The following is a 288,358-nucleotide window of genomic DNA, read 5'->3' as shown; positions in this document are numbered from 1 at the left end:
GTGCAGTAAAGGGCAAAAATCTACAGAATAAATTAGAGAATACATAAGTAAATTTAAGAGATTTACCTCGTTCATAGATTAGAAAGTATTAGTTTCTCAGCCGTGTCTGACTCTTTGTGTCCCCATGGACTGTAGCCCACCAGGCTCCTCTGTGCATGGGATTCTCCAGGCAAGAATACTGGAGTGGGTTGCCATGTCCTCCTCCAGGCAAACTTCCCAACCCAGGGATCGAACCAGGTCTCCTGCATTGCAGTCAGATTCTTTACTTTCTGAGTCATCAGGGAAGCCCCTCATAGATTAAAAGCTTCAATATTTTTTTTAAGCTCTCAATTCTTTCTGAATTTATCGAAAATATAGATTCAATTTCATCTCAATTTAAATCTCAGCAGACTTCTTTTTAAATTGGCAAGTTGGAAGATGCTAGAATAACCAAGCATTCATATGGGGAAAAATTTCCATTTCACATGATACACAAAAATAATTTAATAGGCAAATTCATAAAGACACAAAGTACAACAATAGTTGTCAGGAATTTAGCAGGAGAGGAGAACAGAGATATTGTCTAATGGATAAGAGTTTCAGTTTGGGATGGTGAAAAAATTCTGGAAATGGATAGTTGTAATGGTAGCTCAGCAATCTGAATGTATATAATACTAATAAATTATATACTTAAGATGGCTAAAATCATCAGTTTTATGTCTTTGTATTTTACCAAAATCTCAATTAAAAAGAAAAAAATGGAATTGAGTCTTTGGAAAGCAGTGTGGCCCTCAAAGCAATCTCTCGTTCTAACTAATGTGTGACTTATCAAGTAGAATGAGATATCAAAACCACTGCCTTTCTTAAAGACTTGGAATAAATGACTGAATAAAATAATGCTTAAAGACTTTAAAGTATACACCAAACTGGTGGAATAAAAAAATGCAAATTAAGTATATGTTAGAAATATATGCTTGGAACTATTTTTAAAAGTGAAGCAGCATAATTTCCATTAGATTGAGACATCATACTCCCTTGAAATTTCAAACTTGGCATCCTACATATAGGCATTTTAATGTATGCCTATTATAATAAAACTATTAAAATAATTCAAGATGAATGATATAAAATAATATATAATTATTTTTATTCACCTTGAATAAAAAATAATTCAAGGTGAATGATTTTACAAGATGAATGTAAAAGATAAAAATTTGAAACTTCTAGAATTAAAGAGAAAAATATTTTTGTGATGTTAAGATAGACAAAGTTTTCTAGAGAACACAGAGGCCCCCAAAAAATGGTAAATAAGACTTAAACCACAACCAGATGTATATTCATTGAAAGGAAAAATTAAGAAAATAAAAACATAAGCCAAAGAATTGGATATTAATATTTGCAGTAACTATATGTGATATAGTATCTAGTATCTATATGTGATATCTTGTATCTAGAAAATATATATGTATATTTTTATATACATATATATTTATAAAACTCAATAATAAGAAAACAAATGGGCAAACAACTTGACAGACACTTCCTCAAGAACATACAACTGGCCAATAAACTTGGGCAGTTCAGTATTCCACTCCAGTACTCTTGCTTGGAAAATCCCATGGACGGAGGAGCCTGGTAGGCTACAGTCCATTGGATCTCGAAGAGTCAGACAGGACTGAGCGACTTCACTTTCACTTTTCACTTCCATGCACTGGAGAAGGAAATGGCAACCCACTCCAGTGTTCTTGCCTGGAGAATCCCAGGGATGGGGGAGCCTGGTGGGCTTCCGTCTATGGGGTCGCACAGAGTCATACACAACTGACGCGACTTAGCAGCAGCAGCAGCAGTTCAGTATTATTCATCATGAAAATGCAAGTAAAAGCCACATTACTAGGATTGCTAAAATTAAAAAGAATGACAGTACTAAGGGTTAATGCATATGGAGCCACTGGAACTCCCATTGTTTGCTGGTGAAATAGAAACTGGTACCATCACTTGGAAAACTACTTGGCAGTTCATTATAAAGTTAAAATATACCTACCCCATGATTGAGAAAATTCACTCTAAAATACTTTTCCCAAGATAAATCAAAACCTGTGCTCCCTAAAATATTAGTACAAAAATATTTATTACAGGTTTATTTATAATACTGAAAACTGGAAACAAATTAAAATGTGAACGAGTAAACAAATTGTGGATATTAATACAAGGGAATAGAAATCATTTAGGGCAAATCAAACAAGATATTCACATTTTAATTTAAATATAGCTGTAGAACAGGAAAAATTGGTAATAGAAATTAAATAAATTATTACCTTGCATTGGGGAGAAACCAAATATAAGAGACTAAATGTAAAGGTGTAAATGAGGAAATGCTCTGAGGTGACTGAAATGTTTTTGCTTATAGTGTGGTCACAGAGATATTTATTTGTCAAAACTCATTCCACTGAAAACTTCACATCTATGCTTTTTATCCAAATTACACTTTGTGATGGCTAATTTTATGTGTCAGCTTGAAAGTTATTTGTTGGTGAGATTAACATATAAATTGGTGGTTTGAATAAAGTCAATTGCTCTCCATAATGTGGGTAGGTTTCATTCAGTTAGGTGAAGGCCTGAATAAAGCAAAAAGACTGGCGTCCCTAGCAAGAGGAGTGCATTTCTCCAGCTGACTGCCTTTAGACTTCATTTGCACCATTGGCTTTCCTGGTTCTGCAGCATGTTGGCCTAACCTGCCAACTGTGGATCTGCTAGGTTCCATATTGTGTGAGCTAATTCCTAACTAAATCTCTCTCTTCCCCTCATATAAATATATACATATACACAAGCACACTTCTTATTTTTTTTCTCTGGCAAATATTAATATATACCTCAAGTTCATTAAATAATATAGAGCAAATTCTCTAGAAACAATATGCTAATACAAGGGAATCCTTCCAAGACAGTAGATTTCATTCCAAGCCAGGATTCAGGGTGTACAACTTGTGTTTGTGCTCAGTTGTATCCAACTCTTTGTGACGCTTTGCACTGTAGCCCACTAGGCTCCTCTGTCCAAGAGATTTTTTTCAAGCAAGAATACTGTAGTTGGTTGCCATTTTCTCCTCCAGGGGATCTTCCCAACCTAGGAATTCAACCCACCACATATCCTGTGTCCCCTGCATAGCAGACAGATTTTTTACCCACTGAGCCATCGGGGAAATCAAAACTATTCCATTTTTCTTTATGAATCTTGCATAATCCAGCTACTGGTAAAATTAAGTTTGAGCTTTCATTCTGCCAACTTCCTCCTTCCTAAAGATTCTGACTCACTATCCTCCGTGGAATCTACGTCTCCTTAGCTATTTTAGTTTGTCCCTACTCTGAGACCATATTCACTCAGGCTAAGCTTCTACAACAGATTCCTACTGCTCTACATGAACTTTCTGGGTCATGGCTGGAAGTACTTGGCTCCTCCATTCTGTCAGTGTCTAAATACAATGTCTGCATTCCTAGTACTATGTACATGAAATTCCTGATTACCTGTTGGTTTTTCAGTTCAGTTCTGTTCAGTCGCTCAGTCATGTCCGACTCTTTGCGACCCCATGGACTGCAGCACGCCAGGCTTCCCTGTCCATCACCAACTTCTGGAGGTTTTAGCCACTGTTTTCTGCCAGGTGTCTTGAAATCTTGCTCTATGTAGGCATAGTTGAAGAACCAGCCAATACCTGTGGAGGATTCATTTTGATATTTGGCAACTAATACAATTATGTAAAGTTTAAAAATAAAATAAAATTAAAAAAAAAAAAAGAAAATTTGCATACAGATTATTGTATCCACTTTTCTGGAGTTCCTTCTCTCCAAGATGTTTCTTCCACAAGCTTCATTCATTTTCTCAGTTCTAGGCTCTTACTTGTACTTGGCCATTTTTTGTTTTGGCTCTATTCCTAGGAACTGAAGGTTTCCCTCATAGCTCAGTCGGTAAAGAATCTGCCTGCAATGCAGGAGGCCCGGGCTCGATTCCTGGGTCAGGAAGATCCCCTGGAGAAGGAAATGGCAACCCACTCCAGTATTCTTGCTGGAGAATCCCATGAACAGAGGAGCCTGGCAGACTACATCCATGGAGTCACAAGAGTTGGTCATGACTTAGCAATTAAACCACTACCACCAGGAACTAAAAATTGCAAAACACCTTTAGATGAAAAAGCCAAAATACATGAATAAGATCATTCACTCCCTTTCTCTTAAAGGAAGGAGCCCTACACCCAGCCTGTCTTCAGTTGCATGGCTTTTTCCATATTCAGTAATTATTTCCAGAATACAGCTAGAACCAAGGTTACCAGTGCACAATCTTTAAAAACATAAATTTTATTTTTTTTGATAGGTAGATATAAGAAAAACTTTATTACCATCTATAAAATACAGGTCTCTGAGAATGACTACATTTAGGAAGGTCAAACAAACCCTCCTCTAATCTCTTGAAGTTTAACTTCCTTTCCTTTACAACAACAACAAAAAAAAACACATAAATTTTATTAAGTCACTTACCCAAGCCTTAAAAATTTTCAATGACTTCCAACTACACTTTGAACAAATTGAGATACCTAGCCTTGACCTAAAAGGACTGCATTATCTGACTCTGCCTGTCTGGCCTGGTTCACCTAGAGTCTCTGTTGCACATTATTTTTAGTTACTTAGCCACATGTCCCTTCTTGCAACTCTTAAAAAATAACACTACTATATATGAAATAAACAAGGACATACCGTATAGCATGGGGAACTATAATTCTCTATCTTGTAATAACCTATAATGGAAAAGAATTTAAAAAGTATAGATATGTGCCCATATGTATATAACCAAATAATCACTTTGCTGTATAGTTGAAAATAACACAATATTGTAAATCAACTATTTTTGTTGTTGTTGTTTAGTTGCTAAGTCATGTCTGATTCTTTGGTGACCCCCATGGACTGTAGCCTGCCAGGTTCCTCTATCCATTGGATTTCCCAGGCAGGAATACTGGGAATGAGTTGCCATTTCTTTCTCCAGAGAATCTTCCCAACCCAGGGATCAAATCCGTGTCTCCTGCATTGGCAGGTGGATTCTTTACCACTAAGCCTCCTGGAAAGCCCCATAAATCAAATATACTTCCATTAAAAACCCAAACCAGAAAAATCTAAGCTCCTTAGTGGCCTTTATTTTTGCTACCTTCTCACCTCTGCTTGAAACACTCTTCTCTCTTTTATTAGATTGATTATTTCTTCTCGTGATTGGCCATGACTGACATCAATGTAGCCTTTTCAGAGAGGCCCTCCTTGATCACATTAGTAATTTCATACTCTTTTGTTATTCACTATTTCTGTACATTATTTTTCACTTTATTCTTTCAGTGTGTATCATAATATAATAAATTACAAAGCAAAATCACACCTGAAGAAATGAAGAAAGTGAAGAAGAAATAAGTAGGATTTAACTAAGCAGAGAAAGAGAATACAATTACAACATTTGCAAAGTCACTGACATGCAGAGACTAGTGAAGATACTCACGTCTGAGGACTGGAAATGATACCAAATACATGTTTTTGTTTTTGTTTTTACAAAAGTCAAGTCACTTTGTAAAATATTACAAGTTTTGATTAACTTCTAAAATGAACAATAAATATGAAATTATTTTATTTTTATCAATGCTTAAATCAAATTTGTTTTTTGTGTCATCTCTTTCTATATAAGTGAAGAAAATTAATATTAGTGGTATCTTTTGTTCTCAACTTGTTCATACACTTAACGGGTTTGTTGTTTTCTACTATAAACTGTTTTCAAAGTATTTTACATATTCATTTTGCAGTAATATTAGTAAATCTTTATTACATATGTATATATTTTAAAGGTTTTTGACATTTATTTTATTATAAATTTGTGGCCATATTGAAGTTTGAATTTGTACCGTTAAGTCTTCTTCTTTATGACTTCTCTTGATATGTCATGTTTAGAAGGTAACTCCCTATCCTAAGGTGCATTCAATTCTTTTGTCATCTTAACATGTTACTGTTAATATGTATTAAATACATGAGAATTTATTTTGATTTATGTTGTAAATAGAGAATCCAAATTATCATTTCTTGAACGTCAATCATATATATTTTATAATATTAGCTTTCCCATAGCTTTAAGATATCAATAATAAAATACTTAAATAAAATGAATAAATTAATATTCATGAATTCAATACATACACACTTTTACCCTTGGATGTAGACATTGTGCTCTATTTTTAAAAAGTTAATTTATTTTTACTGGAGTATAGTTGCTTTACAATGTTGTGTTAGTTTCTGCTGTATAGCAAAATGAATCAGTTATACATATACATATATCCTCTCTTTTTTTATATTTCCTTCACCACATAGCACTGAATAGAGTTCCTTGCACTATACCATAGGTTTTCATTATTTATCCAGCATTTTACTCTGTTTAATTGATACACAATTAACCTTTATAATAGTACTTCTTAATGATTTTTCATTAAATAAAATAAAATTACATATTATATTAGTCATTAAATTGTTACTTACCATTTATTTAGTAACCAAATTAAATAACTAGATACAGCATCTCAACTTTACATATATATTTTGATATATTCTAAAACAAAGCACTATTTTTACCCTTGTTTTCAAAAAGTTATTGAATATTTTATTTTTTTTATTCTTAAAATAACAATATTAAATTATTATCTCAGACCACATTAGAAAAATGTCACATTTGGTGCAAAAAAGAGTCATCTGGAGATTGGTATAAATATATTGAGAGAAATGTTTTCTACAGAACTGGGACAAAACTAGATTTCAAAGATTTGCTCAACCTTATTATGACTCATCCAGTGCCTTACTGAGCACACAGAAACCTTTCAGTAAATATTTATTGATTGATTGAAAAAACATACTTGAAAGCATTTCAAATGTGAGCTACTTGTCCAAACTGTACAAATAAAATTACAGAGATAAAAAAGTTCCCTTTAAAAAAATGTTATGACACATGAGTTTTCAGCCAGCGTGCATTAACAATATGTGTTTATTGGCTGCTTGTAGAAGTCTCAGTTGTTTCTAAGGAGCAAAAGATATAATCAATCTCTTGTTTCAAAGAGTTTACAAAAAATGGTGACACATGTAATGTGCATGTAAACTTTGGGAAAAATTAAAAATTCTGAGGGGAGGGAAGTTTGTAAGGTCTGGAATCACATAGTTTCCCCTATGAAAGCTAAAAGGGGTTCCCAGGTGGTGGCAGTGGTCAAGAACCTGCCTGCCAGTGCAGGAGACCTAAGAGATGTGTGTTTGATCCCTGGTCAGGAAGATCCCCTGGAGAAGGAAATGGCAATCCATTCCAGTATTCTTGCCTGGAGAATCTCATGGACAAGAGTCACAAAGAGTCAGACACAACTGAGCACATGCCAATTATCTTAGGTGACATTCTTTTTAAAAATATATTTCACTGGATAAAAGTAAAATATGATTTTTTTTTTTTTTACTCTTTACACATAATGTGAATTTCCTTTCTTTTTTCATATTTTACCTTCTTTTTAAAATTACATTTCCAGGCAAGTGGCTTGGGTTCTTGACAGAGGGTATGGAAATATTCAGTTCTGTATTTCCCAGGTCTTAGCACTACCCAGACATTCAGGTTATTTATTTTCTTATTTTTTTTTTTTTTCTTAACTGCATAGTAACATAATTATAGCATATGCTAACAGAAGAAATAATGGAAAGAAGAATTAAATATATTTAAACTCACTGTCGGAGAAGGCACTGGCAACCCACTCCAGTACTCTTGCCTGGAAACTCCCATGGATGGAGGAGCCTGGTGGGCTGCAGTCCATGGGGTCACTAAGAGTCAGACATGATTGAGCGACTTCACTTTCACTTTTCACTTTCATGCATTGGAGAAGGAAATGGCAACCCACTCCAGTGTTCTTGCCTGGAGAATCCCAGGAACGGGGGAGCCTGGTGGGCGGCCGTCTGTGGGGTCGCACAGAGTCGGACACGACTGACGTGACTTAGCAGCAGCAGCAAACTCACTGTGGGAGAAGGCAATGGCACCCTACTCCAGTATTCTTGCCTGGAAAATCCCATGGGCGGAGGGGGCCTGGTAGGCTGCAGTCCATGGGGTCCCGAAGAGTCGGACACGACTGAACGACTTCACTTTCACTTTTCACTTTCATGCATTCGAGAAGGAAATGGTAACCCACTCCAGTGTTGTTGCCTGGAGAATCCCAGGAACGGGGGAGCCTAGTGGGCTGCCGTCTATGGGGTCGCACAGAGTCGGACACGACTGAAGCGACTTAGCAGCGGCGGTAGCAACAAACTCATTGAGTGTTGTGCCTGTAGACATGATGTTAGGTATCTACATGAAAGTACATAGACCAAGTGCTTGACTTGGTTTGATTTTTGGTGCACTGGCCCAAGACACATGCAAGAAAAAAGTGAAGCAGTTAGCAAGCTAATGAAAAATTTTTCTTATTAACCATAAGAAATTATGGTTTATAATTATTTAACCAATAATTATTTAACCAAGCCTACATAATTAGATGATACTTGCTAATGTTTTTCTTAGTGTGTATATATCATACATCCTTAAAATTCTGTGATACTTTATGTTTGCTTGGAGAAATAAATTAAAAACAAAAAGACGCTTCACAACACACAAGTCAATGTATCAGTGTAAGCATCACATCTCATATTTTATCCTGAAATGTTTATGAAGTCTCTGCTCCATTAAATCTTCACCCCAATAACCTTAGAAGGCCCCTTGTGTTTATCCATTTTAGTGCCTGTTGGTTGATATTTATATCTTTCAGTAATAAATGCTTTTATTTTGAAATTACTTATGAAGGGGTTGAACTAGTGCACCATATGCAGAGAATAAACACGTATTTTCCCTCTGATAAAATGCCAAGAAAATGAAAATAAACAGATGGATTTATGGATGTATACTAAAACATCATTAAAGCTTAGTTGATTCTGCTTACAAAGCCACCTTAATATTCAGTCGAGATCACTGCCAAATCTATTCAACCAGAGCAATTGGTGTCAATAAGTAAAGACAGTCAGAATCATTCCTTGAACTATACTGCATCCTACCTCAGTTGTTTAAGCTATGCAGCCATTGTCCAGATACTGAACTTTCTGTCACTCTCTCTCTCCTTCATTATCTTTTATCTACAAATATGTTATAAAAAATAGATTTATGTAGCCCACTTTGGACACTATGCTAATATAAAGGTAAAAAGGTCTCTTTCTTTCTCCTATACCCAGGTCAAGATGGGAAGGGGCATAGAAGATTCAAGTGTCCTCAGTGAATTTACCTTGGTTTTGATATGTAGTAATGACTGCAAGACGGAAACCCCTCGTGATTCAGTGGCAAAGAATCCTCCTGCCAATGCATTAGATTCATGTTCAATCCCTGGGTCAGGAAGATCCCCTGGAGAAGGTAATGGCAGCCCACTCCAGTATTCTTGACTGGGAAATCCCATGGACATAGGAGTGTGACAGGCTGCAGTCCACGGGGTCATAAAGAATCTGACGAGATTTAGAGATTAAACATGGCAACAAAGACTGAAAATGGAGTAATCACCAAGGCACCTAGCCTATAACTATCTCTTCTTATATTCAGAGTGAACTGATCAGCAAGGTTCATGCTCGGCAGGAAAGCCTTTTGAGCAAATAGATAACAATCTTTCTTTTGCAAAACTTTTAATAAATTACAGTCTTGCTGTCAGTATTTATTCTTCTTAGCAAAGAAGCTCTCAGAAGAATAGGAGATGCAGATTGTCTAAGAAGTGAGAAAAAGTCCTTTGGGTTTCCCAACCATCTGGAAAAATGTCCTAATCCTAGTGGACAGTAGATAGTTCACAATTTTTAGATTTTAAAAGAAGTTTTCTCATGGTTTTTTGTTCTAGTCTAATCTTGCCTATAAGCTGTTACAAAGAAGACCTCAATAAACAGGACTTCTACAGGGAGTACTGTCAACATGATAACTCTGAACCACAGAGTGGCAGTCTCTTGTTTAATTTTTTCCCCCCTCTGTTCAATGTGGTTATGACTCGTATGTTAAGAATAGTACTACTTTATAGCTTAAAATTAATAAACCAAAGCCTCAATTAAATAGAGTTGCAAAGGACTCAGTAAAAAGCCATGGACTCATTATTTACAATAGAACTATCAACATCATTTACCTTTTTATAAAAGCTTTCTCCTTCCCTTGTGGGATGGGAACTTGCATGTGGCCTGCCATTGTTGCAGACCCCAAACTGTAATTCTCAGCTGATCCAAAATAAATTCATCTTTTGGGGAGACATATCAGGCAATCTGTTTATTTAAGGTCAACCACAGTATTGGGAAAATTAAGTTAATTGATACATTACAGTATTTAGAACAAAAGAAGCATTGACTCCTAATGCTTACTCAACCCCAAGTAAGCATTCAATGAGCATTAATAACTTTACCTTTTTGCTTCTTGCTGTAGCTGTTGTCTTTATAATTATCAATACTGAACACCAGCCTTCGTGACTGCCTCATCCTCCCTTTCTGTCTCCATCCTCCAAATCCTTTGGACCACTGCAGCTGTCAACATGAAGGCAGGTAGGAGTCGGGGCATAATGGTGGGGAAGGCAGAGCCCTCCACTTCAACATATTGACATGAGGAATAAAAATAGGTCATCCCTTAAAACTCCCTTGGCAGGATTGTGACTAAATTGCAGCTTCTAAAAACATTTAACTGAAAGTGCATGGTTAACACAGGGGTATAAAACCAGCAGTTATTTACAAGTGCTAATTCATGTGGTCCATTTCCAAGCCCACTAGCCCAAGATTACCCTCATGGATTTCCTGACAGTCAGGTACTCTAGATGACAACTTGCCTACATGCAGCAAGGTTAGTTTAGCTCTCATTATTAAAAAAAACAAAAACAAAAACAGTGGGGCACTCTGTTCTACATTTCATTATTATGAGGCCCAGAGAGAAAAATTCTCCCATTATCCCAAAAAAGGCTTGCCTCTCAATTTCTCATTTCTCTTCCCAGAATCCACCTTTTTTCCTAAATCATGTTCAACAAAACTCTCATCTCTATAATATAACAATATAGTTTAATGTAGTTTAATCCATTCTAAGCCTTCTAAAGAGAAGAAGAATTTCTACCATCTGTTTCTTCCTGCCTTCTCATCCAGGCAACAAAGTCAACAGGGACAGAAACTCTTCCACAGCCAAATGTACACAATTTCATATTGCAAAGCTGAATATTTACTTCTTCATCTAAATCATCTGCATTTAGGTATATGGACATTCCAGTTCTTTCCATTGAACAATAGCTGGGAACATTATGGAATATCACAAACAATTACAGATGCTGTCAATTTATTTCAAAAATTGTTTTGGGGGGGTGCGGTCCTAAGATGGTGAAGGAATAGGACAGCACAAAGGTTAGTTTAGCTCTCATTAATCATTTGAACGCTAAGCAAATTCCACAAAACAACTTCTGAATGCTGGAAGAAGATACCAGACACCCAGAAAGACTGCCCATTGTCTTCAAAAGGAGGTAGGACAAAAGATAAAAGATAAAAAGAGAGACAAAAGAGTTAAGGATGGAGTGCTGTCCTGGGGACGGATTCGTAAAGGAGGAGAAGTTTCCAAACACCAGGAACCTGTCTCACCAGCGGGTCTGTAGGGGAGTTTTGGAATCTCAGAGGGCAACATAACTGGGAGGAAAAATAAATTAAAAAAAAAAAAAACCCCACAGATTACATGCCTAATGGCAACTCATAGCAGAGAAGTAGCCCACATGTTCGCATCTGCCACCAGTAAGCGGGGGCTGAACAGGGAGGCGCAGGCTGCATTGTTTAGGGTACGGACCTGAATGCCCTGAGGGCAATCTGAGGGAGCTAATGTGAGACAGCTACCCAAACAGTGGGATAGCCAGAGAGAGATTAAAAAGGGAGAGAGAATAGAGAGAGAGAGAACTTTCCCAGGAAAAGCTCTAACCTAAGGCTCTGCCGGGCCTGCTCACAAAACAAAGGACTGAGTGAATACCAGAGGAGAGCTAGCCAGCTGCGCACCAGCCCACCCCTCACCAGAGGCAGAGGCAGGCATGTGACAGCCAGAGCCGGAAAGGGGCAATCTCAGCCCCAGAGATGGCATCCTCTACCAAACTGCGAGCAGGCTCCCAGTTGTTAACCAAGTCTTCCTGGGACCCTGGCCAGTTGACATCTGTTGAGAGAGTCACAGCCAGAGATCAGCTCTCCAGAGGAGACACACGGCACACCTGAGACGGCACTCCCGCTGCGCACCCAGGAAAGTGAGTGCCCGGGACCGGGGAGGTGATAAGATTCCCTGCCCCACCTGGGGAGAGTGTGCTCACCAAGGACCTGGTCGCTTGAGCTTCTCGGACCTGGGAAGGGCACAAAACGCAGGCCTCTGTGGAGTACGCAAGAACCTGTACCTGAGCGGCTTAGACCTGGGAAGTGCATGCAACTCAGGGCCCGCTTTAGACAATTCCCCTGCAGAGCAACCTGGAGCCTTAGCAGTGTAGAATGGGAAAGCACACACGCCTTGAGCGGGGACAAACCCAGTGTGGCCAAGACACTGCGAGCACTCCACACACACGCCAGTGATATTTGTTTGCAGTGTTCCTCCCTCCCCACAGCACGACAAGTGAGCCTAAATAAGTGACCACCTTCTCCCCTTGTGTCAGGGCAGAAATTAGACACTGAAGAGACTTGTAAACAGAAGCCAAAATAAACAGAGGGATCCACTTTGGAAGTGACAGGTGCAACAGATTAAAACCCTGTAGTTAGCACTGACTACATTGGAAGGGCCCTATAGAACTTGAGAAGTATAAGCTGGAACAAGGAACTATCTGAAACTGAACTGACCCCAACACTGCCTGCAACAGCTCCAGAGAAATTCCTAGATATATTTTTTCTATTATCCTTTTTTTAATGTTTTTTTTTAATTTTTAAGCCCTTTATTGTGCCTTTAATTTTCATTTTTATAACCTACTGTTACTTTTTAAATAATTTTTGTGATTTTGTTTTGTTTTGTTTTAATATTATATTTTTGAGATTCTAACATCTACTCTAGATTTTTAATCTTTGTTTTTTGTTATTTGTTATCAATTTTGTACCTTGAAGAACCCAATCTTCAGTACCCATTTTTACTTAGGAGTGTGGTTACTGGCTTGATTGCCCTCTCCCCCTTTTGACTCTCCTTTTTCTCCCCTAGGTCACCTCTGTCTCCTCCCTCCCATTCTCTTCTCTACTCAACTTTGTGAATCTCTTTGGGTATTCCAGACTGTGGAGAACACTTAGGGAACTGATTACTGGCTAGATCTGTCTCTCTCCCTTCGACCCCCCCACCCTTCTCCTCCTGGTTACCTTTATCTCCTTCCTCCCTCTTCTCTTCTCTAGTAACTCTGTGAACCTCTCTGGGTGTTCCAGGCTGTGGTGAGCACATAGGGATTGGATTACTGGCTAGCTTGCTGTCTACCCTTTTGATTCCCTTTCTCTTCCTCCTGGTACACTTTATCTCTCTCCTCGCTCTTCTCTTCTCCATCTAGAACCTTTCTGGTTGTCCCTCACTGTGGAGAATCTTTTCTCCATTAACCTAGATGTTTTATCATCAGTGCTGTATGGATGGAGAAGTCTTGAGGCTACTGTAAGAATAAGACTGAAAACCAGAGACAGGAGGCTTAAATCCAAAACCAGAGAAGTTCTGACTCCAGGGAACATTAATCGATAAGAGCTCATCCAAAAGCCTCCATACCTACACTGAAACCAAGTTCCATCCAAGAGATAACAAGTTCCAGAGCAAGACATACCATGCAAATGCTCCAGCAATACAGGAACATAACCCTGAGCTTTAATATAAAGGCTGCCCAAAGTCACACCAAACCCATAAACATCTCAAAACTCTACTGGACACTTCATTGAACTCCAGAGAGAAGAAATCCAGCTCCACCCACCAGAACACCTACTCAAGCTTCCCTAACCAGGAAACCTTGACAAGCCACTCATCCAATCCCACCCACAGGGAGGAACCTCCACAATAAACAGGAACCACAAACTGCCAGAATACAGAAAGGCCACCCCAAACACAGCAATCTAAACAAGATGAAAAGGCAGGGAAATACTCAGCAGGTAAAGGGACATTATAAATGCCCACCAAACAAAACAAAAGAGGAGGAGATAGGGAGTCTACCTGAAAAAGAATTCAGAATAATGATAGTAAGAATGATGCAAAATCTTGAAAACAAAATGGAGTTACAGATAAAAGCCTGGAGACAAGGATTGCGAAGATGCAAGGAATGTTTAACAAGGACCTAGAAGAAATAAAAAAGAACCAATCAATAATGAATAATGCAATAACTGAGATCAAAAACACTCTGGAGGGAACCAACAGTAGAATAACTGAGGAAGAAGATGGGATAAGTTTGGTGAAAGATAGTATAGTGGAAATAAATGAAGCAGAGGGGAAAAAAGAAAAAAAGATTAAAAGAAATGAGGACAACCTCAGAGACCTCTGGGACAATGTCAAATGCCCCAACATTCAAATCATAGGAGTCCCAGAAGAAGAAGACAAAAAGAAAAGCCATGAGAAAATACTTGAGGAGATAATAGTTAAAATTTTCCCTAAAATGGGGAAGGAAATAGCCACCCAAGTCCAAGAAACCCAGAGAGTCCCAAATAGGATAAAGCCAAGGCAAAACACCCCAAGACACATATTAATCCAATTAACAAAGATCAAACACAAAGAACAAATATTAAAAACAGCAAAGGAAAAACAACAAATAACACACAAAGGGATCCCCATAAGGATAACAGCTGATCTTTCAACAGAAACTCTTCAGGCCAGAAGGGAATGGCAGGACATACTTAAAGTGATGAAAGAGAAAAACCTACAACCTAGATTACTATACCCAGCAAGGATCTCATTCAAATATGAAGGAGAAATCAGAAGCTTTACAGACAAGCAAAAGCTGAGAGAATTCAGCACCACAAAACCAGCTCTTCAGCAAATGCTAAAGGATCTTCTCTAGACAGGAAATGGAAAAAGTGTATAAACTCGAATTCCAAACAAAAAAGTAAATGGGAATGGGATCATACTTATTAATAATTACCTTAAATGTAAATGTTTTGAATGCTCCAACCCAAAGACAAAGACTGGCTGAATGGATACAAAAACAAGACCCCTATATATGCTGTCTACAAGAGACCCACCTCAAAACAGGGGACACATACAGACTGAAAGTGAAGGGCTGGAAAAAGATAGTTCATGCAAATAGAGACCAAAAGAAAGCAGGACTAGTAATACTCATATCAGATAAAATAGACTTTGAAATAAAGGCTGTGAAGAGAGACAAAGAAGGACACTACATAATGATCAAAGGATCAATCCAAGAAGAAGATATAACAATTATAAATATATACGCACCCAACATAGGAGCACCACAATATGTAAGGCAAATGCTAACAAGTATGAAAGGAGAAATTAACAGTAATACAATAATAGTGGAGGACTTTAATACCCGACTCACACCTATGGATAGATCAACTAAACAGAAAATTAGCAAGGAAACACAAACTTTAAATGATACAATGGACCAGTTAGACCTAATTGATATCTATAGGACATTTCTGGAGAAGGCACTGGTGACCCACTCCAGTACTCTTGCCTGGAAAATCCCATGGATGGAGGAGCCTCATAGGCTGCAGTCCATGGGGTTGCTAAGAGTTGGACATGACTGAGGGACTTCACTTTCACTTTTCACTTTCATGCATTGGAGAAGGAAATGGCAACCCACTCCAGTGTTCTTGCCTGGAGAATCCCAGGGATGGAGGAGCCTGGTGGGCTGCCATCTCTGGGGTTGCACAGAGTCGGACATGACTGAAGCGACTTAGTTGCAACAGCAGCAGGACATTTCACCCCAAAACAATGAATTTCACCTTTTTCTCAATTGCACATAGAGCCTTCTCCAGGATAGATCACAACTTGGGCCATAAATCTAGCCTTGGCAAATTAAAAAAAAAAAAGAAAAGAAAAGAAATCATTCCAAGCATCTTTTCTGATCACAATGCAGTAAGATTAGATGGCAACTACAGGAAAAAAGCTATTAAAAATTCCAACATATGGAGGCTAAACAATTTATTTCTGAATAACCAAAAAATCACAGAAGAAATCAAAAAAGACATCAAAATCTACATAGAAATGAATGAAAATGCAAACAAAACAACCTAAAATCTATGGGACTCAGTAAAAGCAGTACTAAGGGGAAGGTTCATAGCAATACAAGCTTACCTCAAGAAAGAAGAAAAAAGTTAAATAAATAACCTAACTCTACACCTTAAGCAACTAGAAAAGGAAGAAATGAAGAACCCCAGGGTTAGTAGAAGGAAAGAAATCATAAAAATTAACACAGAAATAAATGTAAAAGAAACAAAAGAGACCATAGCAAAAATCAACAAAGCCAAAATCTGGTTCTTTGAGAAGATAAATAAAATAGACAAACCATTAGCCAGACTCATCAAGAAACAAAGGGAGAAGAATCAAATCAACAAAATTAGAAATGTAAATGGAGAAATCACAACAGACAACACAGAAATACAAAGGATCATAAGAGACTACTATCAGCAACTTTTTGCCAATAGAATGGACAACTTGGAAGAAATGGACAAATTCTTAGAAAAGTACAACTTTCCAAAACTGGACCAGGAAGAAATAGAAAATCTTAACAGACACATCACAATCAGAGAAATAGAAACTGGAATCAGAAATCGTCCAGCAAACAAAAGCCCAGGACCAGACGGCTTCGCAGCTGAATTCTACCAAAAATTTAGAGAAGAGCCAACACCTATCCTACTCAAACTCTTCTAGAAAATTGCAGAGGAAGGTAAACTTCCAAACTCATTCTGAGGCCACCATCACCCTAATACCATAACCAGACAAAGATGGCACAAAAGAAGAAAACTACAGACCAATATCACTGATGAACATAGATGCAAAAATCCTTAACAAAATCCTAGCAAACAGAATACAACATATTTAAAAGATCATATATCATGACCAAGTGGGCTTTATGCCAGGGATGCAAGGATTCTTCAATATCCATAAATCAATCATCATAATACACCACATTAACAAATTGAAAGATAAAAACCATATGATTATCTCAATAGATGCAGAGAAAGCCTTTGACAAAACTCAACATGCATTTATGATTTAAAAAAAAAGCCCTCCAGAAAGCAGGCATAGAAGGAACATACTTCAACATAATAAAAGCTATATATGACAAGCCCACAGCAAACATTATCCTCAATGGTGAAAATTTGAAAGCATTTCCCCTAAAGTCAGGAACAAGACAAGGGTGCCCACTCTCAACACTACTATTCAACATAGCTTTGGAAGATTTAGCCGCAGCAATCAGAGAATAAAAAGAAATAAAATGAATCCAGATTGGAAAAGAAGTAAAACTCACTGTTTGCAGATGACATGATCCTCTACATAGAAAACCCTAAAGACTTCACCAGAAAATTAGTAGAGCTAATCAATGAATGTAGTAAAGTTGTAGGGTATAAAATTAACACAGAAATCCCTTGCATTCCTATACACTAACAATGAGAAAACAGAAAGAGAAATTAATGAAACAATTCCATTCACTATTGCAATGAAAAGAATAAAACACTTAGGAATAAATCTACCTAAAAAACAAAAGACCTATATATAGAAAACTATAAAACACTGATGAAAGAAATCAAAGATGACACAAATAGATGGAGAAATAGATCATGTTCATGGACTAGAAGAATCAATATAGTGAAAATGAATATACTACCCAAAGCAATCTATATATTCAATGCAATCCCTATCAAGCTACCAGCAGTATTTTTCACAGAGCTAGAACAAATAATTTCACAATTTGTATGGAAAAACAAAAAACCTCAAATAGTCAAAACAGTCTTGAGAAAGAAGAATGGACCTGGAGGAATCAACCTGCCTGACTTCAGGCTATATTACAAAGCTACAATCATCAAGACAGTATGGTACTAGCACAAAGACAGAAATATAGATCAATGGAGCAAAATAGAAAGCCCAGAGATAAATCCATGCACCTATACCAAAGGAACATTTCATGCAAAGATGGGCTCGATAAAGGACAGAAATGGTATGGACCGAACGGAAGCAGAAGATATAAGAAGAGATAGCAAGAATACACAGAAGAACTGTACAAAAAGATCTTCACGACCCAGATAATCAAGATGGTGTGATCACTGACCTAGAGCCAGACATCCTGGAATGTGAAGTCAAGTGGGCCTTAGAAAGCATCACTACGAACAAAGCTAGTGGAGGTGATAGAATTCCAGTTGAACTATTCCAAATCCTGAAAGATGATGCTGTGAAAGTGCTGCACTCAATATGCCAGCAAATCTGGAAAACTCAGCAGTGGCCACAGGACTGGAAAAGGTCAGTTTTCATTCCAATCCCAAAGAAAGGCAATGCCAAAGAATGCTCAAACCACTGCACAACTGCACTCATCTCACACACTAGTAAAGTAATGCTCAAAATTCTCCAAGCCAGGCTCCAGCAATATGTGAACCATGAACTTCCTGATGTTCAAGCTGGTTGTAGAAAAGGCAGAGGAACCAGAGATCAAATTGCCAACATCCGCTGGATCATGGAAAAAGCAAGAGAGCTCCAGAAAAGCATCTATTTCTGCTTTATTGACTATGCCAAAGCCTTTGACTGTATGGATCACAATAAACTATGGAAAATTCTGAAAGACATGGGAATACCAGACCACCTGATCTGCCTCTTGAGAAATTTGTATGCAGGTCAGGAAGCAACAGTTAGAACTGGACATGGAACAACAGACTGGTTCCAAACAGGAAAAGGAGCTTGTCAAGGCTGTATATTGTCATCCTGTTTATTTAACTTATATGCAGAGTACATCATGAGAAATGCTGGAATGGAAGAGACACAAACTGGAATCAAGATTGCCAGGAGAAATATCAATAACCTCAGATATGCAGATGAGACCATCCTTATGGCAGAAAGTGAAGAGGAACTCAAAAGCCTCTTGATGAAAGTGAAAGTGGAAAGTGAAAAAGTTGGCTTAAAGCTCAACATTCAGAAAATGAAGATCATGGCATCCGGTCCCATCACTTCATGGGAAATAGATAGGGAAACAGTGGAAACAGTGTCAGACTTTATTTTTCTGGGCTCCAAAATCACTGCAGATGGTGACTGCAGCCATGAAATTAAAAGATGCTTACTCCTTGGAAGGAAAGTTATGACCAACCTAGATAGCATATTCAAAAGTAGAGACATTACTTTGCCAACAAAGGTTCGTCTAGTCAAGGCTATGGTTTTTCCTGTGGTCATGTATGGATGTGAGAGTTGGACTGTGAAGAAGACTGAGCACTGAAGAATTAATGCTTTTGAACTGTGGTGTTGGAGAAGACTCTTGAGAGTCCCTTGGACTGCAAGGAGATCCAACCAGTCCATTCTGAAGGAGATCAGCCCTGGGATTTCTTTGGAAGGACTGATGCTAAAGCTGAAACTCCAGTACTTCGGCCACCTCATGTGAAGAGTTGACTCATTGGAAAAGACTCTGATGCTGGGAGGGACTGGGGGCAAGAGGAGAAGGGGACAACAGAGGATGAGATGGCTGGATGGCATCACTGACTCAATGGACGTGAGTTGAGTGAACTCCAGCAGTTGGTGATGAACAGGGAGGCCTGGCGTGCTGCGATTCACGGGGTCGCAAAGAGTCAGACATGACTGAGTGACTGATCTGATCTGATGGACACCTTATCTTTGACAAAGGAGGCAAGAATATACAATGGAGAAAAGACAATCTCTTTAACAAGTGGTGCTGGGAAAACTGGTCAACCACATAAAAAAATGAAACTAGAACACTTTTTAACACCATAGACAAAAATAAACTCAAAATGGATTAAAGATCTAAACGTAAGACCAGAAACTATAAAACTCCTAGAGGAAAACATAGGCAAAACACTCTCTAATATAAATCACAGCAGATCCGCTATGACCCACCTCCCAGAGTAAAAGAAATAAAAACAAAAGTAAACAAATGGGACCTAATTAAACTTAAAAGCTTCTGCACAACGAAGGAAAGTATAAGCAAGGTGAAAAGACAGCCTTCAGAATGGGAGAAAATAATAGCAAAGGAAGCAACTGACAAAGAATTAATCCCAAAAATATACAAGCAACACCTGCAGCTCAATTCCAGAAAAATAAACGACCCAATCAAAAAATGGGCCAAAGAACTAAATAGACATGTCTTCAAAGAAGACATACGATGGCTAACAAACACATGGAAAGATGCTCCACATCACTCATTATCAGAGAAATGCAAATCAAAACCACAATGAGGTACCATCTCATGCTGGTCAGAATAAAAGTAAGAGACAGGAAGAATAAAAGAAAAGAAGGCCCCAGCAAGGCCTCAAAAGAAATTTATAATTATTGATAAACTGGGTGTTATAAGGCATGAGACTCTTGGAACAAGTCCAGAGGGAATAGTTCATAATCTTGAAAACAAGATATTATCCTGGGGTCAAAAAACTAACCCCAGACTGTTTCTCAAGTGGCATCTCAGAGTCACATGTTTTATGTATTTGGTGGGAAATCTATAGATAAGAATATTAGTCTTAGTTACTGATTTGTTATTGATTACTGTTTCCTAATTACTCAATGGTTAACAATCATTTTGTTCTTTGGCCCTGAAGGCCACATGAGTTATAGTTTAAGTCCCGCTTATTCTTTCCTTCCCAGCTGAAAGTATAATAAAGCTGCCTTGGATTCAGTTTTGACACCTTCACCTTGGAGCAGTGTTGGTCCCCTGACCCTCGCTTTTCTCTGAATTATTGTGTCTCATTTCTCATTCTCTCACTGTATTGTGCTTTCAGAAACCCTGCTTGTCGAGCTGGTCTCAACAAATAAATGCTGGAGAGGGTGTGAAGAAAAGGGAACGCTTTTACACTGTTGGTGGGAATGCAAACTAGTACAGCCACTATGCAGAACAGTGTGGAGATTCCTTTAAAAGCTGGAAATAGAACTGCCAAATGACCCAGCAATCCCACTGCTGTGCATACACACCAAGGAAACCAAAATTGAAAAAGACACATGTACCCCAATGTTCATCGCAGCACTGTTTATAATAACCAGGACAAGGAAGCAACCTAGATGTCCATTGGCAGACAAATGGATAAGAAAGCTGTGGTACATATACACAACGGAATATTATTCAGCCATTAAAAAGAATGCATTTGAATCAGTTCTAATGAGGTGGATGAAACTGGAGCCTATTATACAGAGTGAAGTAAGTCAGAAAGAAAAACACCAATACAGTATACTAACTCATATATATGGAATTTAGAAAGAGGGTAATGATGACCCTATATGTGAGACAGCGAAAGAGACACAGATGTATAGAACAGTCTTTTGGACTCTGTGGGAGAAGGCAAGGGTGAGATGATGTGAGAGAATAGCATTGAAACATGTATATTATCATATGTGAAACAGACTGCCAGTCCAGGTTCGATGCATGAGACAGGGTGCTCAGGGCTGGTGCACTGGGATGACCCTGAGGGATGGGTTGGGGAAAGTGATGGGAGTGGGGTTCAGGATGGGGGACACATGTACACCCATGGCTGATTCATGTCAATGTTTGGCAAAAACCACTACAACATTGTAAATTAATAAACCTCCAATTAAAATAAATAATTTTTTTTAATTGCTTTAATTGCTTATGATATACCTGGAATTGGGAAATAAAAACAATTAAGGAATAAATTTCAAACATGAGCCTGTCTTCTGAAGCTAAAACTCTAGCATTAGATTAATGAATAAGTTAAAACCAAAATATTATAGATGGCTGTAAGTTTCATGAAAGAAACAGGGATCTCTGCAAAATAACAGCAGATGGCATTAGTGATGATATGGCATCCTTTCAGTCACTGTGTGGTTTGCTCAGAAATAGTGTTTTCTGGGTATGATTTTGTTTTTTAAAATATTACTACATTATATCTAAAGAGTACAGAAGCTGGGTTAATGTTGAAAATACTAGTTTTAAAAAAAGTGTTAGACTGTGGTGAAACTAAAAGTGGTATCAATAAAAATAATTAAAAATGTAACAAAAGTGACAAATTTAGCATGTTGGGTGTGAATCTGTTGAATATAATACCCATTTTGAGAAGCAAATAGCAGAGCATACATCATGTGAAAAGTACTGTGCTTACACAGAAGGCCATAACCAGCAAGAGGGGTTTGCTGTTCCCTCATCCTGCATCTGCTCTGTTTTTCCAGAATTTTAAACAACATCCAACAATCCTATACATGTTTCTTATTTACCAGGTATTTTGCACATTTATTCCCATAAACCATAAATTATAGGATCAGGGTTTTCCCACCTGGTAAATTTCAAAGCACCATGAATAGTACCATATGCATCAAAGTGTTCAATAAATATTCATTAAATCAAGAAACATTAAGTAAATGAGTGCACAGATGAAGCAATAAGGAATCTAATAATTAGAAAATGAATACTGTTGGATGAATTCCAAATATAACTCACACTACAGAAGCAGAAGATATTAAGAAGAGGTGGCAAGAATACACAGAAGAACTATACAAAAAATAGCTTCAGGATCCAGATAATCATGATGGTGTGATCACTCACCTAGAGCCAGACACCTTGGAATGTGAAGTCAGGTGGGTGTTAGAAAGCTTCACTATGAACAAAGCTAGTGGAGGTGATGGAATTCCAGTGGAGCTATTTCAAATCCTGAAAGATGATGCTGTGAAAGTGCTGCACTCAATATGCCAGCAAATTTGGAAAACTCAGCAGTGGCCACAGGACTGGAAAAGGTCAGTTTTCATTCCAATCCCAAAGAAAGGCAATGCCAAAGAATGCTCAAACTACCACACAACTGCACTCATCTCACACACTAGTAAAGTAATGCTCAAAATTCTCCAAGCCAGGCTTCAGCAATATGTGAACCACGAACTTCCAGATGTTCAAGCTGGTTTTAGAAAAGGCAGAGGAACCAGAAATCAAATTGTCAACATCCACTGGATCATCAAAAAAGCAAGAGAGTTCCAACAAGAAAGCAGAAAAACATCTATTTCTGCTTTATTGACTATGCCAAAGCCTTTGACTGTGTGGATCACAATAAACTGTGGAAAATTCTGAAAGACATGGGAATACCAGACCACCTGACCTACCTCTTGAGAAACCTGTATGCAGGTCAGGAAGCAACAGTTAGAACTGGACATGGAACAACAGACTGGTTCCAAATAGGAAAAGGAGTACATCAAGGCTGTATATTGTCACCCTGCTTATTTAGCTTATATGCAGAGTACATCATGGGAAATGCTGGGCTGGAAGAAGCACAAGCTGGAATCAAGATTGCCGGGAGAAATATCAAAACCTCAGATATGCAGACGACACCACCCTTATGGGAGAAAGTGAAGAGGAACTAAAAGGCCTCTTGATGAAAGTGAAAGAGGAGAGTGAAAAAGTTGGCTTAAAGCTCAACATTCAGAAAACTAAGATCATGTCATCTTGTCCCATCACTTCATGGGAATTGTATGGGGAAACAGTGTCAGACTTTATTTTGGGGGGCTCCAAAATCACTGCAGATGGTGACTGCAGCCATGAAATTAAAAGACACTTACTCCTTGGAAGGAAAGTTATGACCAACCTAGATAGCATATTCAAAAGCAGAGACATTACTTTACCAACAAAGGTCCGGCTAGTCAAGTCTATGGTTTTTCCAGTGGTCATGTATGGATGTGAGAGTTGGATTGTGAAGAAAGCTAAGCACCAAAGAATTGATGCTTTTGAACTGTGGTGTTGGAGAAGACTCTTGAGAGTCCCTTGGACTGCAAGGAGATCCAACCAGTCCATTCTAAAGGAGATCAGTCCTGGGTGTTCTTTGGAAGGACTGATGCTAAAGCTGAAACTCCAATACTTTGACCACCTCATGCAAAGAGTTGACTCACTGGAAAAGACTCTGATGCTGGGAGGGATTGGGGACAGGAGGAGAAGGGGACGACAGAGGATGAGATGACTGGATGGCATCACCAACTCGATGGACATGAGTTTGAGTGAACTCAGGGAGTTGGTGATGGACAGGGAGGCCTGGCGTGCTGGGATTCATGGCGTCGCAAAGAGTTGAATACGACTGAGCAACTGAACTGAACTGAACTGAACTGATTGTGCTTTTTAAAGTACTCTGAAGTAGACCCTTTTAACCTTGCCTATTTTCCCTTTCTCCTAATAAAACCTGGTATAATTTCTACTTATAAGTAATTTTGATTGCTTATTTTTATTGAAGTAAACTTTAATTACAATGTGTCAAATATTGCTATACAGGAAAGTGACTCAGTTATGTATATACATTATTTTTCATATTATTTTCCATTAATGTTTATCAGATGATATTGAATATAGCTCCTTGTGCTGCAGTAGGACTTTGCTGTTTATCCATTCTGTATATTGTTATACCAGTTTGCATCAGCAAATCCCAAACTCACAATCCAACTCTCTTTCACTCCACACCTTGGCAACTATCAGTCTATTCTCTGTGTTCCTAATTTTGTTTCTGTTTCCTAGAGGGGTTCATTGTGTCATATTTTAGATTCCACATGTAAGTGATTTGGTGTTTGGTGTTCAGTCGCTTAGTCATGTCCAACTCTTTGCAACCCTGTGGACTGCAGCCTTCCCTGTCCTTCGTTATCTACCAGAGTTTGCTCAAATTCATGTCCATTGAGCTGATGATGCATACAACCATCTCATCCTCTGTTGCCCCCTTCTCCTCCTGCCCTCAATCTTTCCCAGCATCAGGGTCCTTTCCAATGAGTTGACTCTTCACATCATGTGGCCAAAGTATTGGAGCCTCAGCATCAGTCCTTCCAATGAATATTCAGGGCTGATTTCCTTTAGGATTGACTTATTTAATCTCCTTACTGTCCAAGGGACTCAAAGTCTTTTCCACTACCACATAAATTCTTCGGTCCTCAGCCTTCTTTGTGGTTCAACTCTCACATCCGTACATGACTACTGGAAAAACCATGGCTTTGACTATACAGACCTTTTTCAGCAAAGTTATGTCTCTGCTTTTTAATATGTTCATATAGTATTTGTCTTTGTCTTTCTGATTTACTTCACTGAGTATGATAATCTGTAGTTGCATCCCAGTTGCTACAGATGTTTGTTTTTTTTTGTTTTTTTGTTTTTCTTTTTTATGGTGGAGAAGGCAACAGCAACCCACTCCAGTACTCTTGCCTGGAAAATCCCATGGACAGAGGAGCCTGGTAGGCTGCAGTCCATGGGGTCGCTAAGAGTCGGACATGACTGAGCGACTTCACTTTCACTCTTCTCACATTTATGCATTGGAGAAGGAAATGGCAACCCACTCAAGTGTTCTTGCCTGGAGAATCCTAGGGACAGGGAGCCTGGTGGGCTGCCGTCTATGGGGTCACACAGAGTCGGACACGACTAAAGCGACTTAGCAGCAGCAGCAGCAGCATTTCTACTTTTGATTACTTATTTCTCTTATTAAAATATAAGAAGATGATGTTGAAAACACTGGGATAGTAATTTACACGAGCAAATATAGGGATTTTTGTAATATTCTAATATGATGGTCAACATACCCATTCATCAGTTCAATAGATGTGTTTTAAGCATATGCTATGTGTCAGGAGTATATTTTTGAAAAGGAAGACAGTATTATTGACCTCATGGGAGCAATGTAAACAAGTAAACAAACTGAGTTATTTCAGAGAATGATAAATGTAATGAAACTTAAAATGGAGGAGGGGAGAGGATCTTGCTTTCAGTCAAGGTATTTAGGGAGAGTCTACATCAGAGGTAACTTTTGGATTGAGACCAAAATGGAGAGACTGTACACTCAATAGGAAGATAGGAGAACAGAGTTTCCTAGGAGAGAGGGCAAGTATGAGAGGTTAGAGTGAGGCAACATGAGCACAGTTACAGAAAGGAATGAAGACCAGGACGGCTGGAGGCCACTGAAGAAGGAAGAATACAATGTGTGTTGAAGTCAGAAAGGTCTCAGGGACCTCAGTCATGTTGGGCCTTGTTGACCACAGAGAGTGTTTAGCCTTTCTTGTTCACTTGTATTTTGCTGGAAGGTTTCATCTTGCAAGTAACACAATTTGATCTATTTGTGTTAAAAAAAAAAAAAAATACCCCTAGCTGTGTACAGAAAAAACCTGCACTAGTGGGGAAAAATATCCCCCTCATGTGTAATTCTCTTTTTCCTATGAAATCTCTCAGTGAAAAAGATACTATATTGAACTACTATTACATTTCTACATGTCTTGCCTTCCATGCTTTAAAAGTCACAGCTTTGTAATTTTATTCATGTGTACCACAATTACAAATTTTTTTTAGTGATCATTATTGTTTGTCAAAAAGTCCACACTTCTTTAAAACTAACCTCAGTTCTGCAGAATGTGGGGAGGGGGGTTTAATGACTGTTATTCCAGTCCACAGATATTACTTTTGATAAAAATATTCTAAATTTTTTGGTTTTTTTCAGTATAATTTCACATTAACTTTAGCAGATAGCAATGGGTAAAACTCATCAATATTTCACTTGTCATTCCTCCTGAAAAACGTAAACCTGATGGGCTAAAATAAATTTAAAATCTAAACCACACTGTTATATTAAATTCAGTTTTGGCAATTAGCAGATATTTTTTATCCTACAACAACAGATGTGACTAAAAAAATTGATCTTGTTTATATCCCTACCCTTGTATGGATAGAAATCAATATTAACAAATCATTTACCATTGCATGTTCTGGCCAGGAAATTTTAACCATTCATAAAGTCAGGTTGAGCTTGTTCTCCATTGTAGTGTCACAGCCTACTTCTGATGGAAAGTATTTTTATCTGCAGTTGGCTAAGTCATTTATCTTAGTGAGACATCACAGGCAGTAGATGGCATCAGCAAGTAGATATAGGGAAACTGCCATCATTAATTATACTGAGGGCTAGAATTGGGGTCCCTGAGCTTCCAGTGACAGACTCTCAAAGCAGGTAATATGACTTGTGATTCAAACACAATTAAGTGTAATATATTAATGTCCATTTAGTCACCTCTTTAAGTTGTAGTATTAACTCTAAGTCTTCATGATGATGACAGGTGTCCAACCAAATTTGGGAGTGTTTGATCTGGATTTAATATTGTCTTTGCAGTTGAGCTTCCTGACAAGATTCATGACAATCATCCATGTGTTAGGGGTAACTTTAGCCATTATTTGCACACAAAAAAATAAAGTGAAGACTGAATACTCCAGGTAGTTTTTCTCCCACATTTTGATTATTTACATTACAATTTTCAAGAATAATTTGCAGAGAAACAACAAGTTTTGATTCTATGGTAAGTTTTCTGTAAATGTTATTTAGCATACAGTTATGTAAAAACATTATTATTTTGACAAATAGGACATACTTTCAGAACATAAAATGGAGTATACAGGATTATGTGAAAAATGTGTGGCACATTGGTCCCTGGTATAAGATATTCAAATCTAGCTAATTCTAAGAGTCATTATTAATTTAGTTATTTATCCACTTAGCTATTGACCTTTATATTTTCTGTCTCAAAATCTGCAGGTTTGAATATAGATCTCCTTATGCTCATCCATATTTATTATAGTTTGTTTCTCCCTAGCCTCTGGTTCTTACATCTAATGACTTGTATAGCAAGGAGATCCAACCAGGCAATTCTAAAGATCAGTCCTGGGTGTTCTCTGGAAGGACTGATGCTAAACCTGAAACTCCAATACTTTGGCCACGTCATGCAAAGAGTTGACTCATTGGAAAAGACTCTGATGCTGGGAGGGATTGGGATGACAGAGGATGAGATGGCTGGATGGCATCACCGACTCGATGGACATGAATTTGGGTGAACTCTGGGAGTTGGTGATGGACAGGGAGGCCTGGTGTGCTGCAATTCATGGGGTCGCGAAGAGTCAGACACGACTGAGAGACTTAACTGAACTGAACTGATAGCACTTTGCCATGCTATTCCTTCTACTTATACTCATTCATCTCCTTTAATATTTTGAGCATATTTAGCATTGAAATTTAATTTTGACCTGTTTCATTTTTTTTCTAAAATCACTCCAGTATGTCTACTAAAGCTTAGCAGAACTTTTATATACTGTTTTATCCATTTTTAACTTTCCTAAATTAGAAAGTAAACATTTGCAGTAAAATTCACAACCCATTCAGAGAATTCCCTGATTACATAAATCAGTGATCAAACAAACGCATACCTGTTACAAGTACTGTTTTTTTGTTTTTTGGCTTTTTAACTGGTTAAATTAAAAATATGTTGCAATATGTAAGATTGCTTTTGGTAGAAATTCTAAGTTTACATTCAAAAAGATAAAATTTATACATCTCTCAGAGATGAGTATGGTTCTTATAAACACCCATTATTTACCTGTCATGTATGGATGTGAAAGTTGGACTGTGAAGAAGACTGAGCACTGAAGAATTGATGCTTTTGAACTGTGGTGTTGGAGAAGACTCTTGAGAGTCCCTTGGACTGCAAGGAGATCCAACCAGTCCATTCTGAAGGAGATCAGCCCTGGGATTTCTTTGGAAGGACTGATGCTAAAGCTGAAACGCCAGTACTTTGGCCACCTCATGCGAAGAGTTGACTCATTGGAAAAGACTCTGATGCTGGGAGGGATTGGGAGCAGGAGGAGAAGGGGACGACAGAGGATGAGATGGCTGGATGGCATCACTGACTCAATGGACGTGAGTCTCACTGAACTCCGGGAGTTGGTGATCGACAGGGAAGCCTGGCGTGCTGCGATTCATGGGGTCGCAAAGAGTCAGACACGACTGAGCGACTGATCTGATCTAATCTGATATCAGTATTCACATTTATAAGTTAGTGTGTGTGTGTATTTTAAGTGGTCAGTGGATTGGGGGAATTTGTTTGGCATGATCACGGGAAAGCCTTGTGTGAGTGCTTAGTCATTCAGTCCTGTCTCTTAATGACCCCATGAACTGGACCCCACCAGGCTCCACTGTCCATGGGATTTTTCAGGCAAGAATACTGTAGTGGGTTGCCATTTCCTCCTCCGGGAAATTTTCCCAACCAAGGGAGCAAATCCACGGCTCCTGTGTCTCCTGAATTGTAGGTGGATTCTTCACCCACTGAGCCATCAGGGAAGCCATGTTTCATCAAACACTGAGAAAAAAATGATAAGTTGTATATGTCCCTTTTGTTTCTGTCTTTCCTTCATTTTACTATTGACTTGCAAATATAGACTAGAATTGGAGTGATAGAATCGCAGTTTATTATCTCTAGCTCACTTCATATTATTAAAAGCAAAACAGCACACTGCCTTTGATTCAAAGGAGACAGTAAAAATTTACTCACATTCTATAGGTGAACTCTTTACAGATACATCCCTTCTCCATCCAGACTGATGTTTCTTATCTTCTACATCTATTAAGGGATGGATGGAATATAGGAGGAATAATCCCTGAGCATATTATTGTGAGCACACTGTTCGCAGGCCATGACTCATCCAGCGAGCCTCCTGTAGGAGTATTCTTACATGAATATTATCTCATGGAATCCTCGCAGCCGTCTTGTGAGGAAGGGAGACATGATATATTACTACAGATGGGAGGAATCTGAGACCAACAGAGGCTGCCTCTCACAAGACTACATACTAGAAAGCAGCAGTTTCTCACTAAGGATTCTGTGTGTTCTGACTTTAAAATCCACATTCTCTCCATATCACGTAGCCTCTAAAGCAGATCTCAGCACAGCTGGCAACATCCGCAAAACACAATGAACTACTGGGTTCTGTTATTCAGCCTCTAAGAATTTTTTGGCCAGATTACACAGCACCAGTTCTTGCTTTAAAATAAAAAAAGAAGATAAGAAAAGAAAGAAAGCAGTAAAAGTCAGTCTTGTGCCCACTGGAATAAGTGGTAATATATATAATTTTTCAATTAAAAAATGTTCAAAAGTTACCAGACAGCTTCAGTGGCCTTCCCCTGACAGCTTCAAAGCCCACCAATCTTAATCCATTAATACATGTGAGGTATTTCCTTCCCGTTCTTCTAGTTGCAAATATATCTGGAACAAATGGGGCACTGAAATTGGTGTTACCTATTTAAGTTTCCTACATAATTGAAAAAAGTATGGTAGCACTGGGGACACTGAAATGGGAGAAAGAGGAGAATGAAGGAGGGGACCTATAAAGAGCCCTCTTCATTTCACTATTTGTTTACATTTGACCTTGCTCATAAATATAACTGTACAAGTTAGAAATATAAATAGCATCATTAATGTCTTTAAAAAGACACTGATGACAGTTCCACACAGGCTTTCAAGGGAAACAATGGTGTTTTGGAAGCTCATTTTTTTTTTTTAAACATTTCGGATTAGCATCAGGTACAACAACATCTCCTCATAGCAATTCTTTTGTGCCCTACTAAGTGACAGGATTCTGATAGGGGCAGTGCTCAACTGACTCAGACTAGCAAATATCATACTTTTGACTCATATGCATGGCCTCTGCTTTTATGATGCCATCTGCAGAGAAATAAATCATCATAAAGTTGACTGAGTGTGTCCTATGTACATATGCTTGACTGTGTTTGATATAATTGACTGACAATAATAAAAAGAAATTAGAGAAAAGAGACATCAGTGTTGTCAAGTGATTGGCACCTGACCCAGGACTCCCAAAGGACAGTCAGGATATGGATGGGCTAAGAGAAAAGAAGAAGCCATCTAAGAAGAGTAGGAACAGAATAGTATGGAAAGATGATGACTGCATGACATCTGTGTCTTGTGTTTGGAGGAGTGCGGGGAGCGAGCTCCGCCCCTGGCAAAGGTCATGAGGAAGGAGGCTTGGCATACGCAAAGGTGGGATCAAGCCTCAGGAGTCTCCCTGGAAATTCTCAAGCAATCTACCCCCAAAACCAGAGTCTGCCTACTTTCTGCTTTGTGCTTTCACCTGTCCCCCACTACCTCTCTCTGAAAAAGAGTTAGCTTACAGCTCCAGTTAATAATTCCTGGGTGTGACAGTGTTTCAACCTACAAACTCCCTTGGAAGTCCTCTAGCCTGCCTGAATAGGTTTTTCCGGCCACATGTGATTGCTCAGAGCCTCCAAACTGTGAGAGGCATGAGATGTTCTAAACTGTCTAAATACAGATTCCTTTGAGCAGTCAAAAGATTGATTAGAAATTGTATTGGTGAAGGGATTTTCACTTGTTGGGCCAATATTTGCTGCTAAGTCTCCATACCCCTTACCTGCTGTGTCCCTGGCAGTGTATTGATTAATATAATTGGTGTAAATAGTAGCTTTAATGTTTGTAACCTGGGACCCTTGAGTTAATTCTTTTTCTTGTTATAGCCCACCACACCTTTGCTCTGTAGGAATGCAACTTTATCTAATGCTTTTTGGAGGCTGGCGCCTGACTTTAGAATAATCACCTTTAGAGGAAAAGGCCTCCGGGCCAGAAGATGATGCAAATCACCTAAACTTTTGCATATGATAAGTTTGCAGGAAGAAAGCCTGGCTTACTGCATGACTCTACCCCTTCCCCCATTATCCTCTATGCATAACTTAAGGTATAAAAACTACTTTGGAAAATAAAGTGCGGGCCTTGTTCACCAAAACTTGGTCTCACCATGTCGTTCTTTCTCTTACCTTCTAGCTGAATTATTCAGCCTCTTTTCTCCACTGAATTTCCTCACTGAGCTATCCTTATTCTATTACTCTTTATATCCTTAATTAATGTTTAATTAAGCAGTTGTTTCCTGATCCTCGCCAACGCCGTCCCCGCTTCGAATTCCCTGGATCCACTGGGGCTGGACCCCGGCAAGTGGCGCCTGAACAGGCTAATTCGAAGGTAGGTACCTCAGAAAAGTGTTGAGAAAGTGTTGAATTGAAAAAGTGTTGAGAAAGTGTTGAATTTACGGGATGGATAGGCCCCCACCCAGGGTGCCACGGACCCCCCTGTAGGACAGACAGGGCGAGTAGTGGTGGGAAGTGTTAAAGGGGTTTGAGAGAAAACCCGGTTTCTAGAGTTAAAAGGCCAAAGAAAAGCCTGATCTTTTAAAAGCTAAAAGCTTTATCTTCTATTATACTTAATTTTGTGACATGGGTAACACTGAAACTAAGAATGGCAACTCTTTATACAAGTAATCTTGAAACTGTTAAAGAGGCTACTGTTAATTTAGATACTTGGATGAAGGTAAAAAACAACTAAAAACTTATCCTATAAATATGATTAAAAATGTTCTGGACCCTCGTCATGAGGCTGTGGGATAGCCCATGGGAGAGGCTATAGCAGTGGATGGTAGTGGGTCTCCACCTTCTGCGCAGATCATATTTTCTGCCATTGACGAATGAAAGGAGGGAGACTGTGCCCTACCTCCGGAGGAAGGAGAGGGCTTACAGGACGCTGCGGCCGGGCGCCCTGGCGAGCCCCCTCCCCCTCTACACAAACCTTAAAAATTTATCCAACAATTTCTGATTTAAGGCGACTACTCCACCTCCGCTTGCACCTCCCAGGGCCTAAGAATTCCCCAGTTTACATCCAAAGTCTCCCAGAGCATTGCATAAGGCTGAAAAAGATAAAAAAGATTTCTTTTAAACAAAGGAGCTTTTAAAAAAATACACAATATACAGAGCCTGCTCCTTGCAGAAAACCCCCTCAGGGGGGGCCTCACCCAAGCAAAAAAAGAAAAACAAAAAAGAAAAAAAAAGTGAAAAAGAAAAAAGGAAAGAAAATAGAGAAAGATCTAAAGACAGAGAAAGAGCTAAAGAGTGAAAAGGAGAGAGGAACAGAGAAGGAAGGAATCAGGGAACGCAGCAAGATTGAGAAAGGAAGAAAGGAAGTTAGAAAAAGAGATACAGAGAGAAAGAGAGGGAGGAGGGAAGAAAAAGAGAGAAAGAGGGTAAAGGGAAAGAAACGAAGGAAAGAGAAGGGTGAAAAAGGAAGGGGGAGAGAAAAGTGAGAAAAGCAGGAAGAGAGGAAGAGAGAGACTGTAAGAGACGCTGTGACCAGGTGCCCTGGCGAGCTCCCTCCCCCTCTGCGCAAACCTCAAAAAAAAAAAAAAAACGTATCCACCACTTTCTGATTTAAGGCCATTGCTGCCGCCTCTGTTTGCGCCTTCCAGGGCCCAAGAGTTCCCCACTTTGCCCCCAAAGCCTCTCAAAGTGTTGCCTAAGACTGAGGAAGATAAAAAGTTTTTTGAACAGTGGAGATTTTAAAACAGACTGCGTGCACAATATGCAGTGCTCCTTGGAGAAAACCCCCTCAGGGGGGTTCTCACCCAGGCTAAGAAAAAAGCGGACGGTAAAGGGATTTAGCTATGCCGGTTGCTCTGATTCCAATGGGAGTGGCTGGCCCCCTGCCTGAGGGCATTGTAGGACTTGTGCTAGGGTGTAGCTCGCTTTCAAGAAATTTCGGTGGTGTATGGTGTGGTAGATTCTGATTATATTGGAGAAATTATAGTTTTGATCTCGCCGCTTACCAAAACTGTGCAAATTAATAAAGGTCAAAGAATAACACAGTTTTTGCTTTTACCTTATCAGGCAGGAAAAAACTTGACTTCTCAAGCTAAGAGCCACAGAGCATTTAGATCTAGTGATCTAGCCTTTTGGGTGCAGGAAATTACAGCTCCAAGGCCTTTAAAAGATCTTTTAATTCAAGAAAGTAAAATGTCAGGGCTATTAGACACAGAAACAGACGTCTCTTAACATTTCTGGGAAAGACTGACCCAGGTCCTGGCCAACACATACTACTGAACGAACATGAGTTGTGGGATTAGAGAAAGTGGTATGCGGGGTGGGAATGCTGTAGAGAAAAAGGTGAGGGAGAGTTTAAAACCTTGAAGAGTAGTGAGTTCCCCATTGCTGGAAGTATTCAAGCAAATATTAGATGGTTGCTTGTCATCTAAAAAGCTATAGACCAGATTTAGGTTACAAAACGATAACTGGAGAAGCTTATAAACATGTTGTGCAACACCTCTTTACTTGCTTCTCATATTTAGGTCGGCCAAAAGTTTTAAAAAACTGATAATGCCCCTTTGAAGCTGCGGAGAGATTGTTTACTAACTTTAAATGATTTCTAAAAATTATTAGGGGACATTAATTGGATATGCCTACATTTAAAACTGACTACTGCAGATTTAAAGCTTTTGTTTAATTGCTTAAAAAGCGACCCTAATTCCAGTTCTAAGTTGACTAATGAGACAGAGTTGGCTCTTGTTAAAGTAGATGAGACTTTAAATGATCAGTTAATTAGGATTAATATTACCAAAAGATGAGATTAAGTTATTCTTCCCACAAAACATACACCTACAGGGTGCTTGTGACAAAAAGGCCCATTGGTTCCATCTACCAGTGACCCCAAGAAAAATAGTTTTATCTTATCCCAGCTTGGTGGCACAATTAATTATAAAAGGAGGAAAAAAGAAGTGTGGAACTTTTTAGAAAAGAAGTAGCAAATATAATAATTCCATTCAATAAGGATCAACTACAAGTCTTTTACAATATAGTGATTGGCAAGTTGCCCTGATAGATTTCAGGGGTCAAATTTTGTTTCATTTGCCCTCAAGCCCCCACAGTAGTTAAAAGTTCAAAAATGTTAGATTGGCAGTTTGAGGATACCTGTGAAACTTTCCAAGCCTATGTAGTTCCTACGCTCCCCTTTACCCTATGGGGGAGGGACGTGCTGTCTCAAATAAGAGATACTCAGAGAAGGGTGTTCTCAATTTCTTAGTAATCAACAGGTGGTACAATTAACAATACTTTATATATTGTTATAAATACATAATATAAATATATTTGCCTAATTACAGTTTGCCTAATTAGATACGGGTATAAATAAAATATAATAAAGGTATACCTAATTCTATTTATAGATCTATACTTAATTAATTTGTATATAAATTAGTATGTATACTATATATGCATATTATATATATACTGTATAATTAAATGTATATTGCAGTAATATAATGTGTGTGGCTGATATTAATTGGTATGGATTGATGTGCTGTGATGATATATGTTCTGTATGCTGTATAATTATATTATATATGTGTGACATGTATTATTACAGTACATTGGTTTGTGTTGGTTGGTATTAGCTGTGTGCGTGTTGTATTGCTGTAATATATATGAATTAATATATTAATTATAAGATTAATTCAAGTATATTGATTTATATATATTGTATGTCAATAAGTTTATACTTGTTGCCATATATAAATACATTTTGCATTTAGGTATATCTGTATACCAAAATGAGATAAGGAGATTATACATTTATTATTTAAATTTATAGAGACCTAAACTAAACATTAGACCTAAATTAACATATCTCTAAATTTATGTTGTTAAAATGTAAATTTAAAAAATTTTAAAAATTAAATTGACAACTGCTTGACAATTCCTTTGCCATAAAACCCCCATAGGTGTAATTGGGGTAACCAGACAAAAAATTGGTTTTATAGCAAAACGGCCCCCTAGAGTGGGTCCATCTTCCCACTCAAACTAAAAATGTAGTGGCTTCTTATCCAGGATTGATAGCTACTTTGATATTAAAGGAAAAAAGCGGAGCATTGAAATTGTAATTCCATATAATGAGGAACAACTTGGTGCTCTTCTAATGTTTGATGACAATCTCCTATTCCAAATGCTCAGATAGTTTTTACTGATGGGTCAGCAAATGGTAAAGCCTCCATAGTTACTAAAATTCACCAAAAGGTTTTAGAAACACAGGAAACTTCAGCTCAAAGCGCTGAGATAACAAGTCATAAAGGCTTTTGCTATGTTTGCAGATGAGGAATTTAACCTTTATTCTGATTCTCAGTATATTGTCAGGTTGTTTCCACACACTGAAACTGCGGTTTTTGTCTGAAAATAAAACTACCATATTTCATTTGTTAACTAAATTACAGCAACAAATTTGGAAAAGAAATAAAATATTTTTCATTGGACACATTCGGGCTCATTCCAGATTGCCCGGCCCTTAAAATGCCTTTAATGATTTGGCTAACTTGTTAACCAGAAATACAGTGGCTACTGTGATTGAGGAGGCCAGAGCCTCTCACTCACTTCATCAATACGCTACTGCTTTAAGATATCAATTCCAAATTCCCAGAGAGACTGCTCGAGAAATTGTGCATTCTTGCTTATATTGCCCCACTGTTTATAATAGTCTACCTATGGGAGTTAATACTCGCGGTCTCAAACCTAACGTACTCTGGCAAATGGATGTAACTCATGTCTCTTCATTCGGAAAACTGTCCTTTGTTCTTTAACTGTAGACACCTTTTCTCATGTTATTATTGCAACTGCTCGTACAGGGGAAGCAATTAAAGATGTAATACAACATCTCTTTACTTGTTTTTCATATTTGGGCCTACCAAAAGCTTTGAAAACTGACAATGCTCCTGCTTATACTTCTAAGTCTTTTCAGGAATTTTGTATAAAGTTTCAAATTAAACATAATACAGGCATCCCTTATAATCCCCAGGGACAAGCCATTGTGGAAAGAGCACATCAAACATTAAAAATCCAAATTCAAAAACTAAAAGAAGGGGAGTTTAAGTATAACTGTCCCCATTAAATCTTGCAACATGCTCTTTTCATAATAAATATTTGCTCTTTTCGTAATAAATATTCTAAATACTGATCTGGCTGGAACTACTGCAATGCTTCCTCATTGGTGCCTGGAGCAATTAAATGCAAAACCATTAGTTAAATGGAAGGACCTCCTCTCAGAACAATGGAAGGGTCCTGACCCATTATTAACTAGCGGTTGAGGGTGTGCTTGTATTTTTCCACAGGATGCAGATTTTCCAATTTACATCTGGGACAGGCTGATTCGCCGTGTTGCAGTCTCCCAGACATCAAGTTCCCCCATTGCTTCGATCACAAAAGAGGAGCCCGCCTGAAGGGGAGGCAAGATAAACATCGAGATCCTGGCACGACCGATGGGGCTGCTGCAGCGCGAACTCCAACCAGAAAATCTACTTATTCTGTTTTGGCTTGTCTACCCTCTCCTTATGTTTTTCTCTTTACCAACGATTCTGGAAAACTTAATGTACATGTGACTTTTTACTGGTGGACCCAATGTAGTGACTCGTGAACAATGCATGCTCTCATCTTGTTTAAACCCTCAATATAATGTTTGCTCCTTTGTAGTGTTACAACGTCCACCTTATCTTATGATGTAACCACTTATTGATATAACTATAGTCTTGCTGTATTACAACAACTACAAGATTTAATGTGATCGTGATGGTTTGTGGGCTTACTTATTTTAGGAATATCAGCTTTGACAGCAGCAGTTACTTCTGTTACTGCGGCAGCAATATCATTGACTCAACAGGTGCATACTGCCCAATATGTCGATACCATGTCTAAAAATGTTTCTTTAACTCTAGCAACACAGGAAGCTATAGATAGGAAATTAGAGATGAGAGTAGACGCCTTAAAAGAGGCAATAATACATATTGGGACTGAGTTACAGGCTTTAAAAGTGAAAATGGCTCTGTCATGCTACGCTGATTACCCGTGGATATGCATGACATCTTTAAAGGTAAATGAGACAGATTATGAATGGAAAAAAATCAAAAATCATATCTCAGGTGTTTGGAACAGCTCTGACATTGGCCTGGACTTAGGGAAATTTCATAATCAAATACAGACCCTGGAACACTCCACTGGATTTTATCGCCGCTGGAGCAGCTAATGACTTTTTTCACACTTTCTCTAACTTCATTTCAGGAAAAAACATTCTGTCTAATATCCTTGGATACGTCACTACTGATGCTTTAATTTTGCTTCTCATAATCATTCTTCCTTGTATTGTCAGAATTCTTCGGCAGAACATTCAGAAGCTCACGACTGAGCTGCATATGGCTGTTTTAAGAAATAAAAAAGGGGGAGATGCGGGGAGCGAGCTCCGCCCCTGGCAAAGGTCATGAGGAAGGAGGCTTTGCATACGCAAATGCGGGATCAAGCCTCAGGAGTCTCCCTGGAAATTCTCAAGCAATCTACCCCCAAAACCAGAGTCTGCCTACTTTCTGCTTTGTGCTTTCACCTGTCCCCCACTACCTCTCTCTGAAAAAAGAGTTAGCTTACAGCTCCAGTTAATAATTCCTGGGTGTGACAGTGTTTCAACCTACAAACTCCCTTGGAAGTCCTCTAGCCTGCCTGAATAGGTTTTTCCGGCCACATGTGATTGCTCAGAGCCTCCAAACTGTGAGAGGCATGAGATGTTCTAAACTGTCTAAAAACAGATTCCTCTGAGCAGTCAAAAGATTGATTAGAAATTGTATTGGTGAAGGGATTTTCACTTGTTGGGCCAATATTTGCTGCTAAGTCTCCATATCCCTTACCTGCTGTGTCCCTGGCAGTGTATTGATTAATATAATTGGTGTAAATAGTAGCTTTAATGTTTGTAACCTGGGACCCTTGAGTTAATTCTTTTTCTTGTTATAGCCCACCACACCTTTGCTCTGTAGGAATGCAACTTTAATACTTTTTGGAGGCTGGCCTGACTTTAGAATAATCACCTTTAGAGGAAAAGGCCTCCGGGCCAGAAGATGATGCAAATCACCTAAACTTTTGCATATGATAAGTTTGCAGGAAGAAAGCCTGGCTTACTGCATGACTCTACCCCTTCCCCTATTATCCTCTATGCATAACTTAAGGTATAAAAACTACTTTGGAAAATAAAGTGCGGGCTTTGTTCACCGAAACTTGGTCTCACCATTTCGTTCTTTCTCTTACCTTCTGGCTGAATTATTCAGCCTCTTTTCTCCACTGAATTTCCTCACTGAGCTATCCTTATTCTATTACTCTTTATATCCTTAATTAACATTTAATTAAGCAGTTGTTTCCTGATCCTCGCCAACGCCGTCCCCGCTTCGAATTCCCTGGATCCACTGGGGCTGGACCCCGGCAGAGGAGGTTGCGTGTGGTGGAATAAAAAGGAGAAATATTTTGCAAAGTTAAAAGGTTAGTCTTATTGAAATAGTTCATGTTGCTAACTAACGAGATCATTTTAAAACTGTGGAATTCAGTGAAGTAACTGTATATCATAATTGGGGTTTTATTTTTATATCACATTTGACATCTCAGCACTATAGCACTTTTAGCAGACAGAGAAAGAATTAAGTGAGCATTCTGTTCAGGTTGTGACTTTCACGCTTGTTCAGTCTCTGTATGCATGCATGCTAAGTCATTAAGTTGTGTCCCATGGACTGTGGCCCATCAGGCTTCTCTGTCCATGGGATTTCTCAGGCAAGAAAATGGGTTGCCATTTCCTCCTAAGGGGATCTTCCCCACCCAGGGATCAAACCCACATTTTCTGCATCTGGATTCTTTACCACTGAGCCACTAGGGAAGCCACCCAACATCTTGTATACCAGAATATAATAGAAATTCAATGTAACCTATCTAAAAGTCAGTGTCCAGTCAGACCAGGACACTCTATATTTATAGTAAAATTTTAAGGTGTTTTGGGAACATAAAGAGAAAGAAAGAATATATATAAAACAGGTGAACTCATATCTGTTATGAGAGTTAAGTATATGTTACTCTAAATATTTATATGCAATGAACTATATCCACACAGGAGGTTTTGGTTTAATGTTTAGTTGATCATGTTCAAGAAGTAATGGAAAAAATTAGGCGGAGTTTTTCTGATGATCTGTTTGGATTTATTGCCATCTTTCTCCTGCTTAAGGAATTTTATTACTCATCAGATGAGTTGAGTTCTTAATATTTTCTTGTTAATTCCTTCAATTATTTTTGAAGCTTTAGTCCTGTTTTTTTAACTTTAGTGGCCTGCATGTGTCATCTTGTCCTTTGGATAGCAGTGTTCTAAAATGAGAGAGAGAGGATTTTTTAAACTTCTCCTGGAGGATCTTTTGAACAGAGTTGATATAAAAAGAAGAAAAGCCCATACACCGTGTATACATGTTGAGCTTTGAATTATCCCAATCTAAGAAACTGATTGGGGTAGAAATCTGAATACTTAGAAATCTTAGAAATCTGAATACTTTAAACTTGGCCTTATAAGTAAACGGTCAAGGCAAAATGCTCAATTGCTGTAGGGTGGCAGACTACAGACTATGCCATTTCAAAATATGCCACTTAAGCACAGGGGTTATTTTGAACTGAAGTCAATTGTGAGGAATTAGATACAAAAAAGTTCTCTGCCTTGCTCTTTTTTCTCTAGAAGCAAAACATAAATTGACAGAGGTATCTCTACTCTCCTATCAATAGGAAGAGCAAAGTTAACCATCAAACAGTAATTTGTACCTCTTAATCCCATACCTCTAGTTTGTCCCTGCTCCCTTAATAGATAAGTAACAAGGCCACAAGGAATTAGCCATTATCTTATAATAACTTTGATAGAGTATAATCTGTTAAATTTTTGAAACAGTATGCTCTAACCTGAAACTAATATAGTATTGTAAATCAACTATACTGCAATTAAAAAAGAAGAAGAAAGAAAAGTTAATTACTGATGAAAGGTTTCGATAATAGCCTGGAAACAGCATCAGAGGAACCTACATGACAAGATATACTAACTAGGCTTTATCTACCATTAGTTTATCAATAACCTCAGATACGCAGATGACACCACCCTTACCACAGAGAGCACAGAAGAACTAAAGAGCCTCTTGATGAAAGTGAAAGAGGAGAGGGAAAAAGTTGGTTTAAAACTCAACAACCCTGTGTACGAGACAGCAAAAGAGACACTGATGTATAGAACAGTCTTATGGACTCTATGGGAGAGGGTGGGAAGATTTGGGAGAATGGCATTGAAACATGTAAAATATCATGTAAGAAATGAGATGCCATCCAGGTTCGATGCACGATACTGGATGCTTGGGGCTAGTGCACTGGGACGACCTAGAGGGATGGTATGGGGAGGGAGGAGGGAGGAGGGTTAAGGATGGGGAACACATGTATACCTGTGGCGGATTCATTTTGATATTTGGCAAAACTAATACAATTATGTAAAGTTTAAAAAAATAAAGAGAAAGTTAAAAAAGAATATAAAAAAAAAAAAACTCAGCATTCAGAAAACTAAGATCATGGCATCCGGTCCCATGACTTCATGGCAAATATATGGGGAAACAGTGGAAACAGTGGCTGACTTTATTTTGGGGGGCTCCTAAATCACTGCAGATGGTGATTGCAGCCATGAAATTAAAAGATGTTTGCTCCTTGGAAGAAAAGCTATGACCAACCTAGGTAGCATATTAAAAAGCAGAGACATTACTTTGCCAACAACGGTCCATCTAGTCAAAGCAACATTTTTTCCAGTAGTCATGTATGGATATGAGAGTTGGACTATAAAGAAAGCTGAGTGCCGAAGAATTGATGCTTTCTAACTGTGGTGTTGGAGAAGACTCTTGAGAGTCCCTTGGACTGCAAGGAGATCCAACCAGTCTATCCTAAAGGAGATCAGTCCTGGGTGTTCATTGGAAGGACTGATGCTGAAGCTGGAACTCCAATACTTTAGCCAGCTGATGCGAAGAACTGCCTCACTGGAAAGGACCCTGATGCTGGGAAAGATCGAAGGCAGGAGGAGAAGGGATGACAGGATGAGATGGTTGGGTGGCATCACCAACTCAAGGGACATGAGTTTGAGTAAACTCCAGGAGTTGGTGATAGACAGGGAGGCCTGGCATGCTGCAGTCCAGGGGCTCACAGAGAGTCGGACACGACTGAGAGAATGAACTGAACAGAAGAGTTTCTCATATATTTACCTTTCCACATTTTCCTGCCCCTAGAGACTTAGGTCCTTTCCACTTCTTTAGAAATGCATTATTTCTTTGTTAAGATGCTGTGTAAATTCAAGTTCTAACCAAATCTTTGAGTTCCTCATATCTGAGTACTATCATGTGCCACATGTGATGTACATATTAATAAACTCTGTTTCTGTTTTTCTCTTGTTGATTTTTTTTTTCTTTTTCCAGTCTAATTTAAAGGGCTCCAGCTAGAGAGCCCAGATGGGTAGAATAAGACATTTTTCTTCCTCTACATCAATTAATTCCAAAATTCTGTGAGCTTCTTGCTGAGAGCCGGTGAGGCATTCCACTCGTGACAAAGGTCATGAGGAAGGAGGCTCGGCATACCCAAAGGCGGGATCGAGCCTCAGGAGTCCCCCTAGATATTCTCGAGCATCTACCCCCCAAAAAACCAGAGTCTGCCTACTTTATTGCTTTGTGCTCTCACCTCTGACTTTACTGGGGGCTGTCCCCCACCACCATCTCACTCTCTCTGTCAAAGAGTTAACTTACAGCTCCAATTAATAAAGTTCCTGGGCAATTAGGAGTGTTTACAAACCCCTCAGATAGCTCTCTAACTCGCCTGACAAGTTTACCCGGACTCCTACAGCTATGCATACGATTGTTTACAGTCTCCCAGCCTCGAGAGGCACGGGAAGCTTAAGATATTCAAATAGCTTAGAGCCTCTCAGAGAGTTAGAAACTGTCAGAATAAACTAGTAAAGGATTTCATTGATGAGCCAATGCTTGTTGCCAAGTTTTCACATCCCCTGAATTGTATCCTTGAATGTGTATTAATTAATATAGTTGGTATGTAGAAAAAATAAGTAGTGGCCTTGTTGTTAGTAACTTTAGACCCTTAAGGTAATAAATTCTTTCCTTTGTTGTAAACCCATTACACATCCACCCTATAGGAATGCAATTTTATCTTCGGAAGATGGCGCCAAACCTTAAAATAATTACTCTTAGAGAAAATAAGTCTTTGTTGATAAGTCCTTGTCAAGAGTCATAAAATGTTAATAGGCCTTCTGGCCAAAAGATGATGTAAATCACCTAAACCATTTGTATACGATAAATTTGCAGGAAAGAAACCCTGGTTTTTGATAAGGATCAAAAACTGCTGACTTTGCATCCCCTATTATCCTCTATGTGTAACTTAGGGTATATAAGCCCCTGTTAAAAATAAAGCTATGGGCCTTGCTCACCAACGCTTGGTCTCCCCATGTCATTCTTTCTTTTCGCATTCTGGCTGAAGTCTCCATCTGGAGCGTGGATATCCTCTGCGACCATTTATTTGCCTGGGCTTCTAAGACCCACTCGAGAAGGTGTCTAAGGTGGGGCACCTTCCGCTATTCGAGAGGGCGCCTGCAGCCTCCGTGGTCAGAGCTAACCTGGTGTCACGGGTTATATTGATTTTCCGCGTAAACCAAGCTACTCAGCCTCTTTTCTCCACTGAATTTTCCTACTGAGCTATCCTCATTCTATTACTCTTATATCTCTAATTAACATTTGAATAGTCGCCTAGGCTGTCTCTCCTTTGAATACCCTGGATCAGCCGGGGCTGGACCCCGGCAGTTTCTCTACAAATGTTTATGGCTATATAATTTTATTCCATGCTTAGATATAACATTCAATATGAGAACTTTAAGTTCCAGCCATATAATGCTGGACAAATCCTTTCTGTACCCAGCCTCACCATATGGTGTAGCTCTAAAGACGAATAGGAGCAATGAACCTAGTGAGCTCCTGTGCAGGGAGTGGAATAGAAATGACAGATAACATGACAAATAGAAGCAACAACCAATTAATCAGTCAATATTTATATATGGTATTCCTACTAGAGTCTATGACTGGCATCAAACAGAGGGATAACGTGTGCTTTGCCTTACAACATCTGATTTGAAAATCTCATATTTATTCCCATATTTCCAAATATTTATTCCAATGTTCCAAAATTCTAATATTTATTAAATAATTAAACTTTTAAAAGCCAACAGTGACATTAAAAATAGTTAGATATTAATGTTATATGAAACCACTAAGTCTGAATTGTTTAGGCAAAGATTTTTTGGGTAGGAGTTTGTAGCCGGATTTAAGATGAGGAAGTTTCAGAAACAAATATGCAAAGTATTGTAAGAAGTGGGAACAAATGAAGTGGAGAAAGTAAAGAAAGACTAAAGGTAGAATATTTTGGAAATAGTAAGTTCTCACTAAAGGGAAGACTCCATCAAGGCAATCCAGAAATAACAAGAACTTCAGTTCAGTCGCTCAGTCCTGTCCGACTCTTTGCAACCCCATGAACCACAGCACGCCTGGCCTCCCTATCCATCACCACTCCCAGAGTCCACTCAAACCCATGTCCATTGAGTCAGTGATGCCATCTGACCATCTCATCCTCTGTCGTCCCCTTCTCCTCCTGCCCTCAATCTTTCCCAGCATCAGGGTCTTTTCAAATGAGTCAGCTCTTCTCATCACGTGGCCAAAGAAGACCAGCTTTTATTGGAAATATCATGAGTCACTCAGCTGAGGCAAAGGGGCCACAATTCAAGGGACAGAGTGTAAAAAGAATTGAAATAGAGTTCATCAATTAAAACAGATTTAAAATTATGTTTCTTACTTATAGTCTGTTGACAGTCTGCACATAAGAGATGTCCAAATAATACTAGAGAATTATTGTCTGGGCAAAATGAAATATGTCATTTTAAAAGTCAAGTTGAGACTTTTCTCCCCTGAATATGCTCTGACTTTGGAGATTTAAAATGATCAATTTCTATCACTGGTAGAGATAGAATACATGGAATATTGAATTTAAGACCTATCATTTGCTTGAGCTACACAATAATAGTTTAATTTTGAAAACAGTATAGCTGAATAGTCTTCATACAGGAGCTAGATAATAGACTGTAACACAAAATAGAAGAAAGTATAGTATATTTCTTTAGGGTACAAAGCAGGTGCCTTCAAATGTTTGTATATTTTAAATGTAAATCATTTTCTTTTAAGAGAAAATATTGCATTGAATATTGATGCCAAAGGATTATATATATATATGTTTTATTTTCTGAGTTGTAAAACTCATTTTATTCCTTTAATGAGAGTTCTGTGAAATATTCCACAATGTTTGGAACAAATATGACCTTTAAGGAAATGGATTTATATAAACTATAGCTAAGATTGTTCTGTATTTCTATGTATTATCTTTCTTTGTAACATTTCATGTAGGCTTATTATGATGTTATCTATAGAAGCATTTAGGCATGTTTTAAATACTAAGGAAAAAGTCAAAATTTGAAATTGAACAAAGAATTCAAAGTGAGCTACTAGGACTAGAGTTCTTCAATAATGAATTTTAAAAGTAAGATCAAATTCTCACTATAGAGACTGTATATCTGAATAATTTCCAGTTGTGACCCAGTAATCGAGACTTCTCTATAACATGGCCTATAATTACCATCATTAAGAATTTTATGGATATTATATCTAAAAAAACACTGGAGAGGCCTCCTTTGAAACTGATGAACACTGTAACTCAGAGGCATTTACACGAAAAACTTTGTAATAAAGAATAGTGCAGTGGTGTAAGAACAAGTTGATTTCAATCACACTTTGAAGTTAAAGCATTTGGGGGCCATAGTAAGTGTCTATAATTACAGGAATGTTCTGTAGAAAGGTGTGAGGAGAGTTTCTGAAGCTATTTCTGAAGAAGATAAATGAAGCATGATGGTAGTACTTTTCATTGGTTATTTTTTCAATAGATATTTTGTAATGAAGATACTGAAGAAAGTAGGGAAAACCACTAGACCATTCAGGTATGACATAAATCAAATCCCTTATGATTATTCAGTGGAAGTGAGAAATAGATTTAAAGGACTAGATTTGATAGATAGAGTGCCTGATGAACTATGGACAGAGGTTTGTGACATTGTACAGGAGACAGGAATCAAGACCATCCCCATGGAAAAGAAATGCAAAAAAGCAAAATGGCTGTCTGGGGAGGCCTTACAAATAGCTGTGAAAAGAAGAGTTAAGCAAAAAGCAAAGGAGAAAAGGAAAGATATAAGCATCTGAATGCAGAGTTCCAAAGAATAGCAAGGAGAGATAAGAAAGCCTTCCTCATCAATCAATGCAAAGAAATAGAGGAAAACAACAGAATGGGAAAGACTAGAGATCTCTTCAAGAAAATTAGAAACACCAAGGGAACATTTCATGCAAAGATGGGCTCAATAAAGGACAGAAATGGTATGGACCTAACAGAAGCAGAAGATATTAAGACGAGGTGGCAAGAATACACAGAAGAACTGTACAAAAAAGATCTTCACGATCCAGATAATCACGATGGTGTGATCACTGACCTAGAGCCAGATATCTTGGAATGTGAAGTCAAGTGGGCCTTAGAAAGCATCACTACGAACAAAACTAGTGGAGGTGATGGAATTCCAGTGGAGCTATTTCAAATCCTGAAAGACGATGCTGTGAAAGTCCTGCACTCAATATGCCAGCAAATTTGGAAAACTCAGCAGTGGCCACAAGACTGGAAAAGGTCAGTTTTCATTCCAATCCCAAAGAAAGGCAATGCCAAAGAATGCTCAAACTACCACACAACTGCACTCATCTCACACACTAGTAAAGTAATGCTCAAAATTCTCCAAGCCAGGCTTCAGCAATATGTGAACCATGAACTTCCAGATGTTCAAGCTGGATTTAGAAAAGACAGAGGAACCAGAGATCAAATTGCCAACATCCACTGGATCATCGAACAAGCAAGAGAGTTCCAGAAAAACATCTATTTCTGCTTTATTGACTATGCCAAGGCCTTTGACTGTGTGGATCACAATAAACTGTGGAAAATTCTGAAAGAGATTGGAATACCAGACTACCTGACCTGCCTCTTGAGAAACTGTATGCAGGTGAGGAAGCAACAGTTAGAACTGGACATGGAACAACAGACTGGTTCCAAATAGAAAAAGGAGTACGTCAAGGCTGTATATTGTCATGCTGCTTATTTAACTTATATGCAGAGTACATCATGAGAAACGCTGGGCTGGGTGAAGCACAACCTGGAATCAAGATTGCTGGGAGAAATATCAATAACCTCAGATATGCAGATGACACCACCCTTATGGCAGAAAGTGAAGAGGAACCACAAAGCCTCTTGATGAAAGTGAAAGTGGAGAGTGAAAAAGTTGGCTTAAAGCTCAACATTCAGAAAACGAAAATCATGGCATCTGGTCCCATCATTTCATGGGAAATAGATGGGGAAAAGTGGAAACAGTGTCAGACTTTATTTTTCTGGCCTCCAAAATCACTGCAGATGGTGACTGCAGCCATGAAACTAAAAGACACTTACTTCTTGGAAGGAAAGTTATGACCAACCTAGACAGCATATTAAAAAGCAGAAACATTACTTTGCCAACAAAGGTCCATCTAGTCAAGGCTATGGTTTTTCCAGTGGTCATGTATGGATGTGAGAGTTGGACTGTGAAGAAAGCTGAACACCGAAGAATTGATGCTTTTGAACTGTGGTGTTGGAGAAGACTCTTGAGAGTCCCTTGGACTGCAAGGAGATCCAACCAATCCATTCTGAAGGAGATCAGCCCTGGTATTTCTTTGGAAGGACTGATGCTAAAGCTGAAACGCCAGTACTTTGGCCACCTCATGGGAAGAGTTGACTCATTGGAAAAGACTCTGATGCTGGGAGGGATTGGGAGCAGGAGGAGAAGGGGACGACAGAGGATGAGATGGCTGGATGGCATCACTGACTCAATGGACGTGAGTCTGGGTGAACTCTGGGAGTTGGTGATGGACAGGGAGGCCTGGCGTGCTGCGATTCATGGGGTCGCAAAGAGTCGGACACGACTGAGCGACTGAATGGAACTGAACTGAACTGAACACATATATGTGGAATCTAGAAAGATAGTACTGACAATCCTGTATGCAAGGCAGCAAAGGAGACACATACGTAAAGAACAGACTTTTGGACACAGTGGGAGAAGAAGAGGATGGGATTATTTGAGAGAATAGCATTGAAACATATGCATTACAGTATGTAAATAGATAGCCAGTAGGAGTTTGATGTATGACACAGGGAATCCAAAGTTGGTGCTCTCTGACAACCTGGAGGGATGGGGTGGGGAGGGAGATGGGATGGGGGTTCAGGAAGGAGGGGACACATGTATGCCTATGACCAATTCATGTTTATGTATAGCAGAGGCCATCACGATATTGTAATTATCCTCCAATTAAAATAAATGAATAAACAGAATACCACTATCTAAACTCTATGTTCAGAATAGCTCTATTACTGTTCAGAGCTGGTCTGAAGTGTAGAGGCAGTGGGTTCCTATCCCTTGGCACTGCATCAAATCTATTCCCCTGTAAAAACATAGCTGTTTGCCTTTTTTGCTCAAAACCTTGTCCTGGTAAGCTTAACTACATAGGTGAACTGTATAAAAGGCAACTCTTGCACAGATGATCACTTCTAAAATAAAGAAAACGTAGAAGCAGTTGCAGTGAAACAGTAACACAAGCTGAAGTTTTTCCCTATGAAAGCCTGAGGCTAGAAAAACAGAACTTTTGTCTTCAAATTGAAACTCAAACTTGGATCTGGAAAGAAAGAGAAGCTATACACAAACTATTTATCTTCTTTTATCCAGAAGGATGCCTGGAGACAGAGGGCAGACAGTCTTGTGGTGGGAATCCAGTTCTTAGGTTCTTGGAGAAAGCTCAGTTTGCAGAAACCCATAGACTGCTGGGGAGGGAAGGAAGGTGGCATTTGAACAACTGTGTAGTGTCAGGAATACTCTTGCCTTGGGAGCAATGCTGGAGCAACATACCGTTGGACACACTTAAACCTAAATCTCATAGGATAGCAAAGTTTTCAGCAAAAGAGACTGTGATGGAGCCTTGTCAGAGGGCAGACAGACTGTGGGTGGTACATCACCAATACCCAGCTGTAGATACTGCAGCAACTCCCACCACTTGTATCCCTCAGCATAGCTCAACAGCTTGATCTGAGTCACAAAGGCAAATAAAGCTGAGGGTAAATATAGCCTCAAGGAAATTTAGCATAAAGCACAGAACACACAAGGAAAACAATCCAAAAAGGTTGGGTCTTCTAGTGAATCTGAATCTGGAATTTGAATTTGAATATCACTTTGAAACTGAATCTGGAGGAAACAGATGAAATGGTTACAGAAACCAAAAGGAATACTGAGATTAATGCAATGATCATAATAAGGCATCATTATAGAAGTATAATTTTTAAATTAAAAATATCAGAAATACTGAGAAAGGAGATGGTCATTGTTAAAAATGAAATTAGCATTCTGAAATCTTGAAATGACAAAAAATGCAAAGATAATAAAAAGGAACCTATTAAGATAAACCAGGATGTCTGACATGTGAAATATAGGAGTTAAAAAAAAAAAAGGGAATGAAGAGGTTGGGGAGAGACAAGTTAGTAATTGTCTCTAAATTACATGGAAGAATTGTCCATGTATACACACACACTCAGGCATGCTCATGTGCACACCCAAGTAGAAACATTTGGTCAAATTTTAATTCATTCCCCTATAAGCACTCATTCTTTTATTTATCATCTGCATCTTTTTCAAACCACCATTCATGACTTATTTACATTCATGTGGGTTTAATAATATATAGTTTGTGTCTGTTTGTTTTATTCTCACAAATTATATTATGCAATATGGCACATTGTGTAATACAGCTCAAGAAAATGTCATAATTTTGGTTTTCACTGAACATTTCACTTTTGATCTCTATCTTTTTTGATAGAGATAAATCTTGTTCTTCTACTATTATATGTATTCCATCTTATGCATGTCACACATTTGTCCATAATTTCCTTTCCTTGACATCATTTCCATATCCTTGCTATGCGAAACATGCTAGAATGGATATGAAGATACATTTCTTCGTGTAAGTGTGGGAGCATTTGGATAGGAGATAGAGCTGATTTCCACCTGAATAAGAAGAGCTATATCTGATTTTCGACTTGGCCAAAATAAGGGCAGGCAGTAGATATATGATATTCTGCTTAGAGTATGGTCTCCCTGACAGTACTCAAAGTTAGCTTCTTTACTGATAGTTTGCAACTGACCTAACCAGTTTGATGAGCCTGATTTATCTACATAACGAACCACTGAGACCTTTGGGGAGGAACTCTCCCGAGATATAATTCCTTGTGCATATCCTGGCAGTTCAAGTCAGAGACTCAGCCCAGTCCCAGAGCATAGAGATTGGGCCCACAGGGGTTCAAACTGGATATCTCTGAGAGCTCTGAGGCTTGCCTGCATTCTCTAGAGAAAATCCTCAAGTGGTACACTCTGTGACTGGGCTAAGTCAGTTCAAATATTCAAAATGGGGGAAAAAACATAACTACAGATCTCTCTTCAGAAGTGAAATTGCTAAATCATAGGGGGTGTTCCTGTTTCATTTCAATAAATTGCCAGAAATGGTCTATACAATGTCTTTTCTAGACCTAAGGCCACAGGACATTGCACTTTTCCTTATTCTCCTCAGCTCTAGATATCATTTGTATTTCTGTCAACATGATAGCTAAAGGTAGCTTATCATTCTGTTACTATACACTTCTCTGATTCCTAAAATGTTTGTGTATCTCTTCAAAAGGTATCAGCTATTCAGGTTTTCCCATTGTGAACTGTGTATTTTAATCCCCTATTTATTTTTTTATTATTTTTATTGTGTTTTGGTCATTTTTCCTGAGGAATTCTTTAGATGTTCTTAATAGTCATCATTACCTAACTTGTCTTTTCATACTGTTCATGGAGTAAACAAGGCAAGAAGACTGAAGTGGTTTGCCATTCCCTTCTCCAGTGGACTACATTCTGTCAGACCTCTCCACCATGACCTGTCCGTCTTGGGTGACCCCACACGGCATGGCTTAGTTTCATGGAGTTAGACAAGGCTGTGATCCATGTGATCAGATTGGCCTGTTGTCTGTGATTGTGGTTTCAGTCTTTCTGCCCTCGGATGCCCTCTCTCAGTGCCTACCATCCTACTTGGGTTTCTCTTACCTTGGATGTGGGGTATCCACTGGATCATCAAACAAGCAAGAGAGTTCCAGAAAAAACATCTATTTCTGCTTTATGGACTATGCCAAAGCCTTTGACTGTGTGGATCACAATAAACTGTGGGAAATTCTGAAAGAGATGGGAATACCAGACCACCTGACCTGCCTCATGAGAAACCCGTATGCAAGTCAGGAAGCAACAGTTAGAACTGGACATGGAACAACAGACTGGTTCCAATTAGGAAAAGGAGTACGTCAAGGCTGTATGTTGTTAACCTGCTTATTTAACTTATATGCAGAGTACATCATGAGAAATGCTGGGCTGGAGGAAGCACAAGCTGGAATCAAGATTGCCAGGAGAAATATCAATAACCTCAGATATGCAGCAGAGAAGGTGCTGGCACCCCACTCCAGTACTCTTGCCTGGAAAATGCCATGGACAGAGGAGCCTGGTGGGCTGCAGGCGATGGGGTTGCGAAGAGTCGGACGTGACTGAGTGACTTCCCTTTCACTTTTCACTTTCATGCGTTGGAGAAGGAAATGGAAACCCACTCCAGTGTTCTTGCCTGGAGAATCCCAGGGACAGGGGAGCCCGGTGGGCTGCCGTCTATGCTGTCACACAGAGTCGGACACGACTGAAATGACTTAGCAGCAGCAGCAGCAGCAGATATGCAGATGACACCACCCTTATGGCAGAAAGTGAAGAGGAACTCAAAAGCCTCTTGATGAAAATGAAAGAGGAGAGTGAAAAAGTTGGCTTAAAGCTCAACATTCAGAAAACGAAGATCATGGCATCCGGTCCCATCACTTCATGGGAAATAGATGGGGAAACAGTGGAAACAGTGTCAGACTTTATTTTTCTGGGCTCCAAAATCACTGCAGATGGTGATTGCAGCCATGAAATTAAAAGACACTTATTCCTTGGAAGGAAAGTTATGACCAACCTAGACAGAATATTGAAAAGCAGAAATATTACTTTGTCAACAAAGGTCCATCTAGTCAAGGCTATGGTTTTTCCAGTGGTCATGTATGGATGTGAGAGTTGGACTGTGAAGAAGGCTGAGCGCTGAAGAATTGATGCTTTTGAACTGTGGTGTTGGAGAAGACTCTTGAGAGTCCCTTGGACTGCAAGGAGATCCAACCAGTCCATCCTAAAGGAGATCAGTCCTGGGTGTTTATTGGAAGGACTAATGTTGAAGCTGAAATGCCAATACTTTGGCCACCTGATGAGAAGAGCTGACTCATTTGAAAAGACCCTGATGCTGGGAAAGATTGAGGGCAGGAGGAGAAGGGGATGACAGAGGATGAGATGGTTGGATGGCATCACCAACTCAATGGACCTGGGTTTGAGTGGACTCCAGGAGTTGGTGATGGACAGGGATGCCTGGTGTGCCTCGGTTCATAGGGTCACAAAGAGTCAGACATGACTGAATGACTGAACTGAACTGAACTTGTCACTTTTCTGTTGGCTCAATCTATAATATTTCACTTCACTTTCCTCCTCTATAAAGTAGAAGCAAAAGCACTAATAGTACCTATAACATTTTTTTTTTTTCCTTCTAAAGATTAAGGGAGAAAATACAGATGAAACACTAGTACATTACTTCACACTCAGGATTAAATATAAACTAGTTATTTATTAAGCTTGTTTCAAATTGAACTGATACTGTAATGGGGCCTAGATACACATATAAAATGAGATATAAATTTAATTTTAGTCTAAATGGAAATTGAATAATTCATCTCATCCTCTGTTAACTCCCTCACCAAAGACTAAGACTAGACACAGGAAACTGAAAATGTAGATTCTGGTGATAGATGGAGGAAGATGTGACTAAGAAACTAGGAGCCATTAATCTGCTCTTAAACACATGTTAGCCTGGAACTCCTGTCTCTGGGACTTCCCTGGTGGCTCAGAGAGTAAAGAATCTGCCTGCATTGTGGGAGACCTAGGTTTGATCCCTGGGTTGGGAAGATCCCCTAGAAGAGGACATGGCAACCCACTCTAGTATTCTTGCCTGGAGAATCCCCATGGACAGAGGGGCCTGGTGGGATACAGTCCATGGGGTTGGAAAGAGACATACATGACTGAGCGACTAGGCATAGCACGCCTGCTTCTGTGAAGAGCAGACTCTGCCCTTAAAGCTGACCTGCTTTTGTGCCCCAAGCATCTGACCTGCTGATGATGGAGGAACTTGCATGTTTTCACCTGTGCCAAATATATCCATTGAATCCATACATTTATAGTTTCAAAACTGCAACATTTTCATCACCATTACTCTTGCCCCTAGTGCATGATTTATCACCCAAACTTTCGAGCCATTTTGAGGAAAGTATCATGAAATACAGAGTTGTATCTGATTTCTTTACTGATGAAAAACTCTAAGGGGAAAAAAAAAACTACACTGTTAATGTCATGATAGAAAGTGGAATCATTCATGAACTCATGAAGCAAAATATGTTTTCTAAAATCTATCATAGATATTGGCAGAGAGATATGAAAAACAAGGGGCAAGTGGAATGTTCTTATAAGTGCATGGAGTTTTCTCTTGGTAGAAACTTTTCCATTTAGTTCCTAAACATATTCTCTAAACATTGAAAATATTTTAGAACTTCTCAGGAAATGATCATTAAAGTAAATGGCTAGTGTTTGATAAATTCTTACTCCATTGCCCTTCTGTGACTCCTTCAATCAATACCTCTGTTCTTGGCCAGATTCTTCACTAGCAAGGAATTCTGGGGAGCATTTTATATTCACTTATCTATATCAGGTTTCTATGATACTGCCTAGGTTGGTAAAAACATTCCATGCCTTTAAAAATTAGTTCCTGAAGTACTCTGTTAAGAAGATGAAAGACCACAATGAGGCACAGATGAAAGCAGCACAGTGTGAGCTCCATTAACAGGGACTGCCACCAGCAAGGAAGAAAGGAGGAGCTTCAAGTGGGTATAGACACTTCTTTTAAATACTCACTCATTTTCCCAAGCAGATTCACCATTGCTGTTGCAGCTGCTAGTCTCTTGTCGTGTCCAACTCTGTGCGACCCCATAGATGGCAGCCCACCAGGCTCCCCCGTCCCTGGGATTCTCCAGGCAAGAACACTGGAGTGGGTTGCCATTTCCTTCTCCAATGCACGAAAGTGAAAAGTGAAAATGAAGTCGCTCAGTCATGTCCCACTCCTAGCGACCCCATGGACTGCAGCCTACCAGGCTCCTCCGTCCACGGCATTTTCCAGGCAAGAGTACTGGATTGGGTTGCCATTGCCTTCTCCAAGAATCATCATTACCTCTTCCCAATTCCATGGGGCTGTATTTTCAGAATATTTTGAATAATTAAATTATATTCAAGTTCTCTTGTGATTTAATTTGTCAAATGTAAATATGAAATAGCTACTATTCTTGGAAGCTTTTTATACCAGTTAATCCTTTATTACATTAATCAATACATTAAATTAATTAATCAAGTGGATTACTACATACAAATCATGTAAGGACCATGCATATGCTATGGCTATCTAAACTTAGCTTATCCTCTAATATAATTCAGTGAGCATTATGTGTGTTCTTCTATCATGTTTGGATTATTACAAAGGTATCGCATGCTGTTCTATAAACTCCAAGTTTCACAAACATAATAGGCAGTATTTCTCTCATTGTGTAATTATACTGTAATCAATATGTAGAACACAAGAAGCTTAGTAATAAAAACATTAGTTGTATCTCAAAAATTATGAATGGGATCTTTAATAAGCAAAGACTTTGGGTCAACTCTTAGACTAACAGGCAGAACTGCAGAAAATAAACTTTTCATAAAGTCTCTTTAGCTGAAAATGTAAAAAACAATCATTTTGTGGTTATACAGGGAAATGATTAATTCTAATTCTGTTGATATGTATGTATTTCCCCAATCATCCTTATGATTGCTTATAACAGAAGCAACTTAATTTTTGAAAGAGTGGGCTGTAAGGTTTTGATAATGAAGAAAGAAATTCCAATAAAGCATATTTTTCTTTCTAGTATTTCTACAGCTAGTTTAGTATTAATGGCTATTTTTATTCAGCCGATGGCTTCTCAAAGAATATTTTGGTTTTTGGTGGATTTTCCTTTATTTTAATTAAAATTGCATACCTCTATCATGTTTAACTTATAATTTTTATGACAATGATGTATACATTAAAATAGTTTTTACAGAGCATTGACACAAAATGGTAGTATTTCAACATTGGTTTCTATTTGAAGACCACAAGTAGATCTTTGAATATTAGAAAACCTAAAAAATTAACATTCTAAAAATAAACATAACTTTCACCTTTATCAGTTTGCTTTGTGTCTACTTAAGACCTCATGTTCATTTCTGATAACGCTGGGTCTACATGGTAAACAGATCCTCAGACTTATGGTTCAGAATTTTGTTTTGTTTTTAGCTTTTAGTTTCATATTCCATTGCCATAATGCTTTTCCCTTTTGCTCTTGATTACAATTAATGATATGTTAATATATTTAATTATCAATGTAACTGGTTAATAATATATTCTGATGAATAAAAGCAGTGCAGAGACAATATTTTAATAACTTGAATTCAGAAAAAAATATTATATACTATGAAAAATGAAGTAAAGAAAGATAAAAGTTTATGTTCAAGTAACAGTACTCTAAAAGGAAGATAATCATGCATACACATATATTAAGAACTCAGCCTATGCTAAGGGCTATTAATAGCAATAAAGAAAGTGTTATAGGTACAAAAATGAAGGCATGCATTTTTATTAGCAGCAAAGGGAAAGTAGAATGAGACTGGAAAAGAAGAAAAGGCAAAGGAGAATGAGAAAAAAGATTAAACAGATTTGCACTATAGAAGAACTGATAAGAACAAGAGCTTTCAATGTAGAGGCTGTCAGCAGAGACGGCGGTTTGGATTTGCCAATTAGGAAATCATTATAGTTGTTATTAGAGAAAAGACTCAGTGACACAGCAGAAGTGGAAGTAAGATTTAAGAGGAGCTCACAGTTAAGGAGGCACTTTAAAGGTGTTTCTACTCTGTTCTCTTTGAAGCCAAGAGAAAACTGAAAACTTCTTAGAAAATAGAGAAGAAATCTCTCTTTAATAAAATGGGCATTGGCTATAATTGCAAACCAAAATTATGATGAATAGCTGCTGAATACACAGTCTCAGACCTAAAATGTCTGGGTGCAAAGAGTGCACTCATCTCATTTGAGCCCTGAAGTTCTCCCAAGGCAGGTGGTATGGTCCTATGGGTCCCGCAAAGAATATCTTATCCAGAAAGTAATTCTGGAAAATTGAATAGGGTGGAGAACAATCTCTAAGCTCCATTCTACTCTGAATATAGAAAAGAGACATAAGAATGGAAGAGGAAGTACATAGATCAGCCATCATCACACAAAATTGCAGTCAGTATGGTAGTGGGAGGAAAGAGAAGGAGCAATTCACTTTACTGATGATGATAAAAGCTAGTTAAGTCATTTCACAACACAAAAACCTGTGTCACCTGGAGCTAAATTCTAAGCCATGTTGATTTACTGCTTCAGCAACAACAAAAAAGAATCGAAACATACTGAGCAGATAAATCCCTTCACATCTCCTGAATACCTCAGTCATGCTTCTGAATTACGGAGGACTTGAACTCTCTCAGCATAATCAGTCAGTTAAATAAAATAAAATAAGAAGCATTATAATACAGACAATAAACTTTGGAATATAAAGAAAATTTTAAGTTAGGCAAAAATATAAGTTCATTTTTGGAAGAGAGCAAGCAAGAGAGAAAAGAATATTTTAAATCAAAGGAAGAAACTACATAGAGGAAAAGAGAAGTGGGTGGAGAGTTTGGAGCCGTCAGATTCTCAAAGGGAGTTTCACATGGCTGGATTATAGTACACATGGGGAAGAAGGGCCCAAAATGAGGTTACAGAAGTAGGCACAGGCCAAAGCATAAAGTGCTTCATATGTCATGTCAATAATTTCATTCCTCCCGCACACAATTTTAAAAGGTCTTTAAGTAGCATTTGACACATGATTTGAAAGATTAATCTGCGAATGACAAGGAATTTAGATTACAAGGGAAATATTTAGACAAGGAAGCAAGTTAAGATACTGTATAAAGGAAATTTTTAAAAAGTCATAAAATGATGACATGTTAGACTCGGACAAGCAGTGAGGGTAGAAAGGGATAAAAGGAATGACTAGACAACACTTGGTAAAATTGAGGACTCCATAGGTACTTTTTGTAAAGTACCTATAGAGTGACAATTCTGTGATCTCATAAAGAGTCACAGATAAAAGGAAATTAAGAACATTTCTCCTGCACGTTGTTTCCTGCTGATGATATTTTTGTTTTCTATTAGTGTCCTTTAAAATTTTCAATTTAAGATCATCTTGCTTGGTTACTAATTGCTGTTAATAAAACAGTAATCTCCAATTGCATCCATCCTGTGTTAGGGCACTGAGTCCAAAAGTCCATTCTTGTAGGCACAATAAAGTTACAGGAGTCTCATGAGAGTAGAAAAGTTACAAGGAATTCTTTAGGAATAATTACTCGAGATTATCTATATTCTGAGGAGAAGGCAATGGCACCCCACTCCAGTGCTCTTGCCTGGAAAATCCTGTGGATGGAGGAGCCTAGTAGGCTGCAGTCCATGGGGTCACTAAGAGTCAGACACGACTGAGCGACTTCACTTTCACTTTTCACTTTCATGCATTCGAGAAGGAAATGGCAACCCACTCCAATGTTCTTGCCTGGAGAATCCCAGGGACGGGGGAGCCTGGTGGGCTGCCATCTATGGGGTCACACAGAGTCAGACACGACTGAAGTGACTTAGCAGCAGCAGCATCTATATTCTGACAAAGAACAAAGAGAACTAAAAAGTTAGAAGTTAGAGGATTAGAGGATTTATAAACTGCCGTGTTGAAAGTAGGTCTGATGTAAGCTGGACAGAAGATGTAGCTAGTTACTGACCACTTTACAGTTACCTCCTGGCTTGGATACCACAGTAAATATACAGACAGTAAAGGCTTCTTGTCTTATAAAATATCTGATCAAACAAGGAGGGCTAAGGAGATATGACCCTGCATTTTGAAGGCTTCCTTGGAGGAAGGACCATGAGGGTGAATATTTTAAATAGATTCTCAAGAGCCCATAATACGAAATCAAAAGGTAAGGAGTAACTGAATTACTGAGCAACAATTAGGAGCCAAAGTGAGACAAGGTAAATTAGTATGGGAGCAATAATTGCCTTCATATTTATTTATCCATTATTATTTAACTAGGCTGGCTAATTTATATTATCAATTAAAAGGTTACATGTAGGCTGAAAAATAAATAAATATATTGATGCCATAGACAGATTATTGTACAGTAAATATAAGAGAAAATTAGAACTGAGTGATGTAAATGAAAAGTCTCACAGAATGCTTAAGTGTTAGTTGCTCACTCATGTCTGACTCTTTTGACCCCATGGACTGTAGCCCACCAGGCTCTTCTGTCCATGGAATTCCCCAGGCAAGAATACTGGAGTGGGCTGACATTTAGGTAGGGCAAAAAATTGATTTTAACCTCCCAAGCAGCCAAACAGTAGTACAATTCTTCTTGATTAAAAAAAAAAACAAACTAAGATTTGAATGATATTTCTCCTATAATTTTTCAAAGAAAAATCAAAACAGTGAGGTAAAAAAAACATAAAGTGAAATGCATGATTCTGCCTTTGCTTCTCTCAAGTCACACTGAGGCAGTAAGTCAAATCAAGTCACACTGAGGCAGTAAGTCAAATTGGAGTTCTATAAGATCCAAATTCATTAAGAGCCAAAAGAAATGACTTTCAAGGGTGAAGCCTAAGGTAAAGTCTTAAGATTCTGAAAAGTCACTCAGATGTCACTGATTTCCCCAGGTACTTTTAAATGCTAATGATAACCTTGAATATTCATCCTCAGAATGCCTTCCTTTGTTCCAAGGATATGTGTAGGAGGGAAAATATACTTTTAATCACCTCTTTCCTGTATTCCTATTTGAATAAATATCTTTCATTTAGAAGACTATTTTAGTCCATTAGAGGTTCTCTCTTTACCAAATCATAATGTGCTGAACACCAACACTATTTTTTTTTATTTCCACCAACTATAACATGGACAGGCTGCCCTGTTAGCTCACAGGTAAGAACCCACCTGCGGATGCAGAAGACACGGGTTTGACCCCAGGACTGGGAAAGTCTGCCAGAGAAGGAAATGGCAACCCAGTTCAATATTCTTGCCTGGGAAATTTCATGGACAGGGGAGCCTGGCAAGATACAGTGCATGGGGTGGGAAAAGAGTCAGATATGACTTAGTGACTAAACAACAACAGCTATAACATGGACATAAGACTTTTGGCTAGAAATTTAGGTAGAAAAAAGGTTTACATTGTAGGACTGTAACATGAACAATCACTCAGCTTCTTTGTCTCACTCTTCTTTTATCTTCTTGCCTATTACAGACTCTTCCTGCCTGGGCCACCACCCACATTTGATTATTTTCTATATACTGTCGAAAGGTAACTTATAAAATTAAAAGCAATTGCAACTGTTAATAATAAATATTTGAAATAACTGGGAAAGAATTATGAAATAAAGCCAGTGAGATTACGTGAAAAAACAGAATACAAAAAACAAGAAATTGAGTAAAAATAAATAATAATCAATAGTAAATGACACAGCAAATAATAACAAATCCTTGACCATGTCAAGAAAATCATTTAAAATAACAAAGATTAAAATAAATAAAAACTGAAAATTAAAAGTCATTTAGGAAATAAAGTAGGGAAAGACATTTTAAAAAGTAAAATAATTAAAATTATAAAAGAATCAATATTGGAGTAATAAATAATAAGTGAACATAAGGATCAGATTGGACAAAACTGAAAAGTTAAAGCAAGAAATTTGTTTGGAAAAGATTAATATGAAAAAATAAGTTGGAGTTCTCTGGCTGTCCAGTGGTTAAGACTTCGCCTTCTAATGCAGCAGGGTGTAGGTTCCACCCTTGGTTAGGGAGCTAAGACCCTACATGCCTTGTAGCCAAACAAAACAAAACAAAACAGAAGCAATACTGTAAAAAATTCAATAAAAACTTAAAAAAAATAAGTTGAGAAGGAAGGAGTATATGGGAATTCTCTGTACTTTCTGCTCACTTTTGATGTGAATCTAAAACTGCTCCAAAAAGCACAGCCTACATAAAATAAAAAGAAAATAGAAAAACAGATAAATAAGTTGAAGAAAAAAAAAGTAAAAAAAAAATATGCTAAAATGTATGTCTTCTGAGGCAGGAAACAAAAAGCAAAAATAAGCAAGTGGGATTGCATCAAACTAAAAAGCTCTTCACAGCAAAAGCAACTGTCAACAAAATGAAAAAATAACTCACTGAATGGACATTTACAAACCATGTATCTGACAAGGGGGTAGTATCCAAAATATGTGAAAACCTCATTCAACTCAACAACAACAACAAAAAAACAACAGCCAATTAAAAAAATTGGTAGAGAACCCAAATAGACATTTTTCCAAACTACTTCCCCCCAAACAAGCAAAGAAGCAAAATGACAACAACAACAACAAAAAAAATAGAGGTAGCCAGTGGATACATAGAAAGATGTTCAACATTATTTATTACTAGGGAAATGCAAATCAAAACCACAAATATCGCCTTATGTCCATTTTAATGACTATTACTAAAAAGGCAAGAAATAACTGTTGGAGAGAATGTAGAGAAAAGGGAAGCCTTGTACAGCCACTGTTGAAAACAACAGCGAGATTACTAAAAAACAAACAAGAATAGAACTACCATACAATTCAGCTAATCCACTTCCAGGTATTAATATTTACCTGAAGCAAACAAAAATACTAATTCAGAAAGATGCATACACCCTTATGTTCATTGCAGCATTATTTACAGTAGCTGAGATACAGAAACAACCTAGTGAAGTGAAAGTCCCTCAACTGTGTCCGACTCTTTGCGACCCCATGGTCTATACAGTCCATGGAATTCTCCAGGCCAGAATACTGGAGAGGGTAGCCTTTCCCTTCTCCAGGGGATCTTCCCAATCCAGGGATCAAACTGGTGTCTCCCAGATTGCGGGCAGATTCTTTACCAGCTGAGCCACCAGGGAAACCCAGAAACAACCTAATTGCCCATTTATAGATGAATGGATAAAGTGTAGTTTGTGTGTGTGTGTATATATGTGTATATATGTATATATACATACATGCGTGTATATATATGGCTTGCTGGTGGCTCTGATGGTAAAGAATCTGTCTGCATTTCAGGTGACCAAGGTTGGATCCCTGGACTGGGAAGCTTCCCTGGAAAAGGGATTGGTTACCCACTCCAGTATTCTTGCCTAGAGAATCCCATGGACAGAGGAGCTGGTGGGCTACAATTCATGGGGTCACAAACAGTCAGACATGATGGAGCAACTATTTAAGTTTCAGTTTCATATACACATCCATATATACACACACAGAAAGGAGTACAGTTCATCCATAAAAAAGTAATATTGTCATTTTCGACAACATAGATGGATGTAGACGGTATTATGTTAAGCTATTATGATAAGTCACATGGAGAAAGACAACATTTGATTTCACTCACATGTGGAATATAAAAAACATACAACAAACAAACAAATCAGAATCAATGAACAAACTAAACCTAACAAAAACAAGCACACACAGAGACAGCAAAGTAGTGATTACCAGAGAAGGAGTGTGGTGTAAGACCAAAATGGGTAAAATAACACCCCCAAATGGGTGTCATAAAAGATGGAAACTAAATTTTTGGTGGTAAGCACACTGGAGTGTATACAAAAGTTAAAATATGGTGTTGTACACATAAAACATATAATGTTATGAACCAATGTTGAGATAATAAAGAAACAAAAAGAGAGAGAGAAAGAAAGGAAGAAAATAACTTTTGCATCACCTGTTCCCATTTTGCAGTTATCACAATTTCAATACTGCTGTCATTGAATTAATGATGCCAATATACTTATTACTTTGTGCCTTCTGTTTTATATCAATGGAAACCTCAGGACATCTCTCCTCATCAAGAGAACAATGATTGCAGCAACAATATTACTTTGAGAAAATTTGACATTAAATAAACAAATAGTAAAAGGAATAGGAAATGGCAACCTGCTTCAGCATTCTTGCCTGGAAAATTCCATGGACACAGGAGTCTAGCAGGCTATACTCCATGTGCTCACAAACAGTCATACATGACTGAGCGTGTATACACAAACACACACAAGCAATAACTACTATTACAAAATGGTTTATTTGAAAGCAAATCTTTCTCTACAGTGGGAGTTTTAAAATCCTTAATGTTCATCTTCTAATCATCTAATTTTCCTCTATTCAGATGTGAAGACTCATTGAAAGCAAATATGCCTTTTTCAAAACTATTTTGAAAGCATTTATCTTTTCCAGACTAATTTGAAAACTCTTTGTAGCTCAGCTCTGATTCTCTTATCAGCTAACTATCTGAATACAGAGGGGAAAATAGATACTTTTGATAATTCCAGTTCTTCATGTAAACAGAGATTTGGGAAAATTGATATGCAAACATATATAATAGAAAATATTCAGGTTCCCCAGAAGAGCACAAATATAGACTGCCTTTATGCCTCTGAATTTAACTGTAAGGGAGAAAATGTAATCCAATAAAAAGTGAGTAGGTTATAGGAATTTTAGTTTACAATTTTAATTACCAAATGGCAAAATTGCCTTTGCTTATAATAGGCTTTTGTATTTTTTTTTTTTTTAAAGAAGAACTACATATAGAGGACAGGAAAGCCTGTGCTCATCACTGGGGAATTTTCCTAATTACCAAAATTCTAATTTTTATAATAACCAAATGCATGCCTCAAAGGAAAGAGAGAACATATTATCTATTTAGCCTAGTGATTTGTTATTTTCTATCCCCTTTACATGTAAGGAAGAGGGGGAAAAAGGGAAGAGAAGAGGGATAAGGGGTGGAGGAGAAGGAGATGAGGGGAAAGGACAGGAGGGAAGGAATAGGGAAGAAGAAAGAATAGGGAAGGGGGCAAGAGAGTGAGAAAAGGCAGAAGAGGAGGATTAAGGAGAGTAGAGGAGGAGGAGAGGGCATAAGTAAAGGATAAGGCAAGGAAAGAGAGGAAAGGAGAGAGAAAAAAAGGGGGACGGAAAAAAAAAAAAAACAGAGAAATCCAGGTGTGTGTGTTCTGTTCCTTCTATTTTTTCCTACCCATGTAAACAAGATCCAGCATTCCTTGGCTCAGAATGGAAATTGCTAGACAAGAACCCCCTGACGTGGGTTTTGAGAGAACCCATGTTATATTAGTTAACCCCAAGAGGAAGGGGAAAGAGTGCTTGGGAGTGCAGAGTGATGAAACTGGGAAAGGAGCTGCTGCTGCTAAGTCATTTCAGTCGTGTCCAACTCTGTGTGACCGCATAGACGGCAGCCCACCAGGCTCCCCCGTCCCTGGGATTCTCCAGGCAAGAACACTGGAGTGGGTTTCCATTTCCTTCTCCAATGCATGAAAGTGAAAAGTGAAAGTGAAGTCGCTCAGTCGTATCTGACTCTTAGCGACCCCATGGACTGCAGCCTACTAGGCTCTTCTGCCAATGGGATTTTCCAGGCAAGAGTACTGGAGTGGGGTGCCATTGCTGTCTCCTGGGAAAGGAGAGGCAGAAGGAAAAGTGAAAAGGAGGCTACCAGGCTGAAGATCTGCTGTATGTACAACATCTGGGATATTTCCAATACCCCCTTTGAAGAAGGAAGGAGAGTCCAAATAATGACAGATTAAATTTCCCTCCACAGAGTAAAAAGTGATCTCTTAAAATATTCATATTTAATTAAAATATAGATTAGTGTAAAAGTTACTATATAGTGTAAAGGAGGAAAAATAATATTCCCTCTACCATTTTGAGTTCTTAACTAGGACTTCTGCAATAAAAAACAGATTAACAAGAGAAAACAGAGGTTTATTAATATAAATACCTTATGTATACATAGGAACTACCCAAGAGGAAAAAAAAAAAAAACTCTCAGAGGTTGTTTAAAATTCAGGCTAAATGCCCATTGTAACAGGAAAAGGTAAGGGGTTTGTATGACAATTTGCGGAAAACAAATGATTTTAGGAAATATCAATGGACCCTTAGAAGAAAAAGTGAAAGAGAAGATAGTTTGTGAGAAGGTTTGTTGGTGTGGTGTGAACTTCTGGTGTCTTTTGTGATAAGAATCAATCTTCCCTGGTTAATCCAACTTCTGAAAAGGAAATTTATGAAAACTGAGTTCCTTTCAGATCCATGTTTAAAAGGAGTTCACAGACATCTCTGCCCTGCATTTGCTGTTTTTCAAGGGCTACAGCTCAAACTAGTCAATATACCACAGTGGCATATTTATGGTAACACACGGACAGCGTATTAAAAAGCAGAGACAACACTTTCCTGACAAAGTTTGTATACTCAAAGCTATTGTCTTCCAGTAGTCATGTACAGATGTGAGATTTGGATCATAAAGAAGGGTGAGTGCCAAAGAAGTGATGCTTTCAAACTGTGGTACTGGAGAAAACTCTTGAGAGTCCCTTCGACAGCAAGGAGATCAAACCAGTCAATCCTAAAGGAAATCAACCCTGCAAATTCATTGGAAGGACTTAAGCTGAAGTGAAGGTCCAATCCTTTGGCCACCTGATGCAAAGAGCTAACTCATTGGAAAAGACCCTGATGCTGGCAAGACTGAAGGCAGGAGGAGAAGGGTACGATAGAAGATAAGACAGTTGGATGGCATTACAACTCAATGGACAGGAGTTTGAGCAAGGTCCAGGAGATGGTGAAGGACAGGGAAGCCTGGTGTGCTTCAGTCCATGGGGTCACAAAGAGTTGGACACAACTGAGCAATTGAACAACAACATCCTGAACTCTTACAATCATTTTTCGGGGTAGCATATTCTGTTATACTTCCACATATGAGTTTGAGACTGCAGTTTTTTATGAGTTCACCCTCCCTGGCCCCTGAGGTTCTCTTTTATTTATACAATTCAGTTCAATTCAGCTGCTCAGTTGTGTCCAACTCTTTATGACTCCATGGACTGCAGCATGCCAGGCCTCCCTGTCTATCACCAACTCTCGGAGTTCACTCAAACTCATGTCCATTGAGTCGGTGATGCCATCCAATTGTCTCATCCTCTGTCATCCCCTTCTCCTCCTGCCTTCAATCTTTCCCAGCATCAGGGTCTTTTCAAATGAGTCAGTTCTTCGCATCAGGTGGCCAAAGGATTGGAGCTTGAGCTTCAGCAACAGTCCTTCCAATGAATATTTAGGACTGATTTCCTTTAGAATGGACTGGCTGGAGCTCCTTGCAGTCCAGGGACTCTCAAGAGTCTTCTCTAACACCAAAGTTCAAAAGCATCAATTCTTCAGTGCTCAGCTTTCTTTATAGTCTAACTCTCACGTCCATATATGACTACTGGAAAAAACATAGCTTTGACTAGACAGACTTTGTTGGTAAAGTAATGTCTCTGCTTTTTAATAGGCTGTCTATGTTGGTCATATTTTATTTCTACAGATCACTTCCAATAGTCGGACCTGAACTGACGATGAGTCAGCATCTTTGTCTTCAATCTCATACTCATTTTTACTTATTGAACATGTAGCATAAGAGTTTCATAGCTGGATCTATATCCTTGGATTCTTACACGAATAGTGTGCCACACTGAATTTAATTTGATTAATAATAACACGATCTCTCACTGAAATCTACTCCATGTCAGGCACTGGCCCAGTCTTAGTGAATAAGCCCTGAAGAGTAAAGATAAAGTTCACAGTTTAAGAACAGTTTAAGAATTAGTTTTTGAGAGAAGAGAATTTCTCTCATATTCCAAATCATGAATTTTTATAGAAAGAACTGAATCAACTTCTGGAAAAAAAAAATTCAACAGATATTTTCTTAGCTTTATTCATGGGCAATCTCAGAGGAGGATAAAATCAAATTCTCTGCTTTTCAGAAACATATGTTGTAGGTGAGATGTCGTACACGGAAATTAGTAGACGGCTCTGAATTGGTACAACAGTTTAACCTGGCAACATGTTTCTTCTTTCAGTTTCCAAGAAAGAAGAAATATAAGCTCACTCTGTTCTCTCTTTTCCCTTTACAGCTGGCTCTGCAGTGGATCTTGCATCCACCACTCCCCCACAACTTCTTTTCTCACAACCTTTTATATTTTTAGGTGTTTATGGGAATATTCCTTGGAGAAGGCAATGGTAATCTACTCCAATATTCTTACCAAGATAATTCCATGGACAGAGGAGTCTGGAGGGCTACAGTGGTCACAAAGAGTAAGACATGATGTAATGACTAAACAACAATGTGAATATTATAAAGATTTTATAATGGAAAACCATTATATCACCAGCTACAAAGAATATGCTAAATACTTTTAAAAAATGAATGAAGGGAACATTTTTTTAAAAGGACAGATTTATAAAGTATAAGATATAGGTTGATAGATTAGACCTCCAAGTGAGTTCTTTAAAAGTGGCTATGTTAAACAATAGTTTTTAAGACAATATTTTGATGGAGTGGTCTTTAACATTATCAAAAGACTTCAGAAGAAGAAGTGAAAGCAAGACACTTTATCTCTACTTTTGTATATATCTATATGTGTCTCCTGTAGTTGAAAAGGAGTATAATTTTTCTACCAAAAATGACACAGACTTCACCCTCAGACTTACTTCCTGGATATTAGAACTTGGCAAATTATCTAACATTCTTACAGTACAAGGAATAAGTGAAATAGAAAAAAAAAAAATACAAAATTTGAGATAGTCTGGATTCAAAGTTTTATTCTTCCAACTTAATAAAATTAAGACATTCCTCTTATTCTATAGTATTATTTTAATGATAAGATTCATGTGATAAAACATATTTTCTTTTCACTGTACAATTACTTGTACAAAAGTAATTTTGTATGTCTTTTATCCCCATTTCTTGGACACTGGAGGGTAATGCTTTTGTTCTGGATTTTTTTTTTTTTTTTAAGGATGTGTTACTTATTAACTTGTGTGTCTTGGTACATTGGCTCTCTACATGCATTGCTTTATATATATCTCAGTAATCTCAGTAAATACAAGTGATTTAATTATTTAGCCCCAGTCTCTATCTTTGGTCTTAATTCTGAAACATTTTGCTTGTGGTTTTTCATACCTAAAAGGATATATAATAAAAGACCCAAGCTTGGGAATAAACATAAAGAGATAATGAAGGTAGAACGATAGATAGCCCACAAGCTTAAATAATTTCCATTTACAATTTCCTACTTTAGTTTCCACATGATCTTCTAACACTGACTTTTTCTTACTTGATTGTTTTGTTAACCATCTAGATTGATGATTTAGGACTTTTTAAAATCCACCTATTAGGCAATAACAGAGAAGGCAATGGCACGCCACTCCAGTACTCTTGCCTAGACAATCCCATGGATGGAGGAGCCTGGTGGGCTGCAGTCCACGGGGTTGCTAAGAGTTGGACATGACGGATCGACTGCACTTTCACTTTTCACTTTCATGCATTGGAGAAGGAAATGGCAACCCACTCCAGTGTTCTTGCCTGGAGAATCCCAGGGATGGGGGAGCCTGGTGGGCTGCCGTCTATGGGGTCGCACAGAGTCGGACACGACTGAAGTGACAGCAGCAGTAGCAGCAGGTTATAAAGTATATCCTAGAATTTAGGGCCAATATTAAACTTTCAACTTAAATGTTAATTCATTAAGTGTCAAACTCTGTTTCTAGAAACAGAGTTCTGTTTTCTAGACTAGAAATTCACAATGCTTTTGACAGTGAGGTATTATCTCAAAATCCAAGTCTTCTGGATTACCTCCAGAGTTAGGAAATAACTTTTCTCCAGTTCTTGGTGTATTTCATAGCCCAAAGCAAGGAGGAATGTGAATTTGGGGATTTAGTTCCTGGACAAACTAATTGGTTCAGCTCACACACAAAAGAGGATAATCCATTTACTCTACAAGATTATTATAGGATAGGGTTCACATTCCCAAAGATCTTAGTGAACAAGAAAGTGTTTACCTAAGTCTACAGGGCAGAGCTTCACAGGGGACAGTGCCCGAAGCAGAGCCCCTAGTGTTTGAAATACAGAGCAGGAGCAGCATGTTGTTTAGATATCTGTCAGTGACTGGCGATTTACCGTCAGAATACACAAGAGTGGGAAGAACTAAAATTAGCTCACAAATTCCCCATAGGGTGGAGTCTGAGCAAAAGTGCTTTGACTTTCTCACTCAGAAGTCTAGTCTATATTTGTAAGCTACTTTTGAGAGGTTTCATTTTGCTGAAAAGAGACACTGGGAGCTGTGGACCCCACTGGAATCCTAATAGGTAAGTTCTGAGACATTGATATACTCTACACAAATATACATTCAATGAGTTTTCTAAAGGATATTCCTTCTGCTAGAATTTTTGTCATAATGCTTTAGTAGTTTCTTCTGCTAGATTCTTCTCTTTCTTTTTTTTTCCTCCAAATTATTTTCATAAAAATAGTGCAACACACAGGGTCTCTACCACTAAAGACCCTTTAACCCTGTGGGTTAAATGAACAGATTAAAAAAAATATATATATATATATAGTATAAAACATCTACTATAAGATAGTTATAGTTGAATAAGTTAATCTTACTGTGGTGTGGGTACTCGCTCAGTCGTGTCCAACTTTTTTGCGACTCTATGGACTGTAGCCTGCCAGGCTCTAGGCAAGAATACTGGAGTGGATTGCCATTTCTTGAGTTTAAATGGTAAAATTAGATGAAAATTCATATCCTGAAGTTAGCTTTTTAGATCCTGTGTTTTCTGGGGACTCTATTTGTCTTATGTTGATATTAGTTATATTCAATTTTATTTAGAGAAGTGAAAATGTCTATTTCTTGAATAAGGTTTCTTCCACTTTCACTTTGTGAAATGTTTGCCTAAGAATGGAAAGTTGAAACATTTTTTTCCATATAGTTAAAAGAGTTTACTTATTTCTTTCCTGTTTTTATTTTGAGAAGGGTGAGGTATTTTTTAGATAGTAATATTGGACCAAACACCTTGAATTTATTAATTTGAAACTCAGCATGTAATTCATATAAGCTTAGATATAAAGTGTGCAGCTGTGTCAGTGACGTTTCTTCATTCCTCAAACAGCGATACATTTAAAGAACATTGTTCCGTGCACATGTATTAAATAATACTCTTTCTCAAGCTACACACTTTCTTTATAATATGCTTTGCCAGGTTCTAAACTTTGAACTCATGTGAATAATTTGCTCATTTCAGCCATGAAATCTGAAACTGTGTAAAGATTAACCACTGGTGAGGTGAAAGTCCCTCAGTCATGTCTGACTCTTTGTGACCCCATGGACTATACAGTTCATGGGATTCTCCAAGCCAGTATACTGGAGTGGGTAGCCTTTCCGTCTCCAGGGGAACTTCCCAACCCAGGGATCGACTGTCACTTATTTAAGTATTTAATTTGCTTACTAGGTAATTTATTTAACTATCTAACCTGAGAACCTGTGGGTAACTAGGAGATCTTGAATTCCACGATTCCACAAAAATGTGTTTATAACTATAGAAGTTTCTTCTTTAAAATTTTAGCTGTATAAATAAAATTGGAAACACAATTTACAAAATTTCCATTGAGGGTAAATGGCAATTTCCACCATAAGGTATTAATATGAAAAAAAAATATTATGAGACTTTTATCCATCTGTGTACATAACCACTTTTTAAATAAAATTACCTCTAAATATATGAAATATAAAATTTAGAAGTTTTAAATTTGGCTTGAATTGCTTTATTTCAATATCAGAGCATGTCAATTTACCTGTAAATGGTAAACTAAACAAGGTATAACATTCTGGTTTGTGAAGTACTAACTGACTTAGTGGCAAGGTGAGTGCAGAATGTAGCAGGAATCATTTATGATGAGTTAATAAATTGCTTTCTTAGAGTGAGGGTACTGTGAGTTTATTTACTCCTGTTGGGGGCTGTTGGCAGGGTGGCATCCTGGGTGCTCTTCTGGAAAGAGTATTTCACCATCAAGTATCTTACTACCCAGGCAGGTGAGGTTTTGATACTCAAGTTGTGACAAGTTCAGAAGAAGGCGTGGACTTCAACCTTGCCCTCACTAGGACTGAAAGGATTGATTAAAAAGAGTAGATGGATTTATAGCCTGTGGGGCTTTGCAGAGTGAATACAGGGGTTTAAAAACAGAAAGAAAGGGAATGAGCCAAAGAAACACTGCAAAAAGAATTAAAAAATTAGATGGAAGAAATGAAAGGTTCAAGCCTTGTGTCAGGAATTCTTCTCTGCATACTCCACCCACATGCCCTGTCAATGACAAGTTCAGCTTGACTCAGTTCCTCAGGCAAAGTGCAGTCCCAGATTGTGAGCTCTGTTATCTTTCTCCTTCATTTTTGTTTCTACTCTATTGATTCCAGAGTTTGGTCTCAAAATAGAGGAAAAACAACTCTAATCCCTCAAAACTGGTACAGGGATGAAATAAGAAACAAATATAAAGAGGCCCATGAGTTAATATTAATATCTTTTTTGTTAAACAAAGAAAGTTAAATTTTACAGGGGATATCACAAAAGAAAATGAATATATGTTTGTTTCAGTTCAGTTCAGTTCAGTCGCTCAGTTGTGTCCGACTCTTTGCGACCCCATGAACTACAGCACGCCAGGCCTCCCTGTCCATTACCAACTCCCAGAGTTCACCCAAACTCATAACCCATTAGAGTTTAGAGTCAGCCCTGATGAATTCACAAAGTGCTGACTCTCCAAAGGAAATCACGCAGAGTCCCACTGAAAAAATTCTTTTTAAAATCACTTCCCCTGTGGCTGAAATGAGAAGGGTATTCCTAAAGTAACGGTCATTAATCCTGTCAAATAATTCACCTATTTTGTGCATCTTATTCAATTGCCAGTTTAAGGGATTACTCTATTTTAAAGGCACTGATCAGGAATGGGATGGCTGCAAGGATAAATTACATGAGATTCAGTCCCCCGACTAAATATAGTTCAGTACAATAGACCAGCAATTCAATCAAGCTATCGTAAGTAGCAAGCTTATAGTAAAGACACACTCGGTAGACAGAAAAACAGCTCATGGGATTCTTGGAACAGCCAAGAAGGCAACCTCCCAGGCCTTGTAAATAGTATGTTGCACAGAAAGATCAATGACTTCCCAGTTGGCTTGTCTTGTCATCTTTCTAGGAGCCATAGCTATTTTATCTCTTGCCATCCATGTAACTAAGTGATTCTTACTTGCCTTTGAAGTCACTTCATGTTTTAACAATCAGTGGTTCAGTTTGACTCTGAAAAAATGAGTCACTCATGACAATACTCCTTGCAAACCCTACCATTTTATTGCTTCTCTCTCTTAAATTTGTGCTTGTTTCTAACTGAATGAATAGCTATATCTCACAGGTCAGATTCCTGAAAAAATTGGATTATATGCTCAGCTAAACACCATCAGGATTGTTGGGCTAGAGCTTTTATGAGCAAGTCACTCACAGACCATTGATAAAATAGTGCATTGTCTTTAGTGCACCAAGTATCCAGCAAAAGTCTGATCTACTATGACTAGGCAATTGACAATGTCAAGCAGTAGTGCTATTTAATGGGCAGGTTCCTTCATCAGAAAAGTATAGCTAGAAATGCAGATAAAATCAAGTTGTAGGCATGGCATGAATGTTTGTCCCATATATACATATGTATCTAAATAACTACAGGAACTAGCAGAATGTATTATTTATTATAAGAGGTACGCTCACAAGTGTTACAGGTATTCAGAGGGGGAAAAAACTACTTTTAGCTCAGATAACATGATGGAACTCATGAAGAACAATGACATCTGAGCTAGGGCTAGAAGAGTGACCAGGATTTGAATATATAAAAGGAAAAGTAGAATATTTTAGGCAAAAGGAATAAATAAAAATCATAGAGATAGAAAATTTCGTGAAGATGACAACTAATTTAATATGGTGTCCATCTATCCACCCTGCCATCATGTGCTCAGTCATGTCTGACTCTTTGCAATGTTATGGACCGTAACTCTCCAGGCTCCTCTGTCCATGGGACTTTTCCAGGCAAGAATACTGAGTGCATTGGGATCTTCCCAATCCATGGATTGAACCCATAACTTCTGCATCTTCTGCATTGCAGGTGGATTCTTTACACCTTGAACCATCGAGGAAGCCCTAAAGTGTGTGTATGCATGTGCTCAGTTGTGTCCAATTCCTTGAAACCCCATGGACTTTAACCAAGCAGGATCCTCTGTTTTTGGAAGTTTCCAGGCTAGAATACTGGAATGGGTTGCTGTGCGCTCCTGTAGGTGATCTTCCTGACCCAGGGATCAAACCTGTGTCTCTTGCTTGCTTCTCCTGCATTAGCAGGCAGATTTTTTACCACTGTGCCACCTGGGAATCCCCAATTTAGTATGGTCAGGTATTAAAAGAACAAAAAACATTAATAACAAAATCAATTAACATTCTTATAAAAGCATAGATCAGAGCAGTTGAAAACTACTACGAGCACCAAAGCTAAAAAAACATACACATTTAAAGCTCAGTATTCTTACCTTTCGGAGAAGGCAATGGCACCCCACTCCAGTACTCTTGCCTGGAAAATTCCATGGATGGAAGAGCCTGGTGGGCTGCAGTCCATGGGGCTGCTAAGAGTCGGACACGACTGAGCGACTTCATTTTCACACATTGGAGAAGGAAATGGCAAACCACTCCAGTGTTGTTGCCTAGAGAATCCCAGGAACGGGGGAGCCTGGTGGGCTGCCATCTATGGGGTCGCACAGAGCCGGACACAACTGAAGCAACTTAGCAGCAGCTGCAGCATTCTTACCTTTGAATATAAAGGATGGCTCATCAGGGGAGACCACTGGCAACTGAGAAAGGAAGAGTTCAAATAAATAAGGAGGATTTAAGTACAGAGTACAGGAGGTATGTCTACTTAGCTGGCATTATAAAACATTGAGATATGCAACTCTTAATTGCCTAACACTGTGTGTTGGTTGAGGTGGCAGGAGAGTGAGTGAGGAATAGGAGAAAGATGATTGAACTGCAATCTGTTAGTTTCCATTGGTCCATAAGAGTTCTAAACTTTATGTACTGTCTATGAATTGAGAAGTATCAAACTTATATCTCATGATTCAATTTTCTCATGAGCTACAGACTCAAACATCCAATGCTTGACATTTCTACCTGGGATTCTTAATAATCATCTTAAACTTAACGTGTCCTAAACATAACTCTGATTTTCCTCCTGAATTTGTTTCTTTCCTAGGTATTTCTTACTTCATCACTTTGAATATATTCACTCAGATCCCAAAGCTAAAGGTCACTCCCTTTCTTGTCCTCACCAGAGATACTTTCTTTACTTTTCTCTCCAAAATATACCATAAATCCACACACTTCTTTTCCCCTCACCACATTTAATTTACTATCATTTTCCCCCTGAACTACTAAAATAATCTCTTTTTTACTCTTATAACTCATCAAAAGCAGAAAAATGATTTTTATTTAAAGTTATATAACTCTGCTATTCAAGACACTCCAGTGGTTTCCCACTAAACATAGAAAAACAGCCAAATTCCTTCCTGGCCTTCAGAGTCGTTATGATAAACGATCACCTCCCCCTCTCTTACATTTTAGTCTTCCCTTCTCTCTGCTTTCCTGAGTTGAACAACCCAAACCTGTCTACACTTCAGGACCTTTGCACGTTTCATCATCTTCCTCCAGGTCTAGATCTTCTTCACATGTCTGACTTTCTAACGGGATTCAGAAATTCTCCTATGTCCTTACCTAGGAGAAATGCACTTGACGCACCCCCTAAGGTAGCAATTCCATGCTCCAGTGACTCTATTCCATTCTCTGCTATCTCTACTCATAACTTTTGAAACTATCTAAAGTTGTATTAATTTACTTATTTTTCCCTTCTTGCACTAAAAAGTCACTCAACAAAAGTCACTTTTATATACTTTGTTAGATGCTGCTGTTCTATAGTACTTGGGGCTATAGTACAGGTGTTCAATAAATATCTGTTGAAAGAGTGAAAAAATGAAATACTGTATACATGGGGTCAACAATAGTATAAGTATTAAATAAAACTAGCTTGAGAAAATTTCTTGACACCCACCAGTCTCTAACCTCAGAGAGTGTTCTAGCAGGTTCCTAGATATGTGTGTTAAATTAGATGCCAACCCCTCAGGCCAGAGTTTAAGTATAAGCAGATGAGCCTCCTTGACTAGGTCTAAGCACAATTGGCCGCCTTTGAGCCAGGCCCTGGGACAGATAAGTTTGAGCACCCAAGCCCATTAAGAGCTATTACTCAGGCTCCTACTCTTTTGTGCCTTGGGACTTCAGCCCTATTGGTTTTCACAGTTTTATGTTCTGGGGGCTTCTCTCTTAAATACACGTCTTAAAATTTGAAGTATCTGATGTGGGAGCAAAACCCTTTGTGCCTCCAGGCACAAAGATCCAGGCTTTGATTTCCTTCAGAAGGTAGATCACTACACAGGCAGGAGGGGGTGTTAAGGCCAGACTGTATCCTAGCCTCTTCTACTCACTTCAGTGTGGTTTTCTCTTTGTTTTTCCAATGTGTATTTGATGCTCAGCCAGCCTTTACATTTTTTTGTTCAGAGGACATTGCTGCATATGTGGCTCCAGACTCTGTGTCTGTGGGGGTGGGTGAGTTCAGTATATACCTGCATTGCTATCTTGAACTGGAAGCCTGTACAATTCTTGCTCAATTCAAAAAAAAAAAAAATGAAATTTTGGGAAATATAATTATTTTTGAAAAAAGAAATAGAAATCTCCATTGCTATTTATCCATTTCAGAAATTTAAGTTTTCTTTCCAAAAATATAGGAAGTGTTAGATAATGATTAAATGAAGCAGGATGTGGTTTCAAGTAACACCAGAGGTCCCTGCTTTGTTCAAGGATGGACTATATGATTGTGAAAGAGGAGAAATGTTTCATTATCAGCAGTTCGTAGATCTCATTGGTCTTCATATGGGAAAAAAATCACTAACATTATTTAAAGTATTTAAATATTTTTCATTGATATTGTTTTTATTCACAGTAAATAATTTGCTAGGGTTCTATTGTGTATATGTCTCTATTTGTAAAACTATGATCCAAAAATTACTGGGGATGGGAGAGTTGAGGAGAGCTAGAGAAAAGGAAGATGAGCTCAGTGGAGCACTGCTCTTCTACACTTTTCACAAAAGCCTCTTTATTCTCACCTCCTAGTAAGTAAGACATCTAAAGAAAAGATGCCAACATTATATATGTTTGAAAATCATTAATTGGGACCATTTCTTGGAAAATAACAAAGAAACGAGCTAACATCTATTGAAAGCTGACCTTGTCTTGAGCATCATTACCTAATTCAGCTTTTTCAAATCCCTAAGTTACTATTATTTTCCTTACATAAGAAAAATTCAGGCATGGGTTTGAATTCCAATTGTTAATTATATCATTTGTGAGGTTGGGAAGACTAGAAACTTTGTTAAAATAAAAGGTGTTTTACCTAAAAGGCTAATTTTCTACTGAAGAAAAATGACAGTGGCTTGATTATTTTTAGTTTTTTTTTCAAATGTATTTTTAGAGGAGAACTTGTAATGGAGCCTTCACCTCTTGAGTTACCAACTGATACATTGCAGCGCATCGCATCTGAACTTAGATGTCACCCAACAGATGAGAGAGTTGCTCTCCGCCTCGATGAAGAAGACAAGCTGAGGCACTTCAGGGAGTGTTTTTATATTCCCAAAATGCAGGATCTGCCTCCAAGTAAGAACACTGGAAAGGGTTTTACTTTCCTTAATCAATTTGTTATTATATTTTCTACTGAATGTGTTTATCACAAATCTTTGAAAATCATTGTTCTGTTACATAATAGAGCCATTGCAATCATGTCTGCAAACAGCAGGTTCCTGGCGGCATTAAATCAACCTGTCAGCCTAATTTAGTCACAGATCCTATATGTTTCCTCTCCTCTGCTGAAAAGAAAAATACTTTCAGTGTTCTTATATTGTCATCTAGTTCTCTGAACAATAGAATGCCTGATTGAAAATTATAGCGGATGCATTTACTTGTTCTCTTACTCACTTAGAGCTCAAAACAATTCCTTTTCAATACAGTATTAGTATATCTTTTATTTTCTGGTACCTAGTTCATGACAGCACATTAGTCTAAGAGGGGATATTATTCTGGAACTTGGATATATTAGGAGGGATATTACATGGATATCTAACTCTGTGTGCTGTGGCATGTATAAGACTTACTTAATAAATAAAATGCCTAAGAAATGCATATTGCTTTTTAAAAACTTAATACTGAATCTGTTCTTGTTTTGGAAGATGTTCTGTTTAAAAAAAGAAACTGACTCTTATTTTGGAGGGTGTTCTGTTTAAAAAAAATAGGTAACAGGTTAAAAAAAATGAAGCAATAGTTTGTATTTGGCTTTGCTTCATTTTATGTCAATGAAAAAGGCTACCAGTTTGAATGGAATTGATCTACCAAAATGGATTTCACATACTTTCTAATTCAGTCTAATTTCCTTTTTTCTTCAAATTAATTGTGGCAGGTACAATTCTGGATACTTGTAATCCAAGAGCATTACCGAATATGATTTTAAAATGAGATCAGGTCACATAACTTTCCTATTTGGCTTATATTTCATTATGCAACATGGGATGGCACCTTGTAGAATTATGGAAGGATACAATAAGAGGAGGGCTTCCCTGGCTCAGTGGTAAAGAATCTGCCTGCCCTGCAGGAGACACCAGAGATGAGGCTCAATCCCTGGGTTGGGAAAATCCTCTGGAGAAAGAAATGGCACCCCACTCCAGTACTCTTGCCTGAGAAACTCCATGGACAGAGGAGTCCTGGAGGGCTATAGTCCATGGGGTTGCAAGAGTTGGACAAGACTGAGTGCACACACACACACACACACACACAATAAGAGGAGGATTTATATCCATTTTAAAGTTGCTTACAATTAACTGAGGAAGACATTGATGAGACCAGATAAAATGGGGTTGTAAGTGAAGTGATCTGAGATCATAAGAAAAAAAAATCTTCTATGTCTTTCTGGAATCTAGAATGTAAGTGCATTTTGCTTTGAAACTTAAGGATAAAAAGGAATATTAATGTGTGAAAATGATGAAATTAAGTCTAGGAATATTCTATCATGATGGGAAGTTAAGGACATGGTAGCATACAGAACATAGTGTGGAAGTCCTTGAAAAGTCCAAGGACCCACTTAAGACACATTATGACCCTGTTGTCCCAATGCACTCTCCAGCCTCTGGGCTACCTGGGGCTTTAATGAGCCCCTAGACAAGGGATGTTTCCCTGGTAGCTCAGAGGGTAAAGCGTCTGCCTGCAATGCAGGAGACCTGGGTTCGATCCCTGAGTCGGGAAGATCCCTTGGAGAAGGAAATGGCAATCCACTCCAGTATTCTTGCCTGGAGAATCCCATGAACGGAGGAACCTGGTAGGTTACAGTCCCACAGGGTCCCAAAGAGTCAGACATGACTGAGAGACTTCACTTTCACTTTCTTTCACTTAGATGAGGGATGACAGCAGAACCCTGGAGTGCCAGAGTTTATGATTGCCCTCCACACACAACAGAACTATAAATTGAGAATCAAGGCTCTAGAACTTTATGTTACTTATTGCAAGTTCTAATTTTCTCGTGATTAAAAAAATATTTTGTTCCTTTTCATGAATGATAAGAAAAACAGACACAACAAAGTAAGCAAGCAGCAAAGCCTTTCCAGTGAGGGTAGATAATGGTATCAGAGACAAGGAAGAATAAGAAAAGAAAATGGCTAGTGGTACATGGTAGCTGCAGCCTGGGCCGAGATTTCTTGGAAAATAATGCTAAATAATGGCTACATCTAGACACAATGGCTATTTCCTCAACATTGAAGATGATACATTAGGAGTTTTGACTTCTTTGTCATCATTCTTTTCTTAAGATGTCTTTCTTCAAAGTAAAACCACTAATGATTTGGGTTTTTAAGGACAAAAGTCTATTGAAATGAATGCATAGACAGAAAGTGAATTCAAATGCTATTTTGAATTCATCATTTTTTTCTGTTACTGAACTTAAGCCTTATTAACTAACATAACTCTCATCCTCATGTTGAATCACTTACTTTCAACACACATTTATTAGTTACCTTTACACAATCCCCCTCATGCCTTGAAACATGCTCACAGTGTTTATCCTGAGAGGCTCTGTGGTCTGATTTTAATACAGATCAACATAGGGCTCTTTTACTAAGCTTTGAGATAATTTAATCAGAACCCAGATAAATATAGCAATGCACATGTAACCACTTCATTACACTTAAAAGCTGACTCAAGTATCCTGATTATGGGTATCACATTTTTATAAATAGAAAATAACTTAAAAACTACAAACGGTTAAATTTTTGTTGATTTTTAATAATTTTAATTTTTAATTTTCTATATATATACAGAAAGGGAAAGAAGATGAATTGATTCAGTAAAAATTCAATCAATCTAAACAATTGATTTCTTAAAAAGTATAGTTTTGAATGATACAAAGTTTTACTTCATTAACTCCAAGAGTTTTTTTAAATTAGTTATTGTCAAAGTGTGATTTTCTGACCAGCATGTGAAGATCACCAGGGAACTAACCAGAACTTGCCAGTTCTTGGTTACCACCCCAGAATTACTAAATTAGACTCAGGGGAATCCAGTCATCTGTAACTAGCTCACTTTGGGTTGTGTCACAGAGAGTTAGACTAATTAACTTCTGCTCTCGTTATTCTCACTCTAGGAGTTCCTTACTGTCTGAAGTTTCATCCTTTCAACAAATATTTATTAAGTACTAAATCTGTTTGAGACACTATTCTCAAAACAGTTTATCAGTGGACTAAAGAGCAACATTATCACATTCCTGAATGTTTTATTCTAGTATGAGGAGATCTAATAAACAAAATTACAAACAATGTTAGGTGTACTCTGTCAGATAGTGCTCTAAGAGTTTAAGGGCTGGGAGGGTGGGAAGAGTTTCGTTTTACTCAGGGGACTCAGGGAAGGAAACACTGCTGAGATGATATTTGAACAGTGGTTAAGAATTAAGTGAGGAAGTGAAACTCAAGAATATGGAGATGAAGATAAGCCTGATGGCTCCTTCAATTTGGCACTGCCAACCATCTTCAGTAAGTTAAATTTAAGCTATCTAAATAAGATCTACTCTTATTCTGACTTTGTCATATTTAGCACTGGTTACATAAAACTGACATAGAAAACTGTCATGCTTGAGTTTGTATCCAGGGCTTTCACATAACATAATGCAGGCTCTTCAGTTCAGCTATTGGTAGTCTCAGAACAGTGAAGAGTAGGAGGTAACAGTAAACAAAATGAGGGAAAGTATGCTTTTCAACATAAACTGGAATGCTTTATTTAAGGACAGTTAACACTGTGTTCAACAAAGGCTTTATCCAGTTAGGACTATGTGATTTTAATAAAGACTTCCCTGTAGCTCAAACAGTAAAGAATTTGCCTGTAATGCAGGAGACCAGGGTTCGATCCCTGGGTTGGGAAGATCCTCTGGAGAAGGGAATGGCAATCCACTCCAGTATTCTTGCCTGGAGAATTCCATGACAAAGAAGCCTGGTGGATTACAGTTCGTGGGGTTGCAAAGAGTCGGACATGACTGAGCAACTAACACACACACACATGTGATTTTAATAATGACTTAAATATCTAATATCCATAAGAAAAACAATGGAGTATCTCTTAATTAAAAGCTAAATTTTGTAGACAGGTTGAACTTCTAGAGGCAGTTGTATTCTGCATTTTAGGGAGGAACAGTTAAGACTTATTTGTATCCTTCTCTTTTCTTTTGTATTAGGCTATCTGCTCCCTAGAAATAGAGACTGATTTCTCTATGTTTGAGTGAGTGTCATCTGGGCAGACTCCAGTGGGAAGGCAGCCAACTAGATCTTATCCTTCAGAGGGAAGAACATTTTGCAAGCTATATTTCAAATAACAGGAGCAGATAGGGTCAAAGAAGAAAAGTGTGTGTGTGTGCTCTCCCTTGAAGAAACCTCCCAGAAGTAGGCTTATTACATACCTACCTACCTGCCATGACCCCATCAGTATGCAGGGAAGACTGACTGTAAAATATGATTTTTATGTTTGTGTTACCAAATCAGGTTCATCTGCAACATGACAAACACTGAGATGCCGAGATTTGTAGCAATAAAAGGGTTATTCATGAGAGAGTGAAGCAAGGAGACAGGAGAGCAAATCTCAAATCCTCTTCCCTGAAGGCGAAGGGTTGTAGATACTATGAGATAAAGAAGCAGGGTAGTCTGAGGCTTGGGGGAGGGGTGAAGAAATGTAATTGTAGATAAGAAAAAGTGAGGTAATGATCCTGCAGAGGCACAACTGAGCTACATTCTTCTTCATGGGACACATGTTCAGAAAATGGTGAGCTTAGCATGACCTGAGCTGAGAAGGCGATGGCACCCCACTCCAGTACTCTTGCCTGGAAAATCCCATGGATGGAGGAGCCTTGTAGGCTGCAGTTCATGGAGTCGCTAAGAGTCGGGCACGACTGAGCGACTTCACTTTCACTTTTCACTTTCACACATTGGAGAAGGAAATGGCAACCCACTCCAGTGTTCTTGCCTGGAGAATCCCAGGGATGGGGGAGCCTGGTGGGCTGCCGTCTATGGGGTCGCACAGAGTCGGACACGACTGAAGTGACTTAGCAGTAGCAGCATGACCTGAGAGTGGACATTTTGGCCCTCTAACATCAAAAGTTCACCTATTAGATGCTGTCACATGCCCAGTGATCCCAACCAGTTTTAACTGGTTTGAGCTCAAACTGGCCTGAGTTGACTCCAAGTTCCTGAATGAAAACTTGGGAAAACATTGTTTCAGCTACATGCTGCTTAGAAGATATGCAAGTGTGTCTAAAAAATCAATGAAAGCCAGCTTATTTGGTAAAGGCAGATTATAGCTTATTATTCATTAAGCAAGTTATCATTTAATGGATCTAACTGATGACTACTCTGTTTCACTTGGAAGCCACAAGTTATTATTTTGCTCTGTTTTTAATAAGAGGATTATGTCCAGGCCTTCTGAAATGTGACTATATGATAGACTGGCACATACATTATTAATAAATTGAAATACATAAAGCTCATCAGTACAGTTCAGTCGCTCAGTCGTGTCCGACTCTTTGAGACCCCATGGACTGCAGCAGGCCATGCCTCTCTGTCCATCACCAACTCCCAGAGTTTACTAAAACTCATGTGCATTGTCAGAGATGCCATCCAACCATCTCATCCTGTGTTGTCCCCTTTTCTTCCCACCTTCAATCTTTCCCAGCATCGGGGTCTTTTCAAATGAGTCGGTTCTTTGCATCAGGTAGCCAAAGGATTGGAGTTTCAGCTTCAGCATCAGTCCTTCCCAATGAATATTCAGGACTGATTTCCTTTAGGATGGACTGGTTGGATCCCCTTGTAGTCCAGGGAGTCTCAAGAGTCTTCTCCAACACCACAGTTCAAAAGCATATATTCTTCAGTGCTCAGCTCTCTTTATATAAAGATCATAAGGAGATATATATATATATATATATATATATATATATATATACACGCACACACACATATATATGGAGAAGGCAATGGCACCCCACTCCAGTACTCTTGCCTGGAAAATCCCATGGATGGAGGAGCCTGGTAGGCTGCAGTCCATGGGGTTGCTAAGAGTCGGATACGACTGAGCGACTTCACTTTCACTTTTCACTTTCATGCATTGGAGAAGGAAATGGCAACCCACTCCAGTGTTCTTACCTGGAGAATCCCAGGGACAGGGGAGCCTGGTGGGCTGCCATCTATGGGGTCGCACAGAGTTGGACACGACTGAAGCGACTTAGCAGCAGCATACATATATATATATAATTCTTAAAAATTAATCTTTCATGAATAGATTATAATAACTGGTATAAAGAGTATTACACCCACATATTAATGATTTTAAAATGACTATCTCTTCCAAAGACATAATATCCAATACTGGTATCTGCCAACATATTTACAATTAGGATGCTGTTTGGCCAACTCTAGTAATATTAGTTGGCTGTTCTAAACACACTGAGTGTTCTTTTTGTGGACAGCATTATAGTAGAAAATTTATGTATGTTGAAGACATAAAATTCTATTCAAAGACTCTAAAATAGTTACAACTAAAAATTTAAAATAGCTTCATTAGAATGCCAATAATTAATATATTTAGGGGGCATATTTCCTTTCAGGTAGCTGAACCTAGTGAAATATAGTAGAATTAAATCACTTCAAAAGCACCTGACCTGGGAGGGCTACTTGTTGGCTTATTTTAACTACAGCAGTAACGGTCTTGAAATATACTGGAAAAGGTGGCAGGCAGTGATAGTGAATAGGATCAAAAGACATCAGCTGAAGTGTGCATTCACTACTTGAGGCAACTAAATATAGGAAGTCTCCAGTAAGAGGCACTGCTACAGAAAAAAAGTACAAAAAAAGTAACCCATAAAGGAAAGATCTACTAATACAAAGGCACTAAAGCTAGATTAAGTTTTTCTTGTCTTTATTTCCTCATTTCATTTATGAAATTAAAAGTAGCAGCAGTGAGGAACAAGAACAAACTACTGTCAACATATTCCTCTGTTTCAAACTATACTTTTCTGAATTAGATCAACCCTGAGCTGGTAATGCATAAAGCTTTGAATTGGAAGTGATGTTGAAATTTTGATTTATATTTAAGAAGGAAAAATGAAATTGGTTCTTGGATTAGGTTTGAGACATATGAATGAACTTAAAGGATATGCAATTAAAGTCCGGAGTGATAAACATTTTTGATGCACTGAAATTACTAAGAAGCAAATGAATATCCAGAATCATGAACTCTATATCAATCATATAACAACCTTTGTCAACAGATGAGACTTCCAGACAAATGAGGTGAGGCCTTTTTGTAGAAAGCTGAAACTCTTGAGTTCTTAGACTATTTAAAGTCAAGTGAACCTTCAAGGAGGATGCTATGGGTTGAATTGTATCCCTAAAAGCTTATGTGTCCTAACCCCAAGTACCACAGAAAGTTACCTTATTGGGAGATAGAGTGTATAGATGTAACCAGGCTAAAATGAGCTCGATAAGATGTACACTAATACAATATGAAAGGGAATATCTGGAGGCCAATGGCAACATATGCAAGAGAACTGTTGAGAAATTACAAAAATGTATGTCTAAATTGATATCTCCTACTCAAAGAAAAGTAATATGAATGCATCATTTCCAAAATACATATTTTGGCAGAATACCAAATCCTCAGTATGCTAAGAAACTTTAAACACACAGAAAATATCCTGAAGAATAAAAATGACCAGTTTATGTCAAACTTGACTTTGGAAGAAAGAATAAATGCAATGAATATTTTCAGAAAAGGAACTCTTCCCAGACCATGAACATACCTGGATCTTATCCATTCTCATGATTTTATTTCAGAAGACTCTAGACTTGGACTTAAGCTATTAGGAAGCAGCAGAAAATTATCAGCAATGATCGGCAAGACAATCAAGAATAATTGACATGACAATTGATAATTTAAAGATGGAAATCAATGAGTCATGACTGAATCTGAGGTCCAGAAAATAATGGACATTCTAACCAAGGGACTTCTCTTGGCACAGATGAAGAACAGCTCCAGACATTCAGTGAACAAACAATGGATTCTGTAGGTGAGGAAAATTCAGAAGCTAACAATTTGGAAATCCTATGTTCAACATATTTCCTTTTCCTTTCAAGTATCAGTTCAGTTCAGTTCAGTCATTCAGTAGTGTCCAACTCTTTGTGACCCCATGAACCGCAGCATGCCAGGCCTCCCTGTCCATTACCAACTCCTGGAATTTACCCAAACCCATGTCCATTGAGTCGATGATGCCATCCAACCATCTCATCCTCTGTCGTCCCCTTCCCCTCCTGCCCTCAATCTTTCCCAGCATCAGGGTCTTTTCAAATGAGTCAGCTCTTCTCATCAGGTGGCCAAAGTATTGGAGTTTCAGCTTCAACATCAGTCCTTCCAATGAACACCCAGGACTGATCTCCTTTAGGGTGGAGTGGTTGGATCTCCTTGCAGTCCAAGGGACTCTCAAGAGTCTTCTCCAACACCACAGTTCAAAAGCATCAATTCTTCGGCACTCATCTTTCTTTATAGTCCAACTCTCACATCCATACTTGACCCTTCAAGTATGGTATATGGAAAAAGTTCCTGGGCTGTAACAAAGAGTTAGGAATTTAAGGGAGTGTTTTATTTGTGCAATTCTCTATTCTGGGATTTCTATTCTGTTCCATTGATACATGTCTGTGTTTGTTTAAAACCACATTGTTTTGATTTCTGTTGTTTTATAAAATAGTCTGAAGTCTGAGAGGGTGACACCTCCAGCTTTGTTTATTTTCTCAAGATTGCTGACAATTTGGGGCCTTTCAGAATTCCGTATGAAATTTAGGGCTATTTATTCTAGTTCTGTGAAAAAATTCATGGGTATTTTGATAGGCATTGGATTGAATATGAAGATTGCTTTGGGTAACATGGTAATTTTAACAACATTAATTCTTTCAGCTTAACTTCATGAGATAACTTTCCATTTATTTGCATCACCTTCAATTTCATTCATTAATGTTTTCAGAGTATAGGTCTTTCCCTATTTTAGCTATTTATTTATTTTTTTGTTTTCTGGGTGTTTTATTCTTTCTGATGTAATGAGTCATTGAGTATGAGTTTGGCTTAAATGGCCTTTATTATGTTGAGATATTGTCCCTCTAGATCTGCTTTGATGAGAGTAGTTTTTTTTTTTTTAATCATGTGGGGATATTGAATTTTATGAAAAGTTTTTGCTGCATCTTTTGAGATAATCATGAGATTTTTATCCTTCCTACTGTTAATGTGGTGCATCACATTGATTTGTGAATCCTGAGCCATGCTTGTGACTATGAAATAAATCCAACTCAATTATGGTGTATGATCATTTTTTATATTAGATTCCATTTGCTAATATTTCATTGAGTACTTTTGCATCTATAGTCATCAGAGATACCGATCTGCATTTTTGTTGTTGTTGCAGTTTTTGTTTTGTAGTTTTTGTAGTCTGTTTTGTTTTTATATCAGGGCAATTGTGGACTCATAGAACGAATTTGAGAGTTCTTTTGAACTTTGGGGGATAGTTTGAGGAGGATATGTATTAGTTATCCTTTATATTTTTGCTAGAATTCCCTTGTGAAGCTGTCCTGTCCTGAACTTTTGTTTGCTGGGAGGTATTGATTTGATTTTGCTTTTTCCTATTACAAACTCATTTTATCTAATAATGATTGGTCTGTTCAAGTTGTCTATTTCTTCTTAATTCAATTTTGGCAGGTTGTATGTTTCTAGAAATTAGTACAGAACCCCATGACAGCCAAGAGCACCAAATTTCAATACCAAATTTTCTTATCATTCTTCTGGCACAAGAGAAGCCGAGGCCCCCACAGCTTAAAGGTCTATAGGTCTTTGATGTTGTAAAGATCTGATGGGATTGAGCTGGAGAGTAGAATGTTATCTCATCATTCTTATTATAAAAGGTACTTTCTTGATACTCTATTGTACTTCTTTACCTAATGCCAATGGAATGCTCTTATGATGTCGTTAGATGTGCTTTAAGACTTAAAAAATATGCAACCAAGTAAAAGGAAAATAAAGAAAATGGGGAACCCACTTTTGGAAGACATGTGACAAAATACTTTACAATTCTGCTTTTCTTTCATAAGAACACATTTTAAAAATGATTTTCTAAATAACAGTAACCCAATATTTCAGTTCAGTTCAGTTCAGTCACTCAGTGGTGTCTGTCTTTTTGTGACCCCATGGACTGCAATACGCCAGACCTCCCTGTCCATCAAGAACCCCCAGAGTTTACTTAAACTCATGTGCTTTGAGTCAGTGATGTCATCTAACCATCTCATCCTCTGTCATCCCCTTTTCCTCCTGCCTTCAGTCTTTCGAATCATGAGGGTCTTTTCCAATGAGTCAGTTCTTCACATCAGGTGGCCAAAAGACTGGAGTTTCAGCTTCAGCATCAGTTTTTCCAGTGATTATTCAGGACTGATTTCCTTTAGGATGGACTGGTTGGATCTCTTTGCAGTCCAAGGGACTCTCAAGAGTCTTTTCCAACACCACAATTCAAAAGCATCAATTCTTCAGTGCTTAGCTTTCTTTATAGTCCAACTCTCACATCCATACATGACTACTGCAAAAACCATAGCTTTGACTAAATGGACCTTTGTTGGCAAAGTAATGTCTCTGCTTTTTAATATGCTGTCTAGGTTGGTCACAACTTTTCTTCCAAGCAGCAAGTGTCTTTTAATTCCATGGCTGCAGTCACCATCTGCAGTGATTTAGGAGCCCTCTGTCACTGTTTCCATTGTTTCCCCATCTGTTCACCATGAAGTGATGAGACCAGATGCCATGATCTTAGTTTTCTGAATGTTGAATTTTAAGCCAAGTTTTTCACCATCTCTTTCACTTTTATCAAGAGGCTCTTTATTTCTTCTTTGCTTTCTGCAATAAGTGTGATGTCATCTGCAGATCCGAAGTTATTGATATTTCTCCTGGCAATCTTGATTCCAGCTTGTGCTTCATCCAGTCCAGCATTTCTCATGATGTACTCTGTATATAAGTTAAATAAGCAGGGTGACAATATACAGCCTTGACATGCTCCTTTCCCAGTTTGGAACCAGTCTGTTGCTCCATGTCCAGTTCTAACTGCTGCTTCTTAATTTGTATATAGATTTCTCAGGAGGCTGGTCAAACTACCGCACATTGCATTCATCTCACAAAATTCTCCATGCCAGGATCCGATAGTAAGTGAACCGTGAACTTCCAGATGTTCAAGCTAGATTCAGAAAAGGCAGAGGAACCAGAGATCAAATTGCCAACATCCGTTGGATCATTGAAAAAGCAAGAGTTCCAGAAAAACATCTACTTCTGCTTTATTGACTATGCCAAACCCAATACTTAGTTGTCTATAAAAGCACCACTAAGAAAAAACAAGACAAAAACAAAAACAAAACATGGGAGCAGATATCTGGGTGGTTCCCTCCTCTTTCTGGGTTGTTGATAAGGCTGACACACACAGAACATGTTTAGTCTTTAAACTACTTTTAGAATACTCAGTTGAAATCTAAGCCATGGTGCACTGACTGAAACTTCTGAATTCTGAATAAAATCGTTCAAAATTTGTTCTCTAGATTGACAAAGAACTGTTAGATTAATCCAATTTAAATGTATGAACAATATTTACATCTGTTTATTGGGACAGACTTCAGTTCAGTTCAGTCACTCAGTCGTGTCTGACTCTTTGCAACCCCATGGACTGCAGCATGCCAGGCTTCCCTGTCCATCAGCAACTCCTGGAGCTTGTTCAAACTCATGTCCGTTGAGTTGATAATGCCATCAAACCAGCTCATCCTCTGGCCCTCTTCTCTCCTGCCCTCAACTTTTCCAGCATCAAGGTCTTTTTTCAGAGAGTCAGCTCTTTGCCTCAGGTGGCCAAAGGATTGGAGATTCAACTTCAGCATCAGTCCTTCTAATGAATACTCAGGACAGATTTCCTTTAGGATTAACTGGTTTGATCTCCTTGCAGTCCAAGGGACACTCAAGAGTCTTCTCCAACACCACAGTTCAAAAGCATCAATTCTTCAGTGCCCAGCTGTCTTTATGGTTCAGCTCTCATATCCATACATTACTGTAGGAAAAACTACAGCTTTGACTATGTGGAACTTCGTTGGCAAAGTAAAATCTCTGCTTTTTAATATTCTATCTAGGTTTGTCAGAGCTTTTCTTCCAGGTAGCAAGTGTCTTTTAATTTCATGGCAGCAGTCAACATGTGCAGTGATTTTGGAGCCCAAGAAAATAAAGTCTGTCACTGTTTTCATGGTTACCCCATCTATTTGCCATGAAGTGATGGGACCAGATGCTATGATCTTAGTTTTCTGAATGTCTAGTTTTAAGCCAGCTTTTTCACTCTCCTCTTTCACTTTCATCAAGAGGCTTTTTAGTTCCTCTTCACTTTCTGCCGTAAAGATAGTGTCATCTGCATAGCTGAGGTTTTGATATTTCTCCCAGAAATCTGGATTCCAGGTTATGCTTCATTCAGTTGGACCTTTCACATGATATATTCTGCATATAAGCTAAATAAGCAGGATGACTATATGCAGCCTTGACATACTCTTCCCCAATTTGGACCAGTCTGTTGTTCCATGTCTGGTTCTAACTGTTGCTTCTTGACCAAAAAAAAGAAATGCAAAAAGGCAAAAATGTAGGCCTTACAAATAGCTGAGAAAAAAAGAGAAGCAAAAAGGAAAGGAGAAAAAGAAAGCTATATCCATCTGAATGCAGAGTTTCAAAGAATATCAAGGAGCAATAAGAAAGCCTTCCTAAGTGATCAATGCAAAGAAATAGAGGAAAACCATAGAATGGGAAAAGCTAAAGATCTCTTCAAGAAAATTAGAAATACCAAGGGAACATTTCATGCAAAGATGGGCACAATAAAAGACAGAAAACTTATGGACCTAACAGAAGCAGAAGAAACTAAGAAAAGGTGACAAGAATACACAGAAGAACTATACAAAAAAGATCTTAATGACCCAGATAACCATAATGGTGTGATCACTCACCTAGAATCAGACATCCTGGAGTGAGAAGTCAAGTGGGCCTTAGGCAGCATCACTATGAACAAAGCTGGTGGAGGTGATGGAATTCCAGTTGAGGTATTTCAATTCCTACAAGATGATACTGTGAAAGTGCTGCACTCAAGATGCCAGCAAATTTGGAAACTCAGCAGTGGCTACAGAACTGGAAAAGGTCAGTTTTCATTCTAATCCCAAAGAAAGGCAATGCCAAAGAATGCTCAAACTACAGCACAACTGTACTCATCTCACACACTAGCAAAGTAATGCTCAAAATTCTCCAAGCTAGGCTTCAATAGGATATGAACTGAGAACTTCCAGATGTTCAAACTGGATTCAAAAAAGGCAGAGGAATGAGAGATCAAATTGCCAACATCTGTTGGATCTTCCAAAAAGCAAGACAATTCCAGAAAAAAACATCTGCTTCCTTCACTATGCTAAAGCCTTTGACTGTGTGGATCACAACAAACTGGAATATTCTTCAACAGATGGGAATACCAAACCACCTTACCTGCCTCATGAGAAATCTGTATTCAGGTCAAGAAGCAACAGTTAGAACTGACATGGAACAATGGACTGGTTCCAGTTTGAGAAAGAGTCAGACTTAAGAGATGCCAATGAAAAACAAAGATAGTATCTATAAAGGCTGTCATGTTGAATTAAATGGTGGCCTTTTTCGATGCACGATACTGGATGCTTGGGGCTGGTGCACTGGGATGACCCAGAGGGAGGGTATGGGGAGGGAGGAGGGAGGAGGGTTCAGGATGGGGAACACAGGTATACCTGTGGTGGATTCATTTTGATATTTGGCAAAACTAATACAATATTGTAAAGTTAAAAAAAAAAAAGTCAGCAAAAGTTTAAGTAATCTAAATAAAGACAAGAATACAACAAAATTATTCCAGTAAAATTTTGGCAGAAGTTTAATTTTTTTTTCAATAGAATTAAGATAAAACTTACAAGAACACAATTATAAACTTGTGCATTTCTAGGAAATATTTTAACCATATGGATTGATTTACTGCTGAAATTACATTTATTGCAACCAAGGTAGAATCAAAAATTAGTGTAGCTTTCATTTATTTGAATAAGAAGTAAATAAAGAAAAGAGCCTTTGCCTAAACATGTATGCATAGAGAGAGAATAAAAATGTACACATTTATTATATCCACTTCAGATATATCGATAATCATCTAGATTGTGTCTATATGCTGCAACACCAGTTAATGCAGAGTATCATTACTTGTCAAATTCTGATAACCTTCTGCTATAACTAGATAGGCTGATATAATTTCTGTAGAAATTCTTGTTTTAACTTTTTTCTATTGGCTATTTATTATTGGAAGTACTTGTTCATCTAGATTTCTTTGTGGAGCATAATACATATGACATATCTAAACAGAAGCATCTAAATATTTAAATTATATGTTAAAATGTAAATGTAAAATATTATTTTTAAGAGAACCTGATGCTATACTTGGAAGGAATTGTAAGATATTTCTCATCCTTCTTGGAGTTAAGTACATTAATTGTTTGTAGTGGATAAACAATGCCAAATGGAATAATGTTAATTAATTGAATAGTTTTTTTTTTTTTCATTTTCTTCTATTTCAGTTGATTTATCTTTAGTGAATAAGGATGAAGAAGCTATCTATTTCTCGGGAAATTCTCTTGGCCTTCAACCAAAAATGGTTAAAACATACCTGGAAGAGGAACTAGATAAATGGGCCAAAATGTAAGTATTATTTCAAAAGCTAACAATCAACATCTCATACAAGAATTATAAAAATCACTCTAGACTGTCTAATATTTGAAAAGATGTAAAGCAGAATCTTAGAATATTAGAGCAGAGAGGAACCAGAGGGATTGTGTTCAATGAATGATAAAATATTCTCATTTTATGGACAAAATAACTGAGGATCAGTAAATAAGGTCATATGGCAAATTAGTGGTAGAATCAATAGTAAAGCTTTTAAAATATTTTAAAAATTAAGCTCCTCTTCTGAATTGGCACATCTATGTCATAAGCAATTATTTTATTTTTTTAAATTACCAACAAAGGAGTTAATATTTAGGATTCAGTTTAGTGTTTTCATGGTTAGTTCTTGGCTAAACTCTAGTACACCAATTTTTATAAATAAGAAAATAAAAATTGTTGAGGGAGGACAAGAGGTTGAGTGAAACAGACGGTACTTCCCTCACCAAACTGAACTTGATTATTGAGCAGATGCATATCCTTGTTGGCTCAGATGGTAAAGATTCATGCCTATGCCTGCAATGCAGGAGACCCTAGTTCAACTCCTGAATTGGGAAGATTCCCTGGAGAAGGGCATGGAAACTTATTCCAGTATTCCTGCCTGGGGAATCCCATGGCCAAAGGAGCCTCACGGGTTACAGTCCATGGGGTTGCAAAAGAGCTGGACACGATTAAGCAACTATAACTTTCATTGAGTAGATGCTCCACTGGGGCTTAGTTTAGCAGGTTCACTCTAATTGTGTAGGAATCTTACATCAGGATTCATGTTTTTCTCCATTTTTCTGTTCTGCTTTTACTCTTCTACTTATGAAACCCTCCATACTCTCTACTTACCTCAATTCTCATCTCTTAAATATCAACCTTCTCAACAACTCATTACCCCTTGTGGAATATCTAGTGTAATAGTAATCACCGCTCTACAATAGGTAGTTTGGAGATATCTACTTACATTAGTTTCATATTTTTAGCTATATTATAAATCCCTTAAGGAAAATAACTTAATCTTACGTACTTCTTATCCTTCCCTAATAATTACTGACAGCTAAAAATGGATTTTTTAAAAATATCTTAACTATTTAAATACTTATATTATTTGAATATTAAAAATAATATAAGTATTTTATTTTATTTTTTTTGCCTTTAAGTCTTTTTTTTAAATTTTTTTAACTTTACAATATTGTATTGGTTTTACCATATATCAAAATGAATCCTCCACAGTTATACGTGTGTTCCCTATCCTGAATCCTCCTCCGTCCTCCCTCCCCATACCATCCCTCTGGGTCATCCCAGTGCACCAACCCCAAGCATCCAGTATTGTGCATTGAATCTGGACTGGTGACTTGTTTCATATATGATATTACATATGTTTCAATGCCATTCTCACAAATCATCCCACCCTCTCCCTCTCCCACAGAGTCCAAAAGACTGTTCTATACATCAGTGTCTCTTTTGTCTCTTTTGCTGTCTCGTATACAGGGTTATTGTTACCATCTTTCTAAATTCCATATATATGCGTTAGTATACTGTATTGGTGTTTTTCTTTCTGACTTACTTCACTCTGTATAATAGGCTCCAGTTTCATCCACCTCATTAGAACTGATTCAAATGTATTCTTTTTAATGGTTGAGTAATACTCCATTGTGTATATGTACCATAGCTTTCTTTCTTTTTTTTTTTTTTTAATTTGATTTTATTTTTAAACTTTACAATATTGTATTAGTTTTGCCAAATATCGAAATGAATCCGCCACAGGTATACCCATGTTCCCCATCCTGAACCCTCCTCCCTCCTCCCTCCCCTACCCTCCCTCTGGGTCATCCCAGTGCACCAGCCCCAAGCATCCAGTACCGTGCATCGAATCTGGACTGGCAACTCGTTTCATACATGATATTATACATGTTTCAATGCCATTCTCCCAAATCTTCCCACCCTCTCCCTCTCCCACAGAGTCCATAAGACTGTTCTATACATCAGTGTCTCTTTTGCTGTCTCGTATACAGGGTTATTGTTACCATCTTTCTAAATTCCATATATATGCGTTAGTATACTGTATTGGTGTTTTTCTTTCTGACTTACTTCACTCTGTATAATAGGCTCCAGTTTCATCCACCTCATTAGAACTGATTCAAATGTATTCTTTTTAATGGCTGAGTAATACTCCATTGTGTATATGTACCACAGCTTTCTTATCCATTCATCTGCTGATGGGCATCTAGGTTGCTTCCATGTCCTGGCTACTATAAACAGTGCTGCGATGAACATTGGGGTACACGTGTCTCTTTCCCTTCTGGTTTCCTCAGTGTGTATGCCCAGCAGTGGAATTGCTGGATCATAAGGCAGTTCTATTTCCAGTTTTTTAAGGAATCTCCACACTGTTCTCCATAGTGGCTGTACTAGATTGCATTCCCACCAACAGTGTAAGAGGGTTCTCTTTTCTCCACACCCTCTCCAGCATTTATTGCTTGTAGACTTTTGGATCGCAGCCATTCTGACTGGCGTGAAATGGTACCTCATAGTAGTTTTGATTTGCATTTCTCTGATAATGAGTGATGTTGAGCATCTTTTCATGTGTTTGTTAGCCATTTGTATGTCTTCTTTGGAGAAATGTCTATTTAGTTCTTTGGCCCATTTTTTGATGGGGTCATTTATTTTTCTGGAGTTGAGCTGTAGGAGTTGCTTGTATATTTTTGAGATTAGTTGTTTGTCAGTTGCTTCATTTGCTATTATTTTCTCCCATTCTGAAGGCTGCCTTTTCACCTTGCTAATTGTTTCCTTTGTTGTGCAGAAGCTTTTAAGTTTAATTAGGTCCCATTTGTTTATTTTTGCTTTTATTTCCAATATTCTGGGAGGTGGATCATAGAGGATCCTGCTGTGATGTATGTCGGAGAGTGTTTTGCCTATGTTCTCCTCTAGGAGTTTTATAGTTTCTGGTCTTACATTGAGATCTTTAATCCATTTTGAGTTTATTTTTGTGTATGGTGTTAGAAAGTGTTCTAGTTTCATTCTTTTACAAGTGGTTGACCAGCTTTCCCAGCACCACTTGTTAAAGAGATTGTCTTTAATCCATTATATATTCTTGCCTCCTTTGTCAAAGATAAGGTGTCCATATGTGCGTGGATTTACCTCTGGGCTTTCTATTTTGTTCCATTGATCAATATTTCTGTCTTTGTGCCAGTACCATACTGTCTTGATAACTGTGGCTTTGTAGTAGAGCCTGAAGTAAGGTAGGTTGATTCCTCCAGTTCCATTCTTCTTTCTCAAGATCGCTTTGGCTATTCGAGGTTTTTTGCATTTCCATACAAACTGTGAAATTATTTGTTCTAGCTCTGTGAAGAATACCGTTGGTAGCTTGATAGGGATTGCACTGAATCTATAAATTGCTTTGGGTAGTATACTCATTTTCACTATATTGATTCTTCCAATCCATGAACATGGTATATTTCTCCATCTATTAGTGTCCTCTTTGATTTCTTTCACCAGTGTTTTATAGTTTTCTATATATAGGTCTTTAGTTTCTTTAGGTAGATATATTCCTAAGTATTTTATTCTTTCCGTTGCAATGGTGAATGGAATTGTTTCCTTAATTTCTCTTTCAGTTTTCTCATTATTAGTGTATAGGAATGCAAGGGATTTCTGTGTGTTGATTTTATATCCTGCAACTTTGCTATAATCATTGATTAGTTCTAGTAATTTTCTGGTGGAGTCTTTAGGGTTTTCTATGTAAAGGATCATGTCATCTGCAAACAGTGAGAGTTTTACTTCTTCTTTTCCAATTTGGATTCCTTTTATTTCTTTTTCTGCTCTGATTGCTGTGGCCAAAACTTCCAAAACTATGTTGAACAGTAATGGTGAAAGGGGGCACCCTTGTCTTGTTCCTGACTTTAGAGGAAATGCTTTCAATTTTTCACCATTGAGGATAATGTTTGCTGTGGGTTTGTCATATATAGCTTTTATTATGTTGAGGTATGTTCCTTCCATTCCTGCTTTCTGGAGAGTTTTTATCATAAATGGATGTTGAATTTTGTCAAAGGCTTTCTCTGCATCTATTGAGATAATCATATGGTTTTTGTTTTTCAATTTGTTAATGTGGTGTATAACATTGATTGATTTGCGGATATTGAAGAATCCTTGCATCCCTGGGATAAAGCCCACTTGGTCATGGTGTATGATCTTTTTAATGTGTTGTTGGATTCTGATTGCTAGAATTTTGTTAAGGATTTTCGCATCTATGTTCATCAGTGATATTGGTCTGTAGTTTTCTTTTTTTGTGGCATCTTTGTCAGGTTTTGGTATTAGGGTGATGGTGGCCTCATAGAATGAGTTTGGAAGTTTACCTTCCTCTGCAATTTTCTGGAAGAGTTTGAGCAGGATAGGTGTTAGCTCTTCTCTAAATTTTTGGTAGAATTCAGCTGTGAAGCCGTCTGGACCTGGGCTTTTGTTTGCTGGAAGATTTTTGATTACAGTTTCAATTTCCGTGCTTGTGATGGGTCTGTTAAGATTTTCTATTTCTTCCTGGTCCAGTTTTGGAAAGTTGTACTTTTCTAAGAATTTGTCCATTTCTTCCACGTTGTCCATTTTATTGGCATATAATTATTGACAGTAGTCTCTTATGATCCTTTGTATTTCTGTGTTGTCTGTTGTGATCTCTCCATTTTCATTTCTAATTTTATTGATTTGATTTTTCTCTCTTTGTTTCTTGATGAGTCTGGCTAATGGTTTGTCAATTTTATTTATCCTTTCAAAGAACCAGCTTTTGGCTTTGTTGATTTTTGCTATGGTCTCTTTTGTTTCTTTTGCATTTATTTCTGCCCTAATTTTTAAGATTTCTTTCCTTCTACTAACCCTGGGGTTCTTCATTTCTTCCTTTTCTAGTTGCTTTAGGTGTAGGGTTAGGTTATTTATTTGACTTTTTTCTTGTTTCTTGAGGCATGCCTGTATTGCTATGAACTTTCCCCTTAGGACTGCTTTTAAAGTGTCCCACAGGTTTTGAGTTGTTGTGTTTTCATTTTCATTAGTTTCTATGTAAATTTTGATTTCTTTTTTGATTTCTTCTGTGATTTGTTGGTTATTCAGCAGGGTGTTGTTCAGCCTCCATATGTTGGAATTTTTAATAGTTTGTCTCCTGTAATTGAGATCTAATCTTACTGCATTGTGGTCAGAAAAGATGCTTGGAATGATTTCTATTTTTTTGAATTTACCAAGGCTAGATTTATGGCCCAGGATGTGATCTATCCTGGAGAAGGTTCCATGTGAACTTGAGAAAAAGGTGAAATTCATTGTTTTGGGATGAAATGTCCTATAGATATCAATTAGGTCTAACTGGTCTATTGTATCGTTTAACGTTTGTGTTTCCTTGTTAATTTTCTGTTTAGTTGATCTATCCATAGGTGTGAGTGGGGTATTAAAGTCTCCCACTATTACTGTGTTATTGTTAATTTCTCCTTTCATACTTGTTAGCATTTGTCTTACATATTGTGGCGCTTCCGTGTTGGGTGCATATATATTTATAATTGTTATATCTTCTTCTTGGATTGATCCTTTGATCATTATGTAGTGACCATCTTTGTCTCTTTTCACAGACTTTGTTTTAAAGTCTATTTTATCTGATATAAGTATTGCTACTCCTGCTTTCTTTTGGTCCCTATTTGCATGGAAAATCTTTTTCCAGCCCTTCACTTTCAGTCTGTATGTGTCCCCTGTTTTGAGATGGGTCTCTTGTAGACAACATATGTAGGGGTCTTGTTTTTGTATCCATTCAGCCAGTCTTTGTCTTTTGGTTGGGGCATTCAACCCATTTACATTTAAGGTAATTACTGATAAGTATGATCCCGTTGCCATTTACTTTATTGTTTTGAGTTCGAGTTTATACACTATTTTTGTGTTTCCTGTCTAGAGAATATCCTTTAGTATTTGTTGGAGAGCTGGTTTGGTGGTGCTGAATTCTCTCAGCTTTTGCTTGTCTGAGAAGCTTTTGATTTCTCCTTCATATTTGAATGAGATCCTTGCTGGGTACAATAATCTGGGCTGTAGGTTATTTTCTTTCATCACTTTAAGTATGTCTTGCCATTCCCTCCTGGCTTGAAGAGTTTCTATTGAAAGATCAGCTGTTATCCTAATGGGAATTCCCTTGTGTGTTATTTGTTGTTTTTCCCTTGCTGCTTTTAATATTTGTTCTTTGTGTTTGGTCTTTGTTAATTTGATTAATATGTGTCTTGGGGTGTTTCGCCTTGGGTTTATCCTGTTTGGGACTCTCTGGGTTTCTTGGACTTGGGTGATTATTTCCTTCCCCATTTTAGGGAAGTTTTCAACTATTATCTCCTCAAGTATTTTCTCATGGTTTTTCTTTCTGTCTTCTGCTTCTGGGACCCCTATGATTCGAATGTTGCAGTGTTTAATATTGTCCTGGAGGTCTCTGAGATTGTCCTCGTTTCTTTTAATTCATTTTTCTTTTATCCTCTCTGATTCATTTATTTCTACCATTCTATCTTCTAATTCACTAATCCTATCTTCTGCCTCTGTTATTCTACTATTTGTTGCCTCCAGAGTGTTTTTAATTTCATTTATTGCATTATTCATTTTATATTGACTCCTAAATATTTAGCTTAAAATTCCACTCTAGCCTTTTCAGCTAATGTTGTGTTGGAAGGAAAATTTTCCTCTATCAACTTACCTTCCAGTGGTTGGGGGCCTGAGGATTAATTGACAACAGATAGATTAGCTTTCTAGGTGGTACTAGTGGTAAAGAATCTGCCTGCCAGTTCAATCCCTGGGTCAGGACGATCCCTGAAGTAGAAAATGATAACCAACTCCAGTATTCTTGCCTGGAGAATCCCATGGAGAGAAGAGCCTGGCAGGCTACACAAAGAGTTGTACATCATGCAGAACATACACACACACACACACACAGATTAGCAGGAGTAAACTTTATTTTACATGGGTACCAAAACACACTACAGTGGTTCACTTATCAGCCAGAGTAAGGGATTAAAACCAATTTAACAAAAAGTGGGCAGTTTTAGGCTTCAGTAGGAAAGTATGGTCTGCTCTACTGGGCTTTTCCAACTTGATAATAACCAGCAAATCTTTCCTGCTTGGGAGCTTCCCAAGAGAAAGACTGAGGGAAAGTAAATGTGTAACTCCTAGTGCTAAGGGCCATTTTTCTCTGATGGTGGGTCAGTGGTGGTGGTTTTTTCAGGAGGCTTTCCTTAAGTCTGGACAATGTTTCTTTCTTAGGATTTCTTTCTTAGGTCAAACATGCTTTTAAATTAATCTTCCTGCCACTCTGGTGGCCCGTTGTTTCCTTCACTTGCCTTTCTAACTATTGTCTTTGTTTTTTACTAAATTTCCCCTGCATATGTTTGGTTTGCCTCTGGACCCAGAGCCACTCGTTATTGTAATGAGTATTATCTGACTATCTGTTCTTCTTCATCTCCTCCAACCCTAATTCTGCCCTACTTCTCAGCAGATACCCAAACCAAGACAGTGCCCACCCCCATTCCTGACCAGTGAGAGATTTTGAGAACTGAGTCAAAGAGAGCTACACAGTCACTAAATAATGTACCTTAAAATTATTTGCTTAACAGAGGAAAATAATATTAAAAATTTATAATCTTAACAGTAACTGAGAAATTTGAGTGAAATATTGCCCTGGGATATTGATATCAAATCTCTGGGCATCCATGACCTATAACATAGGAAATGACATTTGGCTTATGTTTTTTATCTTCTAAGTCATCATCTTTCATGGACTATTGTAGACATATTACCTACTTATCTATAAAATAATCCATCACTGGTCATCATGCAGCTCAATCTTATAATTCATGTGACTGCCATATTTGATTACTTTACACTAAAGAAAAGTCAAGAATACAGGCACACTTAGAAATATTTTAGGACTCAATTGATTTCTTCTAAAACTTCAAGTGATTCAAACAAGACTATGAAATTAAAATGCTTACCTCTGTATTTTTTAAATGCCTATTAGTATTTTCCAAATTCATTTTCAACTGTATATGATTTCTAAAGTAGGTTAATAACACTTTATTTGGAGAATAAATTATTTGATGAAATAATAATATTTAGATTATTTTAATTTTCTGAAATAGAAAACTTTTAGTGTAATTTCGCTCTTTGATATATAATAATTAGTTATCAGCAAGAAGATATAACAACAATAAGAAGCAACAATATCATATGCTTGTTCATTGTGGGTCTGCTAAGATGGATAGGCAATAAACTTAATTTGGGGGAATATTTAAAATTAAATATTTACTAATGACCCAGATCAATTAAAGGAGAATGAGTAAGTAATCATAGTGGTAAAATTCAGCTATATCAGTCCTAAAGAGCACATTGTAAGTTGAAGGATGTATGTTGTGTCCCTAGGTAGTAACCACTATATTATTGGTCTTCTGGGTTATCCCATTTGCTAGATAAATAAATGTCTTTCTTTTTTTATAGGAGCAAAATGTTGCCACAGTTTTGTCTTTATAGGGATTCTTATAAACACTGATACAGTTTAGGTAGAATTACTTAAAAAGAAAAATAGCACACTGAATTACACAGTAGAAACAAGCTGCCTGGTTTGCAGTGACTTAGCTTACATGGTAATATGTGTGCAGAAAGGGTGCTGGTGAAGCACAGGGATACACATGTTTCTGCAGACCTGCAGTCTCGTTCAGTTTAAGGGTTTCTTTCTTTAAAAAATATAAAGGTGTATTGTAGAGGAGGAAAGACTTGCCCCCTACTCCACAGGTCCATTACTGGGCCTAGGAAATAAAGTAACAGGCAGATTAACAGAAGAAAAGGCATAAAATTTTATTACTTTTTAATATTACATGCATGAGGACACCACAGGAAAAAAAGAAATGATTATCCAAAAAAAAGCAATGAGATTTGAAAGCTTATATGTTGTCTTAATAGGGGCTAAGGAGGAGCTATACAGGTCACTCTGAGAAAAGTAAATGAATGTTAGGAAGGATGAATAGGCTGTTAGAAGAATAGATGGGAAGTGTGGTAGTTTGTGACAAGGTCTATCTGGCTGTGGTGCTGACTTCATCTCCTCTCTTGTGACCTGAGTCAATCTTCCTTTGTTGATGAAACTTCCAAAGAGGGAATTAATGACAAGTGAGTTCTTTTGGAGGATCTGTCTTCACACAGATAAGGCGAGTTCAGAGATATCCTCCCCTTGCATTTGCTCTTTTTCAAGTACCTCCAGCACATAATAATCCTTATGCCCAAGCGGCAAGTTTTAGTGTGGCATATTCTGCCTCCAGTATGAATAAAAAAGTACATGGTATGACATGTTACAGAGCTTTTCCTGACATCTCTGTTGGCTAATCATCAACTGGGTCACAGAAAAAAGTTGTGATATCATTAAGGGAGACTCTTTGAAGCCTTATTTATTTGCTTACTGGGGGGAGCTTTTAAAAGCAGGGGCACTTTTCATTCTGTAGGATGGTTAAAGCGCAGCCCTATTTCAAAGAGGATCCACATTTCTATTAACTTCCTAATTAGATTTTATATCCTGAAATCTAATTTCATGAGCAAATACTGCTCTGCAGACATCTCAGCCGACTCACAGCAATGATTGATGCAATGGTAGTGAGTGAACTCTGTCCTATGCTCTCTTTTCCTCACAGCATTAGTAAAAGAAGATTGCACCTACACTGCAACTGCTTTAAGCAGTTTAGAATGAAAACAACATAAGCTTTCTCTTCAATTGAATATGTATGTTTATAACTGCACTGTGATCCACATCGGCTCTTTCTAATGACAGGCCACTTTGAGTTTATTTGGGTAACACTTCCTAAATACATTTCACTACCCTAGGCTAGTACACTGGCAAAATGAAGAAGTTGATTCTGTGTGTGACATCTTAAAGGAAGGAAGATGCCAAAAGCATTGCAGGAAGAAACGGATCCTTAAAGATTATTACCATGGTGTCTACAAGGGTGAGAAGTAGGTGGCATAATATTCTGAGATATAAATTCTCTGAGGCAGAACATAGAATTTTACTGCCTAAATGCAATAAGATGTATTGTGCTATCAGCAAGGCCATGGAGCTCTATGTGATTAAAATAAAAAAGGATCCAAGTATCTGCCTTTAACTACTATTTAATGATAAAGACTTTTGTCTTTAGCATTTATATTGGAAGTCAAGAAAGAGGCAAGCTGCAGGCTATCTAACAATAATATGAATAATACTCACGAACAATTGTCTTTCTCTTCCTCCTTAGTTCTTATAGTCTGCTTATTCTCAAAGTCTTCTTCCTTCATCTCACTTTATATGGTAACTGAAGTATTAGTTTAAAAACTGTGTTTTACACCACATGCTGATGTGTAGTGCAGTGTTAGTCGCTCAGTCGTGTCTGACTCCTTGCAACCCCATGGACTGTAGCCCGGTGCCAGGCCCCTCTGTCCATGGAATTCTCCAGGCATACTGAAGTGTGTGCTATTTTGTCTCCAAGGGATCGATCTCCAACCCAGGGATTGAATTCGGGTCTCCTCGGTCTCCCACATTGCTGGCAGATACCTTCTGAGCTACCAGGGAAGCCCTCACATGCTGATCAAGTGAGTTTTAACATTAGATTTGCATTAGGAAAGACAACTCAAAAAAGGGGTACCATGTACCAAGATCTTTCACATGGTATCTTATTTATTTTTCATACAAAGCCTTTAAGGTACATATTATAACCCATTTACTGTTATAAAAGTGGGAAATTAAGTACTATAAGCCTCTAATAAATGTAGCCTCGTACGTAGTATTGACCTGGAACTGGCCCATCCCAGGTGATGGAGTCAAATGTTAAACATTCAGGATTTTCATTGATGGGCGGTATTCATACCACAGAAATCAGCAAGGGATCCTCCTTTCCAGTTTCCCCACTGCTCTGTAGAGGAGAAACAATCCTTTGGCCTTCTGAGGTTTTAACTGATAGCCCTGTAATAAAAGAGAGGTTAACAAGATAAAAAAAGAATTTTGCTTATTAACACAATTTATTAACATGAATACCTAAAGGATACATAGGGAATATTCAGGGAAAAATGAGTGACTCCTGAAGGTGGCTGAGAATTCAAGCTTAAATCTCATTTAATAGCTAAAGAGGAAGAAAGATGCAGGCCTCTTGGGGGATAGTTAAGGACTTCTGTGAAAGATGGATGGATCCTTGAAGAATAGATAGGAGGAATAGTTCTGAAGTTTATCTGGGGGGTGGTGTTGCTTGTAGTCTCTCCTTGCTAAGAGGCTTCCCAGGTAGCTCAGATGGTAATGTGTCTGTCTGCAGTGCAGGAGACCTGGGTTTGACCCCTGGGTTGGGAAAATTCCCTGGAGAAGGAAATGGCAACCCACCCAGGTATTCTTACCTGACAAATTCCAGGGACAGAGGAGCCTGGTAGGCTACAGTGGACACAGCTGAGCAATTGCCATGCACCCACCGTGCCAAGAGTCAATCTTCTTTAGTTGTTGAAACTCTTGGGAAGATTTATGATAACTAAATTGCTTCTGAAGGATCTGTCTTTAGGCAGATAGCAAAGTTCAGAGAAAGCCTCTTCTTGGATTTTCTGTTTCTTCAAGTGCCTATAGCACAATATGATGAATGTACCACAATGATGTTTCAGGATGGCGTATTCTACTACTTTTCACCTCTAAGAGAAGGTTTTCCAGCTCACCACTACCAGCTTATTTAATTCCAGAATATATATTCATCACAGTTAACACTATACATAGAGCACATGCTTATTCCTTTCTTCCAAGTTTACATAGTCTTTGGATCCCAAAAGAATTAAGAACAGTCTATTCCAGAACTTCCTAATATACAAGTTTGTAACAGCACACAGTCACTCTCTTCTTGATTTCTTCTCCTATTTTTCAAATGTATTTGCCTTCCTTATTTGATAGAAAGGACTTGAGGATTGACATTATCTTATGTATTTAGCATTTTTTCCATTATGCCTACTGAGATACTTACTAGAATAACAAAATTGAGCTAGAATGTGATAGATGAAATTGCTAGAAAATATGGGATTCCCAGGTGGCTCAGTGTGGTAAAGAATTCACCTGTCAATTCAGGGAACACAGGAGTGATCCCAGGGTCGGGAAGGTTCCCTGTAGGAGGAAATTGCAATTCATTCCAGTATTCTTGCTGGGATAATCCCATGGATAGAGGAGCCTGGTTGGCTACTCTCTGTAGAGTCACAAAGAATAAGACAGGACTGAGCACACAAGCAGATGAAGATATAGTATTGTCTCTGATTATTGCCAAGTTTCACTATTAACTTAAAATGTCATCATGAGTTTAGTCACATTTTATATACTTCTATTTAATTCATAGATTATAATTATATTTTAAAATGCAATTAATAATCATTTTAATATCTAGCCTCAGGTAGCTGTAAAATGTTGTAGTACAGATACAATTATATGGAATGGTATACAGGTAAGATATTCAAATAGCCTTAAAATTTTCAAAAGAGAAAAAATAATATCTTAGACTCCAAAATAAAGAAAGATAATGAAATATTATATGGTCAACTCCCCCTATACTCCCCAACAAAAGAAAACAAAGAAATATTTTAAAATTACAAGTTAAAAAGCAGAGTTCTCAAATATTACTTTTGGTTTTTAAAAAAGCATGCTTTTTATTAAAACATTACAAAGACTCACTTAGAAATGTTCAGTCACTAATGTTGATATTTGAAAACTCACACACACACTGACACAGACACACAGAGATACACACTATACACATAGATGCACACCAAAACTAAGATTGTTATATCCCTTTTCAATTTCAGGGGAGCCTATGGTCACAGTGTAGGGAAACGTCCTTGGATTATAGGAGATGAGACTATTTCAGGACTTATGGCTGACATTGTGGGTAAGTACAAAGTAAATTTTTTCCAAAAAACTCATAAAGACATAATCATTTGGTTATACACATAGGTTATTAGACAAACGTTTTATTGAAGAACATCCTGATTTTTTATTTTAATCTATAATACTAAAGAGTAAATGTGCTTTTAACTGAGACTCGATTGCTAAAGTTTTTTTTTTTTTCTTATATATTCTAAGGCTATTATTTACTCATCAATGAAAAACATCTGCACTTATAATTAAGGAAATTTCATAGAAATGAACTTCAATTAATTTTCTAAGAGTTTATTATACGGTAAAATAAACATTAACCTTTACATGCTAAAGGCCTAAAACACCAATATGTTTAGGGTCATTTCAACTTAATCTGTGATGATCTTTTAAAATTAGGCTGAGTGCTGTTGAAAATAATATTGATGCTGTATTTTCAGTCTATGATGTATTTCCTAAAGTGAGTTCTATATACTGTTGGTAAAGCTATTCAATATAGTTTTAAATGGTAAATGTGTTATCATATTGAAAAAAATTATTTGTTTAATAGGGTAGATTATTCAGCATTGCTTAAAGAAGTCTTATATGAAATTTAAGGTATTAAACTATATATATATATATGTGTGTGTGTATACATATATACATATACACACACATATCTATCCCATAGTATCTCCTATATAAAGACACTTCTTTAAGATCAGGAAAATAAAAATCTTCCCTAAAATATACAAATAACCACAGAGAATTAAACAAAGTGAGGAGACAGAGGAATATTTTCCAAAGAACGGCAGGAAACTGCAAAGAACTAAGTGAAGTGTTAATAAATAATCTACTCAATAAAAAATGCAAAGTAATGATTATAAAGATGCTCAATTAATTCAGGAAAATGGGTGAAAATAATGAGGAGTTAAACAAAGAGTTAGAAAATATAAAGAAGAACCAAATGGAGCCAAAGGAAACAACTGAAATAAACTAGAAGGAATCAACAATAGAGTAGATGATACAGAGGAATGTATCAGTGAACTGGAAAACAGAGTAGTAAAAATTACTCCAGCTAAGCAGAAAAGCAGAATAAAGAATTGAAAAAGAGGGACAGTTTAAGAGATATCTGGGACAATATCAAGTATACTAACATTCACATTATAAGGGTCCCAGAAGGAGAAGAAAGGGGCAGAGAAGTTATTACAAGTGATGATTCCTGAAAACCTCCCTAACCTGAGAAAGGAAACAGACATCCAGGTCCAGGAATCACAGAGGGTCCCAAATAAGCTCAGCCCACAGAGGTCCACACCAAAACATATTTGTAATTAAAAAGTCAACAAAATAAAGAGAAAATCTTAAAAAAGCAGCGAGGGAAAAGCAATTTATTATACATAAGAGAACTCCAAAAAAAACAGTAGCTGACTTTCCAGCAGAAACTCTGCAGGCCAGAAGGGAGTGGCATGATATATTTAAAGTGGTGAAAATAAAAAAAGCCTACAACCAAGAATACCCTGCTTGGCATGACTATCATTCACATTTGAAAGAGAGTGAAGGCATTTCACAAATAAGCAAATGCTAGAAGAATTCAGCACCACTAAATATGCTTTACAGGAAATGTTAATGAGACTTCTGTAGGTGGGAAGAAAAGGCCACAAGTAGAAATACAAAAATTATAAAAGGAAAAATGTCTCTTTTTTAAATGTCCTATACACAGTATTCATTTGTTCTGTAATGATTCACATTTTAAATAGTGCCTTCTGACAACATGCCAGTTGGCTCTTCTTTAGTAGGGTAATAAGAATAGCAGTTCACATTCAAGGTGGAGGTATCACCAGACCACAGGAGAAGGGCAAGCAGAGACCCTCTGGGCATGTTGCGGGCATGTTGTCTAGGGCAGAGGATTTCTAAAGGAAGGAAACAGGAGAGACTGGGAGAAAGAACACCCTTGTATTTGCAGAAGTCATTACTCTTTCTAAGTAGTGGTCATATTAGCTTTGCCGGTAACCCCATGTAGGGAGAAGAGGAAGAAAGCAGCATATCTTGCTTTAGATGCTTGGTTGGGGTGTTGCCTGCGAGAAGGAAGCTTATGGACACATTTGACAAGAGACTAGCACCCACATCTATCAGGTGAAGCTTCCTCAATCCTCAGCCACCATTCACACCCTCTGTACTGACAGCAAGACAGGGAAGAAAGCTTTAGCTTTCGTTCCGTGTTAAGCAAGGAGAGATTCAAAATTATCATAGTCAAAACAATTTATGTTAATATAGTTTGTAAACAGACCACAAATAATTTAGGAACGCTATGTTTCTAACTTCTTCTTATGTATTTCTGGGACTCATCCCAGCATAAGGACAGTCTTCTGTCCCAAATAGACCCCCAAAAATAGATCCACAGGAAATGACTTTGCATTTTCAGTTCAGTTCAGTTCAGTCATTCAAGCGTGTCCAACTCTTTGGGACCCAATGGACTGCAGCACGCCAGGCTTCCCTGTCCATCACCAACTCCCGGAGTTTACTCAAACTCGTGTCCATTGAGTCAGTGATGCCATCAAACCATCTCATCCTCTGTCGTCCCCTTTTCCTCCCATCTTCAATCTTTCCTAGCATCAAGGTCTTTTCAAATGAATCAGCTCTTCGTATCAGGTGGCCAAAGTATTGGAGTTTCAGATTCAGCATCAGTCCTTCCAATGAACACCCAGGACTGATTTCCTTTAGGATGGACTGGTTGGATGTCCCTGCAGTCCAAGGGATTCTCAAGAGTCTTCTCCAACACCACAGTTAGAAAGCATCAATTCTTCGGTGCTCAGCTTTCTTTAAAGCTGCCTAAAGTTTCTGGCTTCCCAAAAAGCCTCAACACGATCAAGAACCAGATGACTCTAGATGGCTCAGTCTGGGCTCAGAGCCACCCCCCAAGTTTAAATATTCAGTTGACTATGAATTAGAAGTGATAATACCTGAAAACCTCCCTAACTTGGAAAAAGAAACAGACATCCAGGTCTATATATCAACTGTGTTAAGCATGAATGAGCATAGAACACACTCATTCATAACATAGCCCAAACTGCTAGACTTTTAAGGAAAATAAGTTCTTAGTTTAGGAACTATATGAATATGTAACCTGTTCTATTAAAAAAGTTAACATAAATAAATAAATAAGCACCTAGATAAAAAGGTTGCAAGCAAAAGCAAACTCTGTTTGCTGCTATTTATTTTTGAATAATCACTATAGTATACACATTTCTACCTCTTTTATGTAGTTATATTACAGGATCAGAATATCAGTTTCTAGTTCAAAATAAGAGGTTAAGTACAAACTGAAATGTTCCCTTCTGTTCTAAACACAGAAAAATAGAAAAAAAAATTGGATTAACAAGCATATAGCAACACTTAAAAATTAAAAAGAAATCTTTATTGATCAGAAATATAGTATTTGCTGAAGAAAGAAATACTTGGAAGCTGGAAGCACAGTATTTGAGGAGTAGTGCATGGAGCCAGCATGAGTATGTAGGGTCTGAGTGCAGGACTCGCACAAGAAGCCCTAGGGTGAATCTACAGAGCTCTGGATGCTTGGGACTCAAACCCAAAGTCAGGACATTTTAACCAGGGTGGCTAAAGGTGAAAGCTTAGCGTCTCCTTCCAAACCAGTCAGGATCTTGGGAGCACAGAGCACTTGATCAGACTGCCAGCATAACCCAGAGGATATGTATACGTATGTGTATAGTGTTATGGAGAGGATTCTCACCTGAACAATCCTGGATAGCATTTATAAGTGTTTTGCCTAGTTGTCTGATAATGCTTTTAATCTGTGTTCATTTCTTTGAAGCCAATTATATTCATTCAAATGCCTAACATGTAAATCTAAAAAAAAATAATACTCAAAAAATCCTGAACTAATTTGACCTGAGCATTTATATTTTCCTTAGATGTGGACTGTTTTTTCTTTGCTAGATTTGCTTTCAGAACATAAATTGCATTCTAATTCTATTATTTTGTGATTAATATTTATCATGCTCTAAAGAGGAGTTAGGGTGTTAGGCCAGGGAAGTGGTAAGGCAATTATTTAGTGAGATTTATAAAACCCATAAAACTTGCAAAAAGATTTCCTTTCACCATTTAAAACTTTATAGCTCCACTGCAACTTATTAAATGAGCATGCATTTTGTTGCCCAGCAAATATGTATATGTCACAAAGATCAATGAAATTTCAAACCAGCCCACCTCTCATTATTGTTAATAAGATTATTAAAAAAGAATAAGTATTTAGATTACTTAGATAAGTAACAAAATTGAACTTATTAAAAATGTTTTAAACAATAATTATCAGTTCTAGTTTTAGGGATTTTTGTGTGTCTTTGAAATACCACACAAAGGCATGTGACATATATGGGATAAACTTAATTTTATATGGAACTCAGTAAACAGTATATGTACTATTTATTTTATATATATATATATATTTCTCAAAGTTTCAAGCCTTAATACGACAATCGAATTATCATATTTAACTGGAAATATTATCAGTGCATCATTAAATCTAAAGTAGCTCCTTTATTTTAATGATTATTTTATTAAATGTCTATTTTGTTCTCTACAATGTATGTTTTATTGGGAGAAATAATTCTACCTTTTTTGTTGTTGTTGTTGACAGTAGCTGCAAAAGAGGACTATGAGCATGATTTTAAAAGCTCGTTTTTTAAATTTTTTTTCAGTAGCTAATACCTATCCCCCAATTTATTTACTTTTAAAATTGTATATATTACAATTTTATATTACCATCAAATAAATGGTTCTTAATTTAAGTTTAAAAATGAATGAGTTTACTTTGTTTGCCTTAGTAGGAACTGATTCTTTTATAAGGTATTTGTGTATGTGTTCATGTTTGTCTTTTTTGCTGAAAATCCCAGGTTTCCTTTTTGCCTTGGTTACTAGTACGTTCTGAGAAAATCTGATAGAATGAAGTACCAGAAACATTTAATAGCTTCTGTTTCCCATGAGCATATATTGTACTTTGTTGTAATTTTTAAAAATCATTCTTTCTCACCTTAAATGCAAGACACCTAATATCCTCTTTGGAGGTAGATATTATATAAATTAAAAAAAAATTAAATTATATGGTAACTACAGAAGACAGGAGCAAAAGTCAAATTGATTTTTGCTACTTGTGGGATGTCGAAATGAGTCAGGAGCAAACAGACAAGCTATAAGTTTTGGACTACGATTGAATCTTCCAGGTTCTTAAAACCACAGCCTTTATTTTGTCATAATACTTCTGAAAAAGAAGAAACAGGAGGATAATAAAAATTATTATGGGTACAAACTGATAGAGTGAATAGAGAGGAGAAAGAGGTAATGAGCAATCCTATTTACTCATAGAGAAAATAATTCCCATTTCATATGGGATGAAAAACTTTTAATAAAACATTTATATATATGTTATCAAACATATACATATTTCACTTTTCATATATATAAAAACAAATGAAGCTTATCACATACATATTACATGCCTTTGTATGGTATTTCAAAGACACAAAAGTCTCTAAAGGTAGAACTGCAAAACATGGAATAACTTTGCCTTATAATTAATGTCACATTATCAGGATGCTAGAAATAGAATTGCTGAGGAATATTATTAATATTATTATTAAGCCTACTTCTCCCTGGGTACATAAACATTACAGAGGACTAGATACATTCATTTTGGCTTATAAAACTATTGTAATATGAACATAAATTTGCTTTATGAAACTTGAGGTTGACCCTCTGAGAGGTAATATCCCTGGGAGCTCTCTCCAAATAGCCATGAATCATCAAGCACACTCGAGACACCACTAAGGACCCCAGGAATTTGCTACTTGTAAAATGCAGTGGAAAGCTCTCATATTAGCTTAACTGCAAACCTTAGAACAAAACAACATTTACATCTGCTTAATAAAATATACAGAACGTGGCATGGCAGTTATGAGAACCTTCTTATCAAACACTAAGCAGCTAGGGACCCTGTCATTCTTATTTTGCAAAACATTTGAAATTAAATGAGGATGAGAAAGATGCAGAAGGATATTAGTAATGAACATGGGCTTCCTATATTTGTCGTACAGAGAGCAGATAACATGGACAACACTTGGCAAATGTTATCTTGAACAAAGATTTTATTTATTTATTTTTCTGAGAGAGAAAGATTTTTGTCTCCTACTTCCTATCTGTGACAAGTTAGTTCATCTGCTTGCACATTAGTTTCCTCATTGATAAAAGTGGAAAATAAAGTAGATACCTTATTGGATTACTGTGAAGGTAATGTAAGTCACACTAGAAGTGTTGGCACATAATAAGGGCTCAATGGACATTAGTGTGCTAGGTATGGATAGAAGAAAGTAGTGCTTGCATATAAGTTTCACCTTCTGGTAGAGCAAAAAATTGTGTTCAATAAATAAACAAGCAGTTCTCACTCTTCAAATGAGAACCCTGTCTCACACATATCTTAGATGAAATAATTCAAATTTTTACACTTACTGCAGTGACTTGTACATGATCTTCTAAAGTAAAGTGAAAATGCAAGTTGCTCGGTTGTATCCAACTCTTTGTGACCCTGTGGACTATACATTCCATGGAATTCTCTAGGCCAGAATACTGAAGTGGATAGCTTTTCCCTTCTCCAGGGACTCTTCCCAATCCAGGCATAGAACCCAGGTCTCATGCATTGCAGGCAGATTCTTTACCAGCTAAGCCACAAGGGAAGCCAAGGAAAACTGGAGAGGGTAGCCTATCCCTTCTCTAGCAGATCTTCCAGACCCAGGGGTCTCCTGAAATGCAGGCAGATTATTTACCAACTCAGCTATCAGGGAAGCCCATCTTCTAAAGTAAAGACTCTTTCAAATCCTGATAAGATTTCAGGAAGTTTTTTAAGAAATCCTTGGCCTCCAATAATGTAGTACTTTCATTTGTAATTTTTATAAATTATAGTCAGATGAATAAAGAAAAGCAAAATATTAGTGTTAGTTGCTCAGCCATGTCCAGCTCTTTGTGACCACGTGGACTATAACTGGCAAGGATCCTCTGTCTGTGGAATTTTTCAGGCAAGAATACTGGAATGTCCATTCCCTTCTCTAGGGGATCTTCCTAACTCAGGGATCAAACCCTGGTCTCCTGTATTGCAGGTGGATATTTTACCATTTGAGCCACTAGGTAATGGAATATTATTCAGCCATAAAGAATAATGGAATAATGCCTTCTGCAGGGTGTGCATGGACCTAGGACATATTATAGTTAATGAAATAAGTCATACAGATAAAGACAAATACTGAATATTATATGGTAACAAGCAAATTTGTCCTTGGAGTACAGAAAGAAGCAGGGCAAAGGCAATAGGGTTTTGTGAAGCAAACGCACTGGTCATAGCAAACACCCTCTTCCAACAACACAAGAGAAGACTCTACACATGGACATCACCAGATGGTCAACATCGAAATCAGATTGATTATATTCTTTGCAGCCAAAGATGGAGAAGCTCTTTACAGTCAGCAAAAACAAGACCGGGAGGCGACTGTGGCTCAGATCATGAACTCCTTATTGCCAAATTCAGACTGAAATTGAAGAAAGTAGGGAAAACCACTAGACCATTCAGGTATGACCTAAATCAAATCCCATATGATTATACACTGGAAGTGACAAATAGATTCAAATGATTAGATCTGATAGAGTGCCTGAAGAACTATGGACAGAGGTTCATAACATTGTATAGCAGGCAGTGATCAAGACCATCCCCAAGATAAAGAAATGCAAAAAGACAAAATGGTTGTCTGAGGAGGCCTTACAAATAGCTGTGAAAAGAAGAGAACTGAAAGGCAAAGGAGAAAAGGAAAGATATACCCATTTGAATGCAGAGTTCCAAAGAATAGCAAGGAGAGATAAGAAAGCCTCCCTCATTGATCAATGCAAAGAAATAGAGGAAAACAATAAAATGGGAAAGACTAGAGATCTCTTCGGAGAAGGCAATGGCACCCCACTCCAGTACTCTTACCTGGAAAATCCCATGGACAGAGGAGCCTGGTAGGCTGCAGTCCATGGGGTCTCGAAGAGTCCATACGACTGAGCGACTTCACTTTCACTTTTCACTTTCATCCATCGGAGAAGGAAATGGCAACCCACTCCAGCGTTCTTGCCTGGAGAATCCGAGGGACGGGGGAGCCTGGTGGGCTGCCGTCCATTGGGTCGCACAGAGTCGGACACGACTGAAGCAACTTAGCAGCAGCAGCAGCAGCAGCAGAGATCTCTTCAAGAAAATTAGAGATACCAAGGGAACATTTCATGCAAAGATGGGCTCAATAAAGGACAGAAATGGTATGGACCTAACAGAAGCAGAAGATATTAGTTTTGCCAAATATCAAAATGAATCCACCACAGGTATACATGTGTTCCCCATCCTGAACCAAACTAATACAATTATGTAAAGTTTAAAAATAAAATAAAATTTAAAAAAATTAATTAATTTAAAAAAAAAAGAAGATATTAAGAAGAGGTGGCAAGAAAAAAACAGAATAACTACACAAAAATAGAGCTTCACAACCCAGATAATCACGTGGTGTGATCACTCACCTAGAGCCAGACATCCTGGAATGCAAAGTCAAGCGGGCCTTAGGGAGCATCACTGCAAACAAAACTAGTGGAGGTAATGGAATTCCCATTGAGCTATTTCAAATCCTGAAAGATGATGCTGTGAAAGTGCTGCACTCAATATGCCAGCAACTTTGGAAAACTCAGCAGTGGCCACAGGACTGGAAAAGGTCAGTTTTCATTCCAATCCCAAAGAAAGGCAATGCCAAAGAATTATCAAACTACCACACAATTGCACTCATCTCACATGCTAGTAACTGCTACTGCTACTGCTAAGTCGCTTCAGTCGTGTCCGACTCTGTGCGACTGCAGAGACGGCAGCCCGCCAGACTTCCCCGTCCCTGAGATTCTCTAGGCAAGAACACTGGAGTGGGTTGCCATTTCCTTCTCCAATGCATAAAAGTGAAAAGTGAAAGTGAAGTCACTCAGTCGTGTCTGATTCTATCGACCTCATGGACTGCAGCCTACCAGGCTCCTCCGTCCATGGGATTTTCCAGGCAAAAGTACTGGAGTGGGGTGCCATTGCCTTCTCCACACGCTAGTAAAGAAATGCTCAAAATTCTCCAAGCCAGGCTTCAACAGTATGCGAACTGTGAACTTCCAGATATTCAAGCTAGATTTAGAAAAGGCAGAGGAACCAGAGATCAAATTGCCAACATCCACTGAATCATCAAAAAAGCAAGAGTTCCAGAGAAACATCTATTTCTGCTTTATTGTCTATGCCAAAGGCTTTGACTGTGTGGATCACAACAAAATGTGGAAAATTCTTAAAGAGATGGGAATACCAGACCACCTGGCCTGCCTCTTGAGAAATCTGTATGCAGGTCAGGAAGTAACAGTTAGAACTGGACATGGAACAACAGAGTGGTTCCAAATCGGGAAAGGAATACGTCAAGGTTGAATACTTTCACCCTGCTGATTTAACTTATATGCACAGTACATCATGAGAACTGCTGGGCTGGATGAAGCACAAGCTGGAATCAAGATTGCCAGGAGAAATATCAATTATCTCAGATATGCAGATGACACCACCCTTATGGCAGAAAGTGAAGAAGAGGAGCCTGGTGGGCTGCAGTCCATGGGGTTGCAAAGAGTCGGACACAACTGAGTGACAAAGCACAATCTAAAAAATAGTGCAAAAGATGGTATATGCAAAACAGAAACAGACTCAGGGATGTAGAAAAGAAACAGTGGTTTCCAAAGGGGAGAGGGAAGTGGGGGGAGGAAATTAGGGCAGTTACAAACCACTATGTATAAAATAGATAGCAATAAGGATATATTGTATAGCACAGGAAATTATAGCCCATACTTACAGTTTTTGATGTGTCAACATTAGTTCAAAAAAAAGCTCTTAGGAAAAACAAAAGGAACAAACAAAAGCAACTTGAGAGAATTTCAACTTGCTTTAAATGAAGATTTATTGTCATATGGAATGCTGATAATATTGAAATATCTTAAAGGTACAAACATGAATTTCAGAAATACAAATTGAACCAAAATAAATAGGTCAATTAGGTAACTTTTCTTTTGAAAATATGCTAAAAATCTATCTGATTTGTAGCCCGTGAATGTTAAGAACACTTGATTCTTTAGGTGCTTTAGGTCATATTTGGAATAAACATTTCTGTTAATGTTATACAGCCTTAAAACATGCACCATCCTTAGCTATACTGGGGTGTGTATGCACACATGTTAAATACACTGAGCTTCCCCTTCACGAAGTTCATAAGCAGGTGAGGAGGGCATTTGTGAAGAACTGGATTGAATTTAAAGTGCTAAGGTGGGATAATTTTTGTGTATGTGGGCAGACAAATTCAAGTCAGTGAAGGATTGAACTGATCCAAGTTTTAGCAGTCCGTTGAGAGTGAAGAGTGCAAAGCACAGGGCCAAGTGTATGTATAGATTAATTCAGCCCAAGCACCTGTGGTTCATCACATTCTATGCATGAAAAAAATTAGGTGATCCAAAATGAACACTGTATTCTTTGAAGGACTAACATTTCTTAGGCAAGGATAATTATTTTAATCAAAAGGTAATTGGCCTTGTATAGAAATTCTACCTCTTTTTTTCCTGCATCTTCCATATCTTTGTTTTCATTTGGTGGTAAATTTATAAATTATTTTATCCTCTTTTGATTTCTTCTCATTACATTATTTCTGGCTTCCCCCAGTGGCTCAGTGGGAAATAATCCCCCTGTGATGCAGGAGATGCAGATCTGATCCCTGGGTTGGGAAGATCCCCTGGAGCAGGAAATGGCACCCACTCAAGTATTCTTGCCTGGAAAATCCCATGGATAGAGCAGCCTGGAGAGTACAGATCATGGGGTCGCGAAAAGAGTCGCATACAATTTAGCAAGTAAACAACAGCACAGTCTTTCAAATGCTTTTCTTTCTATTAGTTCTGCTCTTTCTTGATACAGTACCCCTCAGTTTCTTTGGGGATTGCTTCCAGGAGTCCACACAGGATATTCCCTCCAAGATATCAAAATAGGTGTATGCTCAAGTCCCTAACATAAAATGGGTAGTTCCATGAATACACTCCTTCCTCTATATCCATGGGTTTCACATCCATGGATAAGGATGGTGAAATGTATTATTTTTCCTTCCTTTCCTTCTTCCACATTCCCTGCCAGAATATTTTTTATTAAAATTAATAGTTTTCAGAAAATATATGTGTAAAGAGCTAACGGGAAGTTAAGAATAATATCAGATTGATGTCTTAGATGATGTTTTGTTTTATAAGTAATAGTGAAAATTCATACCATAATGCAAATAAATCTGGAAGCATTTCTTTCATCATATTTCAAAAAGATGCTCATACCATAGAAGATGTATGCCCCCATATACAACATAAGCTATCTAGCGTGTGTGAGATACCTGTTTAGTGCAAGGAATACAGTATGAAGAACTTCTTTGTGGCTCACAAGGTAAAGAATCTGCCTGTAGTGTGGGAGACCTGGATCTGATCCCTGTGTTTAGAAGATCCCTCGGAGAAGGAAATGGCAATCCACTCCAGTATTCTTGCTTGGATAATTCCATGAACAGAGGAGCCTGGCAGGCTACAGTCTATGGGGTCTCTCAAGGAGTTGGACACAACTGAGCAACTTATATATATATATATATATATATATATATATATATATATATGCAGTATGAGGTTGTTATTTCCTTGGACTTGAGACACTATTCACCTTACAATGACCAGAGATACATATTTAACAGCCACCACTTGTTTACCCATCTTGCATATCAGAGTTGGTGATGGACAGGGAGGCCTGGTGTGCTGCGATTCATGGGGTCGCAGAGAGTCGGACACAACTGAGCGACTGAACTGAACTGAACTGAACTTGTATATCAAGTGGGGAAATCCATCCATCAAATGCAACAAGTTTTTCTTAACTAGTTCAAAGCACAGGCCTTTCCTTAAATGACTATATTGAAATATAAATTCCACTTATCTCCAGTGGCCTCCCCTCAAGTGAATTTAACCTAAAACTCTGTCTACTTATTAGAATAATTATCCTACTTACAGTCTATTTTTTGAGTAAAATGGGATTCTATCAGAAGTATCTCATTGGATACAAAGTGCAAGACTTTTATGAAGCATTTTCTCTTACACTTAGTACAGCCTTACAAACATTAAAGCTCATACCCTCTTTTTCTCAGCAATGGTAAGGAGATACTATTTTAATTGCCTTCAAGAGACATCATAAGAAGCAAAAGGGGGAAAGTATTATTACCTTTGTTTGTGCTCTGAGTTCTTAAGTATCCACTGTATGCTTTCTCTTTGGGTCTGTTTCTAGTGGTATAACCCTTATTAATAGGAATTAGATCAGATTATGATTGTGTTGTGGTTATCTTAATTTTGCATGTTTTCTTCATCAAACAATACATATTTATATTAATTATCTCATATCAGTGTGAATAAAGAAAACCCAGAGCTATTTAGCATTTACTTAACTACTAGCTTTTTTTTGTCTTAGGAACTACTGTATATTTCACTGTAATAACAGTGAGTTATGTTTAGCAGCATTGCCTTCTTTTATTAAAGGTGCATTAATTTAATGTTAGAAACAACCAGCTTTAAAGATGTGATTGGCCTTCAATTCTTTTTAGATTCCTCTTCGAGATGCACTTACCACAAAAATGTGTTCTGTGGGAATTTGGCAACCTAGCTGATGATAGGATAGATCATTTTTAGTTTACAGGAGAAAGCAAATGCTTCACTATTATGTTGTTATTATTTATTATGTCAAAAAGAAAATGTATTTTTAGCTAGCTATGTGCATGTGAGTCCAAATATCATTTGATAAAACTAGTCAAGTGGGAAAGCTTCCACTTCTTTGTGATGACGCATCAAATATGCCCTTATCACTAAAGACATTAAGGTGAAATGGTGATACTTTGTTTTTCCAAGCACCCTTAAAACTAACAGGAAAATCTAAATTACTGTATATTTATTTTTCAGGAGCCAATGAGAAAGAAATAGCCCTAATGAATGGTTTGACTGTTAATTTACATCTTCTACTGGTAAGCTTCCTTTCCCACCAGTGTTTAGAATACACTCATTTACAGAATCTGATTTTTTCCATCTTTAATTCATGAGGATTTGGAGTTTTACTTACTTAAAAATAAATTGTGAGATTATTTTCAATTATTCCAGGAAATGCTGGGCCCTGCTAGAATGGCTTCTTCATAATCATGGGAGAGTTGTCTCTTTACAAACAGCTTTAGAATACTGAGCTCTTATCTTAGAACATAAGGAATAAGAGTCACAGTTGATAAAAAGCTAAATTGCGGCAAGCACACAAAATAACGATGTAAAAATGGTAGCAAGCAGTGATCTTTTCAGAAAGACAGTTTTCCAATATGCTGAGTTTTAGGGGGTTCGACTATGGAATATTATATTTCTGTACATTGATTTTAGGGGGTAGATTAAAAAAGACCCTGTTACTGGGAGAGATTGAGGGCATGAGAAGAAGGGGGCAGTGGAGAATGAGATGGTTAGACAGCATCACCGACTCAATGGACATGAAATGGCTCAATCTCCAGGAGACAGTGAAGGACAGAGAGTCTTGGCCTGCTGCAGTCCAAGATATCACAAAGAGTCAGACATGACTTACTGACTGAACAACAATAACAAACATTGAGTCACTCTGCTTAGGTATTTCTTACATTTTAAGAATTTGGTAATATGTATACCTTAAAATATATATTCTTGGTTTGAAATATGGTGCCTAGAGTAACTAATGTCATGAAAATTTTGTATTTCATTTTTAAGTGAGATTTTGAAAACATGTCTATAGGACAAAGATGGACTATTAAGATACTGATATTTTATTTTTATAATATACAGACATGATTATTAAACATGGCTGAAGGAAAGTGCTTATGGAGTATGTTAAGTATGAAGGTAAACTGCATGACTTTCAGTTTAGACAACTCTGGTTTGGCTCCCAGCTAGATTACTTAAATACCTGTTTGATTTTGGACAAGGGTATTGGCATTTCTGGGTTTCCCAGGTGGGTCAGTGATAAAGAATCACCTGCAGTGCAAGGGATATAAGTTCAATCCCTGAGTCAAGAATATCCCCTGGACAAGGAAATGGCAACCCACTCCAATATACTTGCCTGGGAAATCCCATGGACAGAGGAAATTGGTGGGCTACAGTCCATGGGTTGCAGAAGAGTCAGACACAACTTAGCAACTAAACAACAATTGGCATTTCTAATTTTAATTTTTTCCTTTGTAAAAAATGAGGATGATAATATCTACCTCATACATATAAAACATGATAATATGTGAAAATTGTTTTAGCACCCCGGCCAATGGTCAACATCCAATTAACAATAGCAGTCATCCTTATTGTTATTATTGTCTGTCAGTATTCTCCAAGAACTGCACGGAGAAATGACAAGGCTCCACTGAACACATGAGCTACTTATCCCTGGTGAATCTAGAAATCCCAAATGTTTCATTAGGGCAAAGGAATTTTCAGTTGGATTTAAAATTAGATTTCATACAATCATAAAACTTTAGAAAGATTATGTACTAGAAACCAAATCTACAGCTATGAATAAGACATACATATAGATAGGCTTCCCAGGTGGCAGTAGATAGACTATGATATTTCAGTATCAGAGCAATTGCCATTAAGTGCATTGAGATTTTCAATTTTCAATTAATTTTCAATTAGCATTTAAGTGAAGTTTGAGAATTCATTTTTATCTGATTCACATTTTTCTCTCAAATTTGCTTTCCTACTGATAAACATAGTGAGCAAATATCTTGTTTTTAGAATTCATTGGAAACAACGCTAATTGGAAAAATGTACCTTTGATAGGCATCTAACTGTGTAGTTAATTAATTCCTTTAAAATGCTGGAGATTATAAAATTAAAGTATGGTATAAAAATGAACAAATGTCTATGTTGTACATTAATGCTTTTCTCAATAAATCCATTTCATTGCAGTTATCATTTTTCAAGCCTACACCCAAACGGTATAAAATTCTCCTAGAAGCCAAAGCCTTCCCTTCAGATCATGTAAGGATTCTTCAAATGATATTTATATTCTTTCTACTCTTCCTAAAGGAGCATGTCATTTGCCTGACTTGAATGTTTATTCACTAGTCTTTTCTAAGTAACCTTATAATAAAAAGATCTGTCAAATGCTTTTGATTTATGCATTTTTATAGATTGTAGTTTTATTTCTTTTGTTCAAGTAAAACATGTGTTAAGGGAAGAAAGAATTGAGTAGGAACATTGATTTATTAGTCTTTTTAAAGACACTGAACAAACCACTGGTCTAAATCAAGTGCAGTTATAAATGTTTTATTAATTCTTGTTGCTGTTTGGTTTTATGAAATTAAATCAATACACACCCCAGTACTTAACCCTTTAGTTACCTAAAGTAGGAATATAAACATTTATCTGTCCATTTGCTTTCATAACACACTAGCATAATTATTGGTAGTTTTTAATTTAAAAAATGCCTTGAAGACTTTAAGAATTTTTTGTGGTTCAAGGAAAAAAACCATGCTACTTTTTTTGCAATTTCAGTTGATAAGAAATTTGACTGTTACAGACACCAACACAGATAAAAGCATATTTCAGTTTTAGTATTAGAGAAACTTAATTTCCATCTTTATATTATCACTATTTAAGTATTCTAGCCTATGTCTTATAATTTCAAGGCATTTAATCATTCAAATTAATAGCCATGATCTTACTAAAAAGGATCAAGAATATTTATCTTGAAAAAATTCAGGGTCCCTAAAATTTCTGGTTCCCATTTTCATCTGGGGCTCTCAATGAAGGGAACTTTTTTTATCCGTTTCTTACACTAGCTTACTCTTTTTAGGGCAAGCCATTTCTGTATCCTGTATTGAAGCCTAGCAAGTCTTCACTGCTCACTTTGGTTATTTTCTAAACTCTGTTTTGACTCAAATTAGATTAATTAAATATCTTACTCAAAAAATGTCATATTTCTAAAGAATAAATGACCCTTCATTTCTATCCCTATAATATTTCTGTTCAGATTGCTGCATGTAAATAATGTTAAATTTTTCTCTGATACATTCTGTTTAGTCACTTTTAACCTTGACCTTGAATCTAAAATGATAATATGCTTTTATTGTTATTTTATTATCTTTTTTTGAGATATTTTAATGTACTTCTGTGAACTGGACTTGATTTAATAAATCATCTTTCTTTTCCAGTATGCTGTTGAGTCACAGCTTCAACTTCATGGACTTAACATTGAGAAAAGTATGCGGATTATAAAGCCAAGAGAGGTATATAAGAAAGAGAAATAAATATTCATCATGCTTCTATTTAGTATTGATTTTTTCTTCATTTTCTTCAAAAGTTTATCTTCATTACTTTAATGGAACTTTCAAGAAAGTATAAAAGACCTATACTCTGTTACTATTAGGTCATTTTGCTTAAAATAGAAACTTAACTCAGAAGTGTATTTATTTTAATTTTTTCAAGAGCTTGTCATATTATAAGCAAACTATTTTCCTATCAATACCACTAGAGTCTGCCATATTCTTCAGTGGGATGGGAGGTGATAGCAACTTGCATATATCATTTTCAAATTTAAATGCCATTGCCTGTGGGTGCCATTAAAATCACATTAAAAATCAGTTATATTTGTTGAAGTTGAATGATGCCTATCTTTTTGCCCCTCTTAATCTAAGTACCAAATGTTTGCCTCTGAGTTTAGTCTGGGGTATTGAAAAGGACTTAGTGTAGCAGAAGGAAATTAGGTTTACAATCTTGTTATTACTCCCCAGGGAAATCCCCGTGACTTTGTGTTACTTACTTTATCTCTGAGATTTCTTTATATTTAAACAGATTACAAAGGAAACAGTTGGGCTTGACCATATGTTTAAGATCTAAAATACTATGCCCTTTATATTAATAAAGCTGTAAGGCTAAGTTGTACAGGCTTTGATATCTAAACCCTGCAGCTTGTGTGACTTGGCACCAACAGATTCACACAGGATAAATTTTAGGTTTCATGTATGTATGACACTCCCAAGTCAATGTTTGCACAATTATTTCTTTCAACCCAAAACCAATTTGAGAAATTAAAGATCTACTCTATTCACTTCTTTTTGGCAACATGTTATTAATGGCACAGAAAGTTCTCACAGCTTTGGAATGATATGTTTCATATATTATATATAAATTGCTTATTTCTAGTAAAAATGACTATAGCCATCACAAGTTTTTGTTTTTTTTTTAACGTAATAAGTGTTGTGGAGCTGTATGACTTAATCATATATTTGGGACTACTCTTTAGCATTACTAGATTGAAGCAGGTCAACATGAAACAGAACCATATCTTATCATTGAAAATAAATTTCTCATTTTCTTAGTACTGATTCTTTAAAGGAATAAAGCATTAGTATATAGAGCACTTTCCTTACTTTTTTAAACAATTATAATGGACAAAATGTATTAGCTTCCTCTACAGGAAAAAAAAAAAAAGAGGTTGGGGTTGTCATGTTACTAATTTTACCTTAAATTTTTTTCTTAGAATTACTATTTTTTAATTTAAAATTTATTTTTAACTGGAGGATAATTGCCTACAATATTGTGTTGGTGTCTGCTATACAACAATTTGAATCAGTCATATATCCCCCTCCTTCTTGAACCTCCCTTTCACCTCTCCCCCATCCCACCTCTGTAGGTTATCACAGAGCACCAGGTTGAACTTCCTGTGCTATACACCAACCTTCTCCTAGCTATCTGTTTTACATATGGCAATGGATATGTTTCAGGGCTATTCACTCAACTCCTCTCCTTCCCCCACCGTGTCCACAAGTTTGTTCTCTATGTCTTTATCTCTATCCTGCCCTTCAAGTAGATTGACCAGTACAATTTATCACTCTTATTTTTATAGATTATCATTTTTTCAAACAAGTCTCAGACTACTAGCAGAAATTAGCATATTATTACATATGTGATACATATGATATATGCCTAATGTGGGACATAGTAATTGGCAAATAGTAAGAGTTACCAAAATTAAAAACAATTGAAGAAAAATCCATTAATACTGTAATGAGTTTTCCCCAAATATTAATGTAGCTAGTGATACTTTGATTTCAAGACCATGTCAGATTGAGCAGTGTAGAAAATTCATGAAGACTTCATAAATAGATGAGAATTATTAGGCTACAAATTTATAATTTGTATCTGGCAGAGTCCTTTCACTCAAGTTGTTTATAAGACCAAATTAAATCATTCACAATATTCACAAACTAACTGATCACTGAATTGTGGGAGAAAAGTAACCTTGATAATATTGAATTTCATTGATAATTTCTTTGTGTTTGGATCTTTACCTTCAGATTGGTATGGAATAGATATTACTCTTAAATTAATAGAAAATATTAGGTTAAGTTTCACTCAGATGATGTATATGTGTCTTTTATCTGGAAAAAATTAATGATTTTAGATTGATAAGTAAAATACTAATTTGCAAGAAATCAGTTTTGACATTTAATATTTTATGGATATCCTATTTTTCTGGTATTTTATTGGATGGGAATAAAAATGAAATAATTTATAAGTATCTAAATAGTAAAGATTAATTGAAAAACTGAAGAATAAAATCAGGCAATAGAGTTTTGCAAAAACTTATACTTTATAAAATACTTTTTACTATTGTATTATCATTTCTTAATAACAAAAAGCATGTTCAAATGCATGTTCTTGCCAGATTTTTGAAGACTCTTAACTTGAAAAAAATACCTTTGCTTTTTCTTATGATAAGAAAGATCCCAAAGTGATTTTTGGATTGGGAAATATAAACGGAAAAGTTGTCATTGTGGATATTGTGTAATTTATGCCTACCATGACTTTAGGGGGAAGACACATTGAGATTAGAGGATATCCTTGAAGTAATTGAGAATGAAGGTGACTCTATTGCAGTGATCCTTTTCAGTGGTCTGCATTTTTATACCGGACAGCTCTTTAATATACCTGCCATCACAAAAGCAGGACAAGCAAAGGTATGTGCACCATTTCTTCCTCCCCACTTTGTCCAGAACATCTATATACACACACACGCACACACACACACACACACACACACGTGTATATATGATATGTGAAAGTGTCAGTCACTCAGTTGTGTCTGACTCTTTGCAACCCCATAGATTGTAGCCTGCCAGGCTCCTCTGTCCATGGATTTCTCCAGGCAAGAATACTGGAGTGGCCATTCCCCTCTCCAGATCTTCCCTTCCCAGGGATCAAACCCAGGTCTCCCATGTTGCAGACAGACTCTTTACTGTCTGAGCCACCAGGGAAGCCCCATATGATACATGTATATATATTTGCCTAAAGTAAAATATTTATGTTTTAAAATATATTTAATATATGTGTATTTAATACATATATTTTAAAATTTAAAGTTTATTAAATACACTTTAAAATATGAATATTTAGCTTTAGGCATCTCTGTTTAAACCTCTTTTGTTACTTCTGTGGTCATACCTCCTTATTAGCATCTGCTCTCTCAATGTCTACCTCTAATCAGCGGGATGGGTGAGATTCCTTAAGTGTTGTCATTGGTACAGAACTGCTCAGTCAGCAGAAGTAGCCAATACTTAGGATAGTAACTATATATTAGGACTATTAGAAACTCAACTCTGGTGCTGAGTTGAGTTTCTATAACTCATTCTAAATATCAGATCAGATCAGATCAGATCAGTCACTCAGTCGTGTCCGACTCTTTGCGACCCCATAAATCACAGCATGCCAAGCCTCCCTGTCCATCACCAACTCCCAGAGTTCACTGAGATTCACATCCATCGAGTCAGTGATGCCATCCAGCCATCTCATCCTCTGTTGTCCCCTTCTCCTCTTGCCCCCAATCCCTCCCAGCATCAGAGTCTTTTCCAATGAATCAACTCTTCACATGAGGTGGCCAAAGTACTGGAGTTTCAGCTTTAGCATCATTCCTTCTAAAGAAATCCCAGGGCTGATCTCCTTCAGAATGGACTGGTTGGATCTCCTTGCAGTCCAAGGGACTCTCAAGAGTCTTCTCCAACACCACAGTTCAAAAGCATCAATTCTTCAGCGCTCAGCCTTCTTCACAGTCCAACTCTCACATCCATACATGACCACAAGAAAAACCATAGCCTTGACTAGACGAACCTTTGTTGGCAAAGTAATGTCTCTGCTTTTGGATATGCTATCTAGGTTGGTCCTAACTTTCCTTACAAGGAGTAAGCGTCTTTTAATTTCATGGCTGCAGTCACCATCTGTAGTGATTTTGAAGCCCACAAAAATAAAGTCTGACACTGTTTCCACTGTTTCCCCATCTATTTCCCATGAAGTGGTGGGACTGGATGCCATGATCTTCGTTTTCTGAATGTTGAGCTTTAAGGCAAATCTTTCACTCTCCACTTTCACTTTCATCAAGAGGCTTTTTAGTTCCTCTTCACTTTCTGCCGTAAGGGTGGTGTCATCTGCATATCTGAGGTTATTGATATTTCTCCCGGCAATCTTGATTCCAGCTTGTGTTTCTTCCAGTCCAGTGTTTCTCATGATGTACTCTGCATATAAGTTAAATAAACAGGGTGACAATATACAGCCTTGACGAACTCCTTTTCCTATTTGGAACCAGTCTGTTGTTCCATGTCCAGTTCTAACTGTTGCTTCCTGACCTGCATATAGGTTTCTCAAGGGGCAGGTCAGGTGGTCTGGTATTCCCATCTCTTTCAGAATTTTCCATAGTTTATTGTGATCCACACAGTCAAAGGCTTTGGCATAGTCAATAAAGCAGAAATAGATGTTTTTCTGGAACTCTCTTGCTTTTTCCATGATCCAGAGGATGTTGGCAATTTGATCTCTGGTTCCTCTGCCTTTTCTAAAACCAGCTTGAACATTTGGAAGTTCACAGTTCGCATATTGCTGAAGCCTGGCTTGGAGAATTTTGAGCATTACTTTACTAGCGTGTGAGATGAGTGCAATTGTGCGGTAGTTTGAGCGTTCTTTGGCATTGCCTTTCTTTGGGATTGGAATGAAACTGAGCTTTTCCAGTCCTGTGGCCACTGCTGAGTTTTCCAAATTTGCTGGCATATTGAGTGCAGCACTTTCACAGCATCATCTCTCAGGATTTGGAATAGCTCAACTGGAATTGAGCCATTCCAGTTATTCCATTCTAAATATAACTATATTCTAAATATAGTTATAACTCTAATTCATTCTAAATATAATCATATAACTCATTCTAAATATAATCTATGCTCATTAACCCTATGTACCTGAAGGGGAGATGAAGAATAAAAGTTTATCATAGATGTGATTTTACCCAGTTTACTTTAAGGAAGCCCTTATACTGCCTATAATGAGTAATTTTCCTTAAATACTACTGAATAATATTTACACAGTATACTATTATGAAACAGTAACTCTTTATATGTGTCTTGTGAAAAAGTGTTTTAGTATGTTTGCTTGAAAAAAATAAGAGGGAAAACACTTAACAGTTACAATTTGTATTTAAAATCTTTAAGTGTTCTATTTGATTTAGCAATCAAGCCATATATTTAAAAAGCCATATATATTAACAATCAAATTATATTCTTAACATTAGGAAGTTATGGGATTAATACATAAGTGAGATCTAGTTAATATATTCAGCTATTGAAGCTAATGAATGGAACTAATGAAAAGAAATTTAGCACCATTACCAGTGGTCTCTAGGAATTTCCAACCACAACTTCCAAATGATTTGATAAATATGAAAGTGGTGCATTACAAAAGATATAATGATGATGTCTTCTTAATTTAGATATTAAAGCTTAAGCACCAAAATAAACATAGTTCAATAAAATACCATATTTTAAAATGTTATGTAAGTAATTAGAAGTCTCTGATCGCCTTACTATACATGCATGTCTCATTAACTTTCATAGAAATGAGGCAGGAAGGTAGATAAGAAAGATGGTGGGTTTTGGAATCACTCAGTCTGAGGTTCTAATCTTGGCTAGGTCAGTTAATTTTATATGAACTTGGGCAAGTTACTTGACTCTTCTGAGTCTTTGTTTTCAAAAGCGTTAGTTGGAATAACAGAACCCACTTGATGAATGCAGTGCTGATTATGAAGATTATGAAATTATCTATTAGATTGCACATATTCTGCTATTAAATAGCGGTTACTTCCCACTTTCCCCTGTCCTCAACAAGCGTGAAGTTAAGAAAGTGGCTTAAATATACATTTTCTTTCATTTCTCATTAAAAAGCAAAATAAACTTGTTTACTACATATTATATGTAACTCCCATTCAACTACTTTGATGCTGAAACCATTCTTTCAGTATTTTGCAGGCTTTCTTTCACTTACAAAATGTGGTAACTGCCTACTAGGTAAGACTCTCATTGAGTTTTCAGTCATAGAAAGCAAGGTAGGAATGAGTAGTTCCATATAAATGCAACTGTACAGAAATGATGGATACTATGGGAGTGAAATGGTGATCTAGCTGACTTCAATTTATCCATTATCAAAATTATTCTAACAGATATTTATACTCTTGCTAGACAATTCCCTTCATTCTCAATGAAGATTTAGAAAAAGTATTTAAAATGTAGATTTACATAGCTCTCTTGGGTGGTCTATGAAGATAAAGCTGAAGAGAGAGAAAGAAAATTAAAGGTGTCAATCAAGAAAGAGTTGGGAAATCTGAGGTGGAAAAATGCCATTAAAGAGTCACTATTATGAATGTCTAAGTGAGATTAAGAAAAAAAAAGAAAAGTTTCCATAAATATGGTTGGAACAAAAACTGATTAATAAAAGCCAACATTAGTAGATTTTCAAGTAGAAACTTCAAATGAAAGAGAAGAGGGAGATAGAATTTTTGAAAAATATATTAAAGAAATACATATATACCAAAAAGATCACAAATTATAAGTGGGTAGATGAGTTATTCTGAACTCTTACAACCATCATCTAGATCAAGAAATTTCTAGAACATTTATAAAACTCAGAATCCTCCATGTATATAAATATATACATATTAGTTTTGTCCATCTTTGAACTTCATATGAATGGATTAACATACACTGTTTTATGTCTTTTTATTTGCTCACAAATGTATTTGTGAAGTTCATCCATTTTTGTTCAAACAGTTTTGAGTGTTTTCCTTTTCATTTCAGTATATTATTGTATTATATGAAATAGATCACCATTTAATTTTTTTTATTCTAATCATTTGAGGGCCATTACAATAAATTTTATTCTAACCTTATAAATCTATATCCTTATACATTTCTTTGGGTATGCATTCACACCCATTTCTGTTAATTCAGTTCAGTTCAGTTCAGTCGCTCATTCGTGTCCAACTCTTTGCAACCCCATGAATTGCAGCAAGCCAGGCCTCCTTGTCCATCATCAACTCCCGGAGTTCACCCAAACTCACGTCCATAGAGTCGGTGATGCCATCCAGCCATCTCATCCTCTGTCATCCCCTTCTCTTCCTGCCCCCAATCCCTCCCAGCATCAGGATCTTTTCCAATGAGTCAATTCTTCGCATGAGGTGGCCAAAGTATTGGAGTTTCAGCTTTAGCATCATTCCTTCCAAAAACACCCAGGACTGATCTCCTTCAGAATGGACTGGTTGGATCTCCTTGCAGTCCAAGGGACTCTCAAGAGTCTTCTCCAACACCACAGTTCAAAAGCATCAATTCTTCCACGCTCAGCTTTCTTCACAGTCTAACTCTCACATCCATACACTACCACTGGAAAAACCATAGCCTTGACTAGACGGACCTTTGTTGGCAAAGTAATGTCTCTGCTTTTCAATATGCTATCTAGGTTAGTCATAACTTTCCTTCCAAGGAGTAAGCGTCTTTTAATTTCATGGCTGCAGTCACCATCTGCAGTGATTTTGGAGCCCACAAAAATAAAGTCTGACACTGTTTCCACTGTTTCCCCATCTATTTCCCATGAAGTGATGGGACCAGATGCCATGATCTTCGTTTTCTGAATGTTGAGCTTTAAGGCAAATCTTTCACTCTCCTCTTACACTTTCATCAAGAGGCTTTTTAGTTCCTCTTCACTTTCTGCCATAAGGGTGGTGTCATCTGCATATCTGAGGTTATTGGTATTTCTCCCGGCAACCTTGATTCCAGCTTGTGTTTCTTCCAGCCCAGCGTTTCTCATGATGTACTCTGCATATAAGTTAAATAAACAGGGTGACAATATGCAGCCTTGATGTACTCCTTTTCCGATTTGGAACCAGTCTGTTGTTCCATGTCCAGTTCTAACTGTTGCTTCCTGACCTGCATATAGGTTTCTCAAGGGGCAGGTCAGGTGGTCTGGTATTCCCATCTCTTTCAGAATTTTCCATAGTTTATTGTGATCCACACAGTCAAAGGCTTTGGCATAGTCAATAAGGCAGAAATAGATGTTTTTCTGGAACTCTCTTGCTTTTTCCATGATCCAGAGGATGTTGGCAATTTGATCTCTGGTTCCTCTGCCTTTTCTAAAACCAGCTTGAACATTTGGAAGTTCACAGTTCGCATATTGCTGAAGCCTGGCTTGGAGAATTTTGAGCATTACTTTACTAGCATGTGAGATGAGTGCAATGTGCGGTAGTTTGAGCATTCTTTGGCATTGCCTTTCTTGGGGATTGGAATGAAAACTGACCTTTTCCAGTCCTGTGGCTCTGCTGAGTTACATGCTTAGATTTGGCATTTTTAGAATATAATGTAGGTGTATGTTAAATCCAGATCAACAATGACAACTTTCCAAAGGTTTAAGGTCATATACTCTCACCATGAATTTCTGTAACTCTACATTTTCACCAATAGCAAATCTGATTAGTTTGTAATGATAATGCATTGCAGTTTTAATATGAACTTCTCTAATTATTGGTGAAGTTGCAGATATTTCAAATGTGTACTTGCTAAGTTTATTTTTTTCTGTTATGAAGTGCTTGTTCAAGTGTCTTGTCCAATTTTTCAATTGGTTATCTCTTTGTTATAAATAGTATAGAAATTGATTCTGATGTAAGGAGAAGATAAATGATTTCTAGTGATCATCTAAAAGGAAAACTAATAAATTAATCAAACAACAACTGGTAGTGTAGTATGGCCTGTATTCACATAATGAATTTAGAGAATGCTGAGGCTTTACTTAACTGAGGAGAAGACCTGGGATCATGACAAATGTGTGAGGCCAATGAAAACTAAGCATAAGATCAGGTTAGAGAGCCATATTATAAGGGAAGGCCAGCATGTGAAAAGAGACATCATATTCATATTTTGTCTCTGAAGCTATCTACTTAATTTTGTATTATTGGCCAACCTACTATCTTGGAGCGCTGCCATATATATATATATATATATATATATATATATATATATATTCATATTCTATTACTTGTTTGTACTAATAATTTCTTCTCATCTACACTCACTGGGTGTTCCCTATTTTCCTCTGAATTACTGTCCCTAGAGATTTTGACTATTGGCACCAGTCAACTTTCACTACCAAGTAAAAGCTACAGGCTACTCCTACCCTTGAAAATTATTTATGACCACCTAACTATTACACTCAGAACTTCTATATGCACCTTGAGATCAGTATGCTCCAGAGTTGTCTCCCTCCAAAATACCACTACTGTTTCACACTACTATCCTTATAGTCCTTTATAGACTCAACCCTGACAGTTTCCTGTTCTTTACCTTTTCAACCAATCACTTCTTAATTCTTTCCTCTCAGGGTTAGTCTTTCCTTTAATATTCCTTAATCAATTATGAAGGTTTTCAGCTGCAAAAAAAAAAGTCCCAGAAGAAAAAATAGCTGAAAATTAGAAATTTATTTTTCTCACAACAGAAGACTTGAGGCAGGAGTTTGCTAGGATGCAATTATGAAGGTTTTCAGCTGCAAGAAAAAAAAGTCCCAGAGGAAAAAATAGCTGAAAATTAGAAATTTATTTTTCTCACAACAGAAGACTTGAGGCAGGAGTTTGCTAGGATGCACTAAGCAGTTCAGTAACGTTAGTGTGACATCTCCAGGGCTTTCTGATATGTCCTTCAGATTTCTTATGTCATAGTCGCTAGGAGAGTTGTCCCAAATCCAGATATCACAGTTCGCATAAAGAAAGAAGAGAGGAGAAAGAGCACTACAGTTTTATCCATCCTTTTCATCCAAAGTGCAAAGTCTTTCCCAGAAAAACCTAGCAGTTTCCAGTTTCTGATTCAATGCTTTTTGAAGCAGTAGCTTTGAGGAAGCATGAGTAAAGGACTTTTTAGCTTTTATGGACCTAAACCAAAGAGAGGCTAAAAACAGAGCTGGGAAGGTGTTTGGGCTAACAAACCCACAGTACTTCTTGCATCTTCCAAGTATACCCCCATGAAACATCATTACTTCTATTCTTCTAGCCCTCTGTAATTTTTCCTTCTTTCCTTCTTTTTTTCATATTTGTTTTATGCCCCATTTCACAAAGCATTTGAAACCAATTCATGGGCAATTTAACAGACAACATAATGAAATGTAAAGAGAGAGAAATAAAAAGAAAATCTAGATCATCTGGTGGAATGAATAATAATTCTCACAAATAATAATTTCTCAACCTGGACTATGATAAGAAACAGGTAATTAGAAATTATTGTCAATGGAAACTCTTGGTAGAGAAGATAGACTAAGTCTTGGTAACAAGTAGATAGAGCCAAAAATGCCTTCACTGTGATAAATATTTATTAGTTGCTCATCCAGCAATCAAGGATCAAGTTACCAGGGGTTCAGGGTTGTATCCTATGGCTTTCATATCCTAGAACTTCTGTTAATATTCAGCCAAAGGAATGGGATTTATTTCCACTTGTATTCCATTGATTAATGCATGGTCATTGTTGGGAAATGAAGTATATCTGTGTGCTCAAGAAGAACAGCTATTAGCTTTGCCACCTGTAATTCAGGTATTTTTGCTTGCTGATGGAGTATTATACTATAATTCTGAAAGTAGTGAAGCATTTGCATTAATGAAATATTTATATAGTAGAGACAGAGCTGACTTGGCCTTGAACTCATGCCTTTCTCTTAGTTTCTAGCATAGTTTAAGTGGCTTAATTCATTTACCAATCAATGTGAGTTCATTTCTCCACTTAGTAAATGGGGAAGGTAACAGTGCCCATGTATTTGCTCTAAGCAGAAACAAGGTACTATTCCTGAAACAGTGCATTGCAAGTAATAAGTAAACATTATCACCATATATAAAAAAATCACAGTGTAATATCCAATCTACAAAAAAAACAACAAAGAAATAATGCATCCTTAGAAAGTGAAATATTCAGAACTTTACTCTACTTGGACACTTCTACACTAGATTATGAAAGAAAACAAGAAGCAACATGGTTAGGATTCAACAGACTAGACCGAAATTTTTTTTTAATTATGTAATGAACTAACAACAATTTTAATAATCTTATCCCTAAAAAAACTCATTGCCAAATGCTTGTATTCCACTTTCCCTCTCCAATGCCATACAAAATGTCCTTCAGCACTCTGGAACTCAAGGTGCCTGGCAGATAGTGGTTCCAAATAAATATTTTTTGACTGAATGAATGATTAATTATCTTATTTATCATATATTTTACACTATTTTACTGTATATGGATGCTGGAATGTTAGTTTCTTTTAGCCTAAAGAAAATTGAAATGCAAATTACAGCCAAAAAGAAGACTAAATTTTGCAACCCTGTGTTTTGTTTTATTAGCTTCTCCTTTGTTGCGTGGTACTCTCTAGTGGGTGTGAGTATGAACATCTCTCTTAGACCCAACTATAAGCTGCCTAAATAATTAATAAATAATAATTGCAATTATAACCACAAAATTTAAATACAGAATGAATTAATTCTGGATTCAGAATAATATATGACAAAAGCAGAAATATGAATAAAGACCTCATTATAATAAAGAAAGACATATTTTAGTTTTAACATCATTTAATAAAAACTGAGGTATCTAAATAACACTCATATATAAATGGTCACTTCATTGATGCATCCACTTATCTTCAGGGAAGGTTTAAATTATTGTTAAAAATTTTGAGACTTTTTAGGAGATAAATAATTGATCAAAGCTCAAAATTCAATAGGAAACTTGGCTGGGATGCTTCTAATACTGAAGACTAGGAGTTAACTCTCATGGACTATTATAGAAGAATAATATCAATAATACTTGCATGAGATCAAGATTTGAGCAGTGAATCAGTTAGGAAAAATCAGTACCAGATACTTTTATATACAACTATAACATAAACTGGCATGTTGTAGGAAATGTTTATATATAATGAATAAACCCTTTCCGAAAAGATTTAATATTCAGATGCTCAACATTAAGTAATCTTTACTAGAAATTGTAGTACACACAGCCATTATTTTATTAAAGTCACTGCCAGTTCACCAAACAGGATCTTGTCCTTAGTGCATAAAAAGAATCTTGTCTCTATATTCTCTGTAATAGAGCAATACACATTTGAATCTTTTATCCATTATTTCTATCAGCAAATATTTGAAGAGTAAATTATAATAATAGAATTCTAAATAAGAACTCCTAATTTAGCCTGGAGTGTTAGACTGACCTTCTTAGACAAGATGAGACCTCAGCAAATCCTAAAATTATGAGTAGGAATTAACTAGGTAAAAACCCCTCCAGGAGAAAGATAATATGGTGGAGCCATTCTACATATTAAAAAAAAAAAAAAGAATTGCAAGGAAGCAAATACTTCAGTATAATTTGATTGTAAAAAATGCTGTATGATTTGATAGAAAAGGTATGATAAAAAATGAGTCTATAAAGCAGACAGAGGCTGGGTAAATAAGGGCCCACTAAGCTATATTATATGTCTTGAACTTCTCTTAAAGACATAGGGAGCCACTGAAAGCTTTTAGACAATTAAACAAACTGGGTTTTGTTTTAATTTTAAAAAGATATGCCCCACTTACAGGAATGGGTAGGGAGAAGATGAATAAAGAGTCATCTTCAGTCTCTATGCAAAAAGTTTAAAACTCTCTGTCATGATACAGTTCAAAAGATAGGGGTACCAGAGGACAGATCCATTTCTTACCAAATGAAATATTTTCTGATCTCTTCATAGATCACTCTTATTTAAACATTTTATCTTAGTGATATTAAAGACAAAATTTGTATAAGCATCAGAAATGAAGGATCTGTACTAAACTCTGATTTCACCTAGATTTCAATCTATCCACAGAATACAAGGATTAAAAATAATAATAATAATAACACACACACACACATACATACAGTCAGAGACAGAGAGAGAGAGAAGGGAAAAATGACCTAAATTTTAGATGGACCATCTCATTAACTAAGCATACTTTACTTCGGGAATAGCAAAGGATTATTCTGTTTAGAAATACAAAATACACGCTCTGTAGTTTATCCAAGTAGGAGCCTGGAGTCAATGTTTGTGAGGATCAATGCCCAAGAATCTAAAAATTTTGAGCTGTCCCTAAGAAGTTTTCATCAGATGTTTTATCTAATTTAAGCTTTTCATTAAATGGACCATGTGAGGAAGATTGATTAATTCTCAATAGAAGAGAAATTTGCACTCAAGATGTTTTAGGATTACAGATCTGAGAAAAGCAAGACTCCAAATTGTCAATCAGGATTGTTGCTTTGGCAACTACTCTCATCAAAGCCATGGTGGATAATTATTTCTTCTGATCTAGCCCCATCCAAACCCAGAATTCCCCAAATGAAAGTGTATACTTAGGGTTTCTTTTAGATGATATACATTTTACAAAATACTTAAGTTGCCTTAGACTAAGGCTGTGTTCAGTCGTGTCCAACTCTTGTGACCCCATAGACTGTAGCCTGCCAGGCTCCTCTGTCCATGGGATTCTCCAGGCAAAAATACTGGAGTGGTTTAAGATCTATGTTTTTTAGCCACTTGATAAACAAAGGAAGGGTGATTTAAGTCTTTGTTAAGCTGAAAAATGAAAGTGTTTCAACATGAAATGTACACATACATTTTAATTTAATCACTAACCACCATAAGAATGGAAAGAAAAATGTGTGTTTGATGGCAATCAATGTAGGTGGAATTTCAAAAGATCTTTAAGCAGGAAAAAAAAATCCCCAATAAAATGTGAGATTTCTCTTAATGTCCTTCTTCATGTTATCCTTATTTAACCAGGTAAATTATGTATGCAAACAAAATCAAAAACTGAGCTGAGAAGGCAATGTTCATTTTCTTAGGAAATTATCTTAAGTAAGGTGGTGAGCAAAGCGGATAACCATAGCATTGTCTATAAAAACTAGATTTAAGGGAAGAAATTAAAGAATGATGTATTTAAGAATTATCCCATAAACTTCTTTGCAATATTATCAAGTTCAGTATGTAGTAAACTTAATAATATAAGCAAATTTGGTTGAGAAAATGAGCATTCAGGTTGACATAGTAATCACTAGAAAACCATATTAGGGAAGAGTGTACTTTCATTTCTAATCAAAATGGTGCTTTATTCGATATAGAGCACCATTGCCACATGATGGATAAATTAAATAGCTGCTTTCAAACCAATGTATAACAGGATAGGTAGATAAAACAGATATGTAAAGGTTAAAGGTTTCCACTTACCTGAAAAGTAACTGCCCATTATTGGGAGGTTGTGATTAGGTCCTGGTGTCTCCTATTTGATCCCTTGCCTCATTTTTCCCACATGATGCCCATCACTCTTCTATCATTTGTGGAATGTAGTTCAGACCATTTCAGACTTTTTATAATTATGCATATACTTAATTTAATATTGTATTTCCTCTGCTGTCCTTCACAGACTTATATTTACGCTAAACCAAATGTTTCACATGTTTTCTGTACAGATGTCACACTGTTGCCATGCCTTTATTCTTAGTTTTCCTTCGTCTTTGGACTTCCACATATGAAGATTCTATGCCTCTATCCCAGCTCAACCACTATCTGCTTCACAGGTTATGACTGGTCCTAGAGAATTGCTGACCCTCTTTGTATATGCAAATGTGGTACATTAAAAATTTTTAATTACATGCCAATAATGACAGATCAAAAGATTTCATATAAAAACTCCTAGTTTTAAATACCTTCTGAAAAGTGACATGTTTGGCAACATTAGACCATCATTAACCTAGGATAACAAGTGGTAAGACTGAGTCATAGCTCTGCCCACTAGATGGAACTTTAGTTCTTCAACACAACTCCCATTTCTACCTACTGACCTCAGCACTGAAGCAGAGTGACAGCTGGCATATATATATTTCTACTTACATTACAGCATTCTTACAAAACTGAGTAAAGGGGAGTATTTCTTATAGGCTCAACTCACAATATTTCTTGACTAACTCCTGTGGAACCATGAGGGGGCGATCCTTGATCTTTGTCATAAAATTTTTCTCATTCCTCTGTGTCAGGCTAAATCTATCTTCCTGTTGTATTTCCACAGCATGATAGAAAATGTATTATTGGTCCCATTTTGCACTATCTTGTAATTATTTATATGCATATCTATAAAATTTAGGAAGCTTTGGTAAGTAGAATGTTCAATGACTGATTGAGGGTAGGCCTTACAAACTTCACAGGCTCATACTTTTCATATATATAATTAATGCTTTCATATACATAACTCAGTGCTTTTCATATACATAATTATTTATCATTAAATGGATACCTGTTTGGTCAGTGAATGGGTAAATGTGTATATCAGTAAGGATGGATTAGGCTGTTTTATGGATCACATATTGCATAAAAAGCATAACTATGCTCCCATTTAATTAGAATCAGAAAATTCTGAAGAATTACTTATAATGGTTAATTACTTTAAAAAATCAAAATACTTGTTGTAAAATTTGAGATCTTTTTCAAATTCCATTTCTACTCTTTGACATACTTAGGGCATGCAGACAACTCCATTAAATTATTAAACATTAAATGAACTAAATTAAGCTTGAAAAATTACCTTGAGCTATTTTTCCCATCTTGGGTATCCGAAATAAATCAAACAAACTATATTCTGTGTGAGAACCTTGCCAGCTGGAGAAAGACTCTAGAAGAGAACAGTATTACTCAATTTGTTTTATTTTTCTTCTTTGGTTTTGCACTTACTTCTGACAATAAATAGAGGAGACAATAGCTGTTTTTTCTGGTAAAAGAAATAGCTGAAATTTACTCTTGAAAGCACACTCTGTTAGGTAGTAAGACATTTTTACCTGCAAATTACACAACACTTTAGAGTCTGAAGGGTTTTTCTCTTTTCCTCCCTCTCTAATCCTTTACTTTTCCTGCCCAAGTAGCTGTTAGCTTTTAGCTCTGTCTCAGACCTTCTTAACTGACACCGACCCTCCCCCCCAACTTAAATTTCATTAGCAAAATGCTCCCAATATTCCTACTTTCTATTTCTCATCTCTGGATTTGTCAGTCTCATCAATCTTTACTTTTAAAAAAGTCAGGCTAAAAGGATGAATCTAGTTTCTTCAAGAGTGCCTTGTACAAAGGTAATAATACTAGGTGCTGCTGATGGCTTTCTTTGCTTCCGGTACTTGTGATGTAGTATTTACAATATTCCCAGCTATGCTAACAGGGAGCTTTTCCCACGATTCATTGAGGGAAACTGAGTCTGAGAGAAGTTAAGCACTTGTTCAAGCTGACTTAGCCATCTGGGAAACTGGAGTCTGGCTCCATACCTCTCTTTCCACTATATTTTCTCCTTTTACAGCTGCAAACTTAATGTGTAATGACAAAGCAGTCTCAACATTTGGAAAGTCTAAGAAAATATTTATAGCCCTCTTTCTTGGTTATTTTTTCTTGGGAAACTGAGGCCCCTGTCTTCAGGGTTGCATGATCATCTCTTCAGTTTAGAGAATGTTAAACCGTAGTTTTTACTTTGCCCTAGATGTCAAGGATGCGGAGAAGGAGATGACACCCCACTCCAGTACTCTTGCCTGGGAAATCCCATGGACGGAGGAGCCTGGTAGGCTGCAGTCCATGGGGTCGTGAAGAGTCGGACACGACTGAACGACTTCACTTTCACTTTTCACTTTCATGCATTGGAGAAGGAAATGGCAACCCACTCCAGTGTTCTTGCCTGGAGAATCCCAGGGACGGGGGAACCTGGTGGGCTGCTGTCTACAGGGTCGCACAGAGTCCGACACGACTGAAGCGACTTAGCAGCAGCAGCAGCAGCAGATGTCAAGGATAAGAATCAGAATTATTGCTGAATAAGATTCTGTCAGTGCCAGCATTCAACAGTACCCCAACTCAGAACTTCAAACACACTCCTTCCAACTGCTCTCTTTAAGAGATGCCCCGAGACACTGATGGGTCTCCTTCTGATGGGTCTCAGGTAGTTTCACTGGTAATAGCTCTCACCAATGACAGTGTCATTGCCATTCCTGGTAGCAGCTCTTTGGGGCTTTTAGATGTGTTTGCACAAGCCCTCTCTCTAATTAAATGAGCTTACCAACTTACACATGATTGGGAAGCTAATCTACATGACACTGGGGAGAATTTCAACGAAAAGTCCACTGAACCCTTTAATGGTAGCTGAGTTACAGAGTACTCTCTAGAAATTTCATTCTGTCACAGGTATATTGACCCCTCACTAAATATCAGATTCCAGGATTTGAAAGAGACAGACAGACAGATGGATAGAGAGAATAGATTAAGAAAAACTCCACTGTCTCTGCCTTTAAAGAGTCATATGCGGCATAGAGGCACATAAAAAGGAAATTGTTCTAGACTGTGTTAGTACTTGTCAAAGGTAAAAACAAATCTGTGAAAATGTCTTAGAATATCAATCTAGTCTAATACCACAAAAAGTAGAGTTGTGCATGTTCCAGTTCATCTTAATGACTGGGTCAAAACCACACACTGCAAATTGACTCAAGAATAAGTCAGATAGCGTGGGAGATGTAGTCTCACTCAAGTTCAGAAACTATCATTTTCCTCCAGGCATCTATTCAGAGAACTAGAGTGCATAGCTATTAAGACAGAGCTATTTTTCCAGACTCCAGTTGCCAGTGTTCCCCACAGGCTACCTGGTCAGCTATGTAAACTCTATAGCTAAAACAGTTCTGGAATTTAAACAGAGTACCTTGAGATACATATTAATTAAAAAAAAAAAAATAGAGGCTGTCTTTCCTGTGACATAAATAGAGCCTGGAAAGGTGTCTAAAAATGCACCAGATTGGCCATCTTCAGTGAGCGGAGTGGAGGTCTACTCATCTTCAGTGAGTGGAGTTCTACCACCCCATTCAGGACTCTGGGGTTTCCAAGCAAAGATGAGCTCCTTAGGACGTGCCCGTGTCCATTCTCTTCTTCCCAATATTCCACATCCTGTCACTTCACTGTTACTTTTCCAACAGAACACATTCTTCATAAACATATTTTCTTTTAGTTAACTACAGCTGTAAGCTACTATACTTTCTGAAAATATGAAAGTATGGCTTGATGTAAGAAGGTAACAAAATCCTAATACCATTTTACTCTAATTTGTACAGATTGACACATACATATTTCAGAATGCATTCCATTTTTACTCCTTAGTTAATCCATAAATCCAAACCAGAGTCTTTAAGTCATCAAGTGAAAGCATTCATTCTGATTTTGATTTCAAGTTAAAGGTACTCATTTTAATTTAATGAACTCCTTGATATCTGTGCCAGCCTTTGTCATGACTCTTTTGATTCAAAAGTCCCCCTTGTTAAATATCTTATCTTTTTCAAAATCCAGTTCTCTGGAAACTCCCAAGTAGAGTCATGGCTCCCCAGATCCCTAGGAACAGCCCACATGAGAGGCACAGATGTTTGGTTTTTAGTGCTTATTGTCTCCTCTATACAGATTTTCGCATAAATACCATCAATCAATAGCTCTAGGAGAAAAAGGTAGTTTTCTTACTCAAATTATCATGTAGTGTAAGGGCTATTTGGGAAATCATCCTTCTCTGTACACTTACATTTTAAAATAATATTTTGATAGAAGATACATTTCAAATGAGTACACCTTAACCTTAGAATAATTCATCATATGGTCTAAAGTAAAATCTTGTCTACCCTCCCAGTTTTTCTTGTTTCTGTTCCTGTTTGCTGCTGAACTTCAATATGAGCATTTATAATTATCAAGTCACAGCTTCCTACATGGGATATTGTGTGTAGTTTTTCTCTTGCAGTACATATGCTGATTATTTACTTCTGGAATCATATATTATCTTTAAGAGCCTCAGAGCTAAAATAACTTTGAGTAGCATTCAGCTTCTGCCTTAAAATTTTAGACGTGGTTCTAGTTGCCAAGCTACTTGATTTCTAGAATATTTACCGCAGCTCCACTTGGAAGATTGTGTTGTGTACTTTTAACTTACGAGTTTATTCGCATTTTGTACTGCTATATGTTTTAGTATTGAGGAACAGCTATTTCTATCAATCTCTTGCTGTAAATAAGAGAAGGCTTAACATACCAATTCAAAACAACAACAACAACAAAATAGTAGATAGCTCTGTTAGATAATTAGGGGAAGGAAAATGTTATACAGATTACATTTTGACTTTAAGTGAAAAATAAACACCATGCAAGAATTAATTAATGCACAGTTCCTGCTTATAGGCTTCCCTGATGGCTCAGACAGTAAAGCGTCTGCCTGCAATGAGGGAGACATGGGTTTGATCCCTGGGTCAGGAAGATCCCCTGGAGAAAGAAACGGGAACCTACTCCAGTACCCTCGCCTGGAAAATTCCATGGACAGAGGAGTCTGGTAGGCTAAAGTTCACTGGGTCACATGACTGAGGGACTTCACTCCTGCTTATAACCAGAGTTGGAGGAAAAGGAAAAAAAGTGAGAAGGATACTTGAAAATCATAATAAATTTATGCTGGGTGAAAGGAAAGACTTTCAGGATAAAAATTCACTCTGAAATGATATACTATATTTACAGAACTGGTAGAAGCCCCTCTTACAGAGTATTTCTTCTTCTTCTTTTTTTTTTATTTAATATCTGTGCATTATTTTGAACCATAGCAATTGAATGAATTTTACAAATTTTAGTGCTTCAAGACAGTGGCAAGAAACCCTGCCACCTTTCACCTGCCTCTTCCTCAATCTCACCCCGCCCCAGTACAATTCAACATCTCTTTAATTATGAGCTTCTTTGGGAAGTCCCAGGATCAAAACTAACTAGCCAACCAGTTGTTTTTAATCCCCCTTTTGTCTATCCTATCTATCTAGAGATGAACACACACACACACACACACACATACATACACACTCCTATCATTTTTTAAAAAAATTTTCATTCACTGTCTTCAAATTTTCCCACCAGTTTTTCTTTTTAAGGTAACATTATTCAAATGTATGGCAGTGTACTTCTGCAATTGTTTCCTGTGACTTTATATTGAACCAGGAGTAACATTTAGAATACATAAAGATCTGCTTGGTATGGTGTGGAAACTGTAGTTCCCATAAACAGTCATGAGAGCAGTCATACTCCTACTACTAGTATCCAATTACTAACCTTGAAGGAATCTTGCAGGCACCTATAATTTACCCACCATGATGCTAATGCCACTTCCAAGGGCATCCTAAAGTTTGAACATGCACCCAGCTCGCACGTATGAATGGCCACAGTCTACATGACATGCATCCTTTGCAAATACTGCCAAAGTAACCTAGGTGGTTACTCAAGTGGGCCAAAGGCTACTTACCTATCTTAAGTATTTTATTATTTTAACAATTATATGAACATACAAATGCATATGACCTGGCTTTCAGTTCTGTGTATAGGTACAAGTGTCTTATATAATTACCCTTTTCACACCAAATTTGTTACTTATTGATGGTCTTCATAATTTATAGGCGTTTTGGGGAGTGAATAAAGAAGAAAATAATGATATCAGCCCAAAGTCAATCTGTTACAGGATAAACCAACAAAATTATGAGGACTTGAATGCTACAAGGGATAAAATTAAGCCGTACTATTCCATATTTCATTTTAATAAATAAAAAATAATAAACTAAATTTAAGAGACAGTGAGATAGCTACCTAGAAATCTCAACACAGGCCCTATGTGTATTATTATACTGGTTAGAAAAATTCTTAGTATTGTGCTATTGAAGATGGTCAAAATAAAAACTCATCATATGCCTTGTTTTATTGAAAAGAATTTTAAATATATTTTAAGCTACTATTGATTTCCCAAGAAACTTCATTTTAAAAGATTCCAAGCCTGAATAAATGATTTATGCAATAAAATTGCAATAGAATAAAGGATATCAAATAATATTCTTTTACATTTAGCTTCAGTTTACATAATATTTATTGACAATTGTCTGGCTTTATTATATGTTCTTTTGTTTACTTATTCATTCAACAATTGAATACTTGAATTTATATTATGTAAAAATAGAAAAATAGTAAGATTGGAAAATTGCTAGAAGAGATTTATGTAACCGGAACTGTAAGAGAAGAGAGAGGTTTGGCGAAGTATCTTCCATTGGAAATTATCTTGTGATCAAAATCTGAGCTACTCAGGCAAATGGGAAGGGAAAGAATACTCTAGAGACAGAGAAATATTTATGCAAGAAGAGGAAAGTAGGTGTAGGGCACCTGAGATACAAAGCTGGAAAGAATCAGGCCATAACAGTCTTTAAAAACCATACCAAGGAAAATGAGTTACATCCTGAATTGAATGGGGGATCACTGAAGGGACACAGGAAGTCTCAAAATCAAATGTATGGTTTAGAAAGTTCATTGGAAGAAAGCAGGATGGAAGGAGTCAGAATGGTTAGAAGATTACTTCCGTAGTTTGGGGATTGACTATAAACCCAGGTGACATGGTGGCTGAAAACTTCTGTGCTTGTAATGTTGTTTATCATTTACATTTGTCACTCTCTTTTATCAATGAGTGAGTGAAAGTCGCTCAGTCATGTCCAACTCTGCGATACCATTGACTATACAGTCCATGGAATTCTCCAGGCCAGAACACTGGAGTGGGTAGCTGTTCCCTTCTCCAGGATTTACCAATGAGATTCTGAACAATTGCGGGTAATTAATCCAAATCTGTTGAAAATATTTAATTTCCATTTTAGCATTGCATAAAGTATGCACTCAAGTATGCAATGTATGTTTTCACATATTCATATTGTTTTACCTACTATTTTTCTTAAAGTAATAAAAATATTAACTGAATGGCTATACAAAGTTTCAGAAAACTCTTAGTGTTTTCTTTAAAATGCTGCCATCTAGTGAAACTTCTATAAAATCACTTGGTGATGATCACATTCAAGTTTGTATCTTAAGGTCATTTACTCAAAATAATTGCATTTAATAACTTATGTTCTCTGCCATCCATGGGGAAAGAATTGCACATGCATTAAAATATATTGTAGGAGCCACAAGTGATTTTTTTAATATATTGTGCCACATATGTGACCACAGGGCCTTTAACAACATGGTATGTGGGTGAAGTTACATAGTTTCTTCATCAGGCTATTCTTTATAAATAACTGATAATATAACTGCTGCTTTTTTATTCCTTGAGTTTCCTAAGAAAAATTGTGCTATAAAAACTTGTCTATGGGAGGCTGAGGAATAAAAATCACCTCATAAAAAATCACTTCAATTAGAAATGTTGGTGAGAAAAAAGAGAATTTTAAATTCAGAACTTCTTTCCCCTACATTTAATTTCATTGAAATTATGAAAATTATGTCTTAAAATACAAACCAATTGCACATGTATGTGCACTTTTATCTGGAGAAGGAAATAGCAACCCACTCCAGTCTCTGGCCTAGAAAATTCCATGCATGGAGGAGCCTGGTGGGCAGTCCATGGGGTCTCAAAGAGTCGGAAACGACTGAGCGACTTCACTTCAAACCTAAACATCAGTCTGCAAACCTGGTTTTTGTGTGTGTGCTCAAATGCTCAGTCATGTCCTGCTCTTTGTGACTCCATGGAATGCAGTCCACCAGGCTCCTCTGTCCATGGTATTTTCCAAGCAAGAATACTGGAGTGGGTTGCCAGTTTCTACTCCAGGGGAACTTCCTGACCCAGGGATTGAACACAAGTCTCTCACATCTCCTGCATTGGCAGGCAGATTCTTTACCCCTGTGCCACCTGAGAAGCCAAAACCTCTAAATCTTGAAGGAGATTAATTGTATTTCTTTCCTGTTGCTCCAAAAACTTATGTTAATGTGAAGTATCTGTCATGTTTTCATGACAGATATGTAAGGTTTTTATGTTTTATGTCATGTTGCTCATTTTTTGTGTTTGGGAAATAAAATACCTGTAAGAACCTCTTTTCTTTTATGAGATTCTAGTTTTGGTCACATTATAATGAGTAAGTTTTCTAATTAACCGACTCTCCAGTATATTGAGTTTTCTTCATGGAAACCGATGTTATAGGGTTGGGGTCAGCAAATCTTTTTTGTAATGGCCAAAATAGCAAATATTTCAGACTTTCCTTTCATGTGATCTCTGTTGCAATAATTCATTTGTGCTTGCAAAAGCAACCATAGACAATATCTAAACAAATGAGATTACCTGTCCTCAAATATTACTTTATTCATTAAAAAGGTCATGGTTTGCATCCCTCTGTTCTGGGGAAAGTGAAGTGTAGTCGCTCAGTCATGTCTGACTCTTTGCGACTCTATGGACTGTAGCCTACTAGGCTCCTCCATCCATGGGATTTTCCAGGCAAGAGTTATACTGGAGAGGGTTGCCATTTCCTTCATCAGGGGATCTTTCTGACCCTAGGATTGAACCCAGGTCTCCCACATTGTAGGCAGACACTTTACTGTCTGAGCCACTCACCAGCGAAGTCCCTATTCTGGGGAAAGTACCTGTAATAGCAGTTCGGAGTTATTTTTAAGAGGTGTTATAATCAAAAAGTGGGTCCTTCTGCAATTATTAACTTCAAAAAACATCAATCAATAGATGTATTTCTTCAAAGTTGCAGGAAGTCTAATGTTTTAAGAAGGTAATTATTATACGTGCTCTTAGTAAGCTAACAATAGAAGAACTCAGAGGTAAGACATGTTTGCAAAATGAATACCCTCATTTAATAACTTTTTTTAAAAAAATTCATCTTCATGTACAAAGTTGTCTTAATGTGGAATGAATCACTATATTATCTAGCTAAATGTTTTCACATTTTGATCTACAGAGGAAAGTGGTTTTGATGGTAAGCAATTAAATCAGGAAATTACTACTTGAGTACAGTTTGGATAATATAAATGTATTGCTCCATGCTTTCCTTCTGGTAATTTAGTGTAAAGAGTCTTACATTCTAATACACTGAGTTCTACCAGGCAGACATACAAAATACTTGAAACCATACAAGTAAATAATTGAGACAGAATAGAGTCAGTAAGAAATTGTCCAGGTCTCAAGTCAATGTACAGGAAGAACACAACATAGATTCAAAAATAGCATTGTTTTTATAGGCCTCCTGAGAAATCTGTATGCAGGTCAAGAAGCAACAGTTAAAACTGGACATGGAACAACATACTGGTTCTAAATTGGGAAAGGAGTACGTCAAGGCTGTATACTGTCACCCTGATTATGTAACTTATATGCAGAATGCATTATGCAAAATGCAGGGCTGGATGACGCACAAGCTGGAATCAAGATTGCCAGGAGAAATAACAATAACCTCAGATTCGCAGATGACACCACCCTTATGGCAGAAAGTGAAGAATTGAAGAGCCTCTTGATGAAAGTGAAAGAGGAGAGTGAAAAAGTTGGCTTAAAACTCAACATTCATAAAACTAAGATCATGGCATCTGGTCCCATCACATCATGGCAAAAAGAAGAAGAAACAGTGGCAGACTTTATTTTTGGGGGGCTCCAAAAATCACTGCAGATGGTGACTGCAGCCATGAAATTAAAGGATATTTGCTCCTTGGAAGAAACACTCTGACCAACCTAGACAGCATATTAAAAAGCAGAGACATTACTTTGCCAACAAAGATACATCTAGTCAAAGCTATGTTTTTTCCAGTAGTCCTGTATGGATGTGAAAGTTGGACTAGAAAGAAAGCTGAGCACCAAAGAATCGATGTTTTTGAACTGTGGTGTTGGAGAAGACTCTAGAAAGTCCCCTGGACTGCAAGGAGATCCAACCAGTCAATCCTAAAGGAAACCAGTCCTGAATATTCATTGGAAGGACTGATGCTGAAGCTGAAACTCTAATACTTGGGGCCACCAGATGCAAACAACTGACTCAATGGAAAAGACCCTGATGATATGAAAGACTGAAGGCAGGAGGAGAAGGGGAAGACAGTGGATGAGATGGTTGGATGTCATCACCAACTCAATGGACGTGAGTGTGAGTAAGCTCCGGGAGTTGGTGATGGACAGGGAAACCTGGTGTGCTGCAGTCCATGGGGTCACAGGGTTGGACACAACTGAGTGATTGAACTGAACTGAAGTTGCTTCAGCCATGTCTGACTCTTTGAAACTCTAAGGACTGTGTGCAACCCAGGCTCCTCTGTCCATGGGATTCTCCAAGCAAGAACATTGGAGTGGGTTGTCATTTCCTATTCCAGGGGATCTTCCCGACCCAAGGATCGAACCTGAGCTCCTATATTTCCAGCATTGGCAGGTGGGTTCTTTACCACTAATGCCACTTGGTCAACTTTACGTTAACCAAACTAGGCAGGACTTGGTTGCAAGGATGCTTCTACTTTAAGCTGACATCACTAACATGCCTTAGCTATTGTAAATGGTGCTGCAATGAACATTGGGGTACATATATCTTTTTCAAATATGGGAAAAATACTTACATTCTTAAAAATTATTGAACTCCTCAAAGAGGTTTTAATATTGTTTATGTATACCTATATTTACTGTATTTGTAATAAAAACAACTTTAAAATATATTATATCAGATCAGATCAGATCAGTCGCTCAGTCATGTCCGACTCTTTGCGACCCCATGAATCGCAGCACGCCAGGCCTCCCTGTCCATCACCAACTCCCAGAGTTCACTCAGATTCACGTCCATCGAGTCGGTGATGCCATCCAGCCATCTCATCCTCTGTCGTCCCCTTCTCCTCCTGCCCCCAATCCCTCCCAGCATCAGAGTCTTTTCCAATGAGTCAACTCTTCGCATGAGGTGGCCAAAGTACTGGAGTTTCAGCTTTAGCATCATTCCTTCCAAAGAAATCCCAGGGCTGATCTCCTTCAGAATGGACTGGTTGGATCTCCTTGCAGTCCAAGGGACTCTCAAGAGTCTTCTCCAACACCACAGTTCAAAAGCGTCAATTCTTTGGTGCTCAGCCTTCTTCACAGTCCAACTCTCACATCCATACATGACCACAGGAAAAACCATAGCCCTGACTAGACGAACCTTTGTTGGCAAAGTAATGTCTCTGCTTTTGAATATGCTATCTAGGTTGGTCATAACTTTCCTTCCAAGGAATAAGCGTCTTTTAGTTTCATGGCTGCAGTCACCATCTAGGACAAAAAAACAAACCCATTACATACTGAAATACATATTACATTGTTAGGGGGTAAAAATGTAATTCTAAAAGAAACAAAAAAAGAATGTTTTATATTTGGCATATATTTTATATAGAAATATAAATCTTTGCTATTTGACTTAATAGAAGGCAGCTGGTTTTATATATCTTCTGCATTTAATCTCTTGATTTTTTTTTCTTTGTGAAATATAAGAATAAAATTGGGACCTTGTACAGATATATATTTAGAAAAAGCACAAGTAATATAATAGCTTTTTCAGTTAACTGTGAATATTCTTTGATCCTATACCAGAATTTGACAAGAACATCCTGGGATTTGTAGTATGAAATGTGAAACCAAATCAATGATCTTTCTATGCTTTGTTACATTAAAATCTATGGGCTGATTTTTCATTTTGAACAGATCTTTTATCCATGCATAATATGTAACAATATGTCTTGATCATTTGGAAAATATCAATTCATTCAGTTCGGTTCAGTTCAGTTGCTCAGTCGTGTCTGACTCTGCGACCCCATGAATCACAGCACCAAGGCCTCCCTGTCCATCACCAACTCCCGGAGTCTACATCCATACATGACCACTGGAAAAACCATAGCCTTGACTAAACAGACCTTTGTTGGCAAGGTAATGTCTCTGCATTTTAATATGCTATCTAGGTTGGTCATAACTTTCCTTCCAAGAAGTAAGTGTCTTTTAATTTCATGGCCGCAGTCACCATCTGTAGTGATTTTGGAGCCCAAAAAGATAAAAGTCTGACACTGTTTCCACTGTTTCCCCATCTATTTCCCATGGTGTGATGGGACTGGATGCCATGATCTTAGTTTTCTGAATGTTAGCATTAAGCCAACTTTTCCACTCTCCTCTTTCACTTTCATCAAGAGGCTCTTTAGTTCCTCTTCACTTTCTGCCATAAGGGTGGTGTCATCTGCATATCTGAGGTTATTGATATTTCTCCCAGCAATCTTGATTGCAGCTTGTGCTTCCTCCAGCCCAGCGTTTCTCATGATGTACTCTGCATAGAAGTTAAATAAACAGGGTGACAATATACAGCCTTGACGTACTCCTTTTCCTATTTGGAACCAGTCTGTCATTCCATGTCCAGTTCTAACTGTTGCTTCCTGACCTGCATACAGGTTTCTCAAGAGGCAGGTCAGGTAGTCTGGTATTCCCATCTCTTTCAGAATTTCCCAGTTTATTGTGATCCACACAGTCAAAGACGTTGGCATAGTCAATAAAGCAGAAATAGATGTTTTTCTGGAACTCTCTTGCTTTTTCATTAACTTATGTATATTTTCTAAATATTTCATATTTCATTATATGTTCTTTTTAAAATTGTATGTTAGTTTTAAACTCACCATAAATATCTTTAAATACTGGGAAATGATCATATTTATGGAAATGGACACAATTTTTCCAAAATTCCAGTTTCTCTTGGTAACTACTTTTTTCCTTTGGCAACAAATTCTTCAAGTTATTTTCCTCAAATTGATAGACTCACTTCATTTTTCAAAATATGTCTCAAATACCTAAGTATGATTTACTATCATTTGTCTGTAAGTTGCTCTTTCATGCAAAAATGGCTTTCTATGAATTTAAAGTGGGTAACTTAGCTTCCAACTCAAATAATTGCATAAGTGCATTATGAGACAGACATCCTACTTCAGGATGTTGTTAAATGTTTTATGAATAATTCCCATATTAAACCTTAAAAGAATAAAATTAAGATATTGACATTTTATACAAATGTATTATTTTTATACTTGTACCAAGGAGATATATAACTCAAATTAACCCTTTCATGCTGTAACTGAATGCACACAATGCCAATACAAGTTTTGACTACCTTGATTTGTGCAAAGATGTCAGCAGTTTAACACATCATTGCTTCTGCGTTATCAGTGCAAAAGTCAACACAGTGAAGAAGGCAAAGAATGTCTTCTTCCTGGTATGAAAACTGTTTTGACCTGAAAGGGCCTTGAGAATGCCCAAGATTTTATGATTCACACTTTGTGAGTCATTGCACCAAAGGATAAACTGAATTTATGGTACAGCATTTTTTCAATAATTTTCTTAAATATACTTGTATTTGTTATTTTGAATCATTAAGCAATTTCAAAATGTTATCATGTTCTTCCCCAGGGTTGTTTTGTTGGCTTTGATCTAGCACATGCAGTTGGAAATGTTGAACTTCACTTACATGACTGGGGAGTTGATTTTGCCTGCTGGTGCTCCTACAAGGTATCAACAGACTAGTTAATATATTTATATCCTTTTAGTCCACACTAACATTAATCTAAATGTAAAAATGGATCAGTAAAAATGTATTGTAAAAATTGTAAAAATGACCAATTTAAAAATTGTAAAAATGACCAATTTAAAAATGTATTGTAAAAATTGTAAAAATGACCAATTTTAGGTATTTGAATTACTTTCCTCCATTTCCTTCATTACTGTATTTTGTGACTTTAGTTAATTGTAGACTCACTTAATGAATAGTATAGGTTATTATGTTTTGGTATTTCCATTCTTTATATAGAGTATTTATTCCTTCAGTTCTCTGACTTCTATGAAAAAATCAGGACGTTCTGGACAATACTTCTATACTTAGAACTTAATTCAAATTTAATCTAGTTTTTTGTTAATATGTTGAGAAATTTCTACATAAGTTAAAGATAATTCTTATGGAATCAACTTTGTATTGACATTTGAAAACAAGTTTATTGACAGGGAGCATAGAAATAGAAGTGATCTTAAGCGTTTTAAAAATATAATATTTTATTATTATTTAAATATTTCGTGGCAAAATAACTGAAATAAATGAACTTTGAAATCAGATAATTGTCAGTAGAACTGAACTGTTATCTACCAGTTGGGGCAAAAACTGGCCAAAATAGTAATAGCTATTTATTCCTAATTAATAATGCTACATTTCATTGTTTTTCTTTGAACAAAGTAACCCCAAATTCTGTTTTATAATAAAAGTTAAAATAATCACACATTTTGATCTTATCAAAGTTGATTTCATAACAAAAAAGTCAAATTATTATTTTTATCATGTATATTTAGGCAAACCTACACAGTTTAATTTACTCTCTATCCAGTATTTAAATACAGGAGCAGGAGGTCTTGCTGGTGCCTTTGTCCATGAAAAACATGCCTATACAATTAAACCTGCGTGAGTACTATTTTCAGATATTCTTTGGTGATGGATAAATGAATTAAATGAATTTGAAGTAATTAGTGTGCTAAATTTACATGTGTTCTTTAAGATGCTATCCAATAAGAATCTGGGTTGATTATAATTATTTTACTACTCTGTGAACAATGATATGCTTTATCAGAAATAAACGATTTCCAAAGAGTTCACTTGGTTGAACAAGAAATTTAATCACAAAAGGGAAGCTTCAATGCTAAAAACAAGTCCCTGTAATCATGTAGAGCAGATGGTTTAATGCAAAGAGACTACTTAACTTTTTTTCAAAAATTAGACTTTAGAAAAGTCCAGGTTTCTCACATTGATGAATAAATCAAAGGCAACACAGAGCTGTGCCTAATAGAGCTTAAAAGTAGTACATGATTATTAAAATTACATCTACCTTTAAAGCTGGAAACTTATAATATGGTCTTGTAAGGAATATCTTCTGTCCTAAAAGATTTTATAATCCATGAAAACTGAAGAAGCTGAACGCTGAACAACAGACTGACTACATAAAAGAAATACTCTTCAATTTTTATATAGCACTCTTCATTTTTTAGAGCAAGTATAAATGCAAATGTGATACACCAACAAATTTAACATTTTTATTTGACTGGGGAACTCTTAAGTGTTTCTATTATTTTTATCTGGTATGGAGAAAAAAAAATATTCTGTAAAAAAAAAATCCTTTCAAAATTGTATCAGAATGTGTGTGATGAGGAGACTGTCTAGACTCCTAATAGGTAATATAATAATGTTTGATTAATTTTCCGAATCTTTTCAGTCACTGGCTGAATGGTATAATCTTTATGAGAACTGAAAGTGAATTAGTTATAAAGCTTGGAGCCCCTCACATTTTTGAGATTCTCTGCATATAAATCATACAAATTTAAGATCATTTTCTACAGCTCATTTAATTATACCTAAATTTCTTCAAGATTTTAAAGTTTTAAAATTCAATAGAGCATTTTTTAGACAGATATTTGTTAGGTACTCATCTACCTTGAATATATTGTCAGGACATTAGATTTCTCCCCTGGTTCCAAATTCTGCAAAGAATATCTTAGCTATGGGCTTCCCTGTTGGCTCAGCAGTAAAGAGTCCGCCTGCCAAGGAGGAGATGCAGTTTCAATCCCTGGGTCAGGAAGATCCCCTGGAGAAGGAAATGGCAACTCCTTCCAGTATTCTTGCCTGGGAAATCCCACGGACAGAGGAGCTTGGAGGGATACAGTCCATGGTAGTACAGTTGGACACGAACAACTAAACAATGACAACATTAGATTTCTCCTGTTGTCCCAAATTATCTGAAAAGAATCAGATCAGATCAGTCGCTCAGTCATGTCCGACTATTTGCGACCCCATGAATCACAGCACGCCAGGCCTCCCTGTCCATCACCAACTCCCGGGGTTCACTCAGACTCACGTCCATCGAGTCGGTGATGCCATCCAGCCATCTCATCCTCTGGCGTCCCCTTCTCCTCCTGCCCCCAATCCCTCCCAACATCAGAGTCTTTTCCAATGAGTCAACTCTTCGCATGAGGTGGCCAAAGTACTGGAGTTTCAGCTTTAGCATCATTCCTTCCAAAGAAATCCCAGGGCTGATCTCCTTCAGAAAGGACTGGAATATAAAATGTATATTATAGGACTACCATGCAAGTTTTAAAAGGTCTGGGTTTTTTTTCATTTATAAACAACCCCATTGATAACATTTTACCTAGCCTAAGTGTTTTCCACATAGATGGTATGTAAGATATTGCCTGCCTTTGTGTGAAAACTCACCACCCTGAGCATTTCCAACTCTCCACCTATTTAAACTGCACTAGAGAAATCGGCAAAGGGAAGCAGGGATATGGTAAGTAATGTACACAAATTCTAGAGAATGCAAGCACTAGCAGTTAAACTCTGATTTCACAGCATCTCTATTACACTTCAGAGTTCTTTCACCATTATTTGCCCTTCATGGATGAGGAACAAGAGAGAGCAGAAGGGTTGTAGTGTGCCTGCATGTGCCTCATCTTCTAGAATCTCAACATCCTCTAGACCCAGTGAGTGAAGTCACTCAGTCGTGTCCAACTCTTTGTGACTCTATGGACTGTAGCCTACCAGGTTCGTCTGTACATGGAATTTTCCAGGCAAGAATACTGGAGTTGATTGCCATTTCCTTCTCCAGTAGGTAAGTGTTAAGTCTGTGCTCCCAGGAGAAAGACCATACAGACAGAGCAGATTTACATTCTAACCTGATCACTCACCTGCTGGTCCTGAAGAATGTTCTTGATTTCTCAGTGTTCTAGTCTCTTGATAAAGAGAACATAAGCATATACCTCATAGAAAGTTATCATGAGGTTAAAATAGGATAATGCATGTAAAACAGCACAGCCACTGAAGCATGATAGGTGATCCATACATCTAGGGTAAGTATCTTTTTGCCTTGCTATGAAGTTGCATGTTAACTTGTAGAATTTTGCCTAGTAGAGATCATTTCTCCTCAAGCAGGAAACATACCCTTAAAGGTTATGGTTTGTGACCTTTGGGATATTAAAGAATTTTGTACCTATGGCCAAACTCAGACTGAGCCTGTAAGCCTCTATTCCTGGAATCCTGTCTGATACTGGCCTCACCATCTTACTGGCTTATCTGCTAATTATGAGTTGATTGAGATCTTTATATGTGTTCATGTTATATTTATACAAGAGCCATGTTTGTACAGTCTTCTATTTGTACAGTTTGAAAATCACATGCTATTAACTTCTGTTGCATTTTAAGTATCTAGTTTGGAGATCAACAAGACTCAAACCAGTCTGACTCAGGTAGTCCTTCTTACAGGAAACACTGGTTGTTGTTTCTTTGTTTATCAGTTGTTAAAGTTTCTTTTTATGTGACATTAGAGGGACTAGTTCCAATAATACCAACTTCTACCCTAAGTGCAATGTAACTACTGTTAACTTTATGAAGTAAACTTTGTGCTTAAAAAAAGGGTGACATCTAGTGGCTAAACATGTTATTTCAAATAAATAGTACACATAACTTTTCCTGGTCCATTCATTCTTTATCTATACTTAAAGTATAATTTTTTTTCTATCATTTGACCATATATTTATAGTGCAATAATTGTGTAGCCAAAGCCTTTGATAAAGAGGTAGGACAGGATGGAGGTGGAAGTTAACATTAGGTGCATTTTAGGTACAATGTTAAACAAAATGCATAAATGTTTATCAAGGTTGAGAAGAAGGGTACTATGTGAGTGGATCCTGGAACTTGTAACCCTGAATTCTGAAAGTTTAATATTAGGTGAATAATTTCAAAATATCTTTTATATGATGTTCCCATTAGCAACTGGCAGATTACATCTGTACCAAGAAATTTCACCATTTTTTGTTTGTTTATTTAAATAGGCATTTTGGCCATTGTTCAAAATTGGTGACCTAAGACTTTTTCCAAGAACACTTTGTCAATAAAAATAATGAGTAGACCAGTGTCAATCTAATGTATTAAGCTTTATAATTCAAATCATTAATCTCAGCTATAATTTGACCTCTTCCTAGTTTATCATCATGTTTTTCCCATTCTAGTATCATATTCTAAACCTTATATGTAGCTAAGAATTATACTAAATAAGGACTGGTTCTGAGTAAATGTCATCTTGTGTTTTTTGTACTTCATGTCTGACAATTTTAGTGTATACAGTTAATAATTATCGCTCTGCACTATGAAGGAATTACTTTTAGCTGTAAGAATTCAAACATTAGAAACATATCACCTTTTAAAGAAATCCTTCAAGTGAAAGCATTAATTGCTCAGTCACATCCAACTCTTTGCGACCCCATGCTCCTCTGTCCATGGGGTTTTCCAGGCAAGAAAATATTACTGGAGTGGGAGCCATTCCCTTCTCCAGGGGAATCTTCCTGACCCAAGGATAGAAACCAAGTCTCCTGCATTTCAGGTCCTTAAAAATTTTGCATATTTCTTTTAAATGTATAAGTGTTGACCTTTCTGAAAGACTTTAGATCAATACTTAATTTTTTTGTTTTAGAAGATTCAAACATATGTTAAGCCTGTAAAACGATTCTTTTGTAAAAGTCCACAGACTGCAATTCAAGACACCACCCATCGCTTCTTGGTTTTTTTAGAGAGACTCTAGCAAGAAACAGGAGTAAGTTATTAAGATTCTTTCTGTGGCTTACTTTTTTTTTACTCTATCCAGTGAAATCATACACACTAGAAAATTGCTGTTCTTCACTTTCCATGCTGGCATAAAGAATCTTTCAAATGCTCTTATATATTAGCTCTCCTGAAATTCTTGCTTCCCCTAGTATTTTTTTAAGTTTTTTAAGTGGTCAAGAATGGAGCCTACTGATAATTTTTTGAAAATGTTAGAATTTCAAATCATGCCAATACATTTCCATAAACAGTTAGAGGTATTTGATTGAAGGCTTTAAGTAGAGATGACATTTTTAAGGCTTTATTAAGAGCTTGAGTCATCTCCTTTATTGTAATAAGTAATTTGCAGGTTAGAAAGAACCAGCAGAAGAGGCTGGCTGCATCAGTGCCTGGGAAAGGAAAATTTTAAACTCAGAAGTATAGATTATTACTACTATTATTATTATTTGGGAACTTAAAAAATAGACACATAAAACAACATACGGAGAAGGCAATGGCACCCCACTCCAGTACTCTTGCCTGGAAAATCCCATGGATGGAGGAGCCGGTAGGCTGCAGTCCATGGGGTCACTAAGAGTCGGACATGATTGAGCGACTTCACTTTCACTTTTCACTTTCATGCATTGGAGAAGGAAATGGCAACCCACTCCAGTGTTCTTGCCTAGAGAATCCCAAGGACGGGGGAGCCTGGTGGGCTTCCGTCTATGGGGTCGCACAGAGTGGGACACGACTGAAGCGACTTAGCGACAGCAGCAGCAGCAAAACAACATAAGAAAGTCTAAGAAAGGATAAAAATAAGCAACAGGAAAATTTATAAAAATGGCTTAAAAATTATAAGCATGTTTCACGCTTGACCCAACAGAACAATTAATGTTATAGAGAGAGATCATCTACTTGTTCTGGAGTGTGATGATGATATATCTGATTGTACTTCCTTCCCCAGGCAATGCTGGAGAATACCACAAACCCAAACTCATCTATAACTTAAACCCTGTTTTGGTTTCTGTGATTCTTTCTGACTTACTAATTATCACAGCTTTTTCTAGTACCTATATAAGGTTTTGGTATTAAAGACTGGGAGAATGAGGGAGTGTCAGTGGTGGTAGCAAGGTGGGTGAATTCACCAGACCCCAGATACTTGCAAATGGGATAGGCCAGTATCAATGTATTTCTCAGTGAAAGTTTTCACAGAATCCTTAGTTAAACTATGACTCAGACCTCCCAGGGCATTTATTCTATGCATTTAGCTTGTTTTTAACTGGAGTTAGATGTTCAGTATGAATTAACATGGATGGCATCTTAGCCACAACTTCCTGCCCTGTCAGACAGCCATATTACATGTACTTGGCCACCCCTTTGTCCTTAATGTTGCCTCCCACAACCCTACGTTACCTCCCACAGCCCTAATCTTCCAGTGTATCAGTTCCCCTTGCTTCTGTTCCAATGTATGCAATTGCTTTTCTGTATCTGATAAGTTTACTCTTTCACTTTTTCATTGATTCCCTCAATGCCTCAACCCTTGGTCCTTTTAACTCAGGTGTATCTCATCCTCTGTAATGATGTCAAAAACAGACATTTGCAGAAGATATCAACTGTATTTCTAGCTTTATGACTTGCTTACTTTCTATCCCTTACTTTTATCTGATTGCAAATTGCAAGAGCTTCTGATTACCAAAGTATTATTCTAATCCCGAAAGATACATGACAATGTAGGAAAGTAAAAACTGTGAACTACTCACTTATAAAATTAACCTTTACCAAACACCCTTTCTCAATTAGTATTAACATTTATCTCTATGCATTATTATAAAAAATATTTTGGTCTCTTGCTGATTATAGAATGTTATAACATAGTAAAAATTTTATGCAAATGAATTGTAAAGTAAAATTTTTCAAGAGATTCAGCATTTCATGATGCAAGTTATACTGAAGAACTGCTGAATCACAAAATCATGAACAATGAGAATATGTTAGAGTCAAAAGCATTAACAAATGAAGTAGAGGAAATTAGGCATAGTAATTCAAAATCAAATGACTTGAATATGAGGGATTAAGAGGAACTGATGAATGCTTCAAAACTTTTGTGGAAATGATCATCTTTATGTTCATGCTAAAAAGTTAAATATAACACAAAAAAGATTCTAGCTTGCTACCATGACATTTGTCAAGCACACCAAAAAAAATCAACATTTGATTTACTATTCATTCTTTTTAATAATTTGCATATTATGATTTTAATGTAAGTTTTCTCAAATTAAAAATTATATTTGTTATACAATTTAAAGTTTTATTTTTCAAAAGCATCCCAATCAAATCTTTTATTTTTTTCCTTCATTATTTACTACAAAAGTATGGTTACTGGTTTAAAATAGTTCTATTTTAAAAGACCTTTTCCCAGTATTCCATGTGTGCTCAGTTGCTCAGTCATACCTAACTCTGAGACCCCATGGACTCTAGCCCATCAGGATCCTTAATCCGTGGAATTATCCCAGCAAGCATACTAGAGTGGGTTGCCATTTTCTCCTCTGTGGGATCTTCCCCCACCCAGGGATCAAACCCAAGGCTCCTGCAGTTCCTGCACTGGCAGGTGGATTCTTTAAAATGAAAGTCGCTTAGTCCTGTCCGACACTTCATGACCCCATGGACTATCTCTCCAGGCCAGAATACTGGAGTAGGTAGCCTTTCCCTTCTCCAGGAGATCTTCCCAAATCAGAGAGGTCTCCCATATTGCAGGCAGATTCTTTACCAGGTGAGTCACAAAGGAAGCCTAGCAAATAATGAGGACTTCTAATATATCCATATATCTTTCCAATCTTATGAATTAAGCATGATGGAGCTTCCATTTTATACTACTCCAACACAAATATCCTTTCTAAGGTGCTCACTGGTTTATCAAGTAAAGAGAATGTTTCTCAGTCATTTGAGGAGGCATGAGCAAATATAACCAACCTTTATTTTTGTACAGGAAACTTTCATAGATAGAAATAAATACAGGATGCTGCATTTTTTTTAAATCATACAACCCATTTGGAAAGCTGTTGTTTCAATAGTTGAATAAACAGTTTAAATGATAGGTAATATAGGGTTAGAATATGTGCCACAAGGCAATTCCTAAATAACTGCTGGGTGAATTCTGTGTCACCATAGGAACAGTGAAGGGATAGGTAACTCAGAGCTCCTTTGGACAAGCTTGAAGAAGTTTGTGGTGAAATTTACAGATACTGTTCCTCTGCAAAATGGAATGCTATGTTAACTAAGTGCATAAATTTAATCTGTTACTTTGAAAGCTGAAATTGTTGCCTATGAGAGAGATTTCACTCGATTAGTTTCATAAATCTAAGGAAGTATAATGAATTACTTAAATGGCCTTTCTTTAAAGGATATGTCAAGTGATCTTTTTATACACTTGATAGAATTCTTATGGAATCTGAGTTATTGACTTAACATTTAAAAGTCTGCCTAGGATCATAATCTTGCTCTTTATCTCTTTTCTACAGTATTTTAGAAATTATAAACAGTAGTAAAAGCAGGTTTGCTTCATAGTCTCAGTTCCAGAGCCATGCTCGTGAGTGGCTTATACCTATGAGAAATCCTAGTCTCCAAATCATCAGTGTAAAGGATCCAAAGGAAGACAATACGATTGGAGAAAACTCACCTATGGATTCATGACACATAAATCATTCCTATCTTCATTCAGAAACCATTTTAGATCAATAATTCTAAAAAGACTCCTCACCTTCAAAGCTTGAATTTTTTATTCTACAAATCATCCAGATAATTTTTGAGTGTAGTGAATTTAAGCTGTGATCATAAAAATAATGTTTATGCACTGAGGAATGATCACAGTTAAGAATAATTTCAGTAAATAATCTGATTTTCTCAACTCAAGAGATAAGGGAATCCTGACTCTTAAAACAGGAAGAGTAATTATCAGTATAAAACTGCATTAAAGTCAATGTTGTTTGCAAATCACTATTCTCAGATAATGATGACATAATCACTAATATGAGAAAATTGAAGTCCTTTGAAGCCTCAAAATTTATTTTCTCTTCGAAAATTGCAGTCTAGTGTCCCTGAAGATTTATCAGGTCAGTGAATCCTTTAGACACAAAATATAAACTTGTCAAAGAGCTTCATCTCTTGTTTTAATTACTTCAAGTTTTGTCCCTAAAATGACCTTCAGAATATGAAAAGTTTCTTTTTTAATATAAAATATGAAGAGCAATGGCAACCCACTACAGTACTATTGCCTGGAAAATCCCGTGGACGGAGGACCCTGGCAGGCTGCAGTCCATGAGGTCGCTAAGAGTCGGACACGACTGAGCGACTGGACTTTCACTTTTCACTTTCATGCATTGGAGAAGGAAATGGCAACCCACACCAGTGTTCTTGCCTGGAGAATCCCAGGGATGGGGGCGCCTGGTGGGCTGCCGTCTATAGGGTTGCACAGAGTCAAACACGACTGAAGCGACTTAGCAGCAGCATTACTAAACTTTATTTGTTCTTGTTGAGAAAACACATGTATCCATCTGACTCTATAAGAGGTGCAGTGATACATGTTGTGTGGGGCAGCGTGGGAAACTAATCATTGCACATGAGCCACTGGGTCCTGCTGCTTCCAAGACTGAGCTGGGCTAACATCACAGGCCACAAAAATGCTTGTAACGCATAACTCAAAACAAAGGTCTGAATTCCTATGAATCAGTTTCTCTTTGGTCACTTCTTTTTAACTCCACCCCAGAGGAGAGAATTTGATTGAGTGGAAATTATCCTTTTATCTAGTGTTGAGGTTTGTCTTCATCATGATAAGTTCATGTAAAGATAGATTGCCTTTACTCTCTTCTAAATCTCTGTTCCAATCAGATTTGGTCAAAGTCTCAGAAGATTTGGCATTAGTATGGAAATCTAGACAGAAAATGACCATTTGAATCTTTTTTTTTTTTAAGGGTGCCTGTGATCTTTGTGAGAATTCATTTTAGTATGTCCATTGTGATGGTTTGAAAAATTGACCATAACATAATTCTAAATGTTAAAGTACAGGACATTGTCCTTCTGATCTTCCTTTATTATCATAATCCACAATGCCCGAGAACATATATATATATATATATCTTTATTTTGTTGTTGAATATATGGCTCTTTCTTTACTTTCAGCATAATAGACAAACCATCTTCTAGCATATGAAAGTATTTCTACTTTGCAAGTTACTCTGAAGTGAGTATGATTTGCAAAATACTGTCAAATTAAATATGCATTTCCATATGCTTCTACAAAGACTAAATATATCCATGAAACCAGCTATAGACAACTTTAAAAATCCTTCATGAGTATTTTAATCAACTTTAATCAACATTGCAAATAGTTCTTTCTAAAGTCCTAAGTTCAGAAATCTTGATGTGTTTTATGATTTTAGCATCAATATCACCATAGAGGATTATAAACCAATATTTTAAAATAATAGTAGATTTCAAGAAATGATAAGCAGAAAATTTTTATTAATGAAGCTTTCACACCAATAAAATATTGATTTAGCTCATGTAAGGACAACATACTATTCTGAATCTTCAGGAAACAATTTTCAATAACCAAAATTTATAATATCAGGAATTTTTGTAACTATGTTTATCATACTGTTAGCTCACTGGGCATATTTTAACAAGCCTTCTTTTGAGTAAGATTTGAAGATGTAATTGAATATGTATCAGAACCAAGTAAAGCACTCTCTCATAATGATATTTCCATATGATTGGGCAAATGAGTGGATGAAAAGGAATTGAATCCCCATAACTCCTCAAACTCCTTCCCAAAACAGCATTAAATCAGTTGACTTAGAACAGAGCAGAGCAATTGTGAATACTTTTTTTCTTTCTTTTTTTTTAACAAATTAAGAATTGATAAAGACCTTCTTTACTAAGAGTGAGTTGGTAATATTTTACCTATCTAATGTTATGGCCATATTGAGCCTTGAAATAGTCATGCTTGGAAACTCATTGCTGATAAGGAATGAATGCATGATTCACAAGCTGAAACATCCCATTTTGTCAAGATTTTCATCGTCATTAGCACCTTTGAATCTGTTCTATCACTTAGCCATAAGTTTACTTTTCCTTCAAATATGCTCTTTACTAACTGCTTAGATTTAGATTCTCACTGCTCCTTCTTTTATTTTTAGTTGAGCTTCTGTTTTTGTTTTTGTTGTTTGTTATAGTTTGTATCTACTGCTTGCCCTGATCCTCATTCCTATACAGTAGCTCCACCTTTCCTATTCTAATATCAACTTGAACTTTAGCAATTTTGTTCCTCTTTCCCAAGCCTTTCTTCTCCTTCTGCATGGTAGCTTAACAATATTAATGCTTCACTGGGAGAGATGACCTAAAAATTTACTGGGATACTTATGTACTGTGCAACCATGCTCATGTCATACCCACTGATCTTACTTCCCTGAAGGCAAGTTGCTCAGACCACCCTTGTTTGCATTTGGCATACAAGTGGATTGCTTGCTTAGAAAAGACTGTCAGTGGAGGCGGAAGAAACACCTTGGCCGATTATAGAGGGATGGAGCTTCAGTCAGTTCAGTTCAGTTTAGTTCAATCGCTCAGTCATGTCCGACTCTTTGTGACCCCATGAACCGCAGCACACCAGGCCTCCCTGTCTGTCACCAACTCCCGGAGTTCATTCAAACCCATGTCCATCGACTTGGTGATGCCATCCAACCATCTCATCCTCTGTCGTCCCCTTCTCCTCCTGCCCCCAACCCCTCCCAGCATCAGGGTCTTTTCAAATGAGTCAGCTCTTCGCATCAGGTGGCCAAAGTACTGGAGTTTCAGCTTCAACATCAGTCCTTCCAATGAACAACCAGGACTGATCTCCTTTAGGATGGACTGGTTGGATCTCCTTGCAGTCCAAGGACTCTCAAGAGTCTTCTCCAACACCACAGTTTAAAAGCATCAATTCTTCGGTGCTCAGCTTTCTTTATAGTCCAACTCTCACATCCATACATGACCACTGGAAAAACCATAGCCTTGACTAGATGGACCTTTGTTGGAAAAGTAAAGTCTTTGCTTTTTAATATGCTGTCTAGGTTGGTCATAACTTTCCTTCCAAAGAGTAAGCGTCTTTTAATTTCATTGCTGCAATCACCATCTGCAGTGATTTTGGAGCCCCCCAAAATAGTCTAATACTGTTTCCACTGTTTCCCCATCTATTTGCCATGAAGTGATAGGACCAGATGCCATGATCTTCGTTTTCTGAATGTTGGGTTTTAAGCCAACTTTTTCACTCTCCTCTTTCACTTTCATCAAGAGGCTCTTTAGTTCCTCTTCACTTTCTGCCATAAGGGTGGTGTCATCTGCATTTCTGAGGTTGTTGATATTTCTCCCGGCAATCTTGATTGCAGCTTGTGCTTCTTCCAGCCCAGCGTTTCTCATGATGTACTCTGCATATAAGTTAAATAAGCAGGGTGATAATATACAGCCTTGACATACTCCTTCTCCTATTTGGAACCAGTCTGTTGTTCTATGTCCAGTTCTAACGGTTGCTTCCTGACCTGCATACAGGTTTCTCAAGAGGCAGGTCAGGTGGTGTGGTATTCCCATCTCTTTCAGAATTTTCCACAGTTTATTGTGATCCACACAATCAAAGGCTTTGGCATAGTCAATAAAGCAGAAATAGATATTTTTCTGGAATCCTCTTCCTTTTTCAATGATCCAGTGAATGTTGGCAATTTGATCTCTGGTTCCTCTGCCTTTTCTAAAACCAGCTTGAACATCTGGAAGTTCATGGTTCATATATTGCTGAAGCCTGGCTTGGAGAATTTTAAGCATTACTTTACTAGCATGTGAGATACAGTAACTTGGAATAACTAAAAAGAAAGACAGGAAAAAAGGCATATAATTGTACATGAAAAGAAGTTAATATTGTCACTGAACATTATGGAAAAATTTGACTTATAATCCTTTCAGGCATGGCTGAATTATGTCCCTGTACCACATTTAGATTCATTAAAGAAACAGTTATTGAACATCTACTATAATCCAGGCATTTAAAAAAAATCTTTCGGATATATGGATAAATAAAGCACAGAATCCTTCCTCTGATAGAGTTTACATTCCATTAAGGACAGATGGAGTATGTACAGAGCAAACTGCATGATACATTTAAAATTGATAAGTCCTATGGATAATTGGAAAAACAGGACAGAAAAGGGGGTATAAGAATAATCTAGAAAACTTGGCCATGCACAGTATTCAAAAGGCATTCAAGAAGGCTCATCATTGGGAAATATGATATGGATGAAGAGGTGAAGGAGGTGTGCCAAACAACAATTATTTAGTGAAGAGGGTTCCAGGCAGTGGGAGTATTTTATCAAAAGCTCAAAGACACGAGTGTGTTGAGAAAGCCAGCATGGCTGGAGCAGATTGAGCAAATTGTATATTAGTGAGACAAAGTGGTCCAGGCTTGGGATCCATTCCTATTTTGCCTGAAAAGTGGCATGATATAGCAAATTTAAAATGACCATTCTGGTGGCTTTCTTGGGAACAGGTTGTAAGAGGGTAATGGTGGTCTTTGGAAAACCTGCGGGGGAGCCATTGAGGAAAGAAGACAAGAGGTGACAACAATTTAAAGCAGGGGAGCAGCAGAGGAAGTGATGAGACGTTTGTAGGCTTCTAGGGCTTCCCTGATGTCTCATACAGTAAAGAATCCACCTGCAATGCAGAAGACCTGGGTTCGATCCCTGAGTTGGGAAGATCCCCTGGAGAAAGACATAGAAACCCAGTCCAGTATTCTTGCCTGGAGAATTCCCATGGACAGAGAAGCTTGGCGTGCTACAGTGCAGGGGGTCACAAAGAGTTAGACATGACTGAGCAAATGTACTGGCAGGACATAGAGAAGAGTTTGGCTAGAGGGACAGGAATGAGGGGAGAATTAAAGACTTATGTCTGTTCAAATGATGCTAAGTTATTCAAATGGCATACCATTGTTTCATTTATCAACTACAAACATATTTCTTGAGCATCTACTAGGCAAAGCAGTATGAAAACACTGGGAATTCAGAAATATCATCTTGGAATTTATCATTCAGTGTGACAGGGAAAAGAGAGAGAGAAATTGGAGAAACCTTTTCCTATTGACTGGAGAAATCCTAACTTTTAGCCAGACTGAAAGGGAACAGGCAGGATCATCGAGGTCCTTGTGTTTCAAGTTAGAGGTTTTGATTTTTATCTTAAAAACAAAGGGGCTCAAGTCTCAACACCTTTCCAGGTCTTGGTTTAATTATGGGAAAAATAAATAGTTACACCTGGACATCTCTAAGATTCGCTTCCAGTTTTTAAACTATGATTCTCTAGGAATAAATATGAAGCTTTGAAAAAAGCAAACTGCTGATAAGGATAACTCAGAAACTAAAACCAGTTTAATGGAAATCTATGCATATTTATGAGTCTGATGACCCTCTTCCCTTCCATTTTTTTTTTTTTGTAATAGGTGGATACAGTAAAGCCCAGTAAGTTGAGATAAATTTGTAACAAACTTTACTGTAATCTTCTCATCTTTGTCTTTTCTCAAGTATGAAAGAGTGCCCTCTTCCCATTTCTTAAAGTTCAGCTGCCAAAAAATTTTATTATGAAAATTAAGACTATATAAAAGCGATGTGAATGAATAAATTTCTCATTATGTCCTGAATGAATAAATTTCTCATTATGTCCTGAATGAATAAATTTCTCATTATGTCCTGAATAAAACAACCTTTAAGGAACTTTTGATTCTGTGAAACTTGATTATTTGATGAGGATTTTAAGTACTACACTTTGACTTGAGGTTAGCTTATAGAAGTGAAGAAAGAAACCGCAACCCACTACAGTATTCTTGCCTGGAGAATTCCACAGACGGAGGAGCCTGGTGGGCTATAGTCCATGGGGTTACAAAGAGTCAGACATGACTAAGTCACTAACACACACACACATACACACACACACACACACACACACTAGCTTTTAGAGGACATTAGGATATGACAGGCATTCAAACTTATCTGCAATTGCTATTACAGATTTTGTTTAAAAATAATTGTGCTATACCCCAAATGTTCTATTTTTTATAATGCTGTAACAGTTTTGTTGATTCAACACATTTTTTGAAGTCATGTAAGCAGTAAGACAATTGTATTTAGTTCTAACTTGTGACCTCAAGAGACAAAGAGAGAAAGAAAAATAAGAGAAGAGGGGTGGGAGGGTAGGAAAAAAGAAAATGAGGAAAAGGGAAGAGAAGATGTAAAGGAAAAGGGGAAAAGAGAAGAAACTTGCTCCCAATCAAGTTTACATTTCTAAGCACAGACTTAAATTATTAAATGTATGGTAATAAACTGCCAAATAAAGGACATTATGAAAGCAGTTTTTATGCAAATATATTTTCTTAGAAAAGACTGTGATCTAATTTCTTTATATGTTGGATTGTGTTCCAATGATTAATTGCATTTTTAACAGAAGTCAGGAAAACTGGTATAAGCTGTTTTGTTTAGTTTTGGTGAGTTATGGAGTGAGGAGAGGTAAGGGGCTTGCAGAATAATTTGAACTAATTCAGTGCATGAAATATTTACGGATTCATACTGGAGATTCTGCCATTAAAGGCTTGCTAAGGAGATCAAGGAGCATTTGGATATTTCATTTTATAACTCTTAGCATCCAAAATCATATTCAGTGGATCCCTGGTGGTTTCCTCTTACTGAATCTGAATATCACGTCTCAAAGATGCCTTTATTATAAGTGCTGCTTTCCATTTGATAATACTTATTTGAAAATCCTTTTAGGAAATTTATGATGTTCAAAGAACAAAAAGCCTATTAAAATCTTTACTTTTTTATTATTTATTGGATCTCTTCCAACAACTTCTCTCAAAATTCTGCTAATATCTTCATTCCAAGTAAATTAACTCCCTGTTTGATTTTTAATTTTTGATGGCAAGAGATTAAAATTTCTATCCAAGTATGATGATATAGCATCTTAATTGTTACTATTCATATTTAGCTCATAGATATGATTTATCAGCCTGTTGTGATAATAGCTACTTATAACCTAATTTAATGGTTTTTAATTTTACTTCATTAGCTTTAGAATATTTGCTTATTAGAATTTATGCTAAAGTTTCATTTATTTTTTTAAATTTTCTTCATTATATATATATTTTTTAAATTTTATTTTATTTTTAAACTTTACAATATTGTATTGGTTTTGCCAAATATCGAAATGAATCCGCCACAGGTATACATGTGTTCCCCATCTTGAACCCTCCTCCCTCCTCCTTCCCCATACCATCCCTCTGGGTCGTCCCAGTGCACCAGCCCCAAGCATCCAGTATTGTGCATCGAACCTGGACTGGCGACTTGTTTCATATATGATATTATACATATTTCAATGCCATTCTCCCAAATCATCCCACCCTCTCCCTCTCCCACAGAGTCCAAAAGACTGTCCTATACATCAGTGTCTCTTGCTGTCTCGTATACAGGGTTATTGTTACCATCTTTCTAAATTCCATATATATGCATTAGTATACTGTATTGGTGTTTTTCTTTCTGGCTTACTTCACTCTGTATAATAGGCTCCAGTTTCATCCACCTCATTAGAACTGATTCAAACGTATTCTTTTTAATGGCTGAGTAATACTCCATTGTGTATATGTACCACAGCTTTCTTTATCCATTCATCTGCTGATGGACATCTAGGTTGCTTCCATGTCCCGGCTATTATAAACAGTGCTGCGATGAACATTGGGGTACACGTGTCTCTTTCCCTTCTGGTTTCCTCAGTGTGTATGCCCAGCAGTGGGATTGCTGGATCATAAGGCAGTTCTATTTCCAGTTTTTTTAAGGAATCTCCACACTGTTCTCCATAGTGGCTGTACTAGTTTGCATTCCCACCAACAGTGTAAGAGGGTTCCCTTTTCTCCACACCCTCTCCAGCATTTATTGCTTGTAGACTTTTGGATCGCAGCCATTCTGACTGGTGTGAAATGGTACCTCATAGTGGTTTTGATTTGCATTTCTCCGATAATGAGTGATGTTGAGCATCTTTTCATGTGTTTGTTAGCCATCTGTATGTCTTCTTTGGAGAAACGTCTATTTAGTTCTTTGGCCCATTTTTTGATTGGGTCATTTATTTTTCTGGAATTGAGCTGTAGGAGTTGCTTGTATATTTTTGAGATTAGTTGTTTGTCAGTTGCTTCATTTGCTATTATTTTCTCCCATTCTGAAGGCTGCCTTTTCACCTTGCTTATAGTTTCCTTTGTTGTGCAGAAGCTTTTATTACATTTCTTTTGCATTTTGATTTACCTTTCCTGTATTCCAAGTGGTGAGGGTTTTAAAATGAATTTAACTTTCCCAGAAGTTTTTTGAAATGTATTTTGAGTTTGAATAAATATTCTTTGAAATAATCATTTCTTTATTGACTTTAAACAGTCCCCATTTCATTTGTTGAGGCTTCAAGGTGCAATAGATGAGTGATATGCTTATTCAGATTCACTGTATTAGATCCATAGGTTCACACATTGAACCTCTTCCTTGAAGAAGAGGAAATGACTACAGAGATTATCAAAGATCAGAAGGAATATATTTTTTTGTTTTTGCAGGAGAAACATTGTATATAAACAGAATGTGGCTGTCATCCAGCCTGGTGTTTTGCTAGGTCAGAACCCCAAGTGTAGTATTTAAGTAATCTGAGGAATATTGCTTTTTTTTTTTTTAAAGAATCCCTGATGAATTAAAAAAAAAAAAAAAACCTGTCTCAGGTGATTTTGCATATGTTTATGAATATACTTGGTCATGATGGGCCATATCTACATTTTGGGCTTCAAAGACCAATAATTGTATTATCTTCAACAATTTATACAGAGTCTTGGAACCTCAGTTTTCTCATTTGTATAATGAGGATGATAACACTATCTGCATTATATGATTCTTTTGAAGATTAAGTGATTGTTTAGAACTGTGTCTGACTCATAATGAAATCTCAATTAGCATTTGTTTTTGTTGCTCTCAAAATTAACAAAAAAACTTATGAGAACCTAAATCAGGAAGAACCCACATATTCCTAAGTCAAACTCTTTTTGAGTATTTTTACAAGATCTTTGCTTAAGGTTTGAGGACAGTCAATCACTCGTTTTCACATTGTTCATTTTTATTATTTGGAAAATAATATGGGGAAAAGATTTATCTCTCAAACATATTATCTTAATAAAATATATTTTCCTTTTCTTATTTAAATTAACAGTGATTTTCAAAATTTTAATCTAGTTATGGTAAAAGTTATATGAGTATGGGGTCTTATATTAAAAATATATCATTGATGGTGTTTATCATGAAAATATTCAGAATATTCAGAAATTAGAGAAGAGATTCTAAGATTTTTTTACTTGACAAGGACTTAAGTGTAAAAAGAAATTTTAATAAGACAAAGTGTCATTCTCTTGTTGTAATATGCCATTTAAATTATTATTTTTATCATGTAAAAGTATAGAGCGATTAAATTTAGAAGGCTGCAATTATTTTCATCGAAATAACATTTAGAATTTCATTAAGATTATTTATACTACAAATGATTACAAGAATATGACAATTATTAATACTTTATATCAGAATAAATATTCAGTGAAGAAAAGCATCATGTGAAAAATCAGTAGCAGAGACCATTAACTACTACTGACTCAGGACTCTGAAGCACATACAACATGGAAGATCTCCTCCATCCTATTTTTTCATAATCGTAAAAGTGTTTGTATTATGGCTTGTTGAATTCTTCTGATGAATATTTTCTTCAAGTTATTGCTTTGGTAACAGAATTCAATGATGTTACTGTCACATCTAGATATTAGACTTTCCTGCCATACATTTGATCCTCCGGCTCTGAAGCACTCTGACCCAGAGTGATAATCATTAGGGAATTATGGTATAAAAAGCCTCTATAAAGAGTCATTGTTTTCTTTCTCCTGTTGTTCTTACTCTACTTCTCTTAATGAGTTCAATAACCAGGTTGATGAAACTGAAACTCCTCACCCTTTCTGAGTCTCTAATTTCATTTTTTTCAGTATTTAAATCCACTCAATATCTCACTCCTAACAAAATCTGTCAACAACTCTGCCTTCTTTAGCTCTTGTTTACTATCAAATGTCTAGGTTTTGGTCCATTTTCCCTCTCTCAGTTCTTTCCACTTTATTTCACCTGAATCCATTATTATTGATGAAAAGCCACAGGTCCCACCCACAATTCTTAATACTGAGCCTCATAATGTCATGAACACCAGAAAACAAAGATGGGGGACTATGCACCCACCCTTTGTTGAATTAATATTTGTTTAATTAGCTTCTCACCCATACCCAAAGACTTTAAGCTTTTTGTGGGAAGGACCCATTTCTATTTTAGTTCACTCTACTATTTCTATCTTTTGCTTCTAGCAAGGTGTGTCATTAACTACCTTTGAAGAATTAATGATTGAAATATAGGGAAACTCTAATAAGCCTGATTTTTAATGTAATTTAATTAGTACTATAAATTACAGAAATGAGACACTTATAAAAAGCATCAACTCTAGCTTCATGTAACTTCCATTAAGCTATTTTACTCTACTCTAGTTAAGTCTACTCTATTTAATTTTAGCTTCTGCTCTTCTGCTCAGCTTCTAGGCCCCGATGACCTCGGGTTCTTCTAGTTTATTGGTTCATTAAGATACTTGTTTTGAACTTCCTCCTTCAACTTATTTCTGAGGATGTGTATATCAAACACAGTTTCTAACTGTGGGTCAGTGTTCCTGCTCACTTACTGGGCAGGATATGGGCTTAACTAGCTATGTTCCTTTAGATGATCACTCAAACTCTGCAAGCCTTACTTTCTTCAAACATAAAATGAGAGAAACAATACCTACCTCAGTATGTTGTTGCAGATTAAGTAAAGTGAGACAATCTTGCCCAGTTTTCCAGCAAACATGTCTTCATTTCTGCCCTTTTTTTCTTAGCAGTTCACTATGCAAAAGCTGTGCCCAGCCATGTCTTTTGAATAGGATTTCCTGTTGGCATGAGAACAGATAATCTGATTAGCTAGACTACTCTGAAATGTTATATAGATTATATAATTTTCATCCAAAAGTGACATAGATGTAGGGCCCAAGGGTGATGGATGATAAAGAATTAGAATCTCCAACGGCTCTAGTCCCAGAATCTTTTGTAATAAGCCACTGGATTATTGTTGCTTAGTTGCTAAGTTGTGTCTGACTCTTTTGCAACCCATGGACTGTAGCCGGCCAGGCTCCTCTGTCCATGGGATTTCCCAGGCAAGACTGCTGGAGTATGTTGCCATTTCCTTCTCCAGGGGATCTGCTCAACCCAGGGATCGAACCAATGTTTCTTTCACTGCAGGTGGATTCTTTACCACTGAGCCACCTGGGAAGACCAAGCCACTGGATAGTAAAACACAATTTCTTTAGTGAATAAATTCAAAAGAGGTATATCATCATTAAATAATGAGGCAAATTGGAAACAATTAAAATATTATATTTTTACTTTTTAAGATAAAAATTTAAAGTACTTTTATGGATTCAGTAAATAAAGCATAAAAATGATGCCTTGATCTCAGTTATAGAATCAGATCCAAGTATTTTTTTTTCTAAAGAAGAACACATTTTCCCTACTTATTCCTTTCAGATTTGGGTTATGAATATGTCATCAGTACTTTTGCTGCTGCTAAGTCACTTCAGTCGTGTCTGACTCTTTGCGACCCCATAGACAACAACCCACCAGGCTACCCCATCCCTGGGATTCTCCAGGCAAGAACATTGGAATGGGTTGCCATTTACTTCTCCAATGCATGAAAGTGAAAAGTGAAAGTGAAGTCTCTCAGTCGTGTCTGACTCTTAGCGACCCCATGGACTGCAGCCTACCAGGCTCCTCTGTCCATGGGATTCTCCAAGCAAGAGTACTGGAGTGGGTTGTCATTGCCTTCTCCCATCAGTATTTTTAAGCACTGGCTATTATTTCCTCCTGTGATACCATGTTCATACACTAGGTCTTTGATTGTTTCTTTCAGATATATCCAACAATCATAATTCATACTCTTGACTTTTTTAGTAACACTACACAAACAAAAATGACAAATACCTAGTCTTTTTAATGAATACAGAAAAATTAAAGATAAGTTGCTAAATAATAAAAAAAAAGTGTTGAAGTACTCTCCCAATGTTTATTTTGAAGCCATTGAAAAAAATGGGAAAATATGCAATTTTTTATGACCCTATTTCACAGCCACTGTATTTGCCTCAGATTTTTAAAAAGCATAATGCCAAGAGGAAATTTTGAATTCATTTCCAAAAGAAAGCTTTATGTGCAAAACTGCTTATACATTGATTCTTAATTTGTAACTACAGAATTTTTCATGAACAAACTGCAGTATTTTTCTTTTCTTTCAAAAGATAAAAGTAATAAAACAATAATCAATGCCCCTATACTAAATGACAGTCAATAAATCTACTTCATTCAAGCTAAAATTCCTTTCTTAATTCCTTCACAATAAACTGTGGACAATTCTGAAAGAGATAGGAATACCAGACCACCTGACCTGCCTCTTGAGAAACCTGTATGCAGGTCAGGAAGTAACAGTTAGAACTGGACATGGAACAACAGACTGGTTCCAAATAGGAAAAGGAGTACCTCAAGGCTGCATATTGTCACCCTGCTTATTTAACTTATATGCAGAGTACATCATGAGAAACGCTGGGCTGGAAGAAGCACAAGCTGGAATCAAGATTGCCAGGAGAAATATCAATAACCTCAGATATGCAGATGACACCACCCGTATGGCAGAAAGTGAAGAGGAACTCAAAAGCCTCTTGATGAAAGTGAAAGAGGAGAGTGAAAAAGTTGGCTTAAAGTTCAACATTCAGAAAATGAATATCATGGCATCTGGTTCCATCACTTCATGGGAAATAGATGGGGAAACAGTGGAAACAGTATCAGACTTTATCTTTTTGGGCTCCAAAATCACTGCAGATGGTGACTGAAGCCATGAAACTAAAAGATGCTTACTCCTTGGAAGAAAAGTTATGACCAACCTAGACAGCATATTGAAAAGCAGAGACATTACTTTGCCAACAAAGGTCCGTTTAGTCAAGGCTATGGTTTTTCCAGTGGTCATGTATGGATGCGAGAGTTGGACTGTGAAGAAAGCCGAGCACCGAAGAATTGATACTTTTGAACTGTGGTGTTGGAGAAGACTCTTGAGAGTCCCTTGGACTGCAAGGAGATCCAACCAGTCCATCTTAAAGGAGATCAGCCCTGGGTGTTTTTTGGAAGGACTGATGCTAAAGCTGAAACTCCAGTACTTTGGCCACCTCATGAGAAGAGTTGACTCATTGGAAAAGACCCTGATGCTGGGAGGGGTTGGGGGCAGGAGGAGAAGGGGACGACAGAGGATGAGATGGCTGGATGGCACCACTGATTCGATCGACATGAGTTTGAGTGAACTCTGGAAGATGGTGATGGACAGGGAGGCCTGGTATGCTGTGATTCATGGGGTCACAAAGAGTTGAACATGACTGAGCGACTGAATTGAACTGAATCTTAATCTCAATAGAAAGGATGATATTGAGTTCCCCTCAGTACACAGCATAGTTCCCTACTTGCTGAAAGAATAAATTTTCAATAAATTTACATCATGATAAACATAAGTACCTCAAACAAATTGCACAGTGATTTTGCTTTCCATTCACTTTATCTCATTGGTATAGCTCAGTTACATGTTCAAATTAACTTAAGATATGTTCTGATTCTGAATATTTAATACAAAGCATGTGAAAGCTTTGACAAATATATTTTTCATTTTATTATTGATTCCAGTTATCATCAGAAATTTGATAATTGTTTTAAAAGTTGTAAATGTCATCAGGTTACAAACTTAGGTACACAAGTAATTTTCTTTATTTTCGTCTATCAACTCATTTGATGCAGGAAATTTAATCTTGTAACTTGGAGGTATACTTAATGACTTTTGTTATTTTTCTCAGTAATTTCAGAGTTTAAGCTCTGTCTGTTCAGAGTTTTTGTTTGTTTGTTTGTTTTGTTTTTTGTCCTTTTCTCCTTAGGATACCATTTAAGATTGAAAAGGTGACTGATGTACACAGACATAGATAAAAGAGAGATATCCAGTCCACAGGCAACTCCAGGATCCATTAAACTGTGCCTGGCACTCCCTTGGTCATCTGCTTCCATTACTACTGCACCCTCCAAGATGTCTATGGAACTATCATGACAATATGCCCTTTATCTCAAATTCCACTGGGGATACTGAATATCTTAGTCCCTTCAATTCCCTTCTTTGGTGGCACTGGAATTTCAGGATACTACCTTGGGTCTATTGAGTTAATATGATCCTAAGTTATAAGTAAAAGTGCTATCACAGGTCCATTCTGCTAACATTTTTATTTGAAGACTACAGCACCAAACTGGCCTGGAAGAATTCTTACAAATGGTTTTATTGCCTAGTAGGTCTGAGGGAATATGTTACAAGAGTTTTCTATCTGTAGATCCCCCTGAATGTATCTGGAGTTCCCACTGATTTCTCAACCATCCCAACTCCTATCCCCTAGAACTTAACTTTGGGCAGGGAGTGTAGCCAGTTCTGTATTAGGAGTATGAATCCAGTCTTTCTCTTTCCATTCTGAAGCTTCTCATTCCTCAGCATTCAGAAGATTATTTTAATCATGGGAAACAGGAAATGGAAGAAATACTTATTGTTTCTTCCACTCTCTTTTCTTTTTGCTGTTCACAGCATAAACTTTATGCTGGGCTACTATATGAGATATGATAATCAGAATTCAAAAATGTCTATATATTGCAAGTCAGAAGCCTTGGCTTTTAAATACTACTGACTCTGTATAAGTTTCAAAATCTTGTCTTGGAACTCAAAAGGAATTTGGGTACTATATATATCCTTTGGAGCTTTCCACCTAACAAATGAACCTAACACAGTAAAATTTGATTCACTATGGATAAGAAAGTTTAGGAAAATATTTGTAAATGATGAGAAAAATTTTAATTAAAGCCTTCAAAGTTTTTCTGTTTTACCACCCCAAATATTTTTTCCAAACAATATATGTCAGTACATTATCCCTGAAGACAGATTTTTCAAAGAAGGGAAACTGGTAATCATGGCATCCGACCCATTACTGCATGGCAAATAGATGGGGAAACAATGGACACAGTGAGAGACTCATTTTCTTGGGCTCCAAAATCACTGCAGATTGTGACTGCAGTCGTGAAATTAAAAGACGCCTGCTCCTTGGAACAAAAGTTATGACCAGCCTAGACAGCATGTCAAAAAGCAGAGATGTTACTTTGTCGACAAGGATTTGTCTAGTCAAAGCTGTGAGTTTTCCAGTAATCATGTATGGATGTAAGAGTTGGACCAGAATTGATGCTTTTGAACTGTGGTGTTGGAGAAGACTCTTGAGAGTCCCTTGGACTGCAAGGAGATCAAACCAGTCAATACTAAAGGAAATCAGTCCTGAATATTCACTGGAAGGACTGATGCTGAAGCTCCAATCCTTGGGCCACCTGTTGTGAAGAACTGACTCATTGGAAAAGACCCCAGTGCTGGAAAAGATTGAAGGCAAGAAGAGAAAGGGACGACAAAGGATGAGATGATTGGATGGCATCACCAACTCGACTGACATGAGTTTGAGCAATCTCCAAGAGTTGGTGATGGACAGGGAAGCCTGGCGTGCTGCAGTGCATGGGGTCTCAAAGAGTCGGACATGACTGAGCAACAGAACTGGACTGAGAAATATCATACAAAGAAGGAGTAGAACCTAAAATGGACTATAAATTTTCTAGTAAGCTTGAGTATTTTATTCTGGAAAAATCATTTGACAACAACTCCAAAGTTGAATATTAAATGCACATCTAGAAATTTAGTAAACCAGATTTAAAAATCAGAAGATTCATTTAAAATCCACCTATATAGAAAGAAAAAAAATAAAAGTGGAGAAAGAAGGTGGTGGGAAATTTGCCCTCCTTGTCTATATATGTGTTCGGTCTTTGAACATGTTGTTTTGATTATCTGGAACACTCTTTCCTTTCTCTGTGCTGAAATATACACATTCTTTTGCTCATCAGAGCTTCCCCTGACCATCACCACCCTGGTTCAGCTGTCCTAACTCATGCTTCCCCTATCAACCATTTACCATACCTCACATCATTCGCTTTAAAAACACTCCTCTACAAACATTAAAAGCTGGTCCCTGATCTCATGAACTTACATTCTAGTTGAGGAAGATAAATCAAAAAGTTAATTATTTAGTTCATAAAAATACTATATGTCCTATCCTAATATATTTTTTGGTTTCTGGTTTCTTGTAATCATTCCCTTTCAAGACACAGAATCCTTTTTTATTCACTTCTGATGTAATTCTTATATGATATTTTACAATATAAATTTACCATAATTTATAAAACTAATCTTCTATTGAAGAGAGGTTAAGCTATTTTCAATCTTAGATTATTACTGAAAGTTATACAATGACTATACTTATGCATAATTCACTTCATACTTGGACAAGTTCTTCTGAAGAGCTAAACTCCCAGATGTAAATTTTCCAGGTCAAAGAGTATATGTATTTGCAAATTCCACAACTGTTATTCATTTATTCTCTAGAGGGGCACATCTATAATACATATTCCAACAAGAATACATGACAGTAATTTATACAATGTGTTAATATCAATAGAGTTCTTAATAAAACTTTGGAATTTTTCCACTTTAAGAGGTGGGCAATGGTAATTTGTTGTTGTTCAGTCACCAAGTTTATGTCTGACTTTCTGTGACCCTGTGGACTGCAGCATGCCAGGCCTCCTTGTCCCCTATCATCTGCCAGAGTTTGCCCATGTTCAAGTCCATTGCATTTCAGTTTAACTTTAATTTGTATTTTTCTTAACAATAAATGGATGGCCCTTTTAAAAAATAATTGAGAGCCATTTCCTTTTTCTGTCTATGTTGGTCATTTTTCTTGGGCTGTTACTTTTGCATTATGATCTCTAGGTATTTTTATACTAGAAAGTTTAGCTTGTTATGACATAAGTTGCAAATGATTTTTTAAAAATAGATTGTCATATGATACAACTTTCTCTTATGATTTATTGGTCTATGGAGATGATCCTATAACTTTCTCTTTAGTTTTATTAATATGATGAATAGTATATTAATAGATTTGACCACTGTTTTCATTTTGACATTTTATAATGTTATAATGTTTTGTAGAAATATTCAACTTCATTGCTCTTATTTTTTAGGGATGTTTTACTATTATTTATTTTCCATATGGCATTAGAATTAGCTTGCAAGTCCTAAATGAAAACAAATAAAATCTGTTTGTATATTTTACTGGGATTATTTAAATGTATACACCAATTCGAGGAGAACTGACATTTTTCTTGATGTTGAAAATTATTCAACTTGATGTTCTTGTTCAGATTCAGGAATATTTTTAAAAAATTTATATAAATCTGAAATATTTTTTGTTAATATATCAGTTTGCTTTCAATTTTTTAATTTCACTTTTAAATTTAGTCCTCATATTAATTTATTAACAGATATTTAGTTCTCATATTAATTTTGTACCAGACTACCATGCTAAGTTATCTTTTTGTGCATACCAGGTACACAACTGTAAAATTTTAAAGTGGTAATAATTGACTATCTATTTTTCAATTTTAAGCTGCAAAATATTAACATTAAAGAAAGCACTTTTGGTGTTTCTCCATTAAGTCCAGGTGTGAGTTGGATGTGAATAAAGCAGAAGTTAAAATTTTTAACATTTTGGCCATAATTACATATAAATGCGTGCAATATATATTTATCCTAAGATCAAACTCTAAATATTGTTATCTCTATTTTATAATTTTGAATATATATTCTTTCAAATATGATTTTTTAAATGGCTATAATATTTCATAACATAAGCATCGTATAATTTATTTTTTCTCTCTTACAAGATGCTGGGGTTACTATGACACTGTAAATAGTACTGTGCTCATTGTCCTAGCACACACATTTTAGTGTACTCCAAATAGTCTTTTGCATGAATCTGAAAAAGTAAAAGTACTTAGACAGAAAACTGCACATAGCTTTAATTTATATTTTTTAAACCGTACTTCATAAAGGTTTTATTACTTATTATACTCATTATTGAACAGAGTTTATTTTTTACTGAATCCCTGATGAAAAAAAGACATCTAAATTTTAAATAACTTTGCCAATTTAATATCTTTCATCTTTATGTGGTTTCATATTTTTCAATTTTTACTAACATTGAGCTTTTTTCTTCCTGGAATTCATGGAGCATTTTCACTTCTCTTTTTATAAATGTCCTGTGCATGCTTTGTGACTGGGCAGCTTTGGGGACACTGCCCTTTCTCTGATGAAAAAACTCTTGGTGCAAACTCTTTTCAATGTGGCAAACAACGTTCTTCTCCCCATCATTGGGTCCTTTTAATTTTGTCTATCTTTTTAATACAGAATTTAAATGTGTATGAATATATGATATTATCCTTTATATTTTATTTGGTTTTCATAGATTCTACTTTTAAAAATCAAATATATGAATATATTTTCCTCACATTTGCATTTTTTCAAATGTTACATTTATCACATTATATAATTGTATGATCTGAGGACCATTTATATTTTCTGTCACATTCCATTTGTCTCCCTGATGCTTCTCGTGACAGTACTATCCTCATTTATTTAATGAATTTTGTAATATGGGCTTCCCTGATATCTTGGTAAAGAATCCGCCTGCAATGCAGGAGACCCCAGTTCAGATTCTTGGGTCGGGAAGATCCCCTGGAAAACAGATATGCTGCCCACTCCAATGCTCCTGGGCTTCCCTTGTGGCTGAGCTGGTAAAGAATCCACCTGCATTGCGGGAGACCTGGGTTTGATCCCTGGGTTGGGAAGATCCCCTGGAGAGGAGAAAGGCTACCTACTCCAGTATTCTGGCCTGGAGAATTCCATGGACAGTCCATGGAATCACAAAGAGTTGTACATGACTAAGCGACTTTCACTTTCACATGTAATGTAGAGCATATTCACCTTTATACTCTGTTTCAAAATTTATTATTTTTACTCATGTATTCTATATAAACATAAAAAAAACTGCCAACTTCAAAAAAACAGTACATTGGAATTTTTAATTTTGGCAGTGTTAAAACTAGCACTTTATTTAGGAAGAGTTGATTATACAAGAATACTGTGTTTGTCTCTTTCTCAAATTTTATATTTTCTTCATACCATTTGTAATTTTTATCTAATAAGTACACACACATACATATGATTTTTCCTGTATATTTTATACTTTATGTCTGGCCAATTAACATTCTTATGAAACTCTGAAAGTAACCAATTTCTTTAGAAAATTATTAAAATTTCAACAATTTAGAGGTTATTTTTATGTCATTTCCCTTTAGGATTCCTATTGCAAAAAGAATACATTACTGTATTAATCACTTTTCTTTGTTTTCACCTTTTTTAAAATCTAAAGAAACAACATTTTTGTTCATTTTATATTAAACAACAAGGTCATTAAATATAGCTCTTCAGATTATTTAACTTTGCAAGTATATAACCAGTAATATGAAAACATTGATTTTTATTCTCTCTGAGGTTATAAATATTAACTGTATTACGATATCACATGGCATTTATATGCTTAAGTATTTGATGACTCATATCACAAATGATTTTAATATGAAGGCCCAAGAGTCCGATATTAATTCTGACTATATTTATAGACCAAAATCTCTAATGTTACTATATATGTTTTAGGTTAGTGGGATGGTTCGGCCATGAACTAAGCACCAGATTTCAGATGGATAACAGTAAGTATATTCAACTTTACTTCACAAGTCATTTTATTTTGAGTTTATTTCAGTTTTCATCTTTGTATGATATGTAATATGCATGCCTCATGGAGAGAGAACTTTGAAAATGCCACTAAGAATTCTTAAAATAAGGAATGACATTTCCTCAATGTAAGACTAAGTATTCATAGATTTTAGTATGATTTTGAGTCTATCCTTTTACAGGGAAATAAGAAGAAGCAAAATCTAAAATACAGAAATTCAGGTCTCACCAATATGGAATACCTAAACCATCAGACAGCAGGGACAGAAAGGAATCATGGTCCTTATAGTCAGGCCCAGAGAGACTTAGGTATCAAGTTTATTGGTTTTGTGATGCCGTACAAATTTGATCATTTTGGACTTTTAATTTTCTCCTCATGTATCTAATGTGAATAATAATATCTATTTTATGAGGGTAAAACATGTTCAAAGCTGTAAACCAAGCAGCATACTAATTAATAAGTGTTCGGTTTTATCCCTCTCTTTTCCCAAATTGTCCTCCTTTGGTGGCTTTTGCCACCAGCATGCGTACGTGTGTGCTAAATCACTTCAGTTGTGTCCAACTCTGTGCGACCCTATGGATTGTAGCCTGCCAGTCTCCTCTGTCAGTGGGATTCTCCAGACAAGAATACTGGAGTGGGTTGCCATGCCTTCTTCCAGGGGATCCTACCCCCTCCTAATGGATCAAACTTGCATCTCTTATGTCTCCTGCATTGGCAAGCTGGTGCTTTACCACTAGTACCACCTGATAAGCCCACTTTCACCACATACCAAACAGTAACCCCAGTGGGTAGAAATTAAAGTACATAATTAGTGCAGGGAGTTCTTAAACTGCCCTACTTCTCTTTCCTGAGTGACTTTATTCTTCCATCACATGGGATACAGAAAACTTCCTAAATGTTCTGAGAAATCAACTTAAACTTGATCCTTCAGACTGCTTCCAATCCTGAGATTTGATGTTACATATATACACATTTGCACCAACCAAGATGCAAAGGATAAAGATGGGCCCTTTGACTCAAATCAAGAAAGCTATATTTTATCTTAGCTGCTGAATCATAGCTCTTTTATACAGTTATTTAAATTGTTTGTAATAGGTTTTCTTATCTGTAAATAAGGAAGTTGGATTAGATCAGGAGTGGGCCAAGTGTTTTTTTCTGTGAAGGTTCAGACTGTAGATATGTCAAGCTTTGGGGGCTAACTGTGGCAAGTGCACAGCTCTGCTATTGTGGTGCTAAAGCAGCCATAGAAATATATAAATAGGTGAACAGGGCTATGTTCCAATAAACTTTTATTTACAAAATAAGGAGTGGGCCAGATATGACCCATAGGACATAGTATGACTAGCCCTCATTAGATGAATATCTAAAGACCCAGAAAATTCTCTCACTCTAAGTCAGTATTAGTTTTCAATTTGCTCTAACTAGTAATTTTAACTATTGGATTTAGCTTGCAGCTATTCAATATAATTAATTATATGACAATATTGTCTGTTATTAACTTACCTTTTCAATATATTCTTAGGCAGATCATTTTTGTAAACCACATTTTTTCCTCTTTCCTAAGAGAAGTCACTTGATGTAGTAATTCTAGCATTAAAAGTCACCTTCATACATCATTTCACTCACATTTCTGCCTTTGGAGGATATTACAATTACAAGCCATTCAAGTCTTGATATTTTGCTGTCATTGACATGGTTTCTGGTTTGGAAGCCTCTGTGGACTGTGACCCATGGAGACTGCCACCGCCATTAGGTCTCAGGTGGGGATGAGGGAGAGGTTTGCTGCTGCATCAAGGCCTGGGCCCGACTGGTGGACGGCTGTAGCGAGAGCGCTGGAGCTCTGTGGAATGCAGCCCTGGGGCCCCCAGTTCATCTGCCAGTTCTAAGGCCTAAGGCACCGATCTGTCTCTCACTGTGCTCTCCTCTACGAGCACCACTGCCAGGCTGACTGTTAACACAGCGGAACCTCTAACCGCCTGCTAAGAATCTTGCACTAGAAGCTGTGTGCCCACACTGCCCCTATTACAGGGGCAGACAAGATGGAAGTTGCAGGTGAAGGAAAAATATACTAGTATTTTAGGTCCATGAATTTTCTTTTAATTATCTCAAAACTCTTGGGAATAAAAGCTTTTAAGTCTTACATTTTTTTCCTTCTACTTTGCTGTCATTAAAATATCCATAAAGGACACTTTTTAGATACATCCTATAAAAGTGATATTAATTTTTCAGAACTGCAGTTAATCCCTGGAGTCAATGGATTCCGAATCTCAAATCCTCCCATTCTGTTGGTCTGCTCCTTACATGCTAGTTTAGAGGTAAGTGATCTATGCGTCAAACTTCCCACGTTGTCACCTTTTCTTTATCTGAGTGTGACATGCTGTCATATTTCATCTGTTAATCAGCTAGGTTAATATGCACTGTGCATAAGCATTGAACAAAGGGCAGGGTTCTCCTATAGGACAGTGACTGTGGCTCGTGTCACCCTTTATTTATATCTCCCTCCCCCAGCACAAGGCTTGGCACAGTGTTGGTACTTAATGTTCCATAGAACTCAGTTGGGGAGACGTATATTTAGTTCCACTTAGAATTTGTGTGAACTTGAATGAGTCACTGGATCTTCTATTAGTCTTTCTATATGGAAAATAAGCCTGAAATATTTAAGTCTTGATTAATTCACTCATTCAAACATTTATTTAAAAATTATCATGTGTCAGACAATGTTGTGATTACTGGGGACTCATTTCTTCTAGTTCTATGAGTCAGTGAGCTGACAAAGTGCCATATGACAAAATTATAGGAGGACTTACTTTAAGGGGCTAGGGAGAGTATGAATAGTCAGAGTAAAGCAGAGACTAAGTAAGCTTGTCCCATGAGGTAGGGTGTATTTTCCCCCTTATTGGGGTTTCTATGTCATTGTATCCATGTGTAATCTTTACTGTTACTGGCTTAGTGTTTTTCTTTAAGTTCATTCATATTTTTACTTGAAAGTAGTCTCACTCAAAATTATAATACTCAAAGGGTCAGTTTGGTTTTCTAGACATGCATATGTCTATTATTTCTATATATCTAGGTACTTAACCTATAACTATTCATTTATACACACATATTCCAATCCCAAAGAAAGGCAATGCCAAAGAATGCTCAAACTATCGCACAACTGCACTCATCTCACATGCTAGTAAAGTAATCCTCAAAATTCTCCACGCCAGGCTTTAGCAATACGTGAACCATGAATTTCCTGAAGTTCAAGCTGGTTTTAGAAAAGACAGAGGAACCAGAGATCAAATTGCCAACATCCGCTGGATCATGGAAAAAGCAAGAGAGTTCCAGAAAAGCATGTATTTCTGCTTTATTGACTATGCCAAAGCCTTTGTGTGGATCACAATAAACTGTGGAAAATTCTGAAAGAGATGGGAATACCAGACTACCTGACCTGCCTCTTGAGAAACCTGTACGCAGGTCAGGAAGCAATAGTTTGAACTGGACATGGAACAAGAGATTGGTTCCAAATAGGAAAAGGAGTACGTCAAGGCTGTATATTGTCACCCTCCTTATTTAACTTCTATGCAGAGTACATCATGAGAAATGCTGGACTGAAAGAAGAACAAGCTGGAATCAAGATTGCCGGGAGAAATATCAATAACCTCAGATATGCAGATGACACCACCCTTATGGCAGAAAGTGAAGAACTACAAAGCCTCTTGACGAAAGTGAAAGTGGAGAGTGAAAAAGTTGGCTTAAAGTTCAGTCTTCAGAAAACGAAGATCATGGCATCCGGTCCCATAACTTCACAGGAAATAGATGGGGAAACAGTGGAAACAGTGTCAGACTTTATTTTTTTGGGCTCCAAAATCATTGCAGATGGTGACTGCAGCCATGAAATTAAAAGACGCTTACTCCTTGGAAGGAAAGTTATGACCAGCCTAGATAGCATGTTCAAAAGCAGAGACATTACTTTGCCAACAAAGGTTCGTCTAGTCAAGGCTACGGTTTTTCCTGTGGTCATGTATGGATGTGAGAGTTGGACTGTGAAGAAGGCTGAGCACCAAAGAATTGATGCTTTTGAACTGTGGTGTTGGAGAAGACTCTTGAGAGTCCCTTGGACTGCAAGGAGATCCAAACAGTCCATTCTGAAGGAGATCAGCCCTGGGATTTCTTTGGAAGGAATGATGCTGAAACTGAAACTCCAGTATTTTGGCCACCTCATGCAAAGAGTTGACTCACTGGAAAAGACTCTGCTGCTGGGAGGGATTGGGGGCAGGAGGAGAAGGGAACGACAGAGGATGAGATGGCTGATGGCATCACTGACTCGATGGACGTGAGTCTGAGTGAACTCCGGGAGTTGGTGATGGACAGGGAGGCCTGGAGTGCTGTGATTCATGGGGTCACAAAGAGTCGGACAGGACTGAGCGACTGAACTGAACTGAACTGAATTGAATAATGCATATACATACACATGTCTTCCAATTATTTGGATATGAGATATTCATTAGTTTCATTAATTTATAAATTAATTAGTTTCATTCATTTCATATTCATTAGATTGAGACAAAAATTTATCTAAGTAAATATATATTGTTAATAATTATATACTGTATGATAATGAGCTTCCCCAATGGCCCAGTAGTAAAGTGTGCCTGCAATACGGGAGACACGGGAAGAGCCTTGGGTTCAATCCCTGGGTTGGGAAAATTCCCTGGAGAAGGAAATGGAAATCCATTCCAGTATTCTTGCCTAGGAAATCCTATGGACAGAGGAGCCTGATGGGCTATATAGTCCACGGGGTTGCAAAAGAGTTGTCAGATACAACTTAGTGACTAAAACAACAACAAATATGATAATGGTATTAATATACATATTAAAGAAATGCATATTTTATATACATAAAGTATATGTTAAGTAAATATACATATATATTTCTAATAGAGATCTTAAATATATAGACATTAAAATAAAAATTTGATTTTTTTAAAGTATTGAAAGCCTCCTCGTATTCCAGCATGAGTGACCAGATAAAGACTTTCAAAATCTCTTCCAAACCTAAAATTCTAGAAGTCTGTGAAAATTCTCAGCAACTTCTCATTCTGGCCACTGGACGGCAGTGTCAAGTTCCTCTGTTTTTATACAGCTTCACCACTAGATAGAAGTAATCAGCTCGTTTCATTTCATCCCAATTTAAAAAAAAAAAACAAAAAAAACACCTACTCAGTGTGACCACTAGATGGAGCTTGTGCTATTTTCAGTTTTTGGCAGATTTTTCTGTTTTGCATTGAAATAGACCCAGTAACAAGATTTCTCAGTGATACAAATTATATTTGGGGAGGGGTGGAGAAGTGATTAAATCTGCTTGGCAAACCAAATAATGATATTTGACTTGTTTTTAAAATATTCAACCTGAGGCACAGTTCCATTAAACATTTTTGTTTTTTAAGAAAATAACGCTTTGCAAACTTTGCAAACTTATATCAGGGAGAAGATAAATTATTAATACAATAAGGAGAAAAGAAATAAGGCACAAAGGCATACCTTAGAAAGAAGTAGCACTTAAAGTTATTTCCTCTGATTTTACTCATCTTTGCAAATTATTTCCTAGCCATATCTAGAAAATGTCTTTTAGACACTATCACCGACATTCTTTGCAGTGGACTGACTTCAGTATTCACCTCTTCTGCCACAGAAAAAAACAGATTCCTATTTTCCCTACCAATAGTTTAGCTCCACACTGTATAACATTCACCTAGATATGATTTTTATTCTCAGCTGGAATCTGAAAACTGATGTATCTTCTACTTCAATATCTAAACTTAAACCTAGGAAAATGACCCTAAAGCCCCAGAAAAGGGATGTACACTTCTCTTGAGTTTCTCATCACTTAAATATTTCTCTGCAGCCTCATGGAAATACCTTATTTAAATAATTTACTGTTGAGGCTATGTTTTTACCAAAATTATCTTTAAATAATCAAACCTTGAGTTAAAGAAAGTATTTTCTAAATTCTTACTCCCCATTATAAATTGCAAAATTCTGAAATTACAAAATAATATATTTCCCATTCTCTGCTGCTGCTGCTGCTAAGTCGCTTCAGTCGTGTCCGATTCTGTGCGACCCCATAGATGGCAGCCCACCAGGCTCCGCGGTCCCTGGGATTCTCTAGACAAGATCACTGGAGTGGGTAACTGTTAAAGTGTTGTTCTTTCAAATGCTTCTGAATTTGCTATATGACTATCAATGAATTAACAGATTCAGCACTTAGCTTATTTATTTAAAAATTTTGAATATAGGAGATTAGTTGAAGTTTGAGTAAGTGAAAGAAATAAACACACAAATCAAATATTTGTTATCTCTACTTCCCTTTCGAAAAGTATTCTTACACAGTAAAATGCCAACTGAAGGAGAGATTTTATACTTAAGAATCGACATATATTGGGACTTCCCTAGTGGTCCGATGGCTAAGACTCCACGCTCCCAATGCAGGGGGCCTGGGTTTACTCTCTGTCAGGGAACTAGATCCTAGAGGCCACAACTAAGAGTTTGCATGCTACACTGAAGATGCTGCATGCCGCACCAAGGACTGACATTCCCGTGTGCGAAAACAAAGATCTGGTACAGCCAAATAAATAAATATTAAATAAAAATTGCAAAAAAATGAATTGATGCACATGGATATGATTACAGATTTGTAATACAAAGAATTTTTTTAAATTAGTTATGGCATTGTTCACAATGTGTATTTGACTGAGGCATATGATGAAAAATAACACCTTATAATCAGTTTCAAACTGAAATCAGGTTTCTTTATACTGTTGCCTATTTAATAATTTACACAATAATTTTAAAAATACTGTAGATAAAGAGGAAGAATAAGGTAGGAAGCAGGAGGTAAATACTCCATCCCTTACTGTGACACTAGGTATGACCTTAAACAAATGACAACTATTCTTGAATTCATTTGCCTCAACCTTTTAATAAAGATGTTTGAACCAGATTACTTCAGAGGTCACCTCAATCTTCCAATTAGTAAACATGACATTAAACAACACTTATATTTTATTTCGAAGGGTCCTATTTATACATAACAACAGGTAGGCAATATAATTATTTAAATAGCTTCAAAATATAAAATTAGAGCATTCAATTAAAATATAGGGCAAGTCAGAAGAAATGTACTCTGCATTTCCTCAGAAAGTTATTAGGCACCCAATTTTAAGAACTTAAGAGTTGAGAACATCATGTTATACTTATTTTTCCTATTTAAAATGATCTAACTTTTCTAACTTTGAATTTATTTTAGCTAGTAAGGAAAATAATCTAAGTAGTGGAAATTCTGCCAAGAATTCTGTTATAAGCTGAATATTTTCAAATTACACTTTTCATTTTTCCTAATTAAAAAAAAAGAAAAAAAGATTTCCACAGTGTTGAAAGCACGAAAATAATGAGAAGTTAAAAAAAAAAAAAAAAAGGCTGTGGGGGACATTTACTCTACTTCACTGTTAACTCCTATTATCCCCTCTTAATATGTTTAACTGAAGCCTCTGAAGAGACTTTAACACCCTGTGAGAAGAATTTAAAGCCACTTCAGAATGCAGCTTCTCTTGTTATAGTTGTAACGTGGAAAATAGTTTTACATTTAAACATTATTTGATTATTAACAGAGTACTGATATGTTAAAATCAAGATATTTGTCATGAAAAACTTTTGCTTTCTTGTTATCAAATCTGCAAGAGCAAAACTTCATTTAAAGAACCCTATAATCTTAATATCCCCCAACGTCTTACTGACTTATGAATACAAGTGAAATGTCATTAAAAGTACTAACTTACACAGTGCCCCCATCTGCATCTTATGGGACCCAAAGCAGATCCAGAAAGTTTACCAGAATTACTTAAATAATTAAAATGTCTTCAAAGACTATGAATCGCCAAAGAGAAGCTTGGAAAGATTCCTGTTTTTGTTTTTGTTTTAATTCCAAGCCTGACAGACCACTGGGTGGACCATACTTCACCTGTTCCTTGCTCCTGCCTTCTGTGAGAATGTTGATTCTTGAATCAGGCTCTCTGATGGCCATTTTGTTTTACATAGGAAATGAAGAGATGTCTCCTACCAAACTCCATGTAACGAGGGTTACCTGAATACTAAAGCAGCATTTTTTTTGCACTGAATATGTCAGATGTTAGCTTCTACTTTCAGCTGAAGTCTTTCCAGGTTGCAGACACAGTCCATGAGGTCTGGTTGGGGAAACAGACAGATACCTTTCTACTGTCTGATACTCCTCTCTTCTTTCAATATATTAACTTAAATATAACTCCCATCTTCTCCTTCAGCCAAATACATACGCTCTGCAATAGGTCAAGAAAATCTATGCCTGGACAGTTTGAGTCCTATTAGAATGCCTACCCACACATGCCATGTGTATATACAGAAAGAACTATTTCCATAGACTTCATAAAGTATAGATATCACCAAATGACCCTATTTTTGCTCTGTGCCTACCATGATAGAGAAAAGGGACATTAAGTGGCCTGCCAGTGCATCATTCTCTGTTTGCAGTTCATTCAGTTCTTATATGTAGGATAGATCTTTAAACTCTACTTGACCTTAAGAGATAAGCTAAAAAAGCATGTCTGTTCTGACCCCTAATGTTCCAACACCAGTGACTGTGTGCCCTTGTCACTCATCTTAATATAAGAAACCTCAAGAAGCAAGTGCCAGTGTTTTCACACCAGTGTTAAGAGTTTAGCAGCAGAAAAAAAAATGATGAAAGAAGAAAAAAAGAAAGACTTCAATGCTTTCAATACCAATGCTTCAGTAACATATAAGCACATCTAACATTATTTGCTTTCCTGCCTGACAAAACTTAGCATCATTTTTAACTCCTTGTTTTCTTACTGTTAAACTGAAAGAGATTTAGAAATTGTTAAAATGATTATGAATAATATTGGTAACATTGCCTTCCACATAAGCATTGAACTCTTACTGTACTTTTTTGTGGACTAAACAAACTTTATACAGGAATAGACAAAAATGTTCTTGACTATAATTGTATAAAATGTTTGGAGGAAGAAGTCTGACATTTATAAAATTTAAATCCATTTATTAAGGTATGTTTTACTTGTACTAATTATATGAAGCTAATTTAAAATAGCTCTGAAGGAACATTATGTTAACTTATTTTTTTCTGCTTTGGCAAGTATTGTTTAAACAACATTTGTACAGCTAATCTATCATGGAAACTTTGTGTTCAATTTTTAATGGCACAGTACTTGAAAGACATTTTTTTTAACGAAAAGATTATCTAAAATGGGATGTTTTATTGGAAAGGTCAGAAGCAGGCCTTTCCTTTTTATATGTGATTTACAGTTAATTTTTACTTTATAAATCAACAAGAAACTGTGAACCTGATTGTTTCTCATTCTGCAGATCTTTAAACAAGCAACTATGAAAGCACTGAGGAGAAAATCTATTTTGCTAACTGGTTATCTGGAATACATGATCAAGCAGTACTTCAGCCAGGACAAAGCAGAAAGCAAGAAAACAGTCGTGAACATAATTACTCCATCCTGTATAGCGGAACGTGGCTGCCAGCTAACCCTAACATTTTCTATTCCAATAAAACACATTATCCAAGAACTAGAAAAAAGAGGAGTGGTTGTAAGTGTATCTCTTGTTTTCCTACTAGGTTTTCTCTATGGGTTGCAAATGTTGAGGATAAAATTTGAATTTTTCAGTTTATGCATTTTTCTATAATACTTAATTTTGATCAGTGAGGATAAATTAAGTGCCAACTAAGTATTCAGCACTCTGTTAACTAAAGACACAGAGATCTGTTATTTCTGATAAAAGGGAAAACACCACTGATTTTGTTGTAGGAAGCAGTATTATGTAACTTATCCATTCTTTTCATTATAGATTGGGCAGAAAAAAAAATAGTGAAAACCCCAATATAAATTTGTGGAGTAAGTGGAATTAAAGAACACATAAATATAGTAGAGGAAGAAAAAGTAAATTAGTCTTGTTTAGTTTGATTGAAATAAGTTATTTTTAACCTGTTCACTGCAGTCAAGAAAGACATGTAGACACATCTTAAGAGTGCTAACATTGTATGGAATATATTCTTTTGTTGCTGTTTTTTACCTTTGTGCCTAAAATAGTCCTCTTTGTCTCTTGAAGAGAACTAATAATTGTTTAATGAGCAGTTACAGGATAAATAGTGATATCTATTTCCAGGGATAATATAATTTAGAAAATACTGCACTCAGTTTTCCAAACCTTTAGGAGAGATTTCCCCAGTTTTTGGAGACACATAGAATATCAGCAATCCAAATAACATTCTACCATTTGCAAGCCATGTGCTCCTGTGAAAGTTGGTAAACATCTATTGACTTGAGACTTCTCATCCATATTGGAATCGAATATACTTACCTCAAAAGTTGTTATCGAATTAAAAGTGCCAGCAAACACAAATCATTTATTATGTTGTCTAGCCTGTAGGGGTGTCTCTTAACAACAGAGTCACAGTGATCTTCAGACAGCTGAATTATCTAATTCATGAGATTAGGGATTATTGAATTCAGTGGAAATATAATTGACTAAAACTCTCCAGATCTCAGTGAAGTTCTCATTCATTGAAATGTGTGCAAGGGTTCCAGTCTCTTCAGGGTCTCCCCGCAGATAAACTACATACCCAAACTATTGGATGCTTATAATGGATGAGTGCACTTCAAGAAAGCATTTCAGACATTAATGTACCAACCTATTAATATTTTAATTATTATTAAGAGAATAGCTTCAAATAACACAAATATGATGTTTTACTTAGAGTGAAAAAATTCTTACATATTAAATTTTAGAGTAATCAGTATGAATGTTTTATGTAAGTTTCTCTTGAATGCAGATTTCCATTATGTGAAAAATGCTAACACTATTGTGGCTTTACTTTTTGTTTCCCCTACAGTGTGACAAACGGGAGCCAGATGGCATTCGAGTGGCTCCAGTTCCTCTCTACAATTCTTTCCATGATGTTTATAAATTTATCAATCTGCTCACTTCTGTACTTGGCTCTGTAGAAACATAAAATAGCAGTATTTTCCGCAGCAACTAAAGCAAATAAAATGGAAAGCCTGCAGTTACTTTATTACTATTATTCAAGTCTTAATTATTGAAAGTATTTAAAAACTGATTACAATTAACTGGAAATGAATTGCGTACTTTATAGAATACATGACAGTTTTGCTAAGGACCTGTGGTCTTGAGATCTCTATGGCTGTCGAACTTCTTGGTATTTGGTGAATCAAAGTATTTATTGGTGCAAGTATCACATACATAGTCTTGATTATCTGTCACATTTCACAGTTAATGAAATGTTTTCTGTTGGTTTAATTATAATTTGAATGACAACTTCATATGTATATAGAAATTTTTGTATCAATTTTAGAACTATTACTTTAATTTTAATTTACCAAGCAATTTCTTATAGGCACTGCCATTGAACAGTCTGAAGAATGTATGCTTTTTACAGTGTTCCACCTAATGCCAATCTAAGGAAGACAAAATACATTTTCTAGGGCAGTGGCTTTCAAATACTTTGGTCATGATCTATACTAAGAAATGCATTTAATACCAGGGGCTAATTTGTGTACATGCCTTACTTCATCGATTCTAATACATAACTTTTAACCACATTTTAACATCCAATAAAGAAGAAATATCTTTCAACTTTCATTCAACAGCTTCTTAAAATTGCCACTGGCCATTCTTTCATGTTACCATCCCTGATGCTGCCATGATTCTCATCCTGAGTATGCTGCTGCTGCTGCTGCTGCTGCTAAGTCGCTTCAGTCGTGTCCGACTCTGTGCGACCCCATAGACGGCAGCCCACCAGGCTCCTCTGTCCCTGGGATTCTCCAGGCAAGAACACTGGAGTGGGTTGCCATTTCCTACTCCAATGCATGAAAGTGAAAAATGAAAGTGAAGTCGCTCAGTCGTGTCTGACTCTTAGCGACCACATGGACTGCAGCCCACCAGGCTCCTCCGTCTATGGGATTTTCCAGGCAAGAATACTGGAGTGGGGTGCCATTGCCTTCTCCAATACTGAGTATGTATCATCCTAGATTTGGTTTTAAAGTTGTATACATAGCAGAAGCAAAAGTTGCATAAATTATTTGCCTGTGCTTTAATATTCATTACTTTATGTCACCACAACAAATGTTGGTTGAAGTTCATTAAATTGATTTCTTTACTCACTCCTGCGTCCTAATCCATTTTTCATGAATGTCCTTTTATTTAATGTTATCATAATCTCTTGTTTTTGCTTAACAGGAATCACTCTGGATAAAAGACTTTATTTGGATGCTTCTGTTCTGTAAAAGAGTGAAATAAATCACAGAAGGATTCTTGCAGTTGAGGACCAGAGTTAGGAAAAAAGTGCTCATCTCTGAAGCCCTGTACCAAATCTATGGACTTTTCTTATTCACTGTGAAAAAAAAAAACTGCAGTTACATTCAGCCCTGTAAGATTCCCTTAGTTTTTAGCTGTTGATGCCATAAACATTATTCATGAATTGGCAAAATATTCCACACTTCTGTACATAAGCAGCAAGAAAAAGTAAGTACGATGTAATTATTGCCCATGATGAAACAAATTAACTTAGCCAACCACTTTGAATGGCAGAGTTAAATAAAAAGTTGCAGAGCTCCGACACCAACACCAGCAACTACTGATATTTATGGAGTACTTCCTACATACCATGTATTCTGCTATTCTATTTATATGTTATCTCATTTAGCTGAGTAGTTGCATAATTACTTTAGAAGTGCTTTCCACCTCCACTTTTGGCAAAACTCATCCTCATAGATGGAAAAATTCTCAAGACCTTAAAATCTGACCATAAATGACTTCATCTAGAAGAAACAGTTTTTCAACCTCATAGTGGTACACTAAAAAGACATAGCTTCAGCTCGCAGAGGACAAGTGGCTTAGTGGGGAAATAGACTGTAAACCTATAAACATCCAAGTAAATATACACTCACAAACTATAACTTCTTTTATGAAGATAAATGGTGATATTATGAGAGAAAAATCTTAAGGGTATTCACTAAATGGTTGAGTAAAAGAAGGTGTATGAAGGCACTTATCAGTTTAAGTTGCAAAGTATTTCATGTTAATTACATCAGAATTACATCAAATTGTGTTTAAAAACCATTGAAAGCATAATCAGCACTCTGTTCTTATCAGGTAGGTGAGAAACAGTATTAGAAACTAACTTTCTCCCACTTGCATCCCCCTCTGTCCCTAAAGAGATAATCATTGAATTAAATGTTGTGTTAATCATTTCCTTTCTCTAAAATTTTATAACTACATATTTACCCATAAAAATATATTAGCCAAACTTGCCTGTGTGAACTTTATATAAATTTAATCATACTGTTGGAGAAGGCACTGGCAACCCACTCCAGTACTCTTGCCTGGAAAATCCCATGGACAGAGGAGCCTGGTAGGCTGCAGTCCATGGGGTCGCTAAGAGTCAGGCACGACTGAGCGACTTCACTTTCACTTTTCACTTTCATGCATTGGAGAAGGAAATGGCAACCCACTCCAGTGTTCTTGCCTGGAGAATCCCAGGGACAGTGGAGCCTGGAAGGCTGCCGTCTATGGGCAGATGCACAGAGTCGGACACCACTGACGCGACTTAGCAGCAGCAGCAATCATACTGTATGTATTCTTCTGCTTCTTTTGTTCAGCTTCTTGTTTTTGGAGATTCATTCATTTGTTAGACATAATTTTTCATTCATTCTCATTGCTGCTCAGTAATTTATTATATAATTGAAATTGTTGATTCATTTTACTACTGGTGAAGACGTGAGTTATTCCAAACATTTGTAATATTGCAACAAAGTGTACACATTTAAAAGTGCAACCAGGACACACAACTGTGAAAGTGCTGAGTCACAGGCCAAACACATGTTCAACTTCGCTGTGTACTGGCAAACCTTTCCAAAGTAACTGTACCATTTTCCATGCCAACCAGTAGGACATGAAGATTTCCATGCTCCTTACCTTTGCCAGTGGTAGCAGTTGATTGCCTTCGTCATGTGTGCGTGTTAAAACAGCCAAGGTGATTATTATTAGTATTATTATTATTTTAAAATAACAGAGAAGAAAATCTTTAGCTTCCACACAAAAAGAAAAGGGGGGAAAAAAAATGAACACACACAAACCACACCAGTTAATGCTTCAGACAACACTTTTAATTTGTGGATTAAACCAAAACCAGAATTTTTTCCTGGGTTTTACACTTGTCCAGCCTCTTTTGCTTTCTGTTATCTCCTTCCCAGGTTTTTTTTTTTTTTTTTGTGATAAATGATAATTGTTTCAGTAAAACATATTTATCCAAATCCCTGTCTGAAGGTCTATTCCTTGGGAACTAAATCTAAGATAGCATTTCCTTTAGCTACTCTTAATAATCATAAATATTAATATTTTATGTGTGTGCATGTTCAGTCACTTCAGTCATGTCCAATTCATCACAATCCCTTGGACTATAACCTGCCAGACTTCCCTGGCTATGGGATTTTCCCATCAAGATTACTGGAGTGGGTGGCCATGTCCTCCTCCAGGGAATCTTCCTGACCCAGGGAATGAATTTGTGTCACCTGTACTGCAGTAGATTCTTCATCCATTGAGTCATCAAGGAAGCCCAAGAATTTTATATTCCGTATCTAATAGATGATGAATTTACAGTTGTTTCTGTTGGTTTTCACATAAAATGCTGGTTTCCTTGTATATACTGCAATTGTTAACTTTATGGTGCTCCTTTATCTTGACCTTTTGAAATTCTTTGAGAACTGGGTTAAAGTGTATTATTTGAAAGATATTCATGCTTGCTTCTGCCAGTTGCCCTGGGTCACTTGTGACTTTTTTTCAGGTTTTTCAAATCACATGAACAGCATGGAACTGGATAGGTTAATCCATGTGGGGACCAATTAATATTTACAAATCTTCAGAAGATAATTAATTTTTCTTGCTGATCCTTTTTGGTTGTCAATATTATGCCAGGCTCTACTATCAGCATACTTACCTTGACCACTCTAGGCTTATCTCATGTCCTATTCAGTTATCAGCTCTGAAGCTCAGTGACTCTGGGATTTGGCACATACTCAGGATGAAAGCCATGCTTTGATCCTGAGCTTACTTTGATCTTTGCTTACTTCCCAGGTTCCTGTTTTAATTCATTTTGGGGTTCTAAGAATTTCTCACTTTCATGCCATCTCATTTTAGAAGGCTTTTTTGGTTGTTGTTTATCTTTTGTTCTTTTTTATCTGGTATCGAATCCCTTACAACATGCTAAACAGTCAAGTGCAGGTTTATGACTGAAAACCAAAAGTGTATATACTTCTTGTTTTCTTAAGTATAACATGTGACAAATAAATCTTACTTTTTCAATAACTCATGCATATCTATATAAATATCAATCCTTTTATAACGATACCCTTGGGTGCTATAGTAATACACAGGTCTGCTTATGTAATGCTAAATTGTATTTATTATACAAAACTTACTGGAGAAAAGGCTGGATGTAAAGTCAATAACTTATTTTCAAATTAAAGAAATAAGTTTTCTCTATAGCTATTTTCTGCTCAATAACTTTCAACATATTGTTTCATCCAAAACTATATGGGTTTACATTCAAATTCCATTATATCTTTGTTTCATAAATTGAGATTGTTAGAGTAATTATTTTTAAGTATTTATAAATGGATTTTGGCATAATCTTAAAAAAAAAAAATCCACACACACCACGAAAGCACATCATAAAACAACACAGCAATCACTGGGTAAGGGTACTACTCTCTTACTGAGAAGGTTGATTTGTTGCTTCTGTGGACCGTTAGCATCTGCATTATGTGTTTGATAAAGGTGTGAGATATGTACCTGGCCCTCTAGTAAATTCATTTTTAATCTCAGCAAAATATTCTCAAAGAACAAAATGATAAAGAGGATTAGTATAAATTAAAGGATTTAAACATTTTTGCTGTGGTTTGGCTTATTGCCATTATTATTTTTATTAATGATCTAGTGTTCCAATTTTTGACTGTTTCAAGTGGCTCCTGAATCCTCTTGACAGTACCTTGACTATTTTTTGATAGCTTCATTGCTTTTTAATTGACAAGATGTAGGCTTACTTTGAATATTTCCTACTTCAAACTTGACATCACCCATTTCTTTAAAAATATTCAATCTCTTTTGGGAAAAAATGGTATTTAGAAACTGTAATCTTAACTGTAAGAGTTCTCATTATAATCAGGTTGATCATTACTTCCACAATTTTGAGTTAAAGAGGATAGGAAATAAACACCTTTTAAGAGAAATTATGTCTTTATTTCATATTCATATTTTAAATTTAACCTAGGATAACAAAACTTTTACTTAATCTACTTTATATTTTATTTATTGTGCTGGAAACCTTGGTTCTAATTATATATTAATTTATATAGTGTAATTTATACAGTGTATAGTTTTATCATATACACTATATACTATTGTATATATATTCAATACATGCATATATATTATATATATAGTTTTAGAATTAGTAATACTAAAGCTGTCATAAACAATATGGTGAAAACATGTTAAGAGCTAAGTTTTGGAAAACACGTTAAGAGTTAAGTTTTGGAAACTTTTTGTTTTTTCCTTAGAATATGTTTCACTAGGAATAGTCAGATTACTGTGTTTAATAGGCACTTGTAATAACTCTTCTTTGTGTGGTTGTGCTCTGTATGATTATATGTATAGAACTATATACATAGTTAGGTTCACTACTTTGGAATCAACTTTTCAATCTTTATAAATTCCCTTTTAAATTTAAAAGTTATTTTAGAATTGTGTAATATACTCAGATAATTTTATTTTTTTAATATTTTTGTTTTATTTTATTTTTTAACTTTACAATATTGTATTGGTTTTGCCAAATATCAACATGAATCCGCCACAGGTATACACATGTTCCCCATCCTGAACTCAAATCTGCAAGCCAGCTATACTCAAAGAAGTCTGGATTCTCTCCTTATTCCCTTTTCCCTATTTCCTCCCCCTATTTATACATATCTTTTATGCTTTGGTTTACCCCTTCTATTATTTTACATATATATAGATAGATAGATAGATATACACATAGATAGATAGATATAAACATAGGTAAATACATGTATATTTCTCTCTTTTACATATAGTAAATATAGTAGCATGTTGCAAATACTTGTTTCCAATTTGGAAAAACATTCATTTATAAACAAAAAATTAAAGTTAATACTTGAGGAATAATAGAATTAGGATATAACTCATTTTAAGTTATTACTAGAATAACTAGTTCAGCAAAGATCAAACATTTTAGGAAAAGTGGATAAGAAAGTCCATAGTAGGAAAATTGGATTGTTACCACTTAAACTCACTGATTACCACTGGTACTGCTAAAAATGGAGCAACTTCTTACCAGTGCCTGAGGTGATGCAGTATTAAGCAGATAGAACCACTTAAGCAATATACTGTTGTCGTTCAGTCGCTCAGTTGTGTCCCACTCTTACCGACTCCATGGACTGCAGCACACCAGGCTTCCCTGTCCTTCACTATCTCCCTGAGTTTGCTCAATTTCATGTCCATTGAGTTGATGATGACATCCAATCATTTCATCTTCTGTCATCCCCTTCTCCTCCTGTCCTCAATCTTTCCCAGCATCAGGATCTTTACCAATGAGTCAGATCTTTGCATTAGGTAGCCAAAGTATTGGAGGTTCAGCATCAGTCCTTCCAATGCATATTCAGGACTGATTTCCTTTAGGATTGACTGGTTTGATCTCCTTGCAGTTCAAGGGACTCTTAAGAGTCTTCTCCAGCAACACAGTTTGAAAGCATCAATTCTTCAGCGCTCAGCTTTCTCTATGGTCCAATTCTCACATCCATACATGACTACTGGAAAAAACCATAGTTTTGACTATACAGACATATGTCAGCAAAGTGATGTCTCTGCTTTTTTAATATGCTATCTACATTAGTCATAGTTTTTTTTTTTTTTCCAAGGAATAAGTGTCTTTTAATTCCATGGTTGCAGTCACTGTCTGCAGTGATTTTGGAGCCCAAGAATATAAAGTCTGTTACTATTTCCATTTTTTCCCCATCTATTTGCCATGAAGTGATGGGATCTGATGCCATGATTTAGTTTTTTGAATGTTGAGTTTCAAGCCAGCTTTTTCACTCTCCTCTTTCACTTCATCAAGAGGCTCTTTAGCTATATACTTAGGAAATAATAAACCTGAGTCCAGTAAAACATTTAGGGCTATTTTCTAGTTTTACAACAACATAAGGAATGGAGGAACAAGCTAAATGATCCAACAGAGAAGCAAATATGGGTCATTCTACATGACAGCTGGTTGGATTTCTTCAACAAATCACAGCATGAATAAAATAAGGAAAGGGTGAAGGAGAAGGAACTACTCTGGATTATAAGACTGGAGAGACAAAGCAAGCAAATGCAATATATGGTGTGGACTTGGTTTGTATCTTCATTCTAAGACCAACTATAAAAAATATGTTGCTGAGATAACATTTGAATGAGAAAATAATTTTATTCAGTTTGTTAGCTGTGGATAGCCACTGTGGATATAAGAAGATCCTAATATATCTAAATATATATACCATGTACAAAGAAATAAAATGACATGAAGTCTGGAATTTGTTTTAAAATTCCCCTAGTTCCCTTCAGTGCTCCTCCAAAAAAGAATGATGCTGAACAAGTCACAACAAACTTAGTGGCTTGAAACAACACACATATATTATCTTAAGAGTTTTGTAGGTTAGAAATCTAGCATGAATCTTCATTAGACCAAACTCAAGGTTTTAACTGGATTATATCTCTTTATGAAGACTTCAGAGGAAAATCCATTTCCTTGATTTTTCCATCTTCCAGAGACTGTTCCAGTCCTTGGCTCTGGTCTCCTTCCTGTCTTCAAAGACAGCAATGTTGCATCTGTCTGATGGCTCTTTCATAATCACAGCTCCTTCTAACTCTCCTCTTCTGAGTTGTTCTGCTTTTAAGGGCCTTTATGATTGCAATGAGATCAGCTGGACAAGCCAGGATCATTTCCCTATTTTTAGCAACCTTAATTCCATCTGCAATCATTATTCTACTCTGCCATATAATGTAAGATATACACACGTTCTGGGGATTAAGGCATGAATATCTTTCAGGGTCATTATTATCCTATCCCAAGAAGATGATGAATGGATGGAAGAAAAGAAAGAAAGAAGGGGGAAAGTGCTGCAAAATCTTGACAATTTTAAAACTAGACGATAATGTTTGAAATTCTCTATAGTTTTTTAATGTTTGAAAATTAAGAAAAAACTATCAACAGTGATGACTAAGCTGAGAATCCAGGATACTTGCCTCAAAATTCATGCTTTTAATAAGATCATTTTTTTAATATCCCCCACTACATGTTCTCATGATGGAAACAATCTCTTCTGCCCCCATGTGTCAAAAAGTTGTTTTCCATAATTCCCTTATGATGGATTTTTGCAAGGAATATTATATCTTACATGGTATTTGCATATTTGTTTTTTTCATCCTACTTTAATATCCTAAGTCAAATAAGAATAATACTTTAAAGCGTGACTTCTCATGAAAAACAAAGAAGCTAACTAACACTGGATTTCTGGGCCTCAGTTGCAATTTCAATCACATATACTCATATTATTTTAGGTGAAAAAAACTGCATTTGAGTGCCAATATTTACTAAACAGAGGTCTTAATTTACTCTTTCCCAGTATGTGGGAGCTTCATTTCATGCCACTCTTCTTGCACTCTATTGTGCTAAAACAGCAAGCTTGTCAAGAATGGAGACGTTGCAGTGATATATGCAGAGTCTATGGGAGACATTTTCTCTATGGGTTAACGTAAGTAGCTGGATCAAAGTCAGGACATAGATGCTACAGCTGGTCTGGGGAAAAAAATGGCAATTAAGAAGAAAAAAAAAGAACAGAAAGAGAGAATTGCAGACAGTCTTTTTTTAGGTGGCAACAACAGAACCAGACTGTTTGAATTTGGGAACTGACTCCAAATGTCACATTTTTCACTGAATTCTAAATAATATTGCTATTTCATAACTGTTATTTGGTTGTACTGATGGCCATACTAACTTACTTTATAACAAACTTGCTACATGTATTTTATAATCTATATTTGTTATCTTTCTCTTTCTTATATCTCTTTCTCTCAACATTTGGTTGTATTGATGGTCATACTAACTTACTTTATAACAAACTTGCTACATGTATTTTATAATCTATATTTGTTATCTTTCTCTTTCTTATATCTCTTTCTCTCAACAATACTTAGGAGGATTGAAGAAAAGCTTCCTTTGAATGGCTTTCAATCCAGTCAAAACTGGCACATTTGTTGTGATCAACTCATGCACTCTGTGCAGTTCAATACCCAGTACCCATGTGATTACCTATCCATCAGAAAACTCCCTCTTCTTTAAAGATTTCAATGTGTATTTGTGTTAGAAAAGCAAAAATAAAATAAGATTAAGAGAAAACTAAATGTTTTAAATTAATTTCTTTGGGAAAGTTGGGTAACATCATTTTAGGGGGGCAAAATTACTGTATACTAATCTGTATTTCCAGGTAATAGCCATCCATCTCACAAAATGATAGCAAATTAATAAATGTGCATAAACATAGAAATACCCTCAAAATGATAAGGGTCAAGAGTGTATGGAAGATATCAGTACACTTTCAAAACTGGAAAGTCAGCTGACTTAGCATGACAAAGAAAACTGAAATATAGTTGCCAAAATGAGAAGGGAGGCTATCAAAAAATATTAAACTAATTCAGTTCAAAGCCATTGAAATGTTTAGGAATTGGAGGTGCCTGTTATTTATGTATACCAGGATATATGCATGTAAATCCCACCTTCTTACACCCACAAAGACAAGAGTTCACTTTCTAGAAAGGATCAACTCTTGTAACTCTAAGACTTAGGGGCATGAGGACAGTTGAGAAGATAGACGAACCATTTAACTAAAAGTTGAGTGATTTGGTAAAATTTTGCAATAATGGTGAAAGCCCTTGTTCTCTTTTCTCTACTTGGTTCCCAAGAAATTATACATGCACCCAGAGTCCTGTTCAGTTCCCCTTCCAGCCCAACCCAGGAATAGGATTATAGAGCTCTCACTGGGAAAACTGTCTAGTCCAATTGATAGGAACTGCAAATCTTTACATGGGTCTCATTGTGACATAGTGCTGCCCACCAATCAGAAAATTTTGCCCCTGTACAAAATTGTTGCCCTTGATTTTTAGAGTTCCGAGTTTTAAATGAACAGCTATGAAGTATCACCATACACTGAACAATAACATTCAAAGTTCAGAATAGAACCCAAAAGAACAAATAGGAAATAAGCAATACAATGAAAAAGGAAGAAAAAGAAGGAAAAAAGGGGGGGGGCAGCTGCAGTTAAAAATCTTCCAATAGAAAGGAAAAATCTTTGAACAAGAAAACTATATAATTAAAAGGATTCAGAGAATAAGAAAAAAGTCTTTGAAAATTAAGAAAATATATATATCAGAAATAAAAAATTCAAAGGAAATTCTGGACTATAAAATTGAAGAACTGTCTCAAAAGTAGAACAAAAAGATTAGTTAGAGGTAACTAGAGGTCAACACTCATCTAATAGTGGCTGTAAAATAAAAAGGGAGAGAAAACAAAAAGAAGAAAAATTATCAAAAAAAGAAAACTCCTCCCAAGAACTTTTCCCAAAACAAAGATGTGCTTTCAGAAGAGGCTCAATAAGTACTAAACATAATATATTTTTAAAGTATAAATCACATTATGGGAAAAAATGTAAGACACAGGATATAAAGAAGATTCTAACAAGTTTTATAGAAAAAAATTGTTACATTAAAAATATCAGCAATCATGATGAAGAAATTCTTACTACCAAATCTGAAAGAGAATAATGGAGGATATTTTTGATATTTAAATAAAAAGTTATTTCCATTTGAGATTTTGATTGCAACCCAAACTGTTAATTAAATGTGAAGACAAAATAAAGATGTTTTCAGGTAAGCAAGGTTTTAGAATGGTTTCTTTCCATGTACTACTTCTCAGAAGCTACTGGAAAAGCCTGAGCAGCCTGCACTCACATGCCTCTGTACACACACACACAGAGGCAATGAGATTCCCTAAATGAGCATGAAGAGAGGTCTCATGACCACAGTCCTAGAGCAGAACCACTCCAGACTGGAGTAAGGGCTCCAAGATGTGGATATTTACTTCTTCTCTCTGTGTCTGTCTCTCTCTCTCTCACATATACAAACTGATGAAATACCTAACACCTCTTTTATTTCACTCTCCTGATAAGAGTTTAAAATTCTGTTAGAACTAATTTGAGAATTCAAATTAGTAAACAGACAACAATACTGAACAAATGTAAAATAAGATAATTATTAACTCTAAAAATAAGATTATACAATAAAAGAAACATTATCAGAGTAAACCATGTGGTATAGAAGATAAACCCTCTATTTCTCAGTTTAATATTACAAAAATGCTACATTCTCAATATATTCTAACATATGTCGTGACTCTCTCATATGCACACAACACAAGCTGTAAATAATATCTATGAAGTTATAAACATGCAAACAATGAATACTGATGTAATATAAATTATAATTTCACTGTATTTGTAGGATGAGGGGAGAAAATGTGTATGTTTGTGCATATATGTTCATGGGCCGTAGAGGAGGGAGATCTATAACTAAACCCTCAATTTTCCTGGTAGGAAAAAATAATGTTGCAAACTTGAAGATGAAGAAATAGCTATAAATTCATATTTATGGAATAATACGGAACTCAATATAGGTGGAGACAGCTAAAGTGTTTCAGAGTTGTCACCCTTTGTTTAGCAGGACAGGAATTAATAGTAAGTACTGATGGGTCAGAGGACTGCTGTTTTGGATATAAAAGTTGAAACATGCAAAGAAGTGTGCTGTAAGAGTTAAGTTCACAGACTCTGACACAGGGTTCAAATATTGGGTCTACCACCTACTAGGTATGTGATCTTGTGACATAAATGCTCAGTGCTCCCATTTCCCTTTTGTAAAATTAGACAGTAATAATAGGATTACTTCACAGGGTTGTCAGATATTAAGAAGTTTAATACACAGAATAATTTAAATAGTGTGAGGCACACATTAGTAATGCTGGCAGTTCAGGGTTACTGTTAACTATTTACATGTGTTACTTTGACAAAATAATTTTAGAAAATACATGATACACTGTGCAATCTAAAGAATTTAGTCAAGAAATAAGAATTATTATATTTAAAAACTAAAAGTTGATGAATTATCATTAGAATAAAACTATCTTAAACTATGTTTCTTACTATTTAATTTCCAAACAAAAGCATTCATTAATTATGCTTAATTATGAAAGATTAACTTTTGTCTATTATAATATCAGTATATGAACATATGCCTAAGATATGAATTAAAACTGATTTCTAAAAAGCAGAATCTCATTACCAAAGAAATGAAGACAGTAAAACTGATTTCAAACTAATTAATTAATAGTTTTCAGAAGGCTAATTAATATTTATGCTAATATTTACTCTTTCAGATGAATATTGGTCCTATATCTGCTTTGATATGTTCATATAATAGCATGTATGCCCTCTATGCTTCAATTTAATATTAAGATAATCCTAAATTCTCAGCATGCTTTAAGATATGTCCTTATTCTTTCATACACAATAAATTAGTCCAAAATTTAAACAAAATTGACACTATTTTTTTTTTTTTTGGTCCTCATTAGAGGCTAAGGACACCTTTTTTTCGTTTGTTTCAAAAACCAACTATGTTTAAAGACATGCTAATTAGAGGGAAAAATAAGAGGTAATGTTTGTTTGTGGTGGTTTTATTAATTTTAACATATACTAAACCATGATTTTGTTTGTATTTATATTTTCAACATACAATGTAAATAAGAACACCTCCAGATATTCTTTTGGCAAGTACAAAAGCTGTTTTTCCATGGGATACAGACAATAATGTATGGCTCATAATTAGAAAGAAAGCTGTAACTTAAGTTCTGATGGCATTCAAACAGTTTGTGTGTAACTAAACTAAGGCTGTTAGTGAATGGCAGCTTTAAAACATTTTAAACATGTGGACCAAAAATTGAATTTTTATTATTGTAAACGAAAAGGAAGATTTCTGGAGAAGGCTAGACAACATACTGTAATCCAAGCTTGAGCAAGTTTAGGAGGTATGGTGTCATATAAATAGAAACCTACTCTTCCCTTTATGTGTTTAACATGCATAATATGAAAAAGAGGAGAGATATGGAATGATAATGTATAACATCATACATCTAGTGCAGGAATAGAAATGCTTTTATTCTGAATATCAGAGACTCAAGGAAGAATCTCAATGAAATATATTTATCTTTGCAAATCTAGGTACATCCTGAAAATTTTGAATAAGATACATTTTATGAAAAAGATTAACTTGAGTGAGTTTGTATATGTGTATGTGATGACTGAAAGAGAAAATTGAATGAGGGACAAAATTTAATCTAGTCATTGCTGTCAAACATATGACAACATTCAAAGACATTTCTAGCAAGCGAAGTTTGAGTACAGGAAAACTATATGATAAAAAAATATTTATAGTCCTTTGTTCATCCAACTCAATATGAGCTATTTATAGCTTATGGAATATTTCATAATTATATTCATAGTTTATTACATAGAGAAAATGAAAGACAGAAAAGAATAATATAGGGGAAAAGAAGTGACAATGGATTAAGAGAACTGAGAGAGTAAATTTCTTTGTTTTGAAACATTTGTAATAAAATTCAATTCATTTTATTTGCAATGTTTAGAAATTTAGCAAAGAATCATTTCTTATTACAGAATCCTGCATACTGTAGGTATTTTTATATTATTTACTATATATTGAATGCCTAAGCTGTGTAACTTATGTTAATACAAAAATAAGTACAAAATGGCTACAGTCAAAAAATAGATGTAATATCAAATGCTGTTAAGGCTGTATAGAAATTTAATCCCCAGTACACTACTGGTTAGGATATAGAATAATTCAGAATAGTTGAATAGTTCCTGCAGAATAGTTCAGCAGTTGCTTCTAAAACTTAAAATATGCATATAATACAACCAGTAATGGTACTTTGGGAAATTTACACTAGGGAAATTAAAACTTATGTTCATGGAAAGAAACTGTTACACAAGTATTTATAACAACTTTATTCATAGTAGATAAAAACTGAAAACAACTCAAATATCTTTAAACGAATGAATGATCAACCAGCTATGGTACACCAATACCTTGAATATTGCTCATTTATCTTTACCTCCTTAGTTAATTTAAATTCACTTTCTCCAATCGATAGAAACTTTTATTTTGCCTGGAAGCTTCTCCTTCTAGAACAAGTTGAGTATCTTTGACAATATAGTCATTCACTTGGGAATGTCTTTAACACAGAGCTTAATATATCGAATGAATGAGTGAGCGAATCACTGTAGCACAAGTGATTAATCTCTGAGATATGGAAAATATTTGAAAAAAATGAGAAGTCCTTAGTGAAAATAAACTCTTGTCCAACCAAAAATAACTTTTGTTTCTTTCTTATTCATTTCTGTTGAGTTCTCAGAAGTTAAAAACTTCACATTTTTCTAACTGGTTTCATTATTTTATCTAATAGCTATCTAATGGATATCATAATAAATAATAGCTCAATAAAGATTTTACTTACTTATTTTCTTAACATGTGCCAGACTTATCTAAACACGTTATATTTAATCCCTATCACAACCTTGTCAGATATAGGGTTCTTATACTATTATTTTGTTCAAATTTTAGATAAAGCAGGAGAGGATAAGATCAAACAACTGAAAAATAGCAGAGTTAGGACCCAACTCTGGGTCTGTCTCTAGAGCTCAAACACTTAACCAATATCCATTATTTCCTCTCTTGAAGCACACTGATAATTTGATGTATTTTATTTTCTCTAGTTTCCTCACCTTTCTTAATATGCATGGCAAACTCATAAAATCCTAGGTTTGCAAGTTCATTTCCTCATATGTAAACTAAAATAAAATTACTTACTTTATTCACTTCTCAGAAAAATAAACATTTTGTAAACTTTGAAGTTCTACCATAAGGCCTTTGTCACAGGCAATGATACATCTGGTTTCTTTTCTGCCTTAAAGTCATCTTGCCATGTTCCTACCTTATCCCTTTTGATCTGCCATCTTTCTATTTCTTAATTTAGCCTTAATTGTATTAGTTTTTCAGACTTCATCTCTCTAAAAGAAGATGCATTTCAACTAAACACTATATGATTCATGTATTCATCCTTTAGAAGTACAGGCATAACTTGTTTTGTTGCACTTCACTTCATTGCCTATATTTTTTTACAGACTTGAGTGTTATGGAAACTCTGCATTGAGCAAGTTACTTGGTGCCATTTCCCCAACAATTTTTGTTTACTTTGTTTCTGATTACATTCTGTAATCTTCACAGCTATTTCAGACCTTTTCATTGTTTTATATTTGTTATGGTGATCTGTGATCATTGATCCTTGAAGTTACTATGACTCACTGAAGGTTCAGATGATGGTTAGCACTTTTTTAGTGATAAACTAGTTTAAAATTAAAATGTGTACTTTTTTATAGACATAATGCGATTGCATATGCTACACTGCAGTGTAAACATAACTTTTATATGCACAAGAAAAAAAAAATTCCATGTGCCTAGCTTTATTATGATATTCACCTTATTGTATAGATCTAGAACTGAACCCATAATACTCCAAGGTATGCCCCTATTAACTGAGCCCTGGCTACACCACATCACCATACTAAGCTCAGGGATTAGAAAAAGGACAATCATCCCAGCTGCAGGGAGCTCAGAATCTGGGGAGGAAGCCATAATGTAGATACACTCCAGACAGTAAAGGAGTAGTTTTGGTAAGGGTTGTAAAGAAAAAGGAGAGAGTGTGCAATGGAAAACTGACCAAGGTAAATTTCCATCCACAGGTTGGTCAGGGACGGTCTCCACTGAGGAATTGATTAAACGAGACCAGGAGGATGAGAAACAAGGAACCTAAGGTGGGGAAAGAACATTCCAAACAAAGGTCTGAAAGGGCTTCAGGTAGAAATTAGCTTGTCTTCTGAGAAACATAATAGACAAAATTTCCTATTTAAAACGTCAAAAACTTTTTCTAACATTTTACAATATTTTTTCCAGTTTTCCTATTACATAGTTTGATGAAACAACAGTGAAAAAGTACATTAATTTGTGAATGAAGTTTTAAAAATGAGTTTTGAGTTTTCCTGCGGCTAATCCAGTGAATATAAAATAGCCTACAAGGCAACATCAGGCTGAGATGAGTAGTAATTATTTTGAACCAAAACATCTACTGGATCTTTGAGTGTTCCTTTTATTCAATCAGATCTCACCCCAAGGGAGAGAAGTGTTTCTCTATTTGTCCTACATTGACAATTCAACTACAAGGCATATACCAGGGTCAGCAAACTATGGCCTGTGGGCCAAATCCCGTCCAACATCTACTTTTGTTTAGCATGTAAGCTAAAAATGTTTTTTTTTTTTTAATATATTTTCAAATGGCTAAAAAGTTTTTAAAGAACAATATTTCATGCATATGATAATTATATAAAATTCAGGTTCCATTGCCAACTATGTTTTTGGTGAGTGAGAACTCAGTCACATTCACTTGGCCATGTTTTATCTATGACTTCTTTTAATCTCTAAGGTCAGAGTTGGATAGTTGTCACAAAGACCTTTTCATCCACAAAACAATACCATCATCCACAAATATTTACTTTCTAGTCCTTTACAGAAAAAGTTCACTGACTTCTGCGTTAAAACATTACTTTGTTGAGGTGTTATCAATAATACATTCATGACATTAATCTTCAATTCAGTTGTGCACCCATGGTTTTCACTGTACACATTAAATGTATACGAGCTGCCTTTTCTACTTTTAACTTTTAGAACAGTATCTTATTAGCACACCAGATAGTCAAATAATTTTATTTTGAAAAACTATGATTTTTTTTGTTTGTTTGTTTAACCATAAGTTTCAGTAGCTTTCTAAATTCTATTTCAGGATACTGGTTTTTTTCTCTGACATTATAATACATAAAGTTAACATTAGGTGTCAGTATTTTACATATTATTTAGTAAGTGTGTGAAGATGAAAAAGTATTATTACAGACAACAATTTCACTGGAAAATTTTAATTTTGTTATAATGCTTGTTCTACTGTGTTTTTTTTTTTTCTTGGTTTCTGTATTATTGAAATGTTCTTTATGATATCTCATAAGAGAAAAAATGAAATCATTTAAAATGTGACCCATTTACAGGAGTCCACTTGCCAGCTGAATGTAACTATATCCTCAGTTGAAGTCACAAAGAATAGAAGATATACCAAATTCTGGACCAAGCATTCTTGAAGTGTATTAATTTTAGCCTCTAGATTTTGAGATGATTTGTTAAACACCTAAAGATAATTAGAACACTTGGGTCAATCCCTAGTGTTGTGGACTATAGACAGGATTCAAAAAGTCTTAAATTGGCATATAAATTTTAACTTGCTGGTAAAGTGAAAGAGTAAGAATTTAAATATTATGACTCAGTCAAGCCAAATGTATAACATTCTTACCCCCAATTCCAAAAAGTCTTTTGCTTGAAAGCCCTATGAAGCAACTGGGAATAAGATTGGGAGGGAACTCAAACCTGCAAATTAAGGGTATTAACTCATTTGAGCACAAAACCAGATCTGGTCCAAATTCAGTTGATCAGTATTTACAGAAGGCTATATATATTGCTTCTATTTATTATACTTAGTGTGAATATTCATATATTTGGTTCAGTTCAGTTCAGTTCACTCACTCAGTCGTGTCCAACTCTTTGTGATCCCATGAACCACAGCACGCCAGGCCTCCCTGTCCATCACCAACTACCGGAGTCCACCCAAACCTATGTCCATCGAGTCAGTGATGCCATCCAGCCATCTCATCCTCTGTCGTCCCCATCTCCTCCTGCCCTCAATCCCTCCCAGCATCAGGGTCTTTTCCAATGAGTCAGCTCTTCGAATCAGGTGGCCAAAGTATTGGAGTTTCAGCTTTAACATCAGTCCTTCCAATGAACACCCAGGACTGATCTCCTTTAAGATGGACTGGTAGGATCTCCTTGCAGTCCAAGGGACTCACAAGAGTCTTCTCCAACACCACAGTTCAAAAGCATCAGTTCTTCGGTACTCAGGTTTATTCACAGTCCAACTCTCACATCTGTATATGACCACTGGAAAAACCATAGCCTTGACTAGACGGACTTTGGTTGGCAAAGTAATGTCTCTGCTTTTCAATATGCTGTCTAGGCTGGTCATAACTTTCCTTCCAAGGAGTAAGTGTCTTTTAATTTCATGGCTGCAATCACCATCTGCAGTGATTTTGGAGCCCAAAAAAATGAAGTCAGTCACTGTTTCCACTGTTTCCCCAACTATTTGCCATGAAGTGATGGGACCGGAAGCCATGATCTTAGTTTTCTGAATGTTGAGCTTTAAGCCAACTTCTTCACTCTCCTCTTTCACTTTCATCAAGAGGCTTTTCTTGATGAAAAGAAAAGCTCCTCTTCACTTTCTGCCAAAAGGGTGGTATCATCTGCATATCTGAGGTTATTGATATTTCTCCCAGAAATCTTGATTCCAGCTTGTGCTTCCTTCAGCCCAGCATTTCTCATGATGTACTCTGCATGTAAGTTAAATAAGCAGGGTGACAATATACAGCCTTGAGGTACTCCTTTTCCTATTTGGAACCAGTCTGTTGTTCCATGTCCAGTTCAAACTGTTGCTTCCTGACCTGCATACAGGTTTCTCAAGAGGCAGGTCAGGTGGTCTGGTATTCCCATCTCTTTCAGAATTTTCCACAGTTTATTGTGATCCACACAGTCAAAGGCTTTGGCATAGTCAATAAAGCAGAAATAGATGTTTTTCTGGAAGTCTCTTGCTTTTTCCATGATCCAGTGGATGTTGGCGATTTAATCTCTGGTTCCTCTGCCTTTTCTAAGACCAGCTTGAACGTCTGGAAGTTCATGTATTGCTGAAGCCTGACTTGGAGAATTTTGAGAATTACTTTACTAGCTTGTGAGATGAGAGCAATTGTGTGATAGTTTGAGCATTCTTTTGCACTGCTTTTTTGGGGATTGGAATGAAAACTGACCTTTTCCAATCCTGTGGCCACTGCTGAGTTTTCCAAATTTGCTGACATATTGAATGCAGCACTTTCACAGCATCATCTTTCAGGATTTGAAATAGCTCAACTGGAATTCCATCACCTCCACTAGCTTTGTTGGTAGTGATGCTTCCTAAGACCCACTTGACTTCACATTCCAGGATGTCTGGCCCTAGGTGAATAATCACACCATCGTGATTATCTGGGGCGTGAAGATTGTTTTTGTACAATTCTTCTGTGTATTCTTGCCACCTCTTCTTAATATCATCTGCTTCTGTTAAGTCCATACCATTTCTGTCCTTTATTGAGCCCAAGTGATACTGTCTTAGACCTACTGGAAGTGATATGCAATATGTGATGAATATATCTTATTGCTTTGTAAATCCAAAAAAATTCTAAATAATAAGTAGACCCAAACATATCAGATTAAGTGCTGAGAGTCTATATTATGTGGCAGTTGAATATGTCATTTTAGGAGTTATAGTATTGTGTTAAATTTTCAACTCTGTCACTTACTAGTTCAGGGTCATGGGTAAATTACTTAGTCTCTGTGTACCTTAATTTCCCCATTTGCAAAATAAGGATAACAAGCAAATGCAGATATATTCACAAAGCATATCTTCAGGCAGACTTATGCAAATATTTTTTATAAAGATAGAAAATTAGACACAGAACTATAAGGGACTAATTTATGGCATCATTAAAAATCTTGTTTTAGAATTTTTAAATATTTTAAAATGCCATACATTCAACACTGTAAATAGATATTGAAATAGTGAAAACATTATCGCTACTCCAGAGAAGTGAAAATCAGAAATAGACATTAATATGATTAAATCTAAGCCAGAAGAAGCTAAACGAAAGTGAATTTATTGTACCAAGTTTTATGAAAGTGAACAAGGGGAAGAGTTTTAATCCCACCTAAGGTGATAAATGACATCTTCTCTTTTATAGTAGCTTGAAATTCTCAGAAGTCCCAGCCTCATTGGTTATCATTAATGGAAGAAGCAAGACAGTGAGGAAGGAAACAGCATTACATAAAGACAGAGGTGTCACTGCGTCTATCAAGATTCATTTTCAAAAACAACTAAATGGTACTCAAACAAAAAAGACTAAACATACAAAACAGTCTAATTGTTTGGGTGACTGATGCAGCCCTCCACTCTACTGAATATTCTGAAGACCCAGGTAGAAGGTGACGTTTGACAGCAATCCCTCACCTTATAGATGCTTCTTGGTACACAAGCATGACCCACACTGATGGGATTCTAGTGTTTGAAGACAAGGTCTATTTTTTATAAGTATTTTCAAATATTTAGTTTTCCAACATATAAGCCATAAACTTTATCTAGAAGTCAACCAAAGTAATCTCATTTTCCAATGATGCAGAAAAGAACTATCCATACTGAACTTATATAGAGAATGTAGGTCTCCATATAGAGAACAATCTTGTGGACACAGTCGGGGAAGAAGAGGGTGGGATAAATCAAGAAAGCAGCACTGACATATACACAACACCCTGTGTAAAATAGATAACTAGTGGGAAGCTGCTATATAACACAGGGAACCCAGTGTTCACCTGTGATGACCTAGATGGATGGGATGAGGGTGGTGTGGGAAGGAGGGTGGAGAGGGAGGGAATAGATATATAATATGGCTGATTCGCTTTTTTTGTATGGCAGAAACCAACACGACAATGTAAAGCAATTATCCTCCAATTAAAAATAAAAACAAAACAAAAAAGAAAATAAGTCTCTGAAATGTCACCTTCTTTGAAGATCTGCAGTTAGACTAGGGCTCAGTGGAACCCTTACATCCATTCTACTACCCACATCTTAAAGATGTACAGACTCAGGACCAGCATAGTCAAGCATGAGAACCCTGAAGTTGTCACTTTATGAATGCTATTTTTCCTCCTTCTTCTATACTATTTATGTGAGGATTCCAAAGTCCTCAACTACTACACTACCCTCTCAGTGGAAATAACAAATGGGGCTTGTTGGTCATTCTGTTTGCTGTCTGAGAAACTTGCTTCTGTACTGTTGGAAAACAGAACAGCACCTCAGAGGATTCTCTGGCTTCAATCACTACATGTTTCAAATATGGGAGAGTCAGCCTGGAAAGTAAGATCTATTCATTGATTTGCTGGAAGTGCAGGAGAAACTCTTTCCATACACGAGCCTCCATCTCAGCCAGGAAGAGGTATTCCACCTCTGAGAGTCCTTGCTTTGTCTCCCCACACCTGTTTCCACTACTCTCGCATTATCTTTTAGGAGAAAGAATGAATAATTTTAGCATTTTTCCATTCAAAATATGTGAAATTAACCTAGCCCCACCTCCTGAAGCCTATGGAAAAGTGGAGATATTCTCTGAGAATCAGTACCCCCTTGAATCTCAGTTCACCAGACCCAAAGTCCCTCAGTCCTCAGGTATACACTAGTTTTTTCTTATAGCCCACCAAGTTTTGAAATGAATGTATAGGCAGGAAATTAGGAGAAACAGAGTAGTCATACTCTACCCACAAACTTTCATCTAATCTATAATTGATTTTTAATCTATTTCATATTAGAAATTCAAAAAATAATGTCTTCTTCCATCACCAACTCTTTCCAGACACCCTCACAGGGGTAACTTGTCAACTTTAACTGGCATGAAAAGTGAAAGTGTTAGCAGCTCAGTCCTGTCTGATTCTGCAACCCCATGGACTTTAGCCTGCCAGGCTCCTCTGTCCATGGAATTCTCCGGGTAACAATACTGGAATGTCCATTTCCTTCTCCAGAGGATCTTCCCAACCCACCGATTGAACCTGGATCTCCCGCATTGCAGTCAGAGTCTTACCACCTGAGCGACCAGGGAAGCCCCTTCCTTTTTAATAGCTACATAATTATTAGCTTTTATGATTAAAAATCTGAAAATAGTGAGATGTATGGAAAAAGTAACATGGAAACTTACATTTTAAAAAATCTGAAAAGAATTTTTTAGATGGTCACCCATGTTCTCTTTGAAGTTCAAAGTTGCAGGAAACAGGCTCAGATGGGAATTTATTTGTAAGGGTTTTATGTGAAATGCTATTGAGATGAACATGTGTTTGTGGGTGTGGGGTGGAGGGATGGTAGAGGAAGCAGGATTGTGCCAATGGAGAAAATGAAATTTAATACAGATTAAACAAAATTCCCAACCAGTTGCACAGGGAGTCTAGATTACAGTGACCCATCAGAATTGCCTTCCAATTGCGGTCCCTTGTGTTAGGTAGGTAGAATAGGGAAAAGGAGTCCAAAATGGCGGTGGCTAAAAGACAAGGAAGGTCCGAGGACCAGAGTGAAGACTTCAGGCAGAACAAACAGAACAAAGAGCACTCCTGGCTAAGCCCAATTTGCATAGGGCAGGCCCAGGTGGAGGAAAAAACATATAAAAGGAGGAGCCAAAGCACTTTCTCTCAGACTCTCTCTCCCGCGTGCATGTGCTCTTTTGCTCTCTCTCTTTCTCTCTTTCACTCTCTCTCTCTCTCCCTCACTCTCTCTCCCTCCCTCCCCACGCACTCCTCCACTCTCTTCTCTTCAAGTCTTGGATTCTCCTGCTATCTTCTAAATAAAATAGAGCTGTAACACTGATTTGCCTAAGATCTATAGCACGGTTTGTCCAAGACCCAAGAGCTGTGAGGGCTTTAATGTCCGTCGCTCCAAATCTTTGTTGTGATGAGACAAAGAACCGAGGAACATACACTCGCGTGACACTTGTATGGAGTCCCAACATCCTTGTCATAGAGACAAGAAGCTAGAGCAGAGAGGTCAATTAGGGGCAGGCCCAACCTCAGCTAGCCACAGAAACTCACTTAGAGAGGTCTGTCCCCAACAATCCACTAACCATTGTTTTGAGGAATGAGAGTTTTGCAGCTAAAGAGTAAGAAATAGACATCAAAGTCAGAGAACAAAGACAAAACACTTGGGTCAGAAAAACAAGATCAAAGATTTGGGATCAAATGTAAGTGGGATAGTATAGTATTTCCTATACCAATCACTTCTAGTTCCTGTAGCTTGGGTGTGTAGATGTATGAGAGATGTCAGGTTCAGCTATCATGAAAATAAGTCGGTTAATGATCTCCTTCCTGCCACCATCATCTTGATTCCCCCTTTCCCTGAATGGTTTCTGATCTTTTGACAAGCCTGGGTACATGTGTGTATTTTTTGACAAGCCACCAAAACTTCACATTTCATGTAGAAATGTTATCAGAGCCAATATATTTGAGTATATACATACATATGTATATGTATACACACAAACACAAACACAGGTATACGCACTCATGGAAACACATATTCTATGCAAACAGCTAACCCTGAGAGATAAGTGCATATCTTATCTCTTTTGCCATATCTTTTGCATATCTTATCTCTCTATGCCACATCCCCATAGCTTTTGGGGATGTGGCATATCCTTGAAGGTGGTTTTGGTGTAACTAAAAGTATAATCTGAAGTTTCTTTTGTTTAAAAGAGAAATTTTTTTTTAATCTAGTTCTTTTTTAATTACTAGAATCAGCTCTCAAAATTTATTTTTTATGTGTTTCCATAAAATTTAATAAACTTAAAAATGAAAAAGATTTATAAAGGGAAAATTATCCTTAACCTGGTCTGAGACAGACTTTTTAATTCACAACCTCCTTCTGGGAAGGAATTAGCATTCCTGATAAACTGCTTAAGCAATTTTCAGATAAACTGTTAATGGTATTAAGACCTCTTCTGGGAAACCAGTTGTCATCCCCCTCAGCCAAACAGTAGTCAAGAGTTCAATGATCTTTCACCTCTTTCACCAAACATCTTTCCCTTTCTGCGAATGATTTAAAAAAGACATCCTACACTCTTTCGTATATGTTTATGTGTATGTCCGTGTATATATATCAAAAGAGAAGCTTAAAATTGTCCGATTTAGAATTTTTAATAATCTCAAAATAAAATTTGATTAGTGTACATAACTAAATTTTCTAGGGGAAAAAAGTTTCAAATAAGAAGTATTTCATTAATATTGGTTCCATTTAGATTCTCTAAACATTTTAAACTACAGTTGTGAATTTATTCAGTAATACTTGATTTCATTTTTAAAGACTTACACTGCCTGAAAAAAATGTAAGTAATTATATAATTCTTATAAAATTTACTAAATTAAATTTTAAAATAGAATAAACCTATGCCAGTGCACATTCCAATACTGTACATGAACTTGCTGAGATTTTAAGATCTCAAGTTGAAATTGGTTTTGACTTTGTATATTTTAACTAGAGTCATAAGTATCAGTTCAGTTGCGTTCAGTTCAGTCGCTCAGTCATGTCTGACTCTTTGCGACCCCATGAACCGCAGCACGCCAGGCCACCCTGTCCATCACCATCTCCCGGATTCCACCCAAACCCATGTCCATCGAGTCGGTGATGCCATCCAACCATCTCCTCCTCTGTCATCCCCTTCTCTCCTGCCCTCAATCTTTCCCAGCATCAGGGTCTTTTCAAATGAATCAGCTCTTCGCATCAGGTGGCCAAAGTATTGGACTTTCAGCTTCAACATCAGTCCTTCCAATAAACACCCAGGACTGATCTCCTTTAGGATGGACTGGTTGGATCTCCTTGCAGTCCAAGGGACTCTCAAGAGTCTTCTCCAACACCACAGTTCAAAAGCATCAATTCTTTGGCTAAATCTGCTAAACTCTCCAAAATATTTCAGATATTTAAAACAGCAAGTGTGTATAGTTTACTTAACAACAATGGCAAAATATCATAGACATGTTTTTCTAAAACATTTTATATAGTAATTTTATATCTTCTCAGGTTTAAAAAAGTGCTACAAATAATGACTCAGTTATGTCACCCAATTCAGTTTTGGTGGTTACCTTCCCTTGAAATTTTCGGAATTGCTTTCACTTTTTTGGTGTAAATATATTGATCATAAAGGAATAGATCCTTATCTGGGATTCTAATGGATTCCCCATGTATATAAAGAGGATTCAACAGTCTTCCTAACTTAAAAAGTGTAGACATTTAGACCATGTTATTAGATTTAAGTCATATCATTGCCAAATTTTCCAATGAAACAAGGTCTATAATCCACACTGAGAATTAAATTTGCTTTTGCTTTTTTTTTTTCCTATGGAAAAGTGTCTCCAATCAAGATCTAAAGACGCATGAGCTTGAAACCTCCTCACATTATCTTGGTATTCTATAAACTTTAGAAGATATGACAATTGCTAAGCTATGCCCATAGTTATGTTGCTAATACTGGTGCAACGAGAATTTAAAGCCAGATCTGATGGACCTCAAGCGTGTTTTCTTTTTTTAAACATCTATTATAAATATTCTAGGCAAACAAGAAACAGATGATCTCGTGGACAATTCAGATCTTGTTACACAGGTATTTCTTTCACCATCCCTTTTTTTAACCTCCCAAAATGAGCTTTTATTGCTGTTTTGTTATTTTGTCTTTGTAGAATTTATATTATCTCGTATATAATGAGCTGTTGCAAGCACTGTTTGCAAGTCCTTGCTGAATGAGACATTATCCTATACATGTGGAAACTCCTATGAAAATAATGTTGAATGAATGAAGCAAAAAAAATTTTAAAGCAACACAGATTTATGTTATTTAGTATTTAAAGCAGAAGAGATACTTTTTTGGAGAGGAAGGGGAAAATGAACCCTTTGGCAATGTATAGTTTTCAGTACTTCTGTATATTAGGTATTAATTCTAAAATACACTAGGCATTTATACATGCTTTATTTCATTCAAGCTTTTCAATAACCTGCCAAGAGTCATTGCAATACTTCTATCTAGTATTATTGCTGTGGAGCCACTAAAGAAGTTAAGGAACTTGACAAAGGATAAAGATCAAGTCTTAGGACCGACCAGACTTTAGAGCCCAGTGTGTCTGATTTCAGTGGTAAAAGGAAACAGTTCTTATTCTGATCATACAGAGAGTACTGAAAGATTCTTATTGTTGAAATTATTCTCTACCAAAATGCTGAGTATTCTTAGTAGAACCTTTTAAACAAGTTTTTTTGTATTCTTCAACTAAATTGATTTGAATGTAATACCACTCATATTGAACCAGGCATTTGAGGAAATCTAAATAAATGCCACATTTATTTCCATTACCTCCAACCCCAATTTTAATGCACCCCTTACCCTCCAAACACCTAGTCTTTTTATCGTCCAGATGGTCCTCACAACTTTCCTGTGTTCCTTTTCCTATCCTGACACAAATCTACAGTGAAACTCTACTGACATCTCATCCTCAATATGGTTGGAATTAAATTTGCTGTCTTTACAACTGCTCCCAAATAAACTTTGTTTGTATTCTTCATCCTGTGTCCTCTATGTCATTTAATAACCTTACCAGCTATTCATTTGCCCAAGCCAGTCATTGATGGAATGTCCTTTAAGCCTCAAGTTTCCAGATTTAATCAATAACTGAATTTAATCAATAGTGCCAGTTCTATCAATGCTACCCTTCTTCCAACAACACAAGAGACAACTCTACAAAAAAAAAAAAAAAAAAGAGACAACTCTACACATGGACATCACCAGATGATCACTATAGAAATCAGATTGATTATATATTTTGTAGCCAAAGATGGAGAGGCTGTATATAGTTATAGCAAAATTAGGACCTGGAGCTGACTGTGGCTTGGATCATGAGTTCCTCACTGCAAAATTCAGACTTAAATTGAAGAAAGTAGGGAAAACCATTAAGCCATTCAGGTATGATCTAAATCAAATCTCTTGTGATTATACAGTGGAAGTGGCAAATAGATTCAAGGGATTAGATTTGATAGAGTGCCTAAAGAACTATAAACAAAGGTTCATAACACTGTACAGGAGGCAGAGACTAAAACCATCCGCTACTGCCCCCCCCCCCCAAAAAAAATGCAAGAAGGCAAAATGGTTGTTGAGGAGACCTTATAGATATCTGAGAAAGAAGAGAAACGAAAGGCAAAGGAAAAAAGGAAAAATATACCCATCTGAATTCAGAGTTCCAAAGAACAAGGAGAGATAAGAAAGGCTTCTTAAGTGAACAATGCAAAGAAATAGAGGAAAACAATAAAATGAGACAGACTAAAGATACCAAGGGAACATTTCACGCAAAAATGAGTACAATTAAGTACAGAAATGGTATGGACTAAACAGAAGCAGAAGAGATTAATAAGAGGTGGAAAGAATACACAGAGAACTGTACAAAAAAGGTCTTACTGATACACCATAATGGTGTGGTCAATCACCTAGAACCAGACATCCTGGAGTGTGAAGTCAAGTGGGCCTTAGGAAGCACTACTAAGAAACAAAGCTAGCAAAAGTGATGGAATTCCAGATGAACTATTTCAAATCCTAAAAGATGATGCTGTTAAAGTGTTGCACTCAATATGCCCCCAAATTTGGAACACTCAGCAGTGGCCACAGAACTGGAAAATGTCAGTTTTCATTCCAATCCCAAAAAAGAGCAATGCCAAAGAACGTTCAAACTACTGCACAAATGTGTTCATTTCACATGCTAGCAAGCTAATGCTCAAAATCCTTCAAACTAAGCTTCAACAGCACGTGCCCAAGAACTTCCAGATGTCCACGCTAGATTTAGAAAGGCAGAGAAATCAGAGATCAAATTGCCAACATTGGTTGGTTCATAGAAAAAGCAATGGAATTCCAGAAAATACTTACTTCTGTTTCTCTGACTACACTAAAGCCTTTCTCTGTATGGATCACAACAAACTGGAAAATTCTTCAAGAGATGGGAATACAAGACCACTTTACCTGCCTCCTGTGAAACCTGAATACAGGATAAGAAGTAACAGTTAGAATCTTACATGGAACAATGGATTGGTTCCAAATTGGGAAAGGAGCATATCAAGGCTGCATATTGTCACCCTGCTTATTTAACCTACATGCAGAGTACATCATGCAAAATGGTGGGCTGGAAGAAGCACAAGCTGAAATCAAGACTGCAGGAATATCAACAACCTCAGATATATAGATGATACCACTCTTAATGGCAGAAAGTGAAGAGGAACTAAAGAGCCTCTTGATGAAGGTGAAAGAGGAGAGTGAAAAAGCTGGCTTAAAACTTAACACTGTAAAAAACTAAGATGATGGCATCAGATCCCATCAACTCATTGCACATAGATGGGGAAAAAATTGAAAACAGTGACAAACTTTATTTTCTTGGATTCCAAAATCACTGCAGATGGTGACTAAAGTCATGAAATCAAAAGATGCTTGCTCCTTGGAAGAAAAGCTATGACAAAGCTGCTGCTGCTGCTTCTTAGCTGCTTCAGTCATGCCCTACTCTGGGCGACCTTATGGGCTGCAGCCTGCCAGGCTCCTCTGTCCATGGGAATTTTCCAGGTAAGAATTCTAGAGTGGGTTGCCATGCCCTCCTCCAGAGGATCTTCCTGACCCAGGCATTGAAGTTGGTCTCCTGGATTGCAGGCAGATTCTTTACCCCTGAGCCATCAGGGAAGCCTAGACAGTGATTAAAAAGCACAGACATCACTTTTTTGTCCAAGGTCTGTATGGTCAAAGCTATGGCTTTTCCTGTAGTTATGTATGTATGTGAGAGATTATAAAGAAGGCTGAGCACTGAAGAACTGATACTTTCAAACTGTGATGCTGGAGAAGACATTTGAGGGTCCCTTGGACAACAGGGAGATCAAACCAGTCAATCTTAAAGGAAGTCAACTCTGAACATTCATTGCAAGGACTGATGCTTGAAGCTCCAATACTTTGGCCACCTGATGCAAAGAGCCAAGTTATTGGAAAAGATCCTGATGCTGGGAAAGACTGAGGGCAGGAGGAGAAGTGGGTGACAGGGGATGAGATTATTGGATGACATTGATTCAATGTACATGAGTTTGAGCAAACTCCAGGAGATACTGAAGAACAGGGAAGCCTGGCATTTACAGTCCATGGGGTCACAAAGAGTTGGACATGACTGAGTGACTGAACAACAAAACCTCCTACCGCTCCTATAATTATTTTTATAATATTCCATTTCCATTGTCAGAATCACAGTTTATTCAGTTTTGTTTTTTTGGGGTTTTTTTGCCTTGAATTCATGAAAATGATCCTCTCATACACTTCCCTGTCAGGAGGCATATTCTACCTTTTGAGTTCTCCACATTATAGCCAAATTATAACAGGCAAATAGTTTCTAGTTGAATTCCATTTTAGAACTGTCACTATTTCCAGGGATTTGGGGACAGAGTAAATATCTGGTTCTGAAACCCTTTCAAACCTCTCTTTTCATCATTCATTTGTTCCTCCAAACTGCTCTTCCAGAATTAATTGTGCTTTCTCTTGATGTGTGCCATCTGAGATTCTATACTTAGAAGACATTACTCATGCCTTGTCCCCTGGTTAATTTCTACTCTTCAAAGTGTTGCCTGAGTCTTGCTTAATTTGCTATTGAAATTGTTGCTAAAGGGTATTATCCTTACATCCCATAGCAGGAAAATATGAGCAATCTAAATATTCTCATAGTAAAATTAAGTAGTTATTTGTGTTTCCATTGTAGTTTTGTACTTCCCTGTTTTCATTCCTGTCTATTGTATTGGTCCTGATGTATTTACTAAGTACTGGACAGAGATCTGGAACATAGTAGGCATTCATGGAATGCCTTGTTCACTTGAAATATTAAATATACTTATGATATTTATTATTAATTGAATGTAATCTTCGGATAACTGAGATACAAATTTTTAATAGACACATGCTATATTCAGAAATTATATATGTAAAGCAAAAATAAAAATAAATTATGCTAACTAAAAGTAGAACACTGTACTTATATGACTGAATAGCATGAGAACTTAAGATGAACATGAAAATTTTTTAATAAAAATATTCTAAATTAATGGAAGAATGGTTAGTAAGACATGTTTATAGTATTCTTATATGACACAGTGCTGTGTATTTTACTTTTCTTCTATGTTTAGCTCATTTTAGAATATAGTTGAGCATTCCATTGGATGACTCTTTGGATCAATTTTATTAATTTAAGCAAGTGGAATACTGAAATTTAGATTAAAAAAAGAAATATTAAAGTGAAAGATAACAGAGTCATAAAACAATGAAGTTGGTACAAGTGAGGGAATATAAAATACTAAGTCAGATTAAAATAATAAAAAGTTCATTTGTCTGATATCATGCCATGTCCTTCACCACATTTAGCATGTTTTCAAAGAAAACAAACATCCCATAAATTCACTGAATTTTATTTTGACTAGGTTGGGTGTATTTGTTAAAAACATAAATAATCTATAAGACTTCTGGTGGGGAACATAGGTTTAGCTACTGTTTTGAGCAGTTAAGTAATAAGTGGAGTTTTATTTTATGTTCTGTTCTGTTTTGTTTTTTAGCTTTTGTTTTCTTTTGTTTTTATCATGCACCAAAGTTTCACTCAATATTGGTGACACATTTTATTTACATGCCTTGCAACTTCCATAAATGACACAGTTATAGATCAGTAATTCATGCTTTTTTATTCTTCAATTTTATTACCTAAACTTACTCTTCTAAGAGTGGTTTTATGTTTCTAGTTAAATATAAGTGAAAATTGATTGGAGTATTTCTCAATGGAATTTTATCTTTATTTCATCATAATTGCTTCATATTTGAATAATGACAGATGAACTGCCTCATTCAATTGCAGTTTTAAGGCTTTGAAGTCACAATAACAGCACAGGATTTAAATCCTCAAGCCATTATTATAGCAGAAAAGGCACTGGGGAAAATGAAAACTTATGGTGCCATAATTTGATGGGGGAAAAAAAAGATTCCAATAGTTAAAGCATATTATTTCCTGGACAATTTCTAACCTAAAACATTATGACACAAGAGTGAACTGGAAAGTTACACAGTGGTACCACCTTCCTAAATTATTTCTAGAGCAATATTTTATAACTATTGGGCCAAAATTCACATAGCAAGTAAATGGCACTAAAATTATTCTGCTTTAGGATAAAACATTATCTTAGTGGCATTTATAATTCTATTCAGTGACAATTGTTTTTCAGCAGTAGAGAGTTCATCAGAACTTTTTTTTTCTCTGACATTTACATCAAGAGCTGAGTACTTTACTCCAAGGTATGCATTTCAAAGTTCTCTTTGTCTTTATATTCAATTTTAAGTAATGAATCAAACAATTTTAGCCTATGCAAAAGCTAAAATTTAAAAAAAAATCCTGCATTTAAAATTTTATTAAATATAGCTAATATGTTTTGCAGTGGCATATTTATGCATGCAATGCTTTTACTTTTTTATTTTCAATAAGTTTATTTTTATTTTTCCACAAATAACTTATTTTTAAAAGTCATATTTATTTATTTTTAATTAATTAATTTGTTTATTGTAAGATAATTGCTTTATAGAATTTTGTTGTTTCCTGTTAAACCTCACCAAGAATCAGCCATAGGTATATATATATCCCCTCCCTTTTGAACTTCCCTCTCATCTCCCTCCCCACCCTATCCCTCTAGATTGATGCAGAGCCCCTGTTTGAGTTTCCTGAGCCATACAGCAAATCCCCGTTGGCTATCTATTTTACATATGGTAATATAGGTTTCCATGTTACTCTTTCCTTATATCTCATCCTCTCCTCCCCTCTCCCCATGTCTGTAAGTCTATTTTCTATGTCTGTTTCTCCACTGCTGCCATGTAAGTAAATTCTTCAGCACCATTTTTTCTAGATTCCATATATATGCATTAGAATACGATGTTTATCTTTCTTTTTCTGACTTACTTTACTCTGTATAACAGGTTCTAGGCTCATCCACCTCATTAGAACTGACTCAAAGGTGTTCCTTTTTATGGCTGAGTAATATTCCATTGTGTATATGTACCAGAACTTCTTTATCCATTCATCTGTTGAGGGACATCTAGCTTGCTTCCATGTTCTAGCTATTGTAAATAGTGCTGCAATGAACAATGGAATACATGTGTCTTTTTCAATTTAGGTTTCCTCAGGATATATGCCTAGGAGTGGGATTGCTGGGTCATATGGTGGTTTAATTCCTAGTTTTTTAAGGAATCTCCATACCATTTTCCATAGGGGCTGTATCAATTTACATTCTCACCAACAGTGCAGGAGTGTTCCCTTTTCTCCACACCCTCTCCAGCATTCATTGTCTGTAGACATTTTGGTGATGGCCATTCTGACTGGTGTGAGCTGATATCTCATTGTAGTTTTGATTTACCTTTCTCTAATAATGAGTGATGTTGAACATCTTTTCATGTGTTTGTTAGCCATCTGTATGTCTACTTTGGAGAAATGTCTGTTTAGGCATTTTTCCCACTTTTTGATTGGGTTGTTTGTTTTTCTGGCATTGAGTTGTATGCTGCTTGTATATTTTGGAAAATAATTATTTGTCAGTTCTTTCATTTGCTATTATTTTCTCCCATTCTGCAGGTTGTCTTTTCACCTTGCTTATAGTTTCCTTTGCTGTGCAAAAGCTTTGAAGTTTTATCAGGTCCCTCTTGTTTACTTTTGTTTTTATTTCCATTATTCTAGGAGGTGGGTCACAGAGGATTTTGCTTTGATTTGTGTCATCAAGTGTTCTGCCTATATTTTCCTCTAAGAGTTTTATAGTTTCTGGTGTTACATTTAGGTCTTTAATCCATTTTGAGTTTATCTTTGTGTATAGTGATAGGAAGTGTTCTAATTTCATTCTTTTACATGTAACTGTCCAGTTTTCCCAGTACCATTTACTGAAGAGGCTGTCTTTGTCCCATTGTATATTCTTGCCTCCTTTGTCAAAAGCAGGGTACCCATAGGTGCATGGGTTTATTTCTGGGCTTTCTGATTGTTCCATTGGTTTACATTTCTGTTTTTGTGCCAATACCATACTATCTTGATGACTGTAGCTTTGTTGTATAATCTGAAGTCAGCAAGGTTGATTCCTCCAGCTCCATTCTTCTTTCTCAAGACTGCTTTGGCTACTCGGGGTCTTTTGTGTTTCCATATGAATTGTGAAATCTTTTGTTCTAGTTCTGCAAAAAATGCCAGTGGTACTTTAATAGGGATCACACTGACTCTTCAGATTGCATTTGGTAGTATAGTCATTTTCACAATATTGATTCTTCCTATCCAGGAACATGGAAAATCTCTCCATCTGTTTATGTCATCTTTGATTTCTTCATTAGTGTCTTATAACTTTCTGTGTATAGCTCTTTTGTCTCCTTATGTAAGTTTATTCCTAGATTTTTAATTTTTTTGTTGCAATAGTGAAAGGGATTGATTCCTTAATTTCTCTTAATTTCTCTTTCTGATTTGTCATTGTTAGTACATGGAAATGCAAGTGATTTCTGCATATTGATTTTGTATCCAGCAACTTTGCTAAATTCACTAATTAGCTGTAGTAACTTTCTGATACCATCTTTAGGGTTTTCTATGTACAGTATCATGTCATCTGTAAACAGTGAGAGCTCTACTTCTTCTTTTCTTATCTGGATTCATTTCTTTTTCTTCTCTGATTGCTGTAGCTAGAACTTCCAGAACTATGCTGAATAATAATGAGGAAAGTAGACACCCTTGTCTTGTTCCTAATCTTAGGGGGGATGCTTTCATTTTTTCACCACTGAGAATAATGTTTGCTGTAGGCTTATCATATATGTCCTTTACTATGTTGAGTTAGGTTCCTTCTATGCCCATTTCTTGAAGAGTTTTAATCATAAATGGGTGCTGAATTTTGTCAAAGGCTTTTTCTGCATCTATTGAGATTATTATATGGTTTTTATCTTTCAATTTGTTAATATGGTATATCACACTGATTGATTTCTGTACATTGAAGAACATTTGCATCCCTGGAATAAACCCAACTTGATCATGGTGTATGAGCTTTTTGATGTGTTGCTGACATCTGTTTGCTAAAATTTTGTTGAGGATTTTTGCATCTATGTTCATCAGTGATATTGGCCTGTAGTTTTCTTTTTTTGTGTTATCTTTGTCTGATTTTGGTATCAGGATGATGGTGACCTCATAGAATGAGTTTGGAAGTGTTCCTTCCTCTGCAAGTTTTTGAAAGTTTTAGAATGATAGGCATTAGCTCTTCTCTAAATGTTTGATGGAATTCTGTGAAGCCTTCTGGTCCTGGGCTTTTGTTTTTTGGGAATTTTTGATCACAGCTTCAATTTCAATGTTTGTAATTGGGTTGTTCATAATTTCCATTTCTTCCTGGTTCAGTCTTGGAAGGTATGAAACTTCTAAGAATCTGTCCTTTTCTTTCAGGTTATCCATTTTATTACCATATAGTTGTTCATAATAGTCTCTTATAGTCCTTTGTATTTCTTCATTGTCCGTTGTAACCTTTCCTTTTTAATTTCTAATTTTGTTGATTTGACTCTTCTTTTTTTCTTGATGAGTCTGGCCAAAGGTTCTTCAATTTTGTTTATCTTCTCAAAGAACCAGCTTTTAGTTTTATTAATCTTTACTATTTTTTCTTTCATTTCTTTTTCATTTATTTCTGCTCATATCTTTATGATTTCTTTCCTTGAACTAATTTTGGGTTCTTTTTGTTCTTCTTTCAGGTGCTTTAGGTGTAAAGTTAGGTTGTCTATTTGACGTTTTTCTTGTTTCTTGAAGAAGGATGGTACTGCTATAAACTTCCCTCTTAGGGCTGTTTTGCTGCATCCCACAGGTTTTGAGTTGTGTTTTCAATGCTATAATAGCAATACAATCCAACCTCAAGAAACAAGAAAAACATCGAATAGACAACCTAACTTTACACCTAAAACAACTGGAAAAAGAATAACAACAACAACACACAAAAAAAAGGACACTGAAAGATGAACTCCCCAGGTCGGTATGTGCCCAATATGCTACTGGAGATCAGTGGAAATAACTCCAGAAAGAATGAAGAAACCTAGCCAAAGCAAAACACACACACACACACACACACACACACACACACACACACACCCCTGGTTGTGGAGGTGACTGGCAATAGAAGCAAGGTCCAATGCTGTAAAGAGCAATATTACATAGGAACCTGGAATGTTAGGTCCATGAATCAAGGCAAATTGGAAGTAGTCAAATAGGACATGGCAGCAATGAATGTGGACATTTTAAGAATCAGTGAACTAAAACAGACTGGACTGGGTGAATTTACTCAGATGATCATTATATATACTACTGTGGTCAAGAACCCCTTCAAAGAAATGGAGTAACCATCAGAGTCAACAAAAGAATCCAAAATGCAATACTTGTATGCAATCTCATAAACAACAGAATGTTCTCTGTTCATTTCCAAGGGAAACCATTCAATATCAGAGTAATCCAAATCTATGCCCCGACTAGTAATGCTGAAAAAGCTGAAGTGGAATGGTTCTTTGAAGACATACAAGACCTTTTAGAACTAACACCCCAAAAATATGTCCTTTCATTATAGAGGACTGAAATGCAAAAGTAGGAAGTAACACCTGGAGTAACAGGCAAATTTGGCCTTGGAGTACAGAATGAAGCAGGGCAAAGGCTAACAGAGTTTTTCCCAGAAATGCACTGGTCATAGCAAAAGCCCACTTCCAACAAAACAAGAGAAGACTCTACACATGGACATCACCAGATGGTCAACAATGAAATCAGATTGCTTATATTCTTTGCAGCCAAAGATGGAGAAACTCTATACAGTCAGCAAAAACAAGACCAGGAGCTGACTGTAGCTCAGATCATGAACTCAATTGCCAAATTCAGACTTAAATTGAAGAAAGTAGGGAAAACCACTAGACGATTCAGGTATGACCTAAATCAAATCCCTTAAGACTGTACAGTGGAAATAACAAATAGATTCAAGGGGCTAGATCTGATAGACAGAGTGCCTGAAGAACTATGGATGGAGGTTCGTGACATTGTACAGGAGGCAGGGATCAAGACCATCCTCAAGAAAAATACATGCAAAAAGGCAAAATGGCTGTCTGAGGAGACCTTACAAATAGATGTGAAGAGAAGGAAAGTAAAAAACAAAGGAAAAAAGGAAAGATATACAAAGAATAGCAAGGAGAGATAAGCCCTCTTCAGTGGTCAATTCAAAGAAATAGAGGAAAACAATATAATGGGAAAGACTAGAAATCTCTTCAGAAAATTAAAATACCAAGGGAACATTTCATGCAAAGATGGGCTCAATAAAGGACAGGAATGGTATGGACCTAACAGAAGCAGAAGATATTAAGAGGAAATGGCAAGAATACACAGAACTATTGTACAAAAGAGATGTTCAGGACCTAGATAATCATGAAGGTGTGATCACTCACACTCACCTAGAGCCAGATATCCTGGAATGTGAAGTCAGGTGGGCCTTAGGACGCATCACTACGAACAAAGCTAGTGGAGATGATAGAATTCCAGGTGAGCTATTTCAAATCCTAAAAGATGATGCTGTGAAAGTGCTGCACTCAATATGTCAGCAAATTTGGAAAACTCAGCAGTGGCCACAAGACTAGAAAAGGTCAGTTTTCGTTTCAATCCCAAAGAATGGCAATGCCAAAGAATGCTCAAACTACCACACAATTGCACTCATCTCACACGCTAGTAAAGTAATGCTCAAAATTCTCCAAGCCAGGCTTCAGCAATACGTGAACCGTGAACTTCCAGATGTTCAAGCTTATTTTAGAAAAGGCAGAGGAACCAGAGATCAAATTGCCAACATCTGCTGGATCATCAAAAAAGCAAGAGAGTTCCAGAAAAACATCTATTTCTGCTTTATTGACTATGCCAAAGCCTTTGACTGTGTGGATCACAATAAACTGTGGAAAATTCTGAAAGAGATGGGAATACCAGACCACCTGACCTGCCTCTTGAGAAACCTATATGCAGGTCAGGAAGCAACAGTTAGATCTGGACATGGAACAACAGAATGGTTCCAAATAGGAAAAGGAGTACGTTAAGGCTGTATATTGTCACCCTGCTTATTTAACTTATATGCAGAGTACATTGTGAGAAATGCTGGGCTGGATGAAGCACAAGCTGAAATCAAGATTGCTGGGAGAGAAATATCAGTACCTCAGATATGCAGATGACACCACCCTTATGGCAGAAAGTGAAGAAGAACTAAAGAGCCTCTTGATGAAAGTGAAAGAGGAGAGTGAAAAAGTTGGCTTAAAGCTCAACATTCAGAAAACTAAGATCATGACATCTGGTCCCATCACTTCATGGCAAATAGATGGGGAAACAGTGGCAGACTGTATTTTTGGGGGCTCCAAAATCACTGCAGATGGTGAATGCAACCATAAAATTAAAAGACACTTAGTCCTTAGAAAGGAAAAGTATGACCAACCTAGACATCATATTAAAAAGCAGACACATTATTTTGCCAACAAAAGTCCATCTAGTCAAGGTTTTTCCAGTAGTCATGTATAGGTGTGAGAGTTGGACTATAAAGAAAGCTTAGCTCCAAAGAACTGATGCTTTTGAACTGTGGTGTTGGAGAAGACTCTTGAGAGTCCCTTGGACTGCAAGGAGATCCAACCAGTCCATCCTAAAGGAAATCAGTCCTGAATATTCACTAGAAGGACAGATGTTGAACCTGAAACTCCAGTACTTTGGCCACCTGATGCGAAGCGGTGAATCATTGGAAAAGACCCTGATGCTAGGAAAGTTCGAAGGTGGGAGAAGGTGACGACAGAGGATGAGATAGCTGGATGGCATCACCAACTCAATGGACATGAGTTTGGGTAAACTCCGTGAATTTTTGATGGACAAGGAGGCCTGGCGTGCTGTTTTCCCTAGGTTGCTAAGAGTCGTACATGACTGAGTGACTGAACTGAACTGAACTCCCTCTTAGAACTGCTTTTGCTGCATCTCATAGTTTTGAGTTGTCGTGTTTTCATTGTCATTTGTTTTCAAAAGTTTTTTTATTTCCCTTTTGCTTTCTTCAGTAACCTATTGGTTACATAGAAATTTGTTGTTTAATCTGCATGTATTTGTGTTTCTTACAGCTTTTTTCTTATAGTTGATATCTAATCTCATAGTTTTGTGGTTGGAGATGCTTGATACAATTTCAATTTTCTTAGATTTACTGAGGTTTGATTTGTGACACAAGATGTGGTCTATCCTGGAGAATGTTCCATGTGCACTTGAGAAGAAAGTGTATTCTTCTGCATTTGGATGGAATGTCCTGAAAACATCAGTGAGATTCCTCTCATCTAATGTATAATTTAAGACTTGTGTTTCCTTATTAATTTTCTATTTTTATGATCTGTTCATTGGTATGAGTGGGGTGTTAAAGTCTCCTACTATTATTGTGTAACTGTCAATTCCTCCTTTTATGTCTGTTAGTGTTTTTTCTTATGTATTGAGGTGCTCCTATGTTCAGTGCATAGATAATTACAATTGTTAGGTCTTCCTCTTGGATTGATACCTTGAGCATTATGTATTGTCCTTCCTTATCTCTTGTAATCTTCTTTAAGGTCTATTTTGTCTGATATGAGGATTACTACTCCACTTTCTTTTGATTCCCATTTGCATGGAATATATTTTTCCATCCTCTCACTTTCAGTCTATATGTGTCTTTAGGTCTAAAGTGGGTTTCTTGTAAATAGTATATATATAGGTCTTGTTTTTATATCAATTCAGCCAGTCTGTGTCTCTTGGTTGGAGCACTTAATACATTTACATTTAAAGTAATTATTGATATATATGTTCCTATTGCCATTTTGTTAATTGTTTGGGGTTGATTTTGTTGATATTTTTCCTTCCCTTGTATTTCTTCACTATATAAGTCCCTTTAACATTTGTTGTAAAGCTGGTTTGGTGGTACTGATTTCTCTCAACTTTTGCTTGTCTGAAAAGTTTTTTATTTCCCCATCAATTCCAAATGAGATCCATGCCAGGTACAGTAATCTTGGTTGTAGATTTTTCCCTTTCAGTACTTTAAATATATCCTGCCATTCCCTCTTGACCTGCAGAGTCTCTGCTGAAAGATCAGCTGTTAAACGTATAGGGTTTCCCTTGAATGTTACTTGTTGCTTTTCCCTTGCTGCTTTTAATATTCTTTGTTTGTGTTTAGTCTTTGTTAGTTTGATTAGTGTGTGTCTTGGCATATTTCTCCTTTGTTTTATCCTGTATGGGACTCTTTGTGCCTCTTGGATTTGATTGACTATTCCCTTTTCCATGTTGTGGAAATTCTCCACTATAATCTCTTTCAAAATTTTCTCATACCCTTTCTTTTTCTCTTCTTCTGGGACCCTAGAATTCGAATGTTGTTGTGTTTGATATTGTCCCAGAGGTCTCTGAGCCTATCCTCTCTTCTTTTTATTCTTTTTACTTTATTCTGCTCTTCAGAAGTTATTTCCACCATTTTGTCTTCTAGCCCACTGATTCGTTCTTCTGCTTCAGATATTATACTATTGATTCCTTCCAAAGTATTTTTAATTTCAGTAACTGTGTTGTTTGTCTCTGTATGTTTAGTCTTTAATTCTTCTAGGTCTTTGTTAATTGATTCTTTTAATTTTTGTTAATTGATTCATTTTCTCCATTTTGTTTTCAAGGTTTTTGATCAAACTTACTATAATTATTCTGCATTCTTTTTCAGGTAGTTTGCCTATTTCCTCTTCATTTATTTGGACTTTTGTGTTTCTAAGTTGTTCCTTCATTTGTGTAGTATTTCTCTGCCTTTTCATTATTTTTTTTTTTTAACTTACTGTGTTTGAGGTCTTCTTTTCCCAGGCTTCAAGTTTGAATTCTTTCTTTCTTTCTTTCTTTTGGTTTCTGACTTCCTAAGATTGATCCAGTGGTTTGTGTAAGCTGCATATAGGTTTGTATAAGCAAAACCTGTATGTTTTATGCTGAGTTTTTGTTTGTTTTTCCTCTGAATGGTAAGGCTGAGTGAGGTGGTACTCCTGTCTGCTCATGATTGGGTTTGTATTTTGTTTTGTTTGTTGTTCAGATGAGGAGTCCTGCACAGGGTGCTACTGGTGGTTGGGTGATGCGCAGTGTTTTGTTCAAGTGGTGTCCTTTGTGTGCATTCTCACTATTTATACTCACTAGGGTTCTGGCCTGGAGAATTCCATGGACTGGAGAAGTCCATGGGTTCACAAAGAGTCAGACATGGGTCAGCGACTTTCACTTGAACCTGAACTTGAAGGGTTAGTTCTCTGGTAGTCTAGGGTCTTGGAGTCAGTGCTCCCACTCCAAAGGCTCAGGGCTTGATCTCTGTGCCACTGTGCCCTCCAGGCCTCTCCATGCACCTGCCCGGTTCCCAGCTCTCAGCTCTGGGATCCCAGTCCAGGCTCCTGGCTCCTGGTCCAGGCTCGGTACACGAGTGCCCTGCTTTCATTTTTTGACAAAGATATTATATTTCTACCAATGTTGCATCAAAAGTTTTTCAGAATCTCAAAATACAATGTAAATAGAATAAATAAAATCCATAAAACACATACTTAACATAACCCTTTGTATAAAATAACATACATAAGAGGGAATATTTGTGAATGATTATAGTGACTAACATGAACATGAAAATGGCTCCCAATTGCAATTCAGAAAAGTTAAAGTAAAAGTGTTAGTTGCTCAGTCGTGTCCAAATCTTAGCGACCTCATGGACTGTAACCCACCAAGCTCTTCTGTTCACAGAATTCTCCAGGCAAATATACTAGAGTGGGTTGTCATTCCCTTCTCCAGGTGGTCTTCCTGACCCAGGGATCAAACCCCAATATCCTATATTACAGGCAGATTGTTTACCATCTGAGACACCAGACACCTTTTTAAAGGGGATTTTCCTCAACTATTTATTAAAGCAAGTTGATATTCCTAATAAGTCAATATCTTTCTCAAAAAATAAAATTAGGTAAAATAAAAAAAATTATACATTACAAAATTATATTTTGTACCAACACAAATTTTGTGAAGTTAGAAAATCCAATAAATATTAGTTTCTTCACTAATAAGAAGAACATCATTAATACTTTTTGTATGAAAGATCATAAAATACTATGAATGAAGCACCTCAGAGTCAGTCAAAACACTTTTTTTTCTAATTGCATAGATGTTTTGCAAATAGAATCTATTTAAATTCTAAAATTTTGCTTGTTTACATTTTAATACTGTTTACCTGGGGCTTACCTGTTGGATTAGTTGTAAAGAATCCATTTCCAATGCAGTGGACCTGTTTCAGGATCCCTAGGTTGAGAAGATCCCATGGAGAAGGAAATGGCAACCCACTCCAGTATTCTTGCCTGGGAAACCCCATGGACAAAGAAGTGTGGTGGGCTACAGTTTATGGTGTCTAAACAGCAACTGTTTAACAACTGGGATGTTCTATATCATTTGAGCTCTAGGGGAAATGTGAGACTGTGTGTTCTATCTATGCACTCAGTCAACTTCTTTTTAAGTTGAAAACCATTAAATAGATCAGCATGGACTTATCAATCCTGAGGATGAATCTACAATTTAAAGAAAAGATATTTTTACATCAGGGGTTTCCAACTCTGGGCTTCCCAGGCAATTCAATAGTGAAGAATCCACCTGACAATGCAGGAAACACAAGAGATGCAGGTCCAGCCCCTAGATAGGGAAGATCCCCTGGACCAGGAAATGGTAACCCTCTCCAATATTCTTGCCTGGAAAATTCCATGGACAGAAGGACCAGGAGGGCTGCAGTAGATGGGGCTACAAAGAGTCAGACACAGTTGAGTGACTGACCACACTCGTGCGTGCACGCGCGCACACACACACACACACTTTATCGAGAAGAGCTTATTTGGTACATTATATGTTTATTTTTAAAAAGCTGTCCTTTTCATCGTAGGTGATTGGAACGCAAATGTAGTAAGTCAAGAGATACCTGGAATAACAGGCAAGTTTGGCCTTGGGAGTACAAAATGAAGCAGGTCTATGGCTAACAGAGCTTTGTCAAGAGAACTCACAAATCATGGCAAACACCCTTTTGCAACAACACACAAAATGACTCTACACATGAACATTACCAAATGGTAAATGTCAAATCAGACTGATTATATACTTTGAAACTGAAGATGGAAAAGTTCTATATAGTCAACAAAAACAAGACCTTTAGTTGACTGTGACTCAGATCATGAGTTCCTTCAGACTTAAATTGAAGACAGTAGGGAAAACCACTAGGCCATTCAGGTATGACCTAATTCAAATCTTTTGTGATTATACAGTGGGAGGGAAGAATAGATTTAAGAGATTAGATCTGGCAGACAGTACCTGAAGAGCTATGCACAGAGATTTGTAACAATGTACAAGAGTCAGTGACCAAAACCACCCCAAAGAAAAAAAAATGCAAGAAGGCAAATGGTTGTATTAGGATGCTTTACACATAGTTGAGGAAAGAAGGGAAGCCAAAACCAAGGTAGAAAGGGAAAGATATACCCAACTGAATGCAGAGTTCCAGAGAATATCAAGGAGAGAAAAGAAGGTCTTCTTAAATGAATAGTATAAGAAAGTAGAAGAAAGCAATAGAATGGGAAAGACTAGAGATCTCTTCAAGAAAACTGGAGCTATCAAAGGAACATTCTGTGCAAGGATGGGCATGATAAAGGACAAAAATGGTAAGGCTCTAACAGAAGCAGAAGAGATTACAAAGAGGTGGCAAGAATATACATAAGAATTATTCTAAAATATCCAGATAACCATGAGAGTATGGTCACTCACCTAGAGACAGATACCCTGGAGTGTGAAGTCAAGTGGGCTTTAGGAAGCATTATGACAAACAAGGCTAGTGGAGGTGATGGAATTCCACATGAGATATTTAAAATCCAAAAAATGAGGCTGTTAAAGTGTTGTACTCAATATGCCAACAAATCTGAAATACTCAGCAGTGGCCACAGGACTGCAGTGGTCAGTTTTCATTACAATCCCAAAGAAGGGAAGTACCAAAGAATGCACAAACTATTGTATAATTGTGCTCATTTCACATACTAGCAATGTTATGCTCAAAATCCTTCAAGTTAGGCTCCAGTAGTACATTAACTGAGAACTTCCAGATGTACAAGCTGGTTTTAGAAAAGGCAGAAAAACCAGAGATCAAATTGCCAATATTCATTGGATATTAGAGAAAGCAAGAGAATTCCAGAAAAACATCGACTTCTGCTTCATTGACTACACTAAAGCCTTTGACTCTATGGATCACAACTAACTGTGGAAAATTCTTCAAGTGACTAGAATACCAGGACACCATACTTGTCTCCTGAGAAACCTGGATGTGGGACAAGAAGCAACTATTAGAACTGAACATGGAACAATGTACTGGTTCAACTGGGAAAGGAGTATGACAAAGCTGTATATTGTCACCCTGCTTGGTTCATTTATATGCTGAGTACATCATGCGAAATGCCAAGATAGATGAATCACAAGCTGGAATCAAGATTTCTAGAGACATATCAACAACCTCAGTCATGCAGATGATATAATAGTAGAAAGTGAAGAGGAGCTAAATAGCCTCTTGATGAAAGTGAAAGAGAAGAGTGAAAAAGCTGGCTGAAAATGTGACATTAAAGAAATTATGGTCATAGTTTCTGATCCCATCACTTCAAGGCAAATAGATAGGGAAGAAGTGGAAGCAATGACAGATTTTATTTTCTTGGGCTTCAAAGTCATTGCAGATGGTGACTGAAGCCATGAAATTAAGAGAAGTTTGCTTCTTGGAAGGAAAGTTATAACAAACCTAGACAGCATATTAAAAATCAAAGTAATCAACAAAGGTCCATACAGTCAAAGCTGTGTTTTTTTCCCAGTAGCTTATATTTACATGAGAGTTGGACCATAAAGAAGGCAGAGCTCTGAAGAATTGATGTCTTCAAATTGTGGTGCTGGAGGAGACTCTTGAGATTCCCTTGAACTGCAAGGAGATCAAACAAGTTTATCCTAAAAGAAGTCAAACCTGATTATTCATTGGTAAGACCAATTTTTAAGCTGAAGCTCCAATACTTGGCCACTTGATGCAATGAGTTTACTCACTGGAAAAGACCCTGATGCGGGAAAGACTGAAGGAGAGAGAAGAGAGTGGCAGAGGGTGACATGGTTCAATAGCATCACAGACTCACTGGACATGAATCTGAGAAAACTCCAGGATACTGTGAAGGACACAGAAGCCCATCCAGATGCAGTCCATGGGGTTGCAAAGAGTTGGACATGACTTAGCAAATGAACAACAAAACTTCTTTGACCTGAGTAAGATCTAGCATCTTCAAACTGGTCAATTAATTCTAATCACCCATATTTCAATTTACTATGATTCAAATGTCCATTTGACAACTTATTTCATTTAAGTTTCTTTCTTTAAGAAAGAAGATGAAGCACTTAGGAGTAGATGTTGGCAGCAAATGTTGGAGTCTAGAGATGGCAAGAAGGAATAAGAAGAAAAACTGAATGGAAAGCTTATTTGTCTTTCTATACCTAGATGCAAGTGTAGTGGTTTCAGATCTAGGAAAATGTTATAAAGAAAACTTTTCATGCCACGTTTGAGGGAGTAAATTCTTATGTAGATTGATAAGGAGTCTGGGGCCCTGGAGGAGGAGAAAGGGGTCTGGGGCTCTCAAGGAGGAGAAAAGGACAAATATATATTTGTCCTTTTTATATATTTTTATATTGCTTTGTCTTAGTCACAGGAGATTTTTTTTTTTCTTAAACTCTGAGTTGTTATGACAACAATCTTTAAGACTAACTTTCTTCAAGCCCAGAGCTAATGATTACACAACAAAACAATTCATCTTGCCCAAGGGTATGTTTTTCCTAAAGCCCTGTACTAGTGATTATAACAAGGGCTTCCCTAATTGCTCAGAATCTGCCTGCAATGTAGGAGACCCAGGTCGATTCTTGGATTGGGAAGATTCCTTGGAGAAGGAAATGGCAACCCACTCCAGTATTCTTGGCTGGAGAATCCCATGGACAGAGGAGCCTGGCAGGCTACAGTCCATGGGGCTGCAAGAGTTAGACAGGACTTAAACAACCACATTTTGCTCAAGGACATGTTTCTCCTTCTTAACAAGAACCTTCTGACTAATCTTGTTATCTTAAGACCCATATTGTGGGAGTGGGTCTGCTAAAAAGTTTCTATTGTTAGTTCTAATCTTGTTAATTCATGACGTATGTTGTGGGAGTGGATCTGGTAAAAGTATATAAGGCCTTGTTAAGAAGACTAGTGAGTGGGGCACTCTGTCCCCCTTCTGATGTCTATGTCAGAAGCTTTCTCTGTCCTTTTTTACCATAATAAAACTTCTGCCACACGAGTATCTGAAGCCTAGTCCCTTTCTTCTTTGGGTCTTCTTCTTTGGAGATCTCGAATCTGACATAAGCTACCATCAGCTATCACAGTCAAACCTTACTTTCTGAACCCAACTCTTAGATTCTAAATCTTTATCTCCTTTCAGCTCTGATGAACAAGACTTTATATTTCTAAAACCCTTCACTGAAAAACCTTGACCACAGTGCTCCAGCACTAAAATAATACTCCTTTTCCCCACACCCTCCTAGATCTGCTCCTAACATTTGCAGTGCCAAGGGTAGGATCACAAATAGCAACTAAATATTTCAAGGTTTCAAAACATACATTTAATAAGCTGCAAAATAAAACATTGTTCTGATTTACTATCTTGACATATATTCCTTTATAAAGTCCTGGGAAAATAAGTTTCAAGGTAGAATCCACCCTGAAATGAGGGTGCAAGGGAGCCAATCCTCTGATCTTGGTTTTAAGTTTGAGCTCTGCTGTCTCTTCCCACCCTTGGATCTAGCTGGCAGCTGAAGGACTCCAGTTTAGCTCAGTTCAGTCACTCAGTAATGTCCAACCTTTTGCAACCCCATGTACTGAAGCACGCCAGGCTTCCCTGTCCATCACCAACTGCTGGAGTTTACTCAAACTCATGTCCATTGAGTGGATGATGCCATCCAACCATCTCATCCTCTGTCGTCCCCTTCTCCTCCCGCCTTCAATCTTTCCCAGCATCAGGGTCTTTTCCAATGATTCAGTTCTTCACATGAGATGGCCAAACTATTAGTTTCAGCTTTAGTATCACTCCTTCCACTGAATATTCCGAACTGATTTCTTTTAGGATGAACTGGTTGGATCTCCTTGCAAGGGACTCTCAAGAGTCTTCTCCAACATCACAGTTCAAAAGCATCAATTCTTTGGAGCTCAGCTTTTTTTATAGTCCAACTCTCACATCCATACATGACTACTGGAAAAACCATAGACTTGACTAGACGGACCTTTGTTGGCAAAGTAATGTGTCTGCTTTTTAATATGCTGTCTAGGTTGGTCATAACTTTTCTTCCAAGAGGCAATCATCTTTTAATTTTATGGCTTCAGTCACCATCTGCAGTGGTTTTGAAGCCCAAGAAAATAAAGTCTCTCACTGTTTCCCCATCTATTTGCCATGAAGTGATGGGACCAGATGCCATGATCTTAGTTCTCTGAATGTTGAGTTTTAAGCCAACCTTTTCACTCTGCTCTTTCACCTTCATCAAGAGACTCTTTAGTTCTTCTTCACTTTCTGCCATAAGAGTGGTGTCATCTGCATATCTGAGGTTATTGATATTTTCCCAGCAATCTTGATTCCAGCTTCTGCTTCCTCCAGCCCAGCATTTCTCATGATATACTCTGCATAGAAGTTAAATAAGCAGGGTGACAATATACAGCCTTGACGTACTCCTTTCCCAATTTGGAACCATTCTGTTGTTCCATGTCCAGTTCTAACTGTTGCTTCCTGGCCTGTACATAGATTTCTCAAGAGGCAGGTTATGTGGTCTGGTATTCCATTCTCTTTAAGAAGATAGTATTCCCGTCTTTGCAGCCAAAGATGGAGAAGCTTTACACAGTCAGCAAAACCAAGACCAGGAGCTGACTGTGGCTCAGATCATGAACTCTTTATTGCCAAATTCAAACTTAAATTGAAGAAAGTGGGGAAAACCAATGGACCATTCAGTTGTGACCTAAATCAAATCTCAGGATTATACAGTGGAAGTGACAAATAGATTCAAGGGATTAGATCTGATAGACAGAGTGCCTGAAGAATTATGGACAGAGGTTTCTAACATTGTACAGGAGGCAGGGATCAAGACCATCCCCAAGAAAAATAAATGCAAAAAGGCAAAATGGTTGTTTGAGGAAGCCTTACAAATAGCTGTGAATAGAAGAGAAGTGAAAGGCAAAGGAGAAAAGGAAAGATATACCCATTGAATGCAGAGTTCCAAAGAATAGTAAGAAGGACTCTTACTCTCAGATATATATGGCTTAGTCTAAACCCTCCCCTTAAAGAGCTCTTAGTGAGTGGTACACACAGCTGGCAGTGTGACCTTCTTTTTGATAAATGGAAGCAGGGAAGAGGCTTTAACAAGGTCTGGAAGCAAGGTCAGAGGGCAAGAATCTGACTCTTTGGGTAACAAATTCCTCATTTTTTATATTAGTAGATACCTAAGGGTTCAGAGACACTGGTTCAAGTTGGACACATTCCCTTGGTCCCATGGATTCCCTCACTCATGGGAAGGAGGACTGTTGGAAGAGAACCAGAGCATGGACCTCTGAAACATGTATCTCATCCCAAGGTAGGGGATCCTCTACTCTCAGGCACATGCAAGGGAAGAAGCAAATTAAGGCCATTTGTATTATTATGTGAATGGTCAGTATATTCATCTTTCAGTAAGGCTGAAATGACCCCTATATCTGAAATAAATGAGGTCATCAACTTTTCATTTTAAAGATTCATTTGTAATGTTGTTGTTCAAATCTTGGATTTCTCTTGTCAGATGGGTCAGCCAAAGCCTGCTTAGATTATAATATAGTTGAAATGATACTGAAAGAATAAGTGAGAGATGATAGTAATTCTGCAAAACTGGTTAATTACATACAAAAACATAAGACAAAGGGAAATAAAACCTGAAGTCTTTTATTTCTTGTAATTCTTCATAAAATTTGAAATCTCTCAGTAATGTAAGAAAACTATGATCTTTTCTACCAAAGAGAAAGACATAAGAATTAAAAAAATGATAAATATTCATAAATAGAAAGATGTGTGAGAGCGTGTGTGTGTGAGTGTGAGTGTGTGTACCCGGCTTGTGAATAAGGTTCCTAAAGATGGCAGTTCATTGCCAGCCCTTTGTTCCCTTCCCTTCCTGGTTCCCCTTCCCCATAAGAACAATTTGGCAGGCAAATTTTGTGGACTTTATCTCACACGCTAATAAAGTAGTGCTTAAAATTCTGCAAGCCAAGCTTCAGCAATACATGAAGCGTGAACTTCCAGATGTTCAAGCTGGTTTTAGAAAAGGCAGAGGAACCAGAGATCAAATTGCCAACATCTGCTAGATCATCAAAAAAGCAAGAGACTTCCAAAAAAACATCTATTTCTGCTTTATTGACTATGCCAAAGCCTTTGACTGTGTGGATCACAATTAACTGTGGAAAATTCTGAAAGAGATGGGAATGCCAGACCACCTGACCTGCCCCTTGAGAAACCTATATGCAGGTCAGGAAGCAACAGTTAGAACTGGACATGGAACAACAGACTGGTTCCAAATAGGAAAAGGAGTACATCAAGGCTGTATATTGTCACCCTGTTTATTTAACTTATATGGAGAGTACATTATGAGAAACGCTGGGATGGAAGAAGCACAAGCTGGAATCAAGATTGACAGGAGAAATATCAATACCTCAGATATGCAGATGACACCACCCTTATGGCAGAAAGTGAAGAGGAACTAAAGAGCCACTTGATGAAAGAGGAGAGTAAAAAAGTTGGCTTAAAGCTCAACATTCAGAAAACGAATATCATGGCATCCAGTCCCATCACTTCATAGCAAATAAATGGGGAAACAGTGGAAAGAGTGTCAGACTATTTTGGGGGCTCCAAAATCACTGCAAATGGTGACTGCAGCCATGAAATTAAAAGACGCTTACTCCTTGGAAGGAAAGTTATGACCAACCTAGATAGCATATTCAAAAGCAGAGATATTACTTTGTCAGCAAAGGTCCATCTAGTAGTGAAGGCTATGGTTTTTCCAGTGGTCATGTATGGATGTGAGAGTTGGACTGTGAAGAAGGCTAAGCTCTGAAAAATTGATGCTTTTGAGCTGTGGTATTGGAGAAGACTCTTGAGAGTCCCTTGGACTGCAAGGAGGTCCAACCAGTCCATTCTGAAGGAGATCAGCCCTGGGATTTCTTTTGAAGGAATGAAGCTAAAGCTGAAACTCCAATACTTTGGCCACCTGATGCAAAGAGTTGAATCATTGGGAAAGACCCTGATGCTGGGAGGAATTGGGGGCAGGAGGAGAAGGGGACGACAGAGGATGAGATGGCTGGATGGCATCACTGACTCAATGGACGTGAGTTTGGGTGAACTCCGGGAGTTGGTGATGGACAAGGAGGCCTGGCATGCTGTGATTCATGGGGTCGCAAAGAGTCAGACACGACTGAGCTGAACTGAACTGAACTGAACTGAGATCCCATTTAAAGGGATTTTACTCTACAGATAATATAAAACAAGGAGAGACGATGGAAACCTCAGTTAATCTGTGATAACAAATAGGAAAGTTTCCCATAGTAAGAGTTGGGCGAGACAGAGGAACTTTGAGTTTGGACAGCAGAATGTCTGTCAACTGTGAAAGATGCCTATATGCAATTCCCCAAACTGAAGAAAGACTCAGTTATGTCTTCCCGCACAAGCAGCATTTTATTACTGTATGACATTGTCCTGTATCGACCAGTATCACAAGAAATACTTCCTCAAATTAAATGGCATAATAAAGGTAGTTACAACAAATTCACTGGAATATTTGTTAGTAAAGTTTATATAGCAGACCTTTGATATAGAATATAGGATGAGGAAACTGGACTCTGGCCTTCCTTTGATTCCCTGGGGCGGGGTGTGTGCATCTACACATACACACACACATGCACACTGGACATACAGACTATTTTTCATTAATTATGTAGTATATACTTGTTTATATATAAACAAGTTTTGCCAAGAAAATGCACTGGTCATAGCAAACACCCTCTTCCAACAACACAAGAGAAGACTCTACACATGGACATCACCAAATGGTCAACACCGAAATCAGATTGATTATATTCTTTGCAGCCAAAGATGGAGAAGCTCTATACAGTCAGCAAAAACAAGACCAGGAGCTGACTGTGGCTTAGATCATGAACTCCTTATTGCCAAATGCAGACTTAAATTGAAGAAAGTAGGGAAAAACACTAGACCATTCAAGTATGACCTAAATCAAATCCCTTATGATTATACAGTGGAAGTGAGAAATAGATTTAAGCACTCAGATCTGATAGATAGAGTGCCTGATGAACTATGGAATGAGGTTCGTGACACTGTACATGAGACAGGGATCAAGACCATCCCCATGGAAAAGAAATGCAAAAAAGCAAAATGGCTGTCTGGGGAGGCCTTACAAATAGCTGTGAAAAGAAGAGAAGTGAAAAGCCAAAGAGAAAAGGAAAGATATAAGCATCTGAATGCAGAGTTCCAAAGACTAGCAAGAAGAGATAAGAAAGCCTTCCTCAGCGATCAATGCAAAGAAATAGAGGAAAACAACAGAATGGGAAAGACTAGAGATCTCTTCAAGAAAATTAGAGATACCAAGGGAACATTTCATGCAAAGATGGGCTCGATAAAGGACAGAAATGTATGGACCTAGCAGAAGCAGAAGATATTAAGAAGAGGTGGCAAGAGTACACAGAACTGTACAAAAAATATCTTCATGACCCAGATAATCACGATAGTGTGATCACTCACCTAGAGCCAGACATCCTGGAATGTGAAGTCAAGTGGGTCTTAGAAAGCATCACTACCAACAAAGCTAGTGGAGGTGATGGAATTCCAGTGGAGCTATTTCATATCCTGAAAGATGATGCTGTGAAAGTGCTGCACTCAATATGCCAGCAAATCTGGAAAACTCAGCAGTGGCCACAGGACTGGAAGAGGTCAGTTTTCATTCCAATCCCAAAGAAAGGCAATGCCAAAGAATGCTTAAACTACCGCACAATTGCACTCATCTAACATGCTAGTAAAGTAATGCTCAAAATTCTCCAAGCCAAGCTTCAGCAATATGTAAACCGTGAACTTCCAGTTGTTCAAGCTGGTTTTTAGGAAAGGCAAAGGAACCAAAGACCAAATTGCCAACATCCGCTGGATCATGGAAAAAGCAAGAGAGTTCCAGAAAAACATCTATTTCTGCTTTATTGACTATGCCAAAGCTTTTGACTATGTGATCACAATAAACTGTGGAAAATTCTGAAAGAGATGGGAATACCAGACCACCTGACCTGCCTCTTGAGACACCTGTATGCAGATCAGGAAGCCACAGTTCAAACTGGACATGGAACAACAGGTCAGTGCAGTTCAGTTCAGTCGCTCAGTCATGTCCGACTCTTTGCGACCCATAAATCACAGCACGCCAGGCCTCCCTGTCCATCACCAAATCCTAGAGTTCACTCAGACTCACGTCCATCGAGTCAGTGATGCCATCCAGCCATCTCATCCTCTGTTTTCCCCTTCTCCTCCTGCCCCCAATCCCTCCCAGCATCAGAGTCTTTTCCAATGAGTCAACTCTTCACATGAGGTGGCCAAAGTACTGGAGTTTCAGCTTTAGCATCATTCCTTCCAAAGAAATCCCAGGGCTGATCTCCTTCAGAATGGACTGGTTGGATCTCCTTGCAGTCCAAGGGACTCTCAAGAGTCTTCTCCAACACCACAGTTCAAAAGCATCAATTTTTCGGCGCTTAGCCTTCTTCACAGTCCAACTCTCTCATCCATACTTGACCACAGGAAAAACCATAGCCTTGACTAGATGAACCTTTGTTGGCAAAGTAATGTCTCTGCTTTTCAATATGCTATCTAGGTTGGTCATAACTTTCCTTCCAAGGAGTAAGCGTCTTTTAATTTCATGGCTGCAGTCACCATCTGCAGTCATTTTGGAGCCCAGAAAAATAAAGTCTGACATTGTTTCCACTGTTTCCCCATCTATTTGTCATGAAGTGATGGGACTGGATACCATGATCTTCGTTTTCTGAATGTTGAGCTTTAAGCCAACTTTTCACTCTCCACTTTCACTTTCATCAAGAGGCTTTTGAGTTCCTCTTCACTTTCTACCATAAGAGTGGTGTCATCTGCATATCTGAGGTTATTGATATTTCTCCCGGCAATCTTGATTCCAGCTTGTGTTTCTTCCAGTCCAGCATTTCTCATGATGTACTCTGCATATAAGTTAAATAAGCAAGGTGACAATATACAGCCTTGAGGTACTCCTTTTTCTATTTGGAACCAGTCTGTTGTTCCATGTCCAGATCTAACTGTTCCTTCCTGACCTGCATACACATTTCTCAAGAGGCAGGTCAGGTGGTCTGGTATTCCCATCTCTTTCAGAATTTTCCACAGTTTATTGTGATCCACACAGTCAAAGGCTTTGGCACAGTCAATAAAGCAGAAATAGATGTTTTTCTGGAACTCTCTTGCTTTTTCCATAATCCAGCGGATGTTGGCAATTTGATCTCTGGTTCCTCTGTCTTTTCTAAAACCAGCTTGAACATCAGGAAGTTCACGGTTCACGTATTGCTGAAGCCTGGCTTGGAGAATTTTGAGCATTATTTTACTAGCATGTTAGATGAGTGCAATTGTGTGGTAGTTTGAGCATTCTTTGGCATTGCCTTTCTTTGGGATTGGAATGAAAACTGACCTCTTCCAGTCCTGTGGCCACTGCTGAGTTTTCCAGATTTGCTGGCATATTGAGTGCAGCACTTTCACAGCATCATCTTCCAGGATTTGAAATAGCTCAACTGGAATTCCATCACCTCCACTAGCTTTGTTGGTAGTGATGCTTTCTAAGACCCACTTGACTTCACATTCCAGGATGTCTGGCTCTAGGTGAGTGATCACACCATCGTGATTATCTGGGTTGTGAAGATCTTTTTGTACAGTTCTTCTGTGTATTCTTGCCACCTCTTCTTAATATCTTCTGCTTCTGCTATGTCCATACCATTTCTGTCCTTTATTGAGCCCATCTTTGCATGAAATGTTCCCTTGGTATCTCTAATTTTCTTGAAGAGATCTCTAGTCTTTCCCATTCTGTTGTTTTCCTCTATTTCTTTGCATTGATCGCTGAGGAAGGCTTTCTTATCTCTTCTTGCTAGTCTTTGGAACTCTGCATTCAGATGCTTATATCTTTCCTTTTCTCCTTTGCTTTTCACTTCTCTTCTTTTCACAGCTATTTGTAAGGCCTTCCCAGACAGCCATTTTGCTTTTTTGCATTTCTTTTCCATAGGGATGGTCTTGATCCCTGTCTCCTGTACAATGTCACGAACCTCATTCCATAGTTCGCCAGGCACTCTATCTGTCAGATCTAGTCCCTTAAATCTATTTCTCACTTCCACTGTATAATTATAAGGGATTTGATTTAGGTCATACTTGAATGGTCTAGTGTTTTTCCCTACTTTCTTCAATTTAAGTCTGCATTTGGCAATAAGGAGTTCATGATCTGAGCCATAGTCAGCTCCTGGTCTTTTTTTTTGCTGACTCTATAGAGCTTCTCCATCTTTGGCTGCAAAGAATATAATCAATCTGATTTCGGTGTTGACCATTTGGTGATGTCCATGTGTAGAGTCTTCTCTTGTGTTGTTGGAAGAGGGTGTTTGCTATGACCAGTGCATTTTCTTGGTAAAACTCTATTAGTCTTTGCCCTGCTTCATTCCATATTCCAAGGCCAAATTTGCCTGTTACTCCAAGTGTTTCTTGACTTCCTACTTTTGCATTCCAGTCCCCTATAATGAAAAGGACATCTTTTTTGGGTGTTAGTTCTAAAAGGGAACTTCAGCTTCTTCAGTGTTACTGGTTGGGGCATAGATTTGGATTACTGTGATATTGAATAGTTTGCCTTGGAAACAAACAGAGATCATTCTGTCGTTTTTAAGATTGCATCCAAGTACTGCATTTCGTACTCTTTTGTTGACCATGATGGCCACTCCATTTCTTCTGAGGGATTCCTGCCCGCAGTAGTAGATATAATGGTCATCTGAGTTAAATTCACCCATTCCAGTCCATTTCATTTCGCTGATTCCTAGAATGTCGACATTTACTCTTGCCATCTTCTGTTTGACCACTTCCAATTTGCCTTGATTCATGGACCTGACATTCCAGGTTCCTATGCAATATTGCTCTTTACAGCATCGGACCTTGCTTCTATCACCAGTCACATCCACAGCTGGGTATTCTTTTTGCTTTGGCTCCATCCCTTCATTCTTTATGGAGTTATTTCTCTACTGATCTCCAATAGCAAATTGGCCATCTACTGACCTGAGGAGTTCCTCTTTCAGTATCCTATCATTTTGACTTTTCATACTGTTCATGGGGTTCTCAAGGCAAGAATACTGAAGTGCTTTGCCATTCCCTTCTCCAGTGGACCACATTCTGTCAGATCTCTCCACCATGACCCGCAGGTGGCTGTAACCAGTGCACTAAGCGCGGCTGAGAGGAGCTACCCCAGTCCAAGGTCAGGAGCAGAAGCCGGGAGGACCCCATGCCCGAAGAGTGGCGGCCAAGAGGAGTTACCCCACGTCTGTGGTGAGGGGCAGTGGCCAAGAGTGCCAGACTGCAATGGCACAGGAATGGCTGAGAGGAGCTACCCCTCGACCGAGGTCAAGGGAGGCATCCAGGAGGAGCTACCCCATGCCAGAGACCAGGGGCGGCGGCCAGGAGGATCAACCCCACGTCCAGGGAGCAGTGGCTGCGAGGGCACAGGAGGGCCTAGAGGAGCTATCCCACACTGAAGGTCAGGAAGGGTGGCGGTGAGGAGATACCCCTCTTCCAAGGTAAGGAGCAGTGGCTGCGCTTTGCTGGAGCAGCCGTGAAGAGATACCCCATGCCCAAGGTAAGAGAAACCCAAGTAAGACGGTAGGTGTTGCAAGAGGGCATCAGAGGGCAGACACACTGAAACCATACTCACAGAAAACTAGTCAATCTAATCACACTAGGACCACAGCCTTGTCTAACTCAATGAAACTGAGCCATGCCCGTGGAACAACAGACTGGTTCCAAATAGGAAAAGGAGTACGTCAAGGCTGTATATTGTCACCCTGCTTATTTAACTTCTATGCAGAGTACATCCTGAGAAACGCTGGGCTGGAAGAAGCACAAGCTGGAATCAAGATTGCCGGGAGAAATATCAATAACCTCAGATATGCAGATGACACCACCCTTATGGCAGAAAGTGAAGAGGAACTAAAAAGCCTCTTGATGAAAGTGAAAGAGGCGAGTGAAAAAGTTGGCTTAAAACTCAACATTCAGAAAACGAAGATCATGGTATCCGGTCCCATCACATCATGGGAAATAGATGGGGAAATAGTGGAAACAATGTCAGACTTTATTTTGGGGGGCTCCAAAATGACTGCAGATGGTGACTGCAGCCATGAAATTAAAAGACGCTTACTCCTTGGAAGAAAAGTTATGACCAACCTAGATAGCATATTGAAAAGCAGAGACATTACTTTGCCAACAAAGGTCCGTCTAGTCAAGGCCACGGTTTTTCCAGTGGTCATATATGGATGTGAGAGTTGGACTGTGAAGAAAGCAGAGGGCCGAAGAATTGATGCTTTTGAACTGTGGTGTTGGAGAAGACTCTTGAGAGTCCCTTGGACTGCAAGGATTCCAACAAGTCCATTCTGAAGGAGATCAGCCCTGGGATTTCTTTGGAAGGAATGATGCTGAAGCTGAAACTCTAGTACTTTGGCCACCTCATTCAAAGAGTTGACTCGTTGGAAAAGACTCTGATTCTGGGAGGGATTGGGAGCAGGAGGAGAAGGGGAAAACAGAGGATGAGATGGCTGGATGGCATAACTGACTCAGTGGACGTGAGTCTGGGTGAACTCCGGGAGTTGGTGATGGACAGGGAAGCCTGGCATGCTGAGATTCATGGGTCGCAAAGAGTTGGACACGACTGAGCGACTGAACTGAACTGAACCGATACTTGTTTATAGCTGAAGATAGACTATGTTGTTAGATTTTGTGTCTTGTTAAATTTTGTGACTTAAAATTTACCTACAGTAAAAAATAAAAGCAATCATATTGCTTAAAACACACTTTAGCTAAACTCTGATTTTAAAGACTAGAAACAAATTGTTTATCCAATGACCATTTTCTCTTTCTTCTGAAAAAACCAAATACTAATTTTCCTTTTGGCTGTCAATGCGCTCAGCTGAAATATTACATTTATAAACTTTTTCTTTCTGGTTAGTAGTGGTGAACAAGCTATAAACAAGGTTGTTTGCTGGAACATTTGGGAGAGTGCTTTTTTGCCTATCTGTCTTGGCTGCATGGAACTCAGACATGAAGACAGGAGCTAAGACAGCCATTTTAAGACTATAAGGCCAAAGGTAAAAGTGTCACAGATATCTAGATCTTGACTATCCTGAACCACTGAAAAAGGGCTAGCTGCTATTTACTTCTAGATTTCTCATTATGTGAGAAAAATTAACCCTTGTCTCCAAGCCACTGTCATTTTTTTAAAATACATAATTAAGTCTAATTCCAACTGATAGAAAGGGTAAGTAGGAATCATCTTTTACTTGTCTTGAACAAAAAGGTACTCTAAAACTCAAAATGAATCAGATACTCAGTAAGTGTTTACTAAAATGTATCACCACAGCTCAAAAGCATCAATTCTTCGGTGCTCAGCTTTCTTTGTGGTCCAGCTCTCACATCCATACATGACTACTGGAAAAACCATAGCCTTGAATCCAGTCAACCCTAAAGGAAATCAGTCCTGACTATTCATTGGAAGGACTGAGGTAGAAGCTGAAACTCCAATACTTTGGCCACCTGATGCGAAGAACTGACTCCTTGGAAAAGACCCTGACATTGGGAAAGATCGAAGGCAAGAAGAGAAGGGCACAACAGAGGATGAGATGGTTGGATGGCATCACTGACTTGATGGATATGAGTTTGAGCAAGCTCCGGGAGTTGGTGATGGACAGGAAAGCCTGGTGTGCTGCAGTCCATGGGCTCACAAAGAGACACGACTGAGCAACTGAACTGAACTGAAATGTATCAAACTAATATTTCACACAGCTTTTTACTATTTATAAACTGGGTTTCAGAAGCACTGCCTTATTTGAGCACTGCAAATATCAAGAAATTCAGTCATTATTTATTGGGCACTTACTATATGCTGGAGGCTGAACCAGTGGAAACAGTGTCAGACTTTACGCTTTTAAGGCTCCAAAATCACTGCAGATGGTGATTGCAGCCATTAAATTAAAAGGCGCTTACTTCTTGGAAGGAAAGTTATGACCAACCTAGACAGCATATTAAAAAATAGAGTTATTACTTTGCCAACAAAGGTCCATCTAGTCAAGGCTGTGGTTTTTCCAGTAGTCATGTATGGATGTGAGAGTTGGACTGTGAAGAAAGCTGAGCACCGAAGAATTGATGCTTTTGAACTCTGGTGTTGGAGAAGACTCTTGAGAGTCCCTTGGACTGCAAGGAGGTCCAACCAGTTCATCCTAAAGGAGACCAGTCCTAGGTGTTCATTGGAGGGACTGATGCTGAGCTGAAACTCCAATACTATGGCCACCTCATGTGGAGAGTTTACTCAATGGAAAAGACCCTGATGCTGGGAGGGATTGGGGGCAGGAGGAGAAGGGGATGACAGAGGATGAGATGGCTGGATGGCATCACTGACTTGCACAAGAGTTTGGGTGAACTCCGAGAGTATGATGGACAGGGAGGCCTGGCGTGCTGCGATTCATGGGGTCACAAAGAGTCAGACACAACTGAGCAACTGAACTGAACTGAACTGAAATGCTGAACCAGGTGCTGGAGTTACCTATTTTAAGAAACACAAAAGCTTAATTCAACATATAGAGCTCATATTCTTGAAGAAGGTAAACTGATTAAACAGAAAAAAAACCAAATTCAGTACAATAAAGAAGAGATAGGAGGCCAAGATAAAAATGTGGAACAGAATGGGGTGCTTCATAGATTGGTTAAGAGAGAGACAGCATCTTAAGCTGACATCTGTAGAAACTAGCTATGAGAACAATGGACGGCAAGTATGAGGAGTGGGTTCAGAGCCTCTGAGGCAGAACAGGCAGCTAGAACAAAGGCCTCAGGAAAGAACTTGGCTTTCTCAGGAAACTAGAGGATTAGCGGAGATGAAGCAGTGCACAAAAGAGAAGGTGTCTAATATGTCTTAAATACTCAAGAAATATTTGTTGAAAAGCTATAGTGAAATAACACTATGAATATAGTTATTCAATTATAATAGGACTGAATTAAAATATTAAAAACACACTAAAATTACTCCGTTTTTAAACTTGACTCAGTAGCTTGTGGTTTACCAACAATACTCTCCTCATAAACTAAAACATAATAACTAAATGACAGTAGATGAGCTCATTGATAAAATTGATATGTTTTTAACTTGCAATATTTTTTCACAGTTCAATTCACTTTTTGAGTATTGTTAACATTAATTCACTTATTAGAATGTCCACCAAAATTATCAGAATCAGTAAATGAGATTGAAAGGCATTAGACTGGAAGTAATAAAGATAATTTTCAACATTTTCTTCACTTTGCTCTTTTCATGATCACACTCAATCAGATGCTAAAAGGATTTTAGTAAGGTTTGTTGAAGAGGGTGGGGGAAACTTCTTGAGAAATAAAGGCATCAACTGCCTTCATTCTGAAAGTATCTACCTTTATTTGATCAGGACATATACAGAGTAAAATTTCTAAATATTTGATTTGATATTTGAGGTTAAAAATGGATAGAATCTTTCATCAAAAACAGAGTTACTCATTATATATCATTTTGGTGAACATTTTAATTTTTAGGTTTTAGACTAACCCACTCCAGTACTCTTGCCTGGAAAATCCCATGGACGGAGGGGCCTGGTGGGCTGCAGTCCATGGGGTTGCTAGGAGTTGGACACGACTGAGCAACTTCACTTTCACTTTTCACTTTCATGCATTGGAGAAGGAAATGGCAACACACCTGGAGAATCCCAGGGACAGGGGAGCCTGGTGGGCTGCCATCTATGGGGTGGCACAGAGTCGGACACGACTGAAGCAACTTAGCAGCAGCAGCAGCAGTATTTTTAAATTTACCCAAGATATGTATGAACTTGAAGAGGAAATATAGTTTTGAGAGTAAGTTGCTGATCATTCTTCATTTTCTAAGTGTTACTTATTTATGAAGTATATAAACTATACTAATATATGAAGTATAGTTTATTTCATATCTAAATATTATTTTTGAATGTATAAGAAAGTTTACATATTATAGCTCAAGCATTATAATGAGCATTACTATATTGAATGGATCTGTATATACTAAGATATCAATAAAATCACAAGTACTATAATTTTTTTTGGCCACCCCTCACAGCATGTGGGCTCTTATTTCCCTGACCAGGGATTAAACCAGCACTTCCTGCATTGGTAGCATGGGATCTTAACCACTTGGCCACCAGGGAAGTTCCCCTAAGGTTTTCTTTTTTTTTTTTTATGAAAATTTTCTGTGTCCCATGTTTAGAAACTGTGATTCAGTAAGTCACTGGATAAACATTGAAGTTCTTTTTAAAAATTCTAATTATTTTGGTACAGAAGTTTTGACCAGCTTGAGGGGAAAATAAACAAGCAGCAAGCATTGCCCTCAATTTTTCAGTTGTCTAGTAAAGGTTGGTAAAGAATCTGCCTGCAGTGCAGGAGACCCAGTTTAATTCCTGGGTTGGGAAGATCTGCTGGAGAAGGGATAGGCCACGCACTCCAGTATTCTTGAGCTTCCCTTGTGACTCAGATGGTAAAGAATCTGCCTGCAATGTGGGAGACCTGGGTTTGATCCCTGGGTTGGGAAGATCCCCTGGAGCAGGGAAAGGTTACCCGGTCCAGTATTCTGGCCTGGAGAATTCCATGGACTGTATAGTCCATGGGGTCGCAGAAGTCGGACACCACTGAGTGACTTCTCTTTCTCTTTCACTTTCAGCCATAGGAGGAAGACAGTATTGTTTCCTGACAGCAATAGTATCAGTTTTGTCCATTGTGTGGAAGAATAAATAAACATATCTTAGTTTAAATAACTGAGTGTATCTTGAGAATGAAACTGTAACCTAGCCGAAGAGTAATTTCAGGATTTTTTTTTAACTAGAAACTTTTTCCCTCTAGCTGTCTGCAGAAATAGATTATTTCTAATTTCCTGATTTAGTTATAGTCATAGTGTACATAAAAACAGATTTGATTTTCTTGGAATCAAACATAAAATGAAAGCCTAGGCCTTATCACTGAAACAAGACAGCAGTTTTGCAGAGCTGTGTACATCCTTTGAACTCAGATGACATTGTCTCAGAGGAAAAGATGTTTGATGAGTTTTTTACACTTTAAAGCTCTTGCTAAGGAAAATGAGCTAGGGATCTCTTTTGGTAGAATTGAAGGGGGGTGGATGATTTCGTCTTCAAAAGATGAGGGAAAAAGTGTCATTTTCTATTTCCCTTAAGTATCATTCTTTCAAATACTTGTGTGACAAGAGGTTCAACAGGCTTAGATTTGGGGTTTTAGTTTTTCACAAATACATGTAGAACTTAAATGGCCCTGTACATCAAAAGGAAGAGAGAGGGAGAGAGAGAGAAAAAAAAGAAAATCCCCTGGAAAGAAGAAAATAGTGCAGAAAACTCTTGAAAAATATAGTTCATAAAATTGCTACAATAAATCAATATACTACAATTTGAAAGGAAATTAACAATTGAAACTCAAAAAACTGAATTAAGTAACATTTTGTACATTTAATTCAAGTTGTCAGTGATAAACCAAGTGAGAAGTACTCTCTAGAGACAGAAACTTATAAATGCATTGGTTCATTTAACAAATATATACTATACATCAAGCTCTGTACTAGGTCCTATTTACCTGTACAGAGGATGAGGTTAGATTGAGTAAACAAAGAACAATGAGAAATAAGGTGACACAGAGTGGAAGGAGGGACGAAAGGATGAAATGAACAGAGACTGGAAGGATAAGCAGTGCAGGAAGAAAAGCCAAAATTGGAAGGATCGATGTGTTGAGAACAGTGAAGGCTCTGAGATTTTGTACTAAATACAAGCTGACAAATCAGTCTGCTAAGGTTTCACATATGGCAAAACACAGGAGAGTCGTGGGTCAGAGACAAAGAACTTTTACTTACTGCCCAGGAAGCAGCCTGTACTTCAAGTCCACATCATTTTCCCTTGCTTCACAGATCCCTGAAGGCAATATGCTGATAGGTTCAGCTGGATAAAGTATACACAATAGGTTTGCATCACAGCTACGGGAACTTAAAATATAAACCCTGAATTGTATAAAGGCAAACCTACTTAACCAATTTTTGCCCCAAAGGGAGATATAATCTTCACTATCCTGAGCAATAAACAAAATGTCCCTCTACTTCAGGGGAAGATACAATACCTTCCAAAGCTGTGTGCTATACAAAATTCTTGAATCATTACTCCAGAACAAAGTCATTAGTGCCTCTGATTTATAGATAGCCAGAAACACAAGAGATCCATGGGAAATTTTCTCCCAGGTGGATGTAGAAAGTACAACAGTTTCAACTAGCAAATGTTGCTGTACTGTGACACTTTATATCTTAACGGTTTTTTTCATTAGACCAAAATATCATCGGCATAAGTGATTCTTCCATATGATCTTTTAAAATTGTGCTCAGCTAAATCATTCCTAAACAACTGTTCATTTACAACACACACACATATGAACAGCCCGTGATAAACTTACAAAGACATAGTTTTCAGGTATTTTCACCATACATGTTTTTAAAGTGGTTTTAAAGGATCCTAATTAACTATTTTTATTTATTCTTATTGTTGTCATCGTTTTAGAGAAAAAAATATATCATTGGGGTGTTTACCAAGTCTAGCAGTTTTAAGCCTCTTATTATGATTTTCTCCATGACCTAATCTTTCTCATTTTTGGCAGTGTCAAAAACAGGGCTGGGGACGTCCCTGGTGGCCCAGTATCCAAGATTCCATGCTCCTCATGCAGGGGGCCTGGGTTTGATCCCTGGACGAAAACTGGATCCCACATGTCACAACTAAGATCCTCCATGCTTCATGAAGACCCAGTGCAGCCAAATTAAAACAACAACAACAACAACAGCAGGGCACTTCAGCCTCATTATTGTGTTCTTTCACAGAGGGGTCATAACAGTATACTTTAACCTAACAAGAGAGAGATGCTTTTATTGTGTTTCAGCATGGATCACAGTGGTACCTTATTGTAATCTAAAATCTGGAAATAGTAACCTACACTTTGTTTCTGATAATTTCTGTACTATGGAGAGAGAGGTAGCTAAGATGGTAGAGTGAGAAGAAACTGAACTCACTTCCTCCTGTTGACACACCAGAATTATGACTACTCACAAAGCAACTATCTATGAGAATGATCTGAAGATGAGCGGAAAAGATTTTCCACACCTAATGACAAAGAACCACAGCAAGATGAGTACAGAGGCAGACATAGTACAGTCAGGATGCACTCCTCTGGGCTGGCAATTCACAAAAAAAGAAATACCATAATCATTCAGGTCCTTCCCAAGGTTGAGGGTCTGTGCCCCATATTGGGTTACCCATCCCAAGGGTCCAGCACCAGGAAGATGAGCCCCCAGAACATCCAGCTTTGAAAACCAGTGATGTTTATGTTCCGGAGAGCTGGATGACAATGTAAAACAGAGACTCCATTCTTAAAGGGTATACAGAAATATCACAATCTCTGAGTCCCAGTACACGGACAATAATTAGAAAGGGGTCTCTACTTTCTGATCTTAAGACAGCCTCCTGGAGAAACAGAAGGCAACTAGGCTCCTTGTAACAACAGAACACTGGTAACAGCCTTTTTTAGGAGGTCATTCTACCATAATACCACCAGCAGTGAGAAGTGCCATTTTGGAATCCTTCCTCTAACCTGTTACTGCCTGGGATAGAGCCATACCATGCAGCATGTTGGCACTAGGTCTATTCCCCCTCTGGTCACACAGATGACCCTGCAGGGACCAGTCCCCACCCTGCAATAGGCCAGTACCAGCCCTGCAACCTCCCTGAGCCATGTAGACAGCTGGCTATACCAGCCTGATCCACTCTGAGCTACCCATTCAATTGCAAAGGAAATATATCCCACCTTCCACCAGCGCAGAGCCACCACACAAGGCATGGCCTCACAGCCAGCTGGGCTTGGGGCCAGCCCACCTACCAATATGCCCACAGCAGTCAATCCTTCCACACCAGAAGTACATGCAGCCCACATAGAGCATACCTCTAGAGCACAGAGCTCTGATGACCAGAGGGGAGTATGCTGCTGAGCCCAATAGGTGATCTGGAAGACAAAGTAGTGGAAATCATCTAATCTGTGCAGAGAAAGAGATTTAAAATATCAGGATAATTTAAAAGATCACTGGACAACATTTGCATTATGAGTCCCTTCAGGAGAGGAGAGAGAAAAAAGAGCAGATAACTTGCTTAAAGAAATAATAGATGAAAACTTCCCTAAGCTGCAGAAAGAAATAGACATCTAAATCCAGGAAGTACAGCATCCCAAACAAGATGAATCAAAAGAAATCCATACAAAAACACATTATAATTAAAATGTTAAGAATTAAAGATACAGATAGAATCTTAAAAACAGAAAGAGAAAAGCAGAGTTATATACAAAGGAACTCTCATACGACTATCTGCTGATGTTTAGCAGAAAGCTTGCAGGCCAGAAGGGCGTGGCACAATATATTTAAAGTGATGAAAGGAAAAAAAATTAAAAAAGAAAAACACATCCAATAATATTCTACCAAGCAAGGCTATCATCCAGATCTGAGGGAGAGATAGAGTTTTACACACAGCAAAAATGAAAAGAATTCAGCTCTAGAAAACTGGCTTTAGAATAAATGTTTAGATGATGTCCATGTAAGATCTGAAACCATAAAACTTCTAAAAAATATATACACAGTCTGTTCTTTGACATCAAAGCAGAAACTTTTTTTTAATCTGTTTCCTCCGGTAGGGGACATAAAAACAAAAATAAACAGTGGGACTATATCAAATTAAAAACCTTCTGCACCACAAAAGAAATGATCAACAAATGAAAAGGCAGCCTACTGAATGGCAGAAAATATTTGCAAATTATATAACTGATAAAGAGTTAATATGGAAGAAAAGATGTTTAACATCACAAATCATCAGTGAAATGCAAATCATATCAATGAGATACCATTACACCTGTCAAAATGGCTATCATCAAAAAGACAACAAAGATGAGTGTTGGTGAGGACATGGAGATTGCACTTAACTCTGTTGGTGGAATTGTAAATTGGTTTAGTCATTATGTAAAGCTTCATGGCGGAGAAGGCAATGGCAACCCACTACAGTACTCTTGCCTGGCAAATCCCATGGACGGAGAAGCCTGGTAGGCTACAGTACATGGGGTCACTGAGGGTCGGACACGACTGAGCGACTTCACTTTCACTTTTCACTTTCATGCATTGGAGAAGGAAATGGCAACCCACTCCAGTGTTCTTGCCTGGAGAATCCCAGGAACGGGGGAACCTGGTGAGCTGCCGTCTCTGGGGTCTCACAGAGTCGGACACGACTGAAGTGACTTAGCAGCAGCAGCAGCAAAGCTTCATGGAATTTCCTCCAAAAAAAAATGCAAAAAAAAAGCAATTTCACTTCAGGTTATTTATCTGAAGAAAATGAAAACAGTAATTAGAAAATATAGCTGCATCCCTATGTTCATTGCAGCATTGCTTACAACAGCTAAGATACAGAAGCAACCTAAGTGCTCATCAATAGATGAATCAATAAAGAAGTTGTAGTATATGTACACAGTACAGTATTACTCAGCCATAAAGAAAGATAAAACTTTGCCATTTGTGACAACATGGATGGATCTAGAGCATATTCTGATAAGTAAGTGAGACAGATAAATACTGTATGATATCACTTATATATGGAATCTAAATAAACCTAAACAAGCAAGCAAAAGGATATGAAAACAGGTTTATAGGTACAGAGAACAGAAGGGTGATTGCCAAAGGTGGGGATATAGGGGGACAAAATAAAGGAAGGGGATTAAGAAGTACAAACCTTCAATTATAAAATAAATAAGCTATGGGAATGCAATATAAGCATAAGGAATATGGTCAATAATCCTGTAATAACTTTATATAGGGACAGATTTTACTGGACTTATTGTGATGATCCTTTCATAATGTGTGCAAAAGTCTCAAATCAGTATGTAGTATACCTTAAACTAACATAACAGTGTATATCTAGGATATTTCAATTTTTTAAAAAAACAATAATTTGAAAAGATAAATGCAGCCCATGATCATTGCAGGATAGCTTCATTTTTATATAAAAAATTACTTAATAACTTACTCTAGAAACATTAGTCCTAAATTGTAGCAACTGCCAATTTCTGTGGTAAATACCCCCATCATGGCCAATTTCAAATTACCAACATGATGTCACAGAACACAGCTTGAGAAGATAGGTTTTATTTGACTCTTGTAAGGTAGCTTAAGCCTGCTCCAGCACACTAGTGGACAGCTTCATCTATCACTCATACCTTCCATTTGTAATATAGTTCATTGGAAAATTGGAAGGCTAACATTTGATTTGTAGATGGCAAAATAAAATTTACACCCAGTATGATAAGTGCCAAGTCATCACAGAGAAATTAGAGTCCTCTCTGACTGGTGAATAGGGATTTATACATTACCTTATTTATTAAAATAGAGGACACAGTGTCATCAGTCAAGAGCTTTATCTACATTCAAACATGCCTATCTCGATGATTCACCAGCATGTTTCTTCAAAACTCAGCTCAGAAAAATTTCAGCTTATGTAAGTCATGCCTGAACCTACCTTTCATCATAATCAACCATTCTCTATTCTGCATTTCCGTTACATCCTGGTCTTTTTGTCAAGTCAAGGAAATTCTCTGGCTTTATCTCTTTATATTTTGTTCTCCTCTATTTTCTGTGTTTTTTGTATTTCCTTCCTTTGAGATGCATTCTATCTTTACACCTTTTATTTATTCTTTAACATTTTACACCTTTTTAGGACTTACTAGGATTTTCTTCAAGTCTATCTTCCAGTTTACCATTTTTTTCTGCATCTGTTGTTTACTTTAATATGCCTTTTGAATTTTTAATCTTACTATGTTTTATTTTGTCTTACTACCAAATTTTACCTGAGAAACAGAAGGTGGAAAACTATAGTTTCTGGCTGAGAGTTCAAGATAATAGGTAAATTGGCATAAAGTGATAAAGTGCAAGTATCAGACATTTTACATCTGCATTAGTTTTAGAAAATAAAAGGAAAAGTTTACCACCTACAATGCTATCAAAGTTTCAATATTTGTCATCTATTCATTAGAAAGTAGATATACATTTTAAGGTTATTTCAGTTTTAAAGATGTAAAATACAAGTTGCTGATATATTCCATGAAATACAATAATGTTTTTTCCATAAGCAGTTTTTACCTAGAAGTCATTTTTAGTTTCTAGTTCAATTCTATAGACAGGAAATAAAGAAAAACAATAAAAATTATAAACTCATCAATTCATAGAATTGCTTATTTTTCAGTTAGATAAAACAAATTATATTCTATCTATGATGATGTAAATGATCCTTCTAGTTTGAGACTGAAAATTTAATTGAAGCAAATTGTTTTATAGGTTATGTTGCTTAACTGAAGAATATTTATTATGTGCTCGAATCTACTTTCCAAGAGTTATATCTGAAAACTAATTATGTGAATAATTCAACCCTTGATTTATAATAATATATATTTATCAAGGAAAGTCATATAATGGTGGAATATTTCAGTTTGAAGGCATCGTAATATAGGACTTCTATTCTAATTCATGATGCAGCATGGGTACAGTTACTATGGTAAAATTTAAAAAGGATCATCTTTTTAATTTTTCTACTGCTAGAAAAATTCTCCAGTAATCAAGAACATGAGGCTTCCCTGGTGGCTCAGCAATAAAGAATCTGCACAACGTAGTGGATGTGGGTTAGTCCTTGGGTGGAGAAGATCCCCTGGAGAAGGAAACAGTGACCTACTCCAGTGTTCTTGCCTAGGAAATCCCTTGAACAGAGAAGCCTGGTGGGCAACAGTTGATGGGGTTGCAGAAGAGTCAGGTACGACTGAGCAACTAAACAACAAGTCAAGAACTTAAATCCTTATATGCATTTTTAAAAATGTATATTTGGTTATAAAAAACGTCATTGTTTTAAATGGAACTCTGGTTTTTCTGTGGGAATCTATTTCATTTCTAATTTTTGTATTCAACTGAAATATACTCATTTTGTAGATTTTTTTTAGATTGAGTATAATCTTGAATTCTGAGGAATCATTTTTATGCTGACTTTTGCAGATGGTTGATGATTTTTTGATATGCAGTGTCATTTTCATTGTGAAAGCACCTTATATGGATAGATCTGCATGCACTCTGGCTTGAGGAAGTATTTGCTACATAGTTGTTTTGCATTTGCTTCTTCCAGAGGCCACCTGGTTTCACTGGTTTAGATTTTATATGAATTTGTAGACTTGGGAGTCTCCAGTATCTGAGAAAGCAATGGCACCCCACTCCAGTACTCTTGCATGGAAAATCCCATGGACGGAGGAGCCTGGTAGGCTGCAGTCCATGGGGTCGCTAAGAGTCGGACACGACTGAGCGACTTCACTTTCACTTTTCACTTTCACGCATTGGAGGAAGAAATGGCAACCCACTCTAGTGTTCTTGCCTGGAGAATTCCCGGGGACGGCGGGGCCTAGTGGGCTGCCGTCTATGGGGTCGCGCAGAGTCAGACACTACTGAAGCGACTTAGCAGCAGTAGCAGCAGTATCTGAGAAGATATCACGTATCCGGATCCTCAACATAAATCAGTTTTTAATTTCTCACAAAGACTTTTTTTTTTTTTTAATCAAGGACCCAGTATAGACGAGCTTTCTAGTTTTTATCTATTCTAGTTTCTTTTTTGTGGTTGACATTGCCATTTGAGGGTCCTATTTTTCAGCAGGAATCAGTTCTAACTGCTGCTTTTGAGCAAGTCTAGTGCAATCTTTTCATTTCCTTGGTGACCATGAATATCTCTGACCCCGGGGACTACCTGCCTCCTCTATTTGCCATAGCAGCAGCCTGCAAGCTTACTCCTTTAGCTTCAGATTTCCTTTTAAATCCTATCTTTCAGTTAGTTTCACTTGCTTTTTCTGGGATGCTGAGCCATGTGTTTAATAGGAAGTCTTTCCGTTTTGCACGTACTCCTACAGCATGAACTGCGTGTTTTGTAACTAGCTTACTTCTTTCCTCCTTCTCTCCCTGGAGTAATACTCCGGGATTTTCAAATAGAGTTGGAGGCTAGGACCTGGGACCTGGCTATGTATAGATACCTAGAATCTTAAGACTGTGCAAAAGTATGTTCCTGAGCCAGGAGCCCTTAAGACATATCTTGGCTACTTAAGTCAATACGAGAAAAACAGGCTTTATCCCTGTTACAATATCCAAATAAGCAAGATGGAAAGAACAAGCCAAGATGTGATGACAGTGTCCTGATAGAAGTGAAGGGGACAGAGGGAGGTGAAGAATTTTATAGAAATTCTAATTTCCTAGCACAATTACTTGCACAATGTGCATAAAAATGATTGTTTCTTACTTGGCATTCAGTACCCTACAAAATCTTGCCCTCATTGTCTGCTTTCTAGGCATGCATGTCTCTTTACTATTCTTCAAACTGACAAGCTTGCTCTAACATTGCGTTTACTCTTTCTTCTGCTTGGACCACGGTTCTACATATATGCATCAGGTTTCTCCTTGACTTTTTTCATGTCTTGTGTCGAGTCACCTTGTCAGAAATATCACTACTGAAAACCCTATACCTATCCACCTTCATCTGCTGCTGCTGCTAAGTCACTTTAGTCATGTCTGACTCTGTGCGACCCCATAGATGACAGCCCACCAGGCTCCCCTGTCCCTGGGATTCTCCAGGCAAGAACACTGGAGTGGGTTGCCATTTTCTTCTCCAATGCATGAAAGTGAAAAGTGAAAGTGAAGTCGCTCAGTCGTGTCCGACTCTCAGCGACCCCATGGACTGCAGCCTTCCAGGCTCCTCCGTCCATGGGATTTTCCAGGCAAGAGTACTGGAGTCAGGTGCCATCACCTTCTCCACCTTCATCTAGATGCTCTCATTTTTCTCTTGATTATATGAATTATCTATGGATTGATGTCAAGGTTGTTCCTTACCTTTCACCTACTCAGGGTCATTGTTTCTGGGAGTATCCCTTTTACATGTCAACATTAATAAAATTTCCTTCTCTACTGCATCATTGCAATCAGCATGTGCGAAGTGAAGTGAAAGTCGTTCAGTCATGTCTGACTCTTTGTGACCCCATGGACTGTATAGTCCATGGAATTCTCCAAGCCAGAATACTAAAATCAAACTGTTAGTATTCTCTGTTTGTCACCTTTTTCCCCTCAAGGCATTGCATACTTAACTTCCTTTTAGATTATGATTTCTTGGAAGAATTGTGGATATTCACTATTTTCTGGTCTTGCTTTACTATCTCCATAGTTCTTACTACTCTTGTACATTATTAATTAATGTGATTTTACTCTTGTTTATTGTCTCTATCACCCCTCAATGACATTAAAATACCTTCAAGAAATTATATCCTTAGAGCTTGGTGTTGTGTCTAAATACCAAAGTAAATATCCCAAATATATTTGTTGAATGAGTGAGTATTGGGTACACATGTTTTTCCCCCCCACAACAGTGTAACAGTTGGTTGCAAGAGATGTCAATTTATTTTATTTATCTTTTTATAAATAATTTAAGGTCCTGTTCTCACCAACTTTACAATTAAATTTCCATCATGATTTATACCCCAACCCCAATTCTACCATTCTACATCTAAGTTTCAAACTATATAGGACTTCCTATTGCTTCCACAGTCTTTGGGGAAGCTCCTTGGGTCATTATGAGTATCACTGAAATACTTCTTGTCTAAGTTTAGGGGCATAATTTAAAATAGATAGTCCTGATGCTTCTGGCAAAATATGGGATATGGAGATGTATCCACACTCTACCACAGAAAGCCTCACGATGTTGAACTCTTTCACGACTTATTTTCTCTCTTAAAATCTCTCAACTCCATTTTCTTACATTCTAATTCTCACTCCTATTTTATTGACAAAGTTGCTGCAATCAGAAGAGAATTCCTACCGACCTCAAATACTGCATATTTGTGTCCTGTCTCTGTCCTCTGGCTTCATTTCTTTTACAGTGAAAGAACTGCTCATGTTTCAGCCAAGGCTAAATCCATAAAACTACTTGTGCCTGAGATCCTATTCCCACTCCTCTGCTTAAGAAGTGTATCATAACACTTTCCTTTCTATCTGGCATCATCAATATTTCTTTCTACAGGATCTTCTTCATTTATTTTACTTCTATTATTATTTCCTATTTATTTCTAAAGTAAAACTCCAAAAGGATATCTGTACTTGTTGTCTTCAGTCTATTAAAATAAGATTTTCTCGTCCATATCTTACTAAAACTTTTATCAAGTTTATAATAACCTGTATGTCGCTATATCAAAAGGTAATTTTGTTGCTTTCTTTTTACCTGAGTTTTCAGTGGCATCTGACAATTTATGAACCTTTCATCCTAGAAAATATTTTCCCTTGGCTTCCAGGACATCAAAGTCATTTTTCCTCCTTCCTCCTTCCTCCTTCCTCCAAGACTACCATTTTTAAGTCTCCTTGACTCTGTGTGAACCTATGGACTGTAGTCTGCCAGGATCCTCTGTCCATGGGATTCTCCAGGCAAGAATATTGGAGTGGGTTGCCAAGCCCTTCTCTAGGAGTTTTTCCCAACTCAGGGATCAAACCCTCATCTGACAAGTCTCCTGCATTGGCAGGCGGGTTCTTTACCACTAGTGCCACCTGGAAAGTACCCCACCCCTGGCCCCTCGGACCTTCATATCTAACTGCAAAATAATCAACTCCATTGAGATGATAATAAGCACCTCAAAGTTATTACTACAAGTCAGCATGCCCCAATGTACCAGCTCTTCTGAAGATTTTTTTGTCTCATTTAATAGAAAATCCATTCTTTAGCTGTTCAAGCTGTTCAAAAGGAAATGGCTGTTGGATCCGTTTTCAGAACACATCCAGAATTTGACCATTTCTCCATTATACTTGTTACCACCAGTTTGGTCTGAATCCCAGTCATTTATGCCATGGATTACTGCAATAGCTAGCTTGCTAATTGGTCTCCCAGGTTCTATTCCTATTGCTTTGGTCAATCCTTCATACAACTGACAGAATGCTCTTGTAAAATCATGAGTCAAATTATTTTAATGTTTCCCCTTCTTACTCAGATTTTTCAAAAAGAGAAGAGGAAACCACATGGTCTGAGCCTTATACTTTTCTGACACTACTCCCTATACTCTTCTCTCTCACTTATCCACAGTTGCAATGACCCCCATGCAGCCTTTTAATGTCCTAGACACACCCGTATCCAGAGTCCCTGCACTTGGTACTCCCTCTCCCTGGAATACCCACCTCCCACCTCTAAATCCACATGGCTACAACCATCACTTTCTTTAAATCTTTACTTTCCTTGCTGAATCCTCTCTTGTCATCTGACCTTCAATCTTATACCTTCTGAGAATTTTCTGTTCCCTTTCACTGCTTTCATTCTTCTCTTCTTATCAATAAACTATTTTATGTTTTTCTAACTAATATACACATCCCTAAAGCTCACTATATTCCCTGGTACATAGTAAGCCTTGAATAGGTAAACAGATGTTGCCCCCAGATTACAGTGTTCACCAATGCTGGACAGCTTCTTGCGAGTGGAAGCAAGCTCTCCTCCAATGCAAGAAACCCATTTCTCTCTCCCATTTTTGTCACAGGAAATCAAAGTCTTTCTCAGTATAAGTCAAGCCTTTCTTCTCTGCTTTCCCTTAGCATCTAACTCATAACATCTTTTTGGAGGGCCTGGAAACTTCTGGGTTTTCCCCCCTAATTGTACACAAATGCCCAGATACAAGTAAATATTACCTGAGTGACAAAAACCAAGACCTAAATCAGTTAACTTGTTGTGATAAAGGGGAGAAAACAATTCTTGGTGAGGGATTTATCTGAAGCTATGTTATACCAAAAGTGGGTTGCTGGATAGTGCATGCATATATTTTATTTTGCCTTTTTTTTTTTTTTGCCAAATTGCTTGTCGGAATAGCTTCGATTTACAGTTGGACCATCAATATATGAGAGGTCCTTTCTATAAATTCTCATCCAGATTTTTGCCATTTCAATAGGAGCTACTTTAACTTATTTTTACAATGACTACTGGGGTGTTGTACATCTCTTTAGATACCGATGGATATTATGCAGTCCTCTTCATGAATCATTTATTCAAATAAATTTCTTAATTCCCACTTGGGTTTCCTATTGACTTGCACAAATCTTTTGTGAATCTATGCATGTTCTACCAATCTGTTATTTTTCTGTAACTTTGTCTATAGTATTTTATAATTAACAGAATTATTTAATTATTATACAGTCAAGTCTGTATATTTTTTATCTTTTCCTTTTAGGGATACTGTTTACAAAAGTTGCAATCTACAAAAATATATTTCTTTATTATATTGTATCAACATTATGGATTTACCTTTCAAATGTAGATTTTATTCCATCCAGGGTCCATCTTTGCATGTGGCCTAATGTAGGAAACTCAACACTGCTTCTGTGATTTAGTGAATGTGTCTTGCCAGCATCACCTACTAATCAATCTATTCCTTTTTGTTTACTTTATGATGTCATCTTTGTCATATATCAAGAATTCAAAGAAATATGATCTGCTCTTGGACCAGTATTGAAATGTTTTTTTTTAATGTTATGACTTGGACTATGTTGATATTTGACCAGTAAGTCATCAGTCTTTGCTGTTCTGTTTCCAAATAAACTTAGGTATTTTTTGACATTTGTTTTTCTATGGAAATTTTGGGAATAGCTTGTTATGTTTCTTAAAAATTCAACTGCAATATAAATGAGATTCTATTGAATCTATCTGCTGATTGACTTGGACAAATTGATGCATCTTCAGTGTTACTTTTCTCATTTATTCACATAGTGTATTTTTATTTATCAATTCTTTCAGTCTCTTCAATATAGATTTAAATATAGAGAACTTTGGTGAGATCTGACTTTAGCATGAGTGCCAAGAATGATTTCCACCTGCTGAGTCTATCTTTCCTGTCCATGAAGAAGGAAAAAGAAACACAAGGGGTGAAACTTTTCCACATTATTATTTAATTGAGTTGTGTTGGATAAAATGTAGTTAGGAAACAGCATAGTATTTTAGAACAAAGACTGTGGGATCAGGGCCCTTGGTTCGACTCCTGGCTCTATTGCTTACTAAATTGTGCAACTACATAACCTCAGTTTCCTCATAAGAGAGGGGGGGAAAAAAAAAAAAAACAGTACAATAATATTGGTTAGTTCATAAGGTTTCTCTGAGGATTAAGTAAAAGGATACATGTAAAAGGATTAGTACACTTCTTGGCTTAGAGCAAGTAGTCAAATATTAAACACTGGAAAGAGTGAACATACTGAGTCACGAGCGTCGAAGTCTAAACTAGAGTAAATGCATCTCCTCTAGCCACGAAACCTAGATACATCACTGCCTAAGTTACTCCCTTCCCATCTTATATAAAAAATCATGCTTTGTCTCTATTTAATGTCCACTTATGCATGATGAAAAATAAACATTGAAAATTTATACCTTCAAGTAGATGTTTGTGTTTATTTCCCATAAGGATACATTGGTTTTTATATTTTTTCACATTATAATATCTGATATTAGTACCTATGTAAAAGGAATGGTCTATATTCCTTGTTCTACATTTCTGAGCCTAACTTGGACTTGCTGTAGTCGCTAAGTGGTGTCCAACTCTTTTGCAACCCCATGGACTACAGTCCACCAGGCTCCTCTGTCCATGTGATTTTCCAGGCAAGAAAACTGGAGTGGGTTGTCATTTCCTTCTCCAGGGGATCTTCCTTAGCAAGGGATCAAATCAACGTCCTCTGCACTGGCAGGCAGATTCTTTATCACTGAGTAACCAGGAGTTGGACTTACAAAGGCTTAAATCAAGTAGGATGTACTGAATATTTTTATGCTTCTTGGGAGGCAGCAGTATTTCCCAGTCATGCTAATATCTGCCTATCTTTACTGTGTACAAAATATTTAAATCTATTTTTTTCTTTTTCCTTTTTTATTTTAAACGTTTTATTTTGTATTGGGGTATTGCCAATTAACAATATTGTGATGGCTTCAGGTGGACAGAAAAGGGGCTCACCCATATATATACAAGTATCCATTCTCCCCCAAACCCCTCTTCCCATCCAGGCTGCCACATAACATTGAGCAGACTCCCATGTGCTATACAGTAGGTCCTTATTGGTTATCTATTTTAAATAGAGGATTAAACTCTATTTACTTTTTGTTGGAAGAGGTAGCTGGGAGAATGTGACCTCTGCTTGAACCACAAACTGGACCAAGGCAATCAGAGGCTCCTCAACTCCTCCCCTGACCTGGAATGCATATTCCTCCCACTGTTCCCATAGTGGGAGCCATTTTTAAGGACAGAGCCTGAGAGAACAATGTGTTTTGGGGACTGTATGGACTATATGCTTAACTGAACCCAGTTAAGGCCTTTATATAAAATTTTTTAAGATTCTGGTGGAGGGCAAGTACAGAGATTTATTTGTCTTACAGCCACTCAAGACAATTCTTGTATGAGTTCCCTTGCTTATTAAATCTGCCATCTACCAGACTGGTAGGTGGTGCTAGAGATGAAGAACTTGCCTACCAATGCAGGAGAAATAAAGGGATGCAGATTTGATCCTGGGTCAGGAAGATCCCCTGGAGGAGGGCATAACAATTCACTCCAATGTTCTTTTTTGGAGGATCTCATGGACAGAGGATCCTGGCAGGCCATAGCCCGCTGGGTCACAAAGTTGCCAAACACAGCTGAAGCTACTTAGCACGCACACACCATTCTAGATCGGTCTGTCTCTTTCTTTGTTCTCTTTTTGCTCTTAATGTATCGGGCCTACTTTCAGATTTCACCTGGGAAGCTTTCAAGTATACCAACCAATAATTTTATTCTGGGAGATAGATATTTTTATTTGTGTATTGTATTATAGAGACAAGTAACCTGAATTTCAGAGCATTTAAGCGACTTGGCCAAGGTTAAATAAACAGCAGTGTCAGAACTGAAGCCTGAAATCCGATTTCCTCGCTTTCAGTATCACGTTGTTTCTATTTTCTCCACAACGTTGAGAAAAGTTGAGTACAAACTGTCAGGGCTCTACAAACTTAAAAAGGTGCATCCTGGAATGACAATTGACAGCAAGTTCTACGGTAGATCTGAAATATGATTTTAAAAATGAGAGTCCTAGAGGAATTAATTTGCAGGAACATGCCATGCTAATCTTGGGCCATAAATACCGAATATATTTTTAAAGCTTTTCTTTATGTGTGCCAAACATTCCACATCACTGAGAACTATTACACAGATTTCTAGTCTAATTGGTTTTATGACAAGAGATTCTGATTTAATTTTCTCAGATATTTGGAAGAAAAGCTTTTCCTTTCGTGAAGATCCTACAAATCTCACAAAACCAGCCAAGCCTGGACATCCAGGAGCTTATTCTTAAAACTCCATGGTTCAGTAAAAACACACACCCTTTAGTCATTCTGAGCTTCCCACTCCCACCCTAAATGTGTCTTGCTCTGGTCAAAGTTTGACATAGATGGGCACACAGCAGCATGCCAGAAATGATACCCCTTGAATCCTTTATTCTTTCTTTTTAAGTCAGGCCACACAAAAAGTCATTCAGCCAGATCAAAAGCTCCTCAGCAGATTTCAGAACTGCTTAGGAAACAGAGAGAGAACACACCAGAAAGAGAGCCACCACCAGAGCAAACGTCACAGCTGCTCCAGATGAGTGCCTCTCACCCCCCAGGTGACAGCAGGGGCCTGGCTGTATTCTCCCAGGCTCTAATGCAGGCTGTCCAAAGCCTCATGAACTTGGTAACGGAGCACCTCTGTTTGGGCTCCTCCATGAGTCACACGGAAGCGCCATCTCTGTCAATGCCGGTGGCCTCTTGGCTTCCTAGGCCAATCAACAGAGCCTTCCGAAGCCATACAGACCTGTTCCAGCCCACTGAGGAGAGCAGGCTTTAGGCTTAAAGCCCTTGCTAGAAGGCAGAGAAAGAGGAAGTGTCCCCAGGGCTTAGCAGGCTGCTCCTCCCCCTCCTAAAGTTTTAATTGCACATTTTGCCCCATTAAATCAGAACTGATGAAAACTTTACAACTGTGGGTTGTCTGAAAATTGAAAATCACCTTGGAAAACAACAATGTCGTTGACTATAGAAGGCAATTTCTTCAAATCAAGTAATGATGTGATGTGTGTGGTTAACTGTATCTGCGCAGGAAGTGGTTTTATTTAAAAGTTTTTTCTGCTAACTCCACCCCACCCCTCCACCGCCCCGCCTTTTATTTTTTTCTTCCAGTACTGAAATTAAGCAGCATCCAACCTAGGCCTACTCTTATGACATGTGACTTGAGTTGACTGTTTTTCATTTTTGTTGAAAGAATCATTAACAGTTAGAAGTTGATGAAGTTTCAATAACAAGTGGGCACTGAGAGAAAGGTAAGTGAGTTTTACTTTGTATTAAACATGCAATTTAAACTTGAAAATATTTGGCAGAGTATTCTATGCTTCAGTAGCAACATACAAACCTTTCCAACAAAATTGTAACATTTTCACTTGTGACTGAAACATCAATTTGTTTCCTTTGGTGTAGAGAAGAATATTGTTTTTTAAATTTGCAACCATTAAATTCTAAAGTTTTTAAAAGATATTACACTAAGATTTTATAGGAAAATATTAAAAACAGAGTAAAAGTAAACTTTTAGTTTCAAAGTGCTTCAAATACTGAGAGAAAATGTGAGACTTTGTATCTTTGACTGCTTTATAAAGTGCACTCTTCATGATCTAGATAATAAAGAGAAAAAGGCATTTTGTAAAAGTAAGAAATAACATCTGAATTGCATGCAGCATGAAAGATAGCTACTGTAAAGTATTGTATTAAAGTTAGCATGAGAAACCCTTGAAAAGGTGTAGTTTATTTAATCTGTAGTCTATTAAATGGCTATTAAAAAGCAGGAAGCTTTCAAAATGCAAAAGAAAGTTCTCTAACATGACATTTGAGTTTTTTCCGATAAATTTTATTTAAGATACAGGGTAAAATGAGGGCAAGTTTCTATTTCATAAGTAAAACTCTGCATTTAAAAGAGAAGTCACAGATGACTTCACAGAGGATTACTTATGGGAAAGAGGCAAATTAGAAATATACTTCTGTTATTTAGGTAATTATATAATTTTCTTTCTTTGAGATTTCCAAAACAATAACCTTAGAAATTAAAATAATTTGTTAATCATAAACTGAGAAGAACTTTTCTTTTATAGTGACTTCTTACCTTTACAGAATGTCTTTATGTGCTGTAACATATGTATGAAAAGTATAGAAGTATTGCTAATCTCAGAGACAAATACCTAAAATAAATCTGACTGTAGATTTTTGAGGGAATTTTAATAAAAGCTCCAGATATTATACACTCTTCCATAATATCATTTTTATTGTACTGTTGGATGGGGGACATGATGACCCCACAACACTATTTTTTTATGTTATTAAAAAATGGTTACAGGGTTGATAAGTGGCAACAGTTTTCTTTTCTTTTATTGTCTTCTATTGAATGACTCATATAAATGATTTTTGATGTGGTCAATTTGGTAGGAAATTATTACTTACACTAGTATACTCCATTTTAAGACCTCCTCAATTGTCAATACTGAAGCTAGCTACTTGTTGACTATTAAAATGATCTTGGAAAAAACAGAGATTAGGACTTGATGTTCAATACATTTTTTTTTATTGTTAGAGTATAAGAGAACCCTGCTAATATTTATTTGCTTTGATATTCTGATTAGCTTTTCAATTTGCTCACAATGGAAAGCCTTATTTAAATTTGTCTTCAATATTATGGTTCTGAACATCTATAGAAGCTTTATAATTCAGATAGCTTTGGTTGATATGTTATTACTTTATTTCATTTTACTATAAAAGAGCATCACATGAATAAACATATGTAGTACTTACACGTTAGCAAGAATGTATATCTACATAAGCATTTGGTACTGAAAAAGTCCACTACAGTTTTTTAAAAGCCAAATTATTTTTTAAATGATTGTTTCTTGCAGAAACTGTTAAATTAAAATGCAAATATTTTATGGCGTATGTGTAAAATTAAGAATTAATTAAACATACTTATTATGAAATTATAAAGAGCAACAGGTAGAGATGATAGACATATAAACGAAGATGTTCTCATTTTGTAGAAAACAGGTATGTGTTATCCCTGGAATGCACAGATCAAATCTTAAGAGAATAAATTACAAATGAGTTACTATAAGTTATTATAACTTTATGCATTTTAAGTGAATAGGAAAAAATTCTGATGAAATAAAAACAAGGCAGAGGATCTCATCTGGAAAGTCATTTTTTAAAGAAAAATATGCTCTTCCACTTCGAGCCAGGATTCAGCAAAATTCTGAAAGGCTTGATATTCCTTCTCTTATTCTTTTTAAAAGCTCTATCCCAGAATGGCCTACTCTGTCCCTAACTTAAGGTCAACCATCCTTGGTACCTAGAGAAACAGACCATACTTTTAATTTTTTTTCCTTCCCAACACGCCCCCACTGTTGTTAAAAAATGTACACATCCTATTTTCCAGAAGTTAGAGCATCTGATGAAAAGAATCCATGCTCACAAGAGAAGACTCCAAAGCTTTGTTTCTTGTAACTTGTTATTCAGGACTCCCCTCCCTCTAGTAGAATTTTAATAAGTTCTCTCAGCAGACAAGATCCAAGGGAACAGCTAAATGTTGACTACTCGGTCTCAAGTGAGGAGACTAATTCCATGACAAATAGTTTTGGGGAAATATTTGGGGGCACAAAGACTGTTTTGTTAACCATTCATCCTGTCTCTGGCAATTAACCCCAGAATATCCTGAGAATGTTTTACATGAAGGGTCCATCACAGAAATATGTCCATTTCGTTAAAATATACCTAAAGAAATATATATGTTTCTTGCAGTGGATGAAAATTAACTGTACTATATTTTCAGGGTATTTTGCTATTCTCATACAATTAGAAACTAACGTAATCCAATGTTTTACATGTGTATTTTAAATATCATTTAATATCCTGAACACTTTGGGCACCATATTTTTTGTACTGCAAGATAATGTTATATAACTAAACTATAAAATGTACTTATAATTATTCTAAATTTCAGCTTATAGTAGATAAAATGCCTTTGTTTGCAAATGATAGAAAATAAGCTAAAATTACCCTAGGAAATAGAGGTAGGCACTGATCTGTATAACTGAAAATCCAAGGAGAGAAAAATCAGGCTGGACCCAGCAGCGCACACAGGATTACCAAGACCATTTTCTTCATTCCCTAGCTCTTGTTCTCTCTTTTCTATAAGCACTCTCTGGCAGAAGCTCATACTAAGTTGACCAGGACGCTTCAGGTTTACATCTCACTCTTTTAGAAAACTTTGTACAAAAGAGTGTCTTTCCTCCGAGGCCACAGCAAAGATACTTCAGATTAAGATCTGACTGAATAAAAGCAGGTCACGTGACCATGCTGAGCTGCCTTTGAGATTCAGATACCCTGAGTGATCAGGTAACTGGCTTACTCTTGCACTGATGAGCCACCTTCCCCTGCAACACATGGAGTCTCAGCTGAAAAGAGGGGGCTCCACACTGAGGAACTAAAATTCTTCCCTCAGAAGAAAGAGAACTTCATATCTTAGAGCTGAAAGCCATAGAAAACCATTACACAGCCACATAGGGTAACATTTAAAAGCATTACTTGGGATTTCTCTGCTGGTCCAATGGCTAAGACTCCTGGCTCCCAATGCAGCGGCCTCAGATCAGATCCCTAGTAAGGGAACTTGATCCTGCATGCTGCACCTAAGACCTGGCACAGCCAAATAAATAAATATTTAAATAAGAACAAAAGAGCTACTTAAACTTTCTAAGCTCTGTAGTCAGACAGAAACAATGTCAGTTTAAGAGTAGGTCTAAATGAAGCAAATGTTTTAATTAAACTGAATTTTAAAATATTTTTCCACAGCCATTCCTATGTGCTTCCCAGGTGGCTCAGTGGAAATGAATCTCCTGCAATGCAGGAGAGGTGGGTTCGATCCCTGGGTGGGAAAGATCCTCTGGAAGGAAGCGATGGCAACCTACTCTAGTATTGGAACTTGAAAAATCCCATGGACAAAGGAGCCTGGCGGGCCATAGTCCATGAGGTTCCGGAGTCAGACACAGCTGAGCCACTGAGCACACACGCACTCCATGTATAAACCCTTGCCCCTCAATACTTATCTTCTAAAAGTTTATAATATCGTTGTTGTTTACTTGCTCAGTCGTCCCACTCTTGGCAACCCCATTGAGTGTAGCCTACCAAGCTCCTTTGATCATGGAATTTCCCAGGCAAGAATACTGGAGTGGGTAGGCATTTCCTTCTTCACAAAATCTAGTAAAATCATTATATTAATAATTATAATGGTGACAAAATATATCAAGTACCATAAAAAGATATGAGATGTTCTATTAGGATTCAGACCTTCGTCGAACATTTTTGTCTTCCTGTTATATGCCAGGCAATAAACTAGAGAATTTTGCAGACATATCATTTACCATATTCAGTCAGAGAAATCAGGACAAAATTTTTGAATAAATATGTGTACAGCAGTTCCCCCTTCTCCAAAATTTTGCTTTCTGCAGTGTCCATAATCAACCACAGTCCAAAACTATTGAAGACAAACTTCCAGAAATAATTCATACATTTGCAATTGTTCACCTTTCTGAAGTAGCTTGACGAAGTCTCACCTCGTCCTGCTCCTGCGAATCAGTCCGGAGTCTAGCGTTTCCTCTGTAACTCACTCCTCAGCCATCTTGCTTATCAGATCCATGCTCTCCTGGGTTTGAAGTTTCGCGTTTGTTCTGGAGTCCCCCTTATTTCACTTAATACCGGCCCCATAGCACAAGAGTAGTGCTGCTGGCCTGGTTGTTTGGACATGCCAATGAGAAGCCCTGCGTGCTTCCCCTAAGTGAAAGGGTGTGAGAGAAAAAAAAAAAATACATATATATGTCGAGGCTGCTAAGATTTACAGTAGGGGTGAACCTGAATCTTCTATTCATGAAATTGTGAAGAAGGGAAATAAAATCCTGTGTGCTTTGCTGTTGCACCTCAAACTGCAATAGCTGTGACCACAGTGCATGGTAAGTGCTTAATTAAGATGAAAAAGACATTAAATTTGTACAGTAAAATAATTTGTGTGTGTGTGAGAGACCACTGTCCACATAATTTTACAGTATGTTGTTACAATTGTTCTGTTAGTAGTTGTTAATCTTTTCCTGTGACTAATTAACTAAACTCTATCATAGGTTTGTATACTAAGAAAAAACATTGTCTATATAGGATTTGGTACTGCCTGTAGTTTTGGGTACCCATTATGGCTCTTGGAATGTATCCCCATGGATAAGGGGGTGCTACTGTGGTAGTTTCCAGAGAAAGTTAGAACTGGGGAGATGAAAAACATTCTAAGGGACAGGAAAGAATGTGTCAAAGGATGAAAACATGGAGTAACAGAATTTCCAAGGCAGAGTGAGTTGTCTCCTGCTGTTAGCGACAAGTATACTAGTAAGAGGTTGGGGCAGATAGTTTGAGATTCTAATAGAGTGAACTTGCTGAGCAGATCATGACTCTATAGAATAGGTAACTACAAGGTTGTTAGGCAGGGGAAATCCCTAATTGGATGGCCATAATTGCATCTGGGTGGGTTATGTAGCATCAGGATTTGTTTACTTCTTCCATAGGACTTACTGTTGATGATATACTCTTTAGGGTGGTTTGGAGAAATGCTTGTCTTCTATGAAGAGAGGTTCTAATATAGGCTGTGCTTATAATATTTTGTTTTTTCTTCTATATTGTGGAACTCTGATTGGTTGTTTTTAATTTTGAGAATAAGTGACACAGTGAAATGGTTTGAAAACAAAACCTAAATATAAGCATTTTAGTGAAAATCTTTCTTATTTTCCTGCTTCTATAAACCTCTGTTTTTTCCCACCTTAACCCAACAAGTAACTACTTTTCATAGGTTTTTTAAAAAATCCTTTTATAGTTTTTTTTTTTTTATGCAGAAGCATATATGTATATACACACAGGTATGTGTGCAAATATCTTTATTACATTAAAGGTAGTATGCTATATATATCTCTTCACTTTTTTCTTTCAGTAATATCTTGGAGCTATTTTAATTATAAAGATAATAAACTGTCTAATTCTCTCTCTCTTTGTTTATAGCTGTACTGTATTCCACTCTGTGGATATATTGTACTTAATCTAACCAGTGTCTTTTTTAAAAGAGTCATGAGTGCTTTAAATTTTTTTTTGCTGCTGAAAAGAATGTTTTAATATAATTGTGTACATTTGAAAATATATCTATGGAATGAATTCCCAGAAATACTGTGTTTTTATAAGCCAAGAGATAAAATGGTACTGATAGATAGATAGACAGATAAAATGGTATTGCCAAACTGTCCTTCATGTTAGTTGTAAGTTTTTGAACTTCCATCAGCACTTATTGAGACTGCTGGTGGAGGCTTCATAGCTTTTCTAACAGATTGTGTTACCAAACATTTCAGGTTTTTCCAGTCTGTAGAAAACTGTGTCCTCATAAAGTTTTATGTAATATTTCTGTTATTATGATTGAGATAAGCTTGTTTTTTAAAAGGTTAGAGGTCTTGTTGTTTTTTTACTAATAACAGAGTGTATCCTTTCTCAACTGTATAATTAAGGACCAAAATCTTAGTTAAGTTCAAGGCTAGAATGAGATATTAAAGGAAGTAGGGAATTGAGGCTAGTGTATATAAAATATTCTTTTTATAAAGCTTGAAATAGGCAATAGCTAAAATGAGTATGAAATATGAATGTTTAAGTGAAGGGAAAGAGAAAAGAAATGAAAATAAAGAAAAAAAAATATATATATATATTCAGATATCCAACAAGGTCTCAGATGATACAGTACAGATTGGTGTAATCACTAGCTCAAATAGATAAGTTAACCTGAAACAGAAGGAAGAGCACTTTAATGAGTGTGTATGTAGATGAATTGGATGTAGAGACGATGAAGTGAGGAAAGGAAGTTGAAGGAACACTTTCTCTGTTGATTCTATCTTCATTGAAGTGGTAGGAAAGCACATTTGATGAGAGGGAGTATTTAGGGGATGCCAAAAAATAGGCAGACTATCTTATTTTTAAAAAATCAGTCTTGTCAAAAACATACAACTGTGAATTTTAAAATTGATTTTTCTCTTTCAATGGGCATCAGCCCAATTCAATTCCATAAATAATTTTGAGCTCCAACTAAGTACAGTGTATTATGCTAGGAATTATTGGGGATACAGAGTCAGTGTGCTATCTAGCCAGTGAAAACTTCTTAGGTAGCTAAGTGTATAAACATAAGAATTTAAATATAAATTCATAAATTTAAAGTCAATGCCTTAGAAATATTACAGAATATGCTATTGTCAGAGACTGGTTGTGCTGTGCTGTTCTCAAATGCTCAGTCATGTCCGCTTCATTGTGACTCCATGTACTATAGCCTACCAGGCTCCTCTATCCTTGGGATTCTTCAGAATAAGGGTACTGAAGTGAGGTGCCATTTCCTCCTCCAGGGTAGCTTCCCAACCCAGGGATCCAACTGCTTCAGTTAAGTCTCCTGTGTTAGCCTGTGGATTCCTTACCATTAGCACCACCTGGGAAGCCCAGAGTTTCATTTTACTAAACTCGGTGGCTTATTTATGTCTTCATGTTATTCACATGTGAGTTGCATCTGATGCAACTGAACATTCCTTCTCTCTTGAAATTCTCTCCTTATTTAAATTCTATGATATTTCATTCTCCCAGTTTTTCTCCAAACTATTTGGATGCTCCTTTTCTGTCTCTTTGCTAGCTGTTCCCCATTACCCAACCCTATAAATTTTAAAATGTCCTGCACTTAATCTTCATATTTCTACTTTTTCGGTCCTAGCTATTGTCTTCAAGTTTATTTCTATGCAATATTATATATTGCCATGATTTTAAATACTACCTAAGACTCTTGAGAGTCCCTTGGACTGCAAGGAGATCCAACCAGTCCATTCAGAAGGAGATCAGCCCTGGGATTTCTTTGGAAGGAATGATGCTAAAGCTGAAAGTCCAGTACTTTGGCCACCTCATGCAAAGAGTTGACTCATTGGAAAAGACTCTGATGCTGGGAGGGATTGGGGGCAGGAGGAGAAGGGGACGACAGAGGATGAGATGGCTGGATGGCATCACTGACTCAATGGACATGAGTCTGAGTGAACTCCGGGAGTTGGTGATGGACAGGGAGGCCTGGTGTGCTGCGATTCATGGGGTCGCAAAGAGTCGGACACGACTGAGCGACTGAACTGAACTGAACTGATATTCTAATTAGCTCTCTAGACCAAGCCTTTTGTTTTTTAGCACTAAAGCCGTAAATGCTATTGCCTATCATCTCCACTTGAATGTTGCAAGAGACAACAAAATGAGTATGTTCAAAAACTAAGCTCCTAATTACTCCCCATCTGCCCCCAACCCAGCCTGCCTCTTCCCTATTTTCATTTATCTCATTTAATGGCACCACCATTTATCTCTCTGTTCAGGATAGTAAATAAGAATTATCTCCAGTTTCATTCCTTCTCTCATACTCCCTATCCCAAACCAACATCCAGTTAATCAGCAATAGGCAGAACCTGCAAAATATTAATTCATCTCCCATAATCCTGTTTACTTTTCTCAGTGTTGGCTCTTAAAAAGGTATATATATATTTTTTTTTTTCAGACTATTGGGTCTTTTTATTTTTTGTTTGTTTGTATACTGAATATTCCTCAAAACACCGATAAATGTATACACTACAAAACGTGGCATTTAGATGACATCACAATTTTAAATAGAACCACACTTACTAATTTACTTCCTAGCTTCAAGTTAGAGATAAATCATGTGAAATATATGGAGCAATGTTTATTTGAACATATTTAATGAACTGAAAAGGTTGAAGAAATAGGAGCTTGTAGAATGTTCCTGTCAGATTTTCTGACCCTATAATTGTTTTGTTTGTTTTTGTTATATCATTAAGTATCATTTATATAATTTATCATGTAATCATTAAATGATAAATGTAATTTAGCATTTTCTTGCCCATCTGAGGGCAAGAAATCTGTCTCAAAAACATCGGTGAAGACAAAGATACAGAATAAAAGAAATATATTAAATACACTTTTAATATGTTTTATGTAGAGTATTTTTCAAATTGTTGTTACTACTTACATAAACCCATTTTTAAAATCTATTCATGAATTTTTATATTTATAAATGTTGGTTGGGTATCTTGCTTTTATTTAACTGGTTTTCTCTTAGGAGGAATGAATTAAACATTAAGCAAGGGGTAAATGTATATCAAGATATCCCAAATTTAATCACTTCTTAACACCTCTACTGCTGGAGAGTTCTCCTGACTCATTTCCCTGATTCTACATTTCCTGATAATCATTTTCTGAAGAGTAGCCAGAGTAACTTTCTTAAGACTTAAATCATACAACTCTCCAACTAAAACATTCCAAATGATTTTCTATTGTACTTTAATTCAGTCTTTTTCCATGATTTTTCAGATACTCTGCCTAATTACTCTGCTTTTGTTTGCTTAAATGGCATTTTGGATATGAGGAATCATTATTACATGTGAAGTCATTTAGTGGCTATCTTTACCCAAAACTGAATGCTCTATGAAAGTGTTGACTTTTTCTGCCTCTTTACTACTGAATACTGAGAATCTGGAACAGTGGTAGGCATATAATAAACACTCTAAATATTTGATTAGTGAAAGAATAAATAATATGAAAGCTGAATGTGGACTGTGGAGCCAGGGAAGGTTTTCTGGAGATTTGTGACTTCTGTTGGGTCTCACAAATAAGATAAACTTAGGGGAAAGAAAGCTAGAAACATATTTCAAACAATGACACTTTATGGACTCCTTTTGAGTAACATGACAGTGCCGAAGGTGGGATTGGAACATTGGATCCATTCTATACTGTGGCGCTTCTCTGAAACTCCAAATCAAACAACCCTCCATCTGAGAACATATTGAATAAACTGATAAAAAAAACACCAACTACCTCTTAGCATTTAAATTTTAAGCTGTTTCTCTACAACCATGGTGTTACATTGAATAATTTTACTTATTTTAGATTCATTTCCTAAACAATTAGAGAACTTTTTGTTCTAGTCTCTGCTGATATAATGACAAGCTTGGAGTCATAACGAGATTTCTTTTTAAAATAGCTGTAAAAGGTAGAATGCTCAGGAAGTTGAGTGCTGTGTCAAGGGAATTTTTTTTTTTTTTTAAATTAATCTTTCTGCTTCAGTTAAGTTCATATTAGAACTTTAAGGGATAGAAACTGAACAGTGAGGCCCATATTAATCTTTTTCGCCTTTCTGTTACATGCCCTGGGAAATCAAGTAGTCTGAGCCTCTATTCATACCTTGATGGTTCTCCTAAAGGAAGTAGAATGTAGGAGGAAAAAAATGAATGTTGATTTATCCCAGTGGTGTCTCCAACACTGTGGTAGGTACCATGATGTTAGGCTAAACAAACAGTATTCCTTTCTTGTCTAGATACTTGCAGTAGCATGAGACATTGTTAATAAAAATGATTATTAGAGTGGGATTATTAATAGTAATCATTAGTGCTATGATTTATTCACTGTGTATTATGTATCAGGTGTTTTGAATACTTAATAGCATTTGAATCCTACAAACATTATGTAAGGGAGTTAGTATTCCCATTTTAAAGATAAGAAAGCTTAGGTTAAGTGGTTAAGTGCCCAAATTTATAGTGCTATTGGTAGGCTGAATCATGATTCGTATGAAGATCCACATGATATAAAATTCTTGTTATTTTCCACTATGTCATGCTATCATTTCTAAGCCTGTTAGGCGTCGGTAGTTAAGCCATACTGAACCTCATTCAGGAGGCGCTATAGTCTGAAACAGTTTAGAAGGATCCTGCTCTGTCTCATATGTAAAAAAACTATTCCATCTGTAAAAACCTGTCCCTTATTCATATATATATGCACACATCTACTTTATGTACAGATGTTATAAAATATGTGAGGAAGAAGACATTTTTTGCCTTAGTTTCCTGTTTCTCTTTTCTTATCTTCCCTGGACCCTATGTTTCCTTTCAGCCCTTAGATCCCACAAATTCTGTCCTAGAATCATGCTGTCCATTATGGTAGAAATTAGCCCTAGATGGCTATTTAGCATTTAAAATGCATGAATCTAAATTGAGTGTTAAATAAGCACCAGTTTTTGAAGACAATAGAAACAAACAATGTAAAGTATCTCATTAATATTTTTACATTTTTATATGCTAAAATTATGTCAACATAGGGAATTAAATAAAAAAATATTATTTTAATGGGGTCACTTCTTTCATTTTCCTCATACAGGATGGCTACCAGAAAATTTTAAATTACTCATGTTACAACTATTTCTAGTGGATGGCAAAATTTTAGGCCATCTCTTCTTCTCACAAGATTACTTGACATTCTTATTCATTTTTATGATTTGAATTTAATCAATATGGGCCTTCAATTTTTATGTTTGGCTTTGGTCTCTCTCCCAGTATTGTTCCTGGTTCCGGTTGTCACTTGATACCTCTTCCCTAATGTCTAGTCAGCAGTTCAAACTGAGTATACGCCTCATGTGAAAACCATAATCTCCCTACAGAATCCCCATTCTCTTTTAAACTTCAGTTAAGTTCTTCAAATCACCTAAAGAAGTAAGCTTGGGATCTCCATGGACTCCTGTCCATACATCCAATCAATTACCATTGGTATTCAGTTCCTTCTCTCTGTGTTCAGTTATTGTCTTAGTTACTCATTTGGTTATCCTTTAAGGCTTGTCTAGACTATGGCAAAGGGTCTTACTTTAGTACTCATTTCTCTTACGTCATTTGGCCTATGTAAAGTTTATTTTATGTCTTTATGGTGATGGTTGGGTTCAAATTAATTAATACAAATAAGAATGTCTATTGTCTATTTATAATCTATTTAGAGTTTTAAAAGTGACTTTGCATAATTATTTTTATGTAGCTATTCTAGCAAGCTAGTGGAAAAAGCAGATTTAATAAAAGACAAGGAAGCTTGGAGAAAAGTGTTTGAGGATAGGCTAAGGACATATTCTTCCCAAATTCTGGTCCAGAACATTTTAATTTCTTATGGAGATAGTAAAGATTATATTTATATATAAGTATATATACATATATATGTATATATATATTTTACATGGAATATATTGCTTTATTGGAGAAGGCAACGGCAACCCACTCCAGTACTCTTGCCTGGAAAATCCCATGGGCGGAGGAGACTGGTAGGCTGCTATCCATGGGGTCGCTAAGAGTTGGGCATGACTGAGCGATTTCACTTTCACTTTTCACTTTCATGCATTGGAGAAGGAAATGGCAACCCACTCCAGTATTCTTGCCTGGAGAATCCCAGGGACAGAGGAGCCTAGTGGGCTGCCGTCTATGGGGTCACACAGAGTCGGACACGACTGCAGCGACTTAGCAGCAGCAGCAGCGTTGCTTTATACTTTGTGCTAGTTTCTGCTGTACAACAAAGTGAATCAGTTTTACATATACATATATCCATTCTTTTCTTAGGTTTCCTCCCATTTAGGTTATCACAGATCACTGAGTAGAGTTCCCAGGGCTGTACAATAGGTTCTCATTAATTCTCTTTTCTTTTTACATAGTAATGTACATATGCCAATCCCAATCTCCCAATTTGTAGCACCACCTCCTTCTCCCTTGGTAAATTTGTTTGTTCTCTACATCTATGACTCTCTTCTAATAGCAAATAAGTTCATCTATACCATTTTTCTAGATTCCACATCTGAGAGACATTATACGATATTTGTTTCTCTCTTTCTGACTTGCTTCACTCTGTATGACAGTCCCTAGGTCCATCCATGTCTTGAAAATGGCACAGTTTTGTTTCCTTTTATGACTATTATAATATTCCATTGTGTGTGTGTGTGTGTGTATATATATATATATATATATATATGCCACATCTTCTTTATCCTTTCTTCTGTTGATGGACATTTAGGTTCTTACCACCTCTTGGCTATTGTAAATAGTGCTCCAGTGAACATCGGAGTGCATGTATCCTTTTGAATTATGTCTTTCTCCTTATGTTTACCTAGGAGTCGGATTGCTGGATCATATGGTCAGATTTATGATCATACAGCCAGATAGATAATATCTGGTCATCATGGCTTGGCTGCTCCCCTCCTCATACTTTTTACCACATAGTAAATTGTAATGTAGGTGCTTCCCTGATAGCTCAGTTGGTAACGAATCCACCTGCAATGCAGGAGACCTGAGTCCAGTCCCTGCATTGGGAAGATCCCCTGGAGGAGGGATCTCCACTCCAATATTCTGGCCTGAAGAATTCCATGGACAGTAATAGTCCGTGGGGTTGCAAAGAGTTGGACATGACTGAGTGACTTTCACTCACTTCGCTCGTGGTAGTTCTATTTTTGCTTTTTTAAGGAACTTCCGTATCATTCTCCATAGTGGCTGTGAAGTGAAAATGAAAGTGTTAATCAGTCGTGTCCGACTCTTTCTGAGCACAGTCTCCTCAGTCCACAGAATTTTCCAGGGAAGAATACCAGAGTGGGTTGCCATTCCCTTCTCCAGGATATCTTTCTGACCCAGGGATCAAAACCACATCTCCTGCATTACAGGCAGATTCTTTTTTTTTTTTTTTTTAACTTTACAATATTGTATTGGTTTTGCCATATATCAACATGAATCCGCCACAGGTATACTGAGCCACAGGAAAGCCCAGTAGTGGCTGTACAAATTTACATTTCCACCAACAGTGTAGGAAGAGGGTTCCCTTTTCCCCACACCCTCTCCAGCATTTATTGTGGAGATTTTTGTTTGTAGATTTTTTTGATGACAGCCATTCTAACCAATATGAGAGATAGTAAAGATAAAAGAGTATTGCCTGGGAAGTCAGAAAAATAAAGTTAAATCTTGGGCTCCATCAGTTGTTAGATAGTATATATGTTATTTTATACAACTTACTTAATCTCTCTGAGCCAGAGTTTCCTGATTTATTATTGTTCCTAAGTTGCTAAGTCATATCTGAATCTTTTGTGACCCTATGCACTATATAGCCTGCCAGGCTCCTCTGGCCATGGGATTTCCCAGGCAAAAGTACTGGAATAGGTTGCCATTTCCTTCTCCAGGGAATCTTCTTAACCCAGGGATTGAAACCGCATCTTCTCCATTGACAGGTGGGGTTCTTTACTACTGAGCCATCAGGGAAGCCCTGATCTATAAAAACAAGGCTTTTTCTCACAAGATTAAAAAAAATAATAATGTACATAAGGAACTTTGCCTAGTTTGTGTCATAAAATACTGTTTTAGAAAGATTAAATGTAATGTGAATAGTAGTTGTAGTATAACTGTTCTATCAGATTGTCTTGAAACACATGATGACCATTTTCCCCTTCCATATGATATAAAAATCATGTCAGGATAATTTTGGTTTATTTCAACTCTGATTAGTCTGACAAGATTATGAAACTCGTCAAAAGCAATTTCTTGCTATTAGTTTCATTTCCTCAGTACAGCTGTGTGGGAGACAAGAAAGGAGGCTCACTCTTTTCTTGTTTATTTACCAATTTTTGGTTGATATGGAGAATTTCCTTTGAGCAGTTCACGATGTGTCCTAACCAAAAATACCCTTTAATTTTGAAAAATTAATATTCATCACACAGAGCAGTTAAAAAAGTGGAAGGCAGCTACTGAATCTTGGACCTAAAATTAAAATGAAGCAAAGACGAACTACATAAACTAGGAGAGAGCAAAAAAAAAAAGTAGGTTTTTTTGACTCACTTTTATATTATATCTGATTTTTGCCTTGGATTTTAAAGTATCAGTGTAGATTGTTCACAAAGCATGGGGGTCCTAGAAAAATACTCTCGGGGAAAAATAAGAAAAGATTTTGGAATGTCCAAGGTCTAAGGTGCTGAGCCAGTGAGCAAAGTCTTTTTCTGTTTTTATTCTGTTTTGTTTTCCCCTTGAGGAAACCTGATGAAAATTTCATGTATGGAGGTAGACTGAATATACCAATCTCAGTCCTAATTCTGAAAGCACTTGGTATTAGGCCATCCATTAAATGATAGAAGGTGTGGCAGTGGGAAGTCCCTGACAAAATAATTGGGAGATAAGTGGCTGTGGGGTTGTCCCTGGAGAATTAGCTGCTTTTTACAGGCCAGAAGTTTTAGATTAGAAGTCTGGCTCTAAGAAAGGGGATTAACAAGTTTACCATAGCTGCAGGGTGGGAAATCAGTTGGAGAGGAAAACCAGAGACTAGTCAGCATGGCAGATGGGTAGAGAGTATGTCTTGAGTCATGAATGGAGCCAAGGTGAGATGCAGTGGATATTCTGACTTTCCCTGACCATGGTGCACTGATCCCAGGTCCATGTGGCAGCTTTTGATGTGGAGAGTAGAAAAGAAGCACGAGAATCCAATAACACTTGGGACTGCGAATCATGACCATTCTAATATGGTGGCAAACTTGCACTTGTTGCAAATGCTCATTTTAATACTGGAAAAATTAGAAACAAAGAATTTCAGTCAGGCACCAAATGTTCTTGGTCCAGTGCAGTGTATCAACACTGAAAAAAATACAGCATTTGACTTTTAGGAGTCCAAAGTCAATTTGGCAGGAGGGACATCTAACTCAAGTAGAGAACAGAGAACAAAAGAAGTCAGGATATGATCATCTGCCAAAATATAATAGAAACAGTAAAGGAGGTCAGAGCAGAGAGGGGGAAAAGGAACTTGCTTAGCAATAGCAAAGAGCACAGCACAATATCCTATTCGTGGTAATTTCAGATCATGTTGAAAAAATTGTATAAATAAATAATGTTAATCTCCAGTGAATTTCTTTCTAAAGTTGAGATACAAATGCAGTCTCTTGGTTTTGTTCTCCATTTTCAATCCTATCAGCTTGGATTTAAAAATAATAAGATATTGAAAATCATACCAGTTCAATATGCAGCAGAAACTCTGCTCAACCCACAAATCAGAGAAGCAAAACTCCTAGAGGTGATTGACTCCTGGGGTCACAGTCACAGATATCCCCAGGTCAGTCAGGTTATCTATGCAAATAAAGGGTGAAGGGAGAGAAAGCCTGATTCAGAGAGAACTCATTCTGTTTACAAGATGCTGAAGCTACACATCTCCACCTGATAGTTCTCATGCATACCTTAACCAGTTCTTCACATCTCATCATTTTTTAAGAGAAGACACACAAATACAGACTTGTTTTTAGAAAAAGTAAAAATTATCATGTTTCAATTGGAAGCTGATTCAAAATTCTCCAAAACATTGTTCAGGCCCAACAACATATGTCTGTGGGTTGAATTTGGTTGGCAGTCTGCCGGTTTTCCACCTCTTCTTGAATTTATAGCTGCTCCTAAGAAAGCAGGAGCAGGGTGTAATGATTAGAGAGAACTAGAGTCCTCTGAGTAACTTCTGTGCACACAATGAATCCTAATAAATGGCTGGAGACTGACTAGCACATTTACTTTATGAAAAAGCTTCCGTTTGTCTATAACCTTTTTATTTAGGTCCTTCTTTTGTTTGTCTGCCTTTCACAACTAGGCTCATTTACTTTACTTGGAAGAACAAACTCTTCTGCTGCTAGTCCTCCTCAAAGCATTGTTTTAACCATTAAGATGTCTCCAAAATTTAACTTTTCTAAGTAATAACAAATATAATAATCTTTAGTTTCCCTGATTTTCACAAAATCATAAAATATCAAATACAGATCAGAACACCTATACTTGTAAAGGATCAATTGTCATAGGGCAAAGAAAAGAGAGTTTTAGTTTTGTATACCTTAGGTGGCAATAATAATAGTAACAACAATTGTGTATGTGCATGCACACACATACATGTGTGAAATTCTCAGTGCATAGGATGAGGAAACGTAGCCCAAGTGTGGTTGTATAGCCCATCATATGTGTTATCTCTTAATAGATGATTATCTCTTTTCCAGAAGTAGTCATGACAATGGATATAAATGATATGGGAGGACACAGAGAAAAAGAACTACTGTTCAATAATTTTTAATTAGGTAATCTGATAGACATTTTAAAATTCTACCATTTATGAATTCCTTTTCACTTCAAGATGTCCAAATCAAAATCCTATATTTTACTTTATGAGGGGTCTAAATTAAGACAGAAATTTGGCTAAATTACTTCAAATTACAGTTACACTCAGTTAGCTGGAACCTAGTTTGATAATGCATACAACTATCTCTTCTAACTCCTACTTCCTGAGTAGAGGCCTCTGAAATCTACTTTGAGGAAAGACAAGCAAAACAACTTATTTCAGTGGGAAAATATCCCCTAAACAAATCCTGGGTTGAGGTTCCTAACAATGCAGCTGAAGCTCTTCAAGCAATTATAGCAACATAAGAGCCTTTAGTTAAGCAGCCTAGAAAGGATACAATTTAAGATATATAATAACAGAGGATATTATAGTATCTTCAAAGACTAGCATTGAAAAACACACTCAAAAACTTTTAATTTAAATAATGTGGACTGCTAAAAATGTTTACTATTTTGATATTCTTGACTTCATGAAAGAAAGCTTTCAGTTCAGTTCAGTTCAGTCACTCAGTCATGTCCGACTCTTTGCGACTCCATGAATTGCAGCACGCCAGGCCTCCCTGTCCGTCACCAACTCCCGGAGTGCACTCAGACTCATGTCCATCGAGTCGGTGATGCCATCCAGCCATCTCATCCTCTGTCGTCCCCTTCTTCTCCTGCCCCTAATCCCTCCCAGCATCAGGATCTTTTCCAATGAATCAACTCTTTGCATGAGGTGGCCAAAGTACTAGAGTTTCAGCTTTAGCATCATTCCTTCCAAAGAAATCCCAGGGCTGATCTCCTTCAGAATGGACTGGTTGGATCTCCTTGCAGTCCAAGGGACTCTCAAGAGTCTTCTCCAACACCACAGTTCCAAAGCATCAATTCTTCAGTGCTCAGCTTTCTTCACAGTCCAACTCTCACATCCATATATGACCACAGGAAAAACCATAGCCTTGACTAGACGGACCTTTGTTGGCAAAGTAATGTCTCTGCTTTTCAATATGCTATCTAGGTTGGTCATGACTTTCCTTCCAAGGAGAAACTTTACTGTCCCCAGATTTCAGATTAAATTTGAATGAAAACAGCAATATTTTATGGAATCTGTTTTGTTCTCACACTAAATATCTTTTGATGTTTAACAAGGAAGAGAATGGCTTTCCACATGTTCAAATTGTTCAAGTTGTTTTACTCAAACTTACTATGTTTATGATATAAAAAACAACAACAAAAAACACTTGATGAAAGTTCTACAATAGACCTAGATTTCTTGTAGTATAAGCCAACTTGGTTTTTCCTTTATATAAAATAATTAATTTTGCAGCAAAAGTTAGGACTGGATATATGTTCTAGATAGCTAAACATCATATTTTAATTAATCTCAAATAAGATATTCACAGTATTCCTTACATGTACCTAGGTGTCTGTGTGTCAATCTATATACTAGATAATATATAATTAATGCTAAATCTATATACTAAATAATATATATTTATTTAGCTACCTACTCATTTCTCTTCTTGCTGTTCTCAACTGTGATCCACACACCACTCCCCCAAAACACCGGCATATTCCAAAGGGAATTTTAATTCCGGAAAACTTAATTAGAGCAAAAATATTAACAAGTATGAACCTAGTACCATTGGTCTTTAAAAATAAGACAATTGTAGTAATTGTTACAATTTTAGGACAATGACGATATAAAATTAAAAAAAAAAAAACTATATAATTCTGTCAAAGTTTCTCATCAAAGTTCAATGTGCATATGAATCACTAAGGGTGGTGGCCAAATGTGTTCTTTCTCAGGCTCATTCTCAGTCCTGCTAAATGGGAATATCTTTGGAAGGTACGGTGAAATATGCATGTCTGTGAAGCTTCTCACACTGATCCTTGAGAATCACTGCTCTACAGCTGTCAGCTATCTTCTTTCTCACTTCTAGAGTCTTTTTTTTTTTTTTTTTTAGCTGAAGTTGAGTTATTTCTGACCCTGCCTCTCATGGGAAAGCTTAATGTAGGGGATCTTTAACTAATTCCAGTGAAATGGAGTTCTGTGAATTTAATAATAAACTGTAACAAGTGATTATGGCTTTTAGTGTGCACTTAAGATACACAAATCAAGTATGTTACCTCCTTGTTTACAAGTCCCAGTGCCTCAGGAAGTCACACCTTCTTCATTAGGCATAGTTTTGTCCCTGACTACAACATCCTCTATTGGAAAACTGGTCATTCATTGCCTCATTTTCTTGCTAAGATTAAAACCCCACCTCTCTACTAACAGTCTTCTATGTGGGTAATCGAGCTAGCTCTGAACAAATACCCAATGTTCAGAACTCTGACTGTAACAAACCTCCTAGCTGATAAAAATCTGCAGAGCTGAACTTCTGAGGATTGCTCCTCTAAGAATGGGTATTTTTTCCTACTTGTTAAAAAAAGCTTTTTATTCAACTTGTATCCCCAGTTACCAAGTATTTACCAAGATTGTAACCGAATAGTTATGTAATTATTAGACTCAATGGCACCTACTGTCGATACCTGTGGATAAGAGAGCTCTTCAGCATCTGTTCACTTCAGATGTAGAGCCAGGTCCCAGGTCTTGTTTCACCTAGATAAATCACAAGAAATGACAGTTCCTTCTAATTAATATTTTATATATATATATATTTACACACACACACACACACACATGTGCTAAGTCGCTTCAGTTGTGTTTAACTCTGTGTAACCCTATGGGCTGCAGCCTTCCAGGCTCCTCTGTCCATGATATTCTCCAGGCAAGAATACTGGAGTGTCTTGCCATTTCCTCTCCAATATATATATGAGTTATTTATATAGAAAGAACATTATCCTACCTCACACAAACAGCAATTATTTCCAGAAGGATCACAGTTCTAAAAAAAAAAGTTTAAACACCAAAGCTTTTTAGAGGAAAATACATGAATAGTCTTTGTAGCCGTGGATTAGGCAAGGACTTCTTAAGAGGACAAAAAGAGCACTAATCACAAAGTTAGATAAGTGATACATTGGATATATTAAAGCTAAATCTCTACTAATGAAAAGATGAGTGAGTAAAAAGCAACCTACAAAAAAAAGAAAATCACTATTGCAACAGATATACTAAAAAGAAACTTGTATTCAGGATATAAAACAGCTCCTACAAATCAGTAAGAAAAGGACAATTTTGCACAGATACTTCCAAAGAATATCAAATAGCAATCAGCTACACAAATGAAATTTTGAGTGAAATAAGCCCAGCAATAAAAAGTATATATTCTAGGTTTCTGTTATATATAAGTTCAAAATAGACAAAACTTAAGAAGGTAGAATGATGGTTATCACTGATGGGGTTGGGGATAGACAGTGACCGGAAGGGAGCTTCCGAGGGCTTTTGGAGTGCTGTTGATTTTGAGTTTCTCAGTTTGGGTGTGGTTACATGAGTATGCATTCAGTTTGTGACAATTCATGTTATAAAAATACAGGCATACACACACATAAAAAAATTGATTTAAACTGTGTTTTAGGCATATGTTATTGAGCGAGAAAGAAATCATTTTTAAATGCATTTAAAAAGTTATTCTGAAATATTTGTATCTTAATGGGGCTATCATTGTCACAGTGATGGACCATATTACTGTCCCATTCTCAGACATGTCCCTTTGGCACTGAAATCCAATTCAATCAATTCAGAGTTTGAAGACATGGGCATTAGGGAAAGACTAATAGGATACAATAACAAATTTGCTAAATAAAACAAATGTCAGCCACATTTTACTACCCTCCATTACTGACTCTCATTAATTACTGTCGAACACTAATTATGCAATATGCAGCTTCCCCATATTTTAACTTGGGCAGGCCAAGATGGAGATAGAGGGAGCCTAGTGTACTGCAATCAATGTGTGATTAGATTTCATCTGCTTGATAAAAGGGCTTTGCAACTGAGTCATGTCCTTTAGGAAATAAATGCTATAGGACATGAAATTCCAGGAAACAAGCCATCACAGGTTGAAATGTGTATTTTTGCACTTGATACACTTCCAACAAAGATCAGAGAGTCAGGTCTGTCCCAGAGAATGAGACAGCTTGTTTTGCCAGTTATTTTAATTCTGTGGCTGCCGAACAACTTGTTGTACAGCTGATGTTTTCTGTGTAAGTGACATTTCATCGTCCGCTGCCCTAAGATAGTCACCCTGTTTTCCCTTAATTGATACTTGTACGCAAGAGGCGGAAAATGGCTCAGCATTTCTTGCTAGATTAGGTCAAAACTGACAGAGGAAGCAGAGAGAAGATTGCATTACTTATACCCCTTATGGTTCTCTTCTGTATCTAAGGAGATTGCCATTTCATAAAATTTCTTTTGCTGCCTGAACATCAATGTAATAATACAAGCATTTAGTTCCTATTTGCTTTTATTTCTTTTTTTTTTTAACTGCTTACCTGGTCACCAGTGGGAAATTCATAAGCAGTTCTACTAACTCTCAACTTAATTTTTCTTCTTTGTCCTTAATAAGATGCAATTGTATCCTTGGACCTCTCTTCCTTAAATGCTTCATTTTGTCTTTTCTGTGGAGCCTTTACTTTTCTCTTCATTTGATTTATAACCAGAAGAATTAAACATGCCTCTGAAAGTTCAAAGTGAGTTTCCTGAAGGTTTTTTGATTTTGTTTTTCCTGGATTGTGGGGTATTCTTATCACAAGATTAATGTTTACAAATAGATGTGGTGGTATTTATTCTGATTCAAAGTTAATTAAGAAGCATCCCATGAAAATGTTACTGTTCATTGTGCAGCCTCAGTAACTGGGGATCCATTCTTCTGGGTCTCTTTTCACCAAGTCTTTTGGAAAGAGATTATGTCTTTAACAAAGTCATCAACAGTTCCCAGAATCTATAAGACAAGCCCACATTCTTTAATGAAGCAGTAATATTTCTGTGCATGTGTGCTAAGTTGCTTCAATTGTGTCCAACTCTTTACAACCATATGAACTGTAGACTGCCACGCTCCTCTGTCCATGGGATTCTCCAGGCAAGAATACTGTAGTGGGCTGCCATGCCCGCCTCCTGGGGATCTTCCCAACCCAGAGATCAAACCCGAGCCTCATGTCTCCTGCATTGGCAGGTCGGTTCTTTACCTCTGGCATCACCTAGGAAGCCCCAAGGTTGTCCTGCTGCTGCTGCTAAGTCGCTTCAGTCGTGTCCGACTCTGTGCAACCCCATAGACAGCAGCTCACCAGGCTTCCCCGTCCCTGGGATTCTCCAGGCAAGAACACTGGAGTGGGTTGCCATTTCCTTCTCCAATGCATGAAAGTGAAAGGTGAAAGTGAAGTCGCTCAGTCGTGTCTGACTCTTAGCGACCCCATGGACTGCAGCCTACCAGGCTCCTCCATCCATGGGATTTTCCAGGCAAGAGTACTGGAGTGGGATGCCATTGCCTTCTCCGCAAGGTTGTCCTAATCCAGCTCTAATCCACTGTCTGTATCTAGCTTTCCAAATTATCCACTCCCCTCTATTATGTGTTGTGGATGTTCACCTTGCCTTTCCTTAAATTTTTTTACCTCAGCCTGCACTGCTCTTGAAATCCCTTCTCTGCCTTTTGAATCGTGTTTGTCATACAGTTTCAAGTTTATCATATGGTATCACTTTCACCATCACCAGAAATTGCCCTCAGACCCATTCTCTGTTGCACTCTAATCAGACTCCATTGTAAGTAAGCATGTATATGTCCAACTCTACTCCAGAATTTTTAATAATTTTTGTAGAAACTGTGGGACCTAGAAAGTCTGTTTCTCAGGGTAGAGGCTCAAAGATTATTTGAAATATAATATATGTTGCATTTCTCCCAGTAGGATTGAGACTAGTGGACTAAAGTGCCCAGGGAGGGAGCACTAGCAGCATGATACTAAGGTTGCCTACCACAGTTTTGTTCAGTATTTATTCTACTTAAAACACATTTTATATTTTACTTGTCATTTTCACTATTTAGGATACCCATGTGAAGAATAACTGTATTACCATTTATCCATGAAGCTGATCTGCCTGACTTTGTCAGTAAATGCAGCGTATCACCCAGATTTCTTGATATAAGTTAACTAAATGCAAAGTCTTATTATAACATTTCCTATATGTAATACCTGTCCAGTCAAAGACAATGTTACCCAGTGGTGTGGCTATGGTCAAATTCCTTTACTGTGAGCTTCCTTTCTCATTATATTTGACATTTTTGAAACTGAGTTTTATTGCACTTGCTCTGCTTATGAAAATGGTCTAGGGAAATTAGACTTAATAGAGATGTAGAAGCCAC

At 37.0% G+C, this 288,358-nt stretch overlaps 2 protein-coding genes across 4 annotated transcripts in view; both read left to right on the top strand.

Annotated features, from left to right (window-relative positions):
- The first annotated feature begins 68,074 nt into the window (after positions 1–68,074).
- KYNU (kynureninase) lies at positions 68,075–189,484 on the top strand. Of its 2 annotated transcripts, XM_061438798.1 has the most exons (15): positions 68,075–68,324; positions 72,151–72,938; positions 75,607–75,788; positions 90,365–90,485; positions 103,305–103,387; positions 116,440–116,501; positions 118,444–118,515; positions 119,691–119,765; positions 122,352–122,498; positions 148,097–148,195; positions 149,059–149,132; positions 177,167–177,219; positions 179,475–179,560; positions 186,663–186,893; positions 188,197–189,484. In XM_061438798.1, the coding sequence occupies exons 2-15, from the start codon at positions 72,856–72,858 to the stop codon at positions 188,314–188,316; spliced, it is 1,488 nt and encodes a 495-aa protein (XP_061294782.1). In that variant the 5' UTR covers positions 68,075–68,324; positions 72,151–72,855; the 3' UTR covers positions 188,317–189,484. The 2 variants fall into 2 exon arrangements, with proteins under 2 accessions (XP_061294782.1, XP_061294789.1); XM_061438805.1 differs by lacking the exon at positions 72,151–72,938 and having other exon boundaries at positions 68,076–68,324.
- A 75,681-nt stretch (positions 189,485–265,165) lies between these two features.
- ARHGAP15 (Rho GTPase activating protein 15) overlaps positions 265,166–288,358 on the top strand; it is a 701,521-nt gene continuing 678,328 nt past the window's right edge. For both annotated transcript variants that reach the window (XM_061438774.1, XM_061438765.1), the window contains exon 1: positions 265,166–265,319. The gene's annotated coding sequence lies outside the window, so the exon portion shown is untranslated. The remainder of the gene's footprint in view (positions 265,320–288,358) is intronic.

This window comes from Bos javanicus, chromosome 2 (genome assembly GCF_032452875.1).
Source record: "Bos javanicus breed banteng chromosome 2, ARS-OSU_banteng_1.0, whole genome shotgun sequence".
NCBI lineage: Eukaryota > Metazoa > Chordata > Mammalia > Artiodactyla > Bovidae > Bos > Bos javanicus.
Note: the sequence above shows the minus strand (reverse complement) of the source record. Positions and strands in the feature narration are given on the sequence as shown.

What these genes read in the sequence shown, in the direction of transcription:
- KYNU (XM_061438798.1), top strand. Translation starts at nt 72,856, where the DNA reads ATGGCTCATCAGGGGAGACCACTGGCAACTGAGAAAGGAAGAGTTCAA. An exon ending in TTAATTTACATCTTCTACTG is followed by an intron (nt 116,502 to 118,443) that starts GTAAGCTTCCTT and finishes ATTTCATTGCAG; the next exon opens with TTATCATTTTTCAAGCCTAC. An exon ending in GGATTATAAAGCCAAGAGAG is followed by an intron (nt 119,766 to 122,351) that starts GTATATAAGAAA and finishes CCATGACTTTAG; the next exon opens with GGGGAAGACACATTGAGATT.